The sequence below is a fragment of the Ranitomeya imitator genome, chromosome 3 (genome assembly GCF_032444005.1).
Source record: "Ranitomeya imitator isolate aRanImi1 chromosome 3, aRanImi1.pri, whole genome shotgun sequence".
NCBI lineage: Eukaryota > Metazoa > Chordata > Amphibia > Anura > Dendrobatidae > Ranitomeya > Ranitomeya imitator.
This window is the reverse complement of record NC_091284.1, coordinates 171,708,220-171,996,577: the sequence shown is the minus strand read 5'-3', so window position 1 is coordinate 171,996,577 and position 288,358 is coordinate 171,708,220. Positions and strand designations below refer to the sequence as shown.

Genomic DNA, 288,358 nt, shown 5'->3' with positions numbered 1-288,358 from the left:
GGTACATTTTGATTCATTTATTTTACATGAACTTTGTACAACTGTTTGAACTGTCTACATTGCCATTACTTTGCTCAGCTAATCTTCAAGAATATTTTCTGCACATGGCCACTGTTTTAGATCAAAGAGTGCAATTTATCTGTGCAACCAGTGCCTGTTTTTTTGTGTTTATACCATGTAGGTAGACCTTATGTGACGCCCAAGAGACCGGGATACCCAGCACCGGACCAATGGGGTCTGTCTCTTGAGGGGGATGTCACGGGTGGCTTGACCCGCTGCTGTGGCCTCAGGCAATGCACAGTGTGAGGGGACAGGCACTTACTTGATCAGCAGCAGGTTCTCCCAGCGGTGACGATCCCGATCCTGGATAGATGGCTATTGTCCAAATGAAAGACTGAGGCACTGAAACGTTTAACCAGTTTACTTCAACATAAAGGGATTTACAACCAGTCCTGTCACCGGAGTCTGTATGGGAACTCTGAGTTACTTTGACCCTGCCGGGGTCTTCGCCTCTTATTGTACGCAATTTCTGTGTGGCCCTGCTGCTGTATGTGAACTGGCTGCCGGCCCAATCTGTCCCCTCCGGGTCCTGGTTCGACGGGCAACCCGAGTCCTTTTATCGGCTTACCCCCTCCAGGAGTACCGCTGAACTCTGTGTCTGTTGCTGCGTCCGGCCCTAGTGAAGCTGATATCACCTCACGTTTTTCCGGTTGCTGTATTATATATAATGAATACAGCCACGGATCCGGTATCCGTCTTTGCGCCTGTTCTGGGTAGTGATTAATGCTACCCGGTTCTCACAATATCCTTTTTCTCTGTCCCTCTTCTCCTCAGGCCGGTGATTTGGGCCTGGAAACCGTCATAGGGCTGTTAGAAATTCAGCTGTATGACCGCTCACTATCAGCTCCTTAGCCCAACTGCCATTTCTTCTCTCAGACCAGAATGGATTAAGGGGAGTCTCTGGAGCTCCCCCTTCTGGCCGGAGGTGGTAGTGCAGTCTTGCTATTTTAATATTTGTATTTACTGTTAGTAACTGTTTTTGTGGCAAATACCCCTAGGGGTGCCACATTCCCCCTTAGTTAAGAACAGTACTCCGGGACTGTGGGACGATAACATTTTGAAATAACAATTAATATATACAGAGTCTTAAAAATGAAAAGTTACAAAAACCACTCAAGGAAACAAAAATAGAGTTCTGTAAAAAGTCACTTCAAATAGCGTCCATTATTACAGTTCTGTCCTTGAAGGTACTAGGAAAGGCACTGCACTTTGTGTCCAAGAATTCAGTTCCATTTTTCCAACGGAGTTACCAATATAAAGTCTAAAGAAAGTTCAAAAAGAGCAAAAAGCAAAGTTCAAAAAGCAGTCTTTCCGGAGCTTTGATTTAGTGCCTCCGGGCTGATAAAAAGTTCAAGAATATGCAAGAAGTTCATACAGACAAGTCTCTGTAGGTACTGGGCTTAAACGTTGCAGAATGTGTTGTGAGTTCTGTTTTTGGGCTCCCTCTGGTGGTTACTGATGGTACTGGGTGATTTGTGTTCTGCTGTCTCTGGTGTCCACCTGTTCTATTAGGATTTGGGAGTTTCCTATTTAACCGGGCTTTCTTGTCATTTCCCCGCCGGCTATCAAGGTTATCAGAGTGTTTTGTTACCTCAGCTTCTGGCTTCAGTAATCTTCAGGACAAGCTAAGTTTTGATTTTCTTGTTCCACGTTTTGCTTTATTTTTGTCTTTTCCAGCTTGCATATAATTGTCTCTTTGCTGCTGGTTGCTTTAGTGGGCTGTAATTGCTCCTCATGTTCCATGAGTTGGAACATGAGTTCAAGTAATTACAGGATGGTTTTTTGAAGGGTTTTTTGCTGACCGCGCAGTTTACTTTTGTATCCTCTGCTATCTAGTTTTAGCGGGCCTCATTTTGCTGAATCTGTTTTCATACTGTGTATGTGCCTTCCTCTCATTTCACCGTCATTATATGTGGGGGGCTGCTATTTCTGTGGGGTATTTCTCTGGAGGCAAGAGAGGTCTGTGTTTCTTCTAATAGGGGAAGTTAGATCTTCGGCTGGTGCGAGACGTCTAGGATCAACGTAGGCACGTTCCCCGGCTATTGTTATTTGTGTGTTCAGGTTTAGGGTCGCGGTCAGCTCAGGTTCCATCACCCTAGAGCTCGTTGTTGCTTGTCCTTTTGTGATTCCCTGCCATTGGAATCATGACAAGAATGATAACAATGACTATAGTTTTATAGTTGGTAATCTGCATACCTGGCCGGTAATTGACCCTGGGTACTACGCTGTGATCTACGTAATGGCGGTATCTCTTCATGTGTTGTACTACTGTCTACTGCGGATGTAGTATCTGCCCGTTCTGCTAAAGATAATACCATGACTATGGAGTTGGCAAGTCCACCGTGAATGGGATTACTCTGATCAGGAATCTGTTCTTCCTGGCCTGGAACCTCCTGTAGTACGGGGTCAGCCTCTTCCTGTCTTGGGACTTCTGGTATTGGGTTCGGTGTTGGGTAAAAGGCCACCATGGGAACCACTACTGCACCATGGTATGTTAGTAGGGTTTTGGGAAAGTCTCCTATACAGGTGTGATACATTTCCTCTTCTTTTTCCTTTACTGGTTGAACCTGTATGGGTTGAATAACTTCTGGTTCTGGCTGGACAACTTCTGGCTCTTTCAATGCTTCCGGACACAATTTAAGATTGTCTCTTGACACTAGCACAGATGTTAAGCCTCCGTTTTTGCTAATGAGACACATTTTAGGATTATCCATTCTTGTTGGTAAAACTGTGTAGGGTACGGCTTCCCACTGATTGTCTAGTTTATTGGTTCGACGATTTCTCTTGAGCACTTGGTCACCCGGTCTTAATGGGGTCGCTAGAGCATTCTGGTTGAAAGTTCGCTCTTGTCTTTCTCTAGTTTGCTGAAGGCTTCTTTCCACACTCTCTTGCACTTGGCGATACTGCTTTTGCCGTATGATATCCCAATTGGAGTCTTGAACTTCTGCGTCTGGTTTCAGAATTCCCATTTCTAGATCGATTGGTAATTGGCCGGGTCTTGCACGCATAAGGTAAGCTGGGGTGCAGTTGGTGGAGCTCACCGGGACATGATTATACAGATCCACCAAGTCAGGCAATTTCTCTGGCCATTGATTCCTTTCTGTCTCAGGTAAAGTCTTTAGTAGGTCTATTACAATATGGTTCATCTTCTCGCATAAGCCGTTTGTTTGTGGATGATAGGCCGTCATCCGGATCTTTTTGCAACCATACATATTACAGAATTCTCTGAAGATCTCTGATTCAAAGGCTGTACCTTGGTCGGTGAGAACCTGTTCCGGATATCCATGGGGTCTACAAAAGTACGTTTGGAACGCTTTGGCTGCTGTTTTTGCTGTCAGATCTTTTACGGGTACTACTACCAAGAAGCGTGAATAATGGTCCACGATGGTCAAGGCATAGACATAGCCGGACCGGCTTGGTGTCAACTTCACGTGGTCCATGGCTACAAGTTCAAGCGGTTGTTTGGTGATTATGGGCTGCAGTGGTGCTCTTTGGTTCTTTTGATCGTTTCTTCTGAGGTTGCACGGGCCACAATTTCTGCACCACTGTTCGATTGATTTTCTCATCCCGACCCAATAAAATCTTTCTCTTAGAAGTACTTCTAACTTTTTCCAACCAAAGTGACCAGCACCATTATGGTAAGCTTCGAGGACCATCTTGACATCTTGTTTAGGCACGATAATCTGCCAAACCAATTCATGTGTTTTCGGATTGGTGTACCTTCTACAGAGCTTCCCTTGATACAGGAACATTTTGCCTCTCTCTTTCCAGAGTTGATGCGTCTCTTCTGGGGCATCCTCATCGGGATATGCACTTTGCTCAGTCAGCAGTTCCTTCACCAACTTCACAGCCGGATTGCTGTCTTGGGTGTCAGCCCATCTATGGTGTGCTAACGGATTAAAATTCACCTCTTGATGTTTCTGATAGGTACTTGACTGATGATGTTTTGCCTTGGGATGATGGAAGGCTGGTAGTTCAATTTCTTCAAGCTCCCCCGTTTCTTCTTCTACATCTCTCAAGTGTGGCATCCGGGATAGGGCATCGGCATTTCCATTCTTGCGACCTGCTCGATACTTGATCTTGAAGTTGTAATTAGATAACCGGGCTATCCATCGCTGTTCTAACGCACCTAATTTGGCTGTGTCCAGGTGGGTCAACGGATTGTTGTCAGTATAGACAATAAATTCTGCAGCGGCCAGATAGTGCTTGAAACGTTCAGTCACAGCCCAAACTACTGCCAGTAGTTCCAATTTGAAGGAGCTATAATTTTCTGGATTTCTTTCAGTAGGCCGGAGCTTTCTACTTGCAAAGGCGATGACTTTCTCCCGACCTTCTTGCTTTTGTGACAGCAACGCTCCTAGTCCCACATTACTGGCATCGGTGTAGAGGATGAAAGGTTGATGGTAATCTGGGTATGCCAGAACCTCTTCTCCGGTTAGTGCCTTCTTTAGTTGTTCAAAGGAGTCTTCCCTTTCGTCGTTCCACTGGAAAGGAGGGTTTCGGTTTGAAGGTTTCTTCGTCTGCCCTACCAAGGCGTCTTGCAAGGGTGCTGCCAACTTGGTAAATCCTTTTATAAATCTGCGATAGTAACCCACCAATCCCAGGAATTGCCTCACTTCTTTTGCGCTGGTAGGTCTCGGCCAATCCCTTATGGCGGTTATTTTCTCGGGATCCGGTGCTACTCCCTCCGAACTCACGATGTGTCCCAGGTACTGTACCTTTGGCTTGAGAAGGTGACATTTGGATGGCTTGATTTTCATGCCATACCTGGATAAGGCTTCGAACACTTCTGCCAAGTCTTTTAAGTGTTGTTCGTAAGTCTTTGAGTAGACGATCACATCATCTAGGTACAGGAGGACGGTCTCGAAGTTCTTGTGTCCGAGGCAGCATTCCATCAGCCGCTGGAAGGTACCGGATGCATTGCAGAGTCCGAACGGCATGCGATTAAATTCACTTAGACCCATTGGTGTGGTGAATGCCGTCTTTTCCTTATCTCTCTCAGCCACGGGGACTTGCCAATACCCGCTTGTTAAGTCTAAGGTGGAAAAATAATTAGCAGATTTCAAAGCAGTCAGGGACTCTTCTATCCTAGGCAAGGGGTAGGCATCTTTATGGGTGATGTTATTAATCTGCCGGTAGTCTACGCACATTCTCATAGTTCCATCTTTTTTTTTGACAATCACTAGAGGGGCCGCCCAGGGGCTACAGCTGTCTCTTATTACCCCGGCCTGTTTCATTTCCCTCAGCATATCTTTTGCACATTGATAGTGAGCGGGCGGTATGGGTCTATATCTTTCTTTTATTGGGGGATGGTCACCTGTGGGGATTGTGTGTTCTACCCCTTCTATCCGTCCGAAGTCCAATGGGTGTTTACTGAAGACTTGTTCATATTCCGTCACTAGCCTATACACCCCTTGTTTTTGATGGGTAGGTGTTGAATTTATGCCCACGTGTAGCTGTTGGCACCAATCCTCCATTTCTCCATCTGAGCCATTGCCTTCCACCTGACAGGTTGGTTCTAAGGGCTCAATGGTTGTAATGGCATTGTTGTCAACAGTATATAGCTTTGCCATTGTAGCATACCTTGGCAAAGTGACCTCTTCCTCTCCACAGTTCAAAAGTCGTACCGGCACTCGTCCCCGGTGTACCTCGACTATCCCTCGTGCTGTGAGTATAGTGGGCCTGCTGTCGGTGTACACTGGTTCTATTAAGGCTTGATAATCTCGTCCCTTAGTACCAATGGCTGCTCTACACCATACCAGCATTTCTGTTTTTGGTGGGATTACAATAGACGTTGGATCACTTACCCTCACACTGCCGATTTCTCCACCTGCAACTTCTACCTGTTGCCTTAACATCAATACTTTTATTTCCCTCCGGAGAACTCTCTGCTGGCAGGATTGGGCAGTTTCAGCAATTTGCTGTAAGACAGAAATGACTTCGGAAAAGCAGTTCTCTAACACATTCATTCCTATCAATACAGTTGGTTCACAGTTCCGCCGGTCAACATCAATAACAATTATACCCTGTTTCTTCAATTCTACTTTACCAATCTTTATGGTCATCTCCCTGAATCCAACTTACCATTACTGGCCCATATATCTAGTTCAACATCAGAGGGCCCTTTATCAATATCTGCATCAGCCCAGTACCTCTTATAAAGGATATACGGTATAGATGAAATCTGGGAACCTGTGTCCAGCAAAGCGTTGAGGGGCATTCCGTCCAGCACGATAGGGATAATGGGTCGTCCTCCGATGTACCTGTCGTGCCAGGGTGTTGGGCCTTGAAAGTTCATTCCTGCGAAGCGGCCCGCATTCCCAGGGGATTCCCGTTTAAATCACAATCTCGTGCAAAGTGGCCTGGCTGCTGGCAACGGCGGCAAATGGGCTGTCCATCCGGTTGGTAGCGGTCGCGGGGTCGTCCTCTCCATGTCGGGTATCTCCGGGGTCTCATCCATGGAACACCTTCTCTACCTTTTGACAACTCCATCTTGGGTCCTCTCATCTCCTGCATGGTTTTAGCCATTGAAGCAACAACATCAGTTAAAGAGTCAAGCTTTTGTTGAAGAGCCTCATTAGTACTGGGCCCCAGGGGCTTAGCAATGGCCCCGGACATAGCTGATGTCACTGGTACTCCATGTTGTTGAGGAGCCTCTGCCATGAGTTGCGCAGGCTCCTGATCCCGAGGTGCCTCTGCCAGCTGGAGACGCATAACGCTCTCCTTTAATTGGGCAAATGTCAATTCAGGGTTCTTAAAAACAAGCATGCTCACATGCCCCCGGTGAGAAGGGGTGTAGAGTCCCTCAATAAATTGATCTCTTAGCAGTTTATCCGCTCCGGTGTTAAAAATGGGTTCAGCCAGTGTAAGTGATTTAAGGGCTTCCTGCAGGTTTAAGGCAAAGTCTCTCACGCCCTCATTAACTTTTTGTTTGCAATTAAAGAATTGTACTTTAGCTTTGCTGCTGGCAGCGGTTTCAAATGTAGCTTTTAATCCAGCAAATATGCGTTCAACAGTGCCTTTTAGATCAGCTGCCCATGCTGTGACTTCTCGCTTAGCATGGCCACTTAACTGCATCATCAGGAGACTAACACGCTGAACTTCACCCACGGGGAACATGTCAAAATGGGCCAGCATCTTTTCTCTGAAATCGTCAAGGGTATTAGGCTCACCTTCATACATTGGAAGCCATGGGCCACCCGGGGTATATGGCATCATCACCGGCATGATGGGCGCCACTCCTTGCACCGCTGCGCTACCGGACTCTCTATCGACACTCTGTCTTTCAGCTGCATTAGCGTCGCCGGGTGGTGCTGCGGCGTCTCCGTGCTGCGACATACTGTGCCCCCTTAGTTAATCCGGACCCTTCCGGTCCTCCGCTTCCGTCGGGACAGTGTAGATTCATTCCGCTGTGCAGCAGGATCGATTTTCCCCTTGCTCTGATGTCAGAGCGCTCAGCTTGGTGCCGCCCACAATGACACGCCCCCTGCTGCTCCCACCCACCGCGCTCTGTAATGGCGGATTCTGAAGTTTTTCAGTTAGACTGGGGCTCAGGTGATGGCGTAGCTCAATTAACAGTCTCGTGCCTAACGGTTATGAAGTGATTACCTCAGGGGATGGCGGCCATCTTTACTCCATTATAACCAATGGGGAAAAGTCACTTTCAATAGTTTTCAATGGGGAATGGATTTTTCTTTAATAAAGTCAATTTTCAAGATTTTTCATCCAAGTTTTCACAGTTTTGGGCTCCAATCACGGCACACAATACCCGGTATACGGGCTGGCTAGATCCTGTTCGTGACGCCCAAGAGACAGGGATACCCAGCACCGGACCAATGGGGTCTGTCTCTTGAGGGGGATGTCACGGGTGGCTTGACCCGGTGCTGTGGCCTCAGGCAATGCACAGTGTAAGGGGTATCGTGAGGGGACAGGCACTTACTTGATCAGCAGCAGGTTCTCCCAGCGGTGACGATCCCGATCCTGGATAGATGGCTATTGTCCAAATGAAAGACTGAGGCACTGAAACGTTTAACCAGTTTACTTCAACATAAAGGGATTTACAACCAGTCCTGGCACCGGAGTCTGTCTGGGAACTCTGAGTTACTTTGACCCTGCCGGGGTCTTCGCCTCTTATTGTACGCAATTTCTGTGTGGCCCTGCTGCTGTATGTGAACTGGCTGCCGGCCCAATCTGTCCCCTCCGGGTCCTGGTTCGACGGGCAACCCGAGTCCTTTTATCGGCTTACCCCCTCCAGGAGTACCGCTGAACTCTGTGTCTGTTGCTGCGTCCGGCCCTAGTGAAGCTGATATCACCTCACGTTTTTCCGGTTGCTGTATTATATATAATGAATACAGCCACGGATCCGGTATCCGTCTTTGCGCCTGTTCTGGGTAGTGATTAATGCTACCCGGTTCTCACAATATCCTTTTTCTCTGTCCCTCTTCTCCTCAGGCCGGTGATTTGGGCCTGGAAACCGTCATAGGGCTGTTAGAAATTCAGCTGTATGACCTCTCACTATCAGCTCCTTAGCCCAACTGCCATTTCTTCTCTCAGACCAGAATGGATTAAGGGGAGTCTCTGGAGCTCCCCCTTCTGGCCGGAGGTGGTAGTGCAGTCTTGCTATTTTAATATTTGTATTTACTGTTAGTAACTGTTTTTGTGGCAAATACCCCTAGGGGTGCCACACTTACATTCAACTTTAACCAATGACAGGCAATGATTTTTCTCTATAAGATACCTCCAGTCTTGAAAGTCACATAGCCATAAAAAGTTTGTAAATTGTGAGCCTTGGCGGGCAGGGTCCTCTCTCCTCTTGTACCAGTTATGACTTGTATTGTTTAAGATTATTGTACTTGTTTTTATTATGTATACCCCTCCTTACATGTAAAGCGCCATGGAAAAAATGGCGCTATAACAATAAATAATAATAATAATAATAATAATAAAAAGTGAGCCCAACTACACTGTATAAATATTTATCTTCTCATTTTTGGGAATTTGGGCTCCAGGAAACTGTGCCACTACAGAATTCCTGTTGACATTGCTATTTCCCATCTCTCTGATGAGCACTTTTGGAGATTTAGAAAATAAATCCACCAGTTCAGCATCATTAGATCATCATACAGACAGTAAATGGAATGTCTGTCCACATGAATATTCTAAGGCTGCCGTCACACTAGCAGTATTTGGTCAGTATTTTACATCAGTATTTGTAAGCCAAAACCAGGAGTGGGACAATCAGAGAAAAGTATAATAGAAACATATGCACCACTTCTGCATTTATCACCCACTCCTGGCTTTGGCTTACAAATACTGAGGTAAAATACTGACCAAATACTGCTAGTGTGACGGCAGCCTAAGCGTTCTCCTCAGCGTATTCTGAAGTGGAACATAAGAAAAGTAAAGAGCTTTCATCCACGTTGGCTAGAAATTGAAGCTTGGCAGTGATTCTCTGTGTGTGGTACAATGTCCCCCTATATAGCATAGTTTTATTATTTGATCTTGCCCTGAGCTGGGCATAATCACACTTTGTACTTCTGCCAGCTGAGACCCAGATGTGCCTTAGGCTCATTGCGTTTATTGTAGTGCTCTCCACATCAAGTGACGGACATTTCTCACCAACTGTTTTGGTAAATATCCCTGAGGCTGTAAATGAGTTCACACATATTCAGGACTTTTAATTCGAGTCTGCTATTTGTAAGTAAATGCTCTTTAGTACTTACATCTGAAATAAACCTAAATGTCATAATCCTCTATTGTTAATATCACAGTGGCTTTTTAGAATTTATTGTGGAAAAGCAGATGACAAGCACATAGTAAACTGCATGTTCTAAAAATGCTTAAGCAAAGTGAATATTTGATGTGAAAGTAAAATATTAAAATAGTATATGATCAGTCCTGACCCAGAGTGCCAAGGGCCCACTAGTAACATTGATTCTGGGGGCCCATTCTACAGATTAAGGACCCCTTCATATGTCTAAACACGTACGTGAAAAAACGTTACTGGTGTCATCAGTGTTTTCAATCAATGTGTTATCTGTTTGATCGTCTTTACCATCAACGTCATCAGTGTTTTTCTGGTATGGTTAACCCCTTCATGAACTTGGGATTTTCCGTGTTCGTTTTTCGCTCCCCTCCTTCCCAGAGCCATAACTTTTTAATTTTTCCGTCAATATGGCCATGTGAGGGCTTATTTTTTGCGAAACGAGTTGTACTTTTGAACGACATCATTGGTTTTACCATGTCTTGTACTAGAAAACGGGAAAAAAATTCCAAGTGCGGTGAAATTGCAAAAAAAAGTGCAATCCCACACTTGTTTTTTGTTTGGCTTTTTTACTAGGTTCACTAAAACTGACCTGACATTATGATTCTCCAGGTCATTACGAGTTCATAGACACCAAACATGTCTAGGTTCTCTTTTATCTAAGTGGTGAAAAAAAATTCCAAACTTTGCTAAAAAAAAAATTGCGCCATTTTCCGATACCTGTAGCGTCTCCATTTTTCGTGATCTGGGGTCGGTTGAGGGCTTATTTTTTGCATTCCAAGCTGACGTTTTTATTGATTCCACTCTTGTGCAGATGTGTTCTTTTTATCGCCCGTTATTGCATTTTAATGCAATGTCGCGGCGACCAAAAAAAATGTAATTCTGGCGTTTCAAATTTTTTTTTATGTTATTTTGCGATCAGGTTAATCCTTTTTTTTATTGACAGATACTAAATATGTGTAGGTTTGATTTTTTTTTATTGTTTCATTTTGAATGGGGCGAAAGGGGGGTGATTAAACTTTTATATATTTTTTTTTTCACATTTTTTTTACTTTTTGTTTTTTACTTTTGCCATGCTTCAATAGCCTCCATGGGAGGTTAGAAGCTGGCACAACTCGATCGGCTCAGCTACATGGTAGCGATCATCAGATCGCTCCTATGTAGCTGAATTCTTGCATTGCTATGAGTGCCGACCACAGGGTGGCGCTCATAGCAAGCCGGCATCAGCAACCATAGGGGTATCAAGGACCTCTATGGTTACTATGCAGACGCATCGCTAACCCCCGATCATGTGACGGGGGTCGGCGATGCACTCATTTCTGGCCCGATGGACGGAAGCGCCGGTTAAATGCCACTCTCAGCGTTTGACAGCGGCATTTAACTAGTTAATAGCGGCGGGTGGATCGCGATTCCACCCGTCGCTATTGTGGGCACATGTCAGCTGTTCAAAACAGCCGGAGCCCGCATCAAAGCGGGAGTTCTGACCTCGAACATACTAGCCCATCCGAGGTCAGAAAGGGGTTAAAGAAGGAATTAAATGACAAAGTTTATCCTATATTTTGCAATGTTTAACACAGACAGCACACAGAAGGTACATCGATAGTGATACACATTAACCTGAGCTTTCCTTCCTCGTCTGTTCCACTTGCCAGGATCAAGGCTGCTCTGGCCATATTAAGATCCATACTACCATTTTATCCAGTACAGTTATCTCTCCTCCTTGCACTCACCTAATGTGCAGCCTAGTCTGTCACTTGTGATTGGCTTAAATGGAACCTGTCACATCCTTTTTTGCTATTAACATGCCCTCGATGTCTTATTACTGGTGTACATCGCTAATATCTCTGCATCTCTGACATCTTTTTCTCAGTACTTTGATGATTGCGTCACATATTTCACATGTTTCAGTCAGTTTCTGAATCTCTAGCTTTCCAGTCATGGTCAGTCAAATGAAATTGTTTATGTTAGCCTGTCCTATCAGCGCACGTCACTGGAGAGAAAACAACATTTCACCCAGCGACGTGCAGTTGACTGGACAGGCCCACCACCAATCGCTGGACACAAAAATAATAGAAAATACCGGAAAAAAGTGTCAGGAAAGCCTTTCTCGACAAAGATTATCCCCTTTAGGGAAGCCAAACTTAAGGCCTGGTAATGCCATGCATTACCCTCCTAAGGGTCCATGTCTTGCCATGGCATTACACAGCCTATTATCTGTAAATTACTATTTGCCTTCAAGACAATAAATAATAATATAATAAAATACACAGGACACGTTGACCATTTTTTAAAATGGAAGATTTGGCCACAGCCTTTATTAAAATTTCATACATAACTCAATAACTTTATGAACCTTACTGCAACTTATGGAAACAGGAACATGTTCTTACTGTTCACTGTGCAAGTAGCCCATGTGTTCCTGTGTCTTACTGCAACTTAGACAAAACTCAAGCTCATTTACCATTTACCAACATGCTGTCCAATCACTTCCCTGAATAACTTACCCAACGGCCACCTCGCCTAAAATACATCAGACAAGAGTGGCCCCGCCAATGGCCAATTCAACCATTGCCTGCAGGTTAAGATTAAAAATATCATTACCTATCTCAGACAGGTGAACCAAATCATTCCCAAAAAGGTCTAGTATACCCTCCTCCAAGTCAACGTGCCTGAAAGTCGTTTCCTCCTAAATGGATAATGATAATGTTGGTAATGGAGCCCTGCTGCATATAAGAATCAGTTAGTCCATGAAGCCGATCTCTGTCCTCTAATACCTAACCAAAAATCCTTATTAAGTCAGGCGACATGGATACGTTCCATTCAGCCCAGTGAATGAAAGAATGACCCAGGATCCAAACTATAACACCTAAAAAAAACTACAAACAAAAGTTAATAGAAAATTATTTATGAATGTATAACTTATAACATTTTGAACTCCATCTCCCCAGTTTTTGAATCATAGCCTCATTGAAGCCAATTCTGGCCGCCTCCGTCGCTGCTCCAATTCTGAAAAAATGGGTGCAAACGTATCTATTACCCAGACCTAGTTATAATAAACAGTTTTTGAAAACACTCCTGAACTGGAAGCCTTTATCAAACAGAGATAACAAAAACATTAAAGGTACCTTCACACTGAGCGACTTAACAACGATAACGATAGCGATCCGTGACTTTGCAGCGTCCTGGATAGCGATATCGTTGTGTCACATTAAGCGACGCTGCAGCGATAAAGACAACGATGCCGATCGCTGCAGCGTCGCTGTGTGGTCACTGGAGAGCTGTCACACAGACAGCTCTCCAGCGACCAACAATGCCGAGGTCCCCGGGTAACCATGGTAAACATCGGGTTACTAAGCACAGGGCCGCGCTTAGTAACCTGATATTTACCCTGGTTACCTAAAAAAAAAAAACACTACATGCTTACATTCCGGTGTCTGTCGCGTCCCTCGCAGTCAGCTTCCCGAACTGACTGTGAGTGCCGGCCGTAAAGCACAGCGGTGACGTCACCGCTGTGCTCTGCTTTACGGCCAGCCGTTGCTCACAGTCAGTGCGGGAAGCTGACTGCGAGGGACGCGACAGACACCGGAATGTAAGTATGTAGTGTTTGTTTTTTTTAGGTAACCAGGGTAAACATCGGGTTACTAAGCGCGGCCGTGCGCTTAGTAACCCGATGTTTACCCTGGCTACCCGGGGACCTCGGCATTGTTGGTCGCTGGAGAGCTGTCTGTGTGACAGCTCTCCAGTGACCACACAGCGACGCTGCAGCGATCGGCATCGTTGTCTTTATCGCTGCAGCGTCGCTTAATGTGACGGTACCTTAAAGCAGACTGTTCTGATCTTGCTCCTGCATCTATCCTTTCACTAAAACAAAATTTGGGCCAAACATCCTAGGCTGCTAAATAACCTTTTCAAGTCGAACCGGCAACCGACCGCTGTAGCAGATCATTCACTATGACCAGGTTAGCCCCCACAGGTAATCCGGGCAATCCTCTCCTATTTTCTGGGTACTGGGATCGAGCTTGAAGAAATTTGTGAACTGAAAATGAGAGAGTGATTCAGCAATTATATTGCATTTTTGTTACAGCTTTAAGCCAAATATTCCATTTAAGGTATAACAGAACCAACTGTCTCAACAATTTAACCACTAGATCACATCTGCTGGATAAACAGTTCACAGCATAAGTAAGACCCTTATTGTTGGACCTGATCAAAATATTTGTATTAACTAATTTACTACCCCAAATGACTACTGATACTAATATGGAAAACAATTCTAATAAAACAAGGTTGCTTTTAACGCCTCTCTTTACCCAAGCCCAGTGCCACCTCTCCACACACCACGCTCCATCTAAAAAGACACCAAAACCGCAGGCGACTGCATCTGTAAAGAAAAACAACTGCTCGTGTGAGATAAAAGGAGAACACCACATAGACCGCTCTTTCAAACATTCTAAGAATTCCAGCCACACCACTAAATCTTCATTAATTTCTTTGGAAATTCAGACATGAAAACATGGCTTCCTAATACCTGTTATGCATGAGGACAATCGCCTACAACAACAAAAAAACCCTGCCCATTGGCATAATTCTGCCTGCAAAGGCTTACAATCCCAAAAGAGACTCAACTTCCTTTACTGAGGCCTTCTTACAACCAAGGACTGCAATGCCTGCCTACGCTTTTCTATTTTGGCTATTGGCATGTGAAGCTCACCTTTGACTGTGTCAATAGTAATACCCAAAAACTCTATGCAATTAACAGGAGCCAGTGTTTTATTACCAGCTAACGGTATACCAAAATCACTACAAATAACCTGGAAAGTATCAAGAATGTTCTCACAAACTGTTGAATCCTTAGGTCCTATGAACAAAAAGTCATCCAGATAATGTTACACCACCTTTCATATATTCGACTGATGTAACCCACTCAACAAAAGAGGCGAAATCTTCAAAATAAAAACAAGAAACCGAACAACCCATAGGTAAACATTTATCAAAATAAAAGTGACCATTAAAATGAAAACATAATGAATTAAAACCACTGGGATGAATGGGCAATAATCTGAATGCTGACCCAACATCGGCCTTGGCCACTAAAGCCTCCAGCCCACACTCTCTAACAATATCAACGGCTCTATCAAAAGACGTTTAAGTAGCAGAAATTAGATTACTATCAATGCTATCATTCCGAGATGAACCATAAACGGACCCGCCACCCTGCCAGCTAAAACTTATTTTATCAATTTTGTGTATAACAACTATGGGTGCAGCTCAGCGGATTTCAAACTATTAACCCAAACACAACCTTCCCCATCAAACTGTGGAATTAAAAAAAATGTAAAAAATATTAATTAATAATTTGGCCATCCTGCGGTTTGGGTAACGTTCTAACCATGGTTGAATTTTCTCCACTGTTACTGGATTCAATAGCTTTACTAAAGTACTCTCTTGTTAAGGGCTGTCCCGCCAGGTTTGTTTTTTTAAAACCCCTGGCCATCGGGTGCGTCCTTCCACAAAAGGAGCACTCTTGTTTATACTTGCAGAATTAGGCCATTTACACTGTGAATCATTAAAAGCAAAGTGTGTATCTTTTTGAAAGGTAGTTTGAGTTGATACCTGATGCTGTACGATTGATGGCTTACTTGGAAGCATTAGTTTACGCCATAAACCTACATCTTTAACACCCCACTTTAAAGATGGGTAAATAGCTGGCTTCTGTCTAAAATTCTCGTCATAGAAATACCAACTCAAATTACCAACATTTTTATAGGCCTCTAACACTATTTCAACATGTTGAAATAGCCTAGAGCATTTGTTGGAGAACTTCTCCCCATTACACTAACATAAATGCAGAAAGGTTGTAACCAGTTATTAAATATCCTGGCAATGGGTCTATGCCTATCTTTGGTCTTCTCCAGCCTCGCTAAAAATCCTTAGAGGCTGGCAGCAAGGACAGGATATCTATAAATTCATTATGCCATATTTTTTCTTTAATTGTAAAAGACTGATGATAACCTAAGGGAGAGACTGTGCAGACTAATGCTTACTTATTGCAATCTTCCCTCACCCCTTTAACACCAGAGGCTATAGATGTAACTGCAGACACATGATCCCCTTGTCCTCCCTCCAGGCCATCATCCAGGTGCCTCCATACCTCTGCTACCCCTGGGGCCCTGGAGGATACGCAGTCTCTGTGTGAAATGTCTGCTGGAGGTTGTAACATCTCCATTAGGGACCCAAACACCTGTGACAGCTGGTGCAGTTTGAATTAGGGGAGTGTATTTTGAGGGTTATACTTGGATTGCCCCCCCGTGTAGGGCAATGGGGTACTCGGAGCCGGGCCCTTCGGTTCTCGTCAGGGATGTCACGGTGGCTTGACCCGGTCTGTGGCCCTTTGAGGGGCGTCCAATAAAAGGACGAAAGTTTATAGGATAATGTTCGTGACGCCACCTGTGGTATTCGGTCAGGGCGACCGACACTGCTTAGGGGTCCACTGGGGTGATGTTATGGCAGCTAGATGGTATACCTTCCCACAGGTGAAGTGTATCCCCAGGGCTTCCCAGAGTGTAGATGGAGAATGGTGGATGTTGTAAGGCGCAGTGAATAACGAGGACACAAGGTTGCAGTCTCTTTACCTTTACTGAAGGCTTCAGCTTCCACAGTCCAGAGCATCGGATAACAGGGCAGGCAGAGTCCGGCCGGTCTGAAGGCAATTCCAGAGTCCCCTTATCCAGGTGGAAATCAGTAGCCTTCCTCTAGCGCCTGAGTGTTGTTGTACCTCCCTGCTGAGCTTCTCGGTAAGGTCCTCACAACTGATGTCGATGTTCTAGGTGTTCTGTCTCTTTCTGTCTCTCTCTGTCCCCCAGATGGTATGGATAGGACAAACCCGTATGACTGATGGCCTGAGGCTTTTTACAGGGACCTTAGAGACGCCATAGCCCCCACAAGTTGCCACCGTGCCTCATGGGTGCAAGGTCGGGCAGCTAACGTGGAATTAACTGTCCTGCCAGTCTCTGAAGTAAAGGATAGAGTTCCTTACTCCCTCGGTGTTCTGGCTACCGGCTTCTGCGCTTCAGAGGGAGGCAGCCTGTTACAGGGCAGAACTCCCTCTGGATTCCTCCTTGTGCTATGACTTCGTTTCTCACTCTCAGCAACGCAATTCTCTTCATGTCCTTTGTTAGGATGCTGCCGCATGTAGGGGCAGGCGCAGCTCCGTAACCCTCTATCTAGGCCTCTGACAGGATCCCACCCCTGTCAGGGACCTCTCTGTCTGCAGCTGTTTGATGTTCCTCCTTCCCCCTGTCTGCCTGACAGGTGCTGCCTGGGTTAAGCCCAGTCAGATTCTGACTAACTTCCTATCCAGACCACCAGTTTTACCTAATTGTGAAGAGTGCCCTACTAAATAGGGCTGGACTGGAGTATGAAGTGTGTTGTGTGGTTTGTGATACCTGGTAAGGTGATCTCCTTTATTGCCATCAGACGTAACATCACTCCCCCTGGTGGAAGAATGACATTACTGCAACGACCACGACCCTGGGGCGCTGCGTACTCACCACCCTCAGATCTGGTGTCCTGTGCTTGGTTCCGCCTGCAGACATCTGGTCTACTAAGGCCAGCCTGGTCTGGTCGGTGTGTGGGGTATCAGCTGACCCCTTGTGGCCTCGCCACCTCGTGGAGCTTCTCTTGCTGTGTACTGGTGAAGGAGAGTAAAGTACTCTCCTTTTCTTATTCTGGGACCCGGAGCACATGCCCGCCCCCCGGGATGACATCATCGCTTCTTCCAGTTTTTCACCGGTGACATCCTCTACTTGCGCTTCCTGGTCTTCGCTCACTTTTCATCTGGCACCCAGCTCGACAGCATCCTCCGGCAGTCCTCTCAAGCAGCGTTGAAAGCAGGACAGCGTGCCCTCATCTCCGTACTTCAGCCACAGCTCCTCCAGGATGGCATCCGTGGAATACAGGTATGCAGATGGGGTAGCACCCCAGCTATGGCAGTGATGAGGAATGACAACTCCCCTCATCACTGCCCCCTCTTTCTCCCTCCAGTCGATACTTTGTTTATGTTAGCCAGTCCTATCAATGCACATCACTGGGGGGAAAAAAACACATGACCCAGCGAATTGCTGCTGATTGGTCAGGCACACCACCAATCCCTGGACACAAAAATGATAGAAAATAAAAGGAAAAAAGTGTTGAGAAAGCCTTTCCCGCCGAAGATTAACCCCTTTATGAAAGCCAAACCTAAGGCCTGGTAATGTTTTGCTTTAAACATCTTTTTATTGAATTTAGTACATACAACAAACAACTAGTGACAATGGAGATACATCAGTGAGATATCAAACAATGATATTAAAGTAGTCAAATCATCTAATTGTAGCAGTATCAGAAGCAGCGTCGGACTGGAGCACCTTGGGCCCACCAGAGAAAATCATTCTTGGGGCCCACTATCTAGCTACATAGAAATAGATACAAGACCACCAATTGTGCGGTAAAACGCGCTAATATCAGGGTATAATATAAGGTAGTTCACAGCTTAATAATGTAGCAAGGGTTGGGGTAGCCCCCTCACAGAATATAATGTAGCCCCCTCATAAAATATAATGCAGTCCCCTCTCATAGAATATAATGCAGCACCCCACAAAATATAATGCAACCCTCTCAGGTATGACGCAGTCCCCACCACAGAAAATAATGTAGCCCCCTGAGAGAATGCAGTTCCACCACAGAATATAATGCAGCCCCCCATAGAGTATACTGTAGCCCCCTCATATAGTATGATGTAGCCCCCATAATATTATGTAGTCCCCTGAGAGAATAATGCAGCCCCACCACAGAATATAATGCAGCCCCCCATAGAGTATACTGTAACCCCTCATATAGTATGATGCAGCCCCCCATAATATAATGTAGCACCCTGAGTATAATGCAGTCCCCCCACAGAATATAATGTAGCCCCCCAGGGCCATATTTAGAGTTTCTGCTGCCCTAGGCACTATTAGTGCTGCCTCCCCCTTTGGTGAGTATGACACTATCGGCAGTGGCAAGAATCGCTGATGTGAAAGTAGCCTTTTGCAGCAGATCTGGCAGTTTTTCTGCATCTGCCACGTAACGGATCACTTACAGCAACACTGCGTTCAGCCTCATTTATTCCCTATGGGAGTTGCGGCACTTGCCGTGATCTGGCAGATGCGGTACCATACCTCCCAACTTTTGAAGAAGGGAAGGAGGTATAAAGTTTGCGGTGCGCATAGTGCGCCGCTGCAAATTTTAGGCCAAGCCTCTGACCACACCCATTTCACAACTAGTCACACCCATATCCACGTCCCAACCACAGCCATTTAGCACTGCTGATCACACTGTTTTATATACAATAATTATAAGCAAACAAAAATATGGCCACACAGTGATCCATACTGTATAATGGCCACACATGATGCTCAATACTGTATAACGGCCACCACACATGATGCTCCATACTGTATAATGGCCACACACAGTTCTCCATACTGTATAATGGCCACACATGATGCTCAATACTGTATAATGGTCACACATGATGCTCCATAGTGTATAATGGCCACACATGATGCTCCATAGTGTATAATGGCCACACATTGCTCCATACTGTATAATGGCCAGACAGTGCTCCATACTGTATAATGACCACCCACACATAGTGCTCCATACTGTATAACGGCCACACAGTTCTCCATACTGTATAATGATCGCACATAATGCTCAATACTGTATAATGGCCACAAATGATGCTCCATACTGTATAACGGCCACACATGATGCTCCATACTGTATAATGTCCATTGGCCACACATGATGCTCCATACTGTATAACGGCCACACATGATGCTCAATACTGTAAAATGGCCACACACAATTCTCCATACTGTATAATGATCCCACTTGATGCTCAATACTGTATAATGACCCCCCTCCTGTATACATGGCTCATCTCCCTCCCATCCCATATACATAGCTCATATTACCCCTCCTGTATGCATGACTCATATCTCCCCCTGTATGCATGGCTCATATCCCCCCCCTATGCATGACTCATATCCCCCCACCTGTATACATGGCTCATATTCCCCCCTCCTGTATGCATGGCTCATATTCCCCCCTCCTGTATGCATGGCTCATATTCCCCCCCTATGCATGGCTCAAATCCCCCCCACCTGTATGCATGGCTCATATTCCCCCCTCCTGTATACATGGCTCATATTCCCCCCTGTATGTATGGCTCATATTCCCCCCCATGCATGGCTCATATCCCCCCCCCCCACCTGTTTGCATGTCTCATATTCCCCCCTCCTGTATGCATGGCTCATATTCCCCCCCATATGCATGGCTCATATCCCCCCCCCCGTATGCATGGCTCATATTCCGCCCCTGTATGCATGGCTTATATTCCCCCCTGTATGCATGGCTTATATTCCCCCCTGTATGCATGGCTCATAGTCCGCCCCTGTATGCATGGCTTATCTCTCCGCACCCACACCCGCTCCTGCTCCTGCACGGCGCGCCAGATTATGTCCTCCTTCATTCCCCCGTCCCTCATACTAACCTGTCCCACTGCATGGCCGTGCCAACATCCCTCCCGCTCTGTCCTGACTCCAGGCGGCGGCGCAGCACCTTCTTCCTGCTTGAGCAGTCATGTGACACCGCTCATTAAGGTCATAAATATGCACATATTCATGACCTTAATGAGCGGTACCACGTGACCGCTCATTCAGGACGAGCTGCAGTGCAGACGCCGAGACCATCACTGGAGCAGTGTGAGTATCGTCTTCAAGGAGGGAGGGTAGGTGAGGGCCCTGGAGCAGTGGGGGCCCTGCCAGCAGGTGTCAGTGCCAGGGCCCACCGGAGGATCCTCCGGTTCTCCGGTGGGCCAGTCCGAGCCTGATCAGAAGCGACCGATTGGTTGAAAATCAAGTTACAGCAGGATACAGCATTTAGTAAGAATCGGTCTTCAACGGAGTGTAGCTTACTGATGACCACTCTTGAGATAAACATTAGAAGTAAATTTACCTAACAACTATGCAACAAACAGTTTAGTAAAGTAAAGAGAGCAAAAGGGAGAGATGGGGGGAAACAGGGATTGGGGTTAACTCTTCAGAAAGGAGAACATCCGGCTTAAGGGTTAATAAGACACTTCGGAGTGTTTACATTTAAGTTTGGGAGAATCCATAGATCTGGAGAGTTTCTTAATTGTTGATGATAGCCAAGTATTCATCGCTAGTTCTAAAAGATTTCCAGGGAGCCCATGTTGTGTAAAATCCTAAGGCCTAGTAATGTCATGCATTACCCTCCTAAGGGTCCAGGTCTTGCCATTACTGGTGAATGGGGCCCAGTAAGCAGAAACAAAGAGGGAGGGCCCAGACTGGGCAAGACATGCTTTGTAGCCTGCACTGAAGCAGCACAGCTGAGCAACTGTATATACAGCATGGCAGACTGCATGAAATACTGGGACTCGATCAAATGACTTTATTTTGCTTTATTAAGCCCAGTCACTCACAGCTGTAGCTACTTACATTGTATGGCCGCAGCAGGCAAGGCTAGACACATCAGAATTCAGACATCAGTGACATCAGATGCTGCTGGCCCGCTCTCTTTTCCTTGCAGCACATTATATGCAGGAGTTGATGGCCCGAAAGTGATGAGTTCCCCCCCTCGGCCTTCCACTCGCCCGTTTGACCTCCCATTCCCCTATCTGACCTCCCATTTGCCCACCCACCCGCTGTTGAACCCACCCACTACTCTTCTTGATCCCCCTCCCTGCTCATTCAGTGTGAAGATGGAGGCCATCATTGTCTGTTACCTGACTGCAAACTACTAAGTACTAGTAAGTCGACCCTACTGACTGTTGCCTGCCTGCCTGCCTGAAAGAAGGTGCAGTTGCCTGTCTTAAAAGGGATATTCTAGTAACTTAATACTCATGCCCTATACACAACATATGGGATGATGGCTATGTATGTGATCTGGTGGGAACTGTTCGATGGGAACTGTTAATGTGTGATTGGTGAAGTACTGTAGAGTTTTTCCAAGAGTAAGTGGTGGGACTGTGGAAGATTGGAGGGATGGAGACGAAGCTGGGGTGGAGCCTGCGTGGAGTCTCAAGGGGGCCCAAAAATGTTGTATGAGGCTCTGAAATTTCTGGTGGCAGCCCTGCCTGCATCTACAGTTACTTTCATTTTCCCAACACAAGTGCATAGAGGGGAATTAATCACACAATAAAAAAAATTGAATCAAACATCACCATATGAAAAATTCAGCAATAACATATATCAACACTATAAGTTCTTCAGGAGAGTGTTTCTTCAATTTCCAAACTTTCCATCACATATTTTAGGTTATAAACTGGGGATGAGCAAATTTTTTGATATTCAAATTCGCTGGCTTTGTCAAATTTTCCAAAATAATTTGATTTGCAGCTAATTTATGTGTCGCAAATCACAATTTCTGCAAAGCATTGAACCCCCTTTCAAGCTCTTTAACACAAACACAGCTTTAGTAGTTTACAAGTACCCTCAACATACAGTGCTCAATTTAATCAATATCTCACTGAATACGAGAACAAATTCTAAAATATTGATTACACTGAGTTTCACAGAACATTTTTTTAACCCATAACATGAAAATAAGTTTAATAATATCACTTTCATTAAAAAATATTCAGTTTTACATAAAAAAGTACATGTAGTATTTTCTACAACCTTCATTATTTTTAAGAATAGCACCAAGTCTTTTAGGCATGGAATGTACAACTTGACAACTTGAAGAAGACAGAAGAACCCATGGCTTTTTAGCCAGTGGTGGTCCAAAAGTTATCCTGGCTTGTCGAGTAGTGTAGGAGAACAGGTACGGACTGGGGCTGAAATTCAGTCCTGGCATTTGAAATCACACATGTCCCTGTCCCCATGAACCAGATGGGATATATTACTAATATTACCCTGGATGGAGGAAAGGAAGACTTTCTACAAGACCAATATTTCTAATCATACCCGTGGCTTGCTAGGGTAATTGATGGAGTCATCAACTTTGTGCTCCATCACAACTCTTAATAGTATGTGTATCTTGAGAATGCTGATTCTGTTAACAACGTAGCAGAGAAAGCAGCTGATGACCAGACAGGACCTTCTGGCATTTGCCAGAATTGCCAGATGGCCAGTCTGGCCCTGTAAGACAATATACTCCTTTTTGTGTCTGTGGTATCCATCTTGTCTCATAACTCTTGGTTCATGATGGTCAAGTAACATTGCCCGGGTGAAAAAGTTTCACATTTCTGTTCATACCCATGCAAATTGTCTCTTTAGAGAGGAAAAGGACTAGAACTCTAGTGCCACCTATTAGAGCATTGCGACTTTAAGTCACCTCGACATGCTTAACAAGTCACTCTCCGCATGGAGAAACGATACTTCTTGGATGCCTCTCATTCAGCCAAACTAGATCTCCACTTGCACTGACGAGGGGCAGTACTCTGAAACACAGTGTCTGCAAATTGAGATTCCTGTATGGCTTTTATCCTAAATCATGTGAGAAGGCTCATTAAAGGGTAGATATTGACTGTTAGGATTGCTACTTCCAATAGGTGGCACTAGAGTTCTAGTCCTCTTCCTCTCTGAAGAGACAATTTGCATATTTCCCAGAAGAGCATTGCGACTTTAAGTCTCCTCACCTCGACATGCTTAACATGTCACTCTCCGGGAGGAGAAACGATACTTCTTGGATCCCTGTTCATACCCATAAAATTCATATTGGCTACATCTTTTGCAGGAGGTTTTCTTTGTTCGTAACACTACAACCCCTGGCAAAAAATATGGAATCACCGGCCTTGGAGGATGTTCATTCAGTTGTTTAATTTTGTAGAAAAAAAGCAGTTCACAGACATGGCACAAAACTAAAGTCATTTCAAATGGCAACTTTTTGGCTTTAAGAAACACTAAAAGAAATCAAGAACAAAAAATGTGGTAGTCAGTAATGGTTACTTTTTTTAACCAAGCATAGGGGAAAAATTATGGAATCACTCAATTCTGAGGAAAAAATTATGGAATCATGAAAAGCAAACAAACAAAAAAAACACTCCAAAACATCACTAGTATTTTGTTGCACCACCTCTGGCTTTTATAAGAGCTTGTAGTCTCTGAGGCATGGACTTAATGAGTGTCAAACAGTACTCTTCATCAATCTGGCTCCAACTTTCTCTGATTGCTGTTGCCAGATCAGCTTTGCAGGTCGGAGCCTTGTCATGGACCATTTTCTTCAACTTCCACCAAAGATTTTCAATTGGATTGAGATCCGGACTATTTGCAGGCCATGACATTGACCTTATGTGTCTTTTTTCAAAGAATGTTTTCACAGTTTTTGCTCTATGGCAGGATGCATTATCATCTTGAAAAATTATTTCATCATCCCCAAACATCCTTTCAATTGATGGCATAAGAAAAGTGTCCAAAATATCAACATAAACTTGTGCATTTATTGAAGCCATCTCCCCAGTGCCTTTACCTGATGTGCAGCCTCATATCATCAATGACTGTGGAAATTTGCATGTTCTCTTCAGGCCGTCATCTTTATAAATCTCATTGGAATGGCACCAAACAAAAGTTCCAGCATCATCACCTTGCCCAATTCAGATTCGTGATTCATCACTGAATATGACTTTCATCCAGTCATCCACAGTCCACAATTGCTTTTCATTAGCCTATTGTAACCTTGTTTTTTTCTGTTTAGGTGTTAATCACGGCTTTCTTTTAGCTTTTCTGTACGTAAATCCCATTGTCTTTAGGCAGTTTCTTACAGTTCAGTCACAGACGTTGACTCCAGTTTCCACCCATTCGTTCCTCATTTGTTTTGTTGTGCATTTCCTGTTTTGGAGACATATTGGTTTAAGTTTTCGGTCTTGACGCTTTCATGTCTTCCTTGGTCTACCAGTATGTTTGCCTTTAACATCCTTCCCATGTTGTTTGTATTTGGTCCAGATTTTAGACATAGCTGACTGTGAACAACCAACATCTTTTGCAACATTCCGTGATGATTTACCCTCTTTTAAGAGTTTGATAATCCTCTCCTTTGTTTCAATTGACATCTCTCGTGTTGGAGCCATGATTCATGTCAGTCCACTTGCAACACCTCCAAGGTGTGATCACTCCTTTTTAGATGCAGACCAACGAGCAGATCTAATTTGATGCAGGTGTTATTTTTGGGTATGAAAATTTACAGGGTGATTCCATAATTTTTTCCTCAGAATGAGTGATTCCATAATTTTGCCCCTATACTTGGTTAAAAAAGTAACCATTTACTGACTACCGCATTTTTTGCTATTGATTTCTTTTAGTGTTCCTTAAAGCCAGAAATTTGCCATTTGAAATGACTTTAGTTTTGTGCCATGTCTGTGATCTGCTTTTTTTCTACAAAATTAAACAACGAACATCCTCCAAGGCCGGTGATTCCATAATTTTTGCCAGGGGTTGTAGTTAAGTGCATTAATGAACCAGAAATCATGCTTAGTACACCATGCTAAGGATGTGATGTATTGATATCCTGGGATCTCGAAACATACTTTAATATTTGGAATTTGAAAGGCCTAGAAGAGAGTTTATTTCACTAACAGTAGCAATAAGTTTGTTATGAAATTAAGAAGCAACCGTATTAACGATCTTTAAAAGCTTTTTACATAAAAGTCATGCAATTTTTTTTTGAGCAGTAATAGGTTTCCATTTTAAACGAGAAAAATGACTTTTTTTAATGAGCCATCAAAAAATTATCCCATTTTTGGAATCAACAACAGGTTTGCTGTTTTGAAAAAGAAGAAGCAATGGCTTCTTAAAAAGTCATGCAAAAATTATCCCTTTTTTGGGAGCTGACTCGGGTTTATTTAGCTTTTACCTGCTATGGTTCCCAGCATCAGTATAATATAGCTATTTAACATTATGGAGAATCAGGAGATATGTGTGGCTGTACATCAGCTGCAGCTGTGGCAGAAACCGCACAGCATAGAATATGATGAATAGGCAAAGAGAAGTCCGGCTTTGTAGGATCAACACTGGCAGCCTTTGCAGCAACAGTGAAGTATAGCTCTAGAACACAATTGACAGGCAGTAGAGGTGTGGCTATTTATTGGCAGTGACAGCCATAGTGAGTGCTACCTTGACAGTAGTAGCACAATATAGATATACAATGATGTATAGGCAGGAGATGCCCAGCTGGCAGCATCAGAAGAGTGTAGAATACAATGGATAGGCTGGCAAATACTATGGACGATCTAATCATTGCCATAGGTGCAAGGCTGGAATTGGGCAGATTGTTCTTTGCGAAGGACGTTTGAATCAAGCCGCATACAAGGTTATCCTGGAAAAACAGTTGATTCCTTCTGCTCAGGCAATGTTCCCCAACTCTGAGGACTGTTTTTTTTCCAGCAGAATAGTGCGCCATGCCACACGGCTAGGTCAATCAAAGTGTGGATGAAGGGCCACCACATCAAATCCTTGTCATGGCCAGCCCAATCTCTAGACCTGAACCCCATTGAAAACCTCTGGAATGTAATCAAGAGGAAGAATGATAGTCACAAGCCATCAAACAAAGAAGAACTGCTTACATTTTTGTACCAGGAGCGGCATAAGGTCATCCAAAAGCAATGTGAAAGACTGGTGGAAAGCATGCCAAGACGCATGAAAGCTATGATTAAAATCATGGTTATTCCACAATATATTGATTTCTGAACTCTTCCTGAGTTAAAACATAAGTATTGTTGTTTCTAAATTATTATGAACTTGTTTTTTTTGTGTGCATTATTTGAGGTCTGCAAGCAAATGCATTTTTTTGTTATTTTGACCATTTCTCATTTTCAGAAAATAAATCAAAATGTATTGCTTGGAACATCGGAGACATGTTGTCAGTATTTTATAGAATAAAAGAACAATTTTTACTCAAAAATATACCTAATAAAGAGAAAAATCAGACAAACTGAAAATTTTGCAGTGGTCTCTTAATTTTTGCCAGAGCTGTATATAATGGCTCATGACCGCTTGGGTCTCATTACACATTTAGCAATGGGGATCAGGGAATCCCTGTGATTAACGCAACCTAAAAACTAAGGCCAGTTTCCCACAGTCTGAGTTTGGATTGTGATGTCCAGACCAGCCGCAAGTCTCTTGACCTGGACTCAGGAACCTTACGTATGTCTATGAAGCTGTTGAGTTCAGGTCAGAATATCTGTGATGGGTCCAGACAGTGCGGACCATGAATCTTGGATGAGTGAAATGGGCCTAAGGCCAGGTTCATACTGCGTTAAAGCAGCCCGTTCAATGCATAGCGTTGACGGGCTACGTTAACACTATAGCATACACGCTATCTCATTATGCTATACCGCTAGCGCAGATCTGTGCTAGCGGTGACAGAGCCTCAGATGCTGCAGCCCGCGTCCGAGGCTCCGTCACTGAATGACGGCACATCGCTAGCGCATGCCTATTATGGCATGCGTTGGCGATGCGCCCGATAATAGAGAATAATGGACTGCGTTACACCGCATTATGCCGCTGGGTAGCGCAGTCCATCTTTCCAGACTGACATAACGCAGTGTGACCCCAGCCTAAGTGTACATGATGACTTCCAAAACATTTCAGCAAAGAGGTGATTGTGTGACCCCCTCTTCATACCCTGCACCAAATTGCCCTCTGTGAATCAGGCCCAGTGATTATTTCCGTTGCTTATTAACATCAGTAAACAGCTAAATTATCATTTGTTCTTGAACTTACACAATCATCTAGGATCAATTCAGGGATGGCTGAATATTGACATTATCCGGTTTCTGATTTTTCTACAGACTACGGCAAACGTTATGCTTCTCATAACTTTATTCTCTCCACAGCTAAATTACAAACCAATTATGTATTGAATGCTGAAAAATAAAACTGATGTCAAGCAGCTGTAGTGCCGCAGCTTCAGTTCACTCTTTGTCTATATGATAATTTCATCTTCGTCTCATGGTGTACCCTCATGTCATCCCTTTATCGGTTGCAGTGTACATTGCAGAATCAATGTGATATAGACCTTTCTCGGCAGGGAAAGGTAGTACTCTGTTGTACCAGCGCGTTTTCAGAAAGGATTAACGTTGTGTCTGGGCTCTTTGAGATTTCGATGACAGGAAGAAGATTAAAGGAAAACGTTTCATGTGCACGTGCCTTTGAAAACCTGTTAATGTCACTTATTAGTTTACATGTCCGTTAATACTTTGTTTTGTTAGACTATGGTGCACAAATATATTTCTGGGAGATTATAATTTATCAAATTTGATGTTAGAATTATGAGATATTCATGAATAATCTGCCGTGAATTTCTCTAAATTTACCTATTTATTATGCTTTTCTTATATAGCGCTATTACTAAGAGAACTAAGTAATGTAATAGATAAACCATTATTTCTTATTTTTAGTGACTCTATAGCGACAGGGTCTGTTCCGCAGGACTGGCGCATAGCAAATGTGGTGCCAATATTCAAAAAGGGCTGTAAAAGTGAACCTGGAAATTATAGGCCAGTAAGTCTAACCTCTATTGTTGGTAAAATATTTGAAGGGTTTCTGAGGGATGTAATTCTGGATTATCTCAATGAGAATAACTGTTTAACTCCATATCAGCATGGGTTTATGAGAAATCGCTCCTGTCAAACCAATCTAATCAGTTTTTATGAAGAGGTAAGCTATAGGCTGGACCACGGTGAGTCATTGGACGTGGTATATCTCGATTTTTCCAAAGCGTTTGATACCGTGCCGCACAAGAGGTTGGTACACAAAATGAGAATGCTTGGTCTGGGGGAAAATGTGTGTAAATGGGTTAGTAACTGGCTTAGTGATAGAAAGCAGAGGGTGGTTATAAATGGTATAGTCTCTAACTGGGTCGCTGTGACCAGTGGGGTACCGCAGGGGTCAGTATTGGGACCTGTTCTCTTCAACATATTCATTAATGATCTGGTAGAAGGTTTACACAGTAAAATATCGATATTTGCAGATGATACAAAACTATGTAAAGCAGTTAATACAAGAGAAGATAGTATTCTGCTACAGATGGATCTGGATAAGTTGGAAACTTGGGCTGAAAGGTGGCAGATGAGGTTTAACAATGATAAATGTAAGGTTATACACTTGGGAAGAGGGAATCAATATCACCATTACACACTGAACGGGAAACCACTGGGTAAATCTGACAGGGAGAAGGACTTGGGGATCCTAGTTAATGATAAACTTACCTGGAGCAGCCAGTGCCAGGCAGCAGCTGCCAAGGCAAACAGGATCATGGGGTGCATTAAAAGAGGTCTGGATACACATGATGAGAGCATTATACTGCCTCTGTACAAATCCCTAGTTAGACCGCACATGGAGTACTGTGTCCAGTTTTGGGCACCGGTGCTCAGGAAGGATATAATGGAACTAGAGAGAGTACAAAGAAGGGCAACAAAATTAATAAAGGGGATGGGAGAACTACAATACCCAGATAGATTAGCGAAATTAGGATTATTTAGTCTAGAAAAAAGACGACTGAGGGGCGATCTAATAACCATGTATAAGTATATAAGGGGACAATACAAATATCTCGCTGAGGATCTGTTTATACCAAGGAAGGTGACGGGCACAAGGGGGCATTCTTTGCGTCTGGAGGAGAGAAGGTTTTTCCACCAACATAGAAGAGGATTCTTTACTGTTAGGGCAGTGAGAATCTGGAATTGCTTGCCTGAGGAGGTGGTGATGGCGAACTCAGTCGAGGGGTTCAAGAGAGGCCTGGATGTCTTCCTGGAGCAGAACAATATTGTATCATACAATTATTAGGTTCTGTAGAAGGACGTAGATCTGGGGATTTATTATGATGGAATATAGGCTGAACTGGATGGACAAATGTCTTTTTTCGGCCTTACTAACTATGTTACTATGTTACTATGTTACTATGCTATCATATTCAGTAGCACTTTACAGACATTATCTTCGCTGTCTCCAATGGGGCTCACAATCCAAATTCCCTATCAGTATGTCTTTGGAATGTTTGAGGAAACCGGAGAACCTGGAGGAAACCCACAAAAGCACAGCTGATGAAACTGTCCTGAACAGCTTTACGCGTGGGCTCTTCCCCGCACCCATGTCTTTTGATCTGACGGCCCACTATGGCAGTATACCAGCGTCTTCTGTGTGTTATCAGGTAGACATGCCTTTAGGTATTTCCTTCTAGCCCACTGACTCATTTCCATCAAGGTCTTTGGCCTCTCCTTTTATTCCACTACTTTTTGCCTATTTAATCCGTTTTTGACATTTGTGATTATTTTTTGTCCATATTTCTGGACTGTGACCTCCATACAATGCAACTCTACATATAACCGGTATATATTTACTATATGGGTATAGGGGGTTATCTGGATCGTACTACCTATGTTTACAGGTTATGGTCTGTGTTGGATTTGGTCACGCAATTGATAATAGATGTTTTGGACTATTTTGGCTAGGGGGGGCCAACAATTTCTCTATGCTTAGGATAAATTCTCTGCATCATCTCGTGACCTTGCTGCACTTTATTACTGATTATTAATCAACATTTGCTGGTTTAATATATACTTGTGAAGCCTTACAAGGTTGTTGCTTCTCGTTCAGTATTCAGGAGTGTTGGTTGACTACCATGTTATATACATGAATTGTTTTTATATGCTTGTGGTTTTGTATGTCCGAGTTTTCCAATAAAGCTGTATGTTTTATATTGTCATTTTCAGGTTATTCAATCAGGTGTACACACCATTTCATGTGTTTCGTCTTTCTTGCTTTCACCTATGTCATTCTCCCAGGCAAGGTTTGGCATCCTGCTATATATATACAGTGTGTGTATGTATGTGTATATATATATATATACAGTTAGGTGCATATATATTTGGACAGAGACAACATTTTTCTAATTTTATTTATAGACATTACCACAATGAATTTTAAACAAAACAATTCAGATGCAGTTGAAGTTCAGACTTTCAGCTTTCATTTGAGGGTATCCACATTAAAATTGGATGAAGGGTTTAGGAGTTTCAGCTCCTTAACATGTGCCACCCTGTTTTTAAAGGGACCAAAAGTAATTGGACAGATTCAATAATTTTAAATAAAATGTTCATTTTTAGTACTTAGTTGAAAACCCTTTGCTGGCAATGACTGCCTGAAGTCTTGAACTCATGGACATCACCAGACGCCGTGTTTCCTCCTTTTTGATGCTCTGCCAGGCCTTCACTGCAGTGGTTTTCAGTTGCTGTTTGTTTTGGGGCCTTTCTGTCTGAAGTTTAGTCTTTAACAAGTGAAATGCATGCTCAATTGGGTTGAGATCAGGTGACTGACTTGGCCATTCAAGAATATTCCACTTCTTTGCTTTAATAAACTCCTGGGTTGCTTTGGCTTTATGTTTTGGGTCATTGTCCATCTGTAGTATGTAACGACGACCAATCAGTTTGGCTGCATTTGGCTGGATCTGAGCACACAGCATGGCTCTGAATACCTCAGAATTCATTCTGCTGCTTCTGTCCTGTGTCACATCATCAATAAACACTAGTGACCCAGTGCCACTGGCAGCCATGCATGCCCAAGCCATCACACTGCCTCCGCCGTGTTTTACAGATGATGTGGTATGCTTTGGATCATGAGCTGTACCATGCCTTCGCCATACTTTTCTCTTTCCATCATTCTGGTAGAGGTTGATCTTGGTTTCATCTGTCCAATGAAAGTTCTTCCAGAACTTTGGTGACTTTTTTAGATGTTTTTTAGCATAGTCCAGTCTAGCCTTTTTATTCTTGAATCTTGTGAGTGGCTTGCACAGTGCAGTGAACCCTCTGTATTTACTTTCATGCAGTCTCTCTTTATGGTAGATTAGAATATTGATACGCCGACCTCCTGGAGAGTGTTGTTCACTTGGTTAGCTGTTGTGAAGGGGTTTCTCTTGACCATGGAGATTATTCTGCGATCATCCACCACTGTTGTCTCCCGTGGGCACCAAGGTCTTTTTGCATTGATGAGTTCACCAGTGCTTTCTTTCTTTCTCAGGATGTACCAAATTGTAGATTTTGCCACTCCTAATATTGTAGCAATTTCTCGGATGGGTTTTTTCTGTTTTCGCAGCTTTAGGATGGCTTGTTTCACCTGCATGGAGAGCTCCTTTGACCGCATGTTTACTTCACAGCAAAATCTTCCAAATGCAAGCACCACACCTCAAATCAACTCCAGGCCTTTTATCTGCTTAATTGAGAATGACATAATGAAGGGATTGCCCACACCATTCCATGAAATAGCTTTGGATTCAATTGTCCAATTACTTTCGGTCCCTTTAAAAACAGGGTGGCGCATGTTAAGGAGCTGAAACTCCTAAACCCTTCATCCAATTTTAATGTGGATACCCTCAAATGAAAGCTGAAAGTCTGAACTTCAACTGCATCTGAATTGTTTTGTTTAAAATTCATTGTGGTAATGTCTATAACCAAAATTAGAAAAATGTTTTCTCTGTCCAAATATATATGGACCTAACTGTATATATATACTGTATATATATATATATATATATATATATATATATATATAATGGATGTGCACCGCAGGGCCAGCTCCAGGTTTTTGAGGGCCCCGGGCGAAAGAGTCTCAGTGGGCCCCCCCCTTCTTTAACACATACCACGATGCATGATGCCCAGATACAGCAGAGAAATATAGGTATAGTCCAATGCCATAATTCACTTCTTACATGAGTGATAGCTATTGTAAATTCTGCAGTGTATATATACAGGACAGGAGGAGTGGTACTGTGTGGTGTATATATACAGGAGAGAGGTACTGTGCGGAGTATATATAGAGGGGAGTGGTACTGTGCAGTGTATATATACAGGGGAGAGGTACTATGTGGTGTATATATACAGGGGAGAGGTACTGTGCAGTGTATATATACAGGGGAGAGGTACTGTGCAGTGTATATATACAGGGGAGAGGTACTGTGCGGTGAATATATACAGGGGAGAGGTACTGTGCAGTGTATATATACAGGGGAGAGGTACTGTGCGGTGTATATATACAGGGGAGAGGTACTGTGCAGTGTATATATACAGGGGAGAGGTACTGTGCGGTGTATATATACAGGGGAGAGGTACTGTGCGGTGTATATATACAGGGGAGAGGTACTGTGCGGTGTATATATACAGGGGAGAGGTACTGTGCGGTGTATATACTTCGACAGCCGCCCAGCCCAGGCCCCCAGCACCTGTCCTGTATATATATTATACACTGTATCTATACAAGCTGTGCTGGGGGCCTGGGCTGGGCGGCTGCTGTAGTGTATATATATATATATATACATATATATGTCAGCTGCAGTTGCCCATCCCATGGCCGCCCCCCCAGGTCACCCAGACTGTCAGAATATACAGCGATATAGCATGACACTCACTCAGGTGACGGTAGCAGCTCCTCCAGTCAGGAATCTGCCTGTGCCTGATTAGTTCAGCACTGCACACAGCCAGGAGAGCAGAGCAGGAGAACTCTCCGCCCACAATGTCACGCTGGCTGTGTCCTTAACCCCTATGTGCCTGGCCCTGCACTGACTGAGAAGATGCTTGTGCCAGGCAGGGCAAATTGAAAGGGTAGAAAGGGTTAAAGCGGCCAGATGGATGTATGACTGCGTGAGTGGGCCCCCCTGTCTTGTCAGGGCCCTGGCACTTGCCCGGGTGCTGACGCTGGCCCTGACCCTATTCCTTCTTTACAGTAGGGGACCTGACTTTAAAATAGTTTGCAGCATCTAGTGTGTTATGGAGGCCTGATCCAGAGGTCACCAAAAAATTCTTCTGTTCCCAGTGTCATACAGTAGGGGACCTGACTTTAAAATACGGTAGTTTGCAGTATCTAGTGTGTCATAGAGGCCTGATCCAAAGGCCACACATTTTTTTCTGTTCCTCGTGTCATACAGTAGGGGACATCTCCCATTCAATTAGCTTGTAGCATCTAGTGTGTTATAGAGGCCTTATACAGAGGCCACCAAAAATTCATCTGTTCCCAGTGTCATACAATAGGGGACCTGACTTTCAAGTAGTTTGTAGCTAGTGATGAGCGAGTATACTCGGTACTTGAGACTTCCAACCAGGCAACCCCCACATGTACTTATGCTGGCTAACAGATGTAAATCATTCAGCTGCGGCGCAGAAAACTAAATCTCTGAGCACTTAAAAATACTCGGAGGACACCCAAGCGTGCTCGGGAAGTCTCGAGTACCGAGTATACTCGCTCATCACTATTTGTAGCATCTAGTGTGTTATAGAGTCCTGATACAGAGGCCACCAACAATTCTTCTGTTCATAGCGTCATATACTAGGGGAACTGACTTTCAAATAGTTTGTAGCATCTAGTATGTTATAGAGGCCTGATCCAGAGGCCACACAAAAATTCTTCTGTTCCTAACGTCATACAATAGGGGACATCTGACTTTCAAATTGTTTGTAGCATATCTTATTTCTCATACAGGCCTTATCCACACTCAAACAATTCTCTCTTCTGTGACTAATGCAATACAGCACACCATATTTCACCTTGGAATTTACTGCCGCTGAAATTTGGCTATTTGCAGAGGTGGTGCAGAGTTTAAAATCATTTTTTTTGCTGATAATTCTGTGCTCCTACTGCATCTGAGCAACATGCCTGGGAAAAAGTGAGGCTGTGGTGGAAGGGGAATTAGGCTCGGTGTTCAAGGTGTACATGGGGTAGGTGGTAAGGTTAGTGAAAGCACTAGAGAACCAACAATGTCACGTTCTATGCAAAGAGATCTGACAACTTCTGTTACTGGATGGCTACTCCACTACCTTTCTTTGGCAGATGCACAGCGGTGCGCCTTTTTGATGGGGCCCAGAAAGAACATATGTTCGAGTGGATGACAATTCTCCCACAATGCGGCGTTCGCGCAGCTTTTTCTTTCTTATCACCCCCTGGATCCACAGACCTCTTCCAGAGAGTGCTCCCAGAGGTGAGGAAACAGGATCTGGTGTGGACGTCTGATCGGGCACTGCCTACTACTCACTGCCACTGCACCTGGTGATGATCTCCTTGCTCGTCCTGCCAGGCTCTGCTGCAGAAACAGGAAATTGCTGCTCCTTCCAGGTTGCTAACCCAGCCCCTTTTGGGTAACCTGTTCTAACCCTGAACTAATTACATATATATGGCATAATACATTACACTCGCAATAGTACAACATCAGACATGTTAATAAAACAGTGATACACATTGTTAATACATTAACTTTAGAGCCAAACCGGAGAGAGGGAGCAACTGAGGGTCCCCGCCACTTCCTTACAACTGTACGGAACCACAGGTGGGTGAGTCTGAAGAGCTGTTCACACATCCTATGCCATGGTCATCAGAAGTGTGCTCAAAAGCTTCACAGAGTCAAGAGGAGGAAAATCTGTATGGATGCCCAAAATTTTTTAGCTTGGATCTGGGGCAGGACGAAGTAGGGATCAGCATCCTGATCCTTGTCATCAGACGTTAACTCCTGGGGGGAGGTGATCCTGATGAGACTCAGATATCAGGTAACGCGGACTGTCCTGTGATGTCAGGGCAGGAAGAGTAGGAGGGCAACTCCAAGGGTGAGGAATGTGATAACACAAGGGATGATGATGACGAGGTGTTAGATCCCAGTTGGCGTGAACATAGAGGCACACAGCTGAGTAGGTCGTCTGAGGAGGAAGACTAGGAGGTTACGTTGTACCGTACGTCGCAGACATGTAGTGATGCAGCCATGACGAGCAATGCGTCCTCAGCCACAACTGTAGCTCGCATGGGTGGCAAAGGTTGCCTAGCCTGTGTTTTTTTGACACTGCAAAGAATGAGCCAACTCACGTATTTTGCCAACTTTGCAAAAAAAAACTGAGTAGAGGTAAAAAGTGCAATAATTTGACTGCTACATGTATGAATGTTCACATGCGCAATCAACATGCGTTACTCTGGGAATCCCACTGCACTAAAATGCAGACCAGCGGACGTCAACAACCATCAGCCACCACATCAATCGCATCTGCTACTTCTTCCTCCTTCTCTGTAACCGTGATCTATTGAGATGCAGGTCTTCGACTGCAGAACTTCGGGTTCTTTACCCACTCCAGTCATGCTGACTGAGAGCCCGCCGTCAGCTGTAATGGACATGCTTGCTGTTTTAGAACCATGTCAGAGAACGAGCACACCACATCTTTTGCAATCCACCATAACATCTCCTCCTGCACGAGTCTCACGGTCCAGCAGTTTGTCCAATTCACCATACACCACCCTCCCTGAGCACTGCAGCCAGCCCACAGTACCGCAGTTGTGGTCATGTCGAAGGTTGTTTCCTCCGACACATAACCAAGCTTAGAGGTATATCCACCATCTCTAATCCTTTGGCCACGGAAATGCTGCCTTTCCGCCTGGTAGATACAGACAGTTTCCAAAAGCTGATGGCAGTCGCAGTCCCCCAGTACCAATTGCCCAGTCGCAATTACTTTTCTAAGAAAGCTGTGCCTGCGCTACACCAGCATGTCACATACAACATCACCCATTCGTTGACTAAATCTATGTCTGCCAGGGTGCATTTCACCACAGACACTAGGACGAGTAAGCACAGCCAAGGGCGTTACATCTCGCTGACTGGGCACTGGGTGACTCTGGTTGCTGTGGGGGCAGGCGCTGCTCCACAAGTCTTGGAATCCCCAAGGCTTGCAGGACAACCCTCTACATTTAACAGTTCCTCCACTACTTGTGCCTCCTCCTCTATCTCCTCTAGGGCCTCCACCTGCACCCTCAACCTCTGCCTTAATGAGATAAGTGTTCCAACATTGAAAAGCGAATCCCCACCACCTCCAAACTGCATAGCCAGGGCTCACCACTATCAGGCAGTGTTAAAATTGATATGCCTTGGAGATCGCAGTCACACAGCTGAAAAGTTGTGGACAGCTCTCCAGGCTGAGTTTGATCAATGACTGTCTCCACTGATACTGCATCCAGGGTAGGCCCTGTCAGATAATGGTGCAAACCTGGTGGTGCCCCTATGGCGAGGCAAGCTCACACATCTGCCTTGCATGGCTCACGTCCTCAACCTGGTGGTACAGAATTTTGTCCACCACTATCCTGGCCTGGGTGCTCCAGAAAGCACGTAAACTGTGTGCTCATTTTTGCCGTTAGCACCCCTCAGGTCATCCACTTGCATCGATACAGAAGTCTTTGTCCATGCCAGTTAACAGGTTGATATGCGATGTGCCGACATGGTGGAATTCCACTCTGAACATGTTGTAGTGACTGTGGCAGCAGCAACGAGCCCTGACGCAGTATGTCATGTTGTATAGCCTGGGCCAACGCAGTACGGACGTGGCGCATATCACGTTTACGGAGTGGTCACAGATTAAGGGCCTCTGCCCAATTTGAAATGGCTACTAAGATGGTTAGCGCTGATGACACCGTTATCAGCATCAATATTCCGGTCATCTATATTCTGTAGCAGACTTTGAATAGTCTGTGGGAGGAGATGGTTTTCCCAGAAGAAGAGGAGAAGGCAGAGCAGGATTCGGAAGGGATAACATTGTCTCTATGTTCCAGACTGTTGTCACACAGGCGGGTGCCAAGGGAGGGTTAATTACTGCGATCGAGGGGGGCTGGTGATAACAGAAAAACTGTTATCGAAGGTGCAAGATCCAAGGAACAAATGGAGGAGGAAGAGGCGAGCAACTGTCAGATGAAGAGGATAATCTTTCCCTCTCTGTTGTTCGTGGTTGGCAGGAGGGGATGGAGGAAGCAAGCATCATTGCTACCCAGCCAACACAGCATGGACTTGGACCTCATGGTAGAGCCCGACATATGAGTGCCTTCTTGATGCACTATCTACAACATGATCCCTGTATAGTTATTATTAGGAATACTGCTCACTACTGGGTTGCCACTCTGTTAGATCCACGTTATAAAACCAAATTTTGCCAGATGCTTCCTGCCCTGGAAAGGGTCCTGCGAATGTTGGAGTATCGAAACACACTTTTACATAACCTTAAGAGAGCTTTTCCCCAAGACAGCATTGAAGCACACAGTTCACACCGGAGGTCTAGACTTCCAAGCTCTGGCACATCAATTCATCAACGCCAAAACATTAGCAGCAGCAGCACTGGTGTAAGTGGAATAAGCAATTTCTGTGAGTCCTTTGACACTTTTTTTTAGACCAGCTTGTGCACAAGCACAACAGAGTCCAAGTCTTACACGTGGTGAAAGAATTGAGAGGATGGTGCAGGAGTATCTAGAACTGAATATCAATATCATCAGGGTGGGTTTGGACCTTTCACATTTTGGTCTTCCAAACTGGATGAGTGGCCTGAGCTTGCCTCACACGCCGTGGAGGTTTTATCGTGCCCAGCAGCCAGAATTCTCACAGAGAATGTCTTCAGCACTGCTGGTGGTGTCCTGATGGATACGCGCAGTCAGCTGTCCCCTGAAAGTGTAAACCACCTAACTTTCATTAAGATGAACAAGTCATGTATCTCCAATGACTTTTGCATCCCAATCGCAGACTGTACAGACTAGGTGATATTGCATTTTTAATGTGATGCATTAATGCATTAATAACTGCACTCTGTGATATATTTAGTGTGACTTCTGTGCCTGCTGTGGCTGCTGCTGCTGTTAACACAAATTTGTGGAAATGTGAACAGTCATGGTTGGTCTACATCTGCTGGGTTGGCTGTAGTGGAAGACGTGTCGGTCCCAATTATACTATTTTTATAATCGTGACATTTATTCCACTTTGATGGTGTCAAGCCCTCATTTTTTATAATGTAAAAACTCCAGGTTGGGTGTCCATCTGCTCGATTGGGTGTAGTGGAAGACCTGTCAGTCCATATTCTATTTCTACTCTCGTGAAATTTATGCCACTTATGTGGTATAAGTCCCTCATTTATTTAAATGTGAACACTCCTGGTAGGGTGTGCATCTGCTCGATTGGGTGTAGTGGAAGACCTGCCAGTCCCTATTGTACTATTTCTACTGTGGTGAAATTGATGCCACTTTTCTATTGTCTGCCAATAATTTTTGGAAATGTTAACACTCCTGGTTGGGTGTGCATCTGCTGGATTGGGTGTAATGGAAGACCTGTCATTCCCTATTATACTATTTTTACTCTTGTGAAATTTATGCCACTTCTGTGGTGTAAGGCCCTCATTTGTTTAAATGTGAACACTCCTCCTGGTTGGGTGTCCATCTGGTGGATTGGTTAAAAAAAATCACTGCAAACGTACGAGTTGAAAATTATACTTCAAATAAGAATTTATTAATAAATCCTCACTTGAAGCATAATTTTCAACTCGTACGTGTGCAGTGTTTTTTTTAGCTATTGTTTATGGGACCACTGACCCCTTTCACTAGCACCGTCATTCTAATCTTTAAGTTGAGTGCTAGTTATCGTATCCTTTGAGTTCATCTGGTGGATTGGGCGTAGTGGAAGACCTGTCGGTCCATATTATACTATTTCTACTGTGGTGAAATTAATGCCACTTTGTTGGTGTCTGCCAATAATTTTTGGAAATGTGAACACTCCTGGTTGGGTCTCCTACATGCGTGTTGCCTGTAGCAGTAGGCCTCTGAGACCGTCAGGTCTCCACTTCCTTGGACTCCCGTGTTACTATCCTTACATTTTTCTGTTAATGGCAGTCTACAAAATTGATATTTGTGCCACCTGAGTGTGGCTCAGCATGAAAGCAGGTAGAGGGGTTGCATGTGGTATCAGGGTTGCCAGAAAAAGGGGTCCTACACCGATCCCTCACCCACCTCATCTTACTGTGACGTTCAATTGAAAGCTGTAAATGCTGTCCCAGACCCCCATACCTCATGCCTGGCTGATTGCTGCAGTGCCATGCTACAATTTGTACTGTGGGTGAGGTCACTTTCCTGGCGTCTGTCCCTCATTTGATGTGTTTTGGCAGCATTTAGGGCCGTTCTAAGGTGTTGTGCATGCGTTTGTTTTTGCCTCCCATTGACATGAATGGCGCTCGGTTATGTCTGGCGAATATTCGACGAATTAATAGGCGAATATTGCAAATTCAGCAATCGTAGTCTGAACTGAACATTGGAATATTCGCTCATCTCTTGTCACACCTTCTTTTAGTCCATTGCTCTTGAAAGGCTCTTGTACATGGCAGACAAGTAAACATTGTCGGATTCATTACGTACAAAAACATTCTGCCCCAGAAGGAATGCTTTTGGTGATGACCATCATTCATAACAGAACTTGCCATGATTTTTTTTTATTTTCCAAATTTTAACGGTATTCCGACGGGAAAAAAAATCATTACTTCTGGATGAATTCAGAGGAATAGATTAGACAGCGGATGACTAATGTGCCTATATGTGTCAAACAGAAATCAGTCCCAGGAGCGCTGAAGGAAACTCAGACAACATATGTCGTTTGCCACAACGCATTTCGACGGTAAACACCGTCTTCTTCAGGTGGGAGTTGAAAAGAAGACGGTGTTTACCGTCGAAACGCGTTGTGGCAAACGACATATGTTGTCTGAGTTTCCTTCAGCGCTCCTGGGGCTGATTTCTGTTTGACACACAATCTTATCCTCCTTTGGAGGTATTCAGCTGGAGCTGAGGTGGTGCTCGACAACTCCCTTTTATCTCCCCTTCCCTGGGTTGATTCCTCTGCGCTCCCCTCTGACTGCTTTCACTTATCTTGCTTAATGTGCCTATATGGCAGGCATATCCCTTCTCAGCCCTGATATGGCTGTGTCCATGAGCGCCAACAGAAAAATTTGCCAGCTTGCCCTTAGAAACCAGAGCTCAGCTTTCATTTCTTCAAATAACCTATAGAGATGTGGGGCCGCTGAAGGCAAAAAAAAATCAGTTTTAATATATGAAGCTCAACATTGAGGCCAAAGACCCTTTTGTGGCTAATTTTCATGTCAGAACTCAAATACAACAACAATACCATATATTTTTTATGTATTCTCTATTGGAATCAATAAGGAAAAGAGGAGGGGTAACACAAATTCTAACCTTTTTATTTCATTTTTCATAAATCAATAGTACAAGAGAAGATAAAAAAAACTTTGTAATATATGTAAATAGAAAAATCCACTTCTTTCTCCTCTAGGACTGAGGAGGAGAATTCATGGGTAAAATCTGTGTACACTTTTGTGTACACCTAAAAAGATGGACATTGCAGGAAAAAAAGACCATCAAAGTGAAAAGTGACTCCATCTGCTTCATTATAGTGAACGGTTCAATCTCAATAATGTTTTTTGGGAATTTAGATGGAAACTCCATTATAAATCCTCAGGATAAAGGTTAGCCTAAGCTTACACTGTTTTTTGGGAGGCAGGAAGAAGAAATACACAGCAGTATAAGAATTGTTTTCACGGTCTTGTACAATATAAGGCCTTTTTACACGTCCGTATAAAACGAGTACTGAAAAAAACAGTACCGGTGTAATTAGTATTTTTCTGCTATGAATTAAGAAAGAATGAAATTACAAAGCTTCTCCTATACTTTGTCATGTTGAACACATACAGGAAACAGACGGCACACGAATGCCATCCATGTTCTGTACGTGTTTTTCACAGACCCATAGATTTGTATTGGCTCTTGTCATCCATGAGGCTGGTAAAAAACGGACATGTCTCTGTGTGGCTTACGTGGACATATTGTCTACCATGTAAAAACACAGACATGTGAACAGTAGCCCCATAGGATATAATGGGTATGTGTGGCAGCTATGAAAAAAAAAAAACAGATGCCACATGTACTGTGAACACGGCCATGTGAAGGAGGCCTTAGACAGCGTTATTCATTGGGTCAGTACAATTCCAGTAATACTCCATTTATATAGTTTCTTTTTGTTTTGCAACTTTTTTCTTTTTTTAAGTCTCCCTATGGTTTTGTACATTTTTCATTTTAATTGCTGACACAGTCTGGTAGACCCTGCCTATGGTAAGGCCTAATAGGCCTTCATAACAGGCAGAACTCCAAAGCCATTAGAGGCCTTGAGTTGTCATTAATGATGAGTGAGCATGCTCGGATAAGGCGTTTTCTAACCATGCTGGAGTGTCTTTGAAACAAATGTTCGAGTCCTCAAGGCTGTTAGACATCCACAACACATGCAGGGATTAAGAACCTATGGTGCCCTATCTAACAACACGGATTGTAGAGATTGCCTAACAATTTCATCATGAGGGTACAGATGGGGTTAAAAAGGTGTCCCATCCTACTGACAATCTAAGGGGTTAAAGAACCAGAATCAGTGCTAAGGATGGTGGAAGCATGTCAGCTGTAGTATACAGATTTCTTCCATCCACTCTGCACCTGCTGGGGGCGCTATATACTAATTCCTTAGTGCCATAAAAAGGAAGTAATCAGGGGTTTAAACGCCACATACTATTAGCGTTGTCCAATAAAATTGTCAGTGTTTGGGTTCTGAGGAATATGTGTCCAATATATGATGTAGCCGTGGGGATGTGCTAGTGAAGCAGCTGTTTGCGGGCAAATCTAAGTGATTGAGCAATTTGAAAACTGCAGCAGCCAAGATCTTTGCTGAGACAAGGCCGCTCTGTCTGATCTTACCCTCATTCTTAAGTGTTACTTATCTGCATTCGAATGCCATCTGCAGTCGCTTACGATCGGTTGTATGGTATGGCAGGTGAAACAGCAGTTTCCCTGTAAAATTAATTGTGTAAATCGCAGCAGTAAGAGCACGGCGTGCTGAGGCTAGTGCGGGTAGCATTAGAGCACGAGGGTCCGATCTCTCTCTCCTCTCTGTTTAATATGATTAAAATCTGCTCGACAGCTGGAATTACTATGCTACTTCATTCTTAGTAATCACCCCCCTATTTGTGGCCTTATCCAGATTGTTATCATTTAACGGTCCGCTCACTTAGATTTTATAAGCTGCAGAATTACTGATCGAATTTTCCAAGGGAAATCGCAGTGTATTGGAGTAGCAGGTTTGTCATCATCAAATAACATCGATGTGCTGCAGAAAAAACGGTTAACCTGTAGGATGTCAATTTATGCTATTTTCACTGCTGATTTGACCCATTCAATTAGCATTGAAAGATGTGCGGGAATTCACTGCAAAAAACACACAGGTGCTTCTCACAAAATTAGAATATCATCAAAAAGTTAATTTATTTCAGTTCTTCAATACAAAAAGTGAAACTCATACATAGAGTCACTACAAACAGAGTGATCTAATCCAAGTGTTTATTTCTGTTCTTTGCAGGTGTTTTTTGTTAATTATTCTAATTTACTGAGATAATGACTTTTGGTCTTTCATTGGCTGTAAGCCATAATTATCAACATAAACAGAAATAAACACTTGAAATAAATCAGTTTGCAGTGACTCTACATATGAGTTTCACTTTTTGTATTGACGAACTGAAATAAATTAACTTTTTGATGATATTCTAATTTTGTGAGAACCACCTGTAGATAGCAGCAAATCTGCTGTGCAATCCACAGCGGCTTTTCTCCATTGCAAATTAGGCGCTGCTTGGGACATGGTCATCTCCGTGCTTCACTGTCTGGAACTTCCTGACCCCAACTAGCGGCCTCATATATGTTTAGGAGACTTTTAGTTTGGGTCAGGACACCCGTGATCTGTCCTAGGGTTGTGAGACCTTGTAACACTGACACGTGACTGCACCCTGAAGGGGTTAACCTCAATTAACAGTTATTACTAATTAGACACTCTTTTTGCTCACTAATGAACGGGGGACTTGAGTCCCTGATACTTGTGATTAGTGGGGGTCTTAGTGGTGGGATAATATAATTAATACTTTTTAAGGCTGTAATTACTAAGTCATCATGATCTCCATTTTTCAGGATCTATAATCCATCATCCCCCTCTGTTGGAGAAATTCTCTGTAGATTTGTGGCATCATTTAGTTAGATAATGAGAATGAACAAATCTTATGGAGAACTAGCTAGTGCGCTTTCTTACCCGTAGTTTGCGCATTCGTTTGCAGAAATGCTGTGCATCATTATATTACAACTATTAATGTAAAACAGATAAAATCCAGTGGGAAATCCGCCCGTGGACTATTTATTAGTTGGAACCTGCTTGAAAAAGCGCTAAAAAGGATGAACTTATGCAAAACGACTTACTGGCCATAATATGTTGTCTTTTGTCATTTTTTTACCTTCTTCAGGCTCTGAAAGACAAGAAGTGGCTAAAAGTAATGACCTGATGATTGTTCTGGGGGCTTCTGCATGGAAGACCCCACTATTTTATACACATAGAATGTAAAAAAAATGGTGGCAATGAAGCTGCAGCAAAAAACGTCCAAAAAGGACAATTCACAAAAAACAATGCCGTCCTATTTCAACTGCAAAATCAACAGAGTCTTGATAGAAAAGAACAAACTGAAGTAAGGACTTTTTGTCTGTTTGGAGTAAGGCCGGGGTCACACGTTCATATATTTTCTCTGCAAGAGAATCGGATCCATTATGTTAATAATGCTCTACACAGAATTTGATCCGAGTGTCAGCTTAGTGTCATCTGATTCTCTCGAGTCAGGAAATCGGAGCACAGTTGAAGGAGAACTTAATTTCTGCACCTTGTCCATTGTCTGAGTCTGCGGAAATCAGACTGCACTCAGATGACATCCAAGTGCAGTCCGATGTTTCACATGCACACCTAGACTTGTATGGGTGTGTGTCATCTGATTAGCAAATCCACTTGCAGCATGCGGAGATTGTTTTCTCATGCCGAATTGTCATGAGAAAAAAAAAAGCAGATCTGGTAGAGGAAGGTTGAACTTGATGGACCTAGGTCTTCTTTCAACCTATGAAACTGTGTAACTATGCACTGACATTGGTCTGAGTGCTATTTGATAAAACATCGCTTAGCACGTGTGAGCGACTCCTAAGCCAGAGATCTGGAGAGCTTTTCAGCAAAATAAAGCTCCAAGCCCTATCTACTATATAATTGTCTAAAGGTACCGTCACATTTAGCGACGCTGCAGCGATATAGACAACGATGCCGATCGCTGCAGCTTTGCTGTTTAGTCGTTGTGTGGTCGCTGGAGAGCTGTCACACAGACAGCTCTCCAGCGACCAACGATGCCGAAGTCCCCGGGTAACCAGGGTAAACATCGGGTTACTAAGCGCAGGGTCGCGCTTAGTAACCCGATGTTTACCCTGGTTACCATTGTAAAAGTTAAAAAAACAAACACTACATACTTACATTCCGGTGTCTGTCCCGAACCGTCAGCTTCCCTGCACTGTGTCAGCGCCGGCCAGCCGTAAAGCAGAGCACAGCGGTGATGTCACCGCTGTGCTCTGCTTTAGGCCGGTTTCACACGTCAGTGGCTCCGGTACGTGAGGTGACAGTTTCCTCACGTACTGGAGACACTGACACACGTAGACGCATTAAAATCAATGCAACTGTTCAGATGTCATTGATTTTTTGCGGACCGTTTCTCCGTGTGCCAAACACGGAGACATGTCAGTGTTCGTGGGAGCGCACGTATTACACGGACCCATTAAAGTCAATGGGTCCTTGTAAAACACGTACCGCACACGGATGTTGTCCATGTGCAGTCCGTGTGCCGTGCAGGAGACAGCGCTACATTAAGTGCTGTTCCCCCCACTGGTGCTGAAGCCGCGATTCATATCTTCCCTGCAGCAGCGTTTGCTGTAGAGAAGATATAAATAATTGTGTTTAAAATAAAGATCTATGTGTCCCCTCCCCTCCCCCCGCTGTTCTGAAAATACTCACCCGGCTCGCTCGCTCCCTCGCAGGTGCTGCTTCCTGTTCTGGCCGCATCTTCTACTGTATGCGGTCACGTGGTGCCGCCGATAACAGTCATGAATATGCGGCTCCACCTCCCATAGGGGTGGAGCCGCATATTCATTACTGTAAATGAGCGGCCCCACGTGACCGCATACAGGAGAAGATGCGGCCAGAACTGGAAGCAGTAAATTTGGTAAATTTAGGTCAATATGTTTTGTGTTTATTTATAAAAAATATAAAAAATTTGAGAAAAATGTTAAAAAATTAGCAATTTTCTAAATTTGAATGATTATCCCTTTAATCCAGATGGTCATACCACAGCAAACCATTAATAAATAACATTTCCCACATGTCGGCTGTACATCAACACCATTTGTAAAATGTTCTTTTATTTTGTTAGCATTTTAGGAGGTTTAAAAATGTAGCAGCAATTTTTCATTTTTTCATGGAAATTTACAACATTTATTTTTTTAGGGAACTATCCATGTTTGAAGTGACTTTAGGGGTCTCATAAATTGGGAAACCCCCAAATGTGATACCATTTTTAAAACAGCACCCCCTGACATATTGAAAACTGCTGTCAGGTAGTTTATTAACCCTTCAGATGCTTTACAGGAAGTAATGCAAAGTGGTATGACAGAAATGAAAATGTGTATTTTTACCACCTAAATGTCGGTAACTTCTGAACAGGTTACAACAGCCGACAGACTCTAAGGCCGCTATTTGGTCATGAATTGCCATCGCAAACATCAGGACCACACAATCATGATCTGAGGGCGCCAATTGGGATAAAGAGGAAGCCCCCACACTCTGTTAACCATTTATAATGATGTAGTCACTATTGACAGCAGCATCTAAGGGGTTAAACAGATATGTACGGTGCCAACACTGATCGTCGCGGATACAGCAAGTTGTCAGCTACAGTGTACAGCCAACAGCTACTGGATTGTCACCTGTATGGGGAGGCTATTCTCTTATATCTCAGGTCAGTTAAAAGACGTATTGGCGGTCATTAAGGGGTTAAACACAATTATTCATATCTTCTCTACAGCAAACAGCCCCAGATGCTGGTACGTGTGGTACCCAGTAGGCACACGGGCGGCACACGTGTGCCACACTGATGTGCCACAGAAACGTAGGGGCACACGGACACGGATAAATACCTTACGGCCGGCCGGCACTGACACAGTCAGTGCGGGAAGCTGACGCCGGGGGACAGATACCGGAATGTAAGTATGTAGCGTTTGTTTTTTTTTTACTTTTACAATGGTAACCAGGGTAAACATCGGGTTACTAAGCGCGGCCCTGCACTTAGTAACCCGATGTTTACCCTGGTTACCAGTGAACACATCGCTGGATCGGCGTCACACACGCCAATCCAGCGATGACAGCAGGTGATCAGCGACCAAAAAAGAGGTCCTGATCATTCCCAGCGACCAACGACCTCCCAGCAGGGGCCTGATCATTGGTCGCTGTCACGCATAACGATTTCGTTAACGATATCGTTGCTACGTCACAAAAAGCAACGATATCGTTAACGAAATCGTTGTGTGAAGGTACCTTAAGGGTCACTTCCGTCTGTCTGTCTGTCACAGATATTCATTGGTCGCGGCCTCTGTCTGTCATGGAAATCCAAGTCGCTGATTGGTCGCGGCATAACAGCCACGACCAATCAGCGACGGGCACAGTCTGGAAGAAAATGGCCACTCCTTACTCCCCGCAGTCAGTGCCCGGCGCCTGCATACTCCCCTCCGGTCACTGCTCACACAGGGTTAATGCCGGCGGTAACGGACCGCGTTATGCCGCGGGTAACGTTTACCGCTGCTATTAACCATGTATGTCCCCAACATTTTACTATTGATGCTGCCTATGCGGCATCAATAGTAAAAAAATGTAATATTAAAAATAATAAAAAACAAAAAACCTGCTATACTCACCCTCTGTTGTCCGCCGAGCTGCTCGCGCCGGCCGCCATCTTCCGTTCCCGGTGATGCATTGCGAAATTACCCAGAAGACTTAGCGGTCTCACGAGACCGCTAGGTCATCTGGGTAATTTTGCAATGCATCCTGGGAACGGAAGATGGCGGCAGCCGTGCACGACTCGCCGGAGCTTCGCTGGATCCCAGGGATGAATATATAACTATTTTTTTATTTTAATTATTTTTTTTAACAGGGATATGGTGCCCACACTGCTGTATACTACGTGGGCTGTTAGATACCGCGTGGCTGCTATATACTACATAGGCAGTGTTATATACTATGTGGGCTGTGTTCTATACTGCGTGGGCTGTGCTATATACTGCATGGGCTGTGCTATATACTACATAGGCAGTGTTATATACTACATGGCTGCTATATACTGCGTGGGCAGTGTTATATACTATGTGGCTGCTATATACTGCGTGGGCAGTGTTATATACTACGTGGCTGCTATATACTGCGTGGGCAGTGTTATATACTACGTGGCTGCTATATACTACGTGGCTGTTATATACTGCGCGGGCTGTTTTATATAGTACGTGGCTGCTATATACTGTGTGGACAGTGTTATATACTGCGTGGCTGTTATATACTGCGCGGGCTGTGTTAACGCATCGGGTATTCTACAATATGTATGTATGTATATAGCAGCCACATAGTATATAGCACAGGCCACGTAGTATTTGTCTGCTATATACTGCATGACTCCTATATACTACGTGGCCTGTGCTATATACTATGTGGCTGCTATATACATACATAAATACATATTCTAGAATACCCGATGCGTTAGAATCGGGCCACCATCTAGTAAAGTTATATGAAACTTATCAAAAATAAAGAATGGTGCACACATAGCCCTTGTCTAGAACCTCAAATATAAAGAAATACGCCCCTTCCACGCAGACTTCAATTCCCTAAAAAGAAAGTGAGAAACACGAGAGTGCGAAATCCATTTACTGAACGGTTTTATTGCCTTTTTAAGAAAAAATCTTGTAAAATATAAATACAAAGGCAGGTGGTTTACTTACAAAGTTTAAACACGGATCTGAAAACATTGCACACACATCTCAGGAAATTTGAGTCTATATACAATTCATCTGGATCGCAACACTTTATTTTACAGCCTCAATATTATACAAGCGACAAAAATAGCTCAAAGTCTTTGTCTTTAAATTAGAGCATAAAACGTCTGAACTTATGTATAGATTTATACATGTATACAGGCGTGTGCACACACTCAGATAGAAATGCACGGACAGTATGCATATATACACACACGCATTAATTTAAGTGTGAAAACTAAAATTTCCAAGATTTTTTTTTTTTCTTTTAAATTAGATTACAAAAACTTCAAACACCTTTCTATGGATAATATTTATATATTTATATGTGCAGAATTCCACTTATATTACAAAACTTGGATCAAATCCAACGTCGTTTACCAAAAAAACTGGTAATTTTTGTAAACATAAAAAAATGTCATGAAGTGCTGCTCCTTTTTGTCCGTACGACTTTTCTTATTAAATACAAATTATAAAGTATTTCTCGTGCCTTCAGTGCTTTATGAAAAAAAAGTCTTACTTCAGAAAAATGTATCAGAAAATAAAGGGTTACAATTAAAAACAATTAGCTCTCCCAAAGCAAATGAGGACTGAATTTTTCAGGATTTTATAAATCTATTTAGGGTTTTCTGGGACAAAGGGAAAAACAAAAACAAACCAACCCCATATATGGAGATATATATATTTATATATATATATATTTATAGATATTATATACAATTTGTACACCTGTATTTATAGAATAGTGTTCTCTCTATATCACATATTCACAAAATAGAAATTATTTGACAGAATTGGCTTTTTAACAACTGGCATAGGACGTGTCTCCTTCGGGATCCAACCACTCAGTGGAGGACCCCAGTAACGTTTGCAGTTCACTTGTGATCTCCACAAGCTCGAGCATGTCTTTGCTGTCTGGACTGAAGCGTTCGAGATCTTCGGGAGAAGAAAAGAGCTGGCTGAGTGAGACTTGCTTGTAGAATTCGGCTCCGGTAACGCTGACTATTTCCAGGTGAGGATACTCGCTGCTGAAGGACTGCGAGGACATCTTGAGCTGCTTGGTGACGTCTGACAGAAGCAACCAATTCCTGGGCCTACAATGGGAAACAAGCCACTGTTATAGGCATTTACTAGCTGCCATCTTTATCTCTCAGATGCGTCTTGATTAGTGATGAGCGAATCGGGGATCCTCCGAGTATTTTTTAGTGCTCGGAGATATAGTTTTTCTTGCCGCAGCTGAATGATTTACATCTGTTAGCCAGCATAAGTACATGTGGGGGTTGCCAGGGAACCCCCACATGTACTTATGCTGGCTAACAGATGTAAATCATTCACTAAAAAATACTCGGAGGATCCTCGAGAGTGCTCGAGTGACGAGTATATTCACTCATCACTAGTATGGACCTTTCGGTTGAAGGGTCACTTTTTCTCTGGGAAAGATGTCGTACTAGCCATGACTTTAGACTACGGCGTCCATGCACATAAATATTGCTATATGACCGGCTTTCAGTGCCTCTGACCATCGTTGCCATCTACCAGTCCCAGGGTAACATCTCACTCTCACATCTAGCTCCATCTAAGCCAGTCTACAGTGACGGGATACAGAAAAAGGACAAATGGCCACAAATATGATACGGAGCAAATGTGCTACACTTGGCTCCAAATAGATCAGACTGCACGTCATCGTGGAAAAAAAACCTGCCCAGTTATGAAATTGGTGCACGGATATGGCTACAGGCTCCTGGGAAGAATGCTTTTGAAGGCTAATTGAGTGAGCACAACAGGACTCGGTGGCAGTTTCTGCTCAGATGACCCTTCTTGGCTCTGCTGAATGTCTGCGAGGGGAGAAGGATGTCACGAGCTATTTTGAAACCTCTAGTCACACGTTTTGGAGCCTGCTTTGGAAACGCAATTGTGCCTGCTAGTTCGGTGTTAGTACAACTTCTTAAAAATATAATCTGTCAGCAGGTTTTGGATATGTAATCTGAGAGCAGCATTATGTAGGGGCTGAGAGCCTGTTTACAGTGATATGTCACTTACTAGGCTGTTTTAAGGAAATCAGTGTGTTATCATCAGGAGATGATCACTAGAGGACTGGTTGTCTTGTACCTCCTGGTCCAAGCTCGCCCCCCATCACTGATTAGCAGGTTATTGATATGTCATCTGAGAGCAGCATGATGTAGGGTCTGAGTGCCTGTTTACAGTGATGTGTCACTTATTAGGCTTTATTACGGAAATCAGTGTGTCAGCAGGAGATCACTAGAGGACTGGTTATCTTCTGCCTCCTGGTCCAAGCTCCCCCCCCCCCCATCACTAGCAACTTTCTGCCAATATACAGTGTACATAGAAAGTTGCCAATTGTGTGGCCGGGGTTATACAGCGCCCAACATTCTGAGCTCTGCTACATCTGCAGCAGTGAAAACTCTGATGCTATCACAACTGCTGCACCCAGTAAACTAAGTGAAACAACGCTGGAATAAGGGTCTCATTCCTTACATCATGCTTCTGTTAGATTACATAGCAAAAATTTGCTGACAAGGGTCCCTTTAAATATATCATGCATGGAAGGAACCCACGTAGTTCCTGAAGAAACAAACCACAAATAAAAAGCAAAAATAGAATGTTGTGAAACTTGTTAACTTACCCCTGAGAGAGAGACACCTGCACATTATAGCAAGGTAGAAGAGGGTTATCTGAGAATTCAAACTCAAAGGCGTCCACACAACCATCATCATCATCCTCCTCGGGACCTGGAGGATTTGCCAAAATGTCAAATCCACTTTCATCCTTTGCATCTGCAGAAATACAAATATTAATTAGATTTGATTCCTCATTAATAATCTTCTTCTAAATGGCTAAACCTAAAAGAGGACCTGTTACTTGCCACAAATATACAGGGCTTTTTCACCTGGTAGAAATGCTACTTGTTCTCCTGAATAGGTTTTTTTCCCCTTTGTTCCTTAGGTAGGTAAATCTAGTCTTGTCAGCCAAGGAGGAGTGATCCTAAACTCTTCTCTGTGAACGTCATCTTGAGGATCACATTCTCTTAGCCAACGAGACTAGATTTACCTACACAGATAGGGGCCAACTCTCAGGAGCGCAGAGGCACAGTAACAAATTACAAAAATGTCAGATTCAGGAAACCAGTGGCAGGTAACAAAGCAAATTACATTTATAGCAAGCGACGGCTCCTCCTAAGCTATGGATTGGTGTAAATCACTCATTATACAAACACAATAAAGATAGCTGTATCTAGTTCAGAGCGGCCAAAAGGTAATGGTGTCTATGAGACAGCCAGTAATCAATCTGACTAATAGACATATTCATTCCAATATCACTGCACATACATAGTCCGCAGGCTTCCCAAATGTGTTCATCTTCCCGTGATCTACACTTTGCCTCCTCAGCTTCCTGACTGATGTGACACTAGGATATAATTGTATATTACACAAGTGCCAACACCTGTCAAGCCACCGGTTCCTGGTCACGAGACAGCTAGATCTCGCCATTAGTCACTTTCATTAGATGACAACTCATTCCCAGCAATGTGTCTTACGATCTGCTTGTAAGGAACTTTTCTGGTCTTCTAATTAACAAGGTATAATAATGATCCTCACCACAGACGGAACTGCCGTAGAAATCCCAAGAGAGTCCAGGGTCATCTCCACTCCGACCTTGTAAATCTGTTAAGTATTCTAGAGGAGGGGAGGGAAATGGACGGCGTTAAGATTCACGTAACACCAGGCTGCGTAGCACAAATTATGACAATTAGAAAATGCTGTTCACATAAAAGATTGGCACGGCCTTCGTCTTAAGTACGGACACATTTACTACTTGAGACCAGCAGGCGATCAAGGATTAGCATTACTGTGCCATGCTCAGCATAGTTGTTTTCCCGGCTGTTCATCCAATGTGTATGAATGGGTGCCCCGTGTGTTTTCCAGGACCTTAATATTGATGACCTATCTGTAGGAAAAGTCATCAATATCACTTTCCTGGAGGTCCAAATCCACTGGGGTGCACTGGAAATAACACAGCTCCGTACATTGTGTAGTGGCCGTGAAAGGTACTTAAAGGGAATCTGTCACCCCAGGGCTGTACATCATCTATTAATATGGGCATGCAGGTGATAGAAATGTTACACTAGTCCTACCTGTGTGTCTCATATCAATGGTCTTGTTGAGAAATCTTATATTATTTCCTTATGCTAATGATTTCTTCTAGGCTCCAGGGCTTGCGGTGCGTGTAGGAAATCCCGGCCTCCTCTCTTCATTGTAATACTTACCCCCTCTCATGCACGTCAGTCGTGGAACTGGAATCCTGCGCCTGTGCCCTGCACTCCCTCCACAATACACACCTTTTCCTCCCTTCTATGGGCACTCCATTCAGGGATCTTCTGCACCAGCGAGTCACTGTGATCTCCGGCGTGCACGACGATAAGGTGCTCTCCCCACTTCCTCCTGCATAGTCATTGCTAGGAACCATGTGTACATAGCGATGACTATGCAGGGAGAAAGTGGGGAGAACACCTCATCGTTGCGCACGCCAGAGGTCACTGGAAAGGAAGTCGCCTGCGCAGAAGATCCCTGAATGCAGTGCCCATAAAAGGGATGAAAAGGTGCGTATTGTGGAGGGAGTGCAGGGCGCAGGCGGGGGATTCGGCGCCACAACTGACTTGCGTAGGAGAGGGATAGTATTATAATGAGGAGAGGCGGAAGAGACTTCTAACAGCACCGCACACCCTGGAGCCTGGAAGAAATCATTAGCATAAGTAAATAATATAAGACTTCTCAACAACAAGATCGCTAATATGAACATACAGGTATTAGTGTAACATTTCTGTCACCTGTATGCCCATATTAATAGGTCATATACGTCCCGGGAGGGTGGCAGATTTACTTTAATGCTCTTTCTTATGCTTTATAGAGCTATGCCTCTGGAGTCAGACCTTCCAGCGACCTGTTGTTGAAGATATATCCTATGGCGGGGTCATCCATATTAAAATCCTGAAAACCCTCTTTAAAGTCAGAGTTATATTGTGCCATGTATCATTGTATACTGCATTAACTCCTGAACGACCTATGACATACCATTTCATCACGAGTTGACACTTAAATGACGATGTGTTGTGGAATATGTTTGCACTATATAAATAAAATTATTATTATTGAAAGAATGAAGGCGGCTCAGGGGCTGAACCTGCTTCAATACCAGGCAGGCGCCAGCTGTGTTACCTAACCGGTATCTCTGTAGCTGTACTGACCAGAGTTAGCTCCCATCACTGCAGATAGCCATTTAAATGCCACTGTCAATCTCTGACAGCGGCATTTAAATGACATCATTGCCACGAGCTGAGCTTTATAACAGAAACACTACTAAAACAACTAAAAAAATCAAGTGCCTTACTAAAAATTAAAGCAAAGCTTTAAAAAACATATTAAAAAATAAAAGATACAGTATGTAGGGGGAAAATGGGGGTGCGTCTAGTGATGTGAATATACCTTCCCGGCCACGGTGGAGCAGAGTCCCAGGGTCGCTGCTGGAGGAGGCAAGAGTGGAGCCCTTAGACAATTATATGTATAGATGGAACTTGAAAGGGGCGTGTGGGGGATGAAAGTGTAAAAAAACCTAAAATTCCCAAGTCCATAACTAGTTCTTCTTACATAACCCTAATTGCTATTAGTGGTAATCTGGAACATATTTTTCTTACACCATTAAGTTAATGATTCTTCAAGATACTTAAAAAATAGGAATAGGTTGTCATACGTACACTGTAATAACATTAATGGTAAAAAATAGAAACTAGTCAATTGTTTCTCCTAGATATGTGCACTGCTAATAATCTGTAAATTAATCTGGTTATATCAGTTTTGACTTTCCAAAGCATTTTCTTTGTCACATAAGGGTCTTAAAAAGCAATTCAGTGTAAACAGTGGGAATTCTGACAGCGCGGGAAGCGCAGACATCATATGGCGGCACGGGAGCTATTAAACCTAAGGGTTAAACCAGGTTTCAATCCAGTCACTGGGATTTCTCGTTACGTGACAGCGAAGATCATACTCTCACTGCCTAATTTAGCTGTCTTTGGTACGGCTGGAGGAGGGGGAAGGAAACAGCCATCACATCTGCGTAGCGAAGAAGCTGCCAAGATCTGTACCCTGCTGTCTCAGAACGGTAAAATGCCCTTGATAAGAAAGCCGCGCTTGTACGTTCGCTCAGAAACGATGATCGCTAATGTTTAACAGGTAATGAAATTGGAATGATCTATATTTTCAGTCTGCAATTATGGGCTGCGTTATATCGGATACACGTCCAAACATACAAAGCAACAGAGGAAATGTAATCCAGCGGATCAGACAATGCCAAGGCCGTATTCTCATAGACATAGTAACAGCCGTCACTTACGCATTTCAGGCACTGAGTCATGACCACACATGAAATAGAAAAAAATCTATTCTCACCAGTCAGGAAGGTTTCCATCAGCTCGCTGTGCGTCATTTTGGCAATTGTTCTCCCAGAGTATGTCGCCAATGTGGGATCCGCGCCGTAGGATAGCAATAGACGCACAATTTCTAAGTGATCATTCTCCACGGCATCATGGATGGGCCTGAGGAAAGACAATCCATCAGCTTCCATGTCAGACTTAGTGGTTGGTTTCATATTCGATATGATGCATTAGATGAGTTGTATGAGATTGGAAAAATATAGCTAGAAACGGCGCCACCCCTGCCCAGAGGCTGCGTCTAGTACTGCAGCTGCATTCAAGAGAAAGCGAGCTGTTATATCAAACACTAACTGTGCCGGCGGATTGCTGGCTTTGATTTAGGCCACTTTTAGTAGCCTCACATTCTAGTAATTGACACATTACAGGGTAGTGAAATCTAAGACTATTTCCTCCCTCTGCGATCTCGCCAGCAGCTACCCACCTTGTACCATCCTGTGCGCTGCAATTGACGTCTGCTCCGTGCTCTAGGAGATGCCGAACAATAGTCAGCCAGCCTCTCGCACAAGCCTCATGTAGCGCACAATAGCCGGCATTGTCTCGGTGGTTAACATCACAAGATTTGCTTTCCAGGCAATAAAGAACCACTTCCTGCAGGAAAAGAAATTGGAGATGGTCACCATGATTACATCGTTTTCAAAGTGCCGTCTTCATTTTAAGAAAGTACGAGCCACAATTCAGCCCCAAGACAATAGGTAAAATCAGCCAAGAGCGGGAGGCGAGCAGCGTAAATGGCTTTCTGACACAACACCATTTGCTCGCTCCCTGAAATCATTTAACATTCGGGCGACATTGTCTTTAGTTCACACAATGCTAATATAGTCAGAATTAATGCAAGGCTGTAAGCAGTAGGTAGGAGGGGAATTGCTGCAAATTATAGCAATTTGTATCGATATGAAAGGTTACGGCGCCATGTCAAGTTTAATCAATGCAATAATCCTTAATGTCCTCACATAATTGAAAGACGAGGTAAAACGCAAAAACTAAAAGTTAAGGGATTTTCTAGGTATGAAGAGCTGAGTCGGCATGTTGAAGGAGGTCTGTGTCTTTAGCAAACAGTTAACTGAACACTAAGGCCATGTTCACACGTTCAGTATTCGGTCAGTGTTTTACCTCAGTATTTGTAAGCCAAAACCAGGAGTGGGTGATAAATACAGAAGTGGTGACGAGTTTCTATTATACTTTTCCTCTGACTGTTCCTCTCCTGATTTTGGCTTCAAATACTGAGGTAAAATACTGACCTAATACTGAATGTGTGCACGTGGCCGAAAATTACTCTGTAATTTCTGAGTAGCAACTTCAGTAATCAAGCTGGGATGTGGGAACAAAAAAGCAAACCATAAAACGGCAACCAAAAAATAAATGTAATTGGCAAGTTAGTTATGGCAGCAGCTCTCGTACGAGTTCTATCTATGGGGCTTGTTCACACGTCCATGTAATTGTGCAGTTCGCACACAATCGCAGCCACATGTCCGACATGGATCCGAATCTCCGATCAAACAACAATGCAAGTCTGATGTCATCTATTTATTTTCAAAGACAGTTTGATTAGGAGAAGCTCGAAAAACCTCCATTAATTTATGTTTCCAGCTAAATGATGAAATTTGTGCCTTTTTTTAGCGTCTGAGAAAAATCACTGCCTGAATGAGCCCTTCATGTAGGTCTTCCAATTTAGAGCTATTTGACAAGTACATACCAGATTGCTTATACAAATCCCTAAAATATCCCGTAGACATTCTTGTTTCTGGAAAACCCATATGTACCATCCTGGAGATGAAGAGGGGCAGGCAGGGACATTTTTAATTTTCACTGCTTGGAAGCAAAAGTGCCATTATTCTGCTCTGATTGCTGAAACCAAGTATTTAGGGTCTATTAGTAAATCACTATTTAAGTGATTCCTTACCCACTGAGCGCTAACCGGAGCTGCGCAAGTGACTAAATGCAGCAAAATACAGCAATATATATTCATACCTGTATAAATATACCCTAGATACACACATTATATATACACACACATACATATATATATATATATATATATATATACACACAAACACATTATTTCTTGGTTCATAGGTCTTCGCTTTTCTACTAAGATATGCCATTAACATATGTCCCTCGAGGAAGTGCAGTCACCTATGTAAAGTGCTACTTCAGCACAACTATTTATATGCAGTGGCCGATTTTATACACCATGATACCCGTTACAGGATGAGATATGGAGATCCCACATGCAACTACTTAGACACTGACTGTTTTCTGCCTATTAAAATAAGAAAAATTATTCGCAGCGACCGAGGAGAACGTCAGAAAGAGAAGGAGAAGAAACCACAGCGGCACGATTTGCATGCAAGGCAAACCAGCATCCAAGCTGCACGTAAAGCATATTGCCATTTCTCAGAAGACGTAGGATCCAGGAAACCTGCTCTGCCGATCTATAAAGGTTAAGGAGGCTGCTCAGAGACGCCGCGCATGTTGATTCACTGCCTGGCGTTGGAGCTTGTTATTAGTCAGCCGGCAGAGGAAGGGGTGAAGAGGAGCTCAGGAGCGTTTTATTCATTCTGATTCAAGCCGAGCAGGGAGAGCGCGCTAATCTGTGCCCTGGGCGCGCCTGACCCGAGGAGACGGTCGCTAGGATACAGCATGAAGCCTTTTCGCTTATTTGGGGCCGGGCATATTAAGGCTAAAGTGAGAGGCAGCCAGCTAATGAGATGCTCGTCCAAGTGAGGGAAAGATACCCCGGTGTCACGTGTCAGCATCAGGTACGGCCAAGTGCGTGCTACCAGCTCACGGATCGGTTTTCTGACACGCGGGAGGCCAAGCAAGCATGCTTCAGTAACTCTACAACCTGACTGGCATCGGCTGCTATATAACGTTACCGCCTGTCCAAACCGGTACCAGGGAGAGGAACTTCCTTACCAGCAAACTAGAGCCGACATTGTCAGCACGGCTAAAGATTAACCATCAGTATAATCATTATTCTAGAAATCAATAGTAAACATCAGCTCTATTACAAAGATTTAAACATACTGACCAAATAGTCATTAAACTATACCAAAAAAGTGTCTTTGTTTTTAAAGATTAAAATAAAACTTTATCAGAAATACATAAAACACATAGATTAAAAAAGTGCCTCCAACCAGATACACATTATATATAGGCCAGCTAAAGCATATGGGTATAAATTATCATAACATGCTAATAGGTTTTGCAATTTCCCATTCTAATTCTTACCAATACAAAATTTACATATGCTGCCCAGGGTGTTAAAGATAGTATACATCACCAGATAATCAGGACTTTATATCTGGAATATCTCTGGTGTGACTTGAAAAAAAACTACAATATATACGGTATATCAATATTGCAATTATGCATACCCAATTACTTGTATAGAGTAATCCACCGTATTATATATGAGAGCACATGCTCAAGAAACCAGCATACTGACAAATCCCAACTGCTGGTAATTACACCCTGTGGAACCATTCATAGAAGGTGCACATCACCACATCATTATCCACAGCATACATATCATATCATAAATGTAAAGGGAAGAGGTCAAAAACCCCCTGATAAACACATATTACCTGAGTCCAAATACTTAAAGATTAAATGCCCAGTGGCGTGCTGTGCCTCCAAACAACCCCGACGCGCGTTTCACGCCTGCTTCAGTAACTCTGCAACCTGACTAGCATCGGCTGCTATATAACGTTACCGCCTGTCCAAACCGGTACCAGGGAGAGGAACTTCCTTACCAGCAAACTAGAGCAGACATTGTCAGCACGGCTAAAGATTAACCATCAGTATAATCATTATTCTAGAAATCAATAGTAAACATCAGCTATATTACAAAGATGTATATTTTTATCACAGAAATTGGCTTCGTTCTTCTCCTGGACTGATCTTTCACTCTCAATTCAGGGGGGAAATCTGGACTTCGTGACGAGAGTATCCCATTACTGAGACAGCCAATAACGGTGGTTTTAAAATTCTATGAAGATGAACTAATGACAGACATTCTACTGCAAGTCCTGGACCTCAAGTTACAGCTCTCCATAGAACGTTATCAGCACCAACTGCCATCTATCTCAGTAATAAGGAAAACTGTGTTCACTGAAGACAGATTTTATCTGTGAACTGAACATTTTGAGAATAAAAAGAAAAATATCAGAGTTCTCTAAAAAGATATAACAAGTCTAGTTTTTATTTATGAAAGGAAAGAAAAAAGGACAGTTACAATTTAAATATGGTTGAAGGGGTTTAACACTGATTGCTTAGCCTTAGGTTGGTCATCAACGTCTGATCAGTGGGGGTGCGACACCCAGCACCCGAGAACCAGTCAGTTAAAGGGAATCTGTCACCCCCAAAATCGTATATGAGCTGCAGCCACCGGCATCAGGGGCTTATCTACAGCATCCTGTATTGCTGTAGATAAGCCCCCAATGTAACCTGAAAGGTAAGAAAAACAGGTTATATTATACTCACCCAGGGGCGGTCCCGCTGTGGTCCAGGTCCGATGGGCGTCGCGGTCTGGTCCAGCGCCTCCCATCTTCATACAATGACGTCCTCTTTTATTCTTCTTGCCGCGGCTCTGGCGCAGGCGTACTTTGTCTGCCCTGTTGAGGGCAAAGTACTGCAGTGCGCAGGCACCGGGCCTCTCTGACCTTTCCCGGCGCCTGCACACTGCAGTACTTTGCTCTGCCCTCAACAGGGCAGACAAAGTATGCCGGAGCCGCGGCAAGAAGAAAAAATGAGGACGTCATCGTATGAAGATGGGAGGCGCTGGACCGGACCGCAATGCCCATCGGGTCTGGACCACAGCGGGTTTTCTTACCTTTCAGGTTACATCGGGGGCTTATCTACAGCATTACAGAATGCTGTAGATAAGCCCCTGATGCCGGTGGCTGCAGCTCATATAACATTTTGGGTATGACAGATTCCCTTTAAGGAGCTGCCCACAACATTTCAGTCAATGGAACAGTGTCTGTGGGCAGGTGCTGCACATCCACCCCATGTTGATTTGAATAGGGGGCAGATGTGCACCACCCGGCCGTGGCCACTATACAGCCGATCGAACTGTGCAGCTTTGTAACCAAGCAGTTCCGTCTAACACTGAGAACAGCTGATTAGCGGTGGTGCCAGGTGTCGCACCCCCACCGTTCACACATTGATAACCTATCTTAAGGACAGGCCATCAATGTTAAAGTCCCGTACAACCCCTTTAATAATTGTGTCATCCCCCCATACACTACTATGTGTCATTTACAGTACTGGTGCCCTTGTATTTGACAGTGGACTAATTGGGTCTTTTTAGGTACCAAGCTCTAGGTGTTATTGCCACCTCTGCACCGCCAATACATAGATACGCCTGACAGGCAAAAAATCTACTGGCAACAATGACTGCTGCTAGCATTTATTTCATATTCTACAAAACAGCAGATTTATCGCAACTCCCTCACAGAAAATCTGTTGTTGCCGCAGCAGCCAATCAGAGCGCAGCTTTTATTTTATCAGAGCTGTTCAAAAAACAAAAGTGGAGTTCTGATTAGTTGCTATAAGCAATAGACAGTTTTGATAAATGAGGCTCACGGTGTTCCAGGAAACCAGGCTGAAGTGACACGGTGTGACTGCTCACGGTGGAAATATGACGCCGGCATGAAGCAGTATCAGTCCACTGTAAGTCGGAAATGGTGAGGAGGTGAACCTAGTTTTACTTTCTTCTAACCTAAAACACACGGGAAGGTGAAGACAGCTGAATGGTGACAAGTGTCGTCGCGGTCTGGAAAGCCCCCCTTTCTTGGTAATGAAGACTGTGCAGACAAACTGACACGTTTCTCTGAAAACAGAAACCAGTACAGGGTTTCACAATTCGGTTTCAGGATGAGAAAGTGCAGAATCTGTTCTACCAGCAACATCTCACAGATCATGGTGGCCGGGGAGAAGTCTTCATATTCCCCTCACCCAGCTCAGCTCGCATTTATTTTATGAGGACATAAATACTATTTATTTTGTTCTGTCCAAATGGCCAGCAAAAAAGACCACAAAACGTCTCTCCAGGTTAGCGCAGTAAGGCTGCCATTGTCTCTGAGAAGAGGATCTGGCTCCAGACTGTTCCTCATGGGAAAGAGAGGAATAGAGGTAGATGGAATACGTTTTTATCTGTCTTCGGGCTAGTATATATATATATATATCTATGTCTTGGGTCTGACGAAAAAAAATTGGTCCGATTATTCTAATCATGCTATGAGCCTGAATTTGAACAGAGCATGATCCAAATTTTTGAATATGGAGAAAAAACTAAAAATTGTCGATCTTCTCCATTCAGTCAGTCTGTAAAAATTGGACCGTATTCGGATGTCACCCCCGAAACCACAGACATGAATAGCGGAGTGCGATCCGATAATCGCTTGGTCAAAGGAAACAAAATCGGACATGTGCACAGCCCCATAACAAGATCAGTGCCATCCATCAAAACAACAGCGTGCACTCATCCGATTTTCACTGTCTTCTGTATGACCTCTAATATAGAGAGGTGACCTTCCCTGAGCCGCTCTCTCCCTTAACTTTTATAGGAGTTCAGAAAACAGCTGAGCAAGTACGGTGGTCCATAAACGGGACCCTTCTCATTCAGAGATTTATGGTACATTTAACAGTATGAAATGAGGTGAGAAAGTCATACATAGCTCTTTGTATACTGTTGGCAAAAGATGCCCATAGAAAGCTCACTCCATGGTCCCCAACAAAGGTGGAACAGCAAAGTATAACTCGTTACATACTCTGGAAGTTAAAAAAAACTCAGTATCTTAGATATTGGCACGGTAAAACTAGTAGGCACAAAATTCAGGATGATGCACAGCATATGGTGTATGAGTGGGCCGGGTGTCATAAAAGTAGACAAGATGTCTAAAATCTGTCACTAGTACAACAAGCACTTACTTCATATCCCAACCGTGCTGCTCTTTGCAGGAGAGTCTCGCCAGCGTTCTTGTTCACAATGAGACGGCGGGCTTCAGGTGGCATTGGGCGGCTGGGTGTACTGTCTTGAATATGGCTGAGCAGCGGTGACATCTGGGATGGGGTGTGCAATAGAGACATCTGATCTGGCACCTTCATCGGGGAGTTGTCTGGTGAAAACTCAATCTGCTTCCTGAACCCCTTTAGGCTGACCTATAAAAGCCGGAATAAAGTTTAGGGACATTAGAAGATGAACCTGAAAACCTTGGGTCACATCCATCTTGGTGACACAGGCTGGAATTATCTACTCATAGCGATAGAGGCGCAGAGGCCGCAACATTTATGGCTGAGCAGTTGTCTGAAGTCAGAGGCCACACTTTAAGAAAAGGGAGATGGGCTCTGTATATCACTCATGGTAAATGATGTCTTCATTGCAGTAATTACATTAGTTGATCAGATTATTTGCAGAAACTTTTTTTTGCACAAAAATCGTCCTCTCTGTAAATAAACGCTCCGCAATGTGAGGTCAACATGTATAATAAAGGGACATAACAAGTGGGAAAAAGAGAATGAATGCACAAGCCCAGTAGACATTACACAATGTAACACAATGAATGACTTCAAGATGTCTATGGAGAAGCAGGAAATATTAGAAATCTATAAGCGGATGACCTTTCAGCTGCACTGCAATGTAGTTAGCACGGAACCAGCTATTAATCCTTTCACTTGTGAAATGCTGCCTGTCGCAAAAAATAATATGCTGCGGACCTCTCAGGCGTAATTATCCCGGAACACCATTTCAGGCAATTAAAGACGGAAGAAAATACAAATATCGTGCAGATTACCTAGCTAGCAGGCATGACACTGGTCTCTGAATGTATAGGACCGCAGGCTTTTATGGGAAGCAGTGTACGTGTGCAATCTTGCCTTGCGCAGGCGTGTACTATGGAGGACACAGCATGAACTTCAACCCAATATTGCGGCCAGCATGCAGCCAGCGGGTAAGGAAAGGGTGAATCAAACACCTGAAAACCCCGCCCATATGACCACAAACCTGTCCAGCCAAATTCAGGTGACAGGTTCCCTTTAAATTTTGCACAACAGTGACATTAGAAGTGGACGTCCCTCAAAAATTGCTGAAAAGTTAAGAAGAACATTGGTCCGGAAACTGCCTCGAGGCCTACAGCAACATTAAAAGAGCTGCAGGAATTTCTGGCAAGTACTGGTTGTCTATTGCATGTGACAACAGTATCCTGTATTCTTTACATATTTGGCCTGTGGGATAGGATGGCAAGACAGAACCTTTTCTTACAAAGAAAACATATCCAAGTCTAGCCATGTGTTGCCAAAACCTACATCAAGTCTGCCAAAAGCATGTGGAAAAACGTGTTATGGTCTGATGACACCAAAGTTGAACTTTTAGGTCATAATTACAAAACGCAGGTCTTCTGCAGCTTCTCGCAATCCTTTCCTCTTGACTGACAGGTCTATCCTTATACAGACATGGGGAGAAATCGATCTATCTAGAGGAGCAAAACGGGGATAGACTATTGGGGACACACCTCTGACTAGTTAGTCACCTCACCTCCAGAACTAGTCTCTGATTTAGGCTTCATTCAGATGTCCATGTACATGTGCTACCCTTAATTCTCCCCTATTATAATCTATGCAGCTGTTCACACTGTGTATTTTTACAGAAAAGTTAAAAAACTACAGATGTGTGACCGTTTTAGATCCAAATCACGGATCAAAATTACGGATTCAAGTGCATGGATCCATAAACATTACAGACAGCACGTGGATGACATCTGTATGCTGGCCATAAAGAAACAAAGAACCAGCGCTCCATCCAGGTGTAGTATTCCAAATAACGATCTTTATTGAGCCATGTAACAGCAACGTTTCGACCCGGAGGTCTTTTTCAAGCTTTGTTTCTTTATGGACTATGTGGATGTTCCAGTAAGGTTCCCTGGATGTGGACCTGGCGCCCCAATGAGTGAGTGCTGTCAGTCTCTCTTTTTTCTTTGCATCTGTATGCTGGCCATGATCATCATTATAATGTATAGAAGTAGCTCTGTAATGTATCTATTTTTTTCGTATAAGAAAATTCACTGATAAAACACTAATGGTAAATGCGGAATCCCATAGGATTGCATGGGAATGCGTTTAAGCATTTCCGCTGCGGCAAAAGAACGGCGGAAAAGCATAAAAAACGCAACGTGGGCACACAGTCTAAGGTTGCATGAATTAGCTCAGGGGTTTCTTTAGAATCGGTTTCACACCTCGTTTTTGTAACTTTTGAAAGCTACAAGGTTTTATATTGTAAACAAACAAAATACTGATCTTTGATCTGTGCAAAACTAAGAAAAATGGATGCATTTTAATGTAAGGATATCCATTTCTCAACATATACTTATTCTGTTTTATTAAGAAACAGGAAAGAGTGTCACATGATTATGTGACTTATTTTCTCGAAAAAAATAACTTGAAAAAACAGATGCAAACATGACAGTCCATTTGCATAGGTCTACCATAGTCTGCAATGTTCTAAAAATGGATCTAATTTTTTAAGGGATGAAAAGCGCAGCAGACTCCGTTTTCAGCATTTTGGGGAAAAAAACAGATCGAAATGAATATGTGCACAAACGTGTGTCAAAGAGATATCAGTTTATACTGTAAGATGGATGTCAAGTGCACCCCAAAACGTGGCGAGGAACAGGCCTACACATCATCCTGCTAATGACCATGTTCTTGCAAGTCAACACTTGCCCTTGAAGATGCAATGGCAGAGACCCATACACCTCGGAATCTGTCTATATACATCATGCAAGCACTGATAAAAACACACAACCAAAGAGGCACACAGGCCGCGTACCTTTTCGTCTGCGCTTCCATTATCCATGCTGTCATCCCTGGCTAGCAGGCTTCTCCTCTTTCTCTCCAGTGGAGTCATGTGCTTTGTCTTGAACTGCCGTTTTCCAGAGGGTTTCTCGTAGTCTGTGTAATCCTCAGGCAATGACGTGACTTGGAGACTCCCCTCTTCATCTGTACATTGCACGTACGCCTTGCGGCCCTCTCTAATTTTCTGCTGCTTGGCTGCTAACCTGGCGGCTGGGGTAGGGTTTGTCTGACTCTGCCGCTTGCTGCTTGGGCAGCCGAGTGGAAAGCCTTTCGTATGCGCAGACACGGGGATGTCTGAAGACAGGAGAAGAGAAGATGCTAAGCGCTGCACAGCTGGAGCATAGAAAGGAATATGGATTCTTACCCAATAAGCCATCTTAACCCTGCAATTCCCACGGCATTAATAATTAAACAGCAATTATCTCCCTTCTAAGGCATAAATAAATATATAACAGATTAGTCTGCACTCCCAGCAGACAGCACGGTACCTCCATTAAGATCCTCCAGGTCACTGGTGCTTTTGATTTCAGCTTTAGCTTTGAATGGCTTTTCCTCCACACTTTTGTTCTTGTTTTCGACCTCTACGACCTCCCGACTTTCAGGAGCCTCCTTTCTGCCCAGCTGGCCTAGTTCCCTTAGGTGCTGTAGGTGCCTTTGCTTTTTGGGGTGCAGTCCTGTAAGCTCGATGCACACTTTCAAGTTTGTGACCTCATTGCAGTGGGACTCGTCAAAGGATTTCTTAGAAAGTTCCGGGGCATCCCTTTCTGACCAGTCATCTGATAAAATATCCAGAATTAGTATACAGCTAAAAATGCAAATATACAAGCACATATTTTGTGTCAATGCGTCATGCAAAATCTAAAAATTCTCTTAAAAATTAAAATGCCTATCAATTTGTTGGTATCCATCAAAAATGTTAAGAAGGAAGCAATTCTACTGAAGATCTTATGCTCAAAATATAGTAAGAAAATGGGGAAGCGGTGTACCCTGTCTGTTATGACATTACTAGAGGTTGCATAATCTCGCTGTGCCGTCAACTTCTGCATTTTTACAACTGGAATAAACTTCTGTTATGACGACAAAGACGTCTACTCACCAGTCTTTCTCCTTTTCACCCTGGCATCTTCCGGTGCTGCTTCTTCGCAGGTTTGGTCATGGTCATTGAGAAAGGGCTCAAGGGATTGTTTCCGTTTCAACCCCACACATTGTCCTTGCAGATTTCCATCTATTGTCAGCTCGGGTTTCTGATTTGCTGTATCACAGGAAATGAGATTCTCTGGATGACTGCCTTCAATGTGGGCTGCCTTTACTATGTGATGAGAGGCATCAGGCGGATTTCCACTAATCGTCTTCAGATCACCTGGAAAGCACAGAAGCAAGGGTTAAAATGTGCCCTTTAAATCAATGTAGTATTCAGAACACTGCCATACTTCACCCTTAAAAAAAGACGTTTCCTAAGTGTAAATAAGTCAGGGCGCCGTATATTGTAGCAGGTTAGAATTAAAGTGGGGCTTGTTCACACGCTGCAGTATTTTTTCCGGCGCGTTTTGCATGCACAAAAAAAAAACAACAACTAATTTTTAAAGTTCCAGCACAATGACTGTAATTTCCAAAATGTCATCCACATGCTGCAGAGTCAATTCTTGCAGGGATTTTGCAGCATTTTTCAGCCATTTAAAATAATGTCTAAAAAATATAATGAAAATGCATGAAAAAGCTGAGTAATGAAAGCAGCGTTTTTCCTTCTGACACCTGTGCATAAAAATGCATGAGAAAAAATAAAAATGTGTGAACTGTTATGATTTGTATTTCCTAAATTAATAGTACACATGAAAATAAGCAACTTTGTAATATACATCATCAGAGAAATCGGCTTCCTTCTCCGGCGGGATTGATCTTTCTCTCAATTCATAGGTAAAATCCGTAAAAGACAGATGACAGGTTCTCCCATTACTGAAATAGATGACCGTAGGTGCCTTTAGGAGTGTGAGGAGCTAGACACACAGACACTCTGCTGCCAGTTCTCCATAGAACTTTATGAGCACCAACTGTTATCTCCCATCTCCGCTAAGGGAAAATCTGTACTCACCATTTCATTTCTTTTTAAAAAGATAAGTGAACTACGACCTCACAAGACAGTGGGAGGGCGATTACGGAGTTAACTACGACCCACTTGAATATACTTTCTCCCCTTTGTGAACACACATACTGAGGACACAAACATTCGAAGTAGTGATGAGCGCATTTCTCCCACCACAACGTGTATGAATGATCTTGATATTACCATACCACTGGCAGAGTAAAGAACTAGCACAAACTTTCCACTTACAGCATTGCATCAAATACCAGAAATGTAGAACACGCCATTTCAGCCCGAAAAAAAAAAATTCCACTTCAGACCCCAAAAATTGTATTTCCCTATTATCCCCAACCTAATTACCTGCAAAGTCTTAGCAATCCCCTGACCCCGTGATCGCACAGAATGTGCTTGGCAGGTCTATGATGGCGACTTGCTGAGCACGAAGTCGGTTTTGTAACAGATCTTCTTTGCTGGAGCGTCTGCACGGGTGAGATCACAATCTCCTCCGCAGGTCTAAGTCACTCTCTGGCGTCTCAGGACGTCAAATTTGCCTGTAGATTCATTATCTCCGAGTGCGGAGCGTCCACGTGACTCGCACAGATGCGATGCTCGCACGCCAGTTGCTTAGATCATTCGATCATTTGATCCGAGAACAATCATATGACTCACGCTGCACATGCATCCCATAATCTCTCATTCGCAGAGAGAAACGGCTCCACAGATAAATCACCATAGCAACATTTACTAGTCTCCTGGGCAACCAGGACAGCTTCACCGCCACTCGTACCAGGGCCCCCGATTCCAAAACAGGATAAAAGAATGTGAAACCACTTAGGGACAATGACCTGGGATCAGCGTTCCCCTGTGTTCGGGCAGCTGGGGACTTGTGCCATTAGCACAGCAGGACAAAAACACAATATTAACTCAATGTAATTAGAATAATGCGCCGCAAGATCGACGGCAATGGGAGAGAACAGATTAGAAAAAACTGCAACATACGAGAGGCCCAAGAATTACTGCGGCATGGATTACAAAGAAGAACGCAGGTTTAACCGATTACCAGATCTCTATCTAAATTAAAGAGAAAAAAATAATAATACGCTACTACGGAAATGACATCTTTTTATGAGTTTGTGATTTCCAGAGAATTTTTACAGCTTGTTTTTTTATTGTATTGTCCGGCTGGGAGACTGTCTGCTGTACCTGACAACTTCCTGAGAGAAGCCAGGCTGAGCTCCGCCTGCAGATTAGGAAGAGCTTAACCTATACAGTGGGGCAAAAAAGTATTTAGTCAGTCAGCAATAGTGCAAGTTCCACCACTTAAAAAAATGAGAGGCGTCTGTAATTTACATCATAGGTAGACCTCAACTATGGGAGACAAACTGAGAAAAAAAAATCCAGAAAATCACATTGTCTTGTTTTTTTAACATTTTATTTGCATATTATGGTGGAAAATAAGTATTTGGTCAGAAACAAACAATCAAGATTTCTGGCTCTCACAGACCTGTAACTTCTTCTTTAAGAGTCTCCTCTTTCCTCCACTCATTAAATGTAGTAATGGCACCTGTTTAAACTTGTTATCAGTATAAAAAGACACCTGTGCACACCCTCAAACAGTCTGACTCCAAACTCCACTATGGTGAAGACCAAAGAGCTGTCAAAGGACACCAGAAACAAAATTGTAGCCCTGCACCAGGCTGGGAAGACTGAATCTGCAATAGCCAACCAGCTTGGAGTGAAGAAATAAACAGTGGGAGCAATAATTAGAAAATGGAAGACATACAAGACCACTGATAATCTCCCTCGATCTGGGGCTCCACGCAAAATCCCACCCCGTGGGGTCAGAATGATCACAAGAACGGTGAGCAAAAATCCCAGAACCAAGCGGGGGGACCTAGTGAATGAACTGCAGAGAGCTGGGACCAATGTAACAAGGGCTACCATAAGTAACACACTACGCCACCATGGACTCAGATCATGCAGTGCCAGACGTGTCCCACTGCTTAAGCCAGTACATGTGCGGGCCCGTCTGAAGTTTGCTAGAGAGCATTTGGATGATCCAGAGGAGTTTTGGGAGAATGTCCTATGGTCTGATGAAACCAAACTGGAACTGTTTGGTAGAAACACAACTTGTCGTGTTTGGAGGAAAAAGAATACTGAGTTGCATCCATCAAACACCATACCTACTGTAAAGCATGGTGGTGGAAACATCATGCTTTGGGGCTGTTTCTCTGCAAAGGGGCCAGGACGACTGATCCGGGTACATGAAAGAATGAATGGGGCCATGTATCGTGAGATTTTGAGTGCAAACCTCCTTCCATCAGCAAGGGCATTGAAGATGAAACGTGGCTGGGTCTTTCAACATGACAATGATCCAAAGCACACCGCCAGGGCAACGAAGGAGTGGCTTCGTAAGAAGCATTTCTTGGTCCTGGAGTGGCCTAGCCAGTCTCCAGATCTCAACCCTATAGAAAACCTTTGGAGGGAGTTGAAAGTCCATGTTGCCAAGCGAAAAGCCAAAAACATCACTGCTCTAGAGGAGATCTGCATGGAGGAATGGGCCAACATACCAACAACAGTGTGTGGCAACCTTGTGAAGACTTACAGAAAACGTTTGACCTCTGTCATTGCCAAAAAAGGATATATTACAAAGTATTGAGATGAACTTTTGTTTCTGACCAAATACTTATTTTCCACCATAATATGCAAATAAAATGTTAAAAAAACAGACAATGTGATTTTCAGGATTTTTTTTTCACAGTTTGTCTCCCATAGTTGAGGTCTACCTATGATGTAAATTACAGACGCCTCTCATCTTTTTAAGTGGTGGAACTTGCACTATTGCTGACTGACTAAATACTTTTTTGCCCCACTGTATATTCCTCCCTAGATTTGTACGAGCAGGAGCTTACAGGCTGGCAAACAAAATCGCTATTCCTATATGTATTTCCATTGCTTTATACTGTGTCCCCGATGCTTTTGCTAACGTTCCAAAATGAACCGTCACGTCACAACATTGGCCTAGGTGCTACGTCGCTTTCATTTGGGAGAATATTGTAGTCTGGCCCAGGAAAGGGTTAAAAACCGGTGAAAAGAAACTACTTGGAAACAGATGTTTCGCACTGCAGAGCTGTGAGGCTGTAATGGAACAGAAAATATTCTCGTCTTGCTGTAGCCACCAGCGCAGGTTGTGATGATAGCAGCACCGCGCGCTGACTTCTGAGCAGGGCGCGCAGTGGGGATTTACAAAGCCCCGCGTTCCAGACTTGAGTGGCAATTAACACAGAATGAGTTCCAATACCCATTAACTAGGCATTGTACAGTAACCCTGACCCCTATTGTGTCACTAATGTGATGAGCAGCATTAAGAGACAGAGCGGAGATGGTGCAGACGTTGTGGAGCAATAGGGATTACAATCAGTTTATTTCTATGCTCCCGGCTCATTTTACTGGCTGCTACGCTTCCTTTTCGGCATCTACAGAGCGGACAGTTAGGATCAGGCTCTCGGTGGCAGTCACGGCTCAGGATCAGTGGTGGTGCTTGATGTGCAGTTGGCGGCACCTCCCGACCACATTTCATTCTCACCCACCATGGTCATTGTGGGACCACACACTGGCCAATCTCAGCTGTCAGCCAGTGCTGGTAACAACATCTGGATCCTGTTCTAGAACTGTAGGATTTGTGCAGCCTTATAGGCCACTGATACAGTTTTTTTGTCCATTCCTCAAAAAGAATTGTTTTACTAGCAGGCCCAAGATTGAATATAGTTATGGGCCAGGCCTTCATCATTTCAAGCTCGGCTTTGTACCATCACCATCCACATTATACTGCCATAAACACGGCAGATTTATCCATAAACCTACATCCAGCGTTTACAGTAAGCTCACAAACAGCAGGACAAAGCTAACCAGAGTGGATTATAGGAGGATTTGGTGAACACTACGAAGGTCTTAAAGAAAAACCACAAGACACTGACGTCTGGCTATTGGCACCATGCCCGCACTCTCGATATCACCTAATCCTTTAGCTCCAGTATCTTTATTGTCCTGCTGCCTGGAAAATGTAGAGGCTAATGAAACACCCGCAGCACTTCAGGCCAGCGCCTAATATCTCAATGGCCTCGCACTACAGTTCTAGCAGAGACAATTTATTGACCACCACTCGGACTTCCTCACCTTCGCTCTGGCTGATGACCGAATCCCCCAAGACTGATGCTGCTGGTTTAACACTTTCTGCGGAAAGCTTCACATCGGACATACTGACTTTGCAAGTCTCCAAGTCTTTGGTGGGTGTGTGGTCTTCCCGTTTCTTCATTTCAAGTTCCGAGAAGCGCATCATGGCGCGCTAAAAAGAAAGGCGTAATGAACAAAACATGTAGAATACCAAAAGAACCCGACGGGCACAGGGATATGTACAAATGAACATGTCGTCAGAAATAATTCAAGTTTTCATTTGTATACAATCTTTCATATCTTTACATTACTTTTCGGACATAATTACCAACGGAGAGATTGTGGGCAAGCATTCTTTGGTGTGACTAACAACATTTAGAAGAAAGAGGTGGAGGGGGCCTGGATTACAAAAAGATGGCTGCTTTTTTTCAGAAACAATACCACACAGATCTATGGGCTGTGTCAGGTATTGCAAATCATTGATTGAAGGCAATGGGCTCAAGCTGCAATACCACAGATAACCTGTGGGCAGGTGTGGCACTGTTTTTAGAAGACAGCCACTAAGTTTATTTAATGCTGTTCATTTCTTCTCCCCTGCGGTACGTAATTAGCCAATTTTTGCACTCAGAAATAGGAGTGTAAATATGATGGAGACCACAATAGTTTCAGTCAATTTATCCAGAAATGGACCTACTCAATGGCTGAATAGAACAGTTCCTAATAGATGAAACCTCTGGGGATGCTATTTACTTGTGATTATTCACATTTACATACTATATTAACTTTTGTATAAATGGCAGCAAAGCCTGCCATTACATTTCTAGATCAGCTCTTTGGGCCTATGGCACAAGTCTCCTTTAAGAAACGGACAGCGGTTCGGAATTTGTGATGTGACTCATGACATTGGAGAATTAATACTGCAGTCAGTTCCAATGCTCTGCCCGGTCATTCCGTGGAAATTATTCATGAAAAGCACACTTCTGCCCTTCTCACTTCATGCTGCCAGCCGCTTCGCAAGGAAGGAGGCGCTCAGCTTTAACTGTTCGCAGGCACGGTGGAGCGAGGAAGCAGGAACACAAGCCATCGGAGAAATGACTTGCCGGGAAAGCGGTTCCAACGATCGCAGATGTTCAATAGGAGCTTGGGGATTTTTGGGGGGGTTTCAGAGTAAAGTTGAATATGTTTTATCACGATTGAAATGAAAATGTTCTACTCATGCTCAGGCCGGATTCACACACCAATGTTTTGCAGTCCGAGTACAGATGGCGATGTATAGACCAGCCGCAGGTCTCCTGACCAAAATGCGCCAGTCACATATGTCGATGGGGCGGTTGTGTTAGGGTCAGGAGACCGGCCTCAGCCGAAGCACGCATCACCGTCCGTGCTCAGACCGCAAAACACAGATGGGTAAACCGGGTCATAGATGTAGAAACAATGGCATGCTTACCTCCCCATAATGAAGGCAGTAACTAGCCCCAAGGTCAGGAGGCCCCGCGGGGCATGGAGATATGTTTGCCACATTTTAGATGCTTTAAACACACTTTTTCACATTCCCAACAATTTTGAGTTTTGAACATTTTAAAGGCAAGAAATTGTCCTGAACAGTCTTACTCTACATATTCCTCTATACCAAAAGTTCTCCAGGTTGCCATCGAGTAGGGCACAGCGCCATTAATACAGCTGGCCTACAGCAGCAGCGTCACTTCCAATTCCCTGCATGTACGTCCATAAATGACCAGGACATTATGAACACCACAAGCCTTCATGACCCGCTGACCTCTTTTGAACAACTTTATAGAGCGGCTCTTTAAAATGCGGAAGCATGCCTAAACACACAAGCGACATCGATCGTACAAAAGAACTAGGAATTAAACAAATGCGTCTGTCGTTCTTCCTCCTAATAATGAGCAAACGCAGACTATTCGAAAGGTTAAGGAGGTGGAAGTCACAGCCAAAGGGAACATATTCAGATGCTTTGCTACATGCAAGGTAAACATCGAATTAGCAAACATACATTTACAGCGGGATGTCAGACACAAAAACCATGGCCTGTCACATACTCGGAAATGAAGAAAATAATGCAGTAGAGTCTAAGAATAAAAACTTTAAGGACTGACCTCACAGTAAGCAGCGGATGGACTTAAAATACTGTCCTCTTGTATGCCTTCCATCTGAGTAATTAAAATGGGCACTTATTATCTGGATAATCATCCAATACATTTTGACATGTACAATGTAACACTATTGGCTCATATTTTACCTTTTGGCAACAAGAACATAGCACAAGACTATACTTTATATACGGTGACCTTACTATTCAGTTCATTATAAACATATCAGTAAAATTATCTTTATGTTTCAGTATGCAGTTAGGAAATGTAATTTATTATTCACAGATAATAGTGCAGACAAGACATCACAAGGGTTGGGCTAGTGCATGCACCAAGTGGCTACGTGTTTTTCTACTTCATGAATGTCCATTGAAAAGTACACCACTTAATATGCTATACAACGAGGTAGAACAATTCGGAGACACTCACCTGTAACGCCCGCTGCTCGCGACTTAGTTGGCTTGAGTCGGCAAATAATTCAGTGGTCACGCACTTAAACCGGTCACCAACATAGCCAGCAGAGTTTGCTATCCTTTTAGTTAATTTTGAAGATTTGGTTTTCACAAGTTCATCTGAATTGTCTCTCATGATGGCCTCAGCTCCTTCCGTGTCTGAATGGCCATTCGCCATAACAAAGGGCAGCGTTTTTTCAGGTGTTTGGCCATAAAATGCAGCTGGAGCATCCTGATTTTGACTAGGAATCAAGAAATGAGCACCCAGCTCTGCGGTAGGTACATCCATAGTTTGGTTTCCAGATACGTTTTCTTCTCTGGTCTGAAAAATGGGCGAATGCTGAGAATGTTTGGGAATGTGGTAGGAATCATGAAAATCGGTCTTTCTTGGAGTCTCCTCTCTAGATAATAGAAAATCCCTGATCTGGTTTCCCTGTTCTGGTTTCTGAAGATCATTTATGACATGCTTTTCAGGTACAAAACCATTAATGGCAAAGTTTGATTCGCATTTTGAATCTCGTTCTCCATTGGAACTTAGCCCCTCCATCTTAGATGGATGTTTGCTTGCTACTACAGTGGGCTGTTGAGACCTCAAGCTCTTCTCTAAAGTAGCTTCCAAATTGAATTTTGGTGTGGAATCAGATATATCCAACAGTCTCCTCCCAACAGGTTCCTCATACCTTGGTCTTTCATGTGATCTAGACCTTCTCTCGGACTTGTCATCTTTGTTTAATTCCAATGTGGTAGGTGGCAACAAAATAGGATGCACCATACCCAGTGTCTCTTGATAGGCCATGTAATCTCTGTTGGTTGGTAAACTGTAAGAAATCCCAGGCTTTGGTGCCATTGGACTTGGATAAAGGCTCGTATTCGGCAATAAAACTGGGTGAGGGTACACTGGAGCTTTGCCATGTAAATGTAAATGAGACAATGCAAGGCTTTCAGAGACTTGATAAGGGATAAAACTGCTTGGATAAGCCAACGGTGCAGAGCAGAAGGGTTCAGCTTGGGGCAAGAACATAGGTGCAGGGGGCAGCCCACTCTCACTCACTTTTATGGTTGGTTCCATTATGGAAGGCTTTGCTACCTTGCTGCTCTTGCTAAGTGAACTAGCAGGTGGATGTTGAGGTTGCACAGCAGACTTACTACTCTCTTCAGGACTTTTACTTTCTCCATTGGCATTTGGTGCAGGTGAAGCAGATGCTGGACGTCCTGCACTGGAGATGCATCCAGAACTGCTTGTGATTACTACTTCAGAACTTCCCATGCGGGGACATGAAGAACTTCTCTGTTGTGGCATAACCCTCTCCAATGCTTTGTTTTTAAGTGGCATAATGATGCTATTCATGTCTTCAGTGCTGCTCATACCAGGTACCACCCATGATGAAGGAGCAGTGCTGATGATTTCAGGTCTGAAGAGAGCACTGACACCAGCAGAAGGAGATATGGCTTCTTTCTGAATGTCCCTGGTGCACATGCCTATGGCATTTCCAGAACGCCCTGAAAGCAACATAGCTGACATTTCAGCATCAATCAGCTTTGATGACAAATCAAGTGGTTTTTCAGTCCCTTCTTTATGAGTCGTTTGCTTTTCTAGCAAGCTGGGAGACTTGTTGTCCTTTCTCTCCTTTGTATACCTTTTTGGGGGTGCTTGCATCTGTGTGTTTTCTCCATCAAGGATTTTGTTAGTTTTAGTGCTAGATGGCCTTAGAGGTGCAAGGTCACTGTTTATACTGGTGTGTGGTTTTGTGTGGGTGACAGATGTAGGTGGTGTTGAGATTTTAACGAACGACTGATAATCAGAGTAGCTGTCTCCAACTGGTTGAGTGGAGTGATGAAGCCTTGGAGATGGCCTCTGAGAAGGTGCCAACAACAGAGAGGCTTCGGGTGACATAGTACTAGCCATAGACTTTGTGCAGGGAACCCGAGGCTGCTTATTTGCTTGCAGGTGAGTATATGCATGGGGATCAACAGTGGATCCTGGATTAATCCCCATTTTCCATGGTAAGTTCTTTTCTATGCAATGAACATTGGTGGGAATGGCAGGAGCTGCTGGTGGTGCAGGGATCCTCATAGGTGGTGCCAGGGTTGTTGGAATATGGGATGTTACATAAGGGGAAGGTGGTAGATATACAAAGCGTTCACCATTTGGGCAAATCGGTGAGTAGGTCAAATGCTGCGGCAAACTGTAAGCCGACTGCTGAGGTAGAAACGCCTTATACATGTTTAAAGAATACTTATTTGGTGAGTCAATGAATGGATACATTGCTGGAGATGCACTGTCCATATAGGAGTGCACCCATGGAATCCTTAAATAATTAGCACCATTAACGCCAAGTGGACTTTGTTTGTCATTTACTGTTCTGTCCAAAACCAGTGCTTCACTTGTAGGGACAGGTGTCTTTTGCAGTCCAGGTGGGGTTTTAAACAAGGAGTTAAAACCATTGGGCTGTTTTCCAGTCATTTGGGCAGTCTCCATCGTCTCAGCAGCATTTGGCTTAAACTGAAGTTCAGGATTTCGGTCAGGTGCGTATCCAAGCCCTGGTATTGAATTGGATGGTTCTCTAACTTTTTCTGTGCCAAGGCCACATAGACTAGAGTAGACCATGCCTCCCGGGACTCTTAAACCTTCCTGTATTAGACCTGTACGGTCCATGCCGAGCGCGGCTAGGCTGTCCATTCGATGCACGGCTGCTGCATCCACCTGTCCAAAGCAGAAAATGTAAAGAATCATAAGGAGAACGAAACACGTATTGTAAAAGTACACTGCATACTGCAAAGAACGTCAAGGAGGAAGAACGAGGCGCTGGTTAGCACCTTACTAGATATTCATGGTTCTAACTGGATTTGGGTGTGACCCTAAACACAGTTCACCCTTGTTTTCTATTCTTTTGACATGACTGACCTAGGTACATACAGAGAATGATGACCTCCAGCATTATCTGCCTACTTACCTACCCTGACTCAATTAACTCTATGGAGGATAATGCCAGGCTCATACAAACACCACACCACCACTAGGTAACTAGAGTGCACCATGAGGGGCAGCTGATAATTATACAGCTCCTGTCATCACTACATAGCACCAGAGTGCTCAGCACCATTTGTGTGGGGCGAGAACGCTCAGCACCGTATTATAGGGCGAGAATGCTCAGCACAGTGTGTATAGGATGAGAACGCTCAACACCGTATGTATAGGACGAGAACGCTCAGCACCGTGTGTATAGGACGAGAACGCTCAACACCGTATGTATAGGACGAGAACACTCAGCATCATATGTATAGGATAAGAACGCTCAACACCGTATGTATAGGACGAGAACGCTCAACACCGTATGTATAGGACGAGAACGCTCAGCACCGTATGTATAGGATAAGAACGCTCAACACCGTATGTATAGGATAAGAACGCTCATCACCGTATGTATAGGATAAGAACGCTCAGCTCCGTATGTATAGGATAAGAACGCTCAACACCGTATGTATAGGATAAGAACGCTCAGCACCGTATGTATAGGATAAGAACGCTCAACACCGTATGTATAGGATAAGAACGCACAGCACCGTATGTATTTGGATAAGAACGCTCAACACCGTATGTATAGGATAAGAACGCTCAGCACCGTATGTATAGGATGAGAACGCTCAGCACCGTATGTATAGGATAAGAACGCACAGCACCGTATGTATAGGATAAGAACGCACAGCACCGTATGTATTTGGATAAGAACGCTCAGCACCGTATGTATAGGATAAGAACGCTCAGCACCGTATGTATTTGGATAAGAACGCTCAACACCGTATGTATAGGATAAGAACGCACAGCACCGTATGTATAGGACGAGAGTGCTCAGCACCGTATGTATAGGATGAGAACGCTCAGCACCGTATGTATAGGATGAGAACGCTCAGCACCGTATGTATAGGATGAGAACGCTCAGCACCGTTTGTATAGGATGAGAACGCTCAGCACCGTATGTATAGGATGAGAACGCTCAGCACCGTTTGTATAGGATGAGAACGCTCAGCACCGTATGTATAGGACGAGAACGCTCAACACCGTATGTATAGGATAAGAACGCTCAGCACCGTATGTATAGGATAAGAACGCTCAGCACCGTATGTATAGGATAAGAACGCTCAGCACCGTATGTATAGGATAAGAACGCACAGCACCGTATGTATAGGACGAGAGTGCTCAGCACCGTATGTATAGGATGAGAACGCTCAGCACCGTATGTATAGGATGAGAACGCTCAGCACCGTATGTATAGGATGAGAACGCTCAGCACCGTTTGTATAGGATGAGAACGCTCAGCACCGTATGTATAGGACGAGAACGCTCAACACCGTATGTATAGGATAAGAACGCTCAGCACCGTATGTATAGGATAAGAACGCTCAGCACCGTATGTATAGGATAAGAACGCTCAGCACCGTATGTATAGGAGAACACTCTGTCCTCAGTGCTATAACAGGTAATGAAACCAAACAATTACTTGTCAAATCTAAATAGAAAAATGTGCTTGCCCTGTAGGACTTTCCATGGAGATACAATGTGTCTATCTGTATATCCCTCCCTCCGTATACTATGTGTCTCGCTATATATCCCTCCCTCGCCATCTACCTTCCTATACAAACAAATAATAAATATATGTCAGTGTGCAATAAAATACAAAGTGTGAACAGATACATAATCCATTCTTTGGAAACAATCTTACCAAGGTGTGACCGAGATGATCCTCTCTCAGCTCCAGTCTGGCTTTCTGAATGTCACCATCACTGATAAGAATTTTCCTAAAAGATTAAGAAAATGTGATCGATTATTACTATTATTATTATTATAATGGATCAAGTCTGAGCACTTTTCTTTAAGCAACATTACAGAGGTTGTCTGATATAGAGACCTGTTTTTTTTTAAAGGTGTGATTGTTCTTAAAACAAAAAAAATGGTGGCATCCTGACCTTCAATCGCCCCTACAAGCAAATGCAGGCGACTCTAGAAGCAATGCCTTCTCAGTTCGGAAGTCAATAGGACTGCTGATGCATGTGATTGGCTGCAGCGGTCAGTTGACAAGAACAGTCATATGACTTGTGAATGGAGAAGCCATGGCAGATCTCTGGAGTTGCCTGTGCTGGACAGTGGGATTGCTGGAAGAGGAGTACGCTGCTCTCTATCACACATCTGCTTTAACCCCTTAGTGACCGAGCCAAATTTTTGAAATCTGACCAGTGTCACTTTATGTGGTAATAACTCTGCAACGCTTCAACAAATCCCAGTGATTTTGAGATTGTTTTTTCGTGACACATTATACTTTATGATAATGGTAAATTTAGTTCAACATTTTTTGTGTTTATTTATAAAAAATATAAAAAATTTGAGAAAAATGTTAAAAAATTAGCAACTTTCTAAATTTGAATGATTATCCCTTTAATCCAGATGGTCATACAACAGCAAACCATTAATAAATAACATTTCCCACATGTCTGCTTTACATCAGCACCATTTGTAAAATGTTATTTTATTTTGTTAGCATTTTAGGAGGTTTAAAAATGTAGCAGCAATTTTTCATTTTTTCAAAGAAATTTACCACATTTATTTTTTTAGGGACTTATACATGTTTGAAGTGACTTTAGGGGTCCCATATATTGGGAAACCCCCAAACGTGATACCATTTTAAAAACAGCACCCCTAAACATATTGAAAACTGCTGTCAGGTAGTTTATTAACCCTTCAGGTGCTTTACAGGAATTAATGCAAAGTGCCATGACAGAAATGAAAATGTGTATTTTTACCACCTAAATGCTGCTAACTTCTAAACAGATTACTACAGCCGTCAGACTCTAAGGCCGCTATTTGGTCATGAATTGCCATCGCAAACATCAGGACAACAAAATCATGATCTGAGGGCACCAATTGGGATAAAGAAGAAGCCCCCACACGCTGTTAACCATTTATAATGATGTAGTCACTATTGACAGCAGCATCTAAGGGGTTAAACAGATTTAGAAGGTGCAAATACTGATCGTGGCTGATACAGCAAGGTGTCAGCTATAGTGCACAGCCAACAGCTAATGGATTGTCATCTGTATGGGGATGCTATTCTCTTATATCTCAGGTCAGTTAAAAGACGTATTGGCGGTCATTAAGGGGTTAAATACATTTTTTTTATGATTGGAGAATATAACTTTTGAGAACATTGCAATATCTAACAATTTTTTTTATTAATGTATCATCAGTTATAATGATTCTATGGATCTATATATATACAGTAGCTAAATTAGCAGATTTATAACCTCCCTGGTTCCTGACCTCAGGGGATATCATGATATAAAATATGGTAAAGCATTAGAAGTATTCTTTTACTTTATTCATATATTTGACATGAAAAGGCAAGGTCTGCTTTAATCCCGTGCAGCAGATGATCTACACGGATCTCACCAGCCTCTCATTTTGCAGTTTAGCGTTCTCATCACGATCTTTGTAAATTAGGTCGTTCCGCATGTTGCCTGCAGGTGTCGCTATTGCCGCCTGTGAAGGAGCTGAACCCCCTCACTAATCAGTAATAGCGCTGGGATATAAAGGAGGAACCGCGTCTCCGGAACGGATGAGCGATGTCTGGGGGCGGGCGGGCAGCATCGGTAAGAGACAAAGCCCTCGTGTTGTCCGCACACTGCAGCGCGTATCGGGCCGGGGGCCATCACTCCCTGCCGCACACGTGGTGCTCTGCAATCCGGGCTGGGGACATCGGGGGATTATGTCGGTATAGACCGTGTACGTCAGAGCTGGAGGGATCGCTGCACTGTTGGCTCTAGGTAGAGATCAGTGTAGACTATAGATCCCGGAGAGATCGGACCTGATAATCTGGGCTGCACGTCTTTTAGAAAGGTGGATCATATCAGGTGTGGATGTGGGATCGGCAGATATTAGCCACGCTGCCTAGTCCTCACATTGGGGAGGAATGGATCGGTAATTACATTAGCTATGGAAAGGGTGGGATCGGCAGATTACACTGGACGTGCATCTGTTCTCTGCACCAGGGCTGTAGGGATCGGCAGATTACATTGGCTATACATCGTGCTCCCCACACAAGGCTGTAGGGATCGGCAGATTACATTGGCTATACATCGTGCTCCCCACACAAGGCTGTAGGGATCGGCAGATTACATTGGCTATACATCGTGCTCCCCGCACCAGGGCTGTAGGGATCGGCAGATTACATTGGCTATACATCGTGCTCCCCGCACCAGGGCTGCAGGGATCGGCAGATTACATTGGCTATACATCGTGCTCCCCACACCAGGGCTGCAGGGATCGGCAGATTACATTGGCTATACATCGTGCTCCCCACACCAGGGCTGCAGGGATCGGCAGATTACATTGGCTATACATCGTGCTCCCCGCACCGGGGCTGTAGGGATCGGCAGATTACATTGGCTATACATCGTGCTCCCCGCACCAGGGCTGTAGGGATCGACAGATTACATTGGCTATACATCGTGCTCCCCACACAAGGGCTGTAGGGATCGGCAGATTACATTGGCTATACATCGTGCTCCCCACACCAGGGCTGTAGGGATCGGCAGATTACATTTGCTATACATCGTGCTCCCCACACCAGGGCTGTAGGTATCGGCAGATTACATTTGCTATACATCGTGCTCCCCACACCAGGGCTGTAGGGATCGGCAGATTACATTTGCTATACATCGTGCTCCCCACACCAGGGCTGTAGGTATCGGCAGATTACATTTGCTATACATCATGCTCCCCACACCAGGGCTGCAGGGATCGGCAGATTACATTGGGTATACATCGTGCTCCCCACACCAGGGCTGCAGGGATCGGCAGATTACATTGGGTATACATCGTGCTCCCCACACCATGGCTGCAGGGATCGGGAGATTACATTGGCTATACATCGTGCTCCCCACACCAGGGCTGCAGGGATCGGCAGATTACATTGGGTATACATCGTGCTCCCCACACCAGGGCTGCAGGGATCGGCAGATTACATTGGCTATACATCATGCTCCCCACACCAGGGCTGCAGGGATCGGCAGATTACATTGGGTATACATCGTGCTCCCCACACCATGGCTGCAGGGATCGGGAGATTACATTGGGTATACATCGTGCTCCCCACACCATGGCTGCAGGGATCGGGAGATTACATTGGGTATACATCGTGCTCCCCACACCATGGCTGCAGGGATCGGGAGATTACATTGGCTATACATCGTGCTCCCCACACCAGGGCTGTAGGTATCGGCAGATTACATTTGCTATACATCGTGCTCCCCACACCAGGGCTGTAGGTATCGGCAGATTACATTTGCTATACATCGTGCTCCCCACACCAGGGCTGTAGGGATCGGCAGATTACATTTGCTATACATCGTGCTCCCCACACCAGGGCTGTAGGTATCGGCAGATTACATTTGCTATACATCGTGCTCCCCACACCAGGGCTGTAGGGATCGGCAGATTACATTTGCTATACATCGTGCTCCCCACACCAGGGCTGTAGGGATCGGCAGATTACATTGGCTATACATCGTGCTCCCCGCACCAGGGATCGGCAGATTACATTGGCTATACATCGTGCTCCCCACACCAGGGCTGCAGGGATCGGCAGATTACATTGGCTATACATCGTGCTCCCCACACCAGGGCTGCAGGGATCGGCAGATTACATTGGCTATACATCGTGCTCCCCACACCACGGCTGCAGGGATCAGTGTGGATTTTGTGGGACACCTCGGGCTGGTGGGGACGCGCCGTTACCGTGCCTGCAGGGCTGATGGATGGCGCCGGTCGGCAGATGCTGTAATGTAGATGAATTCGGGCCATTACCTGTCCTCATTGATGCCGCACATGCGGACCCGCTCATTGCTCATCCAGCTATGCACGTTCCCATAGAGGGGGGTAGCGGAAAGCATGTCGCCCCCTTAGCAGTGCAGCCTCCTTGTCGTCCGTGTGTCCCCTGTGCGGAAACATAGAAGGAGAGAAGCGGTGAGATCGGCTGCAGCGCACAGGCTCCGCCGGCGGCCGCGCTCCCCCGGGTCGTTAATAAGCGCTGCTCGGGAGGGAGCTCAGCCGCCGCTAATCGCTCAGGGACATTCCCAGCAATGGAGGGTGACGGGGGCGATGCAAATGGAGGTCGTCACTAGGTCAAGGGAAAAGCAACTTACTCGCTGATCTCATTAACCCGCTCCACGCTGGAGCCATTTGTCACACGCAATCACGTCCTCCCCGCGCAGTCACTCTGCGGCCTGTAGCACATAATTGCTGTCATTATCAGGCGGCTGCTGTGCCGGCTTAACCCTTGCGGCGCCCTGCGCTCCATACCGGGACCACACAGACATCGGCGCGATCAAGGACGCTGCTGCCATTAACCCCATCCTGGCTGCAGGAAGAACAATGGCCGTTGTGTGTAATGCGGGCGGGGATGAGCTGCGAGTGGGAATATTTATGGCCGTACATCGGCTGCGTCTTTATACACGAGCCCCGCGTGGAGCCGCACGTGTATAAATCACAGGCGTCTCCTGATAGATGACCTGTCAGCGCGGCGGAGATCGTGCGGCTCCGGAGCGGCTGGGAGCAATGACACGGCCGGGAGCAGCGCGGGGAGAGCGGGAGACAGCGCAGCCGGCCAGGCACGTACTGGGGGCCCAGTCTGTGGTGGTGGTGGAGGAGGGGGAGCGCAGTCTGTGGTAGAGGGGAGCGCAGTCTGTGGTGGTGGAGGAGGGGGTGCGCAGTCTGTGGTGGTGGAGGAGGGGGTGCGCAGTCTGTGGTAGAGGGGAGCGCAGTCTGTGGTGGTGGAGGAGGGGGTGCGCAGTCTGTGGTGGTGGAGGAGGGGGAGCGCAGTCTGTGGTGGTGGAGGAGGGGGAGCGCAGTCTGTGGTAGAGGGGAGCGCAGTCTGTGGTGGTGGAGGAGGGGGAGCGCAGTCTGTGGTGGTGGAGGAGGGGGAGCGCAGTCTGTGGTGGTGGAGGAGGGGGAGCGCAGTCTGTGGTGGTGGAGGAGGGGGAGCGCAGTCTGTGGTAGAGGGGTGCGCAGTCTGTGGTGGTGGAGGAGGGGGTGCGCAGTCTGTGGTAGAGGGGTGCGCAGTCTGTGGTGGTGGAGGAGGGGGAGCGCAGTCTGTGGTGGTGGAGGAGGGGGTGCGCAGTCTGTGGTAGAGGGGAGCGCAGTCTGTGGTGGTGGAGGAGGGGGTGCGCAGTCTGTGGTGGTGGAGGAGGGGGAGCGCAGTCTGTGGTGGTGGAGGAGGGGGAGCGCAGTCTGTGGTAGAGGGGAGCGCAGTCTGTGGTGGTGGAGGAGGGGGAGCGCAGTCTGTGGTGGTGGAGGAGGGGGAGCGCAGTCTGTGGTGGTGGAGGAGGGGGAGCGCAGTCTGTGGTGGTGGAGGAGGGGGAGCGCAGTCTGTGGTGGTGGAGGAGGGGGAGCGCAGTCTGTGGTAGAGGGGTGCGCAGTCTGTGGTAGAGGGGAGCGCAGTCTGTGGTGGTGGAGGAGTGGGAGCGCAGTCTGTGGTAGAGGGGAGCGCAGTCTGTGGTGGTGGAGGAGGGGGAGCGCAGTCTGTGGTGGTGGAGGAGGGGGAGCGCAGTCTGTGGTGGTGGAGGAGGGGGAGCGCAGTCTGTGGTAGAGGGGTGCGCAGTCTGTGGTAGAGGGGAGCGCAGTCTGTGGTGGTGGAGGAGTGGGAGCGCAGTCTGTGGTAGAGGGGAGCGCAGTCTGTGGTGGTGGAGGAGGGGGAGCGCAGTCTGTGGTAGAGGGGTGCGCAGTCTGTGGTAGAGGGGAGCGCAGTCTGTGGTGGTGGAGGAGGGGGTGCGCAGTCTGTGGAGGAGGGGGAGCGCAGTCTGTGGTGGTGGAGGAGGGGGAGCGCAGTCTGTGGTAGAGGGGTGCGCAGTCTGTGGTAGAGGGGAGCGCAGTCTGTGGTGGTGGAGGAGGGGGAGCGCAGTCTGTGGTAGAGGGGAGCGCAGTCTGTGGTAGAGGGGTGCGCAGTCTGTGGTAGAGGGGAGCGCAGTCTGTGGTGGTGGAGGAGGGGGAGCGCAGTCTGTGGTAGAGGGGAGCGCAGTCTGTGGTGGTGGAGGAGGGGGTGCGCAGTCTGTGGTAGAGGGGAGCGCAGTCTGTGGTGGTGGAGGAGGGGGTGCGCAGTCTGGTGGTGGAGGAGGGGGTGCGCAGTCTGGTGGTGGAGGAGGGGGTGCGCAGTCTGTGGTGGTGGAGGAGGGGGTGCGCAGTCTGTGGTAGAGGGGAGCGCAGTCTGTGGTGGTGGAGGAGGGGGAGCGCAGTCTGTGGTGGTGGAGGAGGGGGTGCGCAGTCTGTGGTAGAGGGGAGCGCAGTCTGTGGTGGTGGGGAGCGCAGTGAGTCTGTGGTGGTGGAGGAGGGGGTGCGCAGTGAGTCTGGTAGAGGGGAGCGCAGTCTGGTGGAGGAGGGGGAGCGCAGTCTGTGGTGGTGGAGGAGGGGGAGCAGTCTGTGGTGGTGGGGAGCGTAGTGAGTCTGTGGTGGGGTGCAGTCTGGTAGTGGGGGGCACAGTCTGGTGGTGGAGAGAGCAGTCTGTAGAGGTTGCAGTCTGATGGGGAGTGCAATCTGTGGTTGGGGGGCGCAGTCTGGTGGTGAGGGGCGCAGTCTGGTGGGGGCGTGCACTCTGAGGTGGGGGGAGCAGTCTGTGGTGAAGTGGGGTGCACTCTGAGATAGAGGCGCAATCTGTGGTGGGGCGCAGTCTGGTGAGGGGGTGCACTCTTAGGTGGGGGCAGCTGTCTGTGGCGAGGGGGTGCACTTTCAGATGGGACGCAGTCTGGTGAAGGGGTGCACTCTGATGTGAGGGCAGCAGTCTGTAGTGAGGGGGTGCACTCTGAGGTGGGGGCAGCAGTCTGGTGAGGGGGTGCACTCTGGTGGGGGCGCAGTGAGGGTGCACTCTGAGATGGGGCAGCAGTCTGGTGAGGGGGCACAGTCTGTTGTGAAGGGGTGCACTCTGAGGTGAGGGCAGCAGTCTGTGGCGAGGGGGTGCACTCTGAAGTGAGGGCAGCAATCTGTGGTGAGGGGGTGCGCTCTGAGGTGGGGGCAGCAGTCTGTGGTGAGGGGGTGCACTCTGAGGTAGAGGCAGCAGTCTGTGGTGAGAGGGTGCGCTCTGAGGTAGAGGCAGCAGTCTGTGGTGGGGGCAGCACTCTGGTGAGGGGGTGCACTCTGAGGTGGGGGTAGCAGTCTGAGTTGGGGGCAGCAGTCTGTGGTGAGGGGGTGCACTCTGAGGTGGGGGCAGCAGTCTGTGGTGAGGGGGTGCACTCTGAGGTGGGGGTAGCAATCTGGTGAGGGGGTGCACTCTGAGGTGGGGGCAGCAGTCTGTGGTGAGGGGGTGCACTCTGATGTGGGGGCAGCAGTCTGTGGTGAGGGGGTGCACTCTGAGGTGGGGCAGCAGTCTGTGGTGTGGGGGCAGCGGTCTGTGGTGAGGGGGTGCACTCTGAGGTGGGGCAGCAGTCTGTGGTGTGGTGTGGGGGCAGCAGTCTGTGGTGAGGGGGTGCACTCTGAGGTGGGGCAGCAGTCTGTGGTGTGGTGTGGGGGCAGCGGTCTGTGGTGAGGGGGTGCACTCTGAGGTGGGGCAGCAGTCTGTGGTGTGGGGGCAGCGGTCTGTGGTGAGGGGGTGCACTCTGAGGTGGGGCAGCAGTCTGTGGTGTGGGGGCAGCGGTCTGTGGTGAGGGGGCAGCAGTCTGTGGTGAGGGGGTGCACTCTGAGGTGGGGCAGCAGTCTGTGGTGTGGTGTGGGGGCAGCGGTCTGTGGTGAGGGGGCAGCAGTCTGTGGTGAGGGGGTGCACTCTGAGGTGGGGCAGCAGTCTGTGGTGTGGTGTGGGGGCAGCGGTCTGTGGTGAGGGGGTGCACTCTGAGGTGGGGCAGCAGTCTGTGGTGTGGGGGCAGCGGTCTGTGGTGAGGGGGTGCACTCTGAGGTGGGGCAGCAGTCTGTGGTGTGGGGGCAGCGGTCTGTGGTGAGGTGGGGCAGCAGTCTGTGGTGTGGGGGCAGCGGTCTGTGGTGAGGGGGTGCACTCTGAGGTGGGGCAGCAGTCTGTGGTGTGGGGGCAGCGGTCTGTGGTGAGGGGGTGCACTCTGAGGTGGGGCAGCAGTCTGTGGTGTGGGGGCAGCAGTCTGTGGTGAGGGGGTGCACTCTGAGGTGGGGCAGCAGACTGTGGTGTGGGGGCAGCAGTCTGTGGTGAGGGGGTGCACTCTGAGGTGGGGCAGCAGTCTGTGGTGAGGGGGTGCGCTCTGAGGTGGGGGGCGCAGGCTGCTTGATTATTCCCAAAAGCAGTTGTTCTTGCAGATCAGGACAGGCGCACATCACCGGGGATTAGAGACCCCGCGGGTGGCGCCGCCTCGTCCGTCTCTATGTGCGTGTGTTGGATCACTGTGCCGGGATCACACGGTGTAACGTGTCTGCAGCGGTGAGAGGTGACGGCTGCTGGGTACGAGTGCGTACACCGCTATAACCTCTCAGCCAGGGCACCGTGACCCCGAGGCTCAGTCACATGTGTGCCACACTCCCAGGGAGAGGTTACCCCAGTGGCCGGAGACCGTCCCCGGAGTGTGACCGCCAGGGACAGACACCAGTGACAGCACGGAGCCGTCTGTCCCTGCTCTGCTCGGTGCGGCGGAGGTGTGAGCCCGCGGGTGACGTGTCAGGAACAAGCTGCGTCTTATTAACAGGATTATCGCAGCGCATGATTTATTCCAGGGCTGGAGTGTAATTGCTCCGGGGGGAGGGCGCGCTGCTAAATGCCGGGTTAATAAGTAAGAGGAGGGGGCGCCCGAACATCAGTGCTGGAGGAGAGGACGTGGCGCTCCGGCTCTGCGCAGCAGCTGCTCCCCCGAGGCTTCACCCTGCGCAGATCAATAGCTCCACATTCCCGGTGTCCGCGCGGCTCCAGCACATACACGGCAGCACTAATCCTCAGCCCGGGGGCGATCACAGGCGGCAGCCACATTCCAGGGGGCAACAAGCGCCCGGCACTGGTGCAATGGCAGAGCACCCGGTGTAGGACACCACTGCCCGCAGAGCACCCTGTGTAGGACACCACTGCCCGCAGAGCACCCGCTGTAGGACACCACTGCCCGCAGAGCACCCTGTGTAGGACACACTAATGGCAGAGCACCCGCTGTAGGACACCACTGCCGGCAGAGCACCTGCTGTAGGACACCACTGCCGGCAGAGCACCCTGTGTAGGACACCACTGCCGGCAGAGCACCCTGTGTAGGACACCACTGCCGGCAGAGCACCCTGTGTAGGACACCACTGCCCGCAGAGCACCCGCTGTAGGACACCACTGCCGGCAGAGCACCCTGTGTAGGACACCACTGCCCGCAGAGCACCCTGTGTAGGACACCACTGCCCGCAGAGCACCCGCTGTAGGACACCACTGCCGGCAGAGCACCCGCTGTAGGACACCACTGCCGGCAGAGCACCTGCTGTAGGACACCACTGCCCGCAGAGCACCCTGTGTAGGACACCACTGCCCGCAGAGCGCCCGGTGTGGCCCACACTGCTGGCAGAGCGCCCGGTGAGGCGCACAACTGCCGGCAGAGCACACGGTGTGGCGCACAACTGCCGGCAGAGCGCCTGGTGTGGCCCAGACTGCCGGCAGAGCAAACGGTGTGGCGCACACTGCCGTGATGTGCATGTTGTCCATCTCCTCAGTGTAACGCTCCAAATGTAGTGACCCTGTATTCAGACTCTGCACAGAACGGATCGTGTCTCGGCTGCGCCTCCGATTTTGTGCAGGTTGTTTTTTGTGGAAATAAAAGAGGAATCTTGTCACGATACATTTACATGTGGTGGTTCCTGCAGTGTAAACGTCACCTATGCTTCTAGAAAACCCAAAGCAATTCCTAGTGGGGTCACACATTGTGTATTTGGTGCTTGTGAATTCCGCAGCGTGTACTATGGATAGTGGATGCGCTTTATGTAGCCTGTCCACAGGCTGACTAAACACACGGAATCCACAGATTGGTGTTATCGTGCACCCTACCATTCTCTGTGGGGACCTACATCCGGACCTTGCACTGCTGCTCTGGCTTTTTTGTTACACTTCCACATATACCTGTGTATAGAAACGCAAGAAAACTGCAGCTAGTGTACAGGAGACAGATGCAGAAGAGCACCAAGTACGCAATTGCCAGCGTAAACAAGGCAAACGCATTGAAACGCATGCACACGCAGGTTTTTTGTGTCCTGCGTAAGATGATACGGAGGCGTGTGCGCATGCAGATGATATACACTGCGCACAGACACGCTAATAACAAAGGTGAGTAGTGACAGGACCCGCCGCCCTGACGCTGTGTGTAAAAGGGTATGTGCACACGTAGAATGGTCCACTGCGGATTTTTCCGCAGCGGATTTAATAAATCCGCAGGGCAAAACCGCTGCGGTTTTCCCTGCGGATTTATCGCATTTTCTATTGTGGATTCCGCTGCAGTTTTCTATTGGAGCAGATGTAAAAACACTGCGGATTCCGCACAAAGAATTGACATGCTGTGGAAAATAAACCGCTGTTTTTGCGCGTTTTTTTTCCGCGGCACAGCGTTTTTTTGTTTCCCATAGGTTACATTGTACTGTAAACTCATGGGAAACTGCTGAGGATTCGCAGCAAAATCCGCAAGGTGTGCACATAGCCAAGTGTCCCCGTCACCCAGGTGTCCAGGCTCCGCTATGTGGCAGATACCAGAGATAATGATCCGCTCCGGAGGGCGCACACATGGCGGCGCACAGCTCCTGCTCCTCCCGCTGTGCCCACAATTACACAGGCTCCCATTATTATTTTACAGCCTCCGCTGCAGACAGCCTCCTCTGTGACTTTCCTCGCAGCTGCAGGCGAGCTGACTACACCCTTTATGTCCCAGAACGGAGCGCAGCTCTCCGGCAGCCGTTTGTGGCAGTGTGCGGGCCGACACGCGATCCGACCTCTCCCAGAACCAGTGTGGGCGCACAACCCCCGGATCTGGGAAGCCGCTGATCTTTCTCCACCACGCGCTGGGACTTGTAGTCCCCCTCCCTCCCTGATAGAGTTAATGCCCGGAGGACACATGACAGCTCACAGCGCCGGGCGAAGTGTGGGGGAAACAGCTGCTCCCACACAATGATCGCATTACGAGCGCGATGCGCTGGAGCCAAACTCTGCGCGGACTCGCTCCAGCAGGTCTAGTGCTTACGTCTCCCCACATCGCAGGCCGTCAGGACACGGAGCGCGGCCAGAAGGGCGACTACACCGTGGACCTGACCCGGCACGGTACACGGCGCGCTCCCTGGGGACGCTCATTACTGCGCCAAATGTAGCGCTCACACACGGCCGGCCGCGAGCTAATTAACTCCAGAGGTCCCGGGCTGTCTGTGATCTCCCTGCGCCCGACACGTGCTCCTGTGGCAGGAGAAGAAGGATGGTCTCATCTGGAAGTCATCACGTCTGCGCCCATCAAAGTGACGCACACAAGTACGATCGGCGTCGGGGGATATCACAGCTGAAGCACACAAGTACGATCTAGGTCCGCAGGAGATCACAGCTTATACCTGAAGCACACAAGTACGATCTACGTCCACAGGATATCACAGCTTATACCTGAAGCACACAAGTGCGATCTAGGTCCGCAGGAGATCACAGCTTATACCTGAAGCACACAAGTACGATCTAGGTCCATAGGAGATCACAGCTTATACCTGAAGCACACAAGTACGATCTACGTCCACAGGATATCACAGCTTATACCTGAAGCACACAAGTACGATCTAGGTCCGCAGGAGATCACAGCTTATACCTGAAGCACACAAGTACGATCTAGGTCCGCAGGAGATCACAGCTTATACCTGAAGCACACAAGTACGATCTACGTCCGCAGGAGATCACAGCTTATACCTGAAGCACACAAGTACGATCTACGTCCGCAGGAGATCACAGCTTATACCTGAAGCACACAAGTACGATCTACGTCCACAGGATATCACAGCTTATACCTGAAGCACTCAAGTACGATCTAGGTCCGCAGGAGATCACAGCTTATACCTGAAGCACACAAGTACGATCTAGGTCCACAGGATATCACAGCTTATACCTGAAGCACACAAGTACGATCTACGTCCACAGGATATCACAGCTTATACCTGAAGCACTCAAGTACGATCTAGGTCCGCAGGAGATCACAGCTTATACCTGAAGCACACAAGTACGATCTACGTCCACAGGATATCACAGCTTATACCTAAAGCACACAAGTACGATCTAGGTCCGCAGGAGATCACAGCTTATACCTGAAGCACACAAGTACGATCTACGTCCACAGGATATCACAGCTTATACCTAAAGCACACAAGTACGATCTAGGTCCGCAGGAGATCACAGCTTATACCTGAAGCACACAAGCACGATCTACGTCCACAGGATATCACAGCTTATACCTGAAGCACACAAGTACGATCTAGGTCCATAGGAGATCACAGCTTATACCTGAAGCACACAAGCACGATCTAGGTCCGCAGGAGATCACAGCTTATACCGGAAGCACACAAGTACGATCTAGTTCCATAGGAGATCACAGCTTATACCTGAAGCACACAAGTACGATCTAGTTCCATAGGAGATCACAGCTTATACCTGAAGCACACAAGTACGATCTAGGTCCGCAGGAGATCACAGCTTAAACCTGAAGCACACAAGTACGATCTAGGTCCATAGGATATCACAGCTTATACCTGAAGCACACAAGTACGATCTACGTCCACAGGATATCACAGCTTATACCTGAAGCACACAAGTACGATCTACGTCCGCAGGAGATCACAGCTTATACCTGAAGCACACAAGTACGATCTAGGTCCATAGGATATCACAGCTTATACCTGAAGCACACAAGTACGATCTACGTCCGCAGGAGATCACAGCTTATACCGGAAGCACACAAGTACGATCTAGTTCCATAGGAGATCACAGCTTATACCTGAAGCACACAAGTACGATCTAGGTCCGCAGGAGATCACAGCTTATACCTGAAGCACACAAGTACGATCTAGGTCCATAGGAGATCACAGCTTATACCTGAAGCACACAAGTACGATCTAGGTCCGCAGGAGATCACAGCTTATACCTGAAGCACACAAGTATGATCTACGTCCACAGGATATCACAGCTTATACCTGAAGCACTCAAGTACGATCTAGGTCCGCAGGAGATCACAGCTTATACCTGAAGCACACAAGTACGATCTACGTCCACAGGATATCACAGCTTATACCTGAAGCACACAAGTACGATCTAGGTCCACAGGATATCACAGCTTATACCTGAAGCACACAAGTGCGATCTAGGTCCACAGGAGATCACAGCTTATACCTGAAGCACACAAGTGCGATCTAGGTCCACAGGAGATCACAGCTTATACCTGAAGCACACAAGTACGATCTACGTCCACAGGATATCACAGCTTATACCTGAAGCACACAAGTACGATCTACGTCCACAGGATATCACAGCTTATACCTGAAGCACACAAGTACGATCTACGTCCACAGGAGATCACAGCTTATACCTGAAGCACACAAGTACGATCTACGTCCGCAGGAGATCACAGTTTATACCTAAAGCACACAAGTACGATCTAGGTCCATAGGAGATCACAGCTTATACAAGAAGCAGACAAGTACGATCTAGGTCCGCAGGAGATCACAGCTTATACCTGAAGCACACAAGTACGATCTAGGTCCATAGGAGATCACAGCTTATACAAGAAGCACACAAGTACGATCTAGGTCCAGAGGAGATCACAGCTTATACCTGAAGCACACAAGTACGATCTAGGTCCAGAGGAGATCACAGCTTATACCTGAAGCACACAAGTACGATCGGCATCTGCAGGAGATCACAGCTTATACCTGAAGCACACAAGTACGATCGGCGTCTGCAGGAGATCACAGGTTCTACCTGAAGCACACAAGTCCTAATAGCGTCCGCAGGAGATCACAGCTAATTATACTAGCATAAGGCCACATTCACACATTCAGTATTTGGTCAGTATTTTACATCAGTATTTCTAAGCCAAAACCAGGAGTGGCACAATCAGAAGAAAAGTAGAAAAGAAACAGGTCACCATTTTTGTGTTTCTCACCTACTCCTGGTTTTGGCTTACAAATACTGAGGTAAAATACTGACCAAATACTGAATGTGTGAATGTGGCCTAAAGCATCCATGAATCTTAGGCCACGTTCACAAGGTCAGTATTTGGTCAGTATTTACCTCAGTATCTGTAAACCAAAACCAGGAGAGGAACAATCAGAAGAAAATAATAATAGAAACACGTCAGCACTTGTGGATTTCATACCCACTCCTGGTTTTCACTTACAAATACTGATGTAAAATACCGACCATATATTGAATGTGGCCGTAATCTGGAGTTTTCTGCGTGTATGTTCACACAATGTTTTATTTCTATCTAGTCCAAACACACATAACAAGTCACAGATTCTCCAAATTCTCAAAAATGTGAGCGTTTCTGCTGGAAATACTTGGTGCGCACATACCCTTTTTATTTTGAGTATTGGGCATTTTTTCTGCTTCTATTGATTTTCATAGGTCAAATTCTGGGGCTTTTTGTCAGGCAGAAATGACTCCATAATTCCCATGTAGGTTTGTTCATACTAAGATGTTCAGGAGATTTGGAGGAAAAACTGTGGGAAACTCCAACTCCTCCTGACACATGCAGCAGCAAAACTCAGTGTGGACATGCCCTTAGGGGGTTTTGCATTGATTCAAGAATGTTTTTGTGGATTTCATGGCAGTATCTAGTACAAAATCCATGTAAAAAAGCCTGTCTGTGTGAACATGGCCAAGTGATGTTCAAAATATCCTTCCTCTACAGTCCACATGGTGCTGGTATCTCCTGGAGCAGAAAGCAGGACATGGCCATGCTGGAGGCGTTTCTGCTTGAAAACAACGCCTAAAATTGACTGGGGAGAAAACTGAAGCAGAAAGACCCCAATACGAAACACAAGTAAAAAAACGGCACAAAGGCCTCGTTCACACGTCTGTGATTGTCACAGTTTCCCCCTGTACATTGGTACGAGCAGTGTCCGTTCTGTACATCCGTATGGCCTCCGGTTTTTACATGAGAAATGCAATAAGAGTTTGCCATCTTTATAACTGGATGAGGGAGTGACCACCCATACCAGCTCCTGCCCTCCAGCTACTTCCGATCCGGCCGTTAGTGTGCTGGCCGATAGCATAAGGCCTCATTCACATGGGAGTTAGTGCACAAGTTCTAGTCAGGCTTTTCACAGATTTAACCGGCACCTGTGACATCCTGGGGCTGCTCCCGTGGATTTGTGTGGCCCAGTGACCTGCACAGACTTGTCTGTCTCGGATCAATCTCTCCAATGCAAGTGTGTGGGTCCTGAGAGAAGTGGCCGCCGTCTCTGCACCATGTCTGTGTCCTCTGTCCCATCTCTGTCCTGTCTCCGTGCAGTGTGTGTCTCTGTGCAGTCTATCCTGTGTCCCTTCACTGTCCTGTCTCTGTGCAGTCTGTCCTGTCTCTGTGCAGTCTGTCCTGTCTCTGTGCAGTCTGTCCTGTCTCTGTGCAGTCTGTCCTGTCTCTGTGCAGTCTGTCCTGTCTCTGTGCAGTCTGTCCTGCCTCTGTCCTGTCTTCGTGCAGACTGTCCTGTGTCCTGTCTCTGTGCAGTCTGTCCTGCCTCTGTGCGGTCTCGGTGCAGTCTGTCCTGTGTCCCTTCTCTGTGCCGTCTATACTGTGTCTCTTAACTGTGCGGTCTCTGTGCAGTCTGTCCTGTGTCCTGTCTCTGTGCAGTATGTCATGTCTCTGTGCAGTCTATCCTGTGTCCCTTCACTGTCCTGTCTCCGTGCAGTCTGTCCTGTCTCTGTGCAGTCTGTCCTGCCTCTGTGCGGTCTCGGTGCAGTCTGTCCTGTGTCCCTTCTCTGTGCCGTCTATACTGTGTCTCTTAACTGTGCGGTCTCTGTGCAGTCTGTCCTGTGTCCTGTCTCTGTGCAGTATGTCATGTCTCTGTGCAGTCTATCCTGTGTCCCTTCACTGTCCTGTCTCCGTGCAGTCTGTCCTGTCTCTGTGCAGTCTGTCCTGTCTCTGTGCAGTCTGTCCTGTCTCTGTCCTGTCTCCTGTCTCTGTGCAGTCTGACAGAAGGCATTGTGGCCAAGTCTCGGGCTGATGTGCGCGGTCTGAATCTGCCTTTATGATAAACCATTGACCAAACTATCAGGAAACTGATAAAAACGCTGATGAAACTCGGGACAGTTTTTCGCGCATGAGAAGAATCACTCAGGTGTGAATTGGCCTTAATTTTCATCTGTGGCTCATAACACGATGGGACATGTCGCCACAAAAAACACCCCACAAGTGAACAACCCCGCAGGCTGTAAACCGTGGGATTCTATCCATAACATACAGAGCCCCGCCGGCCGTGTGAATGCGGAGGTCTCTTGCTCAGAACCGGCCCCCGAGGACCCTAATGAACGTCCCATGTATGATAACGACACGGTATATGGCCGCAGTACTTCATCAATTGTCGCAGCCTGAATTGCAGGAAATGTCACGCGCGACTATAGGAAATAAGCCAAGACGGAGGTTCCCGGCAGACGGATCACGGACTAGCTGGGGGTGATGCCGGTCACGTCCCGTGTTGTCTCCGCGGCAGGACTGGCACGGCGCCCTCACAGGCAGACGACCTGGCAGCACAGTTTGGGTTGTGAGGGCCACAGCGGGGAGCAGAAGTGTCTGCCAGGCGCGATTTACTGCCGTCTGTGACGTGATTCTCCTCGGCATACAAATCTCACAAGTGGAGACCGCGCCATTGTAGGGAACCCGGAGTCAGAGCCAGAAGTGATGGCCGGTAATGATACCGGGACCTGGTGCCGGCCCGGCCGGGGAGTGATGTCTGCTGGCAGTGCCGACCCGGCCGGGGAGTAGTGTCTGCTGGCAGTGCCGACCCGGCCGGGGAGTAGTGTCTGCTGGCAGTGCCGACCCGGCCGGGGAGTAGTGTCTGCTGGCAGTGCCGGCCCGGCCGGGGAGTAATGTCTGCTGGCAGTGCCGGCCCGGCCGGGGAGTAATGTCTGCTGGCAGTGCCGGCCCGACAGTGGAGTAATGTCTGCTGGCAGTGCCGGCCTGACAGTGGAGTAATGTCTGCTGGCAGTGCCGGCCCGGCCGGGGAGTAATGTCTGCTGGCAGTGCCGACCCGGCCGGGGAGTAGTGTCTGCTGGCAGTGCCGACCCGGCCGGGGAGTAGTGTCTGCTGGCAGTGCCGGCCCGGCCGGGGAGTAATGTCTGCTGGCAGTGCCGGCCCGGCCGGGGAGTAATGTCTGCTGGCAGTGCCGGCCCGACAGTGGAGTAATGTCTGCTGGCAGTGCCGGCCCGACAGTGGAGTAATGTCTGCTGGCAGTGCCGGCCCGGCCGGGGAGTAATGTCTGCTGGCAGTGCCGGCCCGACAGTGGAGTAATGTCTGCTGGCAGTGCCGACCCGGCCGGGGAGTAGTGTCTGCTGGCAGTGCCGGCCCGACAGTGGAGTAATGTCTGCTGGCAGTGCCGGCCCGGCCGGGGAGTGATGTCTGCTGGCAGTGCCGACCCGGCCGGGGAGTGATGTCTGCTGGCAGTGCCGGCCCGGCCGGGGAGTAGTGTCTGCTGGCAGTGCCGGCCGGGCAGGGGAGATCCGGCCCCGTCCTACTGAGGAGTTGTCAGTTGTCGCCCCGGGCGGCAGTACTCAGGCCGGACCTCTGGCTACACACGATAATGGCCGTGTCCTCGGTGAGAGGCTCGTACCGCTCGTCCTGTGCTGTCAGGAGCTCCGCGGCGCTCCCCGTCCAGAGCCTCGTATAATGAGCGCCGTATAAAGAAGGTCACAGCAGCCATAAAACGGGGCAATTAGTGTTTTACAGCCGCCGCGGCTCCGCGCACAGCAGCGATAATTACCTGTGAGCGGAGACTGGCGCTGACGCCCGGCCGGAGACACCGACAGCTCATATACTTTCCAAACAACCCCGCGCCCCGTGCCCTCCGCTCCGAGGTCAAAAGTGCAACAACGCCCGATCGTCCAGTCGGAAAAACCGCCGATCCCGCGCCGCCATCCATCACTCATTAACCCGATCATCCCCGGGAGCTGCGTGACACGGAGTCCTCCGGTGATCGCCGCAGCGCGACACTTCACTCCTAACCCCGACACGTCCTGCCCCTGGATTATACCGCGAGCTTCCCCGGAGCAGGCGCTTAACCCCTCGCTGCCCGCACGCCAGGAACCTTCCATTACTCCTCGTTAATAATTCAGCTCGGCGGATGCTCCGCTGTCTCCTGCCCGCACACAAGATTAATGATGCCCTGCTGCAATCAGCGGCGCCGCGGGAGCCTCCGCCGGAGACCGGGGTCACACATTAGCGGGTGCTTTATGTGTCCTCACACATCACCGTGCCCGGAGCTGTCAGTGCTGCCATCCGAGGGGCACGGCGACCCCCGAGACAAAGCATCACCGTGTGCGGGGCTCCAGGCGCAGCGGCACAGCACACACATCGCGCCGCGATCGTCCTCTCCGGTTACATAGCCTGCTCCGGTGACGGACGATCAGCAGTACATCGCTCAGCGCACATTCTCACAGGATGCGACACCCCGGGACTTTCCCCGAGAGCCACAATTACCCCCCCCCCCACATCGTGGCGATCAATGACACGCAGCAACCTGCACAGAACGCACTGATTGCCGATCAATGCGACCACATCGCTGCGATAGATCAGAGGCAGCAGCCAGAACACAAGAACACGACGTGCGAGAGACCCCCGGAGCAGCGATCGCCCACCAGACCCTGGCACCGTACAATGGAGGCGACCTGCTGCTCCCGGGCAAGTGCGGGGATTCTCGGAAACTCGGAAACTCCCCGCCGCGGACATCCAACACCGCACACCCCGTGCCGCCGACCCCCGTGCCTCCGACCCCCGACCCTCCGTGCCGCCGACCCCCGAGCCTCCGTGCCACCGACCCTCCGTGCCTACCTGCGGTGCCGGGGTCGTCCTCGCAGCGGAGCCTCAGTCAGCAGAGGTCTGTGTCCGGCACTGATCCTCCTTGTAAATCCCGGTGAGAATAAGGCAGTCCATCCGCAGCATCCTGCCACATAAGGGCTGACCCGTCCCGCAGAAGTGATCGGTACCAGCAGTGATCGGTCCGGTAGCAGTGATCGGTCCGCAGCAGTGATCGGTCCGGTCCGGTAGCAGTGATCGGTCCGTCCGGTAGCAGTGATCGGTACCAGCAGTGATCGGTCCGGTAGCAGTGATCGGTCCGGTCCGGTAGCAGTGATCGGTACCAGCAGTGATCGGTCCGGTAGCAGTGATCGGTCCCGCCGGCAGAGCCCGGTCTCCGCGCTGCTCTCTCCAGACGCGCAGCGGACGCACTAAAGTTTATTCTTGTTATTTGCAGGCTGGTGCGCACAGCGGAGCGAGCAGTGATCCGTCCCTCCCCGGGAGGAGGAGGCGCCGCTGCTGCCTGGCTGGGTGGGGGGTGGGTGAGCGAGGTCAATCTCCGAAGCCCCCAGGAAAGAAGAAAGATGAGCGGTGGGAGGCGGCAGCAGGAGCCGCGCCAGCCCCCTCCCCCTTCCTCCCTCTACTCCCCCGGTGTTAGCTGGGGAGCGGCGGCGGCTGTGGGGCCGGGGAGGCGGCTCGCAGAGGGGAAGCCCGGGGCAGGAGCCGCACGGAGGGCGCAGGCCGCTAATAATGCGCCACACGTGCGCCCGACAGTGACAGCGCCGAGCAGCCCGGCAGTGCCGCCGTCCTACGTGCTGTCCCGCTGACACTCCCCAGACAGGCGGCAATTACCTTCCACCCATCCCCCTCGTTCTTCCTGCCTGTCTCCCCATCATGTCCTCATTACACACGCGGCGCTCAGGGCTGCGCTAATTCTTTCCATCCTCAGTGTAATCTCTTCCTGTGTAACGGTCTCTTTCCTCTGCGCAGCACGTCTGCCGGGGAAGATCGCGGGGGCTGCGAGGACCCCAGGAGCAGGTGCCCACCCGAGCATTACCGGGGGACCCCAGGAGCAGGTGCCCACCCGAGCATTACCGGGAGACCCCAGGAACAGGTGCCCACCCGAGCATTACCGGGGGACCCCAGGAGCAGGTGCCCACCCGAGCATTACCGGGGGACCCCAGGAACAGGTGCCCACCCGAGCATTACCGGGAGACCCCAGGAACAGGTGCCCACCCGAGCATTACCGGGGGACCCCAGGAGCAGGTGCCCACCCGAGCATTACCGGGGGACCCCAGGAACAGGTGCCCACCCGAGCATTACCGGGGGACCCCAGGAACAGGTGCCCACCCGAGCATTACCGGGGGACCCCAGGAGCAGGTGCCCACCCGAGCATTACCGGGGACCCCAGGAGCAGGTGCCCACCCGAGCATTACCGGGGGACCCCAGGAGCAGGTGCCCACCCGAGCATTACCGGGGGACCCCAGGAGCAGGTGCCCACCCGAGCATTACCGGGGGACCCCAGGAACAGGTGCCCACCCGAGCATTACCGGGGGACCCCAGGAGCAGGTGCCCACCCGAGCATTACCGGGGACCCCAGGAACAGGTGCCCACCCGAGCATTACCGGGGACCCCAGGAACAGGTGCCCACCCGAGCATTACCGGGGGACCCCAGGAGCAGGTGCCCACCCGAGCATTACCGGGGGACCCCAGGAACAGGAGCCCACCCGAGCATTACTGGCAGATAGCGATCAGCAGTGTAGGGCAGGCTGGTGACGGAGCAACATCATCTATCTATCCAGTATCTATCATCTAAAATTATCTATCCATTATCTACCTATTATCTATCATCTATCTATCTATTATTATCTATCTATCTATCTATTATTATCTATCTATCTATTATTATCTATCTATCTATCATCTATTATCTATCTATCATCTATCTATTATTATCTATCTATTATCTATCTATCATCTATTATCTATCCATCATCTATCTATCATCTATCTATCTCTATCCATTTACAGTATTATCTATCTATCGTCTATCTATCTATTTATCTATTATCTATCTATCATCTATCTATCATCTATTATCTATCCATCATCTATCTATCATCTATCCATCTACAGTATTATCTATCTATCGTCTATCTATTTATCTATTATCTATCTATCATCTATTATCTATCTATCATCTATTATCTATCTATCATCTATCTATCTCTATCTATAATCTATCTATCATCTATCTCTATCTATTTATCTATCTATCCATCATCTATCTATCTATTATCTATCTATTATCTATCTATCTTATCTATCCATCCATCCAGCATCTATCCATCCGTTATCTACTATCTATCTCTAGCTGTCTGCACAGGAGCTGGGGGAGGGGAGCCCCCAGGATTATGTGATGCGATCAGTTGATACATTGTTACATTTAACACTTCATATCCTGCATGTTGTCACACTGACTCCCCATACACGCCGGCCACATGATGGTGCACACATCGGGGCAATCCGTTTACAGCTCGAATTTTCACGTGCCCGAATTGTTCCACGCAGAACCCTGTGCTCGTGGGTCCGCTGGCTGCCGGTGACGCAGGGGCTTCATGTGCGCGTCGTGGTTTGGCCTCAGTTCGGCGTGGCATGCTGCAGCCTGTCAGTGTGGCGCTGCCTCTGTCCGATCACCCGCATGACTGCAGATCTATGAGGGGCGGAGGCACGACCACCTAAATATAAGGACTCCAGCTTTGGTCCTACGATTCCATCACCGGAGGGGGCATGGTAGATGAACCGGGGGCCCCAATCATGGAGCGATGGCGTATTGCGGGGTATGCCATTATTTCGGGCTGCTTGGACCTCTGCCAGTTCGGAGACTGACGGGGCCGCTTGTGCGTAGCGCGGGGTCAGACATGATAGGCTGACCGACAATTCATCTCTGACAGTCTGTGAGATCACAGTGCACTCAGATGTCATCCGAGTGCCGCCTGATGTTTTCTCGCCCACTGACTTGCAGTGCCGATTTTACTCGGAGGGTCACGTCTCCGCAATTTCCCAGACACATGTGAATGGCTGCATGGACTGTAGGAATGTCGGCAGTGTGAATGAGATCGCGCATCGGAACCGCACTGCTGTGACCGAGCACTAACACACAGATGGCCTCTGTTCATATCTGCTGCGGTTTCTCCAAGATGCAGCCCCATCACTTCTAGCAGAGCGTTTTCACAGGATCATTAATAATTGCAGGAATATTTTTCACACCAAATGTGACGGAGATTCCCGATCCTCATCCTCAGGAGTGATGAGACTAATCACTGAGCCACCCACAGACCGTACATTGTGCTGGGACCCCCAGACTGGGCACCCTGAGGGCGCAGCCCCTGGGATCAGCCCCGGGATTAGCTCCAGGCCGCAGCGCAGATTTCACGGCACAATTTGCATTCGCACAATCCTTGAACTTCCTCGCTGGCTCCGAGACTCGTGAATGTGAAAGCGGAGAATACCGTATATACCCGAATACAAGCTCTCCCCCGAGAGACACGGCAGAAGAAAGGAAATCCTGCGCTCTGCCAAGCTGCAATGTAATGGTGCGTACTGTGGAGCTCGGCCCTGGCGCTGAGGAGCTCGGCCCCCGCCCTGAGGAGCTCGGCCCCCGCCCTGAGGAGCTCGGCCCCCGCCCTGAGGAGTTCGGCCCGGCCCTGAGGAGCTCGGCCCCGACCCTGAGGAGCTCGGCCCGGCCCTGAGGAGCTCGGCCCCGGCCCTGAGGAGCTTGGCCCCGGCCCTGAGGAGCTCGGCCCCGAACCTGAGGAGCCCGGCCCCGGCCCTGAGGAGCTCGGCCCGGCCCTGAGGAGCTCGGCCCCCGCCCTGAGGAGCTCGGCCCGGCCCTGAGGAGCTCGGCCCCCACCCTGAGGAGCTCGGCCCGGCCCTGAGGAGCTCGCCCCGACCCTGAGGAGCTCGGCCCCGACCCTGAGGAGCTCGGCCCCGACCCTGAGGAGCTCGGCCCGGCCCTGAGGAGCTCGCCCCGGCCCTGAGGAGCTCGGCCCCGACCCTGAGGAGCTCGGCCCCGACCCTGAGGAGCTCGGCCCCGGCCCTGAGGAGCTCGGCCCGGCCCTGAGGAGCTCGGCCCGGCCCTGAGGAGCTCGGCCCCGACCCTGAGGAGCTCGGCCCGGCCCTGAGGAGCTCGCCCCGACCCTGAGGAGCTCAGCCCCGACCCTGAGGAGCTCGGCCCCCGCCCTGAGGAGCTCGGCCACGGCCCTGAGGAGCTCGGCCCGGCCCTGAGGAGCTCAGCCCCGGCCCTGAGGAGCTCGGCCCCAAACCTGAGGAGCCCGGTCCTGAGGAGCTCGGCCCCAACGCTGAGGAGCCCGGCCCCGGCCCTGAGGAGCCCGGCCCCGACCCTGAGGAGCTCGGCCCCGGCCCTGAGGAGCTCGGCCCCGGCCCTGAGGAGCCCGGCCCCAACCCTGATGAGCTCGGCCCCGGCCCTGAGGAGCTCGGCCCCGACCCTGAGGAGCTCGGCCCCGGCCCTGAGGAGCTCAGCCCCGACCCTGAGGAGCTCACCCCGGCCCTGAGGAGCTCAGCCCCGACCCTGAGGAGCTCGGCCCCGACCCTGAAGAGCTCGGCCCCGGCCCTGAGGAGCCCGGCCCCGACCCTGAGGAGCCCAGCCCGGCCCTGAGGAACTTGGTCCCCACCCTGAGGAGCTCGGCCCCGACCCTGAGGAGCTCACCCCGGCCCTGAGGAGCTCAGCCCCGACCCTCACGAGTTCGGCCCCCGCCCTGAGGAGCTCGGCCCCGGCCCTGAGAAGCTCGGCCCGGCCCTGAGGAGCTCAGCCCCGGCCCTGAGGAGCTCGGCCCCGACGCTGAGGAGCTCGGCCCCGACCCTGAGGAGCTCGGCCCCGACCCTGAGGAACTTGGTCCCCACCCTGAGAAGCTCGGCCCCGACCCTGAGGAGCTCACCCCGGCCCTGAGGAGCTCAGCCCCGACCCTGAGGAGATCGGCCCCCGCCCTGAGGAGCTCGGCCCCGGCCCTGAGGAGCTCGGCCCGGCCCTGAGGAGCTCAGCCCCGGCCCTGAGGAGCTCGGCCCCAAACCTGAGGAGCCCGGCCCCGGCACTGAGGAGCTCGGCCCCGACGCTGAGGAGCTCGGCCCCGACCCTGAGGAGCTCGGCCCCGACCCTGAAGAGCCCGGCCCTGAGGAGCCCGGCCCAGACCCTGAGGAGCCCGGCCCCGGCCCTGAGGAGCCCGGCCCCGACCCTGAGGAGCCCGGCCCCGGCCCTGAGGAGCCCGGCCCCGACCCTGAGGAGCTCGGCCCCGGCCCTGAGGAGCTCGGCCCCGACCCTGAGGAGCTCGGCCCCGACCCTGAAGAGCTCGGCCCCGGCCCTGAGGAGCTCGGCCCCGACCCTGAGGAGCTCGGCCCGGGCCCTGAGGAGCTCGGCCCCGACCCTGAGGAGCCCGGCCCGGCCCTGAGGAACTTGGTCCCCACCCTGAGGAGCTCACTCCGGCCCTGAGGAGCTCAGCCCTGACCCTGAGGAGCTCGGCCTCGACCCTGAGGAGCCCGGCCCGGCCCTGAGGAACTTGGTCCCCACCCTGAGGAGCTCGGCCCCGACCCTGAGGAGCTCACCCCGGCCCTGAGGAGCTCAGCCCCGACCCTGAGGAGCTCGGCCCCCGCCCTGAGGAGCTCGGCCCCGGCCCTGAGGAGCTCGGCCCGGCCCTGAGGAGCTCAGCCCCGGCCCTGAGGAGCTCGGCCCCAAACCTGAGGAGCCCGGCCCCGGCCCTGAGGAGCTCGGCCCCAAACCTGAGGAGCCCGGCCCCGGCCCTGAGGAGCTCGGCCCCGACCCTGAGGAGCTCGGCCCCAACGCTGAGGAGCTCGGCCCCGACCCTGAGGAGCTCGGCCCCGACCCTGAAGAGCTCGGCCCCGGCCCTGAAGAGCTCGGCCCCGGCCCTGAGGAGCTCGGCCCCGACCCTGAGGAGCTCACCCCGGCCCTGAGGAGCTCAGCCCCGACCCTGAGGAGCTCGGCCCCGACCCTGAAGAGCTCGGCCCCGGCCCTGAGGAGCCCGGCCCCGACCCTGAGGAGCTCGGCCCCGGCCCTGAGGAGCTCGGCCCCGACCCTGAGGAGCCCGGCCCTGAGGAACTTGGTCCCCACCCTGAGGAGCTCGGCCCCGACCCTGAGGAGCTCGGCCCCGACCCTGAGGAGCTCATCCCGGCCCTGAGGAGCTCGGCCCCGACCCTGAGGAGCTCGGCCCCCGCCCTGAGGACCTCGGCCCCCGCCCTGAGGAGCTCGGCCCCGGCCCTGAGGAGCTCGGCCCGGCCCTGAGGAGCTCAGCCCCGGCCCTGAGGAGCTCGGCCCCAAACCTGAGGAGCCCGGCCCCGGCCCTGAGGAGCTCGGCCCCAAACCTGAGGAGCCCGGCCCCGGCCCTGAGGAGCTCGGCCCCGACCCTGAGGAGCTCGGCCCCAACGCTGAGGAGCTCGGCCCCGACCCTCAGGAGCTCGGCCCCGACCCTGAAGAGCTCGGCCCCGGCCCTGAAGAGCTCGGCCCCGGCCCTGAGGAGCTCAGCCCCGACCCTGAGGAGCTCACCCCGGCCCTGAGGAGCTCAGCCCCGACCCTGAGGAGCTCGGCCCCGACCCTGAAGAGCTCGGCCCCGGCCCTGAGGAGCCCGGCCCCGACCCTGAGGAGCTCGGCCCCGGCCCTGAGGAGCTCGGCCCCGACCCTGAGGAGCCCGGCCCTGAGGAACTTGGTCCCCACCCTGAGGAGCTCGGCCCCGACCCTGAGGAGCTCATCCCGGCCCTGAGGAGCTCGGCCCCGACCCTGAGGAGCTCGGCCCCCGCCCTGAGGAGGAGCTCGGCCCCGGCGAGCTCGGCCCCGGCCCTGAGGAGCTCGGCCCGGCCCTGAGGAGCCCGGCCCCGGCCCTGAGGAGCCCGGCCCCAACCCTGAGGAGCCCGGCCCCGGCCCTGAGGAGCCCGGCCCCGACCCTGAGGAGCTCGGCCCCGACCCTGAGGAGCTCGGCCCCGACCCTGAGGAGCTCGGCCCCGACCCTGAGGAGCCCGGCCCCGAGGAGCCCGGCCCCAACCCTGAGGAGCTCGGCCCCGGCCCTGAGGAGCTCGGCCCCGACCCTGAGGAGCTCGGCCCCGACCCTGAGGAGCTCGGCCCCGACCCTGAGGAGCTCGGCCCCGGCCCTGAGGAGCTCGGCCCCGACCCTGAGGAGCTCGGCCCCGGCTCTGAGGAGCTCGGCCCCGGCCCTGAGGTCGCCACATCTCCTTACTGGTGTAGTATGAACACACGGCTGAACTCTGATCAGGGAAACGATCTGAGTCGTGCAGAGAAAGATCGCAGGGGAGATCGCCCTATAGTGACCCACTCATGTGCACAGTGGTGGTCTGTAGCCATCTGCCCCGTAGGAGGAGTGTCAGGGGGCTCCAGCCCAACGAATGCCTCTCTGCTCCTGTCTGCATTCCTGTCCTCTGCCCGCTCCCCTGCCATCATCAGGGTTTCTGTCCCTGTATGACATTGTACTGGGAAAGGCTGAGTGAAAGATCGCGGAAATAGGACGGGGAGCGTGGATCAGCTATGGCAGGAGCGGAGGCTATAGTAGCTGTCACCCAGCTTTCCCATGGACAGGAGCGGACACTTGATCATTCCGTTCAGTCTCTCTGCGCCTGCTGCATTCTGCTGGCTCTTCATTAGTCGCCCGGTCCCTTCCTCGCCAGCTGTGTACCTTGCCTGGAGCTCAAGGATTGGCAGGCGCAGCCCGGAATGTGCCTCTATTGTAGGGACTCGGACTGTCCGTCACCAGACAGCGGCTGGGAATCATTGTCCTAATACCCCGACTATTACACGGCAAATCATACCGAGATGAGGCAGCCCCGATAATCCCCGCTGTACCGTAATACACGGCAGCCCCGATAATCCCCGCTGTACCGTAATACACGGCAGCCGCGATAATCCCCGCTGTACCGTAATACACGGCAGCCGCGATAATCCCCGCTGTACCGTAATACACGGCAGCCCCGATAATCCCCGCTGTACCGTAATACACGGCAGCCGCGATAATCCCCGCTGTACCGTAATACACGGCAGCCCCGATAATCCCCGCTGTACCGTAATACACGGCAGCCCCGATAATCCCCGCTGTACCGTAATACACGGCAGCCCCGATAATCTCCGCTGTACCGTAATACACGGCAGCCGCGATAATCCCCGCTGTACCGTAATACACGGCAGCCCCGATAATCCCCGCTGTACCGTAATACACGGCAGCCCCGATAATCCCCGCTGTACCGTAATACACGGCAGCCCCGATAATTCCTGCTGCACCATAATTCATTTAAGCCCCTAACGATTGATGCTGCGGTGTAGGTGGTAGCCCCTATAATTGGCGCTGCAGTGTAGGTGTCCCCTATAATTGGCGCTGCAGTGTAGGTGGTAGCCCCTATAATTGGCGCTGTTGTGTAGGTGATAGCCCCTATAATTGGCGCTGCGGTGTAGGTGGTGTACCCTATAATTGGCGCTCCGGTGTAGGTGGTAGCTCCTATAATTGGCGCTGCGGTGTAGGTGGTAGCCCCTATAATTGGCGCTGCAGTGTAGGTGTCCCCTATAATTGGCGCTGCAGTGTAGGTGGTAGCCCCTATAATTGGCGCTGTTGTGTAGGTGGTAGCTCCTATAATTGGCGCTGCGGTGTAGGTGGTAGCCCCTATAATTGGCGCTGCGGTGTAGGTGGTAGCCCCTATAATTGGCGCTGCGGTGTAGGTGGTAGCCCCTATAATTGGCGCTGCGGTGTAGGTGGTAGCCCCTATAATTGGCGCTGCGGTGTAGGTGGTAGCCCCTATAATTGGCGCTGCGGTGTAGGTGGTAGCCCCTATAATTGGCGCTGCGGTGTAGGTGGTAGCCCCTATAATTGGCGCTGCAGTGTAGGTGTCCCCTATAATTGGAGCTGCGGTGTAGGTGGTAGCCCCTATAATTGGCGCTGCGGTGTGGGTGGTAGCCCCTATAATTGGCGCTGCGGTGTAGGTGGTAGCGCCTATAATTGGCGCTGCGGTGTAGGTGGTAGCCCCTATAATTGGCGCTGCGGTGTAGGTGGTAGCCCCTATAATTGGCGCTGCGGTGTAGGTGGTAGCCCCTATAATTGGCGCTGCGGTGTAGGTGGTAGCCCCTATAATTGGCGCTGCGGTGCGGGTGGTAGCCCCTATAATTGGCGCTGCGGTGCAGGTGGTAGCCCCTATAATTGGCGCTGCGGTGCAGGTGGTAGCCCCTATAATTGGCGCTGCGGTGTAGGTGGTAGCCCCTATAATTGGCGCTGCGGTGTAGGTGGTAGCCCCTATAATTGGCGCTGCGGTGAAGGTGGTAGCCCCTATAATTGGCGCTGCGGTGTAGGTGGTAGCCCCTATAATTGGCGCTGCGGTGTAGGTGGTAGCCCCTATAATTGGCGCTGCGGTGTAGGTGGTAGCCCCTATAATTGGCGCTGCGGTGTAGGTGGTAGCCCCTATAATTGGCGCTGCGGTGTAGGTGGTAGCCCCTATAATTGGCGCTGCGGTGTAGGTGGTAGCCCCTATAATTGGCGCTGCGGTGTAGGTGGTAGCCCCTATAATTGGCGCTGCGGTGTAGGTGGTAGCCCCTATAATTGGCGCTGCGGTGTAGGTGGTAGCCCCTATAATTGGCGCTGCGGTGTAGGTGGTAGCCCCTATAATTGGCGCTGCGGTGTAGGTGGTAGCCCCTATAATTGGCGCTGCGGTGTAGGTGGTAGCCCCTATAATTGGCGCTGCGGTGTAGGTGGTAGCCCCTATAATTGGCGCTGCGGTGTAGGTGGTAGCCCCTATAATTGGCGCTGCGGTGTAGGTGGTAGCCCCTATAATTGGCGCTGCAGTGTAGGTGTCCCCTATAATTGGAGCTGCGGTGTAGGTGGTAGCCCCTATAATTGGCGCTGCGGTGTGGGTGGTAGCCCCTATAATTGGCGCTGCGGTGTAGGTGGTAGCGCCTATAATTGGCGCTGCGGTGTAGGTGGTAGCCCCTATAATTGGCGCTGCGGTGTAGGTGGTAGCCCCTATAATTGGCGCTGCGGTGTAGGTGGTAGCCCCTATAATTGGCGCTGCGGTGTAGGTGGTAGCCCCTATAATTGGCGCTGCGGTGCGGGTGGTAGCCCCTATAATTGGCGCTGCGGTGCAGGTGGTAGCCCCTATAATTGGCGCTGCGGTGCAGGTGGTAGCCCCTATAATTGGCGCTGCGGTGTAGGTGGTAGCCCCTATAATTGGCGCTGCGGTGTAGGTGGTAGCCCCTATAATTGGCGCTGCGGTGAAGGTGGTAGCCCCTATAATTGGCGCTGCGGTGTAGGTGGTAGCCCCTATAATTGGCGCTGCGGTGTAGGTGGTAGCCCCTATAATTGGCGCTGCGGTGTAGGTGGTAGCCCCTATAATTGGCGCTGCGGTGTAGGTGGTAGCCCCTATAATTGGCGCTGCGGTGTAGGTGGTAGCCCCTATAATTGGCGCTGCGGTGTAGGTGGTAGCCCCTATAATTGGCGCTGCGGTGTAGGTGGTAGCCCCTATAATTGGCGCTGCGGTGTAGGTGGTAGCCCCTATAATTGGCGCTGCGGTGTAGGTGGTAGCCCCTATAATTGGCGCTGCGGTGTAGGTGGTAGCCCCTATAATTGGCGCTGCGGTGTAGGTGGTAGCCCCTATAATTGGCGCTGCGGTGTAGGTGGTAGCCCCTATAATTGGCGCTGCAGTGGGGCTGGAGAGCAGGCCCTGCCACCATCACTCGGGCTTGCACCTTGTCCCTGTGACTCAGGGCTGTGCTGACGGAGGTGAGGGCGGGCGGCTGCTCGCCTTTGTGTGAGCCCTGTGTTCCGCCGCTCTCGCCCCCCGCTGCCTGTGCCCTCCTTTGCCGCTCTCCTCCCTCTCCAGCTTGGCATGCCGCCAGTTTCCACTGTCTATGGCCTCAGAGTCCTCACCAGAGCTGCAGGCAGCTAAGCTCCCAACACCTCTCCCTGTTCTGTACATGAGCGCTTCACTCCCGTTAACCCTCTCACACTGAGCTCGCAGCCTGAGGCTCATAACCACCTCGAAACCGGCTCCGACACCCTTCTATCCCGGGAGGATGTGCCGGAAACCGAGCCACTGCTCCACTATGTCCATCCAGTGCCCCCACACTCACCAGGGCACTGCTGTGCCAACCATGAGCCCATGTGGGGAACATGAACAATCTTTAGTGCAGCCTGAAATATTTCATTCCCAAAAATGAATTCCCGGGACGTTTACAGGTAATGGATCCCGCGTCCTGTCCGGCCCACAGCTCATGAGCCCAGCAGCATTACTGCTCTGCGGGACCGGGGCCCAGTTCACACCATATTCCTGTATTGTACAGGACGGGCGCCATATGGCATCAGCAGTTATTAACATTTACAAGTCCAAATGCCTATGTCAATGACTTGCCGTGTATAAACACAAATCAGGTGCTATACGGATGATCCATATTGATTCCTATTTTTTCAGAACCCATAGACTTGAATAGGCAAGTGTCATCCAAAATACGAAGTAGACTAGTGTATGTTCCCATTTTTTTCATGAAGACACTCGGTCCGCGTAATAAAACAGGTCACCTGAACAGTACAATGAAACAGCATTTTTTGGATGGACAGCACTAGAACCTGAAGATGAAGTTGTGTGAACTAAGCCTTAGGGCTCGTGGAGACTTCCGAATTTTGGGCCGGAGTGTACTCCGATCAAATCAAACATCAGATCACACTCAGACCAATGTTATTCTAAGGGGTCATGCACATGTTCAATTTTTTCCTTGGATAGAGTCTGTCTGAGAACGCAGCATGCCCAATTTGCATCCCATATTCGGATTGCACTCAGCCATGCAGGTCAATGAGTGTGTAAAAACTCGGATGACATCTGAATGCAGTCCAATTTTCATAGACTGACAGAACGGAGAAGATGGAGACATTTTGTTTCCATCTTCTCATCTGAGAAAATTGGATCACACTGTGATCAAACTCTGATCAGAGTTCAATTAGCGTAATTGGACCAACTTTCTTGGATTACAAAAAATACGGTGCTGTGAACTAAGCCTAAGGGTATGTGCACACGTCAGGATTTTAGCGTTTTTTTTTGCGGAATTTCGCCATAAAAACGCTATAAATCCGGTAAAAAAACGCTAACATTATGCATCCTATCATTTAGAATGCATTCCGCATTTTTTGTGCAGATGTTAGCGTTTTTTTCCGCAAAAAAAAACGCATCCCGCAAAAAATCCGGACATGCTCTATCTTTTTCTGGATTTTCTGCAGATTTCCTATCAAAAAGGACATTCCGGAAATTTAAAAAAAAAAAAAAAATCTGCGCAAATTCCGCGAGAAATCCGCGCGAAAAGAGCACGCGGATTTCAGACAGAATTCTCAGGATTTTGCCAGGAAAAAATCCTGACGTGTGCACATACCCTTAGAGATAGTGCCTGATGAGTCCTGCCACAAACTATCTGACAGGTAAACATGGACCATTAACAAATACAGGTGGTAACGTGACTGTTACCTTTAATGAGGTCTGACAAGGTTTTTGGGTACTCTGTATGGCAAGAATGTCCACTGTTCAAAAAAATAAAGGGAACACTAAAATCCCATATCACTGATTGAAATATTCCAGTTGTAAATCTTTATTCATTACATAGTGGGATGTGTTGAGAACAGTAAAACCTAAAAATGATCAACGTAAATCACAACTAATATCCCACGGAGGTCTGGAGTTGGAATGATGCTTAAAATCAAAGTGGAAAATGAAGTTACAGGCTGATCCAACTTCAGTGGAAATGCCTCAAGACAAGGAAATGATGCTCAATAGTGTGTGAGGCCTCCACGTATCTGTATGACCTCCCTACAACGCTGGGCATGCTCTTGATGAGGCGGCGGATGGTCTCCTGAGGGATTTCCTCCCAGACCTGGACTAAAGCATCCGTCAACTCCTGGACAGTCTGTGGTGCAAAATGACGTTGGTGGATGGTGCGAGACATGATGTCCCAGATGTGTTCAATCGTATTCAGGTCTGGGGAACGGGCGGGCCAGTCCATAGCTTCAATGCCTTCATCTTGCAGGAACTGCTGACACTCCAGCCACATGAGGTCTGGCATTGTCCTGCATTAGGAAGAACCCAGGGCTAACCGCACCAGCATATGGTCTCACAAGGGGTCTGAGTTTCTCATCTCAGTACCTAATGGCAGTCAGGCTACTGTACCTCTGGCGAGCACATGGAGGCTTGTGCCGCCCTACACCATTACTGACCCACAGCCAAACCGATCATACTGAAGGATGTTGCAGGCAGCAGATCGCTCTCCACGGCATCTCCAGACTGTCATGTCTGTCACATATGCTCAGTGTGAACCTGCTTTCATCTGTGAAGAGAACAGGGTGCCAGTGGCGAATTTGACAACCCTGGTGTTCTGTGGTAAATGGCAAGCATCCTGCACGGTGTTGGGCTGTGAGCACCACTCCCATCTATGGACGTCGGGCACTCAGACCATCCTTATGGAGTCGGTTTCTAACCGTTTGTGCAGACACATGTACATTTGTGGCCTGCTGGAGGTCATTTTGCAGGACTCTGACAGTGCTCCTCCTGTTCCTCCTTGCACAAATGTTGAGGTAGCTGTCCTGCTGCTGGGTTGTTGCCCTTCTACGGACCCATCCACATCTCCTGGTGTACTGGTCTGTCTCCTGGTAGCTCCTCCCGCCTCTGGACACTACGCTGACAGACACCGCAAACCTTCTTGCCACAGCTCGCATTGATGTGCCTTCCTGGATGAGCTGCACTACCTGAGCCACTTGTGTGGGTTGTAAAGTCCGTCTCATGCTACCAAGAGTCTGAAAGCACAACCAACATTCAAAAGTGACCAAAACATCAGCCAGAAAGCATTGGTACTGAGATGTGGCCTGTGGTCCCCACCTACAGAACCACTCCTTTATTGAGTGTGTCTTGATAATTGCCATTAATTTACATCTGTTGTCTATTCCATTTGTACAACAGCATGTGAAATTGATTGTCAAACAGTGTTGCTTCCTAAGTGGACAGTTTGATTTCACAGAAGTTTGATTTACTTGGAGTTATATTCTGTTGTTTAGGTGTTCCCTTTATTTTTTTGAGCAGTGTATTTGTTTAATATTTTGTACAAAATTACTAACATGCTTTATTATGGTAATGTGAACAGCACCTTATTCAGCCGACTCCTTCCAATCTCATATAGGCCACCAAGTGGGCATGGTGATTGCACGGAGAAAGTGTAGACAAGCACCAAACCTGGGGAACACGTAAAATACAGCATGTCTGTTCCTTGTTCCCCCCCAACAGCAGATGTTGGGGGATAGTGATGCTGAACTCATACAGGCCATAGGTAGTAATTCAACGCACACTCCTTTAGATAAATTGTTTTCCTATTTCACGAAAAGAAACTCAGATGTAAGCACAGACATGAAAGGTGCAGAAATATGCGATCCTTGCCTGGGTCTTATTCATAATGTCGCTGTGAAGAAAGGAAAAACATCACGTAAATATCAAAATATATACACATATATACATTATATACAATATAAGCCATGGTCACCTGGGCAAAACACAGCTGCTACAAGTTTTAACCCCAAGCAGCATATAGGACATCAGTGCTTCAGTATTGTTGGCAGGCAAAGGAAGGTACGGCCGCAGGGTATAACATTGGCATACAGCTGGTAGAACGGCTTAGATCGGCCAGTAGGTTGGGGGGGCCTCATAAAGGCCACAAATCCAGGGTCACAAGAGAACATACAGGGGTATGTCACATGCGACATTAATGACATATCAAAATATATGGCATGATCGTCTGACGTTTCCAGAACTCCCACTTAGGGCTCCGCTCTGGAGTGCTGGTGCCAGAGCTTGGTTTTCACATGCGAGACACGGACGTGTTTCTCGCAAATGGAAAAGAGCCCATATGAAGAGAATAGAGGTTCCCATTTATGCAATTTGCTGGAAAAGCTAGGTTTTTACTATTCTTATTGCTGCACCAAGTCATCTTATATTTTCTCTTCTGCTGTACCACAAAGGAGTCAGGAGATTCCTATTGTGCCAATATATGAAGATCCCAAATGTCCTTACACCAGCGCGATGGGTGCCACCTCTCGGACGTGGAATAGACAGGAGAGCAGCCTGCAGACAAGCATGTCTGTCACTGGATGGTTGGGGGATACACTAAGGCTAGGTTAAAATTGCGTTAGGGCAATCCGTTTAGCGCATATGCTAGCGGATTGCACTAACAATGTCCCAAAAAGGATCGCGTTCGGCGATACCGCTAGCGCAGATACCCGATCTGCGCTAGCGAGGAACGTACCTCAGACGCTGCAAGCAGCGTCCGCGGTCCGTCCGAAACAAACGGGACATCACTAGCGCGTGCCGAAAATGGCATGCGCTAGCGATGCGCTAGAGATCCGTTAGCACATTGCCGTCAATGGGTGCGCTAACGGATCCGTTGCATGGCGCTAATTGTGACAATTTCGCCATGTAACGGAGTCCGCTAGCGTTAACCCATTAACGCAATGTGAACCTAGCCCAAGGCTGTACGTAGTGTTTGCCGAGTGCTACTGAGGCTCTCTCTGTGAGCTGCATTGTCATTTGGGCTCCAGGAACACCACCATCTAGTACTGGCCCTTTCAAAAGCGAGATTTCAACTTTATTCAGGCAGTGGCAACTCCTGTCCATATGGACATCATAGTGTGAAGGAGGATCCGCCACTCAGGACTCCTTTCAATAATCTAAAATGGAAACAGGAGCTCAATCCTGGTTTTGGCAGATTTGAGCCATCCATGTATTATATGTTTGGCCACGGATGGATCCCCCAAGCAAAATCAGCTGTGTGCGGGAAACCGGATCTGATTCTCGCCATGGCTCCAATGTAAAAGGGATTGTCTCTAATTAGACATCCCCTAAGGCTTTAATTCCTAGCAAGTTCAAGAGCATAGTTCTGGAATAGGATATGGCCATTCTTTAATATACTGTATATAATATCTGCTCAAACGTCCCGTGATATGGAAAAAGTATACCGAATTATAGCTGACCGCTATCTCCTATGTGCCTTCTGCAAATGGAATAAACATTTAGTGCTCATTCAGATGTCTGTGGATCTCAGACCGCCATGATTGACAATCATGCTGATGAACCACTGAGCTCAGTGATTGGCTGGAGCATTAATGTAACCTATTGACGTCACATCATCGCTGCAACCAAAGCCCAGACAGGAGTTGGTGCTGGATCTGGAGTGGTGACCACTATCTTTATTTTTCTTTGTATTAGATTCTGATTGCTTTGAGACCATTTTTCTAAGGCTGGGTTCACATTGCGTTAATGGCAATGCGCTGACGGCATCCGTTACATAGCGGCACTAACACTATGTAACGGATGCGTTAGCGCACCCATTAACTGCCATTATTTAGCGCATCACTAACGCATGCCATAATCGGCATGCGTTAGCGATGTGCCGTCATTCTGTGACGGACCCTCGGACGCAGTCTGCAGCGTTTTCAGGTCCATCACCGCTAGCACAGATAGAGCATCTGCGCTAGCGCGATCGCATAAATGCGATCTTTTTTGGCACTTGCGTTAACGCAGTCCGTTTAACGTATGTGTTGAACAGACTGCACTAACGCAATGTGAACCTAGCCTAAGGCCGGAGTCACACTAGCGTATAATACAGACGAGTGCTATGTGAGAAAACATTGCATAGCACTCGGCCCAGTGTTAGTCTGTGGGGCAGATCACATCACCGTATTTATTCTCAGGCATATTCTATGTGCATGTAAAATCGGAGCATTCTGCAATTGTACGCGTATATCATCCGAGACTCTCCAATGCAAGTCTATGCTTGCGAGAAAAAAAAAAAAAAATCAGACACCACACAGAGCATCTGTGTGACTTGCCAGAAATATGCACACGTTTTCCTCATTTCAGCCCATTGAGCCATAAAAATGAAATGAGCAAAAGCAGTGAGAAATTTAAAGCCAAATGGATGTCATACGGATACATAGGTGCGAGAAAATCATATCATCGCATTGCAAACGGATTAAACACAGATGACCAAACGGTGAACACTTGTGCAACTCTCGGGCGAGAGAATCGCACTGATTTTTCATACAGTAAGGTTGCCGTCACACCAGCAGTATTTGGTCAGTATTTTACATCAATATTTGTAAGCCAAAACCAGGAGTGGAACAATTAGAGGAAAAGTGTAAAGGTACCGTCACACTAAGCGACGCTGCAGCGATACCGACAACGATGTCGATCGCTGCAGCGTCGCTGTTTGGTCGCTGGAGAGCTGTCACAAAGACAGCTCTCCAGCCACCAACGATCCTGAATTCCCCGATAACCAGGGTAAACATCGGGTTACTAAGCGCAGGGCCACGCTTAGTAACCCGATGTTTACCCTGGTTACCAGCGTAAACCTTAAAAAAACAAACACTACATACTTACCTTCAGTTGTCTGTCCTCCGGCGCTCTGCTTTCCTCTGCACTGTCATCGCCGGTCAGCCGGAAAGCAGAGCGGTGACGTCACCGCTGTGCTTTCCGGCTGGCTGGCGCTGACACAGGATGCAGGAGGAGTGCAGAGAAGCACAGCGCCGGGGACAGACAGCTGAAGGTAAGTATGTAGTGTTTGTTTTTTTAACGTTTACGCTCGTAACCAGGGTAAACATCGGGTTACTAAGCGCGGCCCTGCGCTTAGTAACCCGATGTTTACCCTGGTTACCAGTGAAGACATCGCTGGATCGGTGTCACACACGCCGATCCAGCGATGTCAGCGGGAGATCCAGCGAAGAAATAAAGTTCTGGACTTTACTCAGCGACCAACGATCTCCCAGCAGGGGCCTGATCGTTGGTCGCTGTCACACATAACGATTTCCTTAACGATATCGTTGCTACATCACAAAAAGCAACGATATCGTTATGTGTGACGGTACCTTAAGGCTATGTGCACACGTTGCGGATTAGGCTTAGGAATTTCTGGTGTGGATTCTGCCTCTCCTGGCAGAAAACGCACCTGCAGATTTGTCGCGTTTTTTTGTGCGGTTCCACAGTGTTTTTTGTGCGTATTTGCTGCGGTTTTATTGCGGATTTGCTGCGTTTTTTACCCCTGCGGTTTTCTATAATGGAATGAGTACAAAAACGCTGCAGATTCACAAAAAAGAAGTGACATGCTACTTCTTTTAAACCGCAGCGTTTCCGCAGCAGATTTTCCGCAAAGTGTGCACAGCTTTTTTTTTTTCTCATTGATTTAAATTGCACTGCAAATCAATTGCGGATCTGCAGCGTTTCTGCACTGCAAAAAACGCTGCGGATCCGCAGAGAATCCGCTACGTGTGCACATAGCCTAATAGAAACATATGCACCACTTCTGCATTTATCACCCACTCCTGGTTTTGGCTACAAATACTGATGTAAAATACTGACCAAATACTGCTAGTGTGACAACAGCCTTAGGCCTGTTTCACACGTCAGTGTCTCCAGTACGAGAGGTGACAGTTTCCTCACGTACCGGAGACACTGACACACGTAGACACAGAAAAATCAATGCATCTGTGCAGATGTCATTGATTTTTTGCGGACCGTGTCTCCGTGTGCCAAACACGGAGACATGTCAGTGTTCGTGGGAGCGCACGTATTACACGGACCCATTAAAGTCAATGGGTCCGTGTAAAACACGTACCGCACACGGACGTTTTCCGTGTGCAGTCCGTGTCCGGTGCAGGAGACAGCGCTACATTAAGCGCTGTCCCCCCCACTGGTGCTGAAGCCACGTTTCATATCTTCCCTGCAGCAGCGTTTGCTGCAGAGAAGATATGAATAATAGTGTCTAAAATAAAGATCTATGTGCCCCCCGCCCTCCCACCCCCTGTGCGCCCCCCGCTGTTCTGAAAATACTCACCCAGCTCCCTCGTTGGCTGTCGCTGCTTCCTGTTCTGGCCGCATCTTCTCCTGTATGCGGTCACGTGGGGCCGCTCATTTACAGTAATGAATATGCGGCTCCTCCTCCCATAGGGGTGGAGCCGCATATTTTCATTACTGTAATCGGCGGGTGCACACAGGGGGTGGGAGGGCGGGGGGCACATAGATCTTTATTTTAAACACTATTATTCATATCTTCTCTGCAGCAAACGCTGCTGCAGGGAAGATATGAATCGCGGCTTCAGCACCAGATGCTGGTACGTGTGGTACTCAGCACGGTGCGTGTGGTACCCAGTGGGCACACGGGTGGCACACGTGTGCCACACTGATGTGCCACAGAAACGTAGGGGCACACGGACACGGATAATTCCGGTACCGATATTTTCCGGTACCGGAATTATCTGGACATGTGAAACCAGCCTTAGTGTGACGCCGGCCTAAAAGTTCAATCCCTTTAAAGATGAAGGTCCTCTATGGTCCAAGGCACATCCTTCTATCTCAAATCATTCCTTAGCAATGTTTGCAATGTGCCAAAGTGCATTTTCCTTTTCCCACTGCTCCAAGAACCAGATCTAAGGCTTATTTATCTACGGTGGCTGCTTTCTACAGTGTATACGGTCATCTAGGGCATTCTGTCTGGTCTGGGGATATTCAGCGCCATAAGAACTGTTCTTCAGCAATAGGTACTGCACTAATTATTCTGCGTAGTGGAGTAAGTGGGGTGGCCTTCCAGAAGCATCAATGAGCCTTGGGCACCCATGAGACAGTTGACGGTTCACTAGTTCTATTTCTGGACCACTGAATACAAGACCTTATGGTGAGGCCATGTTCTGACCCAATCATCTAGTCAGGGCCGTATTTAGAGTTTCTGCTGCCCTAGGCACTTTTAGTGCTGCCTCCCTCTTTGGTGAGTATGACACCATCGGCAGTGACTTTGCCATAAATCGCTGATGTGAAAGTAGCCTTTTGAAGCAGATCCGGCAGTTTTTCTGCATCTGCCGCGTAACGGATCACTTACTGCAACACTGCGTTCGGCCTCATTCATTCCCTGTGGGATTTGCAACACTTGCCGTGATCTGGCAAATGCGGTACTATACCTCCCAACTTTTGAAGAAGGGAAAGAGGTATAAAGTTTGCGGTGCGCATAGTGCGCCGTGGCAAATTTTAGGTCACGCCTATGACCACACCTATTTCACAACTAGTCACACCCATATCCACGTCCCAACCACACCCATTTAGCACAGCTGATCACACTCTTTCATATACAATAATTATAACCAAAAACAAATATGGCCACACAGTGCTCCATACTGTATAACGGCCACACATGATGCTCCATACTGTAACATGGCCACACACAGTTCTCCATACTGTATAATGATCCCACATGATGCTCAATACTGTATAATGACCACACATGATGCTCCATACTGTATAATGGCCACACGATGCTCCATACTGTATAGTGACCCCACATGATGCTCAATACTGTATAATGCCCCCCTCCCATCTTGTATGCATGGCTCATCTCCCATCCTGTATGCATGGCTCATATTCCCCCCTCCTTTATGCATGGCTCATATTCCCCCCCCCCTCCTGTATGCATGGCTCATATTCCCCCCCTCCTGTATGCATGGCTCATATTCCCCCCCCCTTCTGTATGCATGGCTCATATTCCCCCCCTCCTGTATGCATGGCTCATATTCCCTCCCCCCCCTCCTGTATGCATGGCTCATATTCCCCCCCCCTCCCGTATGCATGGCTCATATTCCCCCCCCCCCCCCCCGTATGCATGGCTCATATTCCCCCCCCCCCCCGTATGCATGGCTCATATCCCCCCCCTGTATGCATGGCTCATATCCCCCCTTCTCCTGTATGCATGGCTCATGTTCCCCCCTTCTCCAGTATGCATGGCTCATATTCTCCCTTTCTCCTGTATGCATGGCTCATATTCCCCCCCCTGTGTGCATGGCTCATATTCCCCCCCTCCCCTCCTGTATGCATGGCTCATTCCTCCCCTCCTGTATGCATGGCTCCCCCATCCTCCCACCCTGTATGCAAGGCTTCCCCATCCTCCCACCCTGTAAACATGACTCCTCCATCCTCCCCCCGTCCTCCCCTCCCTCTCATACTCACCTTTTTCTCACTGTGTGGCGCTGTACTTCCCGACATCTCTGTCCCCGCAGCAACTTCCTGCCTGTATGAGCGGTCACGTGGTACCGCTCATTAAGGTGATGAATATGTGTCCATATTCATCACCTTAATGAGCGGTACCACATGACCGCTGAGGACAGGACGAGCTGCTGGCGCTGAGACGGAGTTGGAGCAGGCACCGCTGGAGGGTGAATATGAAGTCTTCAGGGAGGGGGCGGGAGAGAGGGAGGGAGGGCGCTTGACCCCGGACTTTATAAAAAAAAAACACCTTGCTCAAGTGCGCCCCCACATCCTGCCGCCCTAGGCACGTGCCCTCAAGTGCCTAGTGGCAAATACGGCCCTGCATCTAGTCATCACCATTTGGCCCATTCCAGTGTAGTTCAGATCCCAACACCTGCCAGTTATTACATGCCACCATGTGACAGGTGCCATTTGCCTGAGATAATCAATGATATTCATTACACCTGTTAGAGATAATAATGTTATGGTCGATATAGAATTTTGCAGGTAATATTTCATATTTATCAACTATAAATGACAGTATATGTTATATCACAGAGCGCTGCCTGTCCTACGAGGCCATTGAACTTTTCTCTTCAAAACTACAACACGTGGAAAGTATTTCCAGGGACTTGTGGCGGGTTTGTTCCTTGAATGACCTCGAATTGCTCGCATGGATATTGACATCCAGAGCAGCACTTGCTGGAAGGGCGGTGGAGAGAGGGGTGGGACTGTTTTTAGAAATGTCTGTGTAGACGGCTGTTGACCTGCTTTATTCTGCTGCCTGTTTGGTAAGGAGGAGGTTTCAAGGCTCCCTTTGCCTCGCTGCTTATCCGGCTACAGAGGTGACAAATCCTAGGTTTCCCTGGATTAGTGAGGGCCTGTCCTAGCAGCCCTTGTGATTTTATGTAAGGTGGAGTTGCCTTACATATGGAGTCAGTCTTGTGTAATAAAAATGCCCGCCGTATCCAGGTTTTGTCGTTGAGTAGCTGGCATTACAGACAGTAGGATCTGGTAAAAAATAGTTGTGAATTCACTATTGAATATAATAGTGATAGAATCATTTTTTTACAATTCTACTAGTATATTGTTCTATATTTCTATGGATCTCAGTACAGTATCTGTGCAGTAACGTTTTACTATGTAGTATGAACATGATATACACTAACAGTTCTCAGTCCCAAATACCAAAACATTTTACGTCTTAGGCCTCATTCAGACGTCTGTGTTTCACGTCTGCATTTATTCTTTATCATGGATAGAACACACCCATTATAGTCTACGGGACTGTTCACATCTTGATTTTTTTTTCGCAGACAAAGTTTCATGGCACATACTTGCCAAGGAAAGTCTAAGGGTTTGTAACTCGGGCGGTACACTGGCGCCATCCTAGTTCTGCCCATTTTTCATTGTGATGAGAGAAGCTGGAGAAACCATCATCAGGTTTTTTTTGCATAGTAGAAAAGATGATGAAACACTGGTGGCAAAAACTAACACACTGACCAAAGAGCATGATGTAAATCTGAACCAAAGCACTGATGAAAATTGCTCTGTTTGTCATGTGCACAAAAAACCCAGACATCTGAATAAGGCCACAGGGAATGTGCATTAAAGGGAATGCCTAACAGAGCCCCAAGTGCCTCTTAATTTGGGGAACAAGCTGGATTGACAGGTTGAAATACAAAGGGAGATATTAGGGAAGAGGTGCCGAAATCTGTCTGGCAGCCATCATAGACCTTAAAATGATCCTCTAGTCCAAATCAAAAAGTTGACTTTACATGTCAAATGTATAGTGAACAAACCTGGTATCCTTCTTTTGGATGAACCTGCCGTCATTCCTCCATTCTGAAGTCACATTTATATCTTCCCAAAGTGGCTACTTATTTCTATGAATTTAGAGCATTCTGCCCTTCAATCGGACCAGCACCATCAGCAGCACAAACATAACCATAGCTAGCCATGTGAAGATGGTTGTTGAAAAGAAGGCTATGTTGATGATGCATTTGACATTTATAGAGGGTAAATTTAGTTTTTAAGTGTCATAGTCTGCAGGATACGCCAAGCAAAGTTTAAATTGGAGCGGTAGATGGATGAAATAATGCCCACCATGGCCTAGCTCCATTATTCCCCAATGCTAAATGCTACCTCTAACTTGCAGCTTGTGTTTGCCATCTTGAGAGCAGAAATTAATGTCTGCAGGCAGTAGCACTAGTAACTACATTTACAATGATGCCTTGGCCAGATAATTCATCAAAAGCTATGGTTCTGTAAATCACTGCAAATTGTGGGTCTGAGTCTGGATACTCATATGCAGCTCTAAGGGTATTTGCATATGTTGCGGATTTTGCTGCGGATTTTTCCACTGCGGATTTTCACACGGTTTCTTCTGCGGATTCCTCTGCGGGTTTTCAACTGCACTTTCCTATTGGTGCAGGTTGAAAACCGCTGCGGAATCCGCAGGAAGAAGTGACATGCTACTTCTTTTTTTCCGCAGCGTTTCCGCACGGAATTTTCTGCATCATGTGCACTGCGGTTTTTGTTTTCCCATAGGTTAACATTGTACTGTACACCGCATGGAAAACTGCTGCGGATCCGCAGCGTCAAATCCGCTGTGGATCCGCAGCAAAAACCGCAACGTGTGCACACAGCCTAAAGATCCCCATAGACATTAATAGTTCATCCAACTGCTATCTCTCCCGACTCCCCCACATGCTTGAGCGCTCAGTTTGGCCAAGCGTTGCTGTGTTGTGTATGAAAGCTGTTACCAGACTCCTCTGGCAGCTGACTACCTGAGTAAGGCCGGGATCACACATACGCGAGATACGGCCGAGTCTCGCTGGTTAAAACCAAGCTCTGGAACTCCGGAGCGGAGCGTGTGGCCGCATAGCAATACATGGAGCCGCACGCTCTGCTCCGGAGCTTGGCTTTAACAAGCAAGACTCGGCCGTATCTCGCTGTAGTGTGACTCCAGCCTAACAAAGGGATCAGCGCTTGGAATTTCAAAGTGCAATACCTTTTCTCTCCCAACATCATCCTTCGGCGGAGATTTGGGAGGCCCCCAGAGACATAAGACTATCGATTGATCCTGCTTATATTGGTGGGTTCTGGTGACTTTGGTCTAAAGTGGATGGAAGGGCCTTAAAAATATCCATATATATTTAAACCACAAATTACGGCAGGCTAGCAATAATACTTATCATAGTAACGTTTGCATATCTTTCCAGTGATATTTCCTCATGGCACTTTCAAGATAATACAGTTTGATATGGTTTTTCGGAATGTAATTTATATTACTAGTCATCCTTCATTAGAACATTTATTTCTTACCTTAAAGTGCATCTGTCAGCAGGATCAACCCTTGTAAGCTATCTATATGGGCATGTAGGTTATAGAAAGTAGAAAAAAAAGATACATTGATATCTGTGATCCAATGTGTAGTTCCAGAGAAATCCACATTTTTCTTAATATGTAAGTAAGCTGTTATGATCTATGGGCCTTACACAGATCTCCCCGAGAATCTGCTTTCAGTTTATTATAAATTAAAGGGGGCGTTACCAGTGGGAGACATGTAGTGAATGACAGTCTGCTCTCCTGATCTATATTAGTAGAATAATAGGAAACAAAAAAGCACAAATAGGGTCTCATCCCAAGGATTACTCCAATTAATGTTAGAGAACTGCTCACCTGGTGGTGCAGAGTAAGGCCATGTTCACACAGTGCGTTTTTTACCGCGGAACCGCGGCGGTTTTGCCGCTGCGGTTCCGCAGCTGTTTTCCATGCAGGGTACAGTACACTGTACCCTATGGAAAACAGGACACACTGTGCACATGGTCCGGAAATTGTAAAAAAAAAAGACGCGCTGAATAGCTCCCGGAAAAAAGAAGGAGCATGTCAATTCTTTTTCCGGAGCCGCAGCGGTTCTGCACCCATAGACCTCCATTGTGAGGTCCAAACCGCAGTAAAACCCGCAGATCAAAAATATATCTGCGGGTTTTACTGCGGTTTGATGTGCAGAACCGCTGCAGCAGGAAGTGCGGGGAGCGGGCGGAAGTGCGTGGGCGGAGTGTGGCTGCCCCCCCCGTGTTCCGATCCCGCCCCCCCGTGCTCCGATGCCCCCCCCCAGTGCTCCGATGCCCCCCCCGTGCCCTAATCTCCCCCCCTTATACTCACCCGGCGTCCCGGTGTCCGTCCGGCCGTCTTCTCCCTGGGCGCCGCCATCTTGCAAAATGGCGGGCGCATGCGCAGTGCGCCCGCCGAATCTGCCGGCCGGCAGATTCGTTCCAAAGTGCATTTTGATCACTGAGATATAACCTATCTCAGTGATCAAAATAAAAAAATAGTAAATGACACCCCCCCCCTTTGTCACCCCCATAGGTAGGGACAATAAAAAAAATAAAGAATTTTTTTTTTTTTTTTTTCACTAAGGTTAGAATAGGGGTAGGGTTAGGGGTAGGGTTAGGGGTAGGGTTAGGGGTAGGGTTAGGGGTAGGGGTAGGGTTAGGGTTAGGGGTAGGGTTAGGGGTAGGGTTAGGGTTAGGGGTAGGGTTAGGGCATTTTCAGCCATTTTAACCCTAAAAAAATTCCAAGAAAACACACAGACTCTGGCTAGAAAACTGCATCAAAAAAACGCATCAAAAAACGCATCAAAAACGGACCAAAAAAAGGACCTGCGTTTTCTGCCAAGAGCTGCAGTTTTTTAAAAAACAGTCAGGAAAAAAAAAGGATGGAAATCCTGAACGTGTGAACATACCCTAAGGGTATGTGCACACGTTGCGGATTTTGCTGCAGATTTTTCCGCAGCGGATTTGGAAAATCCGCAGTGCAAAACCACTGCGGTTTTCACTGCGGATTTTCACGCGGTTTCTTCTGCGGATTCCTCTGTGGGTTTTCAACTGCACTTTCCTATTGGTGTAGGTTGAAAACCGCTGCGGAATCCGCAGGACGAAGTGACATGCTACTTCTTTTTTTCCGCAGCGTTTCCACGCGGAATTTTCTGCATCATGTGCACTGCGGTTTTTGTTTTCCATAGGTTAACATTGTACTGTACACCGCATGGAAAACTGCTGCGGATCCGCAGCGTCAAATCCGCTGCGGATCCGCAGCAAAAACCGCAATGTGTGCATAAAGCCTAAGAGCATGTAGATGTCAGCTGCTGCAGATCCACAGGTGGGCAAACTGACTTCTCAGAGACGTTATCTACTACTAGATGGCAGCCCGATTCTAAAGAATCGGGAGTCTAGAATCCATATATACTTTATTTATTCAAATGTAAGAATAATACAATTAATAAATAATAGTAAGAAAGAACAAAAATAATAGGCAGCATATGGAGAAAACACCAAACAAAAGTTCAAAATTGGTGTGAAAATGTCACTGAACCACTTCACAACTAAATATATATAGTTTTGGTAAATGGTATTATCATTTTTTTGACGAAATTCGGCAGGAGCTTGAAGAGCAACGTCACTGGGCCCGCCTCCACGCAGTAGAAACTTGCTGTGAGGTAAAAATTCAAAAATCACACCAAAATGGCGGGCGGAGTGTGTCACAGTACGGCACGTTTCTGATTGGTCGCTCGCAGCAGGCGGCAACCAATCAGACACTGGACACTGATGACGTCACTTATCTCCGGACATTAGCTCCGGACATTAGCTCCGGACAGGAAGTTGGCACAAATTGCAGGAAGTAGTATTCTAGGCAATTATATATTAGACTAGATGGCAGCCCGATTCTAAAGAATCGGGAGTCTAGAATCCATATATACTTTATTTATTCAAATGTAAAAATACAATTAATAAATAATAGTAAGAAAGAACAAAAAATGGCTGCACTCACCAGCTCTTGACAATTCTTGTTATTTAAGGTACAGTTACACAGGATCCATGAACATGCTTATGAGGGGAGGGATGAAAGACATCAGACGACAACTTTGCGTGTTGTGGCAAATGCCACAACAACGGTTCTTTGCTTAAGAACAATGTCAGGTAGTAGGAAAATAGCCAGTTAATAATAGGCAATAGTTCTTTGCAGGAATGCAGATATTAATAAATAGGCAGTTTATATTGCAGAGAAATTGCTGGGCAATAATGGACAATGTCCTTATGTGGCAAATAATAGAGCAATATACCCAATGTGGCAAAGAAGAGGTTAATAAACGGCAGTCTCTCAGTATAACAGTCAGTGAATAATAGGCAGTATATGGAGAAAACACCAAACAAAAGTTCAAAATTGGTGTGAAAATGTCACTGAACCACGTCACAACTAAATATATATAGTTTTGGTAAATGGTATTATCATTTTTTTGACGAAATTCGGCAGGAGCTTGAAGAGCAACGTCACTGGGCCCGCCTCCACGCAGTAGAAACTTGCTGTGAGGTAAAAATTCAAAAATCACACCAAAATGGCGGGCGGAGTGTGTCACAGTACGGCACGTTTCTGATTGGTCGCTCGCAGCAGGCGGCAACCAATCAGACACTGGACACTGTTGACGTCACTTATCTCCGGACATTAGCTCCGGACATGATCTCCGGACATTAGCTCCGGACAGGAAGTTGGCACAAATTGCAGGAAGTAGTATTCTAGGCAATTATATATTAGATATAAGTGTCTACGGGTCACTTCCGTCTGTCTGTCACGGAAATCCCAAGTCGATGATTGGTCGCGGCCAGCTGGCCGCAACCAATCAGCGACGGGCACAGTTCGGCCGCAAAATGGCCACTCCCTACTCCCCTGCAGTCAGTGCCCCCTCCATACTCCCCCCCCAGTCAGCGCCCTTCACCCACATAGCATTGTAGCAGTCCATTAAACCGACTGTGTTACACTGCGGCATAACGCGGTGTAACGCAGTCTGTTAACACTGCTATTAACAGTGTAGGGTGAGTATATAACTTTTTTATTTTAACGGGGATATGGTGCCCACACTGCTATATACTACGTGGGCAGCGTTATATACCGCGTGGGCAGCGTTATATACTGCGTGGGCAGCGTTATATACCGCGTGGGCTGCGTTATATACTGCGTGGGCTGTGTTATATACCGCGTGGGCTGTGTTATATACCGCGTGGGCTGTGTTATATACTACGCGGCTGTGCTATATACTACGTGGGCTGTGCTATATGCTACGTGGCTGCTATATATGATAACAAAACCAGGCAACATATTAAGACCCAGGGGAAGTTAGTGCACTAAGTAGTGCAGTAATACCCACAGCCAAAGCAACAAACCAACTCCATGCAAACTACTAGAAAAGGAATACCAACAGAGCATAGAGGTAATGAAAAATAGTAAATTTTAATAAATTAACAAGCATAAAGTGCATCATAAGTCAATATACAGTAAGGTGCAAAAGGATGGTTAAAAAGAAGGGTGAGTATCGCCCACAGAATATTATTCACTATATACAGTTAGGTCCAGAAACAATACACTACTAATTTGTACAGTGCAAAGCAAAGAAAAAGTTAGATTGTAGTATTATCGGCACACAACTCATCTGCAGAGAAAAGTAGGTGAAAGTGGCTGTGTAGAGCAGTGTTTTTCAACCAGTGTGACATGGTCGGGTGTGCCGCGGGGGAACGGGAGTCAGCTGTTCTCTGTGCCGACTGTCAAGCTGACAGCCGGCACAGAGAAGCTGCAGCGCGCCGGCTCCCGGAGATCAATTGTACTCGCAGACATCTACCAGCTGCGAGTACAATTGAGGCTCTGACCGCTGGGTCAGAGCGACGCCAGCAGCGTGATCAAGTCATGTGATCACGCTGCTGACGTCACTATCCGGCGCGCAGGAGAAAGAAGAGACTTGGTGGTAAGTGCTCCTGTGCTGTGGAGCTGAAGACACCGAAGATTCAGCGTGGGGTGGGTTTATGGGGAGTATGTGGGGGGATTTATTAAGTGTGTGGGGGGATTTATTAAGTGTGTGGGGGGATTTATTCAGTGTGGGGGGGGATTTATTAAGTGTGGGGGGGGATTTATTAAGTGTGGGGGGGGATTTATTCAGTGTGGGGGGGGGGAATTATTCAGTGTGTGGGGGGATTTATTCAGTGTGTGGGGGGGATTTATTCAGTGTGTGGGGGGATTTATTCAGTGTGTGGGGGGGATTTATTCAGTGTGTGGGGGGATTTATTCAGTGTGTGGGGGGATTTATTCAGTGTGTGGGGGGGATTTATTCAGTGTGTACGTGGGGGGGGGGCTGGAATTTATTTAGCATGTGTGGGGCAGGGTGCATTTATTCTGTGTGGAAGGGGATGGATTTATTCTATCGGAAGGGCAGTGGATATATTCTGTGGGGGTGAGTGGGGAGATGGGGGTGGACACAGTAGCGAGGGGAAAAATGTGTGCTGACAGTACTGGGAGCAACGGTGATGGGATGTGTGAGAACAGTATGGGGAGTCGGGGGAATGTGTGAGGGGGGAATATGGAGAGAGCAAAGGGGTATGTTAGCAGGGGGGGATGTACAGGAGGAGGCTATTAGAAATGTGTGCAGACAGTATGGGGGGATGAAAGTGTGAGTGGACACAGAATAGATACTGAGTAGTGTGAGGGTAACAGCCAGGAGGAGACAGTATGCCAAGTAGGAGGAGTGTAATGAAGGGGCACAGTAGAGAGACTGGGCTCTCTATGAGGGACACCGTATGAGAAGGCAGCGTGAAGTATGGAAAAGAGAGAGAGGGTAGTGTGGATGGCATGTACCATAAGAGGGACAGTGAGGGTCATATTATGTGCTGGGAATAAAGTGAGGGGCAATTATTTACTCAGGGGCTAAGCCTAGGGCAGATATTGTTATTCCGGAGCATTATAATAACACTGCTATCTTTAAGGGTGTTGTGTCGGGATGTGCTGCAGAAGACAGGAGAAGATGGAAGTCTGCAGAAACGAGCTCTGCCGGTGGATGAGAAGAGTCATCATGGCATCTGGACAAGGTGAAGATCAAAAGAAAGAGGCGACTCCACAAACAACGTCATCTATCAGGTACCTGGATGTAAATGTGTTTTTTTTGTGATACTAATTCTCATTTTTATTTGTTAGGAACATTAAAGGGGATGTCCAAGGTTGTGATGAGTCTGCAGTCATACTATGTGACTGCAGACTTCTGAATTCTCACAGTGCACACTGCTATCATAATTCTCTGATGTTGGTGATTTACATACATGCGGTCACGTGCTGACTAGACATGTGTGGCCTCATTCAATGAAAATGAATTGACTGAGGCCAGACATGTCTAGTTAGAATGTGGCCAGAAGTATCCAAATCACATACTTGTGCTGTCATGACCGTCCACTCTGGCCACCGGCAAGGGAGAATTCTGAAAGTGTGCAGTGCTTGCGCTGTGAGAATTCAGAAGCCTGCAGTCACATAGAATGACTGCAGACTTTCATCTCAAACCTGGACGCACCATTTTGTGCCATTTTGGTTGGTGGTGTGCCTCGGGATTTTTTAAGTATAGAAAGTGTGCCGCGGCTCAAAAAAGGTTGAAAATCACTGGTGTAGAGGATAGCTTACCAGACACAGGACAATCTGGTTTAAGATCCAGCTGCTATTAGTTACTGTTGTCTCCACCTTGTTGCATTTATGTGTGGGAAGTGGCTGCCTGCCCAAGATGTTGCTCTCTCCTGGAAGTATGAGGTTCCATAGGATCTCCAATGTTTTGCGTTGTACACAAGGCATACTAACTAGACTAGTGAGCCAGCTGATCAGTCCACATTACATCCAGATTTTAATTGTCTGCCATACATCTCACAGCTAGATAACAAAAGCATGAGAGACAAATAGCTTGGCATCCTTACTGTATGAACAGTGCTTTGACTGACAGGGTCACTGGCTTAGAAGCAGAGATATTTCTTCATCTGCTATCCCGCATGCACTAACACTGTCAGTCACTGTGCTTCCTCAATGATTGCAGGAGGAGGTGTAGGTGATTGGTCTGCCACTCTGCACTTCTACCTGCAATCAATTAGTCTACAACAACATGATTGGAGTTACTGGGAGGAAAAAGCAGGGTGACGATCATTTACTTGCCATGTCCTCATCATAGCAAAAAGGATTTAACAGCAGATTGTGCTCTAATGTTTGACCTTCAAAATGTAAAACTGTACAGGGAACATTTACGAGGGCCGTTCATTAAAGATTTCCCCTGACCCACTTCCTGTGGACTGAGAGCAATGAAACTTGGCACAGTTATTCGTCCTTCTCTACATAGGTGCCATCTACAGACACACACTTATCCCATCTCTTTAAGCAACTGTAAACATCTCACTTGTAGAAGTCGACGGGTTGCTCCAAAAGCCACATTGTGACTTCGGAAATCAGAGTCTCATCATCTGGAAAAAGTTTGCCCTTCAAAAATACCATATTTTTCACTTTGCAAGACGCACTTTTTTCCCAAAATTGGGGGGGAAATGGGGGCACGTCTTAGAAAGCAAACATGCCTTACCGGGGTGGGGGTGGGGGGTGTCCGGGCGTCTCCGGGTGCCCGGCGGTTGCTGCGGGTGTCTCCGGTACCCAGCGGTGCTGCGTGGGTGTCCGGTGCATGTGCCGCCCCTGGCGGCAGCCATATTCCCGGAGATCAGCACACGTGAAACCCTGGAAGTGCCGCAAAATGTCTGCAGAGCCCCGGGCAGTGCCGGCACCCACACAGCACCGCTGGGCACCGGAGACACCCGCAGCAATGGCCAGCAGCCGCCGGGCACCTGGAGACACCAGGCAGCAGCACAAGAACCCTGCAGCAGTGCGCCACACATCGGAGCCCCACTCATCTCTGCCTGCGGCCTGGAGCATCACCCCACTCCTGCCTCCCCCAGCAGCGACCCGGCTTCACTGCAGCCCCACCCCCGGTAAGCAATAAGATGCAAGCATTATAAGAAGCACCACCAATTTATTAAAAAAAAAAATAATTTATTTTTCTCCTTAAAATTTGGGGTGTGTCTTATAAACCGGAGCTTCTTATCATCCGAAAAATACGGTAACTTCATTGTTGGAAAGAGGTGGAAGTCCGATGTTGCAAGATCAGGTGAATAAGGGGGATGTGGTAGAATTTAAAAGCCACAGGAGCATGCTTCCATTTGGGCAACAAGTGAGTTGTGAACAGGTGCATTGTCTTGCAGAAGGCGGACACCTTTGGTGAGCATGCCACATCTCTTGGTTTGGATGGCCTCCCACAATTTCCACAGCAGTAAAGCATAGTATGCCCCAGTGATCATGGTACCCTTTGTTAGGAAATCCATCAATACTACTCCGTGCTGGTCCCAAAACACTGTGAGCATGACCTTTCCTGCCGAGGGTTGGGCACATGCCTTCTTTGGAGGCAGCGAGTCATGATGCTTCCATTGCATCAACTGGAATTTAGTCTCAGGATCATATGATGGACCCAGCTTTTATTGTGTGATCAGTTTGTTGAAAAAGTCCTCCTGGATTACATGGCACATCGTCAATAGAGCCTGAGAGCATTCGACTCGTTCCTGCCTCTGGAAAGGTGTTAGCAGCCAGGGAACCCAGCGAGCAGATATCTTATGCATGTGAAGATGGTCTTGGATGATTTTTTTCCACGAACCCCGCACTAATCTTGACATTTTGGGCTAGGGGTGAATGGTTACGTGGAGATTTTCTAAAATGGCGACCTCCACTTGCTGGATGGTGTGTTCATCAATAGCAGAGTGAGGTCGCCCTGGAATTAGGGCTGTTTGCACCGAAGTCCGACCACATTTGAATTGACGATGCCTGTTATTGACTACATCATATGATGGGAAATCCTCACCATAAAATTCTTTCATCTCATCGAACATCTCCTTTGGTGTGCGGCCTCTCAAGTAAAGGAACTTGATGACTGCTCTGTATTCCACTCAAACCTCACATCACTTCAGCACCTATAAAATCAAGACTGCAACAGTTCTGAGTTGCAAATTGGCACGTAACCTATAGAGACTTATATCATTACACATGCAGTTTCAGCGTCCTGTGATAAATAGAAGTGGGTCAGGGGACATCTTTATTGAGCGTTCCTCGTACTCTTAAAGGGGTTATCCATCGATGCTAACTTTCACACCAGAAGGTGATGATGTTGCATCTGCCCATACTTGCTGAGACATGTGCGTGATCAGCAGGTGGCCGGTGGCAGCAAAAGCCATTTTCAGTTCTGCGTTATTAGGATCTGTTTATACTGGGATCGCGGTGCTGTTCTCTTGACTACTGTCTGTCAAAATAGTGTCTGCTGTGCCGCTTGACCCATTGGAAACCTGACGCATCTATATATCAATGGGGGTTCTGAAATAAGGGATCTGTTTAACCCCTTCACTACATGCGCCGTACTAGAACTGCGCATGTCGTGTCTCCCCCTTTGATGTGGGCTCCGGCGGTGAGCCCACACCAAAGTCGCGACATGTCAGCTGTTTTGTACAGCTGACATGTGCGCGCAATAGCGGCGGGTGAAATCGCGATTCACCCGCCGCTATTAACCTGTTAAATGCCGCTGTCAAACGCTGACAGTGGCATTTAACTACCGCTTCCGGCCACGCAGCCGGAAATGAGCGCATCGCCGATCCCCGTCACATGATCGGGGGTCGGCGATGTATCAGGACAGTAACCATAGAGGTCTTTGAGACCTCGAGGGGTAACTGATGCCGGCCTGCTGTGAGCGCCCCACTGTGGTCGGCGCTCATAGCAAGCCTGCATTTCAGCTACATAGCAGTCATCTGATGATCGCTGCTATGTAGCAGAGCCGATCGAATTGTGCCAGCTTCTAGCCTCCCATGGAGGCTATTGAAGCATGGCACAAGTTAAAAAAATGTTATTAAAAATATGAAAAAAAAAATAAAAAAAATATAAAAGTTTAAATCCACCCCCCTTTCGCCCCATCCTAAATAAAACAATTAAAAAAAAAAAAAATCAAACCTACACATATTTGGTATCGCTGCGTTCAGAATCGCCCGATCAATAAAAAATAAAAAAAAAGCATTAACCTCATTAACCTGATCGCTAAACAGCATAGCGAAAAAAAAATTCAAAACGCCAGAATTATGTTTTTTTGGTCGCCGCAACATTGCATTAAAATGCAATAACGGGCGATCAAAAGAACGCATCTGCACAAAAGTGGTATTATTAAAACGCAAAAAATAAGCTCTCACCCGACCCCAGATCACGAAAAATGGAGACGCTACGGGTATCGAAAGATGGCGCATTTGTTTGGTTTCCTTTTAGCAAAGTTTTGACTTTTTTTTCACCACTTAGATAAAAAATAACCAAGACATGTTTGGCATCTATGAACTTGTAATGACCTAGAGAATCATAATATCAGGTCAGTTTTAGCATTAGGTGAAGCTAGAAAAAAAGCCAAACAAAAAACAAGTGTGGGATTGCACTTTTTTGCAATTTCACCACACTTGGAATTTTTTTTCCCGTTTTCTAGTACAATACATGGTAAACCAATGGTGTCGTTCAAAAGTACAACTCGTCCTGCAAAAAATAAGCCCTCACATGACCATATTGACGGAAAAATAAAAAAAGTTATGGCTCTGGGAAGGAGGGGAGCGAAAAACGAAAATGCAAAAAGAAAAAGGGCTGCGTCTTGAAGGGGTTAATAAAGGTTTGGGAAGAACAGAACCCATGACGGCAGTATGAAGAGACATATTGAAAATCAAGCTATAACTAAACATGGCAGCTAGCTTGTCGAGGAGAGCAGACCACTATAGGTTGTGTTCACTGGTAGCATCTCCACCGTCGACCAGCTGCAGCAGAGACACCGCAGTGGCGTTTACCGCTGCGGACATCATGGCGACAAAGGAGCGGGGGAGCTTCAGGTTTCTCCCTTTGAATTTCAAAGAATGAAAGCCGTACCTGCAGTCGCAATATATATTGACAAGCCGCATATTTCAAACCTGCAGCTCCTGTCACTTTATGGTATGGATACATTTTCAGCATGTGCATGAGATTTCTTAAAATCTTATGCCTTTTGCTGGCACTGTAAAACGCAGCAGACTTTTCGCAAGCAAATGCACAGCATAACATAGCCTGAATATAACAGACATGGCTAATGCTAGAAATGTTTTGACTCATAGATTTAGGATATTGATGAGATGCAGCACAATTATGCACTGCTATAGAGATCTAAAAGTAGAAAATTGCCATTCACTCAGGATATTATCGCCTCGTTTCCTTCCTCCATCCAGTTCATTATTTTAAAATACATGGTGGGGCGAGTAGACAAGCTAACGAAATTTAGGACTCTCCCAGATGTACGATTGAGACTAAACCAGTGGAGGATTCATACCTGATTTATTGAAAGAAATGAAATATTTATATGGCTTTCAAGTGCAGTCAGTCATCGTATCCGGGAGCAGTGGCGTGTGCGCATAATCCCACATCCTCTGGAAGCTGCAGTTTACAGATTCACAAGGCTGTGCTGCTGGGTGGGCCCCGTGCCCACTATATATGCCACATCACAAGGGAACGTGAAATCCTCAGCTTATTCCAAATGAATTGAAAATGGCTATGGACAAAGGAAAACGTAAGTTTAATGTGTGGATTAGGTGCTATGTAAATCCAGTAACCTGTCTCGGTTCACAAAATGTCAGATTATCTAGAATATAGACATGCCAATAATTTCATGCTCCACCAGATGCCACTCACAAAGGATTGCAGGTAGGATAGAGTATCTCAATAATATAATGCCATAGTACTGGGCGGCACGGAGCACACATGGTGCCGAAATACACACGCTAGTGGATTGCGCTAACGCAATGTCTTTTTCGGGGTCGCATTTAACGTCCCCGCTAGCGCAGATCCCCGATCTGCGAGAGCGGGGAACGGACCTCGGGCGCAAAACACAAAACACCGGCACATCGCTAGCGCGTGCCGAAAATGGCACGCGCTAGCGATGCGCGTTCCCATTGCTGCCAATGAGCGCGCTAACGGACGCGTTGCACGACATTAATTTTGCCGTGCAACGCTGTCCGTTAGCGCGGTCCCATTAACGCAATGGGAACCTAGCCTTAGAGGGAAAGTATAATAGAAACATATGCACCACTTCTGCATTTATCACCCACTCCTGGTTTTGGCTTACAAATACTGATGTAAAATACTGACCAAATACTGCTAGCGTGACGGCAGCCTAATGCTACGTGCCCATGATCAGGAATAGCAGTGTTCTGGACACAGTGCATTTGCAGAGTCCAAAATCGCTGCGTTCTACATTAGAAGCATAGTGGATGGAATTTATATAAATCCCATGCCTATTGTGTTGCTACTTGACGCTCTGTAAGCTCACTGGCGGTGCAGGTTTACGAGCCGCAGCACGTCAATTATTTGCAGCGGAGAGCGGCGAATCCTATTATACTGACAAACAAGTGCGACAATTAGAGAGCAGCGTTTTGGACACAGTGAAGCTACGCTGCTATTCCTGATCGGGGGATGTAGCCTTAGGGTATGTTTCCACGTTCAGGAAACGCTGCATTTTTGACGCTGCGTTGAGTCGCAGAGTCAAACACGCAGCGTCCAGATGTTACAGCATAGTGGAGAGGATTTTATGAAATCCCGTCTCCACTATGCGTGGTAACACGCATCCGGCGGCCCTGCGATTCCGGACATGCGGCGCGTCTTTTTAGATCGCAGCATGTCCGTTTACATTGCGGCGACGCTGCGCTGCCGCAAGGTATAACACATGGCTCTATGTGTGGTGTGCAATGAACACATCCGGCATCATTGAGTCTCCAGATGCGGGCGGAGCGAGTTAGCCACTCCGTCAAAACCGCCGGCCATCCTGAACGTGGACACGTACCCTCAGGGGGTCTGTTTCCACACCAAAAGACTGGAGGACAGGACAGCAGCAAAACGCTGAATGACACAAATCTACACTTGTGTAATGCAAGGGCTTAGCGCCACAAGAAGAACCACTGCTCTCAGCAGCCTCATATCTGCCTATATCAGTCCATATCTCACCAGTCCGTACCTGAGCCGTGTTTCATGGATGTCTGTGGTTTAGAATAGTGGCAAACTGGTTGTGACAAACCAGGCCCATGAGTTCCCTAAGAATATGTGAGGTTTTTTTTATTAGTTTTTGGAGCAAATTGCAAGTTTAGAGGAGGATTCAGAAAGTTTCCACTCAGTTGCTGCACCATATACTCCAAAAACTCCGTGTGCACATATCCTAATGGTTTGAAGCAGGTACTCAAAATAACATGTGAAAAAACAAATCAATTAAAATGTTTGAAAGGCTCTACTTTTCATTTTTATTGTGAAGCAATTTTTACTCATATGTTCAGTCTTATGAGTGTTTTTTGCGGCTTTTGGTTTGCGACAAACGCGTGGTGGGGAAAACAAAATGCATGTCACTTCATTAACATAGTAACATAACATAGTTAGTAAGGCCGAAAAAAGACATTTGTCCATCCAGTTCAGCCTATATTCCATCATAATAAATCCCCAGATCTACGTCCTTCTACAGAACCTAATTGTATGATACAATATTGTTCTGCTCCAGGAAGACATCCAGGCCTCTCTTGAACCCCTCGACTGAGTTCGCCATCACCACCTCCTCAGGCAAGCAATTCCAGATTCTCACTGCCCTAACAGTAAAGAATCCTCTTCTATGTTGGTGGAAAAACCTTCTCTCCTCCAGAAGCGGCTCCTCATGGAATCTGCTCCAAACTAGGCACTGTCTACTCAAATGGCTGCCAAAAATGCTCCAGGAAAAAAACACTACAAGAATCAATGACCTCCCTGAAGGAGGAGAGTTTCCAGTAGAAAACTTATCTTCAATCACCTGAAAAAAAGCCCATGCACATATTAGGGTATGCGCACACAACGCTTTTCTCAGGTGGATTCCGCCTGAAAAGAAATGCGGCATAAAACGTAACACACAGCCACGTAAAGACGACACTGCTGTGCACGGTTTTTTGTTGCCTCTTTTAACTGCTTCACTGTTCAGAAGCCATGAAGCAGTTAGAAGAAGTAACGTTCATTGTTCAGTCGGCTCCATCTGGAAGCTACTGCTTCTACAGTATACTGAAAAGACGCTGGCGGCGGGGTGATGGCATAACGGCAAGGGACGCCGCCTCACATCACCGCGACTTCTTCCCGAAGCGGCTTTGCCTCAGAAGATCTATGAGGCCGCGCGGACGGAATTTCAGGCATCTCTCTCAGGCTGGAACGTTCCGTGACTGAAAAAGCGCTAAATATGTGTGAAAATATAAGGAACACGGGCACTGCAATGTAAAAACGACTCTCTAGTCATAGGTTTCAGCTTCTAACAGCTTCAGGTTTCCGAAGATGCAAAAAAATGGTTAAAAATCAGCGTCCTGGCCGTTGTACAGGCGGCTTCAGGAACACAACGCAAATTACACAAAAAAACCGTCACAAGGGGCGAAAAACTACGTGGGCATGTCCTGAAGCACCTTCCTGCCGTGTGTAAAAGGCGTCGTGGGAACATGCCCTAGATCAGAAGACCTTCCCATACTAGTGGGGCTATGCTCACAATGCATTGTACACGGCGGGACAGCAGCGCAGCACACAAGGGTTACATGTGCGACACGTGATGTTACTGCACAGCTGAGACATTAAAAATGAGGCTGCGAGAAGAGAGATGGAGCCGGGCTCCGCGCAACATTCTGCTCGCTCGCTCTAATCCGGCACTCAAGCAGTTAAAGCTGGGAAAACAAGTGCCAGCCACAGCAGCTGCACACCGGCCCGCCCACCGCTCCTTATCAGGTCAATCAATCGCGGGACTCGGAGCGCCGGCTGCGTCCGTCCGCAGAGGGCAGGGAGCCGAGACGTGCGTGCTCTCACCTCACACGGCAGCAGTCACTCACTGGCCGGCCTCACAGCTAGAAGCCGGGCCTGCCTGCCGGCCGGCCGGGAAGGAGGAAGCCGGGCCGTGCACAGGCAGCGGCTCTCATATCACTGGAGACCATTGTCGGTCAGGATGTGCAGCAGACCACATACTTCCGTGCCCATTACTTATGGCAAAGAGTTTCATCATTTATGACTGGCAAGGATTACTCCACCAGGGACATGTGCTGGGAAAATCCCGATCCGCAAACCTTAAAGGGGTTGTCCACTACTATGACAACCTTGTCTTAAAGTAAATGATTGGCCCCAGTAAAAAAAAATAAGGCCTATAGTCTCCTTCTGTACCTGCGCTGTTCCAGCGGTGTCGGCACTCGCGCTCCCAGGCTGTGATGCGGTGGAATGACACGTGATGACCGTCACCCAATCAACGCTGGCGTCACTGTCTCCGCCTTCGGACAAACTGAGAGGAAGTCCTGACTGCAGCTGATCCCTGACTTCCTCTTCATGTTCAGTTTGTCGGAAGGCGGGGACAGTGACGCCAGCGCTGATTGGGTGACGGCCATCACGTGTCACAACACCGCATCACAGCCCCGGGACAGCAAACAAAAGCAGGAACTGAGCCGACACAGGAGGGATTACAGGCTTTATTGTTTTATCAGGGCCGAACACTCAGCTTAAGAAGAGGTTGTCCTAGTAGTGGAGACCCCTTTAAACTGCATTTAAGGTACCTTCACATTAAGCGACGCTGCAGCGATACCGACAACGATCCGGATCGCTGCAGCGTCGCTGTTTGGTCGCTGGAGAGCTGTCACACAGACCGCTCTCCAGCGACCAACGATGCCGGTAACCAGGGTAAACATCGGGTAACTAAGCGCAGGGCCGCGCTTAGTAACCCGATGTTTACCCTGGTTACCATCCTAAAAGTAAAAAAAAACAAACAGTACATACTTACCTACAGCCGTCTGTCCTCCAGCGCTGTGCTCTGCACTCCTCCTGTACTGGCTGTGAGCACAGCGGCCGGAAAGCAGAGCGGTGACGTCACCGCTCTGCTTTCCGGCTGACCGACGCTCACAGCCAGTACAGGAGGAGTGCAGAGCACAGCGCTGGAGGACAGACGGCTGTAGGTAAGTATGTACTGTTTTTTTTTTTTTACTTTTAGGATGGTAACCAGGGTAAACATCGGGTTACTAAGTGCGGCCCTGCGCTTAGTTACCCGATGTTTACCCTGGTTACCAGTGAAGACATCGCTGGATCGGTGTCACACACGCCGATCCAGCGATGTCTCCAGGGAGTCCAGCGACGAAATAAAGTTCTGGACTTTATTCAGCGACCAACGATCTCCCAGCAGGGGCCTGATCGTTGGTCGCTGTCACACATAACGATTTCATTAACGATATCGTTGCTACGTCACAAAAAGCAACGATATCGTTAACAATATCATTATGTGTGAAGGTACCTTTACACTGAAAGATAATAGTGAGCAAGGCTTCTTAACAAGGCTCCTCTCACCAAAATCAGTGCAAACAAGCCGCCGATCATCGATGAATGAGCAAAACGCTCACTCACTCATGGGGTGAAATGATTTTTAAGGAGGCTTAAAAATGATTGTTCTCAGCAGCACATCATCCTGTGTAAACAGGCCTTGTGCTGCCGAGAGTAATGGCAGCCTGTGCACGGATCTCTTACCGCTAGCGCTGGCTGCCCTTGTGCACAGCCTATTAATTGACCACTAACCGGTACATAGTTACCAACAGTCTGTTGTTTAGTACCACCAGTCAGTTCTGCAAAATGGACCCGAAATATTAGTGCTCATTTTATCGCTCTGTTTTGGTATCGTCCTGTCTAAATAGACCGTTACTTTTTTTTTTAGCATTTTGGAAAAGCTCGTTCCTGCTGTATTGTGTGGGGGCACATACATTCCCTAATTACGTCTGTTCTTGCCCTGGTCCACAAAGCTGGAGCTCCGGCCACGTGCACCACTCGGTCACCAATTATTTCTAGGATTCCGCACGAGTCAGTATCAACCTTCAACATTTCTGATTATGCAAAGAAAATGCTATATTGAACTGGGACCAGCAGCCCTCTGTAATCCTAGCGTTTGGCGCATGGGAACGCAGTACGTCATCGGTCGCGCTGATTTATCTTGATCCTATTTTATACAGCGGGGATGTAGTGTGTGAGGAGAGCGCCTGGCTGCGGCTCTAGGGTTAAGCCCGCATTGTCAGAGGGAGTTTGAGCACATTACCCTGCGATACACTGCAGGCCTCTCTGGCAGAGAGAAGGGTTGTAGGACAGATGAACAATCACGCAGAATATTCAGCATTCTAGCCGAGTAGATGCCGCGTAACAGGCTATGATTGAACGGAAATAGTCTGCCATCTGTCCTGAAAGAGGCGTTTTCGTAGCTTGTTGTTGCAAAGCTGTTCCCAGCCGGGGGAATGCGCGTTGTTAAAAGCCTGGATGAGTTCCGAGACGTGTGCGGGAAAAGGCTGAGATCCCACAATAAGGGCTGTGGAGATTCGCTATCAGCACTCAGAGTTTTTAACTCTACAGGACTAGGCGGAATGAATGGCGGTACCACTGTACAATGGGAAACATTAATACCAGACACTGCCTGCATTGTAATGTCCAAAGCAACTGAAAACATGAAGAGAAATGTAATGGGTAGAGGGGGATTTCATGCTGCCGTATAGTTTCTGGTATCAAAAGAAGCAGTAGCTGATCGTATTCGTGAAGCTTCTGTTCCAGTATCCTCAAGTTCCAAAATCCTATTGCCTCTTTGGCTCTGGCATGTGACTATCTGATAAGAACCTCCGGGCTTTATAACCTAGAGGAAAGCCGCACCACTGCGATAGGTCAGCGATGGGAGGGCGGCCTGGCACCGAATCAAGACTTCCATAAAGCGGACATTTCAGATTCTAAAATAGATGTTGAGAATTCGGCGAGCAGAACACTTCATTCAACCTCCAGGATGTGTGGATTGTATTACACTAGGAAACCCTTGGAGTGCTGCTGATCTTGGGTGGTAGTGGTGGTGGGGGATATTATGCATACATCGGGGGTATTAGGTAGCTGGCTGCTACCACGGTGGGGGCAATGAAGCATCTGAAAAAATTAGTATCAGCTTCCGCTCAACCTAGGCCATGTCGAAGAGTAAACATTTAAGCATAGGAGCGCTGACGCAAACAGAGGAGCTGTAGGAACTGGGGGACTGTAATGGTGTGTCCTTTGGGAACCAGTAGGCAATTTGATTCCACTCTCTTATATGAATGATACAAACCAGCTTCTGACAGTCATTGGCCCCTATGAACTGGCTCTCATTAAGGCTAAATTAAGTTGTTCGGCTTCCAATGCAAACAAAACTCTGCTCACCCGGCAGCTGAAGTTAAACCTTCAAATTTGTGCAGCCTTTGACTAACTGCAGATGCTGGGGGGTTATTAAACTGCATTAGGAATGTGATTTTACTCTAAATGTGGTGTTCGTATAAAGAGTTACCGAATAGACAGTCATCTGGAATCCAAAACTGCTCATCACTACAAAAGATATGTGATGCTGCCCAAATATGGAGGATGTAGGGTTAGACGAGTACATAAAATTTTGAATATATTTAGAGAACTTGAGTTTGGATGGTAGCCTTCTCAGGAGACGTCTATGGCTTTTCTGGTACTCTATATTGCTTGGCCTATACTTAGAATAGTTCACCAATCTCAGACTGGTGAAAGTGTGACACCTGGCCCCCCCATTGATCAGCCATTCTCCATGCTGGCGGTGGTTGAGTGAGCTCTGCTGAGGATCTAAACTGCTCAGCTCCATCAACCGTATAGTGGTCGCGGCCAAGTACTGCACATCTGCCCTGTCTGTTGAATAGGGGGTGGATCTGCAGCCACTATACTGGTGCCAGAGCTGTGGTAGTCTGTTCTGCAACCAATCACTTTCATCCAGCACTGAAAACAGCTGATCGGTGAGGGTGCTGGGTGTTGCACCCCCACCGATCTGATTCGATTACCTACCCTAAAGGTACTGTCACACTAGACGATATCGCTAGCGATCCGTGACGTTGCAGCGTCCTCGCTAGCGATATCGTCCAGTGTGACAGGCAGCAGCGATCAGGCCCCTGCTGGGAGATCGCTGGTCGGGGAAGAAAGTCCAGAACTTTATTTCGTCGCTGGACTCCCCGTAGACATCGCTGAAGCGTGTGTGACACCGATTCAGCGATGTCTTCACTGGTAACCAGGGTAAACATCGGGTAACTAAGCGCAGGGCCGCGCTTAGTAACCCGATGTTTACCCTGGTTACCAGCGTAAAAAAACAAACAGTACATACTTACATTCAGCTGTCTGTCCCTTGCCGTCTGGTTCCTGCACTGACTGCTGGCCGTAAAGTGAAAGCAGAGCACAGCCACAGCGGTGAGTCACCGCTGTGTGACTCACCGCTGTGCTGTGCTTTCACTTTCACTTTACGGCCAGCAGTCAGTGCAGGTACCAGACGGCAAGGGACAGACAGCTGAATGTAAGTATGTACTGTTTGTTTTTTTACGCTGGTAACCAGGGTAAACATCGGGTTACTAAGCGCGGCCCTGCGCTTAGTTACCCGATGTTTACCCTGGTTACGGGGACCTCGGGATTGTTGGTCGCTGGAGAGCTGTCTGTGTGACAGCTCTCCAGCGACCAAACAGCGACGCTGCAGCGATCCGGATCGTTGTCGGTATCGCTGCAGCGTCGCTAAGTGTGACGGTACCTTAACCCCTCGGCTCTGGGGTGTCCACTCTCCCTCCAGCTCTCTCCTTCTCACAGGTGGACTACCGCTTGTTTTCACACTGTGGTGAAGCTTTTGGGCCCAGGCATAAGAAGTCGTCGAGGTAATGGATAATATGTGCCACCTTACAAACGTCCATGACAACACATTCGAGGATGCAATAGGCCATCAGCCCCTTCAAGGTAATTATATCATTAGCTATGAAACTGACAATCTTTTGCTGATCCTCAGAGGCGAGTGTAGGTTCCCGGATGGCACAATCAGTAAGATTGGTTGCTCTTTTATTGGGCTTGCTTCCCGATTTCCGTATGCTTACAAGATTTTTATGGTGCAGGGATAGTAATAATGTATGGTAACACACCTACAAGTCACTAGATAAAAGGGGCAAGTAGCCTGTTGTAATGTGTTTTGTCTTTTTTCAACTAATTACACATTGATCTATATGCCACAATTCATCCCCTCTACAAAGCTACGACTGTAATGTTAGCAGCTGTAAAAAGACAATTCTAGCTGTGTGCTACTAACAACAGACTACACATTGCACTTGACAATATAGTAGCTTGTCATGAATAGTGGGGTAACCCTGCAGTCATGGAGTGGTACAGCACCATGGTATTAAATGTGCTAGTCTTTGTCGGCTATGCAGCACGTATTATACAGAAGGTCACTGTGTATTTCAGAATACAATGAAAGGTAAGAAGACGTGTGAGGAGGCGGCAGCTTGCAGGGTGCCCTGTGTGCCGAAGAGAAGCGATGGCAGCTGTACATAGAAGCACTGCTCCTCTGCCTGGGTGGTCTGACCAGCCTCCTCCTGCCCACGGCCACGATGCCAGTGTCTAGTTGTGACTGTACAGTATGGCCCATTACATTGGGTGCGCTCTTATCGGGCACTGCAGGTGTTAATACAAGACGTCTGCTACTTTACTTATCCCAGGCTCTAATCCCCAGCACAACAAGCAGGAGGAAGCTGACCAGCTATTTCCATTCTCTTCACAGGAAATACATAATGGGTTAAATCAAGGCTAGTCAGCCTCTGCGACAACAATAACTCGTCAGGTCAGTCATACAAAGAGGCGAAGGATCACACCTATATTAAGCTGAAGAACAGACACTCATATTTTCTCATTTTGGTATCTAGGCAAAACCTGGACAGTTAGGCTATGTTCACATTGGGGATCTCGCCAGAAAATATAATTCAGAATGTATGTGGAAAAAGCCAGACACCATGACGGAAAGCTAACAGACCCCAATGGAGTGAGTGGGTTACATTGGGTGAACCCAGCCTTACCCCAGTCATAGGATTCGGCCACGTTGCCAGTGTCACTTTATTGGCGTTGGTCATTCTACTCTATTGTGCGCCTATGGAAATGACTACATGTAATGGCTTACAGCGTGTATTGGAAGTAATGCTAAATTACCTTACCCCGGGGCTCATTGATTAAAGTTACGGAAATGGGCTTTGATTAATGAATATTCACATCCAAAGTCCAAGAGATAAAACGACAGTCAATGTGTAATCGGTGGGTGTCCAAACCCTGCAACACCCAGTAATCATTGTGAGCCCTCGCGGGCAGGATCCTCATTCCTCCTGTACCAGTTATGACTTGTATTGTTTAAGATTATTGTACTTGTTTTCATTATGTATACCCCTCCTCACATGTAAAGCGCCATGGAATAAATGGCGCTATAACAATAAATAATAATAATAATAATCATGATAAACGAAAGCGGATCAGTGCTCTTCAGAGTGCCATAACCCCCTTATGTATCCAGGCACAGTGGCGCATCAGCATAGCTTAGACCAGGGGTCCCCAACTTGTATCTCCAGAGCCACATGTGGCTCGCGGGCCTGTGATGTGTAGTTGTCTGCCAACTTGCATTAGCACCGAATGTAGCTAACAGCTACTAAGAGTAAATCTCTAGATGGTGACTTTTTTGTGTAATCCTACACAGAAGAGCAGATCTGAACTGGGGCAAGATAAGAAACCTTGGAGTTTGGCATACTGCCTTGGTGTGATTTCAGTGGAAAAGCTATTATACCAGTAATAGGGGTCTCTGGTGTCACTACTGTGAGTGGGGCAGGAGCTGGGTGTGGCTCACAACCCTCTTTTATAGCTGAATGCGCTCTCAAGGTCAGAAAGGTTGGGGACCTCTGGCTTAGACCATGTGGTCAGTTCTGATTGCTAGGTGTATGACAGGTTATGCTATAGGTCTGGCTAGGAAAAAGCAATCATGTTTTACAGTCTATACTTCTCAGTAAGCAGTGATCAACCATTACCATTCCACCACGGTCTTCCGGTACTGCTGCCCGTGTTCACCTCGTTTTGTCTGATTGTTTCATCTTCCGGCGGTGGGCATCACTTGATCACTTTGGCCAATGATTGGTTGTGTGATGCCCTCAGATAGAAAAGGAAGCAAAAGAAATTGGTCAGGGACACAAAGACTGGTACTGAAGAATGTGGGTCCGAAAGGTGAATATATGATGTTTTATTTTCAGACAACCAAGGGCCTGTTTTTTAAGCTAAAAGTGGTGGACAACCCTTTTAAAATTGAGATTTCTCTGAAACGAAATGCAGAAAATATTTTGATTTTACTTAGATTATGCATTTGAGTATTTGTCAATGTATGTCTTTAATTATAACGCCCAAACTACAAAGATTTCTAGAACCCTCATAAGGCCAAGTCTTGCCCAACACAGTCAATAACCTGCAAACTTTGATCTACAGTAAAACATACGATAAGATGCGAGTCTGGCCAGGAGAGCCTATAGGCCTGTCTAATGATCGCAGAGCTCACAGCAAACTTTTTCTATCTTCTCACTGTGGCTTGGAGAGGAATCCCCACACCCCCTTTATTATCGACGGATTAATGTCTGTAAATGTTCCCAGTTCTTACGCGTCTGCGCCATTTTCAAGAGCGTGTTGGAGAAAGGGGGTGGAGGGATTTCAGCTGCTGGAGACAGCTCAGAGAAGAATTATATGCAGTGGGGGGCAGGTCTGGCAGTAATGTGCATTTCAGGTAATTATGCAAGCAATTCAGGCCTGGAGCAAAGTCTCTAAAGAGTTGCATTAACTAGGTTTAACGCTTTCTCTCCTTGGCTGCATTATCCATCCATTGCTAGAGATTTCCACTCTTTCAAGAGGAGACAAAGGGAAAGGAGACAGCAGTAATGATGTGATTTTAATGATATATAGAGGTATGCGCTGTACATGCAGCAACTGGGTATGTCAGTCTGTTGCAACAGTGACAGAAAACAGCAGTGCCGATACATCAGTCTCATTGACATATAATTACACGGCGTAAGAGGGATGCAGAGATGTAATATACCGTACATGGTGTGTGGATGCCTGCAATACATGAATCACCAGACGGAGGATGAATTGGGGGAATATAAATCAGGGGTGCGGGCAAACAAGGAATTTACATTCTACTAAAAGACATGGAAATATCTAATAATTTTATGGGTGCAAAGATTTGAATTACATCTGTGTGAACATCTGCACATAAAGCACAGGCATAACGACTGACATATTACTGTTACATCCAGACTATATGTGATCCACAAAACCTTGACTCATCTATAATGTGATCCAATTTACACAGCACTGGACGGATATTAATTGGATGGTCTGTAAATAATTGTAATTGTCCAGTGCCTGCAGGGGTGAGATGAGAAGTGCTGTAGCTTTCAAAGCAGTGGCATGTTCACAACACTAAATTGCCGAAATTTGGACTACATACTACAATAATTTTATTTATGCATTTTAAGGCTAATATTCCTCAGCTGAAAATGTAATGAAGCATTCCAGCAATGTTTGTAATTTTTTTAATTTAGTGCATCATATGCTATAATTGAAGAATAATGCAGAGCCTCTTGTGTCTGCTTTGTGTATACCTGTCTTAGTTGAAGAATCATATCAGGGTTGTCTGCCTTCTTGATTCCTTCTTTCGTCCTCTGGTATTGTTCTCTCTAAGGTAGACTACAAATCGCAGGTTGCCAGTCTCATCACATTCCTCTTACTATCAGTGACTGAAGTAAAGATGAAAAAAGATTAGTGACAGAGGTGCTGTGCTCTGCTGTATACTACAGAGAAGCAGTGTATCCTGTGTGATGTCTACAGCAGAGGATCCGAGTATCCTATGTTATGTATATGGCAGAGTCTCAATGTCTCCTATGTGATGTATACAGCAGTCTGTGCATCCTACGGGATGTACACAGTAGTCTCAGTGTATCTCATGTGATGTATAGAGCAGAGGCAGTGTATCCTATGTCATGTATACAGCAGAGCTTCAGTGTATCCTATATATGATGGATACAGCAGTCTCAAAGTATCCTATGTGATGTAGGCAGCAGTCTCAGTATATTGTATGTGCGATATACAGCAGTTTCTATGTATCTTGTATGATGTATATACAAGTCTGTGTATCCTATGTAATGTATACAGCAGTTTTAATGTATCCTTTGTGATGTATGTAGCAGAGCCTCAGTTATCCTATGTGATATATACAGCAGAGTCTTGGTGTATCCTATCTGAAGATGGCTTTTGTTGAATGGGAAACATAGCAGAGGGATAACTTGAAGATTCTGGGCATCATTGCAAAATCTGTAACAGGCCGCTCCACGTACCAAGTGCCTTACATAACACTGGAGACAGGACACAGTGCACAGAGTCTGTATGACTTCCTAGCCATACAAAATGAGGCTGAAAGGGCATGTGTACACTGTAATTTTACATGGACTTTGCCTTGGATCCACTTTAAAATTCATAAGATAAATTAATTGAAGAGAGTTTTGATGTGGATCCTGATGTTGATGGTTGTCAAAATACCATTTGTGAACATTCCCAAGGGAGCCCCCTGAGTCAGGAGTGCCTTCAGCAGGAACAGCACACAGTCAGTGTGTGCATCCATATAGCAAAGTAGACACTTTAACAAAATGTCCAGTTTACTACTATTTGGAGGCATAGGCTGGCTAGCTGCAAAGATAGTGGGAGATCCTGTCTTACAGGGCCAAGTCTTCCTAACATCAGGGATGGGCCCACCCCCTGTGCAGCAGATGGGCACTCTTCACTCCCCACCCTAAGTTATATGGAAAGCCAGTGGTATGACTGGTTGTGAGAGAGTGTACCTCGGTAATATAAGAGGGCATGGCCTAAAATGGATGTGGGATGGGTCTTGATGTTAGCCGGAGATGTCAATCAGAATTTGGAAACAGTCAGGTAAATTTGCCTGACTGGTTAGTGATACCATGTGCATTGGCATGTGTGGCATGGGTGTTGTCTGCTGTACGTTTCGTTTTCCAAATGGCGAGTTTACACATATAGGCCGCAACGTGGCAGCAGACTGCTCCGATCTATTAATGGCCGCGCAAATAAACCCTGTTTACCTGCAAAATAGGCAAGCAAATCTGAATACTGGGCCTATTTGCTTTATAAACCACATAACAGCATGCTGTGACTGTGAGGTTAACTCCACCCTGATAATGTCAGTCATAAATATCAATTCCCACCCACACTTCCATACAGATATGTCTGCACACAAACCTGTGCCACTTTCTATTGACGGGTTTGGAGAATGCAATAGTTGGGAATTGGGTTGTGGGGTTGGGGTATATCTGCATAACTCTCAGGTGGGCCAGAAATCTTACTGGAGGACCCTGCTGTTATACATACAGTATACCATCACGCGGAGTGCAGTATATAGCATTATACTTTTCTAATTCAGAGGATGCACGCATGTCTTCCCTGTTGAACGTCTGTTGCAGTGATAATAAAGAGAAGAATATTGGCTAGATTATTCTTTTATCTTGGTTAAGTTCAGGAGTAGTGATGAGCGAATATACTCGTTACTTGAGATTTCTCGAGCATGCTCGGGTGTCCTCTGAGTATTTTTTAGTGCTCGGAGATTTAGTTTTCATCGCTGCAGCTGAATGATTTACATCTGTTAGCCAGCATAAGTACATGTGGGGGTTGCCTGGTTGCTAGGGAATCCCCACATGTACTTAGCCTGCTAACAGATGTAAATCATTCAGCTGAGGTGAGGAAAACTAAATCTCCGAGCACTAAAAAATACTCGGAGGTCACCTGAGTGTGCTCGAGAAATCTCGAGTAACAAGTATATTTGCTCATCACTATTCAGGAGTATATTAAAAAATCTGAATTTCATCCAGAAAAAAATATGATTTTTTATCTGCAGTGTCATCTGTTTGGCGTCTTGTTTATATACATCAGCAATTACTAAAATTTACAAAACCACATACAGTTTCTCTACATTTCTAAACAAAGCAAGATCCCTGTCGGACATTGTGGCGTCCACAGAAGACAATAACACGAGCGAGCGGAGGACGAGCGCAGAAAAGCGCGGTGCATGTGAGGCGCTCATCACTGACGAGATGAGGACGTGGGAGACTGCGCCTGAGCGAGACACGGCGCTTCCCGGCACTTGTCTGCTCGTAAGCCTTGAATTCATGCTGCTCCCTCCCCCACACGCTCCTTCGTCTCCTTTCTCATTTCAGCCGACAGGAAACTTGAAGTTAAAAGGAAAAACCCACACACAAACACATGCACGGAATTAGACACACACACTGCCTGTGAGAGAACAAGTCTCCCCGCAACACAACTGGGGGAGTTTCCTCCCTGCTATCTGCCACAGACGGTCCGTGCATCTATATATACACGGAGATTACAGCCTGTGGGAGCCTAGCGGGCTACATCTAGTCACAAACCTACATAGTTAGAGGTTTTCATGTCGCAAAACGGCATGGTTTTAGCTACTCGTTTGTATTGGTGGATCTTCTTGATCTCCTGTTTAGGCCAGTCTCACACGTCCAGATAATTCTGGTACCGGAGTTATCCGTGTCCATGTGCTCACGTAGGCGATCCATGTGATGTCCGTGAGTACGTTTTTAGGGTCCGTGTGCTGTACGTGTGTCCGTGTATTGCAACAATTTTTACAATTTTAACCCTATGACAGGAAAAACGCACACGGACGGCACACGGATGGCATCCATGTGCGGTACGTGTTTACACGGACCCATTGACTTTAATGGGTCCGTGTGATCCGTGCGCTCCCACGAACACTGACATGTCTCCGTGTTTTGCAAACGGACACACGGTCCGTGAAAACACGCTGACATGTGCAGAGACACATTTACTTTATTGTGTCTACGTGAGTCAATGTCTCCGATACGTGAGGAAACTGTCACCTCACGTATCAGAGCCACTGATGTGTGAAACCGGCCTTAGGAACAGACATTGGGCCAATACACATTAGATCGCTGGATCCTCGGATGAGTCTCGCATGTTTAAAACCCGGCTCTGCACCCGGCACTCAGATCGGAGCGTGCGGCTGAATAGGAATACATGCAGCCGCACGCTCCGCTCCTCTGTGCCAGGTGCAGTGCCAGGTATTGCCCTGCAAGACTCATCCAAGTCTCGCGCACGTGAGTAGGAGTCCTAAGCCAAATTCACATCTGCATTGTCGTCATTGCCCGTTTTCTGTTCTGCCATAAGAGAATACCGAAAGTGGTTGATTTCTCACATACCCGACCCCAACGGCACCCAACGGACCCCACAGACTCATACTGGAGTGATTAATAATATTTACAAAAAGAACGTTATCACGTTATGTGCTGGTCCTTCTGTCAAATACGCCGGGATCTGGCTCAGAGACTCTTAACTGCGCCTCAAAGATCATGTTCATTGATGCAGACAAAGGTACACTGCTCTTGCCAAAGGACAAATGCTATGAAGCAATGCAATCTATGGGTGTTTCTAAATGTAAAGGTGGCAGTACACATCACCTAGCAGTCAGCCAACATTTATCAGACCCATTTATTACTTTTGGTTCGGTTGAATGAATCCTACAGGAAAAAAATGCATACATGTCTACTTCTACCAAATTACGGACGGCTCTGTACAACATGTGGTAAACCTATTAACAGTTATACTAAGACTACGTTCCCATCATCAGTGTTTATTGAGTTTTTGATGCTGCAGAATTTCTGCACCTTAGAGTATTGCGGGGGTTTTTTTCATTGCAATTTTGGGCGTTTTTATCGCTGTGTTTTTTGTCTCTGGTGTGTCATAATTTGGTATTGACATGCGCTTTTGATGTATGCGCGTTTTTTTTTACCTGCGGATTTTCTGCATCTAATGCAAGTCTATAGGTAAATTAAGCACGGAAAACTCAGGAGAAATGGACATGTTGCGATTCGGAAAAATGTACCGCAGATCAGTTTACGCAGCGTAAAAAAAGCAAAGTGGGCTTGAGATTTCTATAACTGGCATCCACTTTGCTGGTACTATAAACCGCTGCATTTTTGCAGCCCAAAATACACAGCGTCAAAACCAAGATAAAAGCTCATCATGGTCAGGTAGCCTGAAAGTCAGAGTCAAGCCAAAAATATATCTACGGTATATGTTAGACTGGACTAAATTAAGCTTCATCAATGACAGTTTACTTTACTGCCTTCCCTATAACCTAGCTTTTCCGGGAAATAGAAAAATGTATATCGCTTCTCTGTAAGATAAGTAATGCTGGGGATTCTAGTTCCACAACAGCTAGCAATCCAAATGATTAAGTGCTGGCTTCCAGTATTAGGAGGCATTGCATTGGCTTGATTCTGCAGATGTTTTCAGGCATTTGGGGCAGTACAGTTTACAAGATGTCAGGGAGGCTAAAGGTTAGGCCCAGCTTGGTATTGCCTTTCAGCTGTGTTAGGAAACACGGCAGACTGGTGAAGCACACTGATCCTATTACCCTTCTCTGTGCTGTGTTCATCCTGTAACCTTGTACCCTGCTCCCCTTATCCTATTACCCACCTCCCTACAACTCCTGGCGGTATCACTACTACATGTACTCTGTGCCAGTGTACCCAGGCTTCCGCTATAAGGTGCTTGTTGGCTGCTGCAGCCGGTGACCTTGAACTGGATTCACCTTATTCACTCTGCCCTTCAGTGACTTCCTTATGGCAATGTGGATATTTGTTAACCATGTTTAATAACCACAGACAGCAATAAAACTCAGTAAATCAAGTGAAACTTTATAACGCTGCCCTCTTCTAGCCTTATAATGTGTCACCACCTGACATGGCCAGCGATGCCAAAAGAAACACGCACATGAATAAAGTCTAATCCTGGAGTCTGCGTAGATGTGAACACTGGCGTTCCCTGACAGGGCTGAGTAAGGAGGGATTTTTTCAGATTTTCCTAATTGTTTACTAAAATCGTCTTATGGCGTCAGTAGTAATGTGAGTTTACACGTGGTGATTTCTGTTAGATAATACAAAGTGACTGATTGTAGCCATAATTGCTGTGCGGAAATAAACGTGAGATTGCACTTTCCTAAAGAGTGTTATTCTTCCCGCAGTTTGTGCAGAGCCGTATAATGCCATTGATTTAACGGAGTTACATTAAAGGGGCATGCAGCTTGGCATAAGACTCATTATTTCATTTTCTGGGGCCACTAGCACCGCTTTATAGAAGTTTATGGAACATTTATCTTGAGTTGCCAGTCATTTTATAAAGTAAATAGTGGACAATGCAAAAATGAATTAAATTGCACTTGCCACATTTTAACAGATCTACTTTATTGCTGATGATAAACAACAATATAGATTTAATCGGCGCACAATCTGAGCACTGTCATTCTTTTCCAAATCCTAACCAGAAAATTGATGGAAAGATTGGCACAAATGCATTAATAATTCTGCTTGAATGTTGTGATTGGCCAGAGACATAGATGGGTAGGCTGTAGATGGCGTTGGGCCAAGGCTGTCCAGTGTAGCGGTAACTGGCTGCAACTCTAAGGAGCGACTGCCAGGTGCTGACTGACAAGGAATCCGTGCCAATTCAGTGCCAATCTCAGCAGGTCTGAGAAGAAATGAGGCTACTCGTACGTCATTAATTCTTGATGGAGGACAGCAATGCTACATCATTGTGGCCAGTATGTTCCTCAGCAGATAAACACCTGCAGATGTGATGCCCCTACCGAAATATGCACACTCTGCTCACCGTGTATGTATACGTGGGTGTCAGGGACGATACCTGTCAGTTCACAAGTGTTACCCATTCTTAGTAAATATGCCTTAACACAATCCTATTATAAATGTATTACAATCTTGCGTATTTATAGTAAATTTACAGAATATGACAATATATGGTAGACAAGCCCAACCAATGGGTCCAGAACTATCTTGAGAACAGGGAACTGTCACAAGCTGCTGTCAGTATAGGGGTGGTCACAATTCCCAAACAAATGAATGAGAATTGCAATCACAAAGAAGTGTACGTCACGGCCCCATTATGGGGATCACATCTTTTATGGCTGGAGCTACACATGAAGATCAAGATCATGATGGGGTCATGATACACCTTGCGATCTACTGCATTCTGGTGGATTATTGATCTACAGACATAAGTGCAAGATACGTGCACCCATGACCAGCCTATGATTCGTGCGCCCATGACTTGCCTGCGATTCGTGCGCCCATGACCTGCCTGCGATTCCGGTGCCTGTGACCTGCCTGCGATTCCGGCACCCGTGACCTGCCTACGATTCGTGCACCCATGACCTGCCTGCGATTCGTGCGCCCATGACCTGCCTGTGATTCCGGCACCCGTGACCTGCCTGCGATTCGTGCACCCATGACCTGCCTGCGATTCGTGCGCCCATGACCTGCCTGTGATTCCGGCACCCATGACCTGCCTACGATTCCTGCGCCCATGACCTGCCTACGATTCGGGCACCTGTGACATGCCTACGATTCGTGCGCCCATGACCTGCCTACGATTCGGGCACCTGTGACATGCCTACGATTCGTGCACCCATGACCTGCCTACGATTCAGCTGTTATTTTACTACTGGTCACACAACAGCATGTAGTGGTGGACAAGTTGCATGCGGTTTTAGTCGCAAATCTCTGGAAATTGCCATTACGATACATCGTAGTCCCATCTTTAGGACATGTGTTCCCATACAGTAATGTGTTTTTTTAACGCACTCATCGGCATCCCTGCGCATAGTTGATGGATTTTTGATGCCTCAAAAAATGCAACATGCTGCGTTCTTAGCACACCGCGAAATGACGCATGCGTACGCAAAAGCATGTCCATGTATACACCATGTTAAATATATGTATGCGTGCGGGTCAAAGGCTGCACGCACAGACGCAAATGTGAACCTATGCTTAGTGATTGTTGGCCGCGCTTCTCCTCACAGGGAAAGTGCTGCTGCTGCCAATACAAGGCCTCAACGTTCCCATGTAAAAGGGCGACTGGACACCTGGCGATATTACGGTCATAAACCGTAATGAGACCCCGTGTGAACAGACACTGGAGCCGATGAGCGGCCATCACTCCTCGGCCTACAGCTGTGGAAGGGGTTAATGCGGCTCTCCTGGGAAGCCTCGTCACGCCGTTTGACCCTCTACACGGCGCTCTGCTCAGGGATTACATTAATAAAACATTGCAGCTAGATTCCCTGCAGCAATAGTCCGGGCCTCCGGCATAAATCGTCCGTCCGCGCAGCGCTGATCACACGGAGCCGCTCCCGCACAGCGGAGGGTTATCTGGACGCCTGTAACCCTTCGCTCGCCGCCACTTCCCGTATCTGCGTCACACATGGTTCATTCATAATGGCACGACCCCATAATGGTGCCGAGGGCGACCCCGCCGATAGCAGGAGCTGGGGCATAATTCACTGCGCGCACGGCCTGGGAACCGAGCATTATCCGCGGCCGGCCGGGGAAAGAAAGGGACTTTCATGGGGAAGATGTGCGCAGATAGTGCGGTAACCATGAGGGTTAAACAAGGCGGCTATTCATCGCGCAGCGTTTGATCTCGCAGGATCGCGCCTGACAGAAGCTGTGTTTCCCTCGTTTAGCAAGAAGCAGCCTGAAGAGCGGCTGATTGATTAGGCGGCCCTCCCCCAGCGCTCCGAGCCGACCCCCTCCCCCGCTCACCAGGACGGAGATCCCCCGGGGGAGAGGGAAGCAGCGCGTCTCATTATACGGCAAATGGCCGACACATTACACGTCTGTCTGCGCGCACCCAGCCTGACAGGAGCGGCGGCCGCCCGTGCAATGGCGGAGGAAGCGGCCGCACTGCTGCAGCTGTACACGGACACCCAGCCTGCAGGTCCCAGACATAGTCTCCTGCGCCGAGTCTACCGGCCATTGTATACCGTGCAGGCTCTCACAATGCGGAGTTCCTCTAGATTATGGACGTGTCAGTCAGCTCGTTACTGGGGGCTCCCAGTCATCAAACACGACCTGTGCGCCCCCCTGTAGTACTAGGCTATGGGGGCCTCACATGCTTCCTTGTTCCCCCCAGTACAAGTGTCATCACTAGGCTGCTATGTTTACTTGTGTTCTTATGCCATTAAATGAAAAGCTGCTTTTATAAAACCAGAAGAAGCTGATATTCGGTTATCTCGTGCACACACTTGCTTTTTTTTCCTGACTGATTTGGAAAACTGTCACTTCTTTCAGCGGTTTAGCCCCGTAGAAAGCAATGAGTGCAGAGACGCTGGAAAGACGCAAGTTTTTGGTGAAGAAAACTAACTTTATTAAACGTGTACTGCAGAGAAATGGCAGGTGATCTGCACCAAAACCTGTTTTTGTAAGCAGCTGCTTTACGGCCAAGAGAACAGGTTTTGCCTGCAAAAAAAAACGCAACGTGTGAACATAGCCTAAGCGGGTTATTGCACTTTCTCACTGTGCTACCTAAATTAACCCCTTCAAGACCCAGCCTATTTTGACCTTAAAGACCTTGCCGTTTTTTGCAATTCTGACCAGTGTCCCTTTATGAGGTAATAACTCAGGAACGCTTCAACGGATCCTAGCGGTTCTGAGATTGTTTTTTCGTGACATATTGGGCTTCATGTTAGTGGTAAATTTAGGTCAATAAATTCTGCATTTATTTGTGATAAACACGGAAATTTGGCGAAAATTTTGAAAATTTCGCAATTTTCACATTTTGAATTTTTATTCTGTTAAACCAGAGAGATATGTGACACAAAATAGTTAATAAATAACATTTCCCACATGTTTACTTTACATCAGCACAATTTTGGAAACAAAATTTTTTTTTGTTAGGAAGTTATAAGGGTTAAAATTCGACCAGCGATTTGTCATTTTTACAACGAAATTTACAAAACCATTTTTTTTAGGGACCACCTCACATTTGAAGTCAGTTTGAGGGGTCTATATGGCTGAAAATACCCAAAAGTGACACCATTCTAAAAACTGCACCCATCAAGGTACTCAAAACCACATTCAAGAAGTTTATTAACCCTTCAGGTGCTTCACAGCAGCAGAAGCAACATGGAAGGAAAAAATGAACATTTAACTTTTTAGTCACAAAAATTATCTTTTAGCAACAATTTTTTTATTTTCCCAATGGTAAAAGGAGAAACTGAACCACGAAAGTTGTTGTCCAATTTGTCCTGAGTACGCTGATACCTCATATGTGGGGGTAAACCACTGTTTTGGCGCACGGCAGGGCTTGGAAGGGAAGGAGCGCCATTTGACTTTTTGAATCAAAAATTGGCTCCACTCTTTAGCGGACACCATGTCACGTTTGGAGAGCCCCCGTGTGCCTAAAAATTGGAGCTCCCCCACAAGTGACCCCATTTTGGAAACTAGACGCCCCAAGGAACTTATCTAGATGCATAGTGAGCACTTTGAACCCCCAGGTGCTTCACAAATTGATCCATAAAAATGAAAAAGTACTTTTTTTTCACAAAAAAATTCTTTTAGCCTCAATTTTTTCATTTTCACATGGGCAACAGGATAAAATGGATCCTAAAATGTGTTGGGCAATTTCTCCTGAGTACACCAATACCTCACATGTGGAGGTAAACCACTGTTTGGGCACATGGTAAGGCTCGGAAGGGAAGGAGCGCCATTTGACTTTTTGAATGAAAAATTATTTCCATCGTTAGCGGACACCATGTCGCGTTTGGATAGCTCCTGTGTGCCTAAACATTGGCGCTCCCCCACAAGTGACCCCATTTTGGAAACTAGACCCCCCAAGGAACTAATTTAGATGCCTAGTGAGCACTTTAAACCCTCAGGTGCTTCACAAATTGATCTGTAAAAATGAAAAAGTAATTTTTTTTCACAAAAAAATTCTTTTCGCCTCAATGTTTTCATTTTCACATGGGCAGTAGGATAAAATGGATCATAAAATTTGTTGGGCAATTTCTCCCGAGTACGCCGATACCTCATATGTGGGGGTAAACCACTGTTTGGGCACTCGGCAGGGCTCGGAAGAGAAGGCGCGCCATTTGACTTTTTGAATGGAAAATTAGCTCCAATTGTTAGCGGACACCATGTCGCGTTTGGAGAGCCCCTGTGTGCCTAAACATTGGAGCTCCCGCACAAGTGACCCCATTTTGGAAACTAGACCCCCCAAGGAACTTATCTAGATGCATATTGAGCACTTTAAACCCCCAGGTGCTTCACAGAAGTTTATAACGCAGAGCCATGAAAATAAAAAATAATTTTTCTTTCCTCAAAAATGATTTTTTAGCCTGGAATTTCCTATTTTGCCAAGGATAATAGGAGAAATTGGACCCCAAATATTGTTGTCCAGTTTGTCCTGAGTACGCTGATACCCCATATGTGGGGGTAAACCACTGTTTGGGCGCACGGCAGGGCTCGGAAGGGATGGCACGCCATTTGGCTTTTTAAATGGAAAATTAGCTCCAATCATTAGCGGACACCATGTCACGTTTGGAGAGCCCCTGTGTGCCTAAACATTGGAGATCCCCCAGAAATGACACCATTTTAGAAACTAGACCCCCAAAGGAACTAATCTAGATGTGTGGTGAGGACTTTGAACCCCCAAGTGCTTCACAGAAGTTTATAACGCAGAGCCATGAAAATAAAAAAAAAAATTATTTTCTCAAAAATGATCTTTTAGCCTGCAATTTTTTATTTTCCCAAGGGTAACAGGAGAAATTTGACCCCAAAAGTTGTTGTCCAGTTTCTCCTGAGTACGCTGATACCCCATATGTGGGGAGGAACTACTGTTTGGGCACACGTTGGGGCTCGAAAGGGAAGTAGTGACGTTTTGGAATGCAGACTTTGATGGAATGTTCTGCTGGCATCATGTTCCATTTGCAGAGCCCCTGATGTGACTAAACAGTAGAAACCCCCCACAAGTGACCCCATTTTGGAAACTAGACCCCCAAAGGAACTTATCTAGATGTGTGGTGAGCACTTTGAACCCCCAAGTGCTTCATAGAAGTTTATAATGCAGAGCCGTGAAAATAATAAATACGTTTTCTTTCCTCAAAAATAATTATTTAGCCCAGAATTTTTTAATTTTCCCAAGGGTAACAGGAGAAATTTGACCCCAATATTTGTTGTCCAGTTTCTCCTGAGTACGGTGATACCCCATATGTGGGGGTAAACTACTGTTTGGGCACATGCCGGGGCTTGGAATTGAAGTAGTGACGTTTTGAAATGCAGACTTTGATGGAATGCTCTGCGGGCGTCACGTTGCATTTGCAGAGCCCCTGATGTGCCTAAACAGTAGAAACCCCCCACAAGTGACCCCATTTTGGAAACTAGACCCTGAAAGGAACTTATCTAGATGTGTGGTGAGCACTTTGAACCCCCAAGTGCTTCATAGAAGTTTATAATGCAGAGCCGTGAAAATAATAAATACGTTTTCTTTCCTCAAAAATAATTATTTAGCCCAGAATTTTTTATTTTCCCAAGGGTTACAGGAGAAATTGGACCCCAAAAGTTGTTGTCCAGTTTCTCCTGAGTACGCTGATACCCCATATGTGGGGGTAAACCACTGTTTGGGCACACGTCGGGGCTCAGAAGGGAAGTAGTGACTTTTGAAATGCAGACTTTGATGGAATGGTCTGCGGGTGTCACGTTGCGTTTGCAGAGCCCCTGGTGTGCCTAAACAGTAGAAACCCCCCACAAGTGACCCCATTTTAGAAACTAGACCCCCCAAGGAACTTATCTAGATATGTGGTGAGCACTTTGAACCCCCAAGTGCTTCACAGACGTTTACAACGCAGAGCCGTGAAAATAAAAAATCATTTTTCTTTCCTCAAAAATTATGTTTTAGCAAGCATTTTTTTAGATTCACAAGGGTAACAGGAGAAATTGGACCCCAGTAATTGTTGCGCAGTTTGTCCTGAGTATGCTGGTACCCCATATGTGGGGGTAAACCACTGTTTGGGCACACGTCAGGGCTCGGAAGTGAGGGAGCACCATTTGACTTTTTGAATACGAGATTGGCTGGAATCAATGGTGGCGCCATGTTGCGTTTGGAGACCCCTGATGTGCCTAAACAGTGGTAACCCCTCAATTCTAACTCCAACACTAACCCCAACACACCCCTAACCCTAATCCCAACAGTAGCCATAATCCTAATCACAACCCTAACCCCAACACACCCCTAACCACAACACTAACCCCAACACACCCCTAACCCTAACCACAACCCTAATTCCAACCCTAACCCTAAGGCTATGTGCCCACGTTGCGGATTCGTGTGAGATATTTCCGCACCATTTTTGAAAAATCTGCGGGTAAAAGGCACTGTGTTTTACCTGCGGATTTTCCGCGGATTTCCAGTGTTTTTTGTGCGGATTTCACCTGCGGATTCCTATTGAGGAACAGGTGTAAAACGCTGCGGAATCCGCACAAAGAATTGACATGCTGCGGAAAATACAACGCAGCGTTCCCGCGCGGTATTTTCCGCACCATGGGCACAGCGGATTTGGTTTTTCATATGTTTACATGGTACTGTAAACCTGATGGAACACTGCTGCGGATCCGCAGCCAAATCCACACCGTGTGCACATAGCCTAATTCTAAAGGTATGTGCACACGCTGCGGAAAACACTGCGGATCCGCAGCAGTTTCCCATGAGTGTACAGTTCAATGTAAACCTATGGGAAACAAAAATCGCTGTACACATGCTGCGGAAAAACTGCACGGAAACGCAGCGGTTTACATTCCGCAGCATGTCACTTCTTTGTGCGGATTCCGCAGCGGTTTTACAACTGCTCCAATAGAAAATCGCAATTGTAAAACCGCAGTGAAATGCGCATAAAAACGCGGTAAATCCGCCATAAATCCGCAGCGGTTTAGCACTGCGGATTTATCAAATCCGCAGCGGAAAAATCCGCAGAGGACCAGAATACGTGTGCACATTCCTAACCCTAACCCTAGCCCTAGCCCTAACCCTAACCCTACCCCTAACCCTACCCCTAGCCCTACCCCTAACCCTACCCCTAACCCTACCCCTAACCCTACCCCTAACCCTAACCCTACCCCTAACCCTACCCCTAACCCTAACCCTACCCCTAACCCTATTCTAACATTAGTGGAAAAAAAAATTTCTTTATTTTTTTATTGTCCCTACCTATGGGGGTGACAAAGGGGGGGGGGGGGTCATTTATTATTTTTTTTATTTTGATCACTGAGATAGATTATATCTCAGTGATCAAAATGCACTTTGGAACGAATCTGCCGGCCGGCAGATTCGGCGGGCGCACTGCGCATGCGCCCGCCATTTTGGAAGATGGCGGCGCCCGGGAGAAGACGGACGGGACCACGGCTGGATCGGTAAGTATGATAGGGTGGGGGGGGACCACGGGGGGGGGGGGGGATCGGAGCACGGGGGGGGGAATCGGAGCGCGGGAGGGGTGGAACGGAGCGCGGGGGGCGTGGAACGGAGCACGGGGGGGCTGGAATGGAGCACGGGGGGGTGGAACGGAGCACGGGGGGGGTGGATCGGAGTGCAGGGGGGGTGATTGGAGCACGGGGGGGTGATTGGAGCACGGGGGGAGCGGACACGAGCACGGGGGGGAGCAGAGCACAGGGCGGAGGGGAGCCGGAGCAGTGTACCGGCCAGATCGGGGGGGTGGGGGGGCGATCGGAGGGGTGGGGTGGGGGCACACTAGTATTTCCAGCCATGGCCGATGATATTTCAGCATCGGCCATGGCTGGATTGTAATATTTCACCCGTTATAATGGGTGAAATATTACAAATCGCTCTGATTGGCAGTTTCACTTTCAACAGCCAATCAGAGCGATCGTAGCCACGAGGGGGTGAAGCCACCCCCCCTGGGCTAAACTACCACTCCCCCTGTCCCTGCAGATCGGGTGAAATGGGAGTTAACCCTTTCACCCGGCCTGCAGGGACGCGATCTTTCCATGACGCCGCATAGGCGTCATGGGTCGGAATGGCACCGACTTTCATGACGCCTACGTGGCGTCATGGGTCGGGAAGGGGTTAATTGACCAATTCATAGGGAACCTGAGAGATGATTCGTGCTGCCCAAACCGTAGGCAGCATATATCGCCGCTGGCTGCACGATCACAGCCAGGCATGTCGGACTCAATCGCATTTGAGAGAAAATCTTACATTATATCGCCAGGGACCGAGCAGCACTGTGCACTAGTTATACAGGCGGGTCCCCGGCAGCTTCTCCCCACCCACCGACGGTGACTGACAAGCCTCTGCCTATGTGCGGGTATAGTCAGTGTCTGCTGCCAGGAACCCACCTATATGACCAGTCTGCTGCGTGGCTCAGTCCTGGTGACTGTAAGACTATGTGCACACGTAGAAAGCTTCTCTGCGGATTTGATAAATCCGCAGTGCAAAACCACTGCGGTTTTTACTGCGGATTTATCGTGTTTTTTATTGCAGATTCGCACTGCAGTTTTACATCTGCAGTTTTCTATTGAAGCAGGTGTAAAAACACTGCGGATTCCGCACAAAGAATTGACATGCTGCGGAAAATAAAACGCTGCGTTTCCACACGTTTTTTTCCGCAGCATGGGTACAGCGTTATTGGTTTCCCATAGGTTTACATTGTACTGGAAACTCATGGGAAGGTGCTGCGGATCCGCAGCAAAATCCGCATCGTGTGCACATACCCTTAAAAGACAGACATGCCTTCCTGTGATCGTACAAACAGCAGCTGATACATTCTGCCTACGGTTTGGGCAGCACAAATCACCTGTCAGCTAACCTTTTAATAAACATAGATCAACCGTAGTAATGACCATGCAAAATAATATGCTCTCAGGAAGCGCTGCAGCAGACGAGTTTATGCAAAAATGAAATCCCATCAACCGAATGCAGTATTTAATGGTGTCACAACTGCATGGCCATGCTCTTACCCCTGTCAGCCCGGTTGGTGGCTTGTCAGCACATGCATGAACATGCTGATAGCGATTAGATTCGTACGTGTGGACAGTTGCTTTAGATCAGATGGGTACAACCTTTCCCGGTTTCAGGGCCACATTGTCGGATAAAACCCGATCCCAAGGGCAGCAATAAAACTGAAAGCGGTATTACCATCTGATACATTTATGGCCTAACAGAAGTACCGTAACGGCATAAAAGTCTAATAAGTGCTGGTGCTACTTCTAGGACTCTCACCTATCGGGTCTATAAGGGGTCATGTTTTCCCTCATTTCCAGTCCACACCATGATCGCATCGCATGCAGCTTTTTTCATCATAATTAATGCGTAGAGGACATAGCTGAGCTTTTACTAATCCAATACACTGCAATGAAGAGAGTATATATGGCCACCTCTACTCATTACTAACGTTGCCACATGGTCAGGAGACTGGGATTCTGCCAATATGCGGGAGTCACAGACATGTCCACACATTGCACCTCTATTCATTCCCTCATCCCTATACACTTTGGGTGGGAAATAGACGTGAGGGGCCACCAGACACAAACGGATCTGTGGCCAAACAGCTTGGATCTGCACAGAATGGCCCCATGGGCTGTAACTCGTGCACTCCTGCTCTATATACAATAATGTGCCGATTAGCCTGCGTTCACACATTGCGGCCAAGGTGCCTATTTATACCGCAAAAATCATAACAAAACTATGCGCTTTACCACTATTACAGCTCAACGTGTGAGCACTGCCTTATAGGAGCTGATAGAGAAGTGAGAGGTCGTTAGAATGCTGGTTCGCCTTTTATCGTCTTGTGTAAATCTACGAAATCACCCGACGATCAAGCCAAGAGGTCAATCTTTGGGTGATTCGATGGTTCATGCCACCATTAAAATCATCACTCAGCAGCACATCATCCCACGTAAACAGATGTGCTGCCAATAATCATATTTTATGAACACAGAACAATCATATTAACGATCATATGTGCCCATAGGATTCTGTGGAAACAGACCATTAAACGACCGGCGATTGTTTTACTGGTTGTGTTATTAGGCTTGTCTAAATGGGCCTTAATGTACAATGTTACAAGTTAGTTGTTATTTAAGTGAAGCAGGGGCTTATCACCAGAGAAAACAAGGAATGAACAGGAATATTAACTCCTGTCCGGAACTTGCTTTCCTGGACGGTAGTTCTTTCCATGTGATCCAGTCTGGTAAAATCAGAGGGATCCACCAACCAAATCTACTGACTACGGCAGGTAATTCAGCGTGAGGCTATCTGTTATGGGCACAGCATGGTGTACTTTTTTGCCAGCAATCGTCATTCATAGAAAATTAAATAGTCAGTGATCACAATTTTATGAGGAAATCATGCAAAGTCCCATGCTATAATTTAGTTGCTGTGATTAAATCACCGAGACAAAAATCTCATTACAGAAGACCTATCACGGGGCAGAACTTAATTTATTAATAAAGTATGTCCCCTGTGACTCAGGACTCCTGCAGTCAGTACCAGCCATGGTGTGAAGATACAGACCTCTGGACATCCCTGCAGGTCGGCTTCAATTAAATAACACCCTGCGTCATTGCTGTAAGAGCGGATGGTTCTACATCGCTGGGGATCTGTATGACAGTCATTGTGGAGACACACCTACAAGAATGATGGACAGAAAAGTTACATACTGGGAAAAGCTTACTGAAAATTCTTCTTTTTTGCATGAAAGACATTAATCTACAAACCATAACGTAATTGACTGAGAGGCATGTAGGAGCGACCGACAGGGCCCCACATATCAGAAAAATGGGTTCTGTGATGCTTTATTACTCCAATTAATCCAAATAGGGACTGATTGAGGATATGGCTCATCTGTCCATAACTCTATGAGATATGCATAGCCGATCTGTATTCTATTTCTGCCTGACAGTTTATCAAGGGTCAGAGGATCATTGTTTTGTGGATGGGTGGTGGTCTCAGAGGTGAATAGTATGCCATATATGTCTATTGTGAGAAACCCCCCTTGGATTGGCTTTGACAGAGTAAATACAGGTCCTTCTCAAAAAATTAGCATATAGTGTTAAATTTCATTATTTACCATAATGTAATGATTACAATTAAACTTTCATATATTATAGATTCATTATCCACCAACTGAAATTTGTCAGGTCTTTTATTGTTTTAATACTGATGATTTTGGCATACAACTCCTGATAACCCAAAAAACCTGTCTCAATAAATTAGCATATCAAGAAAAGGTTCTCTAAACGACCTATTACCCTAATCTTCTGAATCAACTAATTAACTCTAAACACATGCAAAAGATACCTGAGGCTTTTATAAACTCCCTGCCTGGTTCATTACTCAAAACCCCCATCATGGGTAAGACTAGCGACCTGACAGATGTCAAGAAGGCCATCATTGACACCCTCAAGCAAGAGGGTAAGACCCAGAAAGAAATTTCTCAACAAATAGGCTGTTCCCAGAGTGCTGTATCAAGGCACCTCAATGGTAAGTCTGTTGGAAGGAAACAATGTGGCAGAAAACGCTGTACAACGAGAAGAGGAGACCGGACCCTGAGGAAGATTGTGGAGAAGGACCGATTCCAGACCTTGGGGAACCTGAGGAAGCAGTGGACTGAGTCTGGTGTGGAAACATCCAGAGCCACCGTGCACAGGCGTGTGCAGGAAATGGGCTACAGGTGCCGCATTCCCCAGGTAAAGCCACTTTTGAACCATAAACAGCGGCAGAGGCGCCTGACCTGGGCTACAGAGAAGCAGCACTGGACTGTTGCTAAGTGGTCCCAAGTACTTTTTTCTGATGAAAGCAAATTTTGCATGTCATTCGGAAATCAAGGTGCCAGAGTCTGGAGGAAGACTGGGGAGAAGGAAATGCCAAAATGCCTGAAGTCCAGTGTCAAGTACCCACAGTCAGTGATGGTGTGGGGTGCCATGTCAGCTGCTGGTGTTGGTCCACTGTGTTTCATCAAGGGCAGGGTCAATGCAGCTAGCTATCAGGAGATTTTGGAGCACTTCATGCTTCCATCGGCTGAAATGCTTTATGGAGATGAAGATTTCATTTTTCAGCACGACCTGGCACCTGCTCACAGTGCCAAAACCACGGGTAAATGGTTTACTGACCATGGTATTACTGTGCTCAATTGGCCTGCCAACTCTCCTGACCTGAACCCCATAGAGGATCTGTGGGATATTGTGAAGAGAAAGTTGAGAGATGCAAGACCCAACACTCTGGATGAGCTTAAGGCCGCTATTGAAGCATCCTGGGCCTCCATAACATCTCAGCAGTGTCACAGGCTGATTGCCTCCATGCCACGCCGCATTGAAGCAGTCATTTCTGCCAAAGGATTCCCGACCAAGTATTGAGTGCATAACTGAACATTATTATTTGTTGGTTTTTTTGTTTGTTATTAAAAAACACTTTTATTTGATTGGATGGGTGAAATATGCTAATTTATTGAGACAGGTTTTTTGGGTTATCAGGAGTTGTATGCCAAAATCATCAGTATTAAAACAATAAAAGACCTGACAAATTTCAGTTGGTGGATAATGAATCTATAATATATGAAAGTTTAATTGTAATCATTACATTATGGTAAATAATGAAATTTAACACTATATGCTAATTTTTTGAGAAGGACCTGTAGATGATGCTATGGGATCTTATTGAGGAGGACACATTCCTTCACTTTAGGTTACACGTGCACATGCTTTTTGCTCTGCTTTCTAAAGAATAAAGGGAATGGACACTAAAAGATGGATCCATAAAAGCACAGAAAAAGGAGAAATATTATCAGCTCACCATTGTAGACTGTGGAAATTCGGAATCCATATATTGATGTCAGAGGCGCAGCTAGGGTTTTGGTCCAGTGGGGGCGAAACTTCTGAGTGGGCCCGTAACCAGGTAACCTTGATTACAACTCGGTGACGCACCCTAATACTGGAGGAGAACCTCAGCAGATGACCGCACTGTTACTGAAGATAATCTCTATATAAAGACCAACATGCATATTACCGCCATATGGTCAGTGGTAGATACCAGCCCTACAGAATATATGACAGATCATTGCACAGTTACAGATAATGTCTTACCGCTGACGTCCTTTCTGATGGAATCGTTCATTTTTCCCGTCTTTTCCATCTGGCTCAGACCGACATGACAACTTCTTCCAGCAACGACTCACCTGCAGACAATACAACAAAGATACGTTTCACTTCTCATATTCCAGCCCCATCACCATCTATTCCCATACAGCACACACTCCTCATCCTGCTGATACCCCAATACTGAGCCGCTGCTGCCGTGTCTCTATTACTGCACCTGATACCCCAATACTGAGCCGCTGCTGCCGTATGTGTCCCTATTACTGCCCCTGATACCCCAATACTGAGCCGCTGCTGCCGTATGTGTCTCTATTACTGCACCTGATACCCCAATACTGAGCCGCTGCTGCCGTATGTGTCCCTATTACTGCCCGATACCCCAATACTGAGCCGCTGCTGCCGTATGTGTCTCTATTACTGCACCTGATACCCCAATACTGAGCCGCTGCTGCCGTATGTGTCCCTATTACTGCCCCTGATACCCCAATACTGAGCCGCTGCTGCCGTATGTGTCTCTATTACTGCACCTGATACCCCAATACTGAGCCGCTGCTGCCGTATGTGTCCCTATTACTGCACCTGATACCTCAATACTGAGCCGCTGCTGCCGTATGTGTCCCTAATGCTGCAGCTGATACCCCGATACTGAGCCGCTGCTGCCGTATGTGTCCGTATTACTGCCCCTGATACCCCAATACTGAGCCGCTGCTGCCGTATGTGTCCCTATTACTGCCCCTGATACCCCAATACTGAGCCGCTGCTGCCGTATGTGTCCCTATTACTGCCCCTGATACCCCAATACTGAGCCGCTGCTGCCGTATGTGTCTCTATTACTGCACCCGATACCCCAATACTGAGCCGCTGCTGCCGTATGTGTCCCTATTACTGCCCCTGATACCCCAATACTGAGCCGCTGCTGCCGTATGTGTCCCTATTACTGCCCCTGATACCCCAATACTGAGCCGCTGCTGCCGTATGTGTCTCTATTACTGCACCTGATACCCCAATACTGAGCCGCTGCTGCCGTATGTGTCCCTATTACTGCACCTGATACCTCAATACTGAGCCGCTGCTGCCGTATGTGTCCCTATTACTGCAGCTGATACCCCGATACTGAGCCGCTGCTGCCGTATGTGTCCGTATTACTGCCCCTGATACCCCAATACTGAGCCGCTGCTGCCGTATGTGTCCCTATTACTGCCCCTGATACCCCAATACTGAGCCGCTGCTGCCGTATGTGTCCCTATTACTGCACCTGATACCCCAATACTGAGCCGCTGCTGCCGTATGTGTCCCTATTACTGCACCTGATACCTCAATACTGAGCCACTGCTGCCGTATGTGTCCGTATTACTGCACCTGATACCCCGATACTGAGCCGCTGCTGCCGTATGTGTCCCTATTACTGCCCCTGATACCCCAATACTGAGCCGCTGCTGCCGTGTGTCTCTATTACTGCACCTGATACCCCAATTCTGAGCCGCTGCTGCCGTATGTGTCTCTATTACTGCACCTAATACCCCAATACTGAGCCGCTGCTGCCGTATGTGTCTCTATTACTGCACCTGATACCCCAATACTGAGCCGTTGCTGCTGTATGTGTCCCTATTACGGCCCCTGATACCCCAATACTGAGCCGCTGCTGCCGTATGTGTCTCTATTACTGCACCTAATACCCCAATACTGAGCCGCTGCTGCCGTATGTGTCTCTATTACTGCACCTGATACCCCAATACTGAGCCGCTGCTGCCGTATGTGTCCCTATTACTGCCCCTGATACCCCAATACTGAGCCGCTGCTGCCGTATGTGTCCCTATTACTGCACCTGATACCCCAATACTGAGCCGCTGCTGCCGTATGTGTCCCTATTACTGCACCTGATACCTCAATACTGAGCCGCTGCTGCCGTATGTGTCCCTATTACTGCACCTGATACCCCAATACTGAGCCGCTGCTGCCGTATGTCTCTATTACTGCCCCTGATACCCCAATACTGAGCCGCTGCTACCGTATGTGACCCTATTACTGCACCTGATACCCCAATACTGAGCCGTTGCTGCCGTATGTGTCCCTATTACTGCACCTGATACCCCAATACTGAGCCGTTGCTGCCGTATGTGTCCCTATTACTGCCCCTGATACCCCAATACTGAGCCGTTGCTGCCGTATGTGTCCCTATTACTGCCCCTGATACCCCAATACTGAGCCGCTGCTGCCGTATGTGTCTCTATTACTGCACCTGATACCCCAATACTGAGCCACTGCTGCCGTATGTGTCCCTATTACTGCCCCTGATACCCCAATACTGAGCCGCTGCTGCCGTATGTGTCCCTATTACTGCACCTGATACCCCAATACTGAGCCGCTGCTGCCGTATGTGTCCCTATTACTGCACCTGCTGTGTGGTTCTCTGTGCCCTCTAAATTCTAAATCACCACTCTACAATTTAGTAATGCCAGGTGAAAGTGCCCTAGAAAACAGTGCCCATATTTTGTCCCTAGAAAGTAATAATGCCCTGGGTGCTCCTTTAAGAGCCACAGTAACCCGAGTTCCCTTATAACAATAAGTGCCCACTTTACATTTAATAATGTCCCGAGTCTCCCCCTGTACAGCTACCCTATACACAGCATGATGCTCTCTTATACACAGTATAATGCACCCACACAGTATACTGACTCCTTAGTAGCCTCCAAACTGTTTGATGGCTCCAACAATGTATAATGACCCCCACACTGTAATCTTCATACTGTATAATGGCCCCCTAGATAGCCTCCATATACAAATAACACCAAACCATATGTCCCAACAGAAATAACATAGGACAACAAAACTCAAATGACTATATATAACTACAAGCGGTACAAGGACCACAAAAAAGAGTATAATCCTTAAATTAATATTTTATTGAAGTAACAAATGAACATATACATATAATAAATCAAAACACAAAGTAGTAAAAACAGATACTACTGGAAACCACAATGAACAGGGAGCTCTGAAACCAGCATGCCAAATGACCGAATATATACTAGTGCTCAATACCTCAGATCTAATTGATCAGCAGATCAACATACGTGTGCAAATAGCTAAGAAAAACATAGCAGCATCCATAGTGGACCATCTTTAGGAATGCATAAGTATATAATAACTTGTTATTATATACTTATGCATTCCTAAAGATGGTCCACTATGGACTTGATGCACTTTGCACTTTCTAATTTAATATGGATGCTGCAAATAGCTAAGAAAAACATAGCAGCATCCATAGTGGACCATCTTTAGGAATGCATAAGTATATAATAACTTGTTATTATATACTTATGCATTCCTAAAGATGGTCCACTATGGACTTGATGCACTTTGCACTTTCTAATTTAATATGGATGCTGCTATGTTTTTCTTAGCTATTTGCACACGTATGTTGATCTGCTGATCAATTAGATCTGAGGTATTGAGCACTAGTATATATTCGGTCATTTGGCATGCTGGTTTCAGAGCTCCCTGTTCATTGTGGTTTCCAGTAGTATCTGTTTTTACTACTTTGTGTTTTGATTTATTATATGTATATGTTCATTTGTTACTTCAATAAAATATTAATTTAAGGATTATACTCTTTTTTGTGGTCTTTGTACCGCTTGTAGTTATATATAGCCTCCATATACAGTAGCATAATGCACCAAATAGTGCACTCCCCATAGGCAGACTCTATAGCATACGGCAGCCCCCACACTGTAATAAGGCAGCACCCCCATATAGGCAGACCCTGTAATAAGGCAGTACCCCCACAGGCAGACTCTGTAGTATAAGGCAGAACCCCCAAAGGCAGACCCTGTAATAAGGCAGCATCCCTATAGGCAGACCCTGTAATAAGGCAGCCCCCTTAGTCAGACCCGGTAATAAGGCAGCACCCCCATAGGCAGACCCTGTAATAAGGCAGCACCCCTATAGTCAGACCCTATAATAAGGGAGCACCCCCATAGTCAGACCCTGTAATAAGGCAGCACCCCCATAGTCAGACCCTGTAATAAGGCAGCCCCCGTAGTCAAACCCTGTAAAAAGGCAGCCCCTGTAATAAGGCAGCCCTCCCATAGTCAGACCCTGTAATAAGGCAGCACCCCTATAATCAGACCCTGTAATAAGGCAGCACCCCCATAGTCAGACCCTGTAAAAAGGCAGCCCCTGTAATAAGGCAGCACCCCCAATACAGTCACAATAGCGTAGCTCCGGGTGGGCCCCTCAGAGCACCAAGCCCGGGGCGCCCGCACCCTCTGCGCCCCCCCCCCCCGGTAGCTACGCTACTGATTCATGGGCAAAAAATGGGGCCAGGTTCCCCAGCATACTGTAGAAGCCATGCAAAATAACCAGAGGAAAATTCCAGCACCAAAAAAAAATATTTAATAAAAATGGAAAATCCTTATTGATATAGTAAAAAGATAATGATAGGCTATGTGCACACGTTGCGGATTGGTGTGCGGATTTTTCCGCACTGTTTTTGCAAAATCCGCAGGTAAACCGCACTGCGCATTACCCGCAGATATGCCACGGTTTTTGTGCAGACTCCACCTGCGGTTTTACACCTGCGGATTTCTATTGAGTAGCAGGTGTAAACTGCTGCGGAATCCGCACAAAGAATTGACATGCTGCGGAAAAAACAACGCAGAGTTGTCGTGCGTTTTTTTCCGCAGCATGTGCACTGCGGATTTTGTTTTCCATACGTTTACATGGTACTGTGCAACGCATGGAAAACAGCTGCAGATCCGCAGCGTCAAATCCGCTGCAGATCCGCAGCAAAATCCGCAACGTGTGTTCATAGCCATAGCAATAAATACAAGAGGGGAGATGGGTGGGAGAAAACCTCATGCATTTTGGACATGTCCTTAGTCATAGGTATCCTCTGACTAAGGACAATTCAATTCTGTCCAAAACATGTTAATCCCCCCCCATTCCTTCCCGACCCCCTCCTCCACTCTTGTATTTATTGCTATCATTATCTTTTTACTACATCAACAAAGATTTTCCATTTTTTTTAATTTTCTGGGTGCTGGAATTGTGTCTGGTAATTTTCCATAAAAGCACACAATGAGGATGTGTGGTTTCACTACTCTAGATCACGTGACACAAATTTCATGTCATTTCACGTGGTATATTAGATGTCAAATCGCCAAAAATATCAGTCAGAAGAGTAGATGGAGCACTGATTCTAGCACGGCATCAAAGAAACTGAACATTGAGTTGGCCTCTACATCTAGTTAAGGTTGCCACACATACTGGCTTAGAATCTGTTCTCCTTGACTTACATTTTCTCCTGTGGATCATGCATTTTGCCTTAAACACTATTAGGCCGGCATCACACTGGCGTTTTAAACGGCCGAGTGCAATGCGATAAAAAAAAAATCGCATTGCACTCGGACCAATGTTAACATATGGGGCAGCTCCCAGCAGCCGACTTTTTGTCGGCCGTTTTCCTCAGTCCGAGACAATCGCAGCATGCTGCGATTGTCTCGGACCGAGGAAAACTCTCGGCTCACTCGCTCCCATATAAACCTATGGGTGCGAGTGAGACAGCGCACACCACTCGGATATCATCCGAGTGATGTGCGTTGTAAGCGGACCCCAGCAATGGAAGAGATGGAGAAATTCATTTCTCCGCCTCCTCCGCAGCTGTGCTCCGATCCTCCCCGTGCGAGAGAATCGGAGCACAGACGCATGACACTCGGCTCCCGCTCTGCTGCGAGCAGGAGCCGAGTGTCATTAGCATATCGCATCCCATGATCTCGCATCGGATACAATACGCTAGTGTGACGCCGGCCTTACTAACCTTTCCAGGGCCAAGAGTTGTGTTTAATGTCCACTACTCACATGGTCACCGAGTTGACACTGCACCCCAATGCGCTCTTGTGGGGTAATTCTCCTAGGCCATATAATCCAATTCAGGCGGCAAGACCCCACCCGAGTATTCAGGTACATGGCATATTACCACTACTTAGCATATCCTTCTCTCTGCCTCAGGTTCTGCTTTTCCTTGGTTACTTTACTGCTCCTCCAGTCTCTGCTGTGCCAACTCTGCTACATCACTGTACTAGCTCTGCTACATTAAACCTCCATTTCTCAATTGCCAACACAACTCTACTACTCAGGTTCTCTTTTTGCTTAGTCAACTCTGCTACATCCCGTAACCAGACCTACTACATTACATTTTTGCTGCCAGCTCAGCTCTTCTGCTACATCAGTTTCTCTTCACTGAGTCATATGTGGTACAGTATCTCTGTTCCAGTTTGGCTGCGCAGAGCTATGATTGCTGATTCAGCTCTATTTCATCGGTTCCACCTCACGAGGTGTACTCGGCGTCTTCATGGATTACACCTTGATACATTTATTGTCGTTACTCCTACCATTGCCGTCATTGATCCAGTCCAGCCACATACTCCAGCTGCCGTTATTTCAGCTCTGCCACATTACCACCATAGTTCCTATTCAATCGCCCCATGTTACCTGCCTATGCTGCATTGCAGCTACTCATTTTGACCAAGGGCTTAGAGCAGGGGTGGGGAACCTCAGGCCCGAGGGCCATGATGACCTTTTATCAGGCCCCCTGAGCAGATTCTCAGGGACCACGTTCTTGGGCAGGGAGGTGTCTTTTGATTACAACCAGCTCATTAATTTCTTCTTGCTCTGTTAGCACACACATGCAGAGTTCACTACTGAATACTGAAGGGCATGCAATGAAAGATTACATCCTGAAACCAGTGCCAGTCAGGATGTACTTTGTAGGCCCTTGCAGAAAAAAGATTCCCCACCCCTGGCTTAGAGGATCCACTATATTGCATATGAGTCTACAGGCAACAAAAGAAATCTATGTGGATGTTTATAGTGTAATGGGAATTTAAAAAAAAACAGTGGCCAAAGTAGCAAGATACTTTCAAACCTTCACTTTCTAAATAAAATTGGTTGCCATAGGCAAAAGCCGTGCATGAGCGCCACAGAATACGGGAACCCTGAGCTTCCTTGGTCACTCTTACATGGCCCTGGACGCTTAATTCATCCCAGTCCTTGCACCTTGACATCTATGTTTGCTACAGTACGCTGCAATTTTCCCTAAAGGGAGTCTCTTGATATGGAACATAAAAAACCGGCACTGACAGGCTGTCCTTGATAATCTGAAGCCAGCGGAGCAGCCCACATTATACGCAGATGGCCTCTATGAGCAGATCAGCACAGGTACATGTAGGCGACTTCACCTTACCAAAATGTCATCTGGTCGTCAATCCTGTTTAATGTTACGGATACCAACCTTGCCAACCAGCGCAATCTAGTTAAATCACATCAACCTTGGCTGAGCAGCAGACGTTTCTGCAGCCAGGAGCTTTCTGCTGGATTATTTGTAGCTGTAAAATCGATAGCCTCTGCTATCCGTTCTGTCAGTTACCTATACTAATAAATAATATGTTATTAGTTGATCTGCTATCACAAGAAATGTTCCTATTTAAAATGGAAATGTAATGCGGAGCAGCGTGATTAGCACACGCCAGCGAATGGCACGTAGGATCAGCGGGTACTCATTTTGTTTTTTTTCTATTTTAGTTTGCGCTCCGGAGGGCAGACAAGAACAAGCGCTGCTAGTCAAGGCTGGTCATGCTGGTCTTCCTGATCGTTGAAAGCCAGGTGGTCTCAGTATTAGGGTAAGTGTAACTCAGGACTGGCATTCTGTGTTTTCCCCAAAGAAGTGCCCTGGGGACAGAAATCTAAAACCTAGGATTGTCTGAGCCCATACTATATAACTAGAGCCATCTGGTGATCCTATTAATTATACTGTGCTAGGAGACTGTCATTGGCATGGAGAGACAAGAGTACAGTTCACGCTCTGTGCTCGTCTAAAGGGTTAATACAACAAAGTCAGCCTCAAGTACCATTAACTAATCTGACTAAGCTGCAAATAATGGTGCTTAATGGAAGTGGTCTGTGTCACTTTGTCTGAGTGCCTTATTACATAAAGAATAATGCAATGTCCTTGCATGAATAAATGTTCATTTTATAGTAACATTTGTATGTATACATACTGTGTAAAAGTTTTAGGCAGGGGGTTGATAAAATACTGCAAAGTAAGAATGCTTTCCAAAACAGAAGGGTTAATGGTTTAGTTTTATCAATTAACAAAATGCTAAGTGAATGAACAAAAGAGAAATCTAAATTGAGATTGCTATTTGGTGTGACCACCCTTTGCCTTCAAAATAGCATCAAATCCTCAAACTTGCACAGCGTTTTGGAAGGAACTCTGCAGGGAGGTTGGTCCAAACATATGAGAGAACTAACCACAGATCTTCTGAGTATGTAGGCTTGCGTAAATCATTCTTTCTTTCCATGTAATTCAAAATGTTGTCCTGCTGCTGAATAAATTTGTAGCTTATCAGGTGCCTCTCTGTATTTCTCAACATTGAGGACACATTGACCAAATCCCCAACTCCATTTTCTGAAATATAGTCCCACTGTTCTTCACTGTTGCCTGCAGTCACTCACTTTTGAGCTGCTCTCCAGCCCTTTGGTGAACAAACTGCCTTTGGTTACAATCAAATATTTCACATTTTGATCAGTCCAGAGAACCAGCTACCATTCTTCTGCACTACTACACTACATACTACATAGGCAGTGTTATATACTATGTGGGCTGTGTTATGTACTGCATGGGTTGTGCTATATATTACGTGGCCAGTGTTATATAATATGTGGCTGCTATATACTGCGTGGGCATTGCTATATATTACGTGGCCAATGTTATATACTGCGTGGCCTGTGTTATATACCACGTTGCCTGTGTTATATACTGCGTGGCTGCTATATACTGCGTGGGCTGTATTATATAGTTTGTGGGCTGTGTTATATACTGTTTGGGCTGTGTTATATACTGCGTGCCCACTGTTATATATTGCGTGGCCTATATTAACGCATCGGGTATTCTACAATATGTAAGTATATACCAGCCACATAGTATATAGCACAGGCCACGTAGTATTTGCCTGCTATATACTACATGGCTCCTATATACTACATGGCCTGTGCTATATACTATGTGGCTGCTATATACATACCTAAATACATATTCTTGAATACCCGATGCGTTAGAATCGGGCCACCATCTAGTACATATTTATACTCGGTGCGTTTCGCCAACATTAACAATGCATTACAAAAACATGTGTGGATTACATACATTATTCTAGGTGGTGGTGGGTACCCCATAATAGAAATATCTGGGGACTGTCCTTGTCAGGACAGGAGAACTGCATGGGCACGACAGGGAAGATTAGATATTTTTCCTTCCCTAGACATAAATAGCTATAGATGCTCCTGTCCATGGTGGATTCGATATCGGAAAATGAGATGTGGTGAGACCAAACCATTTTTTATTGAGCACTGTTAAGCACGAGCACTTTATATGTTTTTTTGTTTTTTTGTGTTACAAATGTGGATAGTCCGGATTCATTTTTAAAGGTTATCATTAAAAGTTACATTTTATCTTGATGTAGCCAGGACCCTTATAGCTATGTTGGTTGTATACCATGAGGGTAATCTGTCAGTGCTGAAAGAAAGACACTGGGGCTGATTGACTTGTCATTTATCCTATAGATTGGTAACAAATTATAGTAACTTAAATACCGCTTTAAATCAAAACTCCCTAATAGGGTGAAACCAGCTTTTTTAAACTAGACAACCCCTTTAACATAGTGTTTGATATATTATGATCAAAGCAACCTAACCAGGATTGTGCTGGCAAGGTTATCATCTCTTGTTGTAACCTAATGATAAAAAGTCACTTGTATGCCATTTTCCTAGAACATAGTGGATGTGCTGCTAACATTTCTGTTTCCCTTGTTACCCTCCTTGCATCACCTATTCTTTAAAACAGTAGATATAGTATGATTATACTAATTAAATCCCTCTGCTTGAGTAGATATCTGCGCTTCCGACTATTCATGATGAGATTTATCGCCTATATACTGTCAGTGACCACTATACAACCAGATGCATACAAAACCAGGAATAACCTTTGTCCTAGTACACAGCAAATGAAGTGCATATGTACACCTTGCTTTCAAAGATAGCAATGAAGTGTACGAACTTCAAATACTCTCAACGTACTTGGGCATGCAAATCATCAAGGTCCGCTGCTGGCAGCTCCCTTTGCAATTGTCGACCAAGGATGTCACAGATATGCTCAATGGGAGACAAGTGCGGAGACGCTGCAGGACATGGTACTACATTTAGGCCACACAGGTTGCTCACAGTAGCATGACCAACATGCAACCTGCGTTGACATGTTGAAAAACATCTCCAGGGAGACTTCGGAAAAATGGCTTTACCACTGGTTTCACGACCATATCAATGTAATGCCAAGCTGCTAGTTTACATGGAATGAAGACTAGTGACATCAAGCTACCATGCATTATGTCGCCCCAAACCATAATCCTGACACTAGGACTGCTCTGATGTCCCCTCAAGAAGCCCTCTTCATGGCATTGCCCATGTGGTCTTTGGACCAATTTCCAGCTATTATTGCTTTAAGATAAAAGAGGGACTCTTCGCCAAAGAGGATAGATCTCCATTCTAGACTCCATTGCTCTGTACCATTATACCCTTTCAGAGCGGTGGTGTGAGGTCAATGGAACATCTGTAGCTGGACACTTGGTTGGTATCCCAATGTCGTGCAAAACGCCTTCTGGTGGTTGTGCAGACGCTGTTTGATGCCTTAAACTTGGTATGAGACGTACAATTTCACTTGCAGTACAGAATGGATCACTACGTGCCAGTCCTCTAATCTGACAATCTGTCAATGCAGGGTTGCACCTCTGTGCACCTTTTGCGGTCGTTCCAGTTTGTCATTGTTCTCTCAACCACTGGGACACACAATGCTGAATAGTGTTGACATCTCTGCCTATGTGCGTTGCGATTTGCTGGAGTGATAAACCAAGGCCTGTCAGTTCAAGGATTCTGTACCTCTCTGCTTGCGACAAGTGGTGATAACTGGTGCGTCGATGAACAGAAGGCAACGTACAATCATCCCACAAAACGTGATCTGATTTTTGAGGTTTCATGTGGCTTAAAAAAAATTATGCCCCTCCTGTTTGCCACAAATCAGAGTAAGGTGCTTGAAAATGAAATGATATGCAGATCTTAGCGACACCTGCTATTTCCTTGAATTGCATAACCCTATAGCTTGTCCTTCTTGGTCTTGCAATTTCAATGTTGAGGAGTGTACATAATAACTGTCTGACAACCACGTTCCCTGACACCCCATGAATATACACGCTCTGTCAGCCGGATATATGTTTGGGTAGAGTTGTAGTTCTCCAAATAGAAGAAAAAAATGAATGGCACTGAGATTAAATGTAATGAGTTACTTACTGGTATGGAGGGATACACTCTGAATCATTGGCACATTGTGGGAGTGGAGTCACTTGGTGGAGGGTGCTTGCCAGAAGAAAAACATATAGATAAATCCAAATGAAGAAGAAAGCAGCAACACTTCCGTTATGTGACGAAGAAACCTTAGTCCTTTATTTCCAATATATGTTCATGGACAAGGTAATCAGAGCAGGGACAGCACAAGTAAAAGGGCGACGGCCGTTTTGCGTTAACCACGGGTACAGATAAGACCCGTGGAAGCGTGTATAACGCGAAACGGCCGTCGTCCTATTACTTGTGTTGTCCCTGCTCTGATTACCTTGTCCATGAACATATATTGGAAATAAAGGACTAAGGTTTCTTCGTCACATAACGGAAGTGTTGCTGCTTTCTTCTTCATTTGGATTTAGAGTTGTAGTTCTCTTTAGAGAACAGAAAAAGCATTGCACAATATATTTATTGATCAAAACTAGCACACGGTAAAGTATAGCATTTGTATTCACACATCCATAAAGGAATTTATAATTTGGGATCAAAATCACCTTACCCACAGCTCAGTAGCTATGATATGAGCACCTGCATTACCCACACAGGAAATTATCTCCATATTTACACATTGGAAGCCACGCTTCAACAATAATGACCATCTGCGGTGGAAAACTATCCAATATATCTGATAACTGTTTTGACAAATAGTCCAACCGATCATTGGCCAACTTTAGCTACAGAGGATTAAGGTACCTTCACACATAACGATATTGTTAACGATATCGTTGCTATTTGTGACGTAGCAACGATATCGTTAATGAAATCGTTATGTGTGACAGCGACCAACGATCAGGCCCCTGCTGGGAGATCGTTGGTCGCTGAATAAAGTCCAGAACTTTATTTCGTCGCTGGACTCCTGCTGACATCGCTGGATCGGCGTGTGTGACACCGATCCAGCGATGTCTTCACTGGTAACCAGGGTAAACATCGGGTAACTTAGCGCAGGGCCGCGCTTAGTAACCCGATGTTTACCCTGGTTACCATGCTAAAAGTAAAAAAAAACAAACAGTACATACTTACCTACAGCCGTCTGTCCTCCAGCGCTGCGCTCTGCTCTCCTCCTGTACTGGCTGTGAGCCGGAAAGCAGAGCGGTGACGTCACCGCTCTGCTTTCCGGCTCACAGACAGTACAGGAGGAGAGCAGAGAAGCAGAGCGCAGCGCTGGAGGACAGACAGCTGTAGGTAAGTATGTACTGTTTGTTTTTTTTTTACTTTTAGCATGGTAACCAGGGTAAACATCGGGTTACTAAGCGCGGCCCTGCGCTTAGTTACCCGATGTTTACCCTGGTTACCGGCATCGTTGGTCGCTGGAGAGCGGTCTGTGTGACAGCTCTCCAGCGACCAAACAGCGACGCTGCAGCGATCCGGATCGTTGTCGGTATCGCTGCAGCGTCGCTAAATGTGAAGGGGCCTTAAGTGTTATCCAGTCTCTGATAAGGGTAGTGTCCTTGGATTATATCAGCCATCTACATGCATTCCTTGTTCATTAGTGTCCCTTAAAACGTAACAAAATAACAAAACTGCAGTCTTCTTTGCTGCATCAGGCAAACACACCTTTAGACTATGTGAGCATGGATTATTTTTGCAGAGTTTTCGGAGAAGAAACTGAGCAGAACCTGCAGGTTTTTTGAAGAGTTTTTTTATTTTATAAAGTTTTTTAAAGTTTCCACTCAGCTTCTGCTCCGAAACCTCCTTGAAAAACTCTGTGTGCACAAAGCTTTAAAGGGAAGGTCCCCTACTGAAACCTCTTTATTTTCGGTAATCTAAAAATAAAAAAAAGTTGGTAAATATTGATATTTACGCCTCTATTACTAATGTGTGTCTACAACTCCTTTGGTGAACAATGTGTCTCTATGGTTGTAGACTATAAGCTTTGTATAGCCTGATCCTGCGGTCATATTGGTCCCCGCTTCTTGCAGATCCATAACATATTATATATATATATATATATATATATATATATATATATATATATATATATATATACTAGATGGTAGCCCGATTCGAACGCATCGGGTATTCTAGAATATGTATGTAGTTTATTTATGAAGATTTTAGAATAATACATTGAATACACAGGATTAGGTCGGCCGCGACCAATTAGCGAAGCGTGGTTCAAATGCCGCGCCAATTCACAGCCGGACAGCGCCTGTCGCTGATTGTTCGTGGCCGGCCACGTAGTAAATTGCACAGCCACGTAGTATATAGCAGAGCCACATAATATATAGCAGAGCCACGTAGTATATAGCACAGCCCACGGAGTATATAGCACAGCCACGTAGTATATAACACAGCTCACACAGTGTATAACAGGCCACATAGCATATATCACAGCCACGTAGATTATAACAGGCCACATATAATCTGCGTGGCTGTGTTATATGCTATGTGGCCTGTTATAATCTACGTGGCTGTGTTATATGCTATGTGGCCTGTTATAATCTACGTGGCTGTGTTATATGCTAACAGCCCACGTAACATAACACAGCTCACGTAGTATATAACAGCCCACACACGCAGTATATAACACAGGCCATGTAGTGTATAACACAGGCCATGTAGTGTATAACACAGGCCACGTAGTGCATAACACAGCCCACGTAGTATATAGCACAGCCACGTAGTATATTGCACAGCCACGTAGTACATTGCACAGCCCACGTAGTACATTGCACAGCCCACGTAGTACATTGCACAGCCCACGTAGTACATTGCGCAGCCCACGTAGTATATTGCGCAGCCCAAGTAGTATATAGCACAGCCCACGCAGTATATTGCACAGCCCACGCAGTATATTGCACAGTCCACGCAGTATATTGCACAGCCCACGTAGTATATTGCACAGCCCACGCAATATATTGCACAGCCCACGTAGTATATTGCACAGCCCACGTAGTATTTTGCACAGCCCACGTAGTATATTGCACAGCCCACGAAGTATATTGCACAGCCCACACAGTATATTGCACAGCCCACGTAGTATATTGCACAGCCCACGCAGTATATTGCACAGCCCACGCAGTATATAGCACAGCCCACGCAGTATATTGCACAGCCCACGCAGTATATTGCACAGCCCACGCAGTATATTGCACAGCCCACGCAGTATATTGCACAGCCCACGCAATATATTGCACAGCCCACGCAATATATTGCACAGCCCACATAGTATATTGCACAGCCCACGTAGTAAATTGCACAGCCCACGTAGTATATTGCACAGCCCACGAAGTATATTGCACAGCCCACGCAGTATATTGCACAGCCCACGTAGTATATTGCACAGCCCACGCAGTATATTGCACAGCCCACGTAGTATATTGCACAGCCCATGCAGTATATTGCACAGCCCACGTAGTATATTGCACAGCCCACGCAGTATATAGCACAGCCCAAGTAGTAAATTGCACAGCCCATGCAGTATATTGCACAGCCCACGTAGTATATTGCACAGCCCACGCAGTATATTGCACAGCCCACGTAGTATATTGCACAGCCCATGCAATATATTGCACAGCCCACGTAGTATATTGCACAGCCCACGTAGTATATTGCACAGCCCACGCAGTATATTGCACAGCCCACGCAGTATATTGCACAGCCCACGCAGTATATTGCACAGCCCACGCAGTATATTGCACAGCCCACGCAGTATATTGCACAGCCCACGTAGTATATTGCACAGCCCACGTAGTAAATTGCACAGCCCACGTAGTATATTGCACAGCCCACGAAGTATATTGCACAGCCCACGCAGTATATTGCACAGCCCACGTAGTATATTGCACAGCCCACGCAGTATATTGCACAGCCCACATAGTATATTGCACAGCCCACGCAGTATATAGCACAGCCCAAGTAGTAAATTGCACAGCCCACGCAGTATATTGCACAGCCCACGTAGTATATTGCACAGCCCACGCAGTATATTGCACAGCCCACGTAGTATATTGCACAGCCCATGCAATATATTGCACAGCCCACGTAGTATATTGCACAGCCCACGTAATATATTGCACAGCCCACGTAGTATATTGCACAGCCCACGAAGTATATTGCACAGCCCACGCAGTATATTGCACAGCCCACGTAGTATATTGCACAGCCCACGCAGTATATTGCACAGCCCACGCATATTGCACAGCCCACGCAGCATATTGCACAGCCCACGCAGCATATAGCACAGCCCACGTAGTAAATTGCACAGCCCATGCAGTATATTGCACAGCCCATGCAGTATATTGCACAGCCTACGTAGTATATTGCACAGCCCACGTAGTATATTGCACAGCCCACGCAGTATATTGCACAGCCCACGTAGTATATTGCACAGCCCACGCAGTATATTGCACAGCCTACGCAGTATATTGCACAGCCCACGAAGTATATTGCACAGCCCACGCAGTATATTGCACAGCCCACGTAGTATATTGCACAGCCCACGCAGTATATTGCACAGCCCACGCATATTGCACAGCCCACGCAGCATATTGCACAGCCCACGCAGCATATAGCACAGCCCACGTAGTAAATTGCACAGCCCATGCAGTATATTGCACAGCCCATGCAGTATATTGCACAGCCTACGTAGTATATTGCACAGCCCACGCAGTATATTGCACAGCCCATGCAGTATATTGCACAGCCCACGCAGTATATTGCACAGCCCACGTAGTATATTGCACAGCCCACGCAGTATATTGCACAGCCCACGCATATTGCACAGCCCACGCAGCATATTGCACAGCCCACGCAGCATATAGCACAGCCCACGTAGTAAATTGCACAGCCCATGCAGTATATTGCACAGCCCATGCAGTATATTGCACAGCCTACGTAGTATATTGCACAGCCCACGCAGTATATTGCACAGCCCATGCAGTATATTGCACAGCCCACGCAGTATATTGCACAGCCCACGTAGTATATTGCACAGCCCACGTAGTATATAGCAATGTGGGCATCATATCCCTGTTAAAAAAAAGAACTAAAATAAAAAAATAGTTATACTCACCTTCCGTTGGCCCCTGGATCCAGGCGAAGCGTTTACCGATGCTCCTCGCGCGCTCCAGTCTCAAGAGTGCATTGCGGTCTCGCGAGATGATGACGTAGCGGTCTCACGAAACCGCTACATCATCATCTCGCGAGATCGCAATGCATGGAGTGGTCACTGGAGCGTCGCGAGGAGCGGGAAAGGCCTGTTCTGGATCAGAGGGGCCAACGGACGGTGAGTATATAACTATTTTTTATTTTTTTTCATTATTTTTAACATTAGATCTTTTTACTATTGATGCTGCATAGGCAGCATCAATAGTAAAAAGTTGGTCACACAGGGTTAATAGCAGCATTAACGGAGTGCGTTACACCACGGCATAATGCGGTCCGTTACCGCTGCCATTAACCCTGTGTGAGCGCTGACTGGAGGGGAGTATGGAGCAAGCGCTGACTGCATGGAGTAAGGAGCGGCCATTTTCCCGCTGGACTGTGCCAGTCGCTGATTGGTCATGGCTGTTTTGCCGCGACCAATCAGCGACTTGGGATTTCCGTTACAGACAGACAGAAAGACGTAAGTGACCCTTGGACAATTATATATTAGATATATTAGTAGAAAGTGGGGAACAGAGAGAAGAAAGTGTTATGGCAGAATAAAGACTGCACAGTGTTTATTTGTTGTCTGTTACTTTGGAGATACAAACATCTATATCAAACCTAATGTGACAAAATGTTTTTAATTAAAGGGGCTGTTTGGCATTTTTTTTTATAAGTGCCAATGCGACTTATGCTTTAAAATAACAAAATCAGCAGTCCTTACAGAAGCCCGTGTCACTTCATCGTAGCCTTTCCATTGCTCCCCAGCGATCTTTGTATGCAGGGCTGCAGCGATGATGTCACATCTACGACACATAACCACTGCAGCCAATCTCTGGGCCCAGTGGTGATGCTGAGTGAGCTCATAGATTGCACAGTGATTGGCTGCAGTCGTCATATATTGTAATAGGTATGTTATTTTAAAACATAAGCAGTGGTTGCCCCATTTTTATTGTACCAGGCACCCCCTTTAGGACTATTTCCATTTCTAAATTTCAAGTAGCATAGCCAGAACGGTTAGCTAAAGAGAGCAAAAAATTGTGCAGAAATATTAGAAAAGCTATCATATTGACCTGTGCGTCAGTAATAATAGGCTACAGTCAATGACTCATTCAAGAAACAATGCCTCCGGTGAAAAGCAGTGGAAGCAATCGTATATTGTATATGAAAGCAACCAAACAGAAATGGAATGGACAGTCTCATCCAGGAGGTCAGGTTCATTACCAGCTGATGATCTTTCATATGCAGTTGAAAATACATGCGCTATGTTCGGCAGCATGGAGACACAATTTGTAAATTAGGGCTTTCCTATTTATTTGCCCAGAAGAGATACATTTACAGGGTTCGTCTAGTGACCTTTGACCTCCAGCAACCTCAGCTTCCCATGCTGATATATATATTTTTTCTTTTAATGTGATGATGTGTGACACCAGAGAGACCGCACATGGCCACAGAATCAATGACAGGCTGTTGTGACATCATGTCCTAATGATGTTACAGCTCTATTAACCGCTGGAATGAAGCAGAATGCGCCCGCTGTGTGCTCTGGGTTACTTTTTTCTGCCAAGGTTGTTCTAGGCATTTCAGCATACACCCCCAGGGAAAAGACTTAAAATGGGAGAGCGCTCCCATGGATTAAACCTCTGAATTGGTAATTCACTAACCTAAAATCAATTCCATTCCTGAATGAACCATTGTTATTTATTCAGCCAGAGCTTTGACTCCAGGACACAGTAGATCAATGGAAAGAGAAGGCAACCATTTTTGTATTAGAAATACTCATTACGTCCAAAAGTGTCATATATTTAAAAAAAAAAAAAAAGATTGCTTTAGGTATCGCACTGCAGTTTGCTTTTATAATTCTATGCATCTTAAAATCCTATGCAGTAGTTTTAGTGTTTTAGTTCTGGAGGACTAAACCCATAAAGGCATCCTGGATTCTAGGTGTCTGAAGGTCATCTTGGAAAAGGCCTTATCTGGGATGAAAGCAGAGCATATTATATATTATTTAGAGGCTCTGTATCACTATAGAGAATAATGTGTGCAACTAGACAATGCTCCTAACTGGCTCTTTTTTGCTGATCCGGTTAAATATCGCTGTATTTTGCAGGTCCATGCTGGAAATACGTACTGGATTGACAGAAGTTCTGGATTATTGGATGCTATATTCATGCAGTTTCTGCATGGACAAACTTAAGTTGCATTTACAATGAAAGATAGTCCTGAACACGTGTTCTTAAAAACGTTCTTCTTACGATTTCTTGCACGAAAGAGAGAAACGCTCATTAATTGGGGAAAATGAGCTTTTGAGCAAAAAAACATTGTTCTCAGTAGTTCATCGTTCTGTTTAAACAGGACTCGCGCTGTCGAGAATTATGGCTCTGTGCGCAGCCTGTTTAAACCGGAATTTAATTGACCACCAATCGCTCGTATCGTGCCACCAGTCGGTCCGTGTAGATGGACCCTTACAGTACTTAGCCATAAAGATTAAATGGAAGAATGTTGTCCTAAGCGACCAGTCAGCGGCTACTCTACGTTACCTAACCTTGACCACAATGTGACCAGTAATCTGCCTAACGCAGCCAACTACATTTTCATTGCGTAAAATGATTAACCTCCAGAAATACGAATGTCTTAAGCTGGTCAGAAGGAGAGCAACTGGCGCTTACAGATGGAGTCCCAAGCAAGAAACCTCCTTTTATGACATTCATATGCCCTTATAGGACGTATGGACAGGGGTTGCATCTATAAGAAAGCCCCATAAGACTTGGGAAACATATGTATTTCAGCATGACCTCTAACAATCCAAATGCATCAAGAGAATTCATAAAGATATTGAAAATGTCCCAGTCGAGCCGAGTCCCTGTCACCACATCGATTTGGGATATAATGTTTTGGCACGCAGCATGCGCAAATGCCACTCCAAGCTACTTCTTAGTGTGGTTGTATTGGTGGGCTCAGAAACCCCATTCTACTGCTCGGTCAGGCTCTCAACCGCTGGACTATGGCTGATGCAGGCACTTTGTCAATAAGTAAGCAACAAACAGCTTGGAAAGAAAACAGATTGCATTTATGGTATGTCAATTAATTAGCAACAACACATGTAGGAAACGTCTTCAGATATGATTTCTTTATGCCGTTTGGATATTTTTAGGCTATGGTGTTGTTAGGACTTCAGGAGCATCTGTTGGGGAAGCACCAAGGAGATACAAGACATTACTATAGTGTGAGGTGTGGTACACAAGACAGATTTCTGGAGCTGCACAAGATTAATTCAGAAACACACTGTAGGCTCCGTTACTGGAAATATTCACCATATGTGCTACCGGTCCTCTATATATAATAGACAGACGTGCACAGAGTACAAGTGCAGCTATTGCAAGGTTAAAAAGCGCAGTGGTAGAGCAGATGCAAAGAAGCTGGCAGATGTACAAATGAGGTCTGCCTTGGAGCACAAGTGACTAATGCGCATTGCTAAAATAATCAGTTTCCTCTTCATTTACATTCTCTTCCCCCTCAATTCCCCACTCAAACAGGCCCACATAGAATTACACCTTCCAGCTACCTATATTTTTCCCTGAACAGCAAATGCATGGTTTCATTCCCGTCATCCAGGCTCATGAAACACACCATTGCTTTACGAGACACCGAAGATGCATTGTGGAATAACACACATCCTTCAGCCTTTATAAATCTTCCCTCTGTGCATCACAAATGTCTCCGCCTGTCCCGGTCTGAGCAATTGTCATATAAATATTTAAGGACGGGAAAAGTAAAAAGGTGGTGGTGCAGGACACCCACTCCATTCAGGTACAAGGACAGGACGTGTGATCTGAGTGTGTGCCACCTCCCATGGATGCCAGACAGCATCACCTTGGTATTAGCGCGTCAGGTATCCCACACATGAGTATTTTAGCCTAGTATACAGTATAATGGATCATTTGATGTTTTGATGTGTGATATACAAGATCGGAATTTTTCTTTAAAAGAAAAAAAAAAAATCTGCTGCTCAAAAATGTGAATAGTGTGAATAGCACAGAAATAATCAAATGTGAATTTATAAATCTGCAGGAAGATAAAAAATTTCACTATAATTTACAAGCACATATGGTAACTGATAGCTACTATGTTTGGGTCTCAAAATAATGCCACACTGGCAGGTAGAGTTTTTTTAAACGGGGTGTCAGGTTTACAGTTTTACTGAACCTCAGGGTTGTATTATAACAGCCACAACAATACTCACCTTCTCCGAGTCCAGCACTACCTCTCTGATGATCTTTGTCGACAGGCTGCAGCAGTGACATCAACAGCACATGTGACGTGACCACTGCAGCCAATCACTGGGTTTAGCAACTCTGTTGTGTTGAAGAAAGGGGAGAAGCTTCGGCATCTCTTCTTCTGCCTATGACAAATGTTGGGAGTGTATCAGGTGGAGACATCTCAGTAAAGCTCTTTTCATCACATACGGAAACCCAGGGGCAACAATCCATTTGTGCAACTAGTGCAGCCACACAGGGTCCCAAGAAGTAAATGGGCCCACCGCCATCTCCAAATCAGATGGAATTGTGCACTATGGTGAGCTATTGGACTGCAAAGGGCCCATATATTGTTGCATAGGAGCCCTCTCCTGTCTATGTCCACCACTGTAGAAAACTTCTACACCATTACATGGACTGTAGCCATCCGGTGGTGCTCAGCCATATAAGAAAACAGTTTCAATAGCATAGATACTCTGTGAGAGCAGAAAATATGGCGGCACCCACCAGTCAATAAAATGTCAATTCTGTATTCCATCTAGTTTAAAAACAGCATGGAGTACAGAATGGAGCACAGCGTGGAGTACATGGATACATACGGCAACGGCCGATCAACGACAGCCAGCGCTTCTGTCTGGTTCAAAATGGCTGTCGCCATATGTATCCATGTACTCCTCGCTGTACTCCATGCTGTTTTTAAACTAGATGGAATATAGAATTGATATTTTATTGACCGGTGAGTGCCGCTACATTTTCCGCTCTCAAGAAGTAAGCTGTGAATTTAGAGAATAAGACCCAATAATGCTTTATAATAAAGTTTTCACGTGCAAAACATATAAAAAACATAAACCATTCCCTCCTGTATTACGGTTACTCACACAACTCCTTTTATGTATTGTGGGACAACCCTAGAAACATCAAAGGCCCCGTAGCTGCTCTCCGAAGCATTTTCAGCAGCTGCTAATGCAGAGGGCTTGCTGCATTATGCCGATGGTCATCACGGCAGATTATCTGCTCTCTCCGCTGACAGAATACAGACGCCACAAACAAAATTTGATTTCCCTTTGGCCTCTCTCCTATAGGACAAGAATTGCTGCTGAATGTAAAGAGATCAGTTTTGGGAAAAGACAGATATAGGAGAATTACTAATGATGATCATTATAATAATGCAATTTCCTATGAATTTCAAAGCTCTGCAGAATATGTTGGAACTACAAAAATATAAATTATCAATATAATCATATTCAGTATTGAATAAAATCATTTGAATTCTTTTCCATTGCATGGGGTCTGTTTTGAAGGAACCCGTCAGTTCACAAGGTCATTTTTCGGGTGAGACTTTTATACTCCTCCTCGCTCACCTAGCGATATCATTTTCGGTGCCACAGTATTTGGTCAGCATTAATAGAGAGCCTTGCCTCTAGCAATTACAGTGTACCAACTGCTGCCAACTGTTAAAAGACCAATTAAAAGCTATTTCAGTTTGGTCTACAAGACCCTGGGTTCTCAGTATGCGCAATTAGCAGTACACTAACACAAATATGACCACAATGAAACAAAATAATTTAGGGGTCCTGAAAAAAAAAAGGCACCTGTGATTCGCAATCGTACAGGCAATGTGAAATGAATCAAGCTGAAAAGAAAGCTCAAAGGCAAGGAAGGAAAGTTATAACCCAGAGGCTTCCGGCGGGAGCGCACATAGATTAGCTATTCCGAGATCTGTTCAGTGGGAGGATTAAAGAGACGCTTTCACAAAAAATGGATTGCATGATTAACTCTATTGTTGCCAGACGAAAATACTACACAATTATAGTTTCAGTATGATGACAATGAATTGTAAAATGACTACAGTAATGTGGTGCAGAATATAAAATGAGAATACAGGAGGCCACACAACATAGATTCCCAGAATAGAAGATCTATGCTGAATGTAAATGAAATATGACATAATTGGGAGCGTGCAGCAAAGCACTCGGAGGATCCAGTGTGAGGTTTGGACTCAATAGATTCTATGTAATCTGCATTTGACCTCATTTAGTTGATTGATCTCCATGTAATATTATATTCTTCACCCACATTGACCACATACTAAAACATAGAGTAAAGCAGATCACACAGAGATCTTAGGCTGACAATGATCACGGACTGTTTCCCCATTAACATGTGCTTGGTGTGATCTAACACGCATGTTGAGGTCTATAGGGAACAAAGGGGCGAGTAGCTGCCAAATCTCTCCAGTGACACTTCTCTCCAGGGGAAACAATCCCTCTATAGCCAATCTATTTTCTGCCCACTGAGAACAGACTCCTGAAGACGTCTAACAGCATGGACGGTCTTTAGATTGACAGCGGATCCCAGTGAAAATTGTGGTATATAACAAAAACAATCACACTACTTCATGTAGACAAGACATTCATGTCCCAATAGATAAAAGCCAGATTATCATCTTTGTGTGTTTTACCAACCCTTCCTGGAGGTCATTTTATTTCCATGTGCAATGTTAAATTGTAGAGATTTGATGGCCAACTCAGGCCCAAAAGAATCAATGACTTCAGGCTGCATGGTATGCGACTTTAGACGAGACAGACATAAAGTAAATGTGTAAGCGGTCATTGACTCTGTACACTAATGCTGCTCTGCTGGGACCAGAAACTCATTACAGCGCCAAATGGACTGTTCTTTCAGATGACCCTGGAAGAAATATCGCCCTCTTTACACACGTCTTGGCAAAATCCAGGCTACATGAATATTGTTATCATTACAAGTTTTAAGTTCTGCCTGACTTAATTGATCATAATATATTTGGTCATATGTTACTTTTTTTGTATTTTCAAAATTGATTAATAAACACAAATTGAACATTAAAAAAAAAACTCCATCTGGCATGAATGCGAAAATTCTGCCACCGTTTAGATGGAAATCTCCACCAAAGTATCTACAGTACAATGAAATGTCAAGACAGGAGAAGGGGGAAAACTATAAAGGAAACATGGATACTTTATTTTATTTTTTTTTTGCATCTTTTATTAATTTATCACTATTCCTAGTTTTGGAAACCTGTTAAAGCAACATTAGAAGTGTCTCAGACAATTGGGCGTTAAGTAGATGAAAGTATGAATTATTCCAGCCTTATTTTTAATGTTATTTTTGTATTATTTTTCAGTGAAAGTGTAATTTCATTCTCACTGCCTACAAATCTGCCGACAACAATTGGTTATTTCATCGTCACCGTCAGCTATTCAGAATAGAGGCCGCGTGTTAGAGGATGCACACACAGGGTTAAGTGCGCTGCTTCCCATCTGAATGGGTGTGCCTGTCTCCTGATGTTTTGCTGATGGTTTGAAAGGGAATGGCTCTCTCCATGTCTTCTTACACTTTCCGTACACACATGCAGGCGAATATATTATGTGCAGACAGCTCAGCTGTTACACACCTCTCCCTGGAGAGCAGGGTATAAATAGACTCCCAGCAGTCTGACATGACACTCTATGGAGCCAACATCAGGGCTGGACAGTGTGCCATGAAGAACCGCTTCCAAGCCAAAAAAAATTTTTCTTGCTCCGCAGCTGCGGATAGCATGGCAGCGCTTTCTGCTAAATCTAATTAAGAAATCTCTCCGAATGGTATTGTCTTTGTCTCTTAGGCTACATCACACAACCATGCGATACGTCTTAGCGTTGGCCGTTTTTTCTCGGGCAGCACAATCACCCATAGATCCACACACTTCCAATTGAACAGCGGTCTCTGGTCCGTAACGCTCAGGACATGTCCTAGTCTCATCAGCCTTTATCATCTTTTGGAGCCTGTTAAATACAGATGAGACACATTAGACAGACTTTGTACTTCAGTTTTCCATCCTAGTTTCATCCATGTTTTATACTGATACATTGTTATTAGTCAATAAATAAATAAGTTCAATCTACCGGCTTCAGTTTTTAAAAAGCGATGAGAAAGAGCTGATGAATCACTTGAATAGGGGAGGCAAAAAATAATGGCTTGAGAAATAAAACGGTTAGGCCGGGATCACACATGCGAGAAATACGGCCGAGTCTCGCATGTTAATACCCGGCATTGCCGCCGGCACTCAGGACCGGAGTGTGTCGGCGCATAGCAATACACGTAGCCACATGCTCCGCTCCTGAGTGACGGCAGCAATGCCAGGTATTAACATGTGAGACTCATCCGTATTTCTCACATGTGTGATCCCGGCCTTAGGCCAGGTTTACATTGTGTTAAGGCAGCCCGTTCATCGCATAGCGTTGAGGGGCTGCGTTAACGCTATAGCATACACACCATTGCGTTATGCTATACCGCTAGCGCAGATGATTCATCTATGGTGACGGAGCCTCAGACGCTGCAGCCGGGTCCGAGGCTCCATCTCTGAATGACGGCACATCGCTAGCACATGCTGATTATGGCATGTGTTGGCAATGCGCCAGATAATAGGGGTTAATGGCAGCGTTAACGGACTGCTTTACACCGCTGTATAGCGCAGTCCATCTAACGGACTGCATTAACGCAATGTGAACCCAGCCTTAGTGTTACACAAATGTAAAAATAGAAGCAAAAGTGTGAATGTAGCCTTCAAAAAAAGAATTCTGACTAAAGCTCTATAATACCATCATACATGATGCAGCAGTGCCTGCCCCCTGTATAGTGCTGTGTGTGGCACCCTAATGGCTGCTGACCAGGTCATTTCCTTATCTCCCACAGTGTGTTCACCACTGATAACAGGCCATCCATTACAGAGACTGATGGCTCCACACTCTTACGTTTTCTATGTTGTGGTGCAAAAATCACATGGCGTTTGTGCCAACTGCATTGTCATGTTAGATGTTCGCTGCTGTACGCCATAGTTTTCTGGGTCGACATGCCATGTGTCAGTACTAAATTCAGTACACTGGAGCAGTAAGGACTCTCTGTCTAGCTTTAAATGGTTTACTTTATATTCCTGGTATCTAGACTCCTTAGGACAATGGGCAGATGGAAAGAGCTGTCCAAGAACATAACAAATATTTGGGTTTACAAATACTGATGAGTGAACGTGCTCGGATAAGGCATTATCTGAGATTGCTCGAGTGCTGACCAAGTATTTTGGGTGTGCTCAAAAAATATTTTTGAGACCCCACGGCTGCATGTCTCGCAGCTGTTCGACAGCCGCAACACATGCAGGGACTGCCCAATAAACAGACACCTTATCCGAGCATGTTTGCTCATCACTATTTGCAAATACAAATTAATATTAGAAAAAAGAGGCAGGCCTAGATAATGCACTGACCCTCAAACCCAGTAGATAGCTGTAGGCTGAACGATGCCTCTTCCGATTCCTCCATACACACGTCTAACTCTGTGATTGACTGAGTACTATAGCCTATAACCATAGACAGGTCTAATAGCTCGCCATGTGATCGGGGTAGGTACAGCCATAGTGCACGCACTGGCTCCTCCTGGCAGTGTCGTATAGTACTACATGTACTGACTCATCTACCTGTGGCAGGATGAACTGCTCTTTGGACACCAGTTGAAAGAAGCATGCTCATGACTTCACCATAATAGCTGCAAGCTGGTGAATCACTATTTGACTATTTCTGACTCGTACATGTTACCACTTGCTTTATCTGCATTAGCTTCTAATTTTTCTTTGCTCATAATCTTTCTTATTTTGGGTGACATTTTGGGGATTTGGAACCAATAACCAGTTTTCCCATAGAGTTATAGGCTACAGAAAAAATGTAACTTGATGGACATCTGTGTTAGTAACCAATGATGATAGGTACACAAGGAATTAACAGTAAGAACAGACAAATGCCACTGATCTTAAGAGGATATGTTGGATACATTAAAATCTGAGCATTTCCTGGATCTGAATCTTTCGGCTGGATTTACACGTTCATAAAACAGACTGTGCTCGGACTGGAAGAGCCGGCCCTACTGGCCTGAGCTAACTGCCTCATAGGTATATATATGGGGCAGTTGGCTCAGGTCAGGAGACCCAGTTAATTGGTCTTCTAATCCGAGCAGTCAGTATTTGACAGACATGAGAATCTTCAGAAAACATAATAATAATCTTTTATATAGCGCCAACATAGTGCTATCCAGTTTTGCACACATTATCATCACTGTCCCCGATGAGGCTCACAATCTAAATTCCCTATCAGTATGTCTTTGGAATGTGGGAGGAAACCGGAGAACCTGGAGGAAACCCACACAAACACGGGGAGAACATACAAACTCCTTGCAGATGTTGTCCTTGGTGGCATTTGAACCCAGAACTCCAGCTCTACAAGGCTGCAGTGTTAACCACTGAGCCACCATGCTGCCCATCTGTAATTAACACCAGGTTTTCCCGTAGATTTCCAGATTTTCAGCTGAGAACAAACGACTTGCGTTGCGTGTTACGGGAGTAATCCGACTCTGCTCACTTCCGCGTTGGGCATTGAGCGGGGCCAGTGACATTACATCTACAGATATTTGCTGGGACACGGCAGAAACGTGTGCACAGAGGTCATTATTACATCTAGTGGAAAATATCTCTGTCGGTTTGGTGTCTACAGCTCCAAGTACAAAGCCATACTACCATATTGAGTCTGAAGGAGCATGCCACATTTTATGTGTCCTTCGTCAGGAACCCAACATAGGAAAAACCTTGTATGGCTCTGTGTGACAGAGGTAGAGTAGGGGCATTACGGACATTCCTGGCAGCCGTATTCCAGCTCCATACAAAACCGAGCCCTCATATGACTATGCACATGAAACATCGGAATACTTGGGTTGGGTTGGCACAATAATAATAATAATTTTTATTTATATATCGCCAACATATTCCGCAGCACTTTACAATTAAGCGGGGACATGTACAGACAATAAATTCAGTACAAGTTAAGACAATTTAAACAGTGACATTAGGGGTGAGGTTCCTGCTCGCAAGCTTACAATCTACAAGGAAATGGGGGAACACAATAGGTGAAAAGTGCTTGTTACTTCAAGTCTGGCAATTATAATAAATAGGGATTTTCATATAAAGCTGCATGATCCGGTCATCAGCCCGTGTGTTTAAGTGCAATAGTCAAGTATCAAGTGCAGTTATCGTGTGCATGGAGGGTGTGGAGACAGATGAATAGTAGGGTGCAGATTCACATGCAGATAATATTTGGAAGGAGGGAACAGGACAAAGTTAGTTTACTGAGTAGTTGATGTGGTAGGCTTGTTTGAAGAGATGGGTTTTTAAAGCGCGCTTGAATAGGTCGGGGCTAGGTATCAGTCTGATAGTCTGGGGAAGTGCATTCCAGAGAGCTGGCGCAGCACGAGATAAGTCTTGGAGACGGAGGTGCGAGGTTCGGATTACGGGGGATGTTAAGGTACCTTCACACTGAACGATATCGCTAGCGATCCGTGACGTTGCAGCGTCCTGGATAGCGATATCGTTCAGTTTGACACGCAGCAGCGATCTGGATCCTGCTGTGCCATCGTTGGTCGGAGCAGAAAGTCCAGCACTTCATTTAGTCGCTGGACCTCCCGCAGACATCGCTGAATCGGCGTGTGTGACGCCGATTCAGCGATGTCTTCACTGGTAACCAGGGCAAACATCGGGTTACTAAGCGCAGGGCCACGCTTAGTAACCCGATGTTTACCCTGGTTACCAGCGTACACGTAAAAAAAACCAAACACTACATACTTACATTCCGGTGTCTGTCCTCCAGCGCTGTGCTTTCCTGCACTGGCTGTGAGCGCCGGCCAGCTGTAAACCAGAGCGGTGATGTCACCGCTCTGCTTTACGGCTGGCCGGCGCTGACAGTGCAGAGAAGCACAGCGCCGGAGGACAGACACCGGAATGTAAGTATGTAGTGTTTGTTTTTTTTACGTTTACGCTGGTAACCAGGGTAAACATCGGGTTCCTAAGCGCGGCCCTGCGCTTAGTAACCCGATGTTTACCCTGGTTACCAGGGGCCCGCATCGTTGGTTGCTGGAGAGCTGTCTGGATCGTTGTCTAGATCGCTGCAGCGTCGCTTAAAGGGACACTGTTACCTGAATTTGGAGGGAACAATCTTCAGCCATGGAGGCGGGGTTTTGGGGTTTTTGATTCACCCTTTCCTTACCCGCTGGCTGCATGCTGGCTGCAATATTGGATTGAAGTTCATTCTCTGTCCTCCGTAGTACATGCCTGCACAAGGTAATCTTGCACAGCGCAGGCGTGTACTATGGAGGACAGAAAATGAACTTCAATCCAATATTGCAGCCAGCATGCAGCCAGCGGGTAAGGAAAGGGTGAATCAAAAACCCCAAAACCCCGCCTCCATGGCTGAAGATTGTTCCCTCCAAATTCAGGTGACAGTGTCCCTTTAATGTGACGGTACCTTTAGTCTTAGGTCATTTGTAGAACGGAGGGCACGTGTAGGGCAATAGACGGAGATGAGAGAGGAGATATAAGGCGGTGCAGAACTGTGGAGAGCTTTGTGGGTGAGAGAGATGAGTTTATACTGGACCCTGTAGCGAATGGGTAGCCAGTGTAATGACTGGCACAAGATGGAGGCATCGGTGAAGCGGCTGGACAGAAATATGACCCTGGCTGCCGCATTCAAGATGGATTGGAGAGGAGAAAGTTTGGTAAGAGGGAGACCGGTCAGAAGAGAGTTGCAGTAGTCCAGACGAGAATGAATAAGAGCGACAGTAAGAGTCTTAGCAGTTTCAAAGGTGAGAAAAGGTCAGATTCTGGAGATGTTTTTAAGATGCACAGCACAACACTTTTATAGGGTGTAGTACACACTGGGATACGGCCTCTTCGGCACCTGCTTGCTTTTTCTTTATAATCAATCTGTGCTCGTACTCCGTATATTTATTGCCACAGAGGGGAGCGTAGGATAAAACAGAGCTTTGATTCAGGCTCGTTCGGTCTCGGTTGATCCACAATCCGAGCCCCATCTATCTTTTGCCAGGCTCTTGTAAGTCCCGCTTGTGTGTCTCCCATAATCAGAGCTTTGTGTAAGCGCAAGAGAGTGGTGAGGGCTGCCCGCAATCTAACAGCTGTCACATTATTTGCACTAGCTGTAAACAGCCTTCACATTCTCTCCTTACCGCATAGTTAAATCCAGGCTAACAATTCACAGCGAGAGCTCAGCAACAACACCAGCCTTGTGTCTGCTCTTGGTGCTTGAGTTGCAGCTGGCGACCTCCCTTACAAGGGATCCCCTTTTGCCCACCTGCCACAGCATCCAGGCTGTGCCAACTTCCCTTTAATCAACAGCATTTCCCGTGTCACTGTGAGATTTTTCTTGTTCCTACACGACAGTTTGCCGTAGAAAAAAATATATCTAAAAATAGTGTCCAGGCCTACACGACATTGCGAGAAAGGCCTCGTCAGTTCCAGCACCAGATGACTTCCCCTTCTGCCCAGCACCACTTCCAGCTGTGGCAATTCACTAATGGCGCCAGAGGTAAAGCTGGTGCTAGTACTGGTTCCGAAATACGACACGACTACAAAAATGGATCATATATAAAGAATTCCAAACGACTGCACTTTTCCTTCCTGCCTGTCCCAGAGACCATATGCAGGGATGCCGTCACAACAGCCATGTCTGCAAAGATTCATCGCCATGGATGGATCCATCGCACCCTTGAACTTGATGGCCCCACTTGTCCTGCAGTCAGGACTGGCAGCGTTTTATGAATCTGTGTCAGGTTGAACATTTCCATAATCGTCAGTATTAGGGCAAATTACACGGCTAATCAGTCCTTAAATGGATTTTAATTAAAGAGCCATTCCAGGCTCACTTCTGTGGATTTAAGGAAATACCTTTCCTTTTCCCCTCAGAGAAACAACAGGGAGAGGGGGTGGGGCGCCATTCAAGAACCTGCGAGCCTGTTAACTGTTCATGTGCTGCATTGCTGGACAGGGTGAAAGATCAGGCTCTTCATAAATACAACTGTATTTATCCGTGCTCTTCTTCAGATATATGTAGAATTCCTTCTACTCCAAAATCGCTTGTCACAACCATCATCGTGTCTGAGTGGTGACTTACAGTGATTGTCCAGAATGGAGCGTGTGATCTGACAGTGGTTGTCTAGTATGCAGCGTGTGATCTGACAGTGGTTGTTCAGTATGGAGCGTGTGATCTGACAGTGGTTGTCCAGTATGGAGCGTGTGATGTGACAGTGGTTGTCCAGTATGGAGCGTGTGATATGACAGTGGTTGTCCAGTATGGAGCGTGTGATGTGACAGTGGTTGTCCAGTATGGAGCGTGTGATGTGACAGTGGTTGTCCAGTATGGAGCGTGTGATGTGACAGTGGTTGTCCAGTATGGAGCGTGTGATCTGACAGTGGTTGTCCAGTATGAAGCGTGTGATATGACAGTGGTTGTCCAGTATGGAGCGTGTGATGTGACAGTGGTTGTCCAGTATGGAGCGTGTGATGTGACAGTGGTTGTCCAGTATGGAGCGTGTGATGTGACAGTGGTTGTCCAGTATGGAGCGTGTGATGTGACAGTGGTTGTCCAGTATGGAGCGTGTGATATGACAGTGGTTGTCCAGTATGGAGCGTGTGATGTGACAGTGGTTGTCCAGTATGGAGCGTGTGATGTGACAGTGGTTGTCCAGTATGGAGCGTGTGATCTGACAGTGGTTGTCCAGTATGAAGCGTGTGATATGACAGTGGTTGTCCAGTATGGAGCTTGTGATGTGACAGTGGTTGTCCAGTATGGAGCGTGTGATGTGACAGTGGTTGTCCAGTATGCAGCGTGTGATCTGACAATGGTTGTCCAGTATGGAGCGTGTGATCTGACAGTGGTTGTCCAATATCGAGCGTGTGATCTGACAGTGGTGGTTCAGTATGGAGCGTGTAATCTGACAGTGGTTGTCCAGTATGGAGCGTGTGATCTGACAGTGGTTGTCCAGTATGCAGCGTGTGATATGACAGTGGTTGTCCAGTATGGAGAGTGTGATCTGACAGTGCTTGTCCAGTATGGATCGTGTGATCGGAGTGGTTATTCAGTATGCAGCATGTGATCTGACAGTGGTTGTCCAGTATGGAGCGTGTGATCTCACAGTGGTTGTCCAGTATGGAGCGTATGATCTGACAGTGGTTGTCCAGTATGGAGCGTGTGATCTGACAGTGGTTGTCCAGTATGGAGCGTGTGATCTGACAGTGGTTGTCCAGTATGGAGCGTGTGATCTGACAGTGGTTGTCCAGTATGGAGCGTGTGATCTGACAGTGGTTGTCCAGTATGGAGCGTGTGATCTGACAGTGGTTGTCCAGTATGGAGCGTGTGATCTGACAGTGGTTGTCCAGTATGGAGCGTGTGATCTGACAGTGGTTGTCTAGTATGGAGCGTGTGATCTGACAGTGGTTGTCCAGTATGGAGCGTGTGATCTGACAGTGGTTGTCCAGTATGGAGCGTGTGATCTGACAGTGGTTGTCCAGTATGGAGCGTGTGATCTGACAGTGGTTGTCCAGTATGGAGCGTGTGATCTGACAGTGGTTGTCCAGTATGGAGCGTGTGATCTGACAGTGGTTGTCCAGTATGGAGCGTGTGATCTGACAGTGGTTGTCCAGTGTGGAGCGTGTGATCTGACAGTGGTTGTCCAGTATGGAGCGTGTGATCTGACAGTGGTTGTCCAGTATGGAACGTGTGATCTGACAGTGGTTCTCCAGCAGGGCCGGACTGGCCATCGGGCATTTCTGGCAAATGCCAGAAGAACCGGTGGCAGTCATTGGCCGCTCGCCAGTGCCGACTCCCCCCCTGCCGCCGACTTCCCCCGGCCAACGCCACGGCATTCAACTATACCGGGCGTCTATGATGCCGGTACAGTTGAATGCAATGATGGAGGAGAGAGCGTCTGCTGTCACTCCCTCTCCCATCATTCCCCGCTCTGCCTCTGACACTGTGGGTGCGCAATGACGTTATATCATCGCGCACCTGCTGTGTGTCGCGCGGGCAGACTGAAGCTGCAGAGACCGGAGCCGGAAGCAGCACGGACACGAGGAGAGGTGAGGAGAGTGTTTGTTTTTATTTTAAATATATCAATAAGTGATAACTGGATTGTGGGGCTATTGGGAGGGGATTTATTACATTCTATGGGGGCTGGCTGCATTACATTCTATGGGGGCTGTGCTGCATTACATTCTATGGGGCCTGTGCTGCATTACATTCTATGGGGGCTATGCTGCATTACATTCTTTGGGGGCCTTGCTGCATTACATTCTATGGGGGCTGGCTGCATTACATTCTATGGGGGCTGTGCTGCATTACATTCTATGGGGGCTGTGCTGCATTACATTCTATGGGGGGCTGGCTGTATTACATTCTATGGGTGAGGGCTGTATTACATTCTATGAGGGGGGGCTGTATTACATTCTATGGGGGCTACATTATATTCTATGGGGAGGTGGGCTGTATCACTTTCTATGGGGGGCTGTATTATATTCTATGGAGGGGCTACATTATATTCTATGGGGGGCTGCATTATGCTCTATGAGGGGGCTACCATATATTATATATGCAGGGGCTGCATTATACTATACGAGGTGGCTTCATTATATTCTCTGGGGGGTTACATTATACTCAGGGCTACAATATATTCTGTGGGGTGGCTGCATTATACTCTGGGGTGGCATCATTATACTATATGTGGGCTGCATTATACTGTATCGAGGACTATGGGGAATACATTATACTATATAGAGAACTATGGGGTGAATTATACTATAATTGTCTAAGGCTACTTTCACACTAGCGTTGTTTGGCGTACGTCGCAATGCGTCGTTTTAGAGGAAAAACGCATCCTGCAAATATGCCCGCAGGATGCGTTTTTTCTCCATAGACTTGCATTAGCGACGCATTGCGATGTATAGCCACATGTCGCATCCGTCGTGCGACGGATGTGTCGTGTTTTGGCAGACCCTCGGCACAAAAAATGTTACATGTAACTTTTTTGTGCATCGAGTCCGCCATTTTCAACTGCGCATGCGCGGCCGAAACTCTGCCCCCTCCTCCCCGGACATTACAATGGGGCAGCGGATGCATTGAAAAACTGCATCCGCTACCCCCGTTGTTCATTTCTTTCATGGAGCTTGTGATCTGACAGTGGCTGTCCAATATGGAGCGTATGATCTGACAGTGGTTGTCCAGTATGGAGCGTGTGATCTGACAGTGGTTGTCCAATATGGAGCGTGTGATCTGAGCGTCTTTCGAGACTGCAGCATGTCAATTTATCTTGCGGAGATGCTCCGTCTCTGCAAGATAAATTTCCCGTCCAATGTATAGGATGCGGTGATTGCGCACGGATCCAAGAACACATGCGGAATCACAGGCTTTCAAAAAAAGGCAGCACATTGGACGGAGCGGATATGTGCTGCATCCAAAGCGCTGGCTTGGCACAGGTCTCCTGACTAGATCTTACCAGCCTATGAGACGGATAAGTTCAAGTCTGGAGACCTCACGGGATACTCTCATCACTGGTAGTGTGAAGCTGATTTTAGGGGGATATACCTAATCTGTATTCACGATGTATAATACTACATTAAACTGGATAGGGACAATATTTAGAGTGGTTGCAGATTACATCTTCTTTTGCCTGTGGAGGATGCAACTTTATGCAGCAAATTCAGGACAAGGCTTTTGGTGCTCTACATAGACAACAACAGGGTACCTCAGTAGATACACCAGTACACAGGCAAAGATGCTTACCTGTCCAAGGCCTCCAAACAATTGCACTCTCCAAGGCCCAGATGGCTCTGTACACTATGGCCTCTGTTCACACAGGATGCATTATAGACAGCAATGGTTAGCCCGATATATGGCGTCATTAATAGGCTTTGAGCCATATGCTCTGCATTTCTGTGTGAACATGCCACATACAGATAATTATTTGTTTGCACAGGTGTACCAAGCGGCCAATCCCCGATTGTTGGCTGGCTGCCTTATCGGTATTATTACACCTGTGTATTTGCCATCTTAACTTGGGTCCTCTGCACCTTGGATAGTGCAATTGTTTGGAGGCCTTGGACAGGTAAGCATCTTTGCCTGTGTGCTGGTGTTTTTTTGACAAGAATAGTGGAGGTTTTTCATCTTATGGTGTTTTTTTGTACCTCAGTACAGCCATGGACAAAAATTTTGAGAATGAGACAAATATTAATTTTTCCAAAGTCTACTGCTTCATTTTTTGTAATGGCAATTTGCATGTAAAGGTACCTTCACACTAAACGATATCGCTAGCGATCCGTGACGTTGCAGCATCCTGGCTAGCGATATCGTTCAGTTTGACACGCAGCAGCGATCAGAATCCTGCTGTGATGTCGTTGGTCGGGGCTAGAAGGCCAGAACTTTATTTGGTCGCTGGCTCTCCCGCTGACATCGCTGAATCGGTGTGTGTGACACCGATTCAGCGATGTCTTCGCTGGTAACCAGGGTAAACATCGGGTTACTAAGCGCAGGGCCGTGCTTAGTAACCCGATGTTTACCCTGGTTACCAGCGTAAACGTAAAAAAAACAAACGCTTCATACTTACCTTCGCTGTCTGTCCCCGGCGCTGTGCTTTACTGCACTGACTGTGAGCACAGCGGCCGGAAAGTAGAGTGGTGACGTCACCGCTCTGCTTTCCGGCCGCTGTGCTCACAGCCAGAGCAGAGAAGCAGAGCGCCGGGGACAGACAGCGGAAGGTAAGTATTGAAGCGTTTGTTTTTTTAACTTTTAGGATGGTAACCAGGGTAAACATCAGGTTACTAAGCGCGGCCCTGTGCTTAGTAACCCGATGTTTACCCTGGTTACCGGCATCGTTGGTCGCTGGAGAGCTGTCTGTGTGACAGCTCTCCAGCGACCAAACAGCGACGCTGCAGCGATCCGGATCGTTGTCGGTATCGCTGCAGCGTCGTTTAGTGTGAAGGTACCTTTATCCTGAATGTCAGAGTGATCAGCTTAACAGCAATTACTGTACTTGCAAAGTCAATATTTGCCCAGAAAATGAACTTTAACCCCCAAAACACATTTCAACATCATTTCAGTCCTGCCTTAAAAGGAGCACCTAACATCGTTTTAGTGATTGATCCATTAACACAGGTGTGGGTGTTGATGAGGACAGGGCTGGCGATCAATCAGTCATGATTAAGTAAGAATGACATCACTGGACACTTTAAAAGGAGGCTGGTGCTTGGTATCATTGTTTCTCTTCAGTTAACAATGGTTATCTCTAAAGAAACACGTGCAGCCATCATTGCACTGCACAAAAATGGCCTAACAGGGAAGAGTATCGCAGCTACAAAGATTGCTCCTCAGTCAACAATCTATCGCATCATCAATAACTTCAAGGAGAAAGCTTCCATTGTTGTCAAAAAGGCTCCAGGGAGCCCAAGAAAGACCAGCAAGCGCCAGGACCGTATCTTAAAACTGTTTCAGCTGCGGGATCGGACTACCAGCAGTGCCGAGCTTGCTCAGGAATGGCAGCAGGCTGGTGTGAGTGCTTCTGCACGCACTGTGAGGCGGAGACTCTTTGAGCAAGGCCTGGTTTCAAGGAGGGCAGCAAAGAAGCCACTTCTCTCCAGAAAAAACATCAGGGACCGACTGATATTCTGCAAAAGGTACAGGGAGTGGACTGCTGAGGACTCGGGCAAAGTCATTTTCTCTGATGAATCCCCTTTTCGATTGTTTGGGACATCTGGTGAGCGCTACCACCAGTCTTGTCTCATGCCAACTGTAAAGCATCCTGAAACCATTCGTGTGTGGGGTTGCTTCTCAGCCAAGGGAATCGGCTCACTCACAGTCTTGCCTAAAAACACAGCCATGAATAAAGAATGGTACCAGAATGTCCTCCAAGAGCAGTTTGGCGCCCAACAATGCCTTTTCCAGCATGATGGAGCACCTTGCCATAAAGCAAAGGTGATAACTAAATGGCTCATGGAACAAAACAGAGATTTTGGGTCCATGGCCTGGAAACTCCCCAGATCTAAATCCCATTGAGAACTTGTGGTCAATCAAGAGACGGGTGGACAAACAAAAAACAACAAATTCTGGCAAAATGCAAGCATTGATTATGCAAGAATGGACTGCTATCAGTCAGGATTTGGTCCAGAAGTTGATTGAGAGCATGCCAGGGAGAATTGCAGAGGTCTTGAAGAAGAAGGGTCAACACTGCAAATATTGACTTGCTGCATTAACTCATTCTAACTGTCAATATAACTTATTGGTACTCATAATATGATTGCAATTATATTTCTGTATGTGATATAAACATCAGACAAACACTAATAAAAACCAGAGGGCAGCAGATCATGTGAAAATATAATTTTGATATCATTCTCAAAAATTTTGGCCATGACTGTAGATACTGCAGACTAAATGCTTGTGCACACAGCCATCTTATAGCTGTTTTGCACAGAGTGTTATTAGGGTTTCCATAGAGGTACATGGGCTGTCTTTGATTTCACGTGGGACTTTAGTTTCCTTTCAGATTCCATTTGAGTCCTAATTAGTAAAATAAAATGTGGTGTGCTTCATCAGACTCCGTACCCAAGCATTGCTTCCCTAGATCTGTGCACACAGCACTGTGGAGTCTATGGCAGCACACAAGGGTTGTGCGGATCTATACGACCGCTCTGCTGGGGTCCAGGGGCTTCATACAGCTGTAATGCCATCATATACATGAACCCTAGGTGGGGGCCACATTGGCAAATACACTTATGACCTAGAAAAGTCACACGACTGAAACAGTAGTATGGCATAGTCGGGTATGTGGTATTGCTGTGCAGCTTCGGAATACACCCTGAACCACAGGTCAAATGCGCTCGTAGTAAAAGCTGAGGCCTTGATGGCAGATAAAGAAATAACCTGGGCAGGTGGAAATAGGTTTATTGATCACGACATGTTGTACCAGGCATGGAGGCTGATGTGTGCAGCCTGATCCTGAGTTCCCAGCTGACCAGTCTTTGAAAAATTGAATATGTCTGATTGCTAGAAATCTGTGGTTATAGTTCATATGCACTTTTCTATGCTGAGTACTATATAATGTATATATCTTTTGTATTCAAACCGAGGTGCCTTGTCCGACAAAACATTCCCCTTCCTCATAAGAGATCAAATTGGAAAATGCATCCATTGAAAGAGTCCTGCGAGCAGCAACGCTTCCGAGTACTTGGTCTTTCAATAATACACCCCTCCCCCTCTGCATGAATATGTGTGAGGCCATCCATCACATCTCTAGAGAGGATCGTGGTGACACTGTCTGGATGTCACCATCACTGTGTCACAGGGTGAGGTGGCAGAAGACATGATACATAGGAGGTGATTGAGATGCAGTAAGCGCTCCCATTATAGCAGTGACAAGGCTGGATCTGCTCTTATCAGCATCTCCCTGGGTTTTTATGCCATCCAGCCTGAGCTCTGGGGCTTCCAGACTTTAGCAAAGTGTTCAATCCTTGCCCTTCGCCTTCATTATAATTACAATAGGATGTGAAGCAAGTGGATAAATTTGCATAGGCAGATGTTAACATGTTCAGTGCCGAAAGCCTTGCGTTTTCCTGTTTTCATCTTCATTTCCTCCCTCGGCATGCTGAATGTGAATTAAACCCGTGAATTCTAAAAGGTTATGCACAGGCGTGCTAGATAAAGGGTAAAACATGGTGGGAATTACTAGTAAGGGCCCCTGTAAGCAGATGGATCTAACACCTTCCAGAAATATAGGAATATCCACTCCTCAATGCTGATATAATTGAAGGACAAATTCATTATAAATAGTAAGTTCAATTTCAGCCAATATGTAGAGGTAAATAATGAGAAATACACAAGATAACAGGGTTATTTTTTAACTATATAGTAGAATGTGATCTATGGTTTCCAGTGATCAGCCATTGCAGTGATCAGCCATTACACAATGGTCAGCCATTGCACAGTGATCTGCCAGTGCGCAGTAATTAGGCTGGTTTCACATTTGCGTTTAAAAACGCAGCGTTTTAAACGCAAACGCATTTGGTGAAAAAACGCGTTTAAACACTGCGTTTTTAGGCGCATGCGTTTTTGCATGTTTTAACACAAACGCTGCGTTTTGACGCGTTTAGGCTACGTTCAGATTAGCGTTTCCCGACGCTGCGTCGGGAAACGCAGCGGCGACGCACGCGTCATGCGCCCCTATGTTTAACATGGGGGACGCATGCGTTTTTCTTGTTGCGTTTTCGTTTTTGACGCTAGCGTCGGACGCAAGAAAATGCAACAAGTTGCATTTTTCTTGCGTCCGATTTTCGTCAAAAAACGACGCACGCGTTGGAAAACGCAGCGTTTTTGCGTGCGTTTGCACACGTTTTTTCGTGCGTCGTGCGTTGCGTCGCCGACGCAGCGGCGCGCAACGCTAATCTGAACGTAGCCTTACATGCGTTTTTTCCTGCGTTTGCGTTTTTGAAACGCATGATGAGAAGTGTGTGACAGCTGCCAATCATCAAAATCAACTAGAAAACCCACTATAAACAGAAATACCTAGGGTTAGGGTTAGGATCCCTAGCAACCCTAGGGATCCTAACCCTAACCCTAAAACACAAACTCTAACCCTAACCCTAAAACACAAACTCTAACCCTAACCCTAACACACAAACTCTAACCCTAACACACAAACTCTAACCCTAACCCAAACTTTAACACAAACTGTAACACAAACTCTAACCCTAACACAAACTCTAACCCTAACCCTAAAACACAAACTCTAACCCTAACCCAAACACTAACCCTAACCCTAACACAAACTCTAACACAAACTGTAACACAAACTCTAACCCAAACTCTAACCCTAACCCTAAAACACAAACTCTAACCCTAACACAAACTCTAAACCGAACACAAACTCTAACCATAACACAAACTCTAACCCTAACCATTAGGGTTAGGATCCCTTAGGGTTAGGGTTAGGGTTGGGGGGTGGCTTTTCAGTGTGTATTCTTGTGTTTTTCTATAAAAACGCATGCAAACGCATGTGCTTAAAACGCATGCGTTTACATAGACATCAATAGCTTTTTTTTGCCGCAAAAAAACGCAGCTAAAATTACTACATGTGCATTTCTGCAACACAACGCATGCAGAGAAAAAACGCATGCGTTGCAAAAACGCGTCAAAACGCATGCAAAAAAACGCATACTCAAAAAGTATGCTTTTTTTGCACAAAAACAAAACGCAAATGTGAAACCAGCCTTAGCCAGTGTGCGGTAATTAGCCAGTGTGCGGTAATCAGCCATTGCATAGTAGTCAGCCATTGCAGAATGGTCAGCCATTGCGCAGTGATCAGCCATCACACAATGGTCAGCCATTGCACAGTGATCAGCCATAACACAATGGTCAGACATTACACAAAGGTCAGCCACTGCAGAGTGATCAGCCATTACACAATGGTCAGCCATTGCACGGTGATCAGCCACTGCACAATGGCCAGCCATTGCTGAGTTGTCTGCAAAACTCTTTAATAAGATTATTCTAGCTTCAAAGTTTACATTGTGCTGCAGAGATCATGTGCAGCTTGAAAACTGGAGCTGCATAATCAAAGAAGGGAGATATTTGGCACATCATATTAATGGTGTGCCTCTCTCTACTTAGTATAACATGTAACATGTATGTACCAAACACAAGCCCATTGATGAATCTGCTAATGTTTTTTAAGACAATGTTCTTCCAACTCTTATATGCGCTGGAAAGAATAGTTCTATAAACAAGGTGCAATGGCCCTGCTATGTAAGAACACAGGTGAAAATACAGTCTTGGCTAGAAGTTTTGAGACTAGAAGGTTAGAAGTTTGATGCTTCGGTTTTTTTAGTCAGAAGTTTTTATGGTTATGAACTACATTTGTAAGTATTTCATAAATCTTTAAACTTTTATCGACAAATACATCAAATTAATGTAAAGGATTAATATTTACAAAGTTGTCCTTTATTTTCAAGACAGCATTCTGTAATGCTGTAGATAAGCCCCTGATGTATCCTGAAAGATGAGAAAAAGAGGTTAGATTATACTGACCCAGGGGCGGTCCGATCCGATGGGCGTCACGGTCTGGGGCCTCCCATCTTCATACGATCATGTCCTCTTCTTGTCTTCTTGCCGCGGCTCCGGTGCAGGCGTACTTTGTCCTGTTGAGGGCAGAGCAAAGTACTGCAGTGCGCAGGCGCCGAGTAAGGTCAGAGAGGCCCGGCGCCTGCGCACTGCAGTACTTTGGTCTGATCTCAACAGGGCAGACAAAGTACGCCTGCGCCGGAGCCGCAGCGTGAAGACAAGAAGAGGACGTCATCCTATGAAGATAGGAGGCGCTGGACCCGCACCGCGACGCCCATCGACCGGACCGCCCCTGGGTGAGTATAATCTAACCTCTTTTTCTCATCTTTCAGGATACATCAGGGGAAAATGCTGTAGATAAGCCCCTGATAACGGTGGGCTTAGCTCATCTTTGATTTTGGGGGTGACAGGTTCCCTTTATGCAAAACGGAGTAATGCCAGTTGCTTGGCTGATAAGCAACCCCACATGTGAATGATCTCACGATGCTTTACTGTTGGCATGGCACAGAACTCATGGTAGTGATCATATTTTCTGCTCCCATCATTCTTCCAAATATCTAAAATAGTCTGAAGGGGCCTTCATCAGCGAAATAACTTTTCCCCAGTACTCCACAGTCCATCTGTGCATTTCCTGCAGAATGTCAGTTTGCCGCTGTTGTTTTTCTTGGAGAGAGGAGAACTCTTTGCTTCCCTTATTGATATCAGGCCAGCTTCCACAATCCTTAGTCTCACTGTCTGTGCAGATGCACTGATACCTGCACACTGTCATTCCTGAGCAAGCGCTGCACTGGTGCTGAACCGATCCAGTAGCAGTTCCTTATCATAGAGTTAGAGAGAGACAGACTGTTTGTGCATGGGGGCGTCCTGTGGGAAGGTCTCTCCTTGGTTTCACTGGCCTACAGTCCCTCCCCGGAGCACAAGAATATCATTAACTGAAAACTTCTAAGGCCATGTTCACACGTTGCGTCGGGTCCCTGCGGGTTCTCCCACAGCGGATTTGATAAATCTGCAGGGCAAACCCGCTGCGGTTATCCCTGCAGATTTATCACGTTTTGTCCTGCGGGTTCCGCTGCGGGTTCCGCTGCGGGATTTTACCCCTACTATTGATGCTGCATATGCAGCAATATGCAGCATCAATAGTAATGTTAAAAATAAAAAAATAATGATATACTCACCCTCCGACGTCCCGATCTCCTGGGCGCTGCAGGTGGCGGTCTGGTTCCAAAGATGCTGTGCGAGAAGGACCTTCGTGACGTCACGGTCATGTGACCGCGACGTCACCGCAGGTCCTGGTCGCATAGCAAACCTGAGACCGGACGGCCGCGTGCAGCGGTGAGACTTCAGAGGTGAGTATAACATTATTTTTTATTTTAATTCTTTTTTTTACCACAAATATGGTTCCCGGGGTCTGGAGGAGAGTCTCCTCTCCTCCACCCCGGGTATAACCTGCACATCATCCGCTTACTTCCCGCATGGTGTGCACAGCCCCATGCGGGAAGTAAGCAGATCACTGCATTTCTATGGGTGCAGAATCGCTGCAATTCTGCACAAAGAAGTGACATGCTGTGGGTTATAAACCGCTGCCTTTCTGCACGGTTTTTCCCGCAGCATGTGCACAGCGGTTTGCGGTTTCCATAGGGTTTACAGGTTACTGTAAACGCAATGGAAACTGCTGCGGACCCGCAGCATCAAAATCGCCGCGGTTCCGCGGTAAAAACCGCAACGTCTGCACATAGCCACACTGATGACACACTGAAGGTCCTGGCACTTGCTGGATTTTCTTATGCACAATGAAACCTTCTTCAAACCTCTCTATTAAAAACTCTTGTTAATAATTGGATAAATGGTTGATTTAAGAACAGTATTACAAGCAGCAAAGTCCTTGCTTGTAAAACAAATTTGATGCAAAGCAACGATGAGTGCATGGGTTTCAAAAAGTAATCATGGTTAACAGAATAAAGGATTTCAAGCACCATACCCCCTTTTAGAGCAGTCTGCTCAATCAGCATGAGAGTGATATCAGCTGCCCAGTCCTTGTTAACACTTTCTCCTAAGCTAAAGAGAACATCACTGGTCATCTTGTCACAGGGCTGAGATTCAGTGGAAATGTTTTTTGTTACTAAGTTGATTTTCGTGGCAATTCATCAAAGTTTGTGAATATACAATTTTGACTCGGTCTCACACCTTTTGGCTACTTTTGTAAATCTGCCATAGTATGCCTGATTTACTGGCTTGCTATCTCCATTGATACAGGGTAGAAATATCGACAAGAACACTATGAAGATAAAATGGCTGCAGTTTTGGCATAGCATTGCCAATCCGTGTAAATGATATTAGCAGCTCCTTACTGCACCTTTTTCACCTGGTTATGTACTCATTAAAAAGGTTTCCCCAATAAAATCCACAAACAAGTAATTACGGTAAATAGTGTCCAGATACTCTTAGCTATGTGCTTTGGAAAAGCTAGGTGACAAATTGTAGGTCTCACATTGGGGCACATTCATATCAAAGTGGCTGAGTATGCTATATTATTTCATGTAGATTCACAACATAGAAACCACACAGTATGAGCTCATTCAGATGAGCATGTGTTCGGTCAGTGATGGCCCACAACACGTGGACAGCACAAGGATCAGTTGTGACCAATGTGTTTTTTGCACTTGGGCGTTTTTTCATATTAATCAATGGATTACGTGGAAAAATAATCACAGTGGGCACAATTCTGCTCTGTTTTACAGACCAGTGTATGCAATAGAGTGCATCTCCTGCGCCTGTCCACAATGTGGATGAGTATACAGAACCAATCATACCTATATTTTGAGAAGACTGGCCTATTTTATTATATGGCCATATGCACTTGCCCTAAGAAAACAAATGTAAAAGACCACACTCCGGTTACCCTGTGATCAGGTCTATAGTGGCTCCCACTTGGTTTGTCACCAGCTTTTCTGAGGCTCCTGAAATGTAAATGGGCATAGCAGAATATTGGTGTCCCATATCTCTGGAGAACTAGGCAGACTTGCCCTTCAGGAGACTGTGGGAATAATGCAAGCGCCGATACAATTTCTGCTTCATGTAATATTCACCTCCCATTGTCTGTAAACTTATCAGCTCTTTGGCTCTGTCTTGCTGCAATGATTAGTAATTTTCGATCCAGGTCTTTATTTTGTCACCTCTAAGGAGTGGAGACGCTTATCTGGGAGCTCCCTATTCAAACCGGGACAAAGGTGACATGGGCCCTGCATGACTGACAGCTCCAGCCTGAACTCTAGTAGGCATATTTCTGATAATAATATTTCTTCAAACCGCATATCCAAGCCCTTTCCACTTCCTGCCGCCTTCAGCTCAAAAATATTTCATGGATCCGTACATTCCTAAACCAAGAATCTGCAAAAACCCTAGTCCATGCCCTCATCATCTCCCGCCTCGACTACAGTTAACCTCCTGCTCTGTGGCCTCCCCTCTAACACTCTCCCACCCCCCAATCTATTCTAAACTCTGCTGCCCGACTAATCCACCTGTCCCCCCGCTATTCCCCGGTCTCTCCCCTCTGTCAATCCCTTCACTGGCTCCCCATTACCCAGAGACTCCAGTACAAAAGCCTAACCATGACATACAAAGCCATCCACAACCTGTCTCCTTCATACATCTGTGATCTCGTCTCCCGGAACTTGCCTGCACGCAGCCTCCGATCCTCACAAGATCTCCTTCTCTACTCCCCTCTTATCTCCTCTTCCCACAATCGCATACAAGATTTCTCTTGCGCATCCGTTATAAGCAGACCCCAGCAATGGAGTAGATGGAGAAATTCATTTCTCCACCTCCTCCGCAGCTGTGCTCCGATCCTCCCTGTGCGAGATGTTATGATCCGGTGACCTTGGAGCAGCATGAAAACTTACACTGGAGTAGGTGGTAACTATACTGACCGCAAATCCTGATCTTAACATCGCAACTAGAAGTAGCCGTGGTGTGTACCTAACAAACCCTAGACACCTCGTCACAGCCGGAGGACTAAATACCCCTATAGATGGAAGTAGGAATTCTACCTTGCCTCAGAGCAGAACCCCAAAGGATAGGCAGCCCCTCACAAATATTGGCTGTGAGTAGGAGAGGAAAGACACACACAGGCAGAAAACAGGATTTAGCACAAGAGGCCACTCTAGCTAAAATAGGAAAGGATAGGAGAGAGTACTGTGCGGTCAGTATTAAAACCCTTCCAAAAATATCCACAGCAGATTATACAAAAAATTCCTCCATCTAACTAAAGACGTGGAACGTATATCTGCAACTCCAGAGACTCCTACACTCAGAGCAGGAATACAATCAAAAAACAAGCACACAGCTTGTGTGCCATAGAAAAAGAAACAGACACTTATCTTTGCTGAATTGGCAGCTAAGCAGGAGAAGCCAGACAGAGGTCCAACACTTCCCAAGAAACATTGACAACTGGAAAGGACTAATGAGTCCTGCAAACCTAAATACCCCAGTCAGAATTGCAATCAGCAGATACACCTGTCCATGACTGCAGCCCAGGGACAACTGCATTACCACCTACAACTACCGTGGGGAGCCCAAAAGCAGAATTCACAACAGCGAGAGCATCGGAGCACAGACGCATGACACTCGGCTCCTGCTCTGCTGCGAGTAGGAGCCGAGTGTCATTAGCATATCGCATCCGATGCTCTAGCATCGGATGCAATACGCCAGCCTTACACTCTGCTCCTGTGATATTTCCCTCTTAAAGGGAACGTGTCACCCCCAAAATCGAAGATGAGCTAAGCCCACCAGTATCAGGGGCTTATCTACAGCATTCTGTAATTCTGTAGATAAGCCCCTGATGTAACCTGAAAGATGAGAAAAAGGTTAGATTATACTCACCTGGGGGGGCGGTCCGGTCCGATGGTCGTTGCGGTCCGGTCCGGGGCCTCCCATCTTCTTACAAAGACGTCTTCTTCTTGTCTTCACGCTGCGGCTCCGGCACAGGCGTACTTTGTCTACCCAGTTGAGGGCAGTGCAAAGTACTGCAGTGCGCAGGCGCTAGGGCTCTATGACCTTTCCCGGCGCCTGCGCACTGCAGTACTTTGCACTGCCCTCAACAGGGCAGACAAAGTATGCCTGTGCTGGAGCGGCAGCGTGAAGACAAGAAGAGGACGTCATTGTAAGAAGATGGGAGGCTTCGGACCGGACCGTGACGCCCATCGGACTGGACCGCCCGCCCAGGTGAGTATAATCTAACCTCTTTTTCTCATCTTTCAGGTTACATCGGGGGCTTATCTACAGAATTACAGAATGCTGTAGATAAGCCCCTGATGCCGGTGGGCTTAGCTCATTTTCAATTTTGGGGGTGACAGGTTCCCTTTAAGGAACCAGTTCTGGCATTTCCTAAAAAGCCAGCAGGCTACTGTTGTCGGATTCCCTCTGAAGTCTCCCTGCCATCATTTATCATGGTGACACCTGAGCTGCCCAACTCCTACATTTCCTCATTGTTGTCATGTGGACTGACACACTCCCTACCCACGCTACCTGGCAGCAGAACAAAGAGGTGACCTTATTGACGAAAGCCGGAGCAAGGAGCAAAGTTCCCTTTATCCGAGTGGCACCATAGTCAAGCCCCGCAGTGACAGTGCTAATCCTGGCTCTGGCTAGCAATGTGTATCATTGCTGTATTACGCAGACATTACGCCCGTGGTCTGTAGGAGGTAGTATGCTAGATAATATGAGAGGTGAATATTTCCAGATCTTTGGGATTACACCCAAATGAGGGTTGTTTTTTTTTTAGCTAGCACAAGCTGTCGTATGCAGGATGCACAATCTCTAGAAAGCAGCACTTTCTCTCCGTGAATTTCTGTCCCTTCTCTGCTATTCCACCTCCCCTCTCCAGAGACTTGAACAGGGACCTGAACCTGAGCGACAGTCTTGTCCTGAGAAAGATGGGTTTTGGCAGGAATTCTGCAATGCCAATACGATTAGTAGGACAGTTCTCTACATTTCTGCAACAAATCTGATGTCTTAGTCTTTAATTTTTTTAATACTTTTAAGTTGTTTTTTTCCATTTTTAAAATTTACAGTAAAAGTTTAAAAAAATTACATTCACCCATAGGCTAGGTATATAGACGTTCATTATAATTAATAGTATAAAGTATGTCTATGTGTTTTATACACAAAATAATTATATTGTGCCTGGGTATATATTATACATTGGTTTATATTAGAGAAGTCAGGGCCCCCCTAACATGTAAGTTGGTTTGAATGGAGAGGAAGATCAGTATTTATTCATTTCAAGTAATATGACAATATAGGATTTCGGGGAGATTTCCAGTAGGCAACATAAAACATAACATTGGCCCCTATTCACATAGACCGGTAATTTTCTTGCATGCTTCTTCAAGAATCTTGAGCGTCTGTTGAGTAGCATGCGCCTATGCAAGAAATATGACTCCAGTCTCTAACTAGAGTAAGATTTCTGGCATAGGAAAAGCCACAGTTAGTAATGAATTGGATGTGCAGAGGTGTCACACCCGTGCCACACCATACCAAAGTGGGCAAAACTGGGAGAATCTGGTGTGAAACGCCAAAATTCACAATCAATTTTCTACGCAACTCGCAGTTGTGCCACCGTTTAGCCACTTTTCAAAGCAATTTACACCCAAATTCTGTCAAAATTGAGCTGACCTGTGTGTACAAATTGATGTGTTCTAGACCAATATGTGTAGGTTATACAATTATTACTCCCCCGTCTCTATGTAGCATATATTCAGAAGCAGCAGAATGATAAACATACCGCTGTACTGAGCAGTGCAGCTGTCAGTCCAGCACTGGAGAGATAAAACACTCACTAGAAAGTAGCATATCTCTCTCTCTGCTCCTCAGCCTCCTTTCTCTGTAGACTTCAGTAGGCAACTGCAATCTGATCACTCAGCAAGCTGGAGGTCTATTACAGAGACAGCGTGGGTGGAGGAAGAAGTGGCTCATAAGTGGAGAAAAAAAGCATATTTCTCAAATATGATATCTTAGAAAGTTTAAAATGCTTGTTCTTTTGATTTATACAAAGTTTGTTGAAAGGACAGTGACTAACTTGGATAAGCAGATTTCTGGAAATGATTGCTGTGTCCCACCAGGGAGAGGTCTGCTTTCTTTGTGGTCCTTTTCCAGGCTGTGAAAGGCTTGTTGCCATTTTTAAACTAAGGGATCTACTGGAGATAGTATAGTTTTTATTATGGCTTTGTAGAATTTGGAAAAAACTTTTGTCATATTTATCAGAAAGGAAAATGTTTATAAACCTCCACATTCTAGAGTTACATAATTGTTGTCAACATTTTCATGTTTTGATTGTATTCATTAGGGCCTCTTAAAAAAAAAAACCGCTTTATTCAGCTTTCCTTTGTGAAAATGTTTTCTATAGAGATTTGGGGGTGATGAAAAGCTTTTTTACCCCGATGATAAAAAATATATTTTTTATCAAATTACGGTAGTGTTCAGAAGTGAGGGATCGTGTCATTTGCTCACATACAATTTCTGTTCCCGTTACGACAGGTCTCTATGGAGGATCGTGGCGACAATCGAGACGAGAAACGCAAAGCGCAGGGCAATGTTGTAATTTGTGGGCTGCGCTTTCCCATATGCATGGGCTACAGAGTTGTGTTGTTGTGAAGGAGCTATAATTCCACTGGCCTGGGGAAAGCGAACACAACCCTGTCAGCAGAGACAGCAGCACATTCTTGTGAGGGCTCAGCGATCCGTGCCTCGTACTGCACAAAGGCTTTCAGGAGAAGGAGAGAGACAGGCGGAGGAGGAGGAGGAGGAGGAGGACTAGAGACAGCTCTAGTGTTTCCAGGCGGCCGTCCCCAGGGAGCTCACAACCAAGTGGAACTTCAATCAAACGCTGACTTCTCCTGCGGGTGCTCAGCGGGAAACCTGATCTCACAAGCTTAGTGCCTCAATCCCCAGCAGTCATCTCCGGGCAGGGGAGGGGGCCAAAAGCCCCAAAACAAGAGGCCGCACCCCGACCAATGGTGCCCAGAAAAGAATCCTACTTACTGGAGCATGGGCACACATGTAGTCATATATTATTATTATTATTTATTTATATAGCACCATTAATTCCATGGTTCTGTACATGAGAAAGGGGTTACGTACAGAGTAATAGATGTCGTTTACAGTAAACAGGTTTACAGTGACAGACTGGTACAGAGGGGAGAGGACCCTGTCCTTGCGGACTTACATTCTATATGCAGTGAAACCTCTTTGAAAAGACCACCCCTTATCCAGACAAGATTTTCTTTACTATCCATACGGCCATCTTCTTCGAGAAGACCACCCTGGTCGAAGAGAATGACATTTTGGATTCTCATCACAAATCCGTTTCGCTGTAGTCATCATACGTGCAAACTGTAAAAATGCCGGTGCCAAATGTATCAAAGTGGCACAATTAGTGTAAGGGGCATGTGCCAACATGTCCTGGCGTGCAGTGTGGTGTGCCACGTCTGTGGGCAGGCACCGATGTTGGTTTCACAAATAAGGGACCGAGTTTCAGCAGCGTTGGTTAAATCCTCCACAAAAGCAAAGGCGAATTACGAAATGGGGGGAAAAAAAGGAACTTTTAGAAATTTCTTGCAGACAATTGTGACATCCTGTAACCTAGCAACACCGCTGATTCCCGCAGACGACACCTTTATACATGTGCCTCATTGTGTTAACATTATCTCAGATATGCCATGTGTCGTATCCGCACGCCGGGCTCGGAAGACTGATTAATAACATTGCGGCTCATGTATAATGCAGATAGGGACGTCTGCACCACAGAAATGAGACCGGCGCTCTCGCCACAACACCTGGGTACTTGGACTGGCTTACCGTGCAGGTACCCGCAGAAGGAGCGCCTCGGGGATTCCTACAACTGCTCACATCCCAGTCACTTATAAGACAGATTTTTCTTAGAAACTAAATTGTTTTATATTTGACATAAGGCGCCAATGAAGGACACAGTAACACGAGGGAATGCCCCAGTGGGCAGAAACAAAGGGCAGTGTGTGGGGGCGCACACATAGAATACATGAAAGCCAAGCACTTATTAACCCCATTGATGTTCTAAAGACATTTTCTTAAAGAGACATTCAATACTTAGTTTTAGAATTCGAAGACTACCGGGTAATGCCAACCACATAATGACAGTGTTCACTGATGCCACCAAAACGCGTCCCATCTTCTGCCTCCGATACTACTAGATAGGGCACACACAGTGGTCTCTTGCCCTTTCTTCGCCACCGTGACCACTACACATAAGCTGGAGTTCCAGCTCCATGCTATAGTCAGGCCGGCCGGCCTCTCTACCTGACCTTGCCATGGCAGAGCAGGCTCCCCAGAGTGACCACTCAAGGACATTAGTAATAATAATAACACGCCGCTCCTGTCTGCACAGCTGTAATTTATGTGTGGAGAACGCCAATAAGAGCGCATATAACAAAGGATTCATCTTTCTCCGCGACCGATAGTGGAGCGAGAGCCTGCTTATTACTCATCTCTGTACCGAGAAGCCACGTTTCCCAGCGCGACACCTCAGACGCTAATTAACGCGCTCCTAATGGCAATTACTGCCGCTGCGGATATTCCGTACACAATATTACATGCACCAGTCATGATAACCATTAGCATTTTTTATTTTTTTTCATCTGGAGCACATCTTTTGGTTTGATAGAAACGTGTTCTTTCGTCCGGGCTAATTATTGAATTGGCTTTAAAACTTTGCTTGGTCGTCAGTGATTTATGCTCGGAGCGTATTGTTTCAGCAGCCGTGAGGCAAGAAAATACATGTGCAGAATAGTCTCTGAAATATCTGTGCCGGTGCGTCGCTTCCCCGAAGAGCGCAGCTGAGTGTTATTGTGTGTGCCGAAGCTTATATGAACGTGCAAGCATGAGCGTATTAATGCTTGATGAAGAATTCAATCTGACAAAAGTGTTTCTTTCACAGTGTGTGATGCCGCTTTGCGTCACACCACAATGTAAGGTGTGAACATGGCCTAATAGATGTAATGTCGCACCCCTGAGTGAGGACAGAGCTTGCCATCAGGGGACGTGGAAGACCATGTGATCTGATTTATCCGTTTCACGATGTACACATGCTTTCTACATAATATCAAAAACCAAAAAGAAAAAAGCAATCAGAAGTCCAATTATATGCAAATTAACAAAACATCTTTATTTAGAAAAATACAGGTGAACAAACAGCAGGGAATGGATTCCCCATAGTAGCCTCAACACGTATTGATAGGGCACAGATAGGTGTGCAAGGAAGTGCCCGGTACAAGGGACAATATACCACCTTTTAAAAGCATATATAGCGGTCAAGTGACATAAATCACAATAAAACATAAATATGTGGATGGTACATACCCGTTGCAAAAAATAAGGGTCACCCAGCACTCCCTATCGCGCCCACCCCGACGCGCGTTTCGGCGGATGCCTTTTTCAAGGGGTTGATTAGATAGGATCACAGATCACAAATCAGAGTGTGTCCATCAAGGCAAGGGCACCAAAGCTGCATATTTAGTACCAAGGACAAGCCTGAATCCCGTTCTGTGAGATCAGGAAAGCTTTCCCGTATCCTTAACCCCTTCCCGACCTTTGACGCATACGCTGCGTCATGAAAGTCGGTGCCATTCCGACCCATGACGCAGCATATGCGTCATGGAAAGATCGCGTCCCTGCAGGCCGGGTGAAAGGGTTAACTCCCATTTCACCCGATCTGCAGGGACAGAGGGAGTGGTAGTTTAGCCCAGGGGGGGTGGCTTCACCCCCTCGTGGCTACGATCGCTCTGATTGGCTGTTGAAAGTGAAACTGCCAATCAGAGCGATTTGTAATATTTCACCTAAAAAACTGGTGAAATATTACAATCCAGCCATGGCCGATGCTGCAATATCATCGGCCATGGCTGGAAACACTTATGTGCACCCACCCCACTCCTCCGATCGCCCCCCCAGCCCCCCGATCTGTCGTCCGCTCCCCTCCGTCCTGTGCTCCGCTCCCCCGTCCTCCTGTCCGCTTCCCCGTGCACCAATCACACCCCCTGTGCTGCAATCAAACCCCCCCGCACTCCGATCCCCCCCCCGCACACAGCGACCCCCCCCCCGTGCTCCGATCCACCACCCCCGCACAGCGATCCCTCACCCCGTGCTCCAATCCTTCCCCGTGCTCCAATCCTCCCTCCCGTGTTCCGATCCACCCCCCCCATGATCCGATCCACCCCCCCGTGCTCCGACGCCCCCCCCGTGCCCTGATCTCCCCCCCCTTATACTTACCTGGCCGCCCGAGGTCCGTCCGTCTTCTTTCCTGGGCGCCGCCATCTTCCAAAATGGCGGGCGCATGTGCAGTGCGCCCGCCGAATCTGCCGGCCGGCAGATTCGTTCCAGAGTGAATTTTGATCACTGAGATATAACCTATCTCAGTGATCAAAATAAAAAAAATAGTAAATGACCCCCCCCTTTGTCACCCCCATAGATAGGGACAATAAAAAAAATAAAGAAATTTTTTTTTTTTCACTAAGGTTGGGGTAAGAACTAGGGTTAGGGGTAGGGTTAGGGTTAGGGGTAGGGTTAGGGCTAGGGTTAGGGTTAGGGGTAGGGTTAGGGGTAGGGTTAGGGCTAGGGTTAGGGGTAGGGGTAGGGTTAGGGCTAGGGTTAGGGTTTCGGTATGTGCACACGTATTCTGGTCCTATGCGGATTTTTCCGCAGCGGATTTGAAAAATCCACAGTGCTAAACCGCTGCCGATTTATCGTGGATTTACCGCGGTTTTTCTGCGCATTTCACTGCGGTTTTACAACTGCGATTTTCTATTGGAGCAGTTCTAAAACCGCTGCGGAATCCGCAGAAAGAAGTGACATGCTGCGGAATGTAAACCGCTGCGTTTCCGTGCAGTTTTTCCGCAGCATGTGTACAGCGATTTTTGGTTCCCATAGGTTCACATTGAACTGTAAACTCATGGGAAACTGCTGTGGATCCGCAGCGTTTTCCGCAGCGTGTGCACATACCTTTAGAATTAGGCTATGTGCACACGGTGCGGATTGGCCGCTGCGGATCGGCAGCAGTGTTCCATCGGGTTTACAGTACCATGTAAACATATGGAAAACCAAATCCGCTGTGCCCATGGTGCAGAAAATACCGCGCGGGAACGCTGCGTTGTATTTTCCGCAGCATGCCAATTCTTTGTGCGGATTCCGCAGAGTTTTACACCTGTTCCTCAATAGGAATCCACAGGTGAAATCCGCACAAAAAACACTGGAAATCCACGGTAAATCCACAGGTAAAACGCAGTGCCTTTTACCCGCGGATTTTTCAAAAATGATGCTGACAAATCTCATACGAATCCGCAACGTTGGCACATAGCCTTAGAGTTGGGTTGGAATTAGGGTTGTGGTTAGGGTTAGGGGTGTGTTGGGGTTAGGGTTGTGGTTAGGGGTGTGTTGGGGTTAGGGTTGTGATTAGGGTTACGGCTACAGTTGGGATAAGGGTTAGGGGTGTGTTGGGGTTAGTGTTGGAGGTAGAATTGAGGGGTTTCCACTGTTTAGGCACTTCAGGGGGTCTCCAAACGCAACATGGCGCCACCATTGATTCCAGCCAATCTTGTATTCAAAAATTCAAATGGTGCTCCCTCACTTCCGAACCCCGACGTGTGCCCAAACAGTGGTTTACCCCCACATATGGGGTACCAGCATACTCAGGACAAACTGCGCAACAATTACTGGGGTCCAATTTCTCCTGTTACCCTTGAGAAAATAAAAAATTGCTTGCTAAAACATCATTTTTGAGGAAAGAAAAATGATTTTTTATTTTCACGGCTCTGCGTTGTAAACGTCTGTGAAGCACTTGGGGGTTCAAAGTGCTCACCACATATCTAGATAAGTTCCTTGGGGGGTCTAGTTTCCAAAATGGGGTCACTTGTGGGGGGTTTCTACTGTTTAGGCACACCAGGGGCTCTGCAAACGCAACGTGACGCCCGCAGACCATTCCATCAAAGTCTGCATTTCAAAAGTCACTACTTCCCTTCTGAGCCCCCACGTGTGCCCAAACAGTGGTTTACCCCCACACATGGGGCATCAGCGTACTCAGGAGAAACTGGACAACAACTTTTGTGGTCCAATTTCTCCTGTAACCCTTGGGAAAATAAAAAATTCTGGGCTAAAAAATTATTTTTGAGGAAAGAAAACGTATTTATTATTTTCACGGCTCTGCGTTATAAACTTCTGTAAAGCACTTGGGGGTTGAAAGTGCTCACCACACATCTAGATAAGTTCCTTTGGGGGTCTAGTTTCCAAAATGGGGTCACTTGTGGGGGGTTTCTACTGTTTAGGCACACAGGGGCTCTCCAAACGCGACATGGTGTCCGCTAATGATTGGAGATAATTTTCCATTTTAAAAGCCAAATGGCGTGCCTTCCCTTCTGAGCCCTGCCGTGCGCCCAAACAGTGGTTTACCCCCACATATGGGGTATCTGCATACTCAGGACAAACTGGACAACAACATTTGTGGTCCAATTTCTCCTATTACCATTGGCAAAATAGGAAATTCCAGGCTAAAAAATCATTTTTGAGAAAAGAAAAATTATTTTTTATTTTCATGGCTCTGCATTATAAACTTCTGTGAAGCACCTGGGGGTTTAAAGTGCTCAGTATGCATCTAGATAAGTTCCTTGGGGGGTCTAGTTTCCAAAATGGGGTCACTTGTGGGGGAGCTCCATTGCATAGGCACACAGGGGCTCTCCAAATGCGACATGGTGTCCGCTAACAATTGGAGCTAATTTTCCATTCAAAAAGTTAAAAGGCGCGCCTTCCCTTCCGAGCCCTGCCGTGTGCCCAAACAGTGGTTTACCCCCACATATGAGGTATCGGCGTACTCGGGAGAAATTGCTCAACAAATTTTAGGATCCATTTTATCCTATTGCCCATGTGAAAATGAAAAAATTGAGGCGAAAATAAATTTTTTGTGAAAAAAAAGTACTTTTTCATTTTTACGGATCAATTTGTGAAGCACCTGAGGGTTTAAAGTGCTCACTAGGCATCTAGATAAGTTCCTTGGGGGGTCCAGTTTCCAAAATGGGGTCACTTGTGGGGGAGCTCCAATGTTTAAGCACACAGGGTCTCTCCAAACGCGACATGGTGTCCGCTATCGATGGAGATAATTTTTCATTCAAAAAGTCAAATGGCGCTCCTTCCCTTCCGAGCCTTACCATGTGCCCAAACAGTGGTTTACCCCCACATGTGAAGTATCGGTGTACTCAGGAGAAATTGCCAAACAAATTTTAGGATCCATTTTATCCTGTTGTCCATGTGAAAATGAAAAAATTGAGGCTAAAAGAATTTTTTTGTGAAAAAAAAGTACTTTTTCATTTTTACGGATCAATTTGTGAAGCACCTGGGGGTTTAAAGGGCTCACTATGCATCTAGATAAGTTCCTTGGGGCGTCTAGTTTCCAAAATGGGGTCACTTGTGGGGGAGCTCCAATTTTTAGGCACACGGGGGCTCTCCAAATGTGACATGGTGTCCGCTAAAGAGTGCAGCCAATTTTTCATTCAAAAAGTCAAATGGCGCTCCTTCCCTTCCAAGCCCTGCCGTGCGCCCAAACAGTGGTTTACCCCCACATATGAGGTATCAGCGTACTCAGGACAAATTGGACAACAACGTACGTGGTTCAGTTTCTCCTTTTACCATTGGGAAAATAAAAAAATTGTTGCTGAAAAATCATTTTTGTGACTAAAAAGTTAAATGTTCATTTTTTCCTTCCATGTTGCTTCTGCTGCTGTGAAGCACCTGAAGGGTTAATAAACTTCTTGAATGTGGTTTTGTGCACCTTGAGGGGTGCAGTTTTTAGAATGGTGTCACTTTTGGGTATTTTCAGCCATATAGACCCCTCAAACTGACTTCAAATGTGAGGTGGTCCCTAAAAAAAATGGTTTTGTAAATTTCGTTGTAAAAATGAGAAATCGCTGGTCAAATTTTAACCCTTATAACTTCCTAGCAAAAAAAAATTTTGTTTCCAAAATTGTGCTGATGTAAAGTAGACGTGTGGGAAATGTTATTTATTAACTATTTTGTGTCACATAACTCTCTGGTTTAACAGAATAAAAATTCAAAATGTGAAAATTGCGAAATTTTCAAAATTTTCGCCAAATTTCCGTTTTTATCACAAATAAACACAGAATTTATTGACCTAAATTTACCACTAACATGAAGCCCAATATGTCACGAAAAAACAATCTCAGAACCGCTAGGATCCATTGAAGCGTTCCTGAGTTATTACCTCATGAAGGGACACTGGTCAGAATTGCAAAAAACGGCAAGGTCTTTAAGGTCAAAATAGGCTGGGTCATGAAGGGGTTAAACACCTCATCCCCATGCCGTGCTATGATCGTGTGCGTGGTTCTGGTCACAAAGATCCCATAGCCGTAGAAAACGGAGATCACCATAAGGTTCGTGACACCACAGTATTATATGGATCCGCAACGTATGGAATAACGCACAGAGCACAACCTCGATCCGCAGCTTTACACCTTCATAGTAAATTTCATTTTGTTTGGTTTCCGCCTTTAATTTTTACCCCCCCCCCCTTTTGCAATGCAAATCAATGTGGCAATTACCATCTAAAAGCTCTGCCGGCCCTAGGTCAATGTAAATTGATCATTGTCCGCCTTCTACAGAATAACACCGGGAGTCTGTGGAGCGTAATGAGATTATCCTGGAAACTGTCTTCTAGATCACAAATTATATTTCATGCTGTCAGGATCTTCTCCTAGCGGACTCCCGTGCATGTCTAATCACAAGGCTCCAAAGCTCATTAGTTTATAGGATGGTGGGGGACATAATCCTTCATCTGCCACTGAAGCCGGCAACCAGCCCAACGGTGGCTCGTCTCCACACTGCTGGGTTTATTATTCACGGTGACCCTCTGGGCACGTCATAATCCATAGGCTGTAATATCTATACGTAGCGCCCCGTGCGTAAAGAAAACCAATAAACACACGCCAGACATTTGTAACCCGGATTTCTTTGTTAATAAGAGGATGGCGACCTTTAACTAATTTTTATCAAAGTTGCACATTCATCTACATTCTGGCAGAAAATAAATAAACCTACACATGAACAGATTTGTCTCGGGCTCTCCATACATGACGATCCATTCCCACATGCTGCATCTGCAGGCGAATTTCCACAGAGGAAAGACTGCAGCGGAGTCGTCAGAGATAAATACCGTTGTGGGAGAGATGCGGCTTTAATGCACATTTCACCCTCTGTGCTGCAAAGGATGAAATCTACGGTGACATCCGCACCACAAATTGCCATGCTGCATATTTTATATCTGGCGTGCCGGATAAATTTACACTGCAGATTTTCTCCACATGGTGTGAATGAGAGTTCATGAAATCTCATTAACGACACTGCTACTGGAATATGCTGCCGATTTTTCACACAAAAACCCATTGTGTATTCACTCAGTGGAAAAGTATCATAAGGGCTTCAGATGCCTTTTTCCTGATCGACTTGTTGTTCATGGTCAGTCTGCTAAAATGTCAAATCACCATTCGTTCTCTGCTGGTTTTATTTGGCCCATCTGGGATTCCATTGATGGCATCCAAAAACAGCCCAAAAAATCCAACGTGGCAGATTACATTTTTGATAGAGTTCTGGCATCACTTGATATCTTTGTGGGTCATAAAAGACAGATAGTAGGAAAAAATGGCTCCATTGGGGTTTTGTGTAGCCCAAAATCTGACCAGCACACCAAAGTAAATTTTAGTGCCGACGCTTCTGGAACGGCACCGCCACGGGAGGAGAGTATGGGATTTATTATTTTATCGGGCCGAACACTTAGTTTATGAAGGAGTCGTCCTAGAAGTGGACATCACCTTCAAGTGGCACCAAGTAATAACAACGCCCGGTCTAACAGATGCATAGCACTACATGTCTGTAAGAAAAAGCAGCATGGAAACAGGGAGCAGGGGAGTAAGGCTACTTTCACACTAGCGTCGGTACGGGGCCGTTGTCATGCGTCGGCCTGACGTAAACTGCGAAAAAAAATGAACAACGGGGGCAGCAGATGCAGTTTTACAACGCATCCGCTGCCCCATTATTAGGTCCGGGGAGGAGGGGGCAGAGTTCCGGCCACGCATGCGCAGTTGGAAATGGCAGACATGCAACTTTTTTTGTGCCGACGGTGCGCCAAAACACGACGCATCCGTCGCACGACGGATGCGACGTGCGGCCATACGTCGCAATGCGTCGCTAATGCAAGTCTATGGAGAAAAAACGCATCCGGCGGGCAACTTTGCAGGATGCGTTTTTTTCTCCAAAGCGACGCATTGCGACGTCCGTCACATGACGCTAGTGTGAAAGTAGCCTAAGTGAGGGCTTGGCAAGCTGTAGACATAAACTTGCCATAGGGAAATCTATGGTACAAATCTAAAGGTGAAAGTCAGATTAGGCGACAGATCAGTACACAGATTGGATCCATTGTAATTTGCACCTTTATCCAGTCGATTTTATGAACATGAGGAAGATTTTAAAATCCACATGTCACAAAGCTATTTTGAAGCATGTATATGGTGTTAAATATAATATATACAGTGGGGCAAAAAAGTATTTAGTCAGTCAGCAATAGTGCAAGTTCCACCACTTAAAAAGATGAGAGGCGTCTGTAATTTACATCATAGGTAGACCTCAACTATGGGAGACAAACTGAGAAAAAAAATCCAGAAAATCACATTGTCTGTTTTTTTATCATTTTTTTTGCATATTATGGTGGAAAATAAGTATTTGGTCAGAAACAAACAATCAAGATTTCTGGCTCTCACAGACCTGTAACTTCTTCTTTAAGAGTCTCCTCTTTCCTCCACTCATTACCTGTAGTAATGGCACCTGTTTAAACTTGTTATCAGTATAAAAAGACACCTGTGCACACCCTCAAACAGTCTGACTCCAAACTCCATTATGGTAAAGACCAAAGAGCTGTCAAAGGACACCAGAAACAAAATTGTAGCCCTGCACCAGGCTGGGAAGACTGAATCTGCAATAGCCAACCAGCTTGGAGTGAAGAAATCAACAGTGGGAGCAATAATTAGAAAATGGAAGACATACAAGACCACTGATAATCTCCCTCGATCTGGGGCTCCACGCAAAATCCCACCCCGTGGGGTCAGAATGATCACAAGAACAGTGAGCAAAAATCCCAGAACCACGCGGGGGGACCTAGTGAATGAACTGCAGAGAGCTGGGACCAATGTAACAAGGCCTACCATAAGTAACACACTACGCCACCATGGACTCAGATCCTGCAGTGCCAGACGTGTCCCACTGCTTAAGCCAGTACATGTCCGGGCCCGTCTGAAGTTTGCTAGAGAGCATTTGGATGATCCAGAGGAGTTTTGGGAGAATGTCCTATGGTCTGATGAAACCAAACTGGAACTGTTTGGTAGAAACACAACTTGTCGTGTTTGGAGGAAAAAGAATACTGAGTTGCATCCATCAAACACCATACCTACTGTAAAACATGGTGGTGGAAACATCATGCTTTGGGGCTGTTTCTCTGCAAAGGGGCCAGGATGACTGATCCGGGTACATTAAAGAATGAATGGGGCCATGTATCGTGAGACTTTGAGTGCAAACCTCCTTCCATCAGCAAGGGCATTGAAGATGAAACGTGGCTGGGTCTTTCAACATGACAATGATCCAAAGCACACCGCCAGGGCAACGAAGGAGTGGCTTCGTAAGAAGCATTTCAAGGTCCTGGAGTGGCCTAGCCAGTCTCCAGATCTCAACCCTATAGAAAACCTTTGGAGGGAGTTGAAAGTCCGTGTTGCCAAGCGAAAAGCCAAAAACATCACTGCTCTAGAGGAGATCTGCATGGAGGAATGGGCCAACATACCAACAACAGTGTGTGGCAACCTTGTGAAGACTTACAGAAAACGTTTGACCTCTGTCATTGCCAACAAAGGATATATTACAAAGTATTGAGATGAAATTTTGTTTCTGACCAAATACTTATTTTCCACCATAATATGCAAATAAAATGTTAAAAAAACAGACAATGTGATTTTCTGGATTTTTTTTTCTCAGTTTGTCTCCCATAGTTGAGGTCTACCTATGATGTAAATTACAGACGCCCCTCATCTTTTTAAGTGGTGGAACTTGCACTATTGCTGACTGACTAAATACTTTTTTGCCCCACTGTATATATATTATGAATAAATATGCAGAACGTGATGCAGGGCACCAATGCTAAATCATAGTAGCTGAAAAAAAAGCCCACAGAAAATAAAATACCATACTGAATATCAGTATGCTGATGTGCAAATTATATGTTAATGGCAAGTACTGTATTAATGCGCATGGTAATATTTTCAGGGCTGCTACTCGTTTAAGACATAATTATGAAATGCAGTCTTTTTTTCCCCTGGCCTGATAAAAATTGCTCGCAAACACGAAGACTTCTAATACGACTACACAAATCATTCCGTGCAGGCTCCACATAATTGCTCGGGAATCAGTCTGCACAGCTCTGATTGTCAGGAAGAGCCTGCCTTGCGCTGCAGAGAAGAGAGGCCTATTTGTGCCACGTAATGCACTAATCCCATCACTCATCCGGGGTAGGAAACGGCTATGAGAACAGCACTTACTAGAATACAGGAAGAAAAAGAAAAATTATATATTTCTATATAGATCAGACAATTCTACACGCAATACGGGTATACATTTCTAAGAGTTATAAAGAAATAGCCTCAACCATATATGTACCTGCCTTACTGCACAGGATTGAAGCTTGGCCTAGCCGGACTACTCATTTCTTATTCCAGAAGCATGCAGAAAATCCTGTATCCTGACACACTATGGACAAGTTTTTCTTCTCTGTAATGGAAAATTCTACGTTTATAGTTCCTTAAAGGCGCCACTTACATATATGTAGCACAAGTCTTGATTCCGTGAGTCGCTCACGTCTTTATGCACAAGTAGCAATTCACAAAGGTGAGTCAGGGCACAAAAATGGCAGCCTCATTGGGTATGGATCACGGCCCACACAAAATATATGAATACACTATACATAAATATTACACCTGAAAATGCAGAGTGCATCATAGACTTCTGTAATATAAAATAAGCAACTAGAATTATATAATACACAAAAATATATCTATGTAAACAATAACAAAGAAAATGCAAACAATAGACAAAAAAGGAAGCGAAAGCTCATGATAAAACAGTGGTTGAAAACAAGGCTTAGCACTCGTAATCAACAGCCATAATTCTTTTATTCTGAAAAAGCAAGAAAGATAGATAAATCAGGGAATGGTCTTTGCACAGCGAACAGCGTCCGAACTACAGGGATGTGCAACACAATGTACGATAACATTGGACTATTTACTGGAAGAAATATTGCTCCCGTATAAAAGTAACCAGCGTCAAAAACAACCCTGCTGAAATTGGATTAGTGCTGAAAAATTACAAATAATGGCTAAAAACTGAAATACTGGAAATTGCTGAATTTGTATTTATACCTATGTAAGGGTCAATATTACAGGCCTGTAGACATTATATGTTTACCTCTGCACAGCCCTCACTAACCTTTTCCAAGATGACGCTGGTGACTTCAGTCGTCATTGTGCATGGCATTGCAGTGGGTTAATTAGGATGCTGAATACGGAGGTTTTGTTATATAGATGTTCCTGTGACCTGTAGGGCGAGTCACCTGTGCTATATTTATTATTGTCATTTTTCACCTGGTATTTACCTGCATAATTAAGCACTGCTGCACTTTTTCTGTACACTGTGATACAGTAATACTAGTATTTTTAATGTAAATGGTCATATAGCTGTATATTGTATATGCGCCCACATTACCCTGGTGCAGCTCCTTGTTTTCTATTTTTTACCTCTGCAATCAGTGAGAACTTTGGGGTTGTGCAGACATCCGGAATAATCAGACAAGTGCTATTCATCTTTTTCACAGATAACACTCGTTGCCATCTTATTCAGTGCACATGTAAAAAAAAAAAAAATAACCGCTGCATGCCAGAGTAAGATCCGGAAGCCATCGGACTACACTCGGATGTCTTCAGAGTGTGATTAGCATAATTGATCCGATTTTCTCAGATGTGAAAAAATAAGCTTGTCTGCACCTGCCCTTCCACCAATTTTCTCTTGTGGGTATTCAAAAAAATCTGTGAGAAAATGGTCTGTGGGCCTCTCTGTAAGCAAAGGCACATGGAGGTACAGTGTGGGCCAACGGAATCCATATAGCATGGATCAGTCAATGTGCAGGAACCTGGAGAAATTAAAAACCCCGCAGCTCCTCTCCAGAGGCATCATCAGAATTGATGAAGGAACCCACCCTCACAGATATTTCTTGCCATTTCGTGTGTAGAGGTGGGGGGGACGGGGGTCAAGATTTTTTATAATCACAACAAAACCACTACATGATATGTGTCACATACAGCGCCTTCACTGCACATCAGCAGGGTAAACGTTGACTTTTCTCTATGCTTCGAGGGAGAATAATTGGCGTTTCTTGTCAGGGTGCTGAATGCTTACAGTATACCGCACTGGGGGTACGGGAACAATACGTGACGGATAATGGCAAGCTGAGCTGCCTGGATCGCAGACAGTAGAAGTGCATATTTAAACTAATGTCTGCACAAATAGCTTTATTTATGATCAAGCAAATAGAAATGTGGTATACTGCACCCTAACGCAAGCTGGACAATAAATATCGCACGCGTAGTCATCCCCGCACGGAATCGCGGCCGCAGCATAAATATGGCAGGCACAGAGTTAATGCTCACTTCCATGCTCTGACCCCATGTGCCTCTGGCTTGTGGTGAGCTGGAGATTAGGAAGTGCTCTGCTACTTTCCTCCCGTCTGTAAACACTCCGCTTCCCAGAAATGGTTACCAAATGTTCTGCGCTCGCAGAGCCATCCTGCTGTTTAAGGATGAGAAAACCTCGTCTCCCCTATCAGACGCCTGCTCTGCCAGGCATCATTGGGAATCTCAATCATCCGCCTGGATCGTTGCCGTACGGAGATGTGCTGGCGGAGCACACAGCACGCGGATCACAAACGTTGCCGAAGCAGTATGGCGTGACCGAGAAGCTGTGTGAGGGTCTATATAGTGGGGCAGAGGCCCTTGTGCAAGAATAGATCTGCCCTTTGCAGTCCAATGGTTTATCATAAAGGTACCGTCACACTCAGCGACGCTGCAGCGATATAGACAACGAGCCGATCGCTGCAGAATCGCTGTTTAGGTCGCTGTAGAGACGTGAAACACAGCAGCTCCAGAACGATGCAGGAGCGATCCAGTGACGTAACGGCGACTCACTTATCGTTCTCGCTGGTTGTTCGCTCCATGTAAAACATTGCTGGCGTCGCCGCTTTTGATGTCAAACATGACGAATCACGCCGACCTGACGACCAAATAAAGTTCTGGACTTCTAGCTCCGACCAGCGATGTCACAGCAGGATCCAGATCGCTGCTGCGTGTCAAACACAACGAGATCGCTATCCAGGACGCTGCAACGTCACGGATTGTTGTCGTTCTCGTTGCAAAGTTGCTGTGTGATGGTACCTTTAGGCTAGATTCACAATGCGTTAATGGGTTAATGCTAGCGGACTCCGTTACATGGCGAAAATGTCGCAATTAACGCCATGCAACGGATCCGTTAGCACACCCATTGACAGCAATGTGCTAACGGATCTCTAGCGCATCGCTAGCGCATGCCATTTTCGGCACGCGCTAGTGATGTCCCGTTAGTTTCGGATGGACGGCGGACGCTGCTTGCAGTGTCCGAGGTCCGTTCCTCGCTAGCGCAGATTGGGTGTCTGCGCTAGCGGGATCACCAAACGCGATCCCTTTTGGGACATTGCATTAGCGCAGTCCGTAGCGCTATGCGCTAAACGGACTGCCCTAACGCAATGTGAACCTAGCCTAAACACACCTGTTTAGAAGTTGTGCCCCCTTACCTCTGGGGCCCCTTGTGCGGTTGCACCAATGGTATGTCTACCCCAGTAGGGCACATCTCTATGCCGCTACTCCAGTCTCCTGGATGCAAGAGTGGCAAGCAGTTATGGCATACACTATTCTCAGCCTGAGTACACCCCGAGATGACAGAGCTTGACAATCTAGTGATCCATGCCAATCTCATGTCTATGGGGAATGACATATACTTACCAGACAACTGAGGGAAACATTTATCCTACTAGATGGATTCTGGCTGTCCGAGCCCATGATTTCCCTGGAGAGAAGCGGTGCCCCATGTTTCTGAAAGCTGCTTATTCCTGAGTCCATTGATATAGCACTTACAATAACTATTGCACATAATCTATCGGACTAATATCTGGAATGCTTGTGTGACAATAACATTATTCCCCAAGACGGCACTGTAGCATACCGTTATACACACGGTCCGTCTCTGTACATAGGCAGCTCAGACCAACCTAACACTGATCTGACCGGGAGCCTTCGCCTTTACCAAGCATGAAATATTTATCTACAAACAGATGTGCAGATCCAGCAGACTGTGGTGAGACCTGCTGAGAATATGTATGCGGTAGTCATACACACAACATTAGGGGGTTTAGACCAAGTTTTTGAAGCTTCCCATACAAGTGAGATACATTTGTTCGGCAGTTAATTTTCCCAACTCCTCCATACATATGAGTGTCCAGCTCGGCTCCGCGTTCATGTGTCTTCAACAGAGTGAGATGAGAAAACAAAAACCGTTCAGCCATTGGGGGAGATTTGTGAGGCCCCATGCACATCAGAAGGTTCGCCGGCCCTACAGAAGTCCAACACTTTGCCCGTTTTTCAGCTGTGTATGGGGGCCTATTTATTTATACTACTGATCGCTAGAGGTCTGTTCCATCTGAATGAAGAGGTTGGCCATTCTCACCTCCACTCCATTCATTGCCTATGGCACTGCCCAAGGTGGCAGAGTAATCAGTGAGTTATTCTATAAACCCACCGTGAATAAAAACTACCAAAGACCCATCGGAGTGTATGAGGGCTTCCTGCCTCACCGACAAGTTGGGGGGAGACAAACATCAAGCAATTCATATTTCAGTGCCTGATCCTTTGCTTCAGGGGAGACCGCTATTGACAGTGGCCTTCTCCCCTGAGCCAATGAGCAGAGTGGACCGCTGTATGTGTGAGGAAGACCGGGCTGCTGGTACCTATGTGATGCCGGGTCCGGAACTGTCGAGGCTGCATCCAGCGGTGCCGGGGGAAAAGAATAGGGGACCGGACAGGTCCCATGACCTGGGCAGAGGGGGCGTGGCTAAGCCGGGCAGTGAGCAGGAAGCGCAAGAGAGTGCTCTCAGTTTCCCACCGGCTGTGCGTGCAGGGAGAGGTGTGTGGAGCGCTCCGCAGTTACAGAGGCAGTGGAGAGACGTGCCCGGCAGAGCTTAGGTTAACGCTACAGTGATTTTTGTACTAAAATCATAAATAAAATCCAGGAATCAATCAAAAGAAGTGAACATATATTCCCTTAAAACTTATCTTTTAATAATCCAATATTAAAAAACAGCTACCCAGTGAACAAACTGGTAAGATACCAATAATATAAACGACCACAAAAAAGCCTACAATGACCCTGCAATAGGCCTAGCTGAATGCCTGCCTGAACGCTCCAGTGAGCCAGCGAGGGTCCCGAGCGCCCCAAGCACCGGCCAAACAGAGTGCAGTGCTCGCGCGGAAGAGCGGCAGGACGTGTGCAATATGACTACTGCAGCGCTCCCCACTTTGGCTGCACAGATTTATGGACTAGGGGCTCAGCGGGCAAAACCGGTGACCGCCCGTTACAGCCAGAAGCTGGACCGTGATTTGTTGGGATCCATCTGAGGACACTGCGCCAGCCGTTGCTCCAACTCCCATCAGACTGTATGTGGATGAGGATCAAAGACTACGATAAGTGCCATTTAACCATCAGACTGTTGCATTAACTCTTTACTTCCCTTGATTCCGGTTATTTAACTCCCTGCGAGGAGATAATTTTCATCTTTTTGTTAAGAATTAAATAATATTGATATACAACATTGTTCTTCAATCCCAGCGTTACTACATTTCCAAACCTGCTTTCATATAGGGGAGTCAGGAGATGTACCTGTTGGGTGAAGGCTCAGTGATACATCTGTATGGCTAGCCTTAATCAAGAATGATCTGCAGAGAATATATCACGTTTTTGGCCAGCATTAGGGTAAATACATGTGACATATCTGTAGCAGACATTTTGACACTAAAGACCCCCATACAAATTAGATGAAAGTTGGCCAAACCTGCCAATTTAAGCAATACGGTCCCATATGACCATCTGCTATGTATAGGAGCCTCCAGATGGAATCTCATCGCTCGGTATTTTTGTTTCAAGAGAGTAAACCGCAGTTCGAGGTGTTTGGCAGCGGCTTTTCTGCTCTCCCCAATACAAACACAAGAACAGTTGGCCAACAAAGCTATCTCATGAATTTGGCCAGCTTAAAGAAACAATCAGCTCAATTAATCTGAATGGGGTTGTTGTGGCAGCAGGGACATGGAGTTCAGCATACCATAAATGGGACAATCTCAAAAATGTGTACAACAAATCTGCCCCAAGTGAATTCACCCGGAGGTGTGCTGGTACTACCGCACTCGCCGCCTAGACACAAGTCTACGGTCATCAATATCTAGGATCACTGGAGATGCACTGCTTTGCATTTTCATCTTCGCTCGGCATAAAAACCAACGTAATGGTGTTGATGATGGGGATCTGATATCTCATAATCAGGCAGCAGCTCTGCTGCAACACATCTTGAGGCAAGGACCTGTCAGTCACTCCACCATTGAAGTGCAGTCGGAAAGCGCCGTGTCTCTAGGAGAAGCACGGACCTGCTGCCTTTATCCTGAATGTACGCGCTTGCCTGCAGTCGATAGACGCTGCCGTCTCCCCGTTCTCATTGATGTTGTATTGACTCTTTATGTACTATGCTTACACAGGCATCGTGAATATATTACAATGCAACAATATAAGAGATTGCCAGTTCTTGCCTGCCACTGTGTGACAATGGAGCAGGTCAGTCCCAGGGCAAGCCTGTAAATAATGTGTGCCTGAATTACGCAGGACGGTATACCCTAGCCGTGTACAACAGGGAACACTTTAGGTTGCCTTCATGCTTTACATTGGAGATCGTGCTCTCCTAGTAATAGGACAGTATTAGTACAAAAGAAACATTCCCTAAGAAAATGCCGGGAAACGTTTCCCTTCCAATTCCCATTTTTAAAGCATAAAGGCGTACAGACAAGTGGATGTTTAACGAGGCGACGGAATGTGAGAAAGCCTAAGGCTCTGTTCACACTAATACTGTGACTTACCGGAGAGAAGACAGGTATGATGGATCTATTTTTATACAGATGCCACTGACTTATAACAGGGTATATTATTCGGTTTCCAACGGGTTCTTGTGTGTGGGAAGTCTGCTCCAGCGCACAGGCCTTATGTGCCTATATCACCACAAAGTACACCGCAGCTTACAATGCACACACGTAACACATCTGTGCAAACTACACGGACACACTGTTGTTACTGAAAACTACATGTAAAAACCGCGCGCAGGGCCTGGGATCGGTTCCCATTTCTGCTTAGAAACACGCGGATGAATCAGACTTTAAGACAGCGGCGTGAAAGAGCATTTATAGAGATCGCTCGTTAATGCTTGATTGGGTTAGGGGCTGATTCCCCCACCCTCATATATGATGTCGGTATAGGAAAAGCCGGAGAAGTACAGACAGAAGCCAATGTTATGGAAACAAACAGTGAGAGGAATGTGAGATCTCCGTGTGATGGGAGCCAGGCTGCACGGTCTGCGCACCATAGTGAAAGAGCTCCGCAACACTCTGCCCCATCTCGCCCTGTGAGCTCTTGTGGCAAGAGGGGGCAGGGACATGCACTTGTTATCTAAGGACAGGCTCCTGCTCTTCAAGACTATTGTTCAGCAAGTCAGACAAAACAAACCTCTTCCCCTGCCAAAATGCAACCCTACAAAACCCAGTACAGCTAATATAATCGCCTGGTGGCCATGTATCACAGTCCGGGGTGGATCCCATGCAGATTTCATCCCGCCAGTGCACCTTAATGAGCACTGATTGGCGCTCGTTTACACCGGCTGACGAACAAAGATGGGCACAAAATGATTGCTAATATGGCCGTTCTGCCCCCATACAGTATGTTATTGGCAGCACATCTCCTGTTTACACAGGGCAATGTGCTGCCAATAACAATGATTTTGTGCCAGCATAAACGATGGTATCGCCTGATGATCAAACATTTAGCAATTTCATCAGGTGATCGATCGCCTCAATGTTTATACCTGGCAGGAACCATTATCTACCTGTCTAAGCGCATCTCAACATATACATGGTGCAACAGTTGTCCTGTTAGATTACTTAAAGTGAACCTATCGCTTCTAGAAATGTGATTTACCTGAAGATATGGGGTTAATCTGCTGGTAAAAGCGGAGACTGTACCTGCTCAAATAACTGCAAGCCAGCAGCTGCAAGGAGAATAAAACGGCATGTTCTCCTTCTAGCCACAGCGCCACTAAAGGGAATCTGTCAGCAGCTTTTTTCTATGTAATCTGAAGACAGCAGGAGATCGAGGCAGAAACACAGAATTCTGGGATGTGTCACTTATTAAAGTGCCTGCTGTTTAACTGTGAAGGATTTATCACCAACACTGCCGGACTAGTAAGTGATAAGCAGCTCATTGTCTATGGACTTTGTACACAGAGCCTGGTCTGGAGGGGGTCAGCTATGTGTGGGCGGGATTAGCTGTGGTGTGGGCGGGGTTAGCTGTGGTGTGGGCGGGGTCAGCTTTCTCAGCTCTGCTTCATTCTAAATCTAGAAGCTCTGATTGTGTCAGAACAGCTGCACTCAGTAATCCAAGTGATACATGGTTGGATTCAGGGTCTCTGGCTACTTCAGGCCTCTCTCTGATGAGGTAGCAAAATTCTGCTGACAGGTTCCCTTTACGCCAGCTGCACAGGATTTAAATGCTATTTCTATGTAGATTATCCCTATATCTGCAGGTAAATCACGTTACTGGACACATGCTCTTTAAAGGGAACCTGTCACCCCAAAAATTGAAGGTGAGCTAAGCCCACCAGCATCAGGGGCTTATCTACAGCATTCTGGAATGCTGTAGATAAGCCCCCCCCCCATTTATCCTGAAAGATGAGAAAAAGAGGTTATATTATACTCACCCAGGTGCGGTCCCGCTGCGGTCCGGGACCTCCCATCTTCTTACAATGAAGTCCTCTTCTTGTCTTCACACTGTGGCTCCGGCGCAGGCATACTTTGTCCTGTTGAGGGCAGAGCAAAGTACTGTAGTGCGCAGGGAAAGGTCAGAGAGGCCCAGCGCCTGCGCACTGCAGTACTTTCCAGAATGCTGTAGATGAGCCTCTGATGCCGCAGGGCTTAGCTCACCTTCGATTTTAGGCCACTGCAGTCTATGGGGGCGTTGGTGTGTATGCTCACTATGAGGCACTGCCATCAGAGATATGTTGTATTGGTAAGGCTACGTTCACATTTGCGTTGTGCGGTGCTGCGTCGGCGACACAACGCACAACGCATGCAAAACGCAGCTTTTTGTGACGCATGCATTCATTTTTTTCATGATTTTTGGCGCAGAAAAAACTGCATCATGCGTTTTCTGTCGCGCCAAAAAGACGCATGCGTCACAAAACGCAAGACAACGCATGTCCATGCGCCCCCCATGTTAAATATAGGGGCGCATGCGTCGCCGCAGCTGCGCCCGACGCAGCCCCGCAAAACGCTAATGCGAACGTAGCCTAAGAGGGCATTGAAATGAGACTAGAGCTGAGAAGAGTCCGCTCCTGCATGGCAGCCTTGTGTGTGTGTCCGGCTTTGCGGGTGTCTTTTGTGCAAGACCTAGTAATGGACCCTGGGCACAGAAGTGAAGGTTGCCTGCCAGGGTGAACCAGACTGGACGCTGGGCCAAGGGCAGTGCACGTCGCTTTGCCCTCGTCTACATGAGACATTTTGACTGTGCAGCAGCATGTACAAGTCACGCCACCATTAGGCTACGTTCACATTAGCGTTGTGCGGGGCTGCGTCGGGCGCAGCCGCGGCGACGCATGCGCCCCTATATTTAACATGGGGCGCATGGACATGCGTTGTCTTGCGTTTTGTGACGCATGCGTCTTTTTGGCGCAACAGAAAACGCTGCATGATGCCGTTTTTTCTGTGCCAAAAATCATGGAAAGATGAACGCATGCGTCACAAAAAGCTGTGTTTTGCATGCGTTGTGCGTTGCGTAGCCGATGCAGCACCGCACAACGCAAATGTGAACGTAGCCTTACTGCAGCTATCTGCGGCCATATGTAACATTCACCTAATACAATACATGCAGCAATTGCAGGAAACACACGGGCGGTTTGTAACACGTTTTTCTGCCCCACTGACTGCTATGGTGACGGAGGCCATTTCCTAGCTACCAGCATGGACTCCATGGGATAGAAGACCTCGTTAAAGGAGAGCTCAAACGCATCAAGCGCCACAGCAAACTGCAACGAAATGCCGCCTGTGCGGCCACAGACGTGTCATGTGAACGTGTCATGTGAACGTGTCGTTGTTTTATTTTCTAGATAAAGCATTGCTGAGGGGAACACAGCACCGTACGGCGGCACACTCGGGTCCGCACCGTACGGCGGCACACTCGGGTCCGCACCGTACGGCGGCACACTCGGGTCCGCACCGTACGGCGGCACACTCGGGTCCCCACCGTACGGCGGCACACTCGGGTCCGCACCGTACGGCGGCACACTCGGGTCCGCACCGTACGGCGGCACACTCGGGTCCGCACCGTACGGCGGCACACTCGGGTCCGCACCGTACGGCGGCACACTCCGGTCCGCACCGTACGGCGGCACACTCGGGTCCGCACCGTACGGCGGCACACTCGGGTCCGCACCGTACGGCGGCACACTCGGGTCCGCACCGTACGGCGGCACACTCGGGTCCGCACCGTACGGCGGCACACTCGGGTCCGCACCGTACGGCGGCACACTCGGGTCCGCACCGTACGGCGGCACACTCGGGTCCGCACCGCCGCCGTCAGGACTCAGTAGAGCACGGCTCCATGGTGCGGACTTCGGACCATGAGCGCCGTCTCCCCAGGTCACCAAACTCCTTGTGACAGACACTGCTCGCTGCAAAAATAAAAGGCTGTGGAACTACACATCCCAGCACGCAGTACAAGCACATGCCTCCCGTGTGCCGGGCAGTGAGGGGTTAAGCAGCGTGTAATCTGCAGCCCCGCTCCGCCTAATCCCCAGCTGCTGCCGAGAGATCGCTGATTGCAGGGATACGGGACGGAGATGGCAGCGCAATCCTGCAATTAGGCAGCGGAATAGCTAATGGGCCGTGCGAGCCGCTGATCCGGAGAATACTTCCTAATTAACTCCCAGTCACCTACGTGTGACAGCGGCCGTGCACCGCGGGCCCCGCACCGGAGATTAACCCGGGGATGAAGGACAGCTGTGAGGACGTGACACGCTTCCCTGTACTCAGTGACGAGCGTGTCCTGGCAGTTATACCGCCATTTTATTACTCTGCCAGGGTGTATGTGGCGCGCACAGAATACTAATGGGCGCAGCCGGGAGATGCCGCAGGGGTTAACATCCAGCGGATGCGCTAATGTGAGTGATCCGCCCGGCGTCTCCGCAGCGTGGGAATAACCGGGGAAGCTGCCGCCGCGATCATCGCCTCCTGTACAGGAGAACACGGGAAGCGATGTCTATGGCGACGCTAGCACGAAGGCCGCGTTCACACCTTCAGTATTTACCTCAGTATAAAATCAGGAGGAAAGTATAATAGAAACCCGTCAGCACTTCTGTATTTATAATACTGAGGTAAAAAACCCGCCAAACACTGAACGTGGCTAATAGACACAGTTATAATGTCAGCGTGTATGGCGGTGTACGGGTTACTATGTTACTACGGTTCTGCTCCCATTGGTTTCCATGGGAAGTCTGCATTGTGCACGCGGCCATGTCACCGTCGCCCAGGGCCGCAGCGGTCAGCCGCACGCGCATCGCCCTGTGATTAGGGCCTTCCATGCACGGACCTGTGGCACGTACCAGTCAGCTGTGTACGTACCAGTCTGATCCGCAGGGGACGTGCTGAGAAGACCCCGCCTAAATAAAGCTACGTTCACATTTGCGTTGTGTGCTGCGTCGGCGACACAACGCATGCAAAACGCTGCGTTTTGTGACGCATGCATTCATTTTTATAGCGCAAAAAAAATGCAACAAGCAGCGTCCTCTGCGCCCTGACGCTTGCGCCCAAAAAACGCATGCGTCACAAAACGCATGTCCATGCGCCCCTTATGTTAAATATTGAGGCGCATGTGTCGCCGCGGTTGCGCCCGACGCACCGCAAATGTGAACGTAGCCTAACAGGTGGGATTACAGCCAGTACAGTCTGTGCCGCTTAGGTTATGTTCACATTCGCGTCTTTGGACGCAGCGTCGTGGACGCGACGCACGAAAGACGCATGTAAAACGCAGGCTTTTTTGACGCATGCGTTCAACCTTTTTTTATATATATATATATATATATATATATATATATATATATAGGGTCTTTTCAGTGTCTAGACACAGTCTATACACTTATCCTATTTTTTAATTAAAGAACACATGCGTCATACAACGCACAACAACGCAAGCACTTGCGTATTCTGCGTTGCCAATACACTTCAATGGGGGTTTTGACGCATCAACGACGCAAGTGCGACGCATGCGTTTTTGAAAAAAATTTGGACGCAGAAAAAAATGCAACATGTTGCGTTTGCCGCGCCCAGCCAGGTGCGCCGAAACAACGCATGCGTCGCAAAACGCATGACAACGCATGCCCATGCGTCCCCAATGTTAAAGATAGGGACGCATGCGTTGTTCTGCGTCCAAAGACACGAATGTGAACGTACCCTTAGGATTTTCCCATGAATGATTATCACCATCCACAGGATAAGATGAATGTGTGATGGTAGTGGGCCCACCCTGATAAGAGGCGGGAGCGGACACCTCCATTCCTCCTCATGTCCTAACTGAATGGCGGGGCACGGTCGCACATAATTGCTCCCACTTCATTCAGCGTCTGTGGACCCGGTAGAGCGCTCCGCTATCTCCGTCAGTCCCATAGCCATGAATGGCACCTCAGCAGTCAGGTGTGGCCACGCCGCTCCAATCGGTGGCATCCACAGTGAGCGGAGGTCCCTGAGGTGGGGCACCCAGTGATCGGGCGGGTGTTGCCTGTCCTGTAGAGAAGTGATAAATGTCTTATGAAGGAAACACAGTAGTGTGAGTAAGGGTATGTTTCCACGGTACGGACTGACAGCTTTTGGATATGGTGATTCCGGATGTGTTTATTGAACCGTGCGGAATCACCACGTCCTATACATAGAACGGTGCTATTTATCTTGTGGAGACTGAGCGTCTCCGCAAGATAATTATGAATAACTAGATGGTGGCCCGATTCTAACGCATCGGGTATTCTAGAATATATATTTATGTATGTATATAGGAGCCATGTATATAGCAGACAAATACTACTAGTATATAGCAGCCACGCAGAATATAACAGGCGACGTAGTATATAACACAGGCCACGCAGTATATAACACTGGCCATGCAGTATATAGCAGCCACTTAGTATATCACACTGCCCACGCTGTATATAGCAGTCACGTAGTATATAACACTGCCCATGCAGTATATAACAGTGGCCACGTAATATATAGCACAGCCCACGGAGTATATAACACTGCCTATGTAGTATATAGCAGCCACGCGGTATATAACACAGCCCACGTAGTATACAGCAGTGTGGGCACCATATCCCTGTTAAAAAAAAATAATTAAAATAAAAAATAGTTATATACTCACCCACCGGGATCCAGCGAAGCTCCGGCGATACGCGCGCGGCTGCCGCCATCTTCCATTTCCAGGATGCATTGCGAAATTACCCAAATGACTTAGCTGTCTCGCGAGACCGCTAAGTCTTCTGGGTAATTTTGCAATGCGTAGCCGGGAACGGAAGATGGCGGCAGGCGCGTGCGGCTCGGCGGACTACGGAGGGTGAGAATAGCAGGTTTTTAGTTTTTTAAATATTTTGAACATTAATTTTTTTTTACTATTGATGCCGCATAGGCAGCATCAATAGTAAAAAGTTGGGGACATACAGGGTTAATAGCAGCGATAACAGAGTGCGTTACCCACGGTATAACGCGGTCCGTTACCGCCGGCATTAACCCTGTGCTAGCGGTGACCGGAGGGGAGTATGCGGGCGCCGGGCACTGACTGCGGGGAGTAAGGAGCGGCCATTTTCTTCCGGACTGTGCACGTCGCTGATTGGTCGTGGCTGTTGTGCCACGACCAATCAGCGACTTGGCTTTCCATGACAGACAGAGGCCGTGACCAATGAATATCCGTGACAGACAGACAGACGGAAGTGACCCTTAGACAATTATATAGTAGACGGTCGCACTGACTAGCGGTGGCTACCGCATCCTCCACTGACCAGGACACGCAGGCTCTATACTACAGAAGGCAATACCGCCGGACTTATCCCCTGAGACACTGGCTGTGTCCACCTATATCAAAAGGTACCGTCACACTAAGCGACGCTGCAGCGATACCGACAACGATCCGGATCGCTGCAGCGTCGCTGTTTGGTCGCTGGAGAGCTGTCACACAGACAGCTCTCCAGCGACCAACGATGCCGGTAACCAGGGTAAACATCGGGTTACTAAGCGCAGAGCCGCGCTTAGTAACCCGATGTTTACCCTGGTTACCATCGTTAAAGTAAAAAAACAAACGCTACATACTTACCTACCGCTGTCTGTCCCCGGCGCTCTGCTTCTCTGCTCTGGCTGTGAGCACAGCGGCCGGAAAGCAGAGCGGTGACGTAACCTCTCTGCTTTCCGGCTGCCCGACGCTCACAGCCAGACCAGAGAAGCAGAGCGCCGAGGACAGACAGCGGTAGGTAAGTATGTAGCTTTTTGTTTTTTTACTTTAACGATGGTAACCAGGGTAAACATCGGGTTACTAAGCGCGGCCCTGCGCTTAGTTACCCGATGTTTACCCTGGTTACCAGCGAAGACATCGCTGAATCGGTGTCACACACGCCAATTCAGCGATGTCTACGGGGAGTCCAGCGACGAAATAAAGTTCTGGACTTTCTTCCCCGACCAGCGACAGCACAGCAGGGGCCTGATCGCTGCTGCGTGTCACACTGGACGATATCGCTAGCCAGGACGCTGCAACGTCACGGATCGCTAGCGATATTGTCTAGTGTGACAGTACCTTAAGACCTTAATGAAAACCCATAATCTTTCGGGTCCACTAACTTCTGTTCACGATCAAATATTGTGACTGATGAAGGTCCGGCTATAGGACCGAAACGTTTCTTCTGTTATTTACTGTGGACACCATTAAATCACTTTATCTGATTAAGTTAAGTCTGAGTGCCGAGTTTTTTGCTATTATTCATGGTATTGGAACCTACTCTGGCACCTCTCTAACGGCTGTGCACGCGTTTATTCTTATATATCCGCAAGATAACTAGACATGCTGCGGTCTAGAGAGACGCGCCGCCGCATGTGTCTGCCACCTGCGTCTTTTCATAAAATCCCATCCACTATGCTGTAACATCTGGCCGCTGCGGATTGCATTTCCTGACTGTGGAAACATACCCTAAAGGCTCCATACACATTGGACTAATGTTGGCTGAAGCTGCCGATATGTGGGGCCTCCAGACTCTCCCCCCCAACAGATGATGTTGGAGGAGAGAAGGATCTGGCACGTCAGATTTCCGACAGCCCATCCTTTTGTTCTCCGGAGAGTCTGGCAGCAGCTCTCAGAGACGCAGGAGCGCTGGCCGAGTAGGCCATTACTGTGTGTCGGAGCTGTTGGCTGAGACGGCTATCTGATGTATAGGGGCGTAAGGCTAGGACCCCGCTGTGACTCTTGGTCGCTGTGTAATTGCCACAACCTTAATGATTCCTTACGTTGGTTGCAAGACTTACAACCATATCACAGTAGTCGCTCGCAGTAGTCACAGCCTATCTGTACCCTATAAATTCCACAGTGCTCGCCTAATAGCAGTTCCACAATCCTCAGCAGCTCTGATCATCCCGCCATCATCCACACGAGAACAGTGTAGTGCTTTCTCCCCTGACCCTGTAGATCGTCCCACCAGATCCAGCTTTACCCTGTATCCTACATGCTCTTGTCTGGCATTTACCAGTGTGAGCCCGGCCTGTCAGTATTATTCTACCTCACTAATAGGATCTTTGAGGATTTCAAGCTATCGTGTTCCAGATAAACTACCACCCAGCCTGTCCTCACAGCCTGACAGGGTGATCTGTGCACTCGGCGTATGCCAGGATCCCCCCACTGATGGATGTCTCCGTATAGAGGTATGAGGCACCCAGACTCCATGGTGCAGACAAATTATACCATGGCGTGATGCACTGATAACCGGTACACTGATTATCCCAGGATCTATGTATGTGTGTTATCGGGACCCACTCGTCATTGTATGGTGGGACTGGGAGACAGCCGTCCAAGCGCTGAACTACTGAAGGTTAGTGGCGTTGGCGAGGTGGCTGCCCGTGCCGTACTAGGGGTTGTAGTATCTGTTCGCGGATCTTATTTAGTGAGGTTCACTGTATGAGAACTGTGACTATCACCCCAACATCTGCATCCAGAAATCGAGGGAGGGATGGGTTGGATCTTCAACTTGTTCAATCCTGTTATTTCCTCTCGGAGGCGTCTCTCTCCCTCCCTCTACTGAAATAACACAGACGCTCATCCGAGCAGAACGCCTGTATTTATGGGGAGTCAGGGAAAGTATACATGGGATAGCAGGGTGACGGATACGCTTAAGAACCTGACTCACCCCCAGCCCCAACCAGATCATGGGGCAGAGAAGGATCTGGTCTGTTCAATATCTGATAACTGATCCTTGTGTTTTCAGAGACATAAGAAAGTGTCATAGGAGTCTCTTAGGCTATGCGCAGACGTTGCGGATTCTCTGCGGATCCGAAGCGTTTTTTGCGGAGCAGAAACGCTGCAGATCTGCAAATAATTTACAGTACAATGTAAGGCTGCCGTCACACTAGCAGTATTTGGTCAGTATTTTACATCAGTATTTGTAAGCCAAAACCAGGAGTGGGTGATAAATCCAGAAGTGGTGCATATGTTTCTATTATACTTTTCCTCTATTTGTTCCACTCCTGGTTTTGGCTTACGAATACTGATGTAAAATACTGACCAAATACTGCTAGTGTGACAGCAGCCTAAATCAATGAGAAAAAAAAAAGCTGTGCACACTTTGCGGAAAATCCGCTGCGGAAACGCTGCGGTTGAAAAGAAGTAGCATGTCACTTCTTTTTTGTGAATCTGCAGCGTTTTTGTACCCATTCCATTATACAAAACCGCAGAGGTAAAAACCACAGCAAATCCCCAGAAAAAACACGACAAATCCGCAGGTGCGTTTTCTGCCAGGAGAGGCAGAATCCACACCAGAAATTCCTAAGCCTAATCCGCAACGTGTGCACATAGCCTAAGGCTATATTCACACTTTGCGGATTTTGCTGCGGATCCGCAGCGGATTTGACCGCTGCGGATCCGCAGCAGTTTCCCATGAGTTTACATTTCAATGTAAACCTATGGGAAACAAAAAACGCTGTGCACATGCTGCAGAAAAATCCGCGCGGAAACGCTGCGGATTACATTCCGCAGCATGTCACTTCTTTTCTGCGGATTTTCAGCTGCTCCAATAGAAAACTGCAGTTGAAAATCCGCAGAAGAAAACGCAGTAAAAACCGCGATAAATCCGCAGTGAAAACGCGCTGCGGTTTTCACTGCGGATTTTGGAATTCTGCTGCGGAAAAATCCGCAGTGGAATCTGCAAAGTGTGAACATAGCCTTACAGAGGACACAGGAGCACTTGGCCGAACGTTCCTCTGCAAGGTAGCTCAAGGGGAGGTAGATATATATTATTCATGGGGGGTGGCTCTGGGAGGTCGATGTCTATTGTGGATAGGGACTAGGGAGAGGTAGATGTATATTGTGGATGGGGGGGGCTCAGGGGAGGTAGATGGCTATTGTGGATGGGGGGGCTCGAGGGAGGTAGATGGCTATTGTGGATGGGGGGCTCGGGGGAGGTACAGGTCCTTCTCAAAAAATTAGCATATAGTGTTAAATTTCATTATTTACCATAATGTAATGATTACAATTAAACTTTCATATATTATAGATTCATTATCCACCAACTGAAATTTGTCAGGTCTTTTATTGTTTTAATACTGATGATTTTGGCATACAACTCCTGATAACCCAAAAAACCTGTCTCAATAAATTAGCATATCAAGAAAAGGTTCTCTAAACGACCTATTACCCTAATCTTCTGAATCAACTAATTAACTCTAAACACATGCAAAAGATACCTGAGGCTTTTATAAACTCCCTGCCTGGTTCATTACTCAAAACCCCCATCATGGGTAAGACTAGCGACCTGACAGATGTCAAGAAGGCCATCATTGACACCCTCAAGCAAGAGGGTAAGACCCAGAAAGAAATTTCTCAACAAATAGGCTGTTCCCAGAGTGCTGTATCAAGGCACCTCAATGGTAAGTCTGTTGGAAGGAAACAATGTGGCAGAAAACGCTGTACAACGAGAAGAGGAGACCGGACCCTGAGGAAGATTGTGGAGAAGGACCGATTCCAGACCTTGGGGAACCTGAGGAAGCAGTGGACTGAGTCTGGTGTGGAAACATCCAGAGCCACCGTGCACAGGCGTGTGCAGGAAATGGGCTACAGGTGCCGCATTCCCCAGGTAAAGCCACTTTTGAACCATAAACAGCGGCAGAGGCGCCTGACCTGGGCTACAGAGAAGCAGCACTGGACTGTTGCTAAGTGGTCCCAAGTACTTTTTTCTGATGAAAGCAAATTTTGCATGTCATTCGGAAATCAAGGTGCCAGAGTCTGGAGGAAGACTGGGGAGAAGGAAATGCCAAAATGCCTGAAGTCCAGTGTCAAGTACCCACAGTCAGTGATGGTGTGGGGTGCCATGTCAGCTGCTGGTGTTGGTCCACTGTGTTTCATCAAGGGCAGGGTCAATGCAGCTAGCTATCAGGAGATTTTGGAGCACTTCATGCTTCCATCGGCTGAAATGCTTTATGGAGATGAAGATTTCATTTTTCAGCACGACCTGGCACCTGCTCACAGTGCCAAAACCACTGGTAAATGGTTTACTGACCATGGTATTACTGTGCTCAATTGGCCTGCCAACTCTCCTGACCTGAACCCCATAGAGAATCTGTGGGATATTGTGAAGAGAAAGTTGAGAGACGCAAGACCCAACACTCTGGATGAGCTTAAGGCCGCTATTGAAGCATCCTGGGCCTCCATAACATCTCAGCAGTGTCACAGGCTGATTGCCTCCATGCCACGCCGCATTGAAGCAGTCATTTCTGCCAAAGGATTCCCGACCAAGTATTGAGTGCATAAGGCTACGTTCACATTAGCGTTGCGCGCCGGTGCGTCGGCGACGCAATGCACGACGCACAAAAAACGCGCGCAAAAAGCGCGCAAAAACGCTGCGTTTTGCGACGCGTGCGTCGTTTTTTGACGAAAATCGGACGCACGAAAAATGCAACTTGTTGCATTTTCTTGCGTCCGACGCTAGCGTCGGAAACGACGCACGTGTCGAAAAACGCCACCCAAAAAACGCACGCGTCCCCTATGTTAAACATAGGGGCGCGTCGCCGCTGCGTCGCCGACGCAACAGCAACGCACATTAGCGGAACGCTAATGTGAACGTAGCCTAACTGAACATTATTATTTGATGGTTTTTTTATTTATTAAAAAACACTTTTATTTGATTGGATGGGTGAAATATGCTAATTTATTGAGACAGGTTTTTTGGGTTATCAGGAGTTGTATGCCAAAATCATCAGTATTAAAACAATAAAAGACCTGACAAATTTCAGTTGGTGGATAATGAATCTATAATATATGAAAGTTTAATTGTAATCATTACATTATGGTAAATAATGAAATTTAACACTATATGCTAATTTTTTGAAGGACCTGTAGATGTATATTGTGAATGGGGGGCTCGAGGAAGGTAGATGGCTATGGTGGATGGGGGGCTCGGGGGAGGTAGATGGCTATTGTGGATGGGGGGTTCGGTGGGAGGTAGATGGCTATTATGGATGGGGGGTCGGGGGGAGGTAGATGGCTATTGTGGATGGGGGCTCGGAGGAGGTAGATGGCTATTGTGGATGGGGGGTTGGGGGAGGTAGATGGCTATTGCGGATGGGGGGTTGGGGGAGGTAGATGGCTATTGCGGATGGGGGGCTCGAGGGAGGTAGATGGCTATTGTGGATGGGGGCTCGGGGGAGGTAGATGACTATTGCGGATGGGGGGTTGGGGGAGGTAGATGGCTATTGTGGATGGGGGGCTTGGGGGAGGTAGATGGCTATTGTGGATGGGGGGCTTGGGGGAGGTAGATGGCTATTGTGGATGGGGGGTCTCAGGGAAGGAAAATGATGGCCATGTATGTGTGTATGGCTTTTTTGTCGCATGTGCCCATTTTGCAAACACAGGTATATGTAAATCGCCGTGTTGTCAGGGCACATGGCAGGTTGGGGTCTTTAAGATCGCCATAACTCTTAGGCTACTTTCACACTAGCGTTAACTGCAATCCGTCACAATGCGTCGTTTTGCAGAAAAAACGCATCCTGCAAAAGTGTTTGCAGGATGCGTTTTTTCTCCATTGACTAACATTACGCGACGCATTGCGACGGATTGCCACACGTCGCAACCGTCGCGCGACGGTTGCGCCGTTTTTCGGCCGACCGTCGGCCGCAAAAAACGTTCCATGTAACATTTTTTGCAGCCGACGGACCGTCTTTTCCGACCGCGCATGCGCGGCCGGAACTCCTCCCCCACCTCCCCGCACCTCACAATGGGGCAGCGGATGCGCTGAAAAGCAGCATCCGCTGCACCCGTTGTGCGGCGGAGGCAACGCTAGCGTCGGTAACCTCGGCCCGACGCACTGCGACGGGCCGGGCCCGACGCTAGTGTGAAAGAAGCCTTAGGCTGTGTGCACACGTTGCGGTTTTTGCTGTGGATCCGCAGCGGTTTTGACGCTGCGGATCCGCAGCAGTTTTCCATGCGGTGTACAGTACCATGTAACCCTATGGAAAACAAAAACCACTGTGCACACGCTGCGGAAAAAGCCGCGCGGAAACGATGCGGAAAAAAAGTAGCATGTCACTTCTTTCTGCGGATTCCGCAGCGGTTTTCAACCTGCACCAATAGGAAAGTGCAGTTGAAAACCCGCAGAGGAATCCGCAGAAGAAACTGCGTGAAAACCGCAGTGATTTTGCACTGTGGTTTTTCCAAATCCGCTGCGGCAGAATCTGCAACATGTGCACATACCCTTATTTTGATGTCTCCCATTAGGCTAGACCACCAGTGATTGATGGTTAGTAGGATCTGACCACTGCACCCCCTTCCCCTACAAGAAAGCACTAAGGCTACGTTCACATTAGCGTTCCGCTAATGTGCGTCGCTGTTGCGTCGGCGACGCGCCCCTATCTTTAACATGGGGGACCCGTGCGGTTTTTTTGGTGCGTTTTCCGACACGTGCGTCGTTTCCGACGCTAGCGTCGGACGCAAGAAAATGCAACAAGTTGCATTTTTCGTGCGTCCGATTTTCGTCAAAAAACGATGCACGCGTCGCAAAACGCAGCGTTTTTGCGTGCGTTTGCGCGCGGTTTTTTTGTGCGTCGCGTTGCCGTTGCGTCGCCGGCGCGCAACGCTAATGTGAACGTAGCCTAACAATGGGCCACATCGTTACACAGGTCCGAGGGCTCAGACAGACGGGGGCTGTGCCTGGTGCTTGTCCCATTCACAGGGTCCTAGAGGTTGAGCCCCCACGTTCGGCCATCCTGATTTATAAGCAGTGGTGAGGCTGTGGTGTGCCCGCTGCAGGCTTGTGCCCAGTCAGGGAGCATGGGGGCGCACACCACACTCACACTGCGCGACCCCCTCCCCCAATCCCGACAGGCTTCTTTATAGGGCGCGGTAATATTGCGACATGTGTGTTCTGTCATCACCACAGAAGTGCCGTATAAACAGACACGTACGACTGGTTAGACTTGTCAGTCGCTTCCTCCACATTACTGCTGGTGGGGAATGTGTGACGTGCCGCGCAGATGTCGCATGCTTCTCCGTGCGTCACTGCTGACACATGACCAGGTTATAATGGGGAGGAAGCAGCGAGCGCTGACAATGCGGGACGCGGAAATACAACGGGAGATCACGGCGGCCGCCATCATCTGACCTGTGCCCGGGGCTCCGCACACTCCCGGGAGCAGCCACGATGTCCTCCGCCAGCAGCGGCCTCCGTGCCGGACTACAGGAAGGGCGGACTACCACGTGAACTGCTCTTCGGCGCCGGCCCATGTGCCGCACTGTGGAGTCCACACTCCGGCCCTTCTCCGTCAGCTACACACGTGTGCTGCTCCTGCACTGCCGGGGATGGCGCCTCCGCCGGTACATCCTCTCCTGGACGGGCCGGGGACAGTCACAGCAGAGGAGCCGCGCACTACAATCCGCTCTGCTATCTGTACAGTGTGGCCGAGGTCACCCTGCGCCATGTGCCTCCGCAGGGACGCGACTCCGGAAAGTCGCAGCCGACAATCTCTGCCGCGGATTTTTATATGTAATAAAGCAGAAATGTGTACGAGGCTTTCAGAGTATAAACCGGTGCTGTATGGGCACCGTGGTCGTGGGTCCGCGGCCGGCATGGCGTGTGAAGGGTTATTCCCTGTAATGGGGCTTCCCGCAGTGTTAGAGATGTAACCGATCCCTGGGAGAAGTGATGGCATCGGTGGGCGCCCAGCAATCCGCCATTATCCGGCTGCTGGCACCGCACACGATCGCACGGAGACTGGTGGCCGCTGCCGGAACTGCACTGCCCGGCGCCGCCTGCACCCGCCGCTGCTGGAGGGGATAATGCCAGGCCCTACTGAGCCACCTTTACCCCAAGGGCAGGGGCACAACTCCCCGCAGAACATCACACTCAAGCCAGTGTTCGTCTACGGGGCTGTGCACGGGTCCTTATTTTTTCCTTGGACAGAGGAAACAATGGCTACCTGCCCCAGTTTGATCGAATATTCTGATCGCACGACTCTGCCATGTGTCTGAGCTTGTGGAAAACGTCAGACTGCACTCGGATGACATCAGTGTGCGGTGCGATTTTCACGGTCTTGATTCTCTCAGAGGAAATATACTGGTGTGACCCTATACCCTCAGCATGAAACTATTGCGCCACCCCATCTATATAATCGTCTAAGGGCTCCTTCCGTCCGTCTGTCACAGAAATCCCTGCTGGCTGCGACCAATCAGCAACGGGCACAGTCCGGCCGCGAATCCGCCCATTCCTACTCCCATCCAGTCAGCGCTCACACAGGGTTAATGGCTGCGTTACACCACGTTATGCCGCAGTGTAACGCAGTCACGCTGCTATTAACCTTGTGTGACCACCTTTTTACTATTGATGCTGCCTATGCAGCATCAATAGTAAATAGATCTAATGTTAAAAATAATAAAAAATCGTTATATTCTCACCTTCCGGCGCCTTTCTCGCTCCTCACGACGCTCCCCTCCATACATTGCAATGTATTCTTGGGACCGGAGCGTCGCGAGGAGGATCGCTTAATGCCTGGCCTGGATCTGGGGGCCGCCGGAAAGTGAGTATATAAGTGTACGTTCACATTAGCGTTTTGCGTGTTTGCGTCGGGCGCCGCAGCGGCGACGCATGCATCATGCGCCGCTATATTTAACATGGGGGGCACATGGACATGCATTGTGCGACGCATGCGTTTTTTTTGCCGCAAGCATTGGGCGCAGAAAACGCAACAAGTTGCATTTTTTTTGCGTCCAAATTTCGGCAAAAAAGGACGTATGCGTCGCAAAACGCAGCGTTTTAGCGTGCGTTTTGGTGCGTTTTTATTTGCGTTGCGTCGCCGACGCAGCGGCGCACAATGCAAATGTGAACGTAGCCTAACTATTATTTTAATTCTTTTTAACGGATATAGTGCCCACACTGCTATATACTGCGTGGACTGTGTTATATACTACGTGGGCTGTTCTATATTCTACGTGGCTGTGTTATATACTACGTGGGCTGTGCTATATACTACGTGGTTGTGTTATATACTACGCGGGCTGTGCTATGTACTACGTGGCTGGGCAATATACTAAGTGGCTGTGCTATATACTACGTGGACTGTTACATACTACGTGGCCTGTGTTATATACAGTCATGGCCAAAAATTTTGAGAATGACACCAAAATTATATTTTCACATGATCTGCTGCCCTCTGGTTTTCATTAGTGTTTGTCTGATGTTTATATCACATACAGAAATATAATTGCAATCATTATGAGTACCAATAGGTTATATTGGCAGTTAGAATGAGTTAATTGTTGTGAATTCTGTGGCTGAGTTCACTTCTGTGGTCACAAGTGGTATTGCAGTCTCTGGGCTTCCTCCCTCAGGTGTTTTGGTGAGCTCGTTGGCTGCCTTGCTATTTAGCTCCACCTGAGTCTGTCTTCCTTGCTCCTTGTCAATGTTCCAGTGTTGGATCTGAGCTACTGCATCTTTCCTTGGGCCTGCTGCTCTGCTAGATAAGTGCTTCTAGTTTGTTTTCTGTTTTTTTCTGTCCAGCTTGCTATTGTCTTTTGCTGGAAGCTCTGAGAAGCAGAGGGGTGCACCGCCGTGCTGTTAGTTCGGCACGGTGGGTCTTTTTGCCCCTTTGCGTGGTTTTCGTTTTAGGGTTTTTTGTAGACTGCATAGTTCTCTTTGCTATCCTCGCTCTGTCTAGAATATCGGGCCTCACTTTGCTGAATCTATTTCATTCCTACGTTTGTCTTTTCATCTTGCTAACAGTCATTATATGTGGGGGGCTGCCTATTCCTTTGGGGTATTTCTCTGAGGTAAGTCAGGCTTGTATTTCTATCTTCAGGCTAGTCAGCTCCTCAGGCAGTGCCGAGTTGCATAGGTAGTGATAGGCGCAATCCACTGCTGCTTATAGTTGTGTGAGGATAGATCAGGTACTGCAGTCTACAGAGATTCCACGTCTCAGAGCTCGTCCTATTGTTTTTGGTTATTGCCAGATCTCTGTATGTGCGCTGATTACTGCACGCTGTGTTGCCTGATTGCCAGCCATAACAGTACAAGGAGCCACACCAATGATTCCCAATAGAGGGAAAAAAGAAATCCTGACATCATTTTTTTTTCTTAGCTCTGTCTTCAGTCTTTTTTTTCCCCTAGACATTAGAGTGCTTCAGGACACAGCTGTGGACATGGATATTCAGGCTCTGTGCTCCTCAATGGATAATCTCGTTGTAAATGTACAAAAGATTCAAGATACTATTGATCAGAAATCGATGCTAGAACCAAGAATTCCGATTCCTGATTTGTTTTTTGGTGACAGAACTAAGTTCCTGAGCTTCAGAAATAATTGTAAGCTATTTTTGGCCTTGAAACCTCATTCTTCTGGTAATCCTATTCAACAGGTTTTGATTATTATTTCTTTTTTGCGCGGCGACCCACAGGACTGGGCGTTTTCTCTTGCACCAGGAGATTCTGCATTGAGTAATGTTGATGCATTTTTCCTGGCGCTCGGATTGCTTTACGATGAGCCTAATTCAGTGGATCAGGCTGAGAAAAATCTGCTGGCTTTATGCCAGGGTCAGGATGATGTAGAAGTATATTGTCAGAAATTTAGGAAATGGTCAGTACTCACTCTGTGGAATGAATCTGCACTAGCGGCTTTGTTCAGAAAGGGTCTCTCTGAAGCTCTTAAGGATGTAATGGTGGGATTTCCTATGCCTGCTGGTTTGAATGAGTCTATGTCCTTGGCCATTCAGATCGGTCGTCGCTTGCGCGAGCGTAAATCTGTGCACCATCTGGCGGTACTGCCTGAGAGTAAACCTGAGCCTATGCAGTGCGACAGGACTATGACTAAAGTAGAACGGCAAGAACACAGACGTCTGAACAGACTGTGTTTCTATTGTGGTGATTCTACTCATGCTATTTCTAATTGTCCTAAACGCACTAGGCGGTTCGATAGCTCTGCCGTTATTGGTACTGTACAGTCCAAATTCCTTTTGTCCATTACCTTAATGTGCTCTTTGTCATCGTATTCTGTCATGGCGTTTGTGGATTCAGGCGCTGCCCTGAATCTGATGGATTTGGATTATGCTAAACGTTGTGGATTTTTCTTGGAGCCTTTGCGGTGTCCTATTCCGTTGAGAGGAATTGATGCTACACCTTTGGCCAAGAATAAGCCTCAGTACTGGGCCCAGCTGACCATGTGCATGGCTCCTGCACATCAGGAAGTTATTCGCTTTCTGGTACTGCATAATTTGCATGATGTGGTCGTGTTGGGGTTGCCATGGCTACAAACCCATAATCCAGTATTGGATTGGAACTCTATGTCGGTAACCAGCTGGGGTTGTCAGGGAGTACATGGTGATGTTCCATTTTTGTCTATTTCGTCATCCATTCCTTCTGACATCCCAGAGTTCTTGTCGGACTTTCAGGATGTATTTGAAGAGTCCAAGTCTGATGCCCTACCTCCGCATAGGAATTGTGATTGTGCTATCGATTTGATTCCTGGTAGTAAATTCCCTAAGGGTCGTTTATTTAATTTGTCCGTACCTGAACACACCGCTATGCGCAGTTATGTGAAGGAGTCCCTGGAGAAGGGACATATTCGCCCATCGTCGTCACCATTGGGAGCAGGGTTCTTTTTTGTAGCCAAGAAGGATGGTTCGCTAAGACCGTGTATTGATTACCGCCTTCTTAATAAGATCACTGTTAAGTTTCAGTATCCCTTGCCATTGATTTCTGACTTGTTTGCTCGGATTAAGGGGGCTAGTTGGTTTACTAAGATTGATCTTCGTGGTGCGTATAATCTGGTGAGAATCAGGCAGGGAGCTGAATGGAAAACGGCATTTAATACGCCCGAGGGTCATTTTGAGTATCTGGTGATGCCGTTCGGACTTGCCAATGCTCCATCTGTTTTTCAGTCTTTTATGCATGACATTTTCCGTGAGTATCTGGATAAATTCTTGATTGTTTACTTGGATGACATTTTGATCTTCTCAGATGATTGGGAGTCTCATGTGAAGCAAGTCAGAATGGTTTTCCAGGTACTGCGTGCTAATTCCTTGTTCGTGAAGGGATCAAAGTGTCTCTTCGGTGTGCAGAAAGTTTCATTTTTGGGGTTCATCTTTTCCCCTTCTACTATCGAGATGGATCCGGTTAAGGTTCAGGCCATCCAGGATTGGACTCAGCCGACATCTCTAAAAAGTCTGCAGAAATTCCTGGGCTTTGCTAATTTTTATCGTCGCTTCATCTGTAATTTTTCTAGCATTGCCAGACCATTGACCGATTTGACCAAGAAGGGTGCTGATTTGGTTAATTGGTCTTCTACTGCCGTGGAAGCTTTTCAGGAGTTGAAGCGTCGTTTTTGCTGTGCCCCTGTGTTGTGTCAACCTGATGTTTCTCTTCCGTTCCAGGTCGAGGTTGATGCTTCTGAGATTGGTGCAGGGGCGGTTTTGTCACAGAGAGGTTCTGGTTGCTCAGTGTTCAAACCATGTGCTTTCTTTTCCAGGAAATTTTCTGCTGCTGAGCGTAATTATGATGTGGGCAACCGAGAGTTGCTGGCCATGAAGTGGGCATTCGAGGAGTGGCGTCATTGGCTTGAGGGTGCTAAGCATCGCGTGGTGGTATTGACTGATCATAAGAACTTGACTTATCTCGAGTCTGCCAAGCGCTTGAATCCTAGACAGGCCCGTTGGTCGTTATTTTTTGCTCGTTTTGATTTTGTGATTTCATACCTTCCGGGCTCTAAAAATGTGAAGGCGGATGCTCTGTCTAGGAGTTTTGTGCCCGACTCTCCGGGGTTATCTGAGCCGGCGAGTATCCTCAAGGAAGGAGTCATTGTGTCTGCCATCTCCCCTGATTTGCGGAGAGTGTTGCAGAAATTTCAGGCTAATAAACCTGATCGTTGTCCGGCCGAGAAACTGTTCGTCCCTGATAGGTGGACTAGTAAAGTTATCTCTGAACTTCATTGTTCGGTGCTGGCCGGTCATCCAGGAATCTTTGGTACCAGGGAGTTGGTTGCTAGATCCTTCTGGTGGCCATCTCTGTCACGGGATGTGCGTGCTTTTGTGCAGTCCTGTGGAATTTGTGCTAGGGCTAAGCCCTGCTGTTCACGTGCCAGTGGGTTGCTTTTGCCCTTGCCGGTCCCGAAGAGGCCTTGGACACATATTTCGATGGATTTCATTTCTGACCTTCCCGTTTCTCAAAAAATGTCGGTCATTTGGGTGGTCTGTGATCGCTTTTCTAAAATGGTCCATCTGGTGCCCTTGGTTAAATTGCCTTCCTCCTCTGATTTGGTGCCTTTGTTCTTCCAGCATGTGGTTCGTTTACATGGCATTCCTGAGAATATTGTTTCTGACAGAGGTTCCCAGTTTGTCTCGAGGTTCTGGCGAGCCTTTTGTGGTAGGATGGGCATTGACCTATCTTTCTCCTCGGCCTTCCATCCTCAGACTAATGGCCAGACCGAACGAACCAATCAGACCTTGGAAACATATCTGAGATGTTTTGTTTCCGCTGACCAGGATGATTGGGTGTCATTTTTGCCGTTGGCTGAGTTCGCCCTTAATAATCGGGCCAGCTCGGCTACCTTGGTCTCTCCATTTTTCTGCAATTCTGGGTTCCATCCTCGTTTCTCTTCAGGACAGGTTGAGTCTTCGGACTGTCCTGGTGTGGATTCTGTGGTGGACAGGTTGCAGCAGATCTGGACTCAGGTAGTGGACAATTTGACCTTGTCCCAGGAGAAGGCTCAGCTTTTCGCTAATCGCAGACGCCGTGTGGGACCCCGACTTCGTGTTGGGGATTTGGTTTGGTTATCTTCTCGTCATATTCCTATGAAGGTTTCCTCTCCTAAATTTAAACCTCGTTTTATTGGTCCGTATAGGATTTCTGAGATTCTCAATCCGGTGTCTTTTCGTCTGACCCTCCCAGACTCCTTTTCCATACATAATGTATTCCATAGGTCGTTGTTGAGGAGATACGTGGCACCTATGGTTCCATCTGTGGAGCCTCCTGCCCCTGTTTTGGTGGAGGGGGAATTGGAGTATATTGTGGAGAAGATTTTGGATTCTCGTGTCTCTAGACGGAAACTCCAGTATCTGGTCAAATGGAAGGGTTATGCTCAGGAAGATAATTCCTGGGTTTTTGCCTCTGATGTCCATGCCCCAGATCTTGTTCGTGCCTTTCATGTGGCTCATCCTGGTCGGCCTGGGGGTTCTGGTGAGGGTTCGGTGACCCCTCCTCAAGGGGGGGGTACTGTTGTGAATTCTGTGGCTGAGTTCACTTCTGTGGTCACAAGTGGTATTGCAGTCTCTGGGCTTCCTCCCTCAGGTGTTTTGGTGAGCTCGTTGGCTGCCTTGCTATTTAGCTCCACCTGAGTCTGTCTTCCTTGCTCCTTGTCAATGTTCCAGTGTTGGATCTGAGCTACTGCATCTTCCCTTGGGCCTGCTGCTCTGCTAGATAAGTGCTTCTAGTTTGTTTTCTGTTTTTTTCTGTCCAGCTTGCTATTGTCTTTTGCTGGAAGCTCTGAGAAGCAGAGGGGTGCACCGCCGTGCTGTTAGTTCGGCACGGTGGGTCTTTTTGCCCCTTTGCGTGGTTTTCGTTTTAGGGTTTTTTGTAGACTGCATAGTTCTCTTTGCTATCCTCGCTCTGTCTAGAATATCGGGCCTCACTTTGCTGAATCTATTTCATTCCTACGTTTGTCTTTTCATCTTGCTAACAGTCATTATATGTGGGGGGCTGCCTATTCCTTTGGGGTATTTCTCTGAGGTAAGTCAGGCTTGTATTTCTATCTTCAGGCTAGTCAGCTCCTCAGGCAGTGCCGAGTTGCATAGGTAGTTGTTAGGCGCAATCCACTGCTGCTTATAGTTGTGTGAGGATAGATCAGGTACTGCAGTCTACAGAGATTCCACGTCTCAGAGCTCGTCCTATTGTTTTTGGTTATTGCCAGATCTCTGTATGTGCGCTGATTACTGCACGCTGTGTTGCCTGATTGCCAGCCATAACAGTTAATGCAGCAAGTCAATATTTGCAGTGTTGACCCTTCTTCTTCAAGACCTCTGCAATTCTCCCTGGCATGCTCTCAATCAACTTCTGGACCAAATCCTGACTGATAGCAGTCCATTCTTGCATGATCAATGCTTGCATTTTGCCAGCATTTGTTGTTTTTTGTTTGTCCACCCGTCTCTTGATGATTGACCACAAAATGGGATTTAGATCTGGGGAGTTTCCAGGCCATGGACCCAAAATCTCTGTTCCATTAGCCATTTAGTTATCACCTTTGCTTTATGGCAAGGTGCTCCATCATGCTGGAAAAGGCATTGTTGGGCGCCAAACTGCTCTTGGACGGTTGGGAGAAGTTGCTCTTGGAGGACATTCTGGTACCATTCTTTACTCATGGCTGTGTTTTTAGGCAAGACTGTGAGTGAGCCGATTCCCTTGGCTGAGAAGCAACCCCACACATGAATGGTTTCAGGATGCTTTACAGTTGGCATGAGACAAGACTGGTGGTATCGCTCACCTCTTCTCCGAATAAGCTGTTTTCCAGATGTCCCAAACAATCGAAAAGGGGATTCATCAGAGAAAATGACTTTGCCCCAGTCCTCAGCAGTCCACTCCCTGTACCTTTTGCAGAATATCAGTCGGTCCCTGATGGTTTTTCTGGAGAGAAGTGGCTTCTTTGCTGCCCTCCTTGAAACCAGGCCTTGCTCAAAGAGTCTCCGCCTCACAGTGCGTGCAGAAGCACTCACACCAGCCTGCTGCCATTCCTGAGCAAGCTCGGCACTGCTGGTAGTCCGATCCCGCAGCTGAAACAGTTTTAAGATGCGGTCCTGGCGCTTGCTGGTCTTTCTTGGGCGCCCTGGAGCCATTTTGACAACAATGGAAGCTCTCTCCTTGAAGTTCTTGATGATGCGATAGATTGTTGACTGAGGTGCAATCTTTGTAGCTGCGATACTCTTCCCTGTTAGGCCATTTTTGTGCAGTGCAATGATGGCTGCACGTGTTTCTTTAGAGATAACCATGGTTAACTGAAGAGAAACAATGATACCAAGCACCAGCCTCCTTTTAAAGTGTCCAGTGATGTCATTCTTACTTAATCATGACTGATTGATCGCCAGCCCTGTCCTCATCAACACCCACACCTGTGTTAATGGATCAATCACTAAAACGATGTTAGCTGCTCCTTTTAAGGCGGGACTGCAATGATGTTGAAATGTGTTTTGGGGGTTAAAGTTCATTTTCTGGGCAAATATTGACTTTGCAAGTACAGTAATTGCTGTTAAGCTGATCACTCTGACATTCAGGATTATATGCAAATTGCCATTAGAAAAAATAAAGCAGTAGACTTTGGAAAAATTAATATTTGTCTCATTCTCAAAATTTTTGTCCATGACTGTACTGCGTGGGCTGTGGTATATACTAATTGGGCTGTGCTATATACTATGTGGGCTGTGCTGTATACTGCATGGGCTGTGCTATATACTGCGTGGGCTGTGCTATATACTACGTGGCTGTGTGATATGCTACGTGGCTGCGCGATATGCTACGTGGCTGTGCTATATGCTACGTGAGCTGTGCTATATGCTACGAGGGCTATGCTATATGCTACGAGGGCTGTGTTATATGCTACGAGGGTTGTGCTATATTTCTCTGCTGTATCTGTGCACCATGAATCGTGGTATATGTTAAAGAGGGGGGCTCACTGAGACTCTTTCGCCCAGGGCCCTCAAAAACCTGGAACAGGCCCTGGCTTCACTGATTGTTCGCTGGCCGGCGAACAATCAGCGACAGGCGCAATCCAGCCGCAAATTGGTGCGGGATTTGAACCACGCTTCGCTAATTGGTCACGGCCAGCCAAATCCTGTGTATAAATTGCATTATTCTGAAAACTTCATAAATAAACTACATACATATTCTAGAATACCCAATGCGTTAGAATCGGGCCACCATCAGTCTATATATATTTGTCTAAGGGGTACTTCTGTCTGTTTGTAACTTCTGTAACGGAAATCCTGGGTCGCTGATTGGTCGCGCATGGTCGGCCGCGACCAATCAGCGATATTGGGGCGGGATTTACCACTTCACTTTTTACTATTGATGCTGCCTATGCAGTATCAATAGTAAAAACATGTTAAAAATAATAACAAAAAACATTATATTCTCACCGTCCGCCGCCGTCCCCGCCAGCCTTTCCCGCTCCTCGCGACGCTCCAGTCCCAAGAATGCATTGCGGCAATGACCCGAGACCACGTGGTGGTCTCGCGAGACCGCTGCATGATCACGGGTTATTGCCGCAAGGCATTACTGGGAAAGGAGCGTTGCGACGAGCATCGGTAAAGACCTCGGCTGGATCCGGGGGCCGATGCAAGGTGAGTTTATAACTATATTTTTTATTTTCATTGTTTTTTAAACTGGGATATGGTGCACACATTGCTATATACTATGTGGGCTGTGTTATATACTGCGTGGGCTGTTTTATATATTGCGTGGGCTGTGTTATATATGTTGCTGTGCTATATACTACGTGGCTGTGTAATATACTATGTGGCTGTGTTATATACTACATGGGCTGTGTTATATACTACCTCACTGTGCTATATACTATGTGGGCTGTGCAATATACTACGTGGTTGTGCTATATACTACGTGGGCTGTGTTATACACTACCTTGCTGTGCTATATACTACGTGGGCTGTGCAATATACTACGTGGTTGTGCAATATACTACGTGGCTGTGTTATATACTACATGGGCTGTGTTATATACTACCTCACTGTGCTATATACTATGTGGCTGTGTTATATACTACGTCGCTGTGCTATATACTACGTAGGCTGTGCAATATACTACGTGGCTGTTAGAATCGGGCCACCATCTAGTTAATAGTATAAAGTAGTCTAGATTTCCACATCACTCTTATTAAAGGGAACCTGTCACCCCCAAAATCGAAGTTGAACTAAGCCCACCGGCATCAGGAGCTTATCTACAGCATTCTGTAATGCTGTAGATAAGCCCTCGATGTAACCTGAAAGATGAGAAAAAGAGGTTAGATTATACTCACCCAGTGGTGGTCTTGGTTGTGTTCTGATCCGATGGGCGGCGCAGTACTGTCCGGGGCCTCCCATTTTCTTACGATGATGGACATCCTCTTCTTGTCTTCAGGCTGCGGCTCCAGCGCAGGCGTACTTTGTTTGCCCTTTTGAGAGCAGAGCAAAGTACTGCAGTACGCAGGCGCTGGGCCTCTCTGACCTTTCCTGGCGCCTGCGCACTGCAGTAGTTTGCCCTCAACAGGGCAGACAAAGTACGCCTGTACCGCAGCGTGAACACAAGAAGAGGACGTCATTGTAAGAAGATGGGAGGCCCCAGACCGGACTGCGACGCCCATTGGACCAGAACAGAACCGCGACCGCCCCTGGATGAGTAATATAACCTCTTTTTCTCATCTTTCAGGATACATCGGGGGCTTATCTACAGCATTACAGAATGATGTAGATAAGCACCTGATGCCGGTGGTCTTAGCTCACCTTAGATTTTGGGGGTGACAGGTTCCCTTTAAGTTTTGCAGTTTCTCCTTTGGTCACTGAGCCTAATAGTGCGACCCTTGGGTGTCAGGTCCGAGCATTCCTACATGAACAGTTTCCTGGAAAGTGGATTGGTCGTCGTGGGCTAGTTGAATGGCCACCAAGGTCTCCCGATCTGACCTTAGACTTTTATCTTTGGGGTCATTTGAAGGCAATTCTCTATGCTATGAAGATACGAGATGTGCAGCATCTGAAACAACGGATACTGGAAGCCTGTGCTAGCATTTCTGCTGTGGTGTTGCAATCAGTGTGTCAAGAGTGGGAGAAGAGGGTTGCATTGACAATCCGACACAATGGACAGCGCTTTGAACACTTTTTATAAGTGGTCATAAACGTGTTAATAACTCATGAAAGAATAAAGTTATGTTAAAACCAAGCACACCATTGTTTTTCTTGTGAATATCTTAATAAGTTTGATGTGTCTCACATGATCCTCTTCCCATTGGAAAAAATAAAGTTGGATCTAAAATGGCTGACTTCAAAATGGCCGCCATAGTCACCACCCATCTTGAAAAGTTTCCCCTATCCCATATACTAATGTGCCACAAACAGGAAGTTGATATCACCAACCATTCCCATTTTATTTAGGTGTATCCATATAAATGGCCCAACCTGTACAATAACCTCAGAGCACAAATCATAGTAACACACCCTCATGATTGCAGAGAGCACCATCAGACAGTGTACAATGGATGTGAGTGAGAAGGTGTGAATTGCACGTATACACACACTCCACCACACTTTGCACAAGTGAACGTCACTAATAATTTTATTTCTATAGCGCCAACATGTTCAACAGCAATTTACAATTGAAAAGGATTAACATAGAAGCATGTTCACACTAAGTACAAATACGGCCACTTCCTGCGGAGGTGACATGCCTGATCCTTCTCACAGCCTGAGAGGTTGGTGAACATTTCCAAAAGACCGATGGCCATGTCTCTGCAGTAAAGCACATCTCTAAACGCTGTGAATAGAAGCTCAGACAAGATGGTCGCCCCTATAATTATATACTGATAGAATCTGAAAAAAAGTACCACAGAAAATAATTCTTCTTCCCCTCATACATGTGGTGTATTGTACAGGCTGCAGTAAAGCCCAGACACCAGCAAAATGCCTCTGGCTGTTCTTGTGGTAAATCTTTGTGAGGCCCCGATGGCAGAAATAACTTGTATTGGCGGAAGTGTTTACACCGTAGCCGGTCCCAGCGTCTGCGAGCCTTGCTTACTTTTGTGACATGCAGGTCAGTCCTAAAAAGGATTTAAAAAACCCAGCGCGCCTGCATGACTTTCAGATTATTTTTCTTTCATTGCATTCCATAAGAAAAGGAATTTAAGAAAACTCCGTCTTGCCGTTAGGTTCTCTGCCAAACAGGCTTCCTCCGGCGCGCAGAGCAGGACAGCTGTGATGTATACAGGAAGCCGGCGCGGGAGCAGAGCGCTGTCTGATGGCTGGATACAGAGCGATGACTGCCAAAAGAAAACGTACCATGCGAGGCAGCTAGGAGGACATGTGTTCCCATGCTCCACAGAAAGACGAGTCTTCGGACTCTCACACAAGTCCATTTTCTGCTACACTTACTGCGATCGTATGATTGCCGCCTGTTTCGCTCTATTCAGATAATTAAAGGTATGTGTCCACGTTCAGGATTGCATCAGGATTTTATGCAGGTAAAATCCTGACCAAATCTGCACCTGTGGTCACTGGCAGGTCACCTGCGTTGTCCTTGTGTTGTTTCAGCATTGTAAGGACATGCTGCGTTCTTAAAAGGCGCGCCGCATGTCCGTTTCCGCGGGTATGCCGCATGCGTCTTTTAATGCATAGTGGAGACGGGATTTCATGAAATCCCCTTCACTATTTTGTAACATCTGGACGCTGCGTGTTTGACGCTGCGGCTCTAGGCAGCGTCAAACACGCAGCGTTTCCTGAACGTGGAAACATACCCTTAGGCCCATTCGTGCGTGGAAGATTTTCAGGCATTTCAGTCTGACTGGCAGTTTCCGCCACGACTCCTCTGAATGGCAGAGTCGTCGGCACACCAGGAATGAAAGGCTGGTACCGTGTCTTTCATGGTTTTATGTGAGAATATCTTTGTTCATAAATGGCAAACAGTGTGAGGTGCGGGCAATGTGGCAGGATTAGGGTACACAGTAGAGGACCACCGCTTTTTACAGGCAGTTGTCTCCCTTGTATAATAAAAATAACGTACTCCCTCACCTAGCGCACCATTCCTGTCATGTCAGGGCCGGGGTTCGTGTCACATTGTTATGCACAGGAGCCCTGCGGATTACCAGCAGGCACTGTTGGGCTAATGTGCTCTTATTTTTTCCACTCATCCAATAGAACTAAGAGCAGCCCAATAGTGGCTCGCTGATTGTCTGCAGGACTCACAAGACCCGGCTCTGACGTAGGTGGAAAGGCGATTGTGTGGGAAAGGGGTTTATGCTAATTTTGCTATACAGGTTGGACAACATTTATAAAGGGGTTGTCTAAGTTGTGGACTATCGATTGTCAAGACTGCTTGAGGAAAGTGGGACACTTTTTAAAATAACTTGTATTATTGGTAAATCTGCCGATTCGGAACTGCCACTTCAGTTGTCTCATTGGTTTTTGCTTACTGTCCTGTAGTGATATTGTCCTAACTAACCAACACTGACTGCTGCAGCCAATCACTGTGCTCAGCGGTGTAGACAGCATGGACAACTTGTGACCGATGGGGAGAGTGATCAATTCCAACACTTAGAATCAACTCTGACTTATTTTAATGGGAACATTTTGCAGTCTGCTATGTACAGTGATACACAGAGGCTACAGACACCAATCTCTAATGCAAAAACCATATCAAGCAAAAAATAAATTCTACCAAAAGACTTTGTATCCTTTAAAGAGGTATTCTCAAAATATTAAATTGCATTGATTAGTTAGCAAGAAAACAAGTTTGCAATTTACTTGCTTTTTCTATCTGCTGTCATTCTCAAACAATGAGGGCTTTTATCTTCCATAGTATACAGCTGGTTTCCTTGGATCTTGGCTTCTAGTACTTGCCCAGACCCTGGTCCAGTCTGTGAAATAGTTATATTCCAGGACAGAAGTTAACTCGTAACATACCAGCCATGTTGTTTTTTCCAGTCCATTGATTTTTATACAGCACTTATCTACTCACCTACCTCCTCCTCCCTCTCAGCTCCTGACAAGCTGCTGTTATAAATCTCTCACTGCCCAGAGCTGTTTGCTTGTTTATGTTTCCTGTAATCTCTATATGTATATACAATAATACCAGTGAACAAACCACTCATACCTGAATGTGTTACAGCAAAACTGGTGCTGAGCTTTATAGCTCTGCTAAAACTACAGCTCTGCTGCCAATCAGAGCTGTCACTCAAGGAGAGGAGCCCACCCTGCCAGAGACCAGGAGAGGAGACTGCAGAGTTGTGAGGTCCTTGATGGACAACTTGAGAATACCCCTTTACGGATATAACATGTGCTGCTTCTATGCAAAGTCTGTTGCTTTAATGAAACATTTGAGCAAGGAGAAAGAAGAGAAAAAAAAAAACAGCATCTTTTTTTCTGACTTATTATTTAACAAAACCACAGCCGGGGAAATCAAGAAACACTATTTTACCTGGAAATGAAGACCACATCCACAGTGATGATTTCACTTGTTTGTGAACCACATTGAGTGGCTCTGTATAATAATGGTCTGTTTATTTATGTATTAGGACATGCTCAACATTTTTAGATTTGCATTTTTTCCCTTTCTTACCAATATCAGCTAATTGCAGTAAAAAAATAATGATTTCATCTGCATTATTCTGCAAGAAAAAAAAGCATAAAGAGAAGGAAGTGGAATTGTAAGTGATAGAGAAAAATATGGATTGAAAACAGATGTCCAGTGGAAAAAAGAACACAAATACAGTTAATATTCATTTTGAGTATTCATGAGGACCGATCCAAAGCTGCCTATACATGTTAAAGTGATACTAACAGAAGAAACAGACATTTGGGGGGAAATAAGGATGGGGGGAGAGTGTTGAATTATTTTTTATTTTGTTATGAAATCAGTTACATTGGTTTGTATTCTACACATTAAACGAGTTTCCCACTTTAAGAAACGTGGAAACCAAATCCTTATAAAATACATAAGTGTGGATTCTTTTCTTAAAGTAGAAAACCTATTAAAAAATAATAGGTTTTAATCTATCCCAACAACATATGTCAGTAGGGAGGAAGGACCAGGCTGGTGGGACTTATGACCTATCCTTTGCTTCGCAGGAGTTAAAGAGGCTGTTCAATGCTTTAGCATTAATGACCTATCCATAGGATAGGTCATCAATATCTGATCAGTCGGGGTCCGGCACCACCGCCGATCAGCTGTTATAGGTGTTGGCTGCTGTGACTGCTGGCTGGAAATGCTCACTTGCGGAGCTATGTCGTCTTCTGGTAGTGGCCGCCACAGGGGACTGCACATTTATTCCTATTCTAATCAATAGATACTGTATGTGCACACAGGTTTTGGAGTGGAACCTCTTAAAGGGAACCTGTCATTCTGTAATGCTGTAGATAAGCCCCCGATGTATCCTAAAAGATAAGAAAAAGAGGTTGGATTATACTCACCCAGGGGTGGTCCCGGTCCGGTCCAATGGGTGTCGCGGTCCAGTCTGGCGCCTCCCATCTTCATCAGATGAACCAGACCGCGACGCCCACCGGATTGGACCGCCCGCCCAGGTGAGTATAATCTAACCTCTTTTTCTCATCTTTTAGGATACATCGGGGGCTTATCTACAGCATTACAGAATGCTGTAGATAAGCCCCTGATGCCGGTGGGCTTAGCTCTCCCTCGATTTTGGGGGTGACAGGTTCCCTTTAAAAATGCAGGAAAAATAGCTTGAAAATTACTTGACTTTCTATAAATTTCAGTTGTAAAACCACTTTGCCTCTGATAAAATCCGCTCCACTCTAAACACTGTCCAGTCAGAAGGCTGCAAAAAACTGGACAAAGAATGTCTGAAAACGTTTCTACTAGAAAAACTCGAATGCTTCAAAACTCCGTGTGCACATACCCCAACGGTACAGTATGTAGAGCAGAACTTGAGTGGAAACTTCCCAAATGCTCCTCAAAAACTCAAAACTGCTGAACAACTTTCAGTTTCCTCTCAGCAAGAAGACTCCATAAGCACATAGCCCTAGTTGATGTGCACATGGATTATTCTGCTCAGTGCTATCCGTTTTTTTCACGGATAGCATTCATGCCTATAATAGTCTATGTTGATGTCGTTCACGTTTGTGATTTTTTTGCGGACTAAGTAGTCCGTGCAAAATCGAGGAGACGTCCCATATTTATCCAAGTGTCAGATCAATTTTGGCAATAAAAGTCTATGGGTCAGTGAAGAAATCAGACAATACTTGGTTGCGATCCGTGTGCTGTCCATTTTTCAATGACTGACAGAGGAGAAGGTGTAGAAACTTGTCTTTTTACTCATCAGTGAAATAAACTGATGAAACTTCTTTGACGTAACTGATGACACTCAGTCCATTTTTCTGGTAAGTCAAAAAACCTGACGTCTGAATGACGCCTTAGAGACATTTTTACAGGTTGTGAACATTTTGAAGAAAAGTCCATATACTGTATGGCTGACATAATTATTGATATGTGGGCTCCAGTGTGGATATCTCCCACTTGGCGGACTGTCTTCGGCTGGCAGTTGTCTTTGTGTTTCCTGGCATTCATAATACTGTTGTCTGTGTGGATATGTCAGTTGTCGGGTACAAGTGGGCTGTAGTGGTGGACTTAAAGACCTTACACCTTAGGCCTCGGACAGCTCATAGAATCCCACGGTTTGCAGTATCATCTCTACGTCGATGACATGCAGATCTACCTATCCGGACCTGACCTCACCTCCTTACTCACCAAAATCCCTGTCTGCTATCTCAGCTTTCTTTTCTGCTCGCTTCCTAAAACTGAACATGGACAAAACAGAAATCATCATCTTTCCCCCATCTCACTCTACCCCTCCACCAGACCTATCCATCAATGTCTGCTCAATTTCCCCAGTTCTACACGCCCAGTGCCTCGGGGTGATCCTCGACTCTGCCCTCTCTTTCAAGCCACATATCCAAGCCCTTACCTCCTCCTGCCGTCTCAAACTCAAAAATATTTCCCGGATTTGTGCATTCCTTGACCACGAAACCACAAAAGTACTAGTGCACGCCCTTATCATCTTCCGTCTTGACTACTGCAACCTCCTACTCTCTGGCCTCCCCTCTGGCACCACTCCAATCCATGTTATACTCTGCTGCCCGACTAATCTACCTGTCTCCCAGCTATTCCCCAGCCTCTGTCCTATGCCAATCCCTTCACTGGCTTCCTATCCTCCAGAGACTCCAGTTCAAAACCCTAACCATGACGTACAAAGCCATCCACAACCTGTCTCCTGCATACATCTGTGACATGGTCTCCTGGTACTTACCTTCACGCAACCTTCGATCCTTGCAAGATCACCTTCTCTACTGCCCTCTTATCTCTTCTTCCCACAGCCGCATCCAAGACTTCTCCTGTGCTTCCCCCATACTCTGGAACTCTCTACCCCAACACATCAGACTCTCTTCTACCACGGAAACCTTCAAAAAGAACCTGAAGACTCACTTCTTCCGACAAGCCTACAGCCTGCAGCAAACCTCAACCTACTGAATAGCCACACAACCAGCTCTACCCTCTCCTAGTGTATCCTCACCCATCCCCTGTAGACTGTGAGCCCTCGTGGGCAGGGTCCTCTCTCCTTCTGTACCTGTTAGTGCCTTGTTTTTGCTCATGTTTATTATATTTGCCCCCTTTTCACATGTAAAGTGCCATGGAATAAATGGCGCTATAAAAATGTATAATAATAATAAAAGACCCTGACATTTTTAAATTTGCATTCAAACCAAACAGAAAAAAGAGTGGTGGTTCCTGGACGCTGCCACAAAGTGACGACAAGGGTGTATGTTCTCTGGGTCTTTATTCACACATACAACGCGTTTCGAAGTCTGGTTGACTTCTTCATCTGGTATAACTATATGTATTGAACTATACCTGATGGAGAAGTCAACCTGACTTCGAAACATGTATGTGTGATTAGAGGCCCAGAGAACATACACCCTTGTCGTCACTTTGTGGCAGCGCCCAGGAATCACTACTCTTTCCTGTTTGGTTTCAGTATGTTTCTTCCAGCCTGCATGTGGGTCAGCGGTCGGAGCAGCAGCCCTTCATTTTTACAAGTACGGAGTAGTGCCGGGTCACAGCCCAGGCAGGTGGGCATATGCAATCTTTTGCTCACTGTGTTTTATATGAGAATAGCACACTTAGAGGGGCTTTTCTCTTTTTCTTTTCATTTTCCAACGTGCAGCATTGCGAAGCATTATATGATGTTGGATGAACCAAGCAAGAAATGCAAATCCCTTTGGCAGTGGTTTATGTTATATCCCCTTGGAAATCGGACTAGTAGGGAGGTCCTTTCATTGCAAGGCTGGAATGACCCTGACACAAATCTAAGTTTTATGGCTTTGGTGAAGGACTACTGACCAGACTGTGAAATGGTAAACAGGAGGGGGAGTCAGGCAGACAATGCAATGTCAAGTGGAAGTTCAGAAATGTGCTCTTTAGCTACTTTGTTCCCTAGTTCACTTTCTTTAATCTTTTACAAGTGTTGCAGCCAGAACAGTGTGACACCAGGATCTGGCGCTAGCTATCTTCATTGCTGCAGTGTGTCTGAAGTGGCCTCTTTCTTGCCTGAGATTGGCATAACACTTTTACGTCCTGCGGAAATTTACTCCTAGTCCCAGGACTTTGTCATTGGTTCTGAATAGAGCAACACACTAAGGGCTGAATGATCTACTCATTTACAAATTGTTCTCATCATTGCAAAAATCAGCATGATTGAAAGCTTGCAATGCCTCACATTGAAAATTCGCAATAATTGTCGTTAAATGCTCGTGAATAATTAGCAACCAAAAAACGCTGGGTATTGACTGATGTTATGAATGATTCAACAGATTTCAATTGATTGGAACAGAGAATTTTGGCACTGGGTATTGGGACAAGTGCTAATTATCAGTTGTATGTGCAGAATTATCAGCCTATGCCCAGCTTTACTCAGCCTGTCATAGCATACCAAATGTGTTTACCCCACATCGTATGACTCTGCAGCCCAAACCGAGCCTGGGCCTCCTCAGTCGCCTTCTTTCCTTCCTATTTATATTAACTCAATGCCAGTTTCTTTTCCTAAGGAACTGGGCAGCATCTGCTTGGATGGCATCATTCCATGACATGCCCTATGGCTTTCCTTGTCATGCTTTCCAACTTTTTTTTAATTTTATTCTTTCCTAAATATTCATACCAATTCACCAAGATTTCAAACTCAAAGGCTACAATTCACCATTTTCTAATTTTTTTTTCAAAGTCACTTTTCTTTTTTTTGTCTTGCCACTTCTTTGGCTCAGTTCATGAATTTGATGCTAAATCAAAAATGCTCTTTATTTTTGTTTTTCACTTTTTTGTGACCTTTGTAGCTCAAAAAGTTTCCATCTTTGAAAATGATGCACAGTAGTCTTCATCTGCACCAAATAATAGCTGCAACATTTGGAAAAAGTCAATTTTTTTGTGAATCTGTCAAGGAAAAAAAGGCTTAAAAAGTAAAGACGACTTAAAGAAGCTCTCCATCAAAGTATTTATCCTTTTAGTATATTGCTGTTATCATATTTTATAGCACTGTGCACTTACAATTGCTTATTTTGCACTTCTACCCAGCTAATTCTTCTGTTTTCCATTAGGTCTATGACATCATGTGATTATAAACTGACTATCTGAATCCTACTAAGCTCTATGTAGAAACAGGAGGTCAATTTTCCCTGTATAATGTGTGTTATAAGTCACTGCAAAAGTCCCTGGCAGGGGAGTAGAGGGAACAGCTGGATCAGGAATTGAAGAGGGGAATGATAGATACAGGGACTAGAGACTTCCTTTTGCTACATAGAGCAGAGAAAAGAGAATAATTAGTTTAGTAGAAAGGCAAAATTAGGAATTGTAAGCACACAGTACTATATAATAGGATGACAGCAATATATTGAAAGGGTAAAAACTTGATGGGAGGAGTTCTGCTTTAAAAAAATAACTGAAAGAGAATAAGGTGTCCCTACTAAATCCAATAATAAAGCGTAAATAACTCCAGAAAACTGGAGAAAATCAAAGGTCGTCCCTAAATGCCTAAACAAATTCCTCCTTTTTTCCTTTTTTAAAGGGAACCTGTCACCCCCCCTCCCCTCCCCCCCCCCCCCCTCCCGAGGCATTTGTAACTAAAAGAGCCACCATGTGCCGCACTGATGCTGCATTTAAATTCGCGAGGGCGGAGGGCACCGCTGAATATATAACTGTTGGGGCTCACCGTGGACTTGGAAACATAGCAACTAAACCCATAGAGAAAGATCAAGTCCACACGGAAGGGAGCACCACAACCATATGTAAAAAATACACAAAATCTTTTATTAGTAAGCTTTTACAAAAAATAATGCAACATACAAAAAGGTACATCACCCAGAAAAACGGATAAAAACATTAAAAGTGCAACAACAGCACAAATCTTGTACACAAGTCATATCCTAATATGATAATATAGGAAAAGAGTGACAACCCACATCCCCAACTACTCCAGCATGGTCATACAATACAATATAATGGCCTGTGATATAACCATATACAATGTGTTTAGTATACAAAAACAATTAGTTTTATAAAACTGTTGTTGCACTTTTAATGTTTTTATCCGTTTTTCTGTGTGATGTATCTTTTTGTGTGTTGCATTATTTTTTGTAAAAGCTTACTAATAAAAGATTTTGTATTTTTTACATATGGTTATGGTGCTCCCTTCCGTGTGGACTTGATCTTTCTTTATGGGTTTAGGCACTAATGCTTCATTCTGACAAGGTGGCTCTTTTAGTTCGGGTCCCTGGCACTGCTGAAATAATCGTTTTTGAAATTTGTCCCTCATACCTCGAAATCGCCAGGGAGGTGGGTCTTTCCCCCCTAATCCAGACGCCTCCCAGCCGTCAATCATGGCCTCTGCACGACGGGCGCCGCCGCCTCTTCCTTCATTAGCCTTCCCGTCACCTGCGATGTTATTTTTTTTTCGAGCATGCACAGTTGCGCTGCCCTTCAAACTTACAGAGCAGGCGCTGGGAACGCTAATGAAGGAACAGGAGGCGGCGCCCGGCGTGCAAAGGCCATGAGTGACTGCTGGGAGGTGTCTGGATTAAGGGGAAAGACCTGCCCCCATGGCGATTTCGAGGTATGAGGGACAAATTTCAAAAACTATTGTTTCAGCAGTGCCAGGGATGTGAACTAAAAAAGCCACCTTGTCAGAATGCAGCATTAAGGTACTGTTACACTAAACGACTTACCAACGATCACGACCAGCGATACGACCTGGCCGTGATCGTTGGTAAGTCATTGTGTGGTCGCTGGGGAGCTGTCAAACAGACAGCTCTCCCAGTGACCAACGATCAGGGGAAAGACTTCGGCATCGTTGAAACTGTCTTCAACGATGCCGAAGTCCCCGGGTAACCAGGGTAAATATCGGGTTACTAAGCGCAGGGCCGCGCTTAGTAACCCGATATTTACCCTGGTTACCATTGTAAAAGTAAAAAAAAAAAAAACAGTACATACTCACATTCGATGTCTGTCACGTCCCCCGCCGTCAGCTTCCCGCACTCACTGTGGCAGCGCCGGCCGGCCGTAAAGCAGAGCACAGCGGTGACGTCATTGTGACATCGGAATGTGAGTATGTACTGTTTTTTTTTTTTACTTTTACAATGTTAACCAGGGTAAATATCGGGTTACTAAGCGCAGCCCTGCGCTTAGTAACCCGATATTTACCCTGGTTACCAGTGAACACATCGCTGGATCGGCGTCACACACGCCGATTCAGCGATGACAGCGGGTGATCACCGACCAAAAAAAGGTCCTGATCATTCCCAGCGACCAACGATCTCCCAGCAGGGGCCTGATCGTTGGTCGCTGTCACGCATAACGATTTCGTTAACGATATCGTTGCTACATCACAAAAAGCGTGACGTTGCAACGATATCGTTAACGAAATCGTTATGTGTGAAGGTACATTTAGTGCGGCACAAGGTGGCTCTTTTAGTTACAAACGCCTGGGGGGGGGGTGACAGGTGCCCTTTAATCTCTGATTTCCAATTTCATTATTATCAACTGTCCACTCTTCATCAGACCTTTCTGTCACAGGCCTGTCTCATCACTGTGCCTCTATGGACAATTCTTGACAGTTTTGTAAATGCCTGGGTAGCATAGATGAGTCTTTCAAAGAGAATGTGTCACAAGGTTTCTGCTATGTAATCTGAGAGCACGATAATGTAGCAGCGTAGACCCTGATTACATTGATGTGTCGTTTACTTGGCTGTGTTTTAAGATTTTTTTGCAATCAGTTTTATCAGTAGAAGATTATTACTAGACGACTACTGGCTTCGTGCTTCCTTGTCCAACCCTGTCCCCAGCACTGATTAGCAGCTCTTTGTATACAATGTGCACAGAGAGCTGTGGTGTAGGCAGATTACCCGTATATACTCGAGTATAAGCCGACGCGAGTATAAGCCGACCCCCCTAATTTTGCCACAAAAAAACTGGGAAAACTTATTGACTCGAGTATAAGCCTAGGGTGGAAATGCAGCATTTACCGGTGAATTTCAAAAATAAAAATAGATCATTATTTCCCCATAGCTGTGCCATATAGTGCTCTGCACCGTTCATATTTCCCCATAGCTGTGCCCCATACAGTGCTCTGCACCGTTCATTATTGCCCCATAGCTGTGCCCCATATAGCGCTCTGCACCGTTCATTTTGTCCCATAGCTGTGCCCCATACAGTGCTCTGCACCGTTCATTATTGTCCCATATCTGTGCCCCATATATGCTCTGCACCGTTCATTATTGCCCCATATCTGTGCCCCATATATGCTTTGCACCGTTCATTATTGCCCCATATCTGTGTCCCATATATGCTCTGCACCGTTCATTGTGCCCCATAGCTGTGCCCCATACTGTGCTCGGCACCGTTCATTATTGCCCCATATCTGTGCCCCATATACAATGCTCTACACCGTTCATACTGCCCCATAGCTGTGCCCCATACTGTGCTCTGCACCGTTCATTTTGTCCCATAGATGCTCCACATAAATCTGTCCCATGGCCGCTGCTGCTGCAATAAAAAAAAAAAAACACATACTCACCTTTCTTGCTTGCAGCTCCCAGCGTCCGGTCCCGGCGCCTCCATCTTCCCGGCGTCTCTCTCCGCTCTGACTGATCAGGCAGAGGGCGCCGCGCACACTATATGCGTCATCGCGCCCTCTGACCTGAACAGTCAGAGCACAGACGCCGGGAAGATGGAGCGACGCCCAGCGGTTGGAACACGGACAGGTGAATATAAAATACTTGCCTAGTCCCAGCGATCCTGACGCTCACTCTGCCTGTCACAGCTGTCTTCGGTGCCGCAGCCTCTTTCTCTATCAGCGGTCATCGGCACCGCTGATTAGAGAAATGAATACGCGGCTCCACCCCTATGGGAGGTGGAGCCGCCTATTCATTTCTCTAATGAGCGGTCCCACGTTACCGCTGAAGAGGGGAAGAACTGCAGCACCGAAGACTGTGGGACGGCAGGGACAGTGCCAGGATCGCTGGGACTACGTAAGTATGCCTCAGCGCCCTCTCCCCCTCACCCCCCGACCCTGCCGCCCACCTTGACTCGAGTATAAGCCGAGAGGGGCACTTTCAGCCCAAAAATTTGGGCTGAAAATCTCGGCTTATACTCGAATATATACGGTATACACAGATCAACAATTGCAGTAGAGAAAACTGTGATTCTATCATAACTGCTGCACCCAGTAAACTTTGATACAGACACTAGAATCTGGCTCTCTGACCCTGCCTCATGGTCCTGTTCGATTACATAGCAAAAATTTGCAGACAGATTCCCTTTACTGGGAGGACACTTGTCCCTGACTCTTGCACTGCATTTTGGCTTTACTGGTATGGGCTTAAATCATGGATCGTTCACTTTGAAAAGACAACATCAATATGCATTTTTTGTGTGTGGGATAACAGTGTTTATTTAGTAAAGATTTTGGAGATATTTAAAGACAAAAGGGAAACGGCAACTAACCACATATTATCGTTCATTCTTTTTTTTTCATTTACTAATAAATTAATGTGATGTACCTCTGTGATGCCTCTTGGCACTGTAGAATAGTCCCACAAAATATATATACAGTGGGTACGGAAAGTATTCAGACCCCTTTACATTTTTCACTCTTTGTTTCATTGCAGCCGTTTGGTAAATTAAAAAAAGTTCATTTTTTCTCATTAATGTACACTGTACACCCCATCTTGACTGAAAATAGCAGAAATTAGTAATTTTTGCAAATTTATTAAAAAAAAACCCTGAAATTTCACATGGTCATAAGTATTCAGACCCTTTGCTCAGACACTCATATTTATGTCACATGCTGTCCATTTACTGGTGATCCTCCTTGAGATGGTTCTACTCCTTCATTGGTGTCCAGCTGTGTTTAATTAAATTGATAGGACTTAATTTGGAAAGGCACACGCCTGTCTATATAAGACCTCACAGCTCACTGTGCATGTCAGACCAAATGAGAATCATGAGGTCAAAGGAACTGGCCAAGGAGCTTAGAGACAGAATTGTGGCAAAGCGCAGATCTGGCCAAGGTTACAACAGAATTTCTGCAGTACTGAAGCTTCCTAAGAGCACAGTGGCCTCCATAATCCTTAAATGGAAGAAGTTTGGGACCACCAGAAGTCTTCCTAGACCTGGCCGTCCAGCCAAACTGAGCAATCGTGGGATAAGAGCCTTGGTGAGAGAAGTAAAGAAGAACCCCAATATCACTGTGGCTGAGCTCCAAAGATGCAGTAGGGAAATGGGAGAAAGTTCCACAAAGTTAACTATCACTGCAGCCCTCCACCAGTCAGGCCTTTATGGCACAGTGGCCCAACAGAAGCCTCTCCTCAGTGCAAGACATATGAAAGCCTGCATAGAGTTTGCTAAAAAACACATGAAGGACTCCCAGACTATGAGAAATAAGATTCTCTGGTCTGATGAGATGAAGATAGACGATTTTGGTGATAATTCTAATCGGTATGTGTGGAGAAAACCAGGCACTGCTCGTCACCTGCCTAATACAATCCCAACAGTGAAACATGGTGGTGGCAGCATCATGCTATGGGGGTGTTTTTCAGCTGCAGGGACAGGAAGACTGGTTGCCATTGAAGGAAACATGAATGCAGCCAAGTACAGAAATATCCTGGATGAAAACCTCTTCCAGAGTGCTCTGGACCTCAGACTTGGCCGAAGGTTCACCTTCCAACAATGACCCTAAGCACACAGCTAATGTAACAAAGGAGTGGCTTCAGAACAACTCTGTGACCATTCTTGACTGGCCCAGCCAGAGCACTGACCTAAGCCCAACTGAGCATCTCTGGAGAGACCTGAAAATGGCTGTCCACCAACGTTCACCATCCAACCTGATGGAACTGGAGAGGATCTGCAAGGAAGAATGCCAGAGGATCCCCAAATCCAGGTCTGAAAAACTTGTTGCATCATTCCCAAGAAGACTCATGGCTGTACTAGTTCAAAAGGGTGCTTCTACTCAATTCTGAGCAAAGGGTCAGAAATTGAATACTTAAGACCATGTGATATTTCAGTTTTTCTTTTTTAATAAATTTGCAAAAATTACTACATTTCTGGTTTTTTTTCCAGTCAAGATGGTATGCAAAGTGTACATTATTAAGAAAAAAATGAACTTTTTTTAATTTACCAAATGGCTGCAATAAAAAACAAAGCGTGAAAAATGTAAAGGGGTCTGAATACTTTCCGTACCCACTGTATAATTACATGCAGTCAGTGTCAGACTGGGTTGTCAGGGGTCAGCTACATGCACATGTGACATTATCTCCAAGCATAAATTTATATAACAATGAAATGGGAAGATTGTGAATGAATAAGATGCCGCCTTTGTCTGTACGTAGTGATTCAAGTACATAGTGCCAAGTACTGCTCATATAAGAGCGAGGTAGCCAACTCTTGCACAGGGGCCCACAGAGGATTCTCCTTTGTGCCCATCCAAGCCTGCATACAGTACACAGTTCCTTTCTATCAAAGAGCCATGGGTGTAGCGATTGCAGTTTCAGAGGGTACAACCGGGTCTGTGCGGGAGTGGGCCTCACTGACTCGTCAATTTCACCTGGATATGCGTCCTCGGATGGACATTTTGCTGAAATATATTGCAGCTCAGACACCTACTGTCTCTGAGGGCAGCAGCAGATGTCAGCTTGCCCATGACAGGCGGTGCATGGCAGTGACATCTGTTATGTTTGCTAATGACAGGTGTTATGAAGGCAATCCAGAAACACAGTGTGCTTAGCGATCAGAGCGCACACAGTGATCTGACAAATACCCAAAAATACAAGAACGAGCTCTGAGACGTGGAAACTCTGTAGACTGCACACCTGATCCTATCCTAAACACAACTAAAAGCGGCTGTGGATTGCGCCTAACAACTACCTAGGCAACTCGGCACAGCCTAAGAAACTAGCTAGCCTGAAGATAGAAAAATAGGCCTGACTTGCCCCAGAGAAATTCCCCAAAGGAAAAGGCAGCCCCCCACATATAATGACTGTGAGTAAGATGAAAAGACAAAACGTAGGGATGAAATAGATTCAGCAAAGTGGGGCCCGATATTCTAGGACAGAGCGAGGACAGTAAAGCGAACTTTGCAGTCTACAAAAAACCCTAAAGCAAAACCACGCAAAGGGGGCAAAAAAAACCCACCGTGCCGAACTAACGGCACGGCGGTACACCCTTTGCGTCTCAGAGCTTCCAGCAAAACAAAAGACAAGCTGGACAGAAAAAAAGCAACAAAAAAGCAAAAAGCACTTAGCTATACAGAGCAGCAGGTCACAGGAACAATCAGGAGAAGCTCAGATCCAACACTGAAACATTGACAAGGAGCAAGGATAGCAGCATCAGGCAGAGTTAAGTAATGAAGCAGTTAATGAGCTCACCAGAACACCTGAGGGAGGAAGCTCAGAAGCTGCAGTACCACTTGTGACCACAGGAGTGAATTCAGCCACAGAATTCACAACAGTACCCCCCCCTTGAGGAGGGGTCACCGAACCCTCACCAGAGCCCCCAGGCCGACCAGGATGAGCCGCATGAAAGGCACGAACAAGATCGGAAGCATGAACATCAGAGGCAAAAACCCAGGAATTATCTTCCTGAGCATAACCCTTCCATTTAACCAGATACTGGAGTTTCCGTCTAGAAACACGAGAATCCAAAATCTTCTCCACAATATACTCCAATTCCCCCTCCACCAAAACCGGGGCAGGAGGCTCAACAGATGGAACCATAGGTGCCACGTATCTCCGCAACAACGACCTATGGAATACATTATGTATGGAAAAGGAGTCTGGGAGGGTCAAACGAAAAGACACAGGATTGAGAACCTCAGAAATCCTATACGGACCAATAAAACGAGGTTTAAATTTAGGAGAGGAAACCTTCATAGGAATATGACGAGAAGATAACCAAACCAGATCCCCAACACGAAGTCGGGGACCCACACGGCGTCTGCGATTAGCGAAAAGTTGAGCTTTCTCCTGGGACAAGATCAAATTGTCCACTACCTGAGTCCAGATCTGCTGCAACCTATCCACCACAGAATCCACACCAGGACAGTCCGAAGACTCAACCTGTCCTGAAGAGAAACGAGGATGGAACCTAGAATTGCAAAAAAATGGAGAAACCAAGGTAGCCGAGCTGGCCCGATTATTAAGGGCGAACTCAGCCAACGGCAAAAAGGACACCCAATCATCCTGGTCTGCAGAAACAAAACATCTCAGATATGTTTCCAAGGTCTGATTGGTTCGTTCGGTCTGGCCATTAGTCTGAGGATGGAAAGCCGAGGAAAAGGATAGGTCAATGCCCATCCTACCACAAAAGGCTCGCCAAAACCTTGAAACAAACTGGGAACCTCTGTCAGAAACAATATTCTCAGGAATGCCATGCAACCGAACCACATGCTGAAAGAACAAAGGTACCAAATCAGAGGAGGAAGGCAATTTAGCCAAGGGCACCAGATGGACCATTTTAGAAAAGCGATCACAGACCACCCAAATGACTGACATCTTTTGAGAAACGGGAAGGTCAGAAATGAAATCCATCGAAATATGTGTCCAAGGCCTCTTTGGGACCGGCAAGGGCAAAAGCAACCCACTGGCACGAGAACAGCAGGGCTTAGCCCTAGCACAAATCCCACAGGACTGCACAAAAGTACGTACATCCCGTGACAGAGATGGCCACCAGAAGGATCTAGCCACTAACTCTCTGGTACCAAAGATTCCAGGATGACCAGCCAACACCGAACAATGAAGTTCAGAGATAAGTTTATTAGTCCACCTATCAGGGACGAACAGTTTCTCTGCTGGACAATGATCAGGTTTATTCGCCTGAAATTTTTGCAGCACCCGCCGCAAATCAGGGGAGATGGCAGACACAATGACTCCTTCCTTGAGGATACCCGCTGGCTCAGATAAACCCGGAGAGTCGGGCACAAAACTCCTAGACAGAGCATCCGCCTTCACATTTTTAGAGCCCGGAAGGTACGAAATCACAAAGTCGAAGCGGGCAAAAAATAACGACCAACGGGCCTGTCTAGGATTCAAGCGCTTGGCAGACTCGAGATAAGTCAAGTTCTTATGATCAGTCAATACCACCACGCGATGCTTAGCTCCTTCAAGCCAATGACGCCACTCCTCGAATGCCCACTTCATGGCCAGCAACTCTCGATTGCCCACATCATAATTACGCTCAGCGGGCGAAAACTTCCTGGAAAAGAAAGCACATGGTTTCATCACTGAGCAATCAGAACCTCTCTGTGACAAAACCGCCCCTGCTCCAATCTCAGAAGCATCAACCTCGACCTGGAACGGAAGAGAAACATCTGGCTGACACAACACAGGGGCAGAACAAAAACGACGCTTCAACTCCTGAAAAGCTTCCACAGCAGCAGAAGACCAATTAACCAAATCAGCACCCTTCTTGGTCAAATCGGTCAATGGTTTGGCAATGCTAGAAAAATTACAGATGAAGCGACGATAAAAATTAGCAAAGCCCAGGAACTTTTGCAGACTTTTCAGAGATGTCGGCTGAATCCAATCCTGGATGGCTTGGACCTTAACTGGATCCATCTCGATAGTAGAAGGGGTAAAGATGAACCCCAAAAATGAAACTTTCTGCACACCGAAGAGACACTTTGATCCCTTCACAAACAAAGAGTTAGCACGCAGGACCTGAAAAACCATTCTGACCTGCTTCACATGAGACTCCCAATCATCTGAGAAGATCAAAATGTCATCCAAGTAAACAATCAGGAATTTATCCAGATACTCACGGAAGATGTCATGCATAAAAGACTGAAACACAGATGGAGCATTGGCAAGTCCGAACGGCATCACTAGATACTCAAAATGACCCTCGGGCGTATTGAATGCAGTTTTCCATTCATCTCCTTGCCTGATTCTCACCAGATTATACGCACCACGAAGATCTATCTTAGTGAACCAACTAGCCCCCTTAATCCGAGCAAACAAGTCAGATAACAATGGCAAGGGATACTGAAATTTAACAGTGATCTTATTAAGAAGGCGGTAATCAATACACGGTCTCAGCGAACCATCCTTCTTGGCTACAAAGAAGAACCCTGCTCCCAGTGGTGATGACGATGGGCGAATATGTCCCTTCTCCAGGGATTCCTTCACATAACTGCGCATAGTGGCGTGTTCGGGCACGGATAAATTAAATAATCGACCTTTAGGGAATTTACTACCAGGAATCAAATTGATAGCACAATCACAATCCCTATGCGGAGGTAGAGCATCGGACTTGGGCTCTTCAAATACATCCTGATAATCAGACAAGAACTCTGGGACCTCAGAAGGGGTGGATGACGAAATCGACAAAAATGGAACATCACCATGTACCCCCTGACAACCCCAGCTGGATACCGACATGGAATTCCAATCCAATACTGGATTATGGGTTTGTAGCCATGGCAACCCCAACACGACCACATCATGCAGATTATGCAACACCAGAAAGCGAATAACTTCCTGATGTGCAGGAGCCATGCACATGGTCAGCTGGGCCCAGTATTGAGGTTTATTCTTGGCCAAAGGTGTAGCATTAATTCCTCTCAATGGAATAGGACACCGCAAAGGCTCCAAGAAAAACCCACAACGTTTAGCCTAATCCAAATCCATCAGATTCAGGGCAGCGCCCGAATCCACAAACGCCATGACAGAAAACGACGACAAAGAGCATATCAAGGTAATGGACAGAAGGAATTTGGACTGTACAGTACCAATGACGGCAGACCTAGCGGACCGCTTAGTGCGTTTAGGACAATCAGAAATAGCATGAGTGGAATCACCACAGTAGAAACACAGACCATTCAGACGTCTGTATTCCTGCCGTTCAACTCTAGTCATAGTCCTATCGCACTGCATAGGCTCAGGTTTAACCTCAGGCAGTACCGCCAAATGGTGCACAGATTTACGCTCGCGCAAGCGTCGACCGATCTGAATGGCCAAAGACAAAGACTCATTCAAACCAGCAGGCATAGGAAATCCCACCATGACATCCTTAAGAGCCTCAGAGAGACCCTTTCTGAACAAAGCTGCCAGCGCAGATTCATTCCACTGAGTGAGTACTGACCATTTCCTAAATTTCTGACAATATACTTCTATATCATCCTGACCCTGGCACAAAGCCAGCAAATTTTTCTCAGCCTGATCCACTGAATTAGGCTCATCGTACAGCAATCCGAGCGCCAGGAAAAACGCATCGACACTACTCAATGCAGGGTTTCCTGGCGCAAGAGAAAATGCCCAGTCTTGAGGGTCGCCGCGCAAAAAAGAAATAATAATCAAAACCTGTTGAATAGGATTACCAGAAGAATGAGGTTTCAAGGCCAGAAATAGCTTACAATTATTTTTGAAACTTAGAAACTTAGTTCTATCTCCAAAAAACAAATCAGGAATAGGAATTCTTGGTTCTAACCTAGATTTCTGATCAATAGTATCTTGAATTTTTTGTACATTTATAACGAGATTATCCATTGAAGAGCACAGACCCTGAATATCCATGTCCACACCTGTGTCCAGAATCACCCAAATGTCTAGGGGGGAAAAAAAAAAGTGAACACAGAGCAGAAAAAAAAAAATAAAAATGATGTCAGAACTTTTTCTTTCCCTCTATTGAGAATCATTAGTTAGGCTCCTTGTATTGTTATGTTTGCTAATGACAGGTGTTATGAAGGCAATCCAGAAACACAGTGTGCTTAGCGATCAGAGCGCACACAGTGATCTGACAAATACCCAAAAATACAAGAACGAGCTCTGAGACGTGGAAACTCTGTAGACTGCACACCTGATCCTATCCTAAACACAACTAAAAGCGGCTGTGGATTGCGCCTAACAACTACCTAGGCAACTCGGCACAGCCTAAGAAACTAGCTAGCCTGAAGATAGAAAAATAGGCCTGACTTGCCCCAGAGAAATTCCCCAAAGGAAAAGGCAGCCCCCCACATATAATGACTGTAAGATGAAAAGACAAAACGTAGATTCAGCAAAGTGGGGCCCGATATTCTAGGACAGAGCGAGGACAGTAAAGCGAACTTTGCAGTCTACAAAAAACCCTAAAGCAAAACCACGCAAAGGGGGCAAAAAAAAACCACCGTGCCGAACTAACGGCACGGCGGTACACCCTTTGCGTCTCAGAGCTTCCAGCAAAACAAAAGACAAGCTGGACAGAAAAAAAGCAACAAAAAAGCAAAAAGCACTTAGCTATACAGAGCAGCAGGTCACAGGAACAATCAGGAGAAGCTCAGATCCAACACTGAAACATTGACAAGGAGCAAGGATAGCAGCATCAGGCGGAGTTAAGTAATGAAGCAGTTAACGAGCTCACCAGAACACCTGAGGGAGGAAGCTCAGAAGCTGCAGTACCACTTGTGACCACAGGAGTGAATTCAGCCACAGAATTCACAACAGACATCATACGCTGCCTGTGCTGGCACGCCGAAGTCAGCTTCTGCTCTGGCTGTAGAGTAGGATGCTGCTCGTCTTACGATACAGGAAAGGTAAAATTACCAGTAATCATTTGTTTCTTTTTAAAATGTGTTGAAAAAGAACGGAAGGGGTCCAGGAGGGGCATTGTACCAGGATGGGGAAACATTATATCAGAAAGTGGCCCAGTATGGAAGACATTGCCATAGGATGGGGGTCATTATTCCTGGAAAGGCCCAGGATGAAGGAAATTAGTAAATAAAGGGCCCAGTACAGGGTACGTTATTGCATGATGGGGAACATTATACCAGGAAGTGGCCCAGGATGGAGGACATTGTTATATCATGGGACCCATGATGAGATGATGAGAGGCATTATTACTGGAAGGGCACAAGACGGGGAAATTATCACTGTAAGGGGTCAGGATGGAGACATTATTACTGGAAGAGGACAAGCATAGGGGGACATTCCTCAAAGAGACCTAGAATAAGTACACAAAGGGGCCAGGATGGGGAGATTTTTGCAAGAAGGAGCCAGTTCGAAAAAAATTATTACATATAGAGTGAACATGTATGTCTTTATAGGATCTACAGAAGAACACTACAGAGGCCCATACACCTGACCAACATGCAGGTGGTGGCTTAGGTCCAAATTTTGTCCCATTGGACTCAAGTTATGCTAATACAAAGAGCTAGTAGCTGAGCTGCCCTCATTTCAATAGGTTGGTCTGTCTTTACTTTCACACTCCTCATCCTTTATTGGATTGTCTTTCATTTCATACGAAATGGTTTTTACTAGGACAATATACCACTGGCAAATGAAAGCCTGCCCAGTTAGAATATGGGTTCATCTTGTCCTTTTCAGGCAGATTCTGCTCCAAAAACCAGAAAAAGCGCTCACTAAATGCTCAAAACAGTAAACATAAAAATTTCTATGTAAAAATTACTAGCTTTTCAATTGTTCCGTCCTTTGAGCTTCTTTGAACCTCTTCAGGTTTTCAAAAACACCAAGCGATTTAAACGAGCGACCTGATTCTTCTGGTACTTTCCTCTGTGAAGACGCTGTATACTTTATAATAAAAGTCAATGGTATGTCTTAAAAGAAACCTGGCGAGCGAGCCTCCGAGCACCGCACCTCAATTCAAGATGTTTTTCAACAGTTGGTGAACCGATATACAACTTTTGAATTTTTTGTGACGTAAAAGATGGATGACGTCTTTTTGAGCGGTTTGACAAAATTTTTCTTTGGAAAAATTGCTAGTTATTTCTTCATTGCTGAATGGGTTTAAAAAATAACAGCAACTGGAAAATGGTAGTAAAAATCACACAAAAAACATTGGCTGCCAAAAAAAAGCAAACAGCGCTCATGAAACAAACAAACATACGCTCAATTAGGGGTAAAAATGCTGTAGTTTTCTGATGATAAATTCTGTGAGTTCGCTTGTAATACACTTCAGATGAATGTCAAGTGCACCCACCAATTTTAGCAGGATCAGCAGACCATCTGATAAGGGTTGCCCCAGTGTTTCCGCACAGAAAATGTAGGAGGAATGAAAGTGACAGAAATTTTGATTATCAACATGCCATATCCTCATCGGAGATTAGGCACCACCAGAGCTGTCTGGCATGGATGTAGCTCCTTCTTCATATAAAGAGCATGGTCATGCTTGATGCCTCATCAAATATACAGTAACACATATAGTTCTGTATCACATGTAGTAATATTATCTGTAAAAACATTTGTAATTGGATATTAACAAGAATTTGGAGCTAAATATAAAGCAAAGTGTCTACAGGTGAAAATGTAATACTGTACACGTAACAGTGCAGTTTAGTAGTGTAAGGAGAAATACATATTACCTATGATGGCAAGTGAAATGGACCTTAATTGATACCATTGTAACTAACCCACCACATGGACAGTTTGGAATTCAGTGGAGAGTGTTAAACTACCCCTCCACCATTATTTTATTTCAGCACTGTAGTGGTGCCACTGATGTAAGTTCCTTGCCTGTAGCATTATACTCACTAGCCGCTGTTCCCAGCACCGCTCCCAATCCGCCACCTTGGGACCGCAACTTCTGACTGACCGGATGCCAAAGGTAACAGTCACAAGCTCTCAATGTAAGTTTGTAAGGTCTTGTCCTGGGTCTCACAGTCTTAGGCCGGGATCACACATGCGCGAAATACGTCCGAGTCTCGCATGGTAATACCCGGCATGTATTGCTATACGGCCGACGCTCTGCTCCTGAGTGATGGCGGCAATGCCGGGTATTACCATGCGAGACTCAGACGTATTTCTCGCATGTGTGATCCCGGCCTTACAATGATAAATAACTTCTGTCTCGCTTAGGAAATACTGGAGAGATCCGGCAGGTCACAACTTGCAGAAGACGATCGGAGCGACCCCGTTAACAGAAGAAGACGGTAGCTGGTAAGTATAATACTAGGGGCAGGGAACTTAGATTAGTAGCACTTCTCCACGCTAAAATGTAAAAAAAAAACGCTGAAGTGGTGCTTTAAGCGCTCATTCAGCTTTATACCCCAATCACACTGGAGTAAGATTAGCAAAATTCATCAGGAGGCTCGCACCTCCACTAGGAACTGCACATTTTTGGTGTTATTTATGCCACATTAGTGATGTAAATTATGATGAATTTGTCGGGTGGACCTCGCCATGCTTCATCCTGCTCCAACTTGACCCTCCTTTCTAAAAGTTGGCAGAGCTGGCGGAAACTCCTTGATGAATCGGATCATCATTTTCCACTATAACATGGTTATCTACAATCGACGGTGTATCAAGATACAGATACAAAAAACAGATATATACAATCTCGGCCAGCAGCATTCTCATAATTGCTTCTCCATTGCTAATATCCAACCGTATAAATAATAGTGGACAAATATATATAGCTACCAAAAAATGAGTATAAAATACCCACAGACCACTATAGCAAGAGATGTCATAAAATCAATAAAGTTTATTGAATAATTCATTTAAAATTAATACATAGTACCATGTGCAAATTTTCAAAGAAAACAAGACAAAGACCATGTACAGTGAAGATGTCATACATAGCTGAAATATTTAACATATAGCATTGGAAACCCTAAGTAATGAATCTACCCCATGTGAGATTCCCAAAGACATCCTATAAGGTAATTGTATATATATAGTACCTGGACGATGAGACTCATAACATGCAGGGCACTAATAAAGGTATGAAACAGGTTCAATGCTTACCCATAATGGTGTATCACTGCACCGGAACGCCCCGACGCGCGTTTCGCCCACGTGCTTTATCACTCCCCTTGATAAAGCACGTGGGCGAAACGCGCGTCGGGGCGTTCCGGTGCAGTGATACACCATTATGGGTAAGCATTGAACCTGTTTCATACCTTTATTAGTGCCCTGCATGTTATGAGTCTCATCGTCCAGGTACTATATATATACAATTACCTTATAGGATGTCTTTGGGAATCTCACATGGGGTAGATTCATTACTTAGGGTTTCCAATGCTATATGTTAAATATTTCAGCTATGTATGACATCTTCACTGTACATGGTCTTTGTCTTGTTTTCTTTGAAAATTTGCACATGGTACTATGTATTAATTTTAAATGAATTATTCAATAAACTTTATTGATTTTATGACATCTCTTGCTATAGTGGTCTGTGGGTATTTTATACTCATTTTTTGGTAGCAATCGACGGTGTATGTAGCAAGTACAGTCAGTGTTACAGAAACATTTTTAAACTGGTCAGATGGTTTCTCCCCTAATGAGCTCCATCATTTCATCCATTTATGCGCAGCAATTACCACTATGATCAGTCATTTGATGCTATAAATGCGCACGTACTGTACTTCTCATAGCCAAGACTCATCACTGTACTATTCCAAATCAAAGCAGGGTTAAACATCAAAGTGTTTCACAGCATCCTGCAAGGGTGGCGGCACATAATACCAGGTATTTCATTGTGTAATACCTGTCTCTATTATATAGCCAGTACTGGGTGGTGTTAATTACTTTTGCTTCTATTGTGCAAGAGCAATTCACTACCAGGATGTACAGGTCACAAATTCGGTTATTGTTTGACACTTTCTAAATGTATCCTAAAGCTTTTATTCCTGTGCTTGTGATATGTAGAAGTTCATTTCAATTAAACCACATTGTTCACCTGATTATTAAAGATGATGTTAATGATAACATGTTTAATGCAACATCTTACGGCCAGGCTTCCATTAGTCCCAGTAATGCATTATTGTTATCCTTCACTTTCTTTTAGGGTCGTCATATATCCCTTTCTGAGAACATTGGGGCTCGTCATTGCAGGGGTTGTTCACGCCGGTCTTGATGACTTGGCATTCTGGAGTCAGACACTCCTAATTTATGAAGAGGAGCAGGATTCTTCATGGGCCTGCAGTGTCTGTCGAGTGCCATGAGGCTCCGTGGACTAAGCCAGAAATCACACTCCAGTCAGGTACTGGAGTGAGATTTGTGACATACAGAACACCACAGCTTGTCATGAGTTAGACAAGCTCTGCCACCGTGCCCCCGTCCTGCCCTAGCTCTGCCCATTTTGGCAGAGCTAGGTGAAAATGCCAAAAGTTGTGCTTAAACTTTGCAACTTTTCAAAGTTTTTACACCAGAATTCTGGTGTGAAAGCTTTGATGAATTGGTCCCATTGTGACTAGTTTTGAATAGATAAGTATCATTGGTAAAATCAATAAATGGGTTTTGTAATCTCAGTCCACTTTGACTTATTACAAATCAGTTCCACTCATTTACTGCCTTGGTTATAAAGGTTTAATAATTACTGATGGGAATATAACCAACAATCACTCAGTAACAACAAAGCATCATGTTATCAGCAGCACATCTGCTGTTTACCTAGGGTTATGTGATGCCGAGAACGATGATTTTTATGCCAGCATAAAGGATCTAATCATCTGATAATCTAATGTTTTTGGACCTTAAGGCCCCTTCACATTAAGCGACGCTGCAGCGATACCGACAACGATCCGGATCGCTGCAGCGTCGCTGTTTGGTCGCTGGAGAGCTGTCACACAGACCGCTCTCCAGCGACCAACGACGCCGGTAACCAGGGTAAACATCGGGTAACTAAGCGCAGGGCCGCGCTTAGTAACCCGATGTTTACCCTGGTTACCATGCTAACAGTAAAAAAAAACAAACACTACATACTTACCTACAGCCGTCTGTCCTCCAGCGCTGCGCTCTGCTTCTCTGCTCTCCTCCTGTACTGTCTGGGAGCCGGAAAGCAGAGCGGTGACGTCACCGCTCTGCTTTCCGGCTCACAGACAGTACAGGAGGAGAGCAGAGCACAGCGCTGGAGGACAGACAGCGGTAGGTAAGTATGTAGTGTTTGGTTTTTTTTACTTTTAGCATGGTAACCAGGGTAAACATCGGGTTACTAAGCGCGGCCCTGCCCTGAGGTAATAGATCAGAAGCAGCTGAAATGGAGCTGCATGTTTCTGACCAGATTAGAAGGGGTAGTTAACCTCTTCAGCACCAGAGTAAACTAAATCCATTTAATATGGGACACAAATCTCACCATCTCTAAAGAAGACTCTTTAGAAGATTCATTACCAGACATGACCTTCTAACTCCAGGTCTTCCAAGAGGACGTGACACCCTCATGATAGTATGTTACAATGATATGCTATCACTTAATCAGCTCGAAATGTCTATTTTGAGGAAACCTTAGAGAGTGTGAAAATAAAGGGTCCACAGAACTCCATCCCCTTCATAGTTTCATCTGCACAATGGCACTGTGGTGTGCAGTGAACCAGTGGCGTGTCCACTTCCTACTCAGGATTTGTGGGAACCCTAAATGTCAGATGTCCAGCAACCAGATTATGGCATATCGTAGCGGCGATGGTAATATCCCTTTAGTATGTTAACATACAAAACATTCCGAAGAAAGGCATAATCGTTTTAATGGAAGTACCTAGTCTACATAAAGATAATGTGGTGTACAAGTGAAAAAGCATTGTTATATTGTTACAATGTTTAACAACATGAACCACATTTACCAAATTCGGAAAGCAGAATTCTTGAAGGTCAGGATGCTCGATCTGCGGCAAGGACATCAGATGTGTTTCAAGCACTTCAAGTTTTCGTAGCTATAAGCATACAGACTCTTCGGAGAACACTAGATACATAATAATTTTCTCTTTACTATCACTAAAGTAAAAATAAATTCTGAAAGTGGAATAAATACCAAATTGCATTTCACCAGCCCAATGTAACAGGGAGTGGGGAGCAAGCACGTCACTCATATTCCTCTACCGCAGGGGTAATATGGACCTCCATAATAGGACTCCACTCCTCCATAAACCCACAATTTAGGCATAAGGGTATATTCCGACATTGTGGTTAAGGTGCAGTTAAAAAGCAGCAGGGTTTGCTGTGGTTTTTGATAAGGCTGCAGTTTTATCAGAAAAAAACAAAACATTTTATTATTTTATTACACATATTTTCCTGCAAAAACCACAACCTGAGGAAAATCAGATGAGATTTTGACTGCACCTCAACGGCTACTCTTGAATATGTATTAAAGACGCCCAAATCGCCACACTGCCCTCCAAGACAGGTGCATTCACCCACATTCTCTGGATGCTGCGGTGTGATAGTGTGACCGATCACAAAGACCAACACAAAATATTGATCGCTGTTATGGGGCAACCCCATATGTTCTCCGGTGCAAGAATTCAGTCTCTGGCAAGTTATCAATCCTATATGTGGCTAGACAAATTCTGGTGAGGCTACTGCTTACTCAACAAAGTAATGGCCCACACCGAAGTGATGAAATACTCTGGAAACCATTTCTGCCTAGCGGTGACCCACAATAGTATTGTTCCCCTCCTGCAAGTGAAAGATTTAGTGACAGGTCTAGCAAGTGTTAACCACGAGATACCACGTCTCACGGAGAAGCCCACACCTCAGCATGGTGTTCATTACAATGCTGCAGTTCCTGGACCCGGTTCTCTAATTTCATCCTTCCTCACCTAAATGCTTTCAGCTGTAACAAACTAGAAAAATACAAACCATGCTTGATGTGTAGCTGGAATGCCAGCTCCAAAAACCAGTGTTTATTTGCGAAATCCTGTCATTTTTACAGCATAGCTATGGTTGCACATGTTGAGAGATGTAGGCGAGCAGATCTCTTCGCCGGATGTGTTTTCAAAGCAAGTAGCAATCCAGGGCTGCGATTCAGATCTCGTTCAGTGTTCTAGATTCTGGCGTGTTCCCCCCCCCCCCAAACGTCTACTCTTTCAAAGCAGAAGTGAAACGTGCGTACGATTTGAAACTTGAAACTCGAGACCAAGAAAAGCGCGCTGATGAGGTTAATTTTCCTTGCGTGGGAGCTACTAAAAGGCAACTGTGCTAACTTCAAAGGAGATCAATTAGATCTTAAGACAATAGCTAGAAATGAGATCAATGCAGTTACATGTGTACCTGCATGGTAGGAAGAAATGGGTGCTTTCCTAATAACGGAAGGCAATTTAAAAAGAAAAGCTGAATTTCTTTTGCAAAATTACTAACGGTGCATTTACACTTGCCGATTATCGTGAACAAGCGTTCCTGGGAAAACTCATTTCCCGATAATCAGCCACTGTAAAACATGGTGCCAATCACCCAAAAAATGAACAAAATGCTTGTTGACATTGTGTTTCACTCACATAAAAATCATCGTTCTTGGCAGCACATCTTCCTTCGTAAATAAGACGCAGGCTGCCGAGAACAACAATGGTCTATACACGCTGAACAACCTAGTTCCTGCCCATCTGAAAAGTGCCTTCTGCCTGAGTAAACAGGCTAATGAGAATAACCCATAAATGGCAAAAATGTAGCCGATTGATGGCCATTTTCGGTCACAAGCCATGCAGTGTAAACCCATCTTGGGGCGCAGAAAGACGGCCAGGATGGTAGTGCAGTCCTCAGACTGGCCATCTGCACTCCTGACCTGAGCGTGACCACTGCATAGAAATACATCACGCTATCATGCTCCGGACAGGAGAGGTGCCCGGCCAGTGTGTGGAGTGTGATGCGATCCTCGCATGAGTTATATGGCCGTCTGTCTGCGCCCTTGAAGGGAACCTGTCACCATAAAAATACAGTTTACTCTGCAGGCATATTATAGAGTAGGGTGTGGACTCGGTATTAGGCCATGTTCACTTGTCCAGTAATCATCCATTTTTTAAAAACTGACAATAAAATTGTCTGCATAACCTTTTTGTCAATGGATTGCGGCTGGATCCGTTCTAACAGATGATTACTGGACATGTGAACATAGCCTAACCTGTGTTTTAATCATTTAAACCTCTGCTCTTTCTGGGGTCTTTGTTCCAGTGGGTGGTCCTATCAGTGACTGACAGATATCGCTTTATGCTCACTTATACAAGGAGAGCTGTCAGCTCCTCCTGCTCTATAACATGGTTCCTGCAGATTGGAATTCAATTTCATAGTGACAGGTTCCCTGGACATGTGAAAGAGATGGTTCCCACTTCAATAGGTAATTGGGTATCTTTAATAGCCTGGCACACCTGCTGGCAGGTAGCTCTGTGGGTATTCTGAGGGTACATTCACATATCACTTGCTGAGTAAACTGTGTCCACACACAGTGGGTGGGATTCTCAAATATTAATTGGTTGCATTGTTTTTCCAGCAATACTGCAGTTCTTACAGCAAAACTGTGGCACTATGAACAATCAGCCCGCAAATTTATGTACCTCATTAACAAATTATTTGAAAACCCAGTCCAACAAGTGTGGGCATGGTATTGTCTGCGTGCGGCCTCCAGAATATAGAAACA

The 288,358-nt window shown here is 46.6% G+C and overlaps 2 protein-coding genes and 1 long non-coding RNA gene across 7 annotated transcripts; 2 read left to right on the top strand and 1 right to left on the bottom strand.

Annotated features, from left to right (window-relative positions):
- Positions 1-48,529: 48,529 nt before the first annotated feature.
- Positions 48,530-247,733, bottom strand: BCOR (BCL6 corepressor). Of its 4 annotated transcripts, XM_069761606.1 has the most exons (21): positions 246,920-247,733; positions 164,679-164,770; positions 164,389-164,574; positions 162,112-162,225; positions 145,287-145,421; positions 143,670-143,788; positions 133,121-133,339; positions 82,676-82,805; positions 78,540-78,615; positions 73,796-76,522; positions 73,373-73,426; positions 71,259-71,427; positions 66,099-66,362; positions 65,491-65,778; positions 64,977-65,296; positions 62,084-62,314; positions 55,569-55,735; positions 55,104-55,249; positions 52,260-52,337; positions 51,287-51,437; positions 48,530-49,736 (listed from the first exon to the last, which is right to left on the bottom strand). In XM_069761606.1, exons 8-21 carry the CDS (start codon positions 82,759-82,761, stop codon positions 49,445-49,447), a joined length of 5,049 nt encoding a protein of 1,682 aa, XP_069617707.1. In that variant the 5' UTR covers positions 82,762-82,805; positions 133,121-133,339; positions 143,670-143,788; positions 145,287-145,421; positions 162,112-162,225; positions 164,389-164,574; positions 164,679-164,770; positions 246,920-247,733; the 3' UTR covers positions 48,530-49,444. The 4 variants fall into 4 exon arrangements, with proteins under 4 accessions (XP_069617707.1, XP_069617709.1, XP_069617710.1 ...); XM_069761608.1 differs by lacking the exons at positions 145,287-145,421; positions 162,112-162,225; positions 164,389-164,574; positions 164,679-164,770; positions 246,920-247,733 and having other exon boundaries at positions 143,670-145,276; XM_069761609.1 differs by lacking the exons at positions 143,670-143,788; positions 145,287-145,421; positions 162,112-162,225; ... (1 more) ...; positions 164,679-164,770; positions 246,920-247,733 and adding an exon at positions 136,981-137,120.
- LOC138671573 (basic proline-rich protein-like) lies at positions 97,533-105,281 on the top strand. The gene is made up of 7 exons (XM_069759752.1): positions 97,533-97,897; positions 98,237-98,591; positions 98,770-99,385; positions 102,816-103,252; positions 103,497-103,913; positions 104,097-104,513; positions 104,673-105,281. The coding sequence occupies exons 1-7, from the start codon at positions 97,533-97,535 to the stop codon at positions 105,279-105,281; spliced, it is 3,216 nt and encodes a 1,071-aa protein (XP_069615853.1).
- On the top strand, positions 126,648-258,700 carry LOC138673049 (uncharacterized). Of its 2 annotated transcripts, XR_011319806.1 has the most exons (4): positions 126,648-126,717; positions 127,680-127,830; positions 172,272-172,369; positions 258,485-258,700. It is a non-coding gene; the product is annotated as an uncharacterized lncRNA (long non-coding RNA). The 2 variants fall into 2 exon arrangements; XR_011319805.1 differs by lacking the exon at positions 258,485-258,700 and having other exon boundaries at positions 172,272-173,037.
- The last annotated feature ends 29,658 nt before the right edge of the window (positions 258,701-288,358 follow it).

Coding starts and splice junctions, on each gene's coding strand:
- BCOR (XM_069761606.1), bottom strand. CDS start 82,761: ATGCTTTCCGCTACCCCCCTCTATGGGAACGTGCATAGCTGGATGAGC. Junction 78,616..82,675: donor TGCGGCATCAATGAGGACAG/GTAATGGCCCGA, acceptor TTAATCTTTTAG/GAAAATTCTTATCAGTGATG. Junction 55,250..55,568: donor AGCGCACAGGATGGTACAAG/GTGGGTAGCTGC, acceptor GTCTTTCCTCAG/GCCCATCCATGATGCCGTGG.
- LOC138671573 (XM_069759752.1), top strand. CDS start 97,533: ATGCGACCACATCGCTGCGATAGATCAGAGGCAGCAGCCAGAACACAA. Junction 99,386..102,815: donor ACCGGGGACCCCAGGAACAG/GTGCCCACCCGA, acceptor GGCCCTGAGGAG/CTCGGCCCGGCCCTGAGGAG. Junction 103,253..103,496: donor GCCCGGCCCTGAGGAACTTG/GTCCCCACCCTG, acceptor GGCCCTGAGGAG/CTCAGCCCCGGCCCTGAGGA.